This window comes from Parasteatoda tepidariorum, chromosome 2, assembly GCF_982258835.1.
Source record: "Parasteatoda tepidariorum strain Cologne lab strain chromosome 2, Ptep-v5.0, whole genome shotgun sequence".
In the NCBI taxonomy this organism is placed as follows: domain Eukaryota; kingdom Metazoa; phylum Arthropoda; class Arachnida; order Araneae; family Theridiidae; genus Parasteatoda; species Parasteatoda tepidariorum.
The window spans coordinates 116,196,265-116,455,526 of NC_141756.1; the positions used below are offsets into that span (position 1 = coordinate 116,196,265).

Sequence of the window (259,262 nt, forward strand, 5' to 3'; positions counted from 1 at the left end):
GAGGATCAAAATTGTGATGGCATGTCTTCGGATCATCCTCAGGGATGTTTCCCAGACCGTCGCCAATAGCCCATTGTGCAGCTCTAGTGCGACGTAAATGAACTACAACAACAACAACAAATTTTGATGATTATTACAACATGGGATTTATTCGAAACTGGTTTCTCATAAATCCCATGAACCGATTAATAAAAGATTATAAATTATGTGATTAAAACTAGAAATAGACTGGATGAATAATGACAAAATAAAGATAAAACTCACGAGTGAAAATAGTCGTCGGGTTACCGTAACGGGGGTGCCATCCCCTCTGCAGAAGATCAAAATTGTGATGGCATGTCTTCGGATCATCCTCAGGGATGTTTCCCAGACCGTCGCCAATAGCCCATTGTGCAGCTCTAGTGCGACGTAAATGAACTACAACAACAACAACAACAAATTTTGATGATTATTACAACATGGGATTTATTCGAAACTGGTTTCTCATAAATCCCATGAACCGATAAATAAAAGATTATAAATTATGTGATTAAAACTAGAAATAGACTGGATGAATAATGACAAAATAAAGATAAAACTCACGAGTGAAAATAGTCGTCGGGCTACCGAAACGGGGGTGCCATCCCCTCTGCAGAGGATCAAAATTGTGATGGCATGTCTTCGGATCATCCTCAGGGATGTTTCCCAGATCGTCGCCAATAGCCCATTGTGCAGCTCTAGTGCGACGTAAATGAACTACAACAACAACAACAAATTTTGATGATTATTACAACATGGGATTTATTCGAAACTGGTTTCTCATAAATCCCATGAACCGATAAATAAAAGATTATAAATTATGTGATTAAAACTAGAAATAGACTGGATGAATAATGACAAAATAAAGATAAAACTCACGAGTGAAAATAGTCGTCGGGCTACCGAAACGGGGGTGCCATCCCCTCTGCAGAGGATCAAAATTGTGATGGCATGCCTTCGGATCATCCTCAGGGATGTTTCCCAGACCGTCGCTAATAGCCCATTGTGCAGCTCTAGTGTGACGTAAATGAACAACAACAACAATTAAAAGTTTAGTGTAAATCAAATCGAAGGGGTTAATTTTATAAACAAATATAATCTTTCGGTTCTGTGTTAAATCAGGAGATTGACTAATACGTATCAACTTTTTTTGGGACAGAAAGCCCAAAATAAAGCAAAACAGTTAACTGTTTCAAACGCATAACTCAACAATATTAGCCTGAAAACATTTTCTCTAAACTTAACCTGATACCAGGCAGCTGTTAGAAACTCACCGTCTTCAGGAGTAACAAAACTAACTAAATAAATCTGAACAGTTTAGTGAACACCTCTCCACGTAAGAGTAGAAATGATTAACAAACGAACGTAGAACCTTTCTGTGGGCCTGTTTTCCTAAGCAAATCGGTGATGTGTTTGAGAAGTGGTAGTACAACGGAGAGTTAAGTCTTGTAGCTGTCGATGCTTCAACACGTCTCTCTTATATTTATTTCTTGTTTTAAAGTCCGCGTAATGCATTTTGGAGCTCATTTTTGTGTCCGAATCTCCCTGTATGAGTTCGGTGAAATATTGCACCGTGTGCGATGCCACGCATTAGGCTTTTATAGACCATTTCTATATAATTCGCCGAAAGTACGGCGGGAAAGCAAACACCTTAAATTTCCTTTTTTTTTTTTTTTTTTTTTTTTTTTTTTGATCCCAACGTTTTGTTTGAAGTACTTTTTTATCTCACAGGATACTCAGGAGGCTGTGGCAATTAAATAGCAAATAAAATAATCAAATAAACTTAGTATTTAAATTAAATAATGTAACTAAATTATTTTAAAGTTGGTTAGTTTAGTTATAACAACATCCATATATATATTTCTCTTACACGACGACAAAAAAAAGCCTCATTACAACTCCCCGAATGGCAACGCTAGAAAATCGACCTATGATTGCCGCTTAAAATGTCACATGCCAAATCTAGCTGAAGTGGCTCAACATATAGCGCTTTTAAAAACGGGAACTGAAATAACCAGAGAGAGCATTTTCACCAAATGTGATCTCTTCCGAAATTCATCCTATCAGCTGCAGCAATCTCATACTATTAAGCTAGGCAGAAGTGAGTAGTCTTTGTAGATAGATCTCTATTTTAGTATTTTGTCGAAAGCGCTTTTTTTTCACGAATTTATATATTACGAATTTATTTGACTATTTTTAATTTATATCACGAATTCATTTGTTTTATTATTGTTATTAGTTATTCATTGAAAAATGAGTCTCAGTCGTGCTGTTACGCTTTAAGATTTTATACTATAGCACATTTCTAATAGGTTTGACGAATTACATGTCATTTATTTGAATTCAAATTTATTTTAATGACTTAGTATTTACTAAAAAGATGTAATTTTCTTAGAACACAGATAGAGAGAAAGAAACATCCATGCCCGGGATTCGAACCCAGAACCTTTCTGATGCAGGGATTCCCTGCCCCCTACTCAGGCCGGTCGGCATTTTAAAACTTATTTGCTTTTCATTTTATAATGGTCGAATATAACTGATTGCTTGAAAAGTAAATAAAAATATGTAATATAGAATAATTAAAGGAACATAACTGTAAATAAGGAATCTATATTTGTTGAACCTGTAGTTGGCAAACTTTTAATTTTACTGAAAATTAATGATAGTTTCCATCAAGCAGAAAATACCAGGAAACAGATTTCTTTCTTGTACATATCTTAAATGCGTCATATTTTTAAATATTGCTATTGTCAGACCCTTTCTATTGTGAATCTCGCACCCAATTTACAACATTAATACGTTAGAATTTATAACAATTTAATCTTGCAATTGAAAATTTAGACTAGTTAGGGCACTGATAGCCTCAGGGCTCAGTGTCCGATGATAATGCAATTTTAAATAGTTTCTTCACCAATGCAAACAGAATTTATAGCCCTATATTCACGAAAGCGAATTGATCTTCAGTATACATTTGATTCTATTTCTACATGAGATAGAGTGCTTAACTACATCACAGTGCTTGGCGACAATAGAGAATTTCGAGGAGTTTTGAATTATCAAGTTTTTGACCATTAAAATAATCAATTAGTCAAAATTGCGAACACCTAGAGAGATCAAATTTCAATTGTGCCTATTAAAAAGCTGACCTTTCCTATACTAGAAAAAACTGATAGAAAAATTTCTAAACATTGCAACTTTTCCAATTATTAAACGTTTCTTTCAATTTATTTCAATTTGTAATAATTAACCCTTCCAAAGTACACATCATACAGCACCCGCTCTTTTATTTTATGCAATTACATCAGTCGAATACTATCTTAAATTAAAATTAAAGCTTAATTTGTTTTCAAATTGTTTACTTTCCTGCAAAATATGTTGGTTAATATCTGTGTTCTATTGTACAAGCACAATTTTCGATGGGATCACACTGATTGCAGTCGAAGAGCCTTCTTAAATCGGTATATTAAATAGTGGATATCTTTTAAAAACAATGTGAGCATGGCACCAAGGATTGTTAACATCATGAACGTTCACATGTTTTTGGTCATACGTTTTTGTCGGATATTTACTAAAACAGAAATTCCCGACTTTTGACAAGTACACGTCGATGTCGTTTTAAAACAGAAAAACATGTTAAGAAACGGAAAATTTCATTGGAGTAGACTGAACAAGTGTGAAATCCGAATTGGAAGTGATAGACGGTCGTTCTGCTTTCTCTTCGAGCTTCACACTTGTTCAGCCGTTTCGGAACTTTCCCGTTCTTTTGACTACGGTGCAGTGAGGGCCGGGGTGTCAAAAGAACTGGGTGATCCTGGGCTGTAATCCTAGGTCGCATGTCCGTGACCTGAAGTCTCTGAAGAACCCTTGCGCTTACAACCAAATCGCTTTGACTGTAAAATAATCTAAATTATTTATCTCTCACTAACTAAATGAAAATTTAATAGACTGAGATGTGTTAGAGTAAAGGTCCTGGACTGTAACTAAAGCTTGCAAGTCTGTGTAAGCCTGAACTTATGAGGTTATAACGTATTTTATTTCATCTCAAAATATTTTTCTTCAAATATTCTTCCAGCTATGAAATTAGCGACTTGGAATTTTATGTCTTATACTTTTCAGTTTTCATTCGATTTGTATTTATGTCTTAAATTGTATTACGATATATATTTATACACAGCCTAACAAGAATGAAGACACATTCATGTTTTTATAATTTTTTTTTAAATATCTCAAGAAATAATTAGAGGATTAGTTTGTAAATTTAGTGGTAATTAGTTTATGCGATTTTTTAAGCTGAGCAATAGCCTAGAGCCTTCAGGGACCGACAATTAATTACAAAAAAAAAACAGTATTTTATTACACCTTATACCTGAGAATCAAGCAATAAGTTTTACAACTTATGCTTATACTTGCAAATCAGACTTTTTCATTAGTTGCCAAATATGATTCACTACAAAGATATAAACTTTTTTAAGTTTTACGAGCATACTCTGTATAGAAGAACTTCCATAAATAATAATATCTTGCGGAGTTTTTAACAGTTTTTTTTTTCAAATTTAAACAAAAATTTAATTGCTCCAAAATTTTTAAATTTATTGAATATTTTCAAAGTTGTAGCAACAAAAAAAAAAGAATTTAAACAAAAAAAAAAAATTTCTATAAAAATTTCCATATCTCTAAAAATACTTAAGCTAGGTTTATGAAATGTTATTTAGTTATTTCAAGTGACAACTAAAGGAATTGCTTATAAGTTACAAGCTTTTTGCTTGATTTTCTGACATAGGGTGCTCAAAAATACTTGTTTTCTTTCGTAATTTATCCCTGAAACCTCCTGAAAGTTTTAAACCTTATTACGAAGTAATAAAAGTATGTATTGAAAATAAGTATTTCAAGTGTGAAAAATCGTATGAACTAATTACCTCTAAATATACAAAAATAATTCTCTTAGTATTTATTGAGAAAGTTAAATAATTGTCAGAAATTATAAGTGTCTCATCCATTATTTCAAGGAGGTATATATATACTTATATATATCGCTCAAGGGCTGCAATAGCGAAAAAAATCAAGTCAAAATCAACTCAAAAAATCAAGTTTTGAAATAAATGGGTTTATAGTTTTCATTGCTAAGCAAAATGCGTAAGAAATGCTTTAGTTTGATTAAACGAGGATTACTTACAAGTTGAATTATGAGTTGTGCTAGTATTGCTGCTGAAAGAATGTGTATTTTAATATTTATACCTGTTCTTAGTCCAAAACGCGTGTTTTTGAAGTTATACTTCTTATGCGACTTCCAACAAGGTTGCGTTAAACGTTTAACGCTACATTTTTATTGGCCGTGAAATCACGTGGTAGGATCCAGTTTTCCCTCATTCATTTCCATATTGTTTTGGTTCTCACTACCATTAAAATAATAAAAGTATTGTTTTTCTATAAATATTTTTTTAGTTTGTTTTGATACACATGTAATTTAATAGGGTAGCATTTTTTTTATCTTCAAATTTAGTGGATAACAATTATAAAAAATGAGTGAAAACAATCCCACGGACAATGCGACGGATTTAAGGTTATGTCAAGGTACGTCTCTTGTGAATATCAATTGATTGTTAGGTTTTCTCTTCTGAAATTACATTATGACGCATTCACGTACATTATTAATACAAATACATTTTCCAGGGCGAGACGACGAGGCAACCACAAGCACTAAGCACTTCCACTGGGGCACAATATTACCGTGATTACAGAGCACGGAAGCGAGCGGAGCAGGAAAAAGAGTCGTTGAATAGAACTAGTAATCCTTCTACGACTGCTGATTCTCGGCTATTAACGTCGCAGGTTGAGAAGTTTAACTTCTTCCGTGCGGAGGGACTCCACGCACTATTTTTTTGAGTTGTGCCACTACTGCAGCCCATGAGCGATATATCATAATTGAATGTTGCATAATATTATTACAATTAAAAATTGGTATTATGCATAAATTAAGCTAAATAACTACTAACAATCATAAACTATCAACAAAATTTTTTTTTAAGTAAAATGATGACCAAACTTTTAAAAAAATGTGTGTAAAACTTTTAAAAGATTGTTATTGTTTACATTTCTACTTAAAACACCATCCATTCTAAAAGTGAGCTGGTTTAGGGCATTCGTCTTCAAATGAGCTGAACAGGGTTCAAATCCCAGTGATTGGTAGACGGACCAGAGGTAAGAGTCCCCTTGCCATAAGACTGACTGTTGGTTTTCATGATTTCCTTCTGCATGTAACATAAACGTGGGTTAGTTTCACTAAAAAAAGTTCTCCACGATGGCAAATGTCTCACATCCATGAGTTTCCTGACTTGGATTTGGATTGGGCTCAAAATTACATATTATGTATGTTTATAACGGTCGTTGAACGGTCTCAGCTATTTTATTGGATTAATATTTACGGTTGAATTTTAAATTGAAATTCAAGCTAGCGTTGATTTTCTATGCGATATGAAAAAAGAATAATTAAATACAATAAGATTCAGTAGCATAAAAGATAATATAATATCTGATACCTCTGCCTTTTTCGCAAAAATCACACACTCTCGCTCACGGTGTGTGAACGGGTGTGTGAACGAGTGTGTGAACACTTGCTCACACACTCTCGCTCACACACCCGTTCACACACTTGTTCACACACTCGTTCACACATCCGTTCACACACGCTCACACACCCGTTTACACACCTGCTCACACACGCGCTCACACAATGGCTCACACACACACCAAGCTTAAGTCATTTTGGTATTTTCCATATTAATATTATAACAGTAATTGATCATAAGGAAATAGACAACATATTAATATAATTCATTTCATGAAAAAATGAGGAAATATTTTAATTTAAACAACTTTCAAATTTATTTTCATATTTGTGGAAAATGGTCGACACGATAATACATGAGTACCGAAATAACTTTTTTTAAATTCAATTTTCAGGTACCCGATGCGAAGCCTACGATTTCCTACAAATATAAATTTTAAAGTTAATTTTTCAACTATTATGTTATAATATAAAACGTAATTTCATGACTTGAATCTTAATATATTTTTGTGTTGCGGGGAAAATTTAAAGCGAAGGTGTGACTTAAATAATGTTTTGTAATGAATGCTCACACATCCGCCCACACACCGGCTCACACATCCATTCACACACTTGCTACTTTTACCGGTTATGGGTTTGTAACAGTTATTTATGACTGTTAAGGTCAAAATTTTCAGCCTGCACTATTTTTGAAAAATATAGAAAAATGGGTCGAAGCATTAATATGAAGAAAAGCCACAGTTTTGCGAAATCGGATTTATTTTTTAAAATTTAAAAAATTTCTCCTACGTTGCATTATTTGGATTCATAAAAAAAATTTCAAACATCAAGAATTAATTATTGATTTTACTCCAGGTTGAAATATCTCATCAAATTTACGATTTTTATAAAGAGTTCAATAACTTTTAAAATATTAAACTTTTCTTAACCTCACTTTCAATTCAATTTTCAAATTTTTAAAGCATAACTTTAGTTTTGTTTTTGAAAGTGCTTTTTGATTTTGTGATTCAGGCGAAGAGATATTTTTCAGCCTATAAAAGATATTTTTTCATGTGCATTATGATCAGTTGATTGAAAGTAATATATTTTCATTCTCAATGTAAACAATATATATTTATATATTTTAATTTTATGTTTTGTCAAGCCTTGACAGGCAATCAAAACTCAGCTATTTGATTTTTAAAAAAAATTCAGTAAAGAGATGAGTTTATTTTAATAATTTTTGTGTAACGATGGCATTATTTTCTCCCGAAAAATCCAGAAATCAACATCCAGAAAAAAGTATTTCAATTTGCATTTTTATTTGTTATTGCCAACAGCTATAAAAGGTGTGACTTTATTTTATTCTTTAGCTTCCTCACACTTCAAGCACTCAATATATTTTAAGGTAAGGTAAATTAAGGTAATTTTGAAGGTATTAAATTATAAAATTATGCATAATAAAAACATTTACATTGCTTAAAAAATTAGGTTTTAAATTTAGTTTTGGCACACAAATCAATAAAACAATGTTTAAACTCTTAAAAATTTCAACAACACTATGAATTGTCAGATTTATAAGGACATATAAATTTACTGTGTCAACGGTAATTTTTTTGTGTGTTTTGAAGTAGAAAGGGGATGAATTTCATCAAGATTCAAATGAACTTGTATTAAAAAACAGGTGAGCAGTCATTCACTGTTACATGTAACCGATGCTCGAATTCAATAGCAGCTGTCGACAGAACAAAAACAGACATAACATGAAATTGGTATATTGTTAGTGTCCAAAAATAACGCAAATATTAATTTATAGCTAATAAAAGGAAGAAAAGGTTTCGTTAATTTTAACAAAAAGAAGTTTTACTTCAATAACAATTTGGTAACTAACGGAAAAATTGGTTACAATGCAATTTTTTATAATATTACACAGGTAATGGCACCCTTTAAAATAATAGTTCATTTGTGAAAAATGTATTAAAATTAATATGTTGGTTCGAAGCTGTCATTTTTGATACATATTCCTCACTAAAACCACACGCTTTAACTCAAACCACACAAAGGAACTGACATGTTTATTTTTATAATGGAAGGGTCGCTATAATAGAGGTTATATTTAAAAAATTAGAATGTATATTACAATTTATGCAAAGTTAATATAGCATTTAATAATATAATTAAACAAAATTTTATTGCTAAAAGCCACTAGTTCTTGCTGTTAAAAGCTTTTAGTTCTTGTTGCAATAATCATTTATAAGAGACTTTGCGAATATGTATTCTCGTTGCAGTTGCTCAAATTGCTGGAGTAAAAATTGCACCAATTAAAATTCAGCTGTACTTTCGAATTTGATTTGTGTAATCTTTGCACGAATTTGGTTTATCACAATATAAAGAAAATTTGAAATAAAAAATGCCTTTATTGTGAAAAACTGTTTCTTTCAGTATTTTTTTTTCGAAGTAATATGTTGGACTTTTTACTAATTTTTGAGACCCCCTAGGAAGTGTGGGCCCTAGGCCAGTGCCCATTAGGCCTAGGCAATAATCAGGCTCTACATAGCGTTTATTCTGCACCGTACCAAGCGGTGCCTAAAGCGTGAGTGTTTCCTGGAGTGCCTATAGGATAGTCATTAGAGTTAAACACTTTTAAAGCGTAACATAAAACTACTTAATTTGTATAATACCTTTAGTTTTTATAAGTTATTCGATATCTGCATAAAAATGTATGCATTTTTTTAAGTTTTTGATTAGATGTAGTAAAATTTACATTGAAAAAAAATTTATCAGAAAAATTAAAATGTATTTGCCAAACAATAAAATTTTTTATTGTGAGCGCCATCTATGCTAAAAATGTGGTAGAACATTGGTAGACACGTGACCACTAGCAGTTAAAATTTAATTTTGCGTGATACATTTATTTTCCCTGTAACCGTTAGTATTAAGCAAAACTTTCCTCCTTTGACTGTTCAACTTTTCGTTGATGTAATACTATTCATGTCCTGTATCACATATTGTGAAAATTAGAGCAGCCTTTTTATTTACGTGGTGGGGGTACGTAAAGCAGTTAAATATATAATCATGTCAGATTCCACTTTAGATGATTTTTTCGCTAAAAAGGATAGATCAAAAAAAGGAAAGGCTAAATCAAAATATACGACGTCGGACACTATAGCGAAAAAATTAGAAGAAGGCGGCAAAAAACCCGATGTTGTTATGAAGAAAGATGTGAAAGAAAAAATTCCATTAAGTTCTAGCAATCCATCTATAGCTATTCCTTCAATTACTAACGAACAAGTAAGTTATTTTTTATTCATTTTTGTAGGGTGGTGTGTTTTTTTTCTAGTAAAGTCTATACGTCAGTCAAACTGTTAGCAGCTATCTCTGTTGAAATTTATTGTATAATAGTGTAGTTTAAACTTATATGGAGATATTCATAGGAGCTTATTACCACTTAGGCTTTTAATTTTCTATATAAAATGCTATGTCATGGATTATGGGTTAGAATTTATGAGCTGTTAAAAGAGCTTCATAATTATTTTTAATCGTTCATTAATCTTTCTGATTATGTTTTTCTTTGACTAATAAAATATAGATATTAGTAAATAAATTTTATAGTTAAATAACTTGCATGTTTAAAATTTATAGTGTAAATCAAAGTTTTAACATAATGTGTAATATTTGTCATTAAAACTATTTATAATTTGATAGCCTCTTAAATTAAGAATGTTTCTTGAAGCTTATGAACGCCAGATTTTAAAGAATCTAATTGTCATTAGCCACTCTTAATTTATCACATTTGTTGATTCTTATAAAAAGAGCTATTCTTGTGAATGACCTACTAATAATATTCTCGGAGATTTTGGGCTTCATATCAAGGCTGAAGCATCTAAACTTAAAGAGAAAAAAAAATAGAATTTTACCTAAGTGTTTCTACAAGTTTTAAGGGGATATTATCAAATCCTGATCTAATGTACCAACAGCAATCTAAAGCTCAGTGATTATTTTGAAACAGATATCTATGAGAGGTGTTTATCTATACAGTATGTGTTTTTCTAAAAATCATTTTTTTCCGAGAGGCTAAATGATTTTTTTGTACACTTATATTTTATTTTTTTAACTATTAGAAAGATTTTTCTTCAGCAAGTAGCGATTTTCTAAAATTATTATTCAATGGTGCAATACCATTGTCATTTGTCTAATCACTTTTAGTGTTATGGATTAAGGAAATAGAATTATTAGGTAATAATTGTAATCTTTTAAAATTATTTATAAATTCTTGTCCAATTGACCTGTCAGGATTATTTGTCTGTCTTGATTTTCAACAATTATCATCGACGTTCATATCAGGGTTTACCAAAACCGCGGTGAAAATCCAATGTTTTTTTTTTTTTAGAACGAGAAAACAATTGTTTTCGGGGATGAGTGTGTTCTTTTAGAAACATTTTCATAATACAAAATCAGATATAGTAGTAGACTAGGTAAAATGTAAAACTTTCTGCAAACTCATAATCTCATAAAATTTTCGGCACACTTTGATTAACTTTTGTAACTAGTTTCCACCCTTTTGTCGCTGTCATACTTTGTTGAAAATTTGTTTGAAAAGCACAATTTTTTTTTTTTTTTTTGAAGTTTTATTTTTCTAGAGCTTTGTAATAATTCATGCCAGGGAGATGAGTCTGTTAAAAAAACACCTAATAGGCTGCATAAAGAAATCCATAGTAGTTAAGTGATAAATCACTTCTTAAGTAACTAAGATGAATACTTGAAATTTGAGCGAGGAAAAAAGTGTTTGTAGGATCTCCAGAATATTTTCCAACTTTTTAATAAAATTATTGAAACAAGATTTGTTGTTTATTTAAAGTGTGTGATTGTGAATCTCAATGTCAGATTTTTAAATCAAATCACACACAGATATAAATCTATTTTCAGAATCATGTAAGCACGAGTCTCGATGTTTGATTTTAGACTTTTGTGAATACGTAATGTTTGATTTTAAAATCGTGTTAATAAGAATCTTGATATTTGATTCTAAAACTGTCTGAACAGTTATCTCTATGTTTAGTTTTAGAATAGTGTGAATACAAACCTCAATGTTTAATTTTATAATTGTTTGAATACGCATTTTGATATCTAATTTTTGAAATGCTTAAGTGCAGCTTTTAATGCGCGTTAATATGAAACATCATGATATAAATCATAAAAATACAAAACAAGCGGCACAATCTTAAATCGCACGAATAGTAATATTGATATTCGATTTTAAAATTTTGTGAATACAAACTCTGATGTATAATATTTAGGTCAGTTTTAAATTGCATAAATATGAATTTCGCTGTTGGGTGTAATTGTGAAAATACAAAGCATGATTTGCATTCTAAATTGCGTAAATAGTCTTTGAAAATTATTTTGCACTTTGTTAATGTAGCTATACAGTGCTTAAAAATATTTTTGGTTGAAAGATTTGGGTATGAACCCTGAAACACATTAATATCTTATTTCTTTTCTTATTTTGCTAATGGTTAAAAAAATTTCCATGATTGCTGTTTCGTGTATATTATTAGACAGGTCTGTATAGTAGTGCATGCGGTAAACAAGCAGTGCTGAAAAATTTTGCATCAGTATATACTCTTTTCCCTTTGATTTGCATATCACCTTCTGGTTAAAAAAAAAATTCATACTTCTTGTACCTGAAACTATTATTGCATGCTGTAGGAGCTTAAATGGTTTTTTATGAAGTTTAATCATTTCAATGTTGCTGATGGAAAAAAAAAATTATACCTTTGATATTACTCTTTCAATATTCATACATTTTATGTATATTAGTTATTTGATCATGCAATGATCTTTGCAAACTTTCTTTTGACATTTTGCACTCATTCTATAAATATCAAGTTCCCAAATTCAAAAGAGTTTTGTATTGACCCGCAGAACCATCTATATTCAACAGTTGTTACGTTACAGGGAAAATTTTATGCAAGTATTGCAACATTAGCTTTTCTGTCTGGTGTACTAGTGGCACGTCAGGAGAATTTAAAGAATAAAAAATGAAATCACAAAATTAGTTAAGTAAAGAGCCAAAGTATGCCCAAGTTGTAAGAAAGAACAAAATTAAGATTCCACTTTTTTTATGCTCTGCTGCAATTTAAGTATACTATGGTTCTTCTGTACTCATAAGAAACTTTAGTGATGTGACTTTAATTATCTAGTAAATATCTTTTTTTTTTTGCTCTGACTGTTCATCATAATTTTTGAATCAGCCTCCGAAAAAATATTTAAAAAATGTTCTCCATATTTTCAGGAAGATGATGAATGGAAGAATATTGAAGAAAAAGAAGCTGATTATTCAGGTCTTCGTATTCAAGCTCTTTCAATAAGGTAAAAGCTTTATAAAATTTAAAAGTATCTATTTTTTAGGAATTAACTGAATATTTTAGCATTATTTGTGCTATGTTGGAGGTGAGCACTTCCATAAAGTTGTAATTGTAAATATGAAAAATGTATTTAGATGCTGATTTAGTATGACGGACTTAAAAATGAGTGTGTCCAGCGTTGCTCTTGCGATCATCAGAGATTTTCAGGCATGTTCCCCTCTCCTTTATTACTCGATAGATATATGTGAAATCATATTGATAATTTATGAAAAATACATATATTTTACTTTATGAAACACATCTAACTTTCTAAAGAAGATGTTTTGATATTCTTGGTAATAACTTTTATTTCGATGCTTTTTTATGTTACTCTTGGGACCACAGTTAAAGATTTTCAAAGAGAACATTTTTGTGAAATTGGAATAAAAAGTTGAAATTTACATTAGGTGGGAAAACTCACAAATCATGTTTAGTTTGCCTGATATAGCCAAGGTCGCACTGATAAGGAATGTGGTAAATGCCCCTGTAATTACTAAGGCTAAAAGATCTTTAATAGACTTTTAAAATTGATTTTGTTAACAACCAAGGTTCTTCTGTAAATTTCTTACTTTTGTGACACTGTCAATTGTTACACTTGTTCTGCACTCTAAGGCCTGTTCTGTATTTTATATGAATATAGTATTTAATTTAATTTACTTTATCAGAGAATATACTGTAAAGAAACACAAATTCATGAACAATGATATATTACACTAAATTATTGCACTTTTTTTTTACACTTGTAAGAAAATTTTTAGTAACAATTTCAATTTCTGTGTCCTTGAGCAATATTTGTCATTCAAATATATATTTTAATTATTTAATAGATGTTTTGCTTAAAATACTCATCCCCGTGGCAGAAACACGGCGACACAGCGACATTGTCGCAGAAAGCGACTGAGTTCTTGCAGAAAGATTTTTTTTATTTAGGAAATAAAAATTTTTGGTTTGCCACAAACAAAAGTTCTCAAAATAAATTCTGCAGAAACAGAAGCTGTTTTACCAACAAAAAAAATAATTTTCTTCAGAAACAAAAAAATTCTGCAGAAGCAATAATGGTTCTGCAAAAAAATTTTCTTACAGAATTGTTTTAAATATTTTTTTTCTAGCGTACCGCGGAAGGAGAAAGTGCTCGTAATTCTCCGTTAATCTCCAACACAAACAGTTACTGGATAAAAAGGGGAGAATTTTTTGCCCCTTTATTAAGCTATTTTTGGAAATTTGCCAACTTCGGCCTCCATCGCTGGCGCAGTAATTTGCTTTGTGTTTTTTTTATGAGAACAGAGCATTTTATACGCATGCGAAAAAAATCGCATCCAATGAATATGGCTCTAATACCGATGTTTCAGTACTGATAAAGACTATTTCGTTTCGAGATGTTGAATAGACTTGAGCATATTGAGTCGGAAACTGCTTCTGCATACTTCGTGTGGAATCAGTGCTATATATTTACAAAATACAGTGTGAAATCACAAGCGCTGTGTATTTTTTTCGTTCTGAACTTAATCTGATCACGAAAAAAGTTTTATTTACCTCCTTTTTTAAAAAAAAAAATCTTTCAATAAGTCAGTACAATATTAATCGAATCTAATTAGGTAAAATTAATTAGATGTAGAAAAAATTGAAACAAACATTGCTTTAATTTTTTTGCTTTTAGAATTCGGTTATAGTCAATACTATTTTATTATTTTGATTACTCAACTTCAATATTAATTTTTTCACCTGATTTGTTTCTGTACCTGATATAACTATTATAGTGAAACATTAAATCATACTGTTTTAAACTGATACTTCAAATTCAGTTATCTTGTTTTATAAATTTAATCTTATTGTCCATTCAAAATTCATTATTGTCCATTCTATAAGTTCTATCTTATTACAGGTTCTGGGTAATCTTTATTTATGCTCTAGTAAGCATTTTTGTCTGCAGATCTATACATTTATAACTTTTCGTTATTATCGAAGATTATACAAATTTATACTTAAACAATTTAAACTTATTAAGAAATGTAAACTTATATTATGAAATTACAGTTTTATTCTATGCATGTAGACTTATTTTATAAACACGAATTTCATCTATTATTATAAATTCATTACACATACATTTATAACGATAAAAATATCTTGCAGAAAGATATTGGTTCTAATTAGGTTTGTCGCAGAAAGTCAGAAAAAATTCTGCCACAGGGATACTCATGAAAAGTCAATAAGAATATGTGTCAGATACATTTTGTAAATAATTTACTATAATTTACCACTGTTTAAGTAATTTACTATATTATTAAAGTGTTACAGAGATGATTGCTTACATACTGTGTTCATTCCATACCTTAAAAAGGGCTGGGCACTAGAAACTGAAAAGGTCTCCTTAGAAAAGAGCAAAAAAAGACATTGCTCACTAATGTTTGCATAACTTTTATGGCACCCAAAAGGTACAAAGCTTTTAATTTTATCATTAAAAAAATCTTTTTTTCTTCTTCAGATAATTAATTTAAATTAAAAATAATTTCTCATTTTATACATTACCTTTAAAATGAGTGTAATGTGTTGAAAATGTGTCGTGATAGCTTATTATTAAAAATATCAGGATTTTGAAAACAATATCGAAATGAATGAAAAAATGATGGGAACTGCCGAAAAGACAATAGAAAATTAATGTGGAGTTAAGCTGGAATCGTTGCAAATCAAGCGTGTGAAAAAGTGGTTACTAAAATATGGAATTCGCTATCCTCAACTTCATATTAATTACACCAGAATCGTGAGAAACCACATGGATCTATTTTGGGCATGTCAAAAAGTGGCTCCTTAAATTGAAAAACTGCCTTGTTGTTATAACATCTACATCTTATGAAAATAATCAAAGTGTGAATAAGCAGGTGGAAATGGCCAGAAACGACATTGATTAATTATGGATTCATCGCAAATCAAAAGCTTTAAAAATTAATAATTAAAAATTCACCTGTCACGATAATGTATACATTGATGAGGGAGAGATTACCAACACCAAGGAAAAATTATTGTAGAGTTTTAAAATTTTTGCAATGTGTTGTTTGTCTGAGTGTTATTAAATATAGTTGAATAAAGTTTCAAGATCACTGGTTAATGCATTTACGAGAAGAAGAAAAAACAATTTCAAATGTGAAAAAAAGGTAAATGAATAACTAGTGTAACTACCAGAATTTTTTATGCAAATGGTGCATGCATTGTGTCGTATAGATGCCAAATGTCATTTTGTTTGAGAGAGTCCCGTGTCTGTTGTACCTGGTCAGTCATTAAGAGGATAGTTAATGCTGGTTGTGGATGATGCTGAAGTTGTCGTCCAATGATGCAGGCGGGGGCATCATGTCGACATTCTGAAGAGCATGTTGGACTACAACAGCAGTACGTGGGCGAGCGTTATCCTGTTGGAAAATACCCCCTTGAATGCTGCTCATTAACGGCAAGAAATTAGGTTGATGTACAAATTTGCAGTGAAGGTGCATGGTGCTCCTGCTGTCATAGAAAATTGTTCCCCTGACCATACTCTGGGTGTAGGAAGCTTTCACCTGGCCTCCTCCTAATCCATATCATAGGCACCAAGACAGAACTGACTTTCATCAGAAAATACAGTAGATCTTTACTCTGTCTTCCAGTGAGCTGTAATTGGACACCACTCATAAATGGCAGTGGTTTGGAGTGAGTGACTTGTAAGCTACAGTTCTGGTGCAGATGCAGTATGGTGTGCCACATCCATACGCCGTGCACTGTGGTCTTCCCTTTGAGTAGTGCTGCATTGTCATCCAAACACACCCCGTGTTGTAAGTGGTGACTGATACACATTAAATCTGTCGAGTCGCAAAGTCCTCCCTGTACCCGTAACAAATCAATACCTATAGGGGGTACTGATCCAGGAGTTTCCTTGTCTTCTGGATTGGATTCAATATAACAGGGCTACAGAGTTGAACATCATTCGCCGTAAACTCAAAATTGGGTCGGCTGTTCGACAACGGTAATAAAATATAAAATCATGCACAAGGGTTGCATTTCTCTCCAGTCTTTCTTTAGTGTTGCGGAAAGAAAATACACCTTCTCCCAGCGTTATTTCACGACCACGTTAAAAGTCATTGAGCTGTTAATAATGGCTTCTTTGTCTTCTTAAAGGTATTCTTGACTAACAGCAACTATGTCAAAATTTATGGAAAAATAATGCTTAAGAATTATAGAATACATATTAAAAGCAACCATGATTTGCATGTTCACTGTGGTGTTACTCATGCGAAATTTGAATAGACATCTTTTAGTTGTAAATGCAAGCCGTGCAAATTTAGTTTATCTAGTACAGGGATGGCGAACCAATGGCACGTGTGCCATTTCTGGCATGCGACACAATATTTTGGGCACTCCACCGATCAAATTTGTTGTTACACTATGAATTGTTATTACACAAATTTTATTACGCTATGAAGCATATGTAACAATTACGTTAAAATTCACAAAAAACAAACAAAATAATAAACAATTATTAATAAAAAAATTAAAAATTAATACTAAAAAAACAATTAATAACCGTAAAAAACAAACTAACAATAAATAACTAGCGAAAAAAATCAACAGTTATGCTTAAACTAACATCTTACAACCTAATATAAGTTATTGATCATCTAATCTGCAACTACAGAAGTCACACTGATGTTACTTTAAGTTGAATTACGTGTTTAACTGAGACTAGAGACATTGCAAAATGTATTCTTTTTTCAATGTAAATAAAGAGTTTTGAGTTGATAGTATTTAGTATTATTATTTTCCCAATAATCACGAAGTCAAACTTATTTGACAGCACGTCTATGACCTCATTAAGCAATTTTTTAGAGAAAATGGCACGTTGGTGTATAAAGTTTCGTCACCCCTGATCTAGTACAACTCCTGCTTAATTTTGAGATTTTTTTTCCATCAGTGTGTATAACAAAGTATTTAAATAACTTAAAACCCTTTTACCTTTAATTAAAGCTTTTTTGTTTTTTAAATTTTTTGCTAATTTCTTAGAGAAAATATTGGATATTTAGTTATCTGAAAATCAAATTAATTCATTTCCTCTGATTTTTTGAGTGTTTTAGTTAAATTCCCTGACACATTCCAAATTTTTACAGATAAATAATATTCCCTTATTTTTCCCTGATGCTTTTCTGTGGCCATTCTTTTATTATAACCAAAATTGTTTTTTTATCTAGTTAATTGTTTTTTTTTCTAATAAATTGTTTTTTTTATCTAGGGAAGAAAATTTGATATAAGGTATAATTTGCATTGTAAAACTTTTTAAAACGTAACTACATTGGAAAGGGCTAATTCTGAGTCAGCTGATGTTAAGCATATTTAAGATTTTTTTTGAATGTGCATTATTCATATGTGTGCACTTCTCTGTGAACTGTTACAATTTGTAGTGTTACATTCAGGATATCTGTGCACTTGGAAAATCATGAATTTCAGTATTGAGCAAAATTAGTCATGATTTTAACTATTTTTTTTAAAGAAAAATCATGGATTTAGGTAACTGAAAGATCTAATTTTTAAAATGGAATTCAACCCCCCTCCCCCCAGTTTCATGGTGTCCCAAATATCTGAATTTGTAATGAAATCCCCACTCATAGTCATATTTTATTAAAATATAAAATGTTTTTTCATGTTCTTTAAAAATTATGGTAAGCTTTTAAACTTCTGTGATTTCAGAATTTTTGTTATTTAATTTTTTTATTTTATCAATTAAATAGTCCAGCTAAAGCAAGCCAGTCTTTGGTGAATTTTTTTTTATTCCGGAATGAGAACAGAAAAATCAGGAGTATTTCTTTCCTTTTCAATGAACATAAAAAGTATCTTTAGAATATAATTCTGCAGGGGGAAAAAATTATAATTATTTGCTTTTGTATTTTTTCAGCTATTTTATTGCTTCAACTCTTTCTTTACTCTGTGTTTTGAATTTTAAATCTATAAATATGAAGATGCAGAATATATAATTTCAAATAATGTTATTATACTGCTTTTTAAATTTACTGTTTCCGTCGGAGAAAATTGTAACTTTGTTAAGCCATGAAAAATTCTTAGAATTAGTCAGAAAAGTTATGAATTGAAAATCTAAAATGTAGCAGATGACCTGTACATTACACCAACTTTCATTTTTATGTTTAAATGTATTTTAGAAACTTTTTTTTTAAAAAAAAATCAAGTTTATTTTGGTTATGTTACTTATTTGGGCACATATTTTGTTTTTTTGTTATTTACAAGAGTTTTTTTTTCTCTTTTTAGTGAAAAAGAGAAAGAAGAAGAACAGTTGAAGGAACAATTATTATCAGAACAAAATGGTGAATCGAGAAAAGAATCTGATGGTCAATCTGGTCCATGGAAAGTTGTCCAAACGCCAGTCTCTGAGATAGAAGAGGAAGAAGAAAGTATGTGTATACTTCTTTGAAATAACCATTACTATCACCTATTGGCAAAATGGGTCTTGTTTTGGGTTTGATGGCGTGTGCATACATGGTTGCATGCTATGTTGTATCTATGTATTTTTTCCATTTTATTTTCACCAGCAGTCATTCTTAATGTATTTACGTAATAATTTTAAGTATTTTTATTATTAATGTATAATTACTGTCTTGACGGTGATTTTAATATAAATATGAATACTGAAGAAGGAATGTGACATCTTGAAACACATGTATAGCAAGGATTTGAAAACCAAATCATCGACAAACATCAACTGAGATAGTTTTTTGCAACCTATGATTTGAAATGTTACGGCGTTTATCGAAGTTAAACCAAAGAAGAAAAAGAAACAAAATGAATTTGACCATTGGATTACCAGTGATCGTAATAAGGCGATCACTATTTTTTTTATTTATTATTTTTTTATGCTGTCAGATTTTAAATGTCATGATTTTTTATTTACTTTGTTTTGAAAATAAAAAAAAATTCCACAATGACTGATAGATATTATAAACAGTAATTTCCAAATTGATAAAATTTTAAAAAGTTAATGACACAAAAAAATTTTTAGAACAGGAGGATATCACCAGTAATATCAGAATATGTATTCTTTTATATGTATATTAAAAAAAAAATTGCATTTATAATTTTAGAAAAATTATGTACTGTTTGTTTTATTCTGTACATGAAGGGTATTTTTTTTTTTTTGTTAACAGGAAACTCTTTTGTTACTTGAAGTTTGTTATATTATATATATTTGCTATTAGTAAAAATTATTTTCAGAAAGGTAAGTTCTAGAGAGAATTGCCAAAAGATCTAAAAAATTCTGCTACAAGGCAATTTTCAAACAATGATTAATATATTGAACCTTTTCAAAGAACTCTGATTCTTAAATGAAGGTACAATATACACTTCAAATTCTCAGTACTGGTAAGTAATCCAATTCTTTTGACTGTAGTTTAGACCCAGGAATAATAGGTTTGAATAGTTTTCTTGGGACTTTTGTTATGGATTAATTCATTGTTAATTGAAAAATGCTAGTTTTGATAGTGTAAAAGTGACAAATTTTCGGTCTTTTTTATTGGAATAAATGGTTATTGGAAGTTCTGATTGACATTAAAATAACATTGCCTCCCCTGTGGCAGAATATCTTTGAACTTTTCGCGACAATTCTCTCTTGTACTAATACCTTTCTGTAAGACATTTTTAATAGTAGCAAATATATATGTTACTAATTTAAAGTAACAGAAATGCTTTCTGTTTACAAAAAAGCTCTTATGTATAGAATAGAACAGTATATATCTTTTTTAATTATATGTGTAAGAATTTATTTTAAAATCTAAATATAGAAGAATAGATATTCTTATGTTCTAAAAAATATTTGTTTAATTAACCTTTTTAAATTTTTGCTATTTGGAAATTACTTTTTATAATATTAATGCGAAATTCTAGCTAAAACCAGTCAGTGCGGATTTTTTTTATTCTCAAAGGACAGTAGACTTCTCAGCTTCCCAAATAAAAAATCTTTCTGCAAGAATTCTGTAGCTTTCTGCAACAGTGTCGTCACAATTCTGCCATGGAGATTGCCTCTATGGAAGAGTCGTATTGGTGGATCGTGCTAAAAAGCGTAGACTGTATAGTGTTATCATTTAGTTAACAAGTGTTAAGTTAACCATTTAGATTGGCTGTTGATCCCAACTTTACTCAGTTATATAAGGCAATAAATTTTCCCCTTGACCTGGCACATAATACCAAACTTCATTTTGGACACATAGTTTAAAGTCTGAATTTTTTTCCGACTCTACATTCAGTCTAAATTTATACAGTCCAAATATATCGTTTGAGAACTTATTTAAAATCTGTTAGCAACGAAGTTGATACCTTGTGAAATTTTAAGAGTGCAAGTTTTTGGTGTGAAACAAAATTTTTTTTGTTTTTGGTACTCTTAAAAAATCAGTAATAGTCGTGTTATTTAATTCATCATTGAGATGGAGCTAGAAGAACAGTTAAGAGAATGAATTAGGGGCAATCCATACCGGTCTGTTTGAGGTATTTATGAAAAAACAACATGCAAATATCATCATCAGTGGTGAACAGAATACTTACGAAAGATTGACGGCTATAGCTATAACCAACACTCAAAATGAAGCTAGAATCAGGAAGCGCAAGATGTTCCATTTATCTTGCAACAAGATGAAACATTTTGCCTTACTAGATGGTCCGAGTACAATCGAATCGAGTAAATTGAGCATATCATTAAGTGGTTACTTAAATGCATAATTCAAATATTGCATGTAAATTTCGAAAAAAAAATTTCTTTTCACTTTTTAAATGAGCAATTTTTCTGCAAGAGCTCTATTACGCTCTGCGACAATGTGGCCGTGTCACTGCAATTCTGTCACGGTGTATATATGTGTGTGTGTTGGAAATATAAAGAAAACATGGTAAAAATTAAAGAAAAGGTATTAAAAAATGTTTCTTCTCTTTTCATTAATCTTTAATATTTTCCATGTTTTCTCTATATTTTTAACTTATATTATGAGTTCTATACACTTGCAGCTTATGTGCTGTAAATGAAACTTATTCATTTTCTTTTCTTTATATCCTTTTTGTCTTAATTGTGCTATATATACATATATGTGTGAATATTAATTGTGTGATCTATTTGAATTTAAATTAAGTTTTTTTTTTAGTACCATCTAAAGAAGAACCTGAAGTGAAGGAAGAAACAACGCCTGCTAGCAAACCTGTTGGAACGTACAGACCTCCGGCTCTGAGGAATGCTCCAGCATCTACACCTACATCTGGAGGAGGTAGAAGACACCCAAAAAATGCCCCACAAATAAGTAGTGAACTTCATTTTCCTTCCCTCTCCTCTGCTGTGGATAGCAACAAATGGAAACTTGGGTGAGTTATCCGACCTACTACTTGTACAATATTTTTTTGAATAGCCAATTTAGTACCTATCAAAATAAAGTACTCTGAACTAAAGTTTCAAGGTTGAAGACTCTGATAATTAAGACCTCTGAACTACGGTTTCCACTCCACAGGGAAAACCTGGAAAATACAGGGAATTTAAAAATCTCCTAAAATAACTGGGAAAAGGCAGGGAATTGGGATTTTTTTTTAAAAAACAAACTGGGAAAATACAGGGAATTTTGTTCCTTATTTTTGTCTCTTAAAAATTTTTTTACCTCTTAAAGTGTAATCTATGGTATATTGAACCATGATATTTTAGCTCTGTTAAACTGTTTCATTTACTATAGCATTATTTAAATATGTTCAGCTGTTTTTCCACCAATTAAAACTATATTTAGCCCAATATAGCTCAATTGCAGGGAATTATTTCTGAAATCAAGTAATCCAAGTTTTTATTGTGTTATTTTAAATTTGTTATTGTTTGCATTCAAAACTATTTGAATTGGGATTTAAGCAGGGTTCATGGTTTTTTTTTTTTTTTAAATTAAAAAAATCAGATTTTTTTTTATTTAAATCAGATTTTTTTTATTCAAACACATTGTAAGAACTTTAATTTATGATTAAAAATACTTTATAAATGTTTAATCAAAATTATATTAATATTAAAACAATATTATAACACTATTTCGGAAACTCTAACTTACTAATATAATTTTTCATTATAATTCATAGCTTTGAATGCATAGCAACCATTTTGAAACAAATGCATAATTGAAATTTGAAGACTAAGATAAAATAGAGAATTTAATGAAAGACGCCTGTCTAGGTTTGTCTGAAAGGTTTTTATTTTGTGAAAATTTAGACATAATTTATGAAAATTAAAACTAATATTTAAAAATCAACACAAAAATATGGATTTATTCGTTTTTTATGAAACATAAAAGTAAAATTTAAAAAACAAGTATTTTGTGAAACTATCGTTTTTCCTAAAGTTGAATCTGTGAAGGTACCCTAAGCAGTAGCAAATTTGACTTGGACAGACTCTTTAACTATTAAATTAAAATTTCAATTAGCAAACCGTAATTTTAATTTAAAATTGTGTTTTTTATTTCTCTTGATTTTTAATATGACAAAAAAAATGTAATAGATTGTACTTATAAATGTATCAAATAATATCAAATTATAAATTCATCAAAAAGTAAATAAATATTTCATCTATATGTTATAATTAAAATATTCATTTTTAATTCTATATCAAAATAGATCAGCTAAAAAATTTTTTAAAGAATATGCTCTCATTGGAATTTTTTTTCACGAAATATCTTTATAGAAAATCTGATAATGTCGAAGATACTGTAAACATATTATGAGAAAAAAATCAGTTACCAGTTAATAACTCTACTGCCTCAAATAGACTTTGAAAGGGAAGAATGACACTATATCAGGAAAAATTATCTGAATTCATTAGCCTCTTTTTTTCTTCTATTTTTGGCATATTAGGATAATTTATTTTTAATATAACCTCAAGCTTTAGAAATATACATTTTCCACCAATAAAATATAATGTAGATTTTAATTCCATGCTGTTTCTATCAAAAGGTAGAATTTTAATAAAAATTATTTGCATTTTTTTACCTTCAAAATTCATGTCTATTAATTACTTTCTACAGCTATGCAAGTCTATATTAAGACAGCAATAAATGTGTACTTTAATCTGTACTTTCAATCTAAAGAATCAAAAGATTTTTAAAAATGTAATTTCAAATGTGTCGGAATTTAACACACGCGAAGAAAGTAATTTCGTTAACTAAAATTAATTAACACAGCAATTTATTTAAAATAAATTTTAAAACTACGAAAAGAAAGTAATAAAAGTATCAATAATTTAAAACACTGTTTTTCAACTTTTGAAATCAATATATATATATATATAATATATATATATATATATATATATATATATATATATATATATATATATATTTAAAAATATCATTTGATTTAAATCAAGCTGTTTTAAATCAACAAACCCCGAATTTAAGTATGCATTTTGTGTTCTTAAGTGCATTTTTTTGTTTCGTTTCATACTGAAAATTAGTTTTTATATTTTGAGTTTGATCATGCATACTTACAATTTTCTTCCCCTTGTCTGTCATAAAAACTATAAGATGTTATTTTTTTTATGTTGAAAATTCTTGTTGGTTGTTTTTTAAAAAATCCTTTTAATTATTAGTGTCATTATTTCTATCTTTCCCATTTGTACTGAGTAACAAATAAAATTGGTTATCAATACAGAGATGAAATGAGGACAATTTCCAGAGATGAAATGAGGTCAATTTTCTCTCTAAAAATTTTAAGTACAGGATAAAATAATAATGTAAGTTTTTTTAACACCTGTAAAAATTTCATATGCTATGAGTTTAGCTTGGCAGCTTTTCCTTGTTAGTATTTCAAAGTATTTGAAATGAATTATACATTTTATAAATTTGGATGGCAGCATCTTTTTTAACTTTAACTTTTGTAATCCAATATGTACTCACATTGTTTAAGAAATAAATCCAAATATCAACGTCCAGTGTTTTCATCATAGAAAAAAAATGGGTGGGAATTTCTCACCCTTTCTCAAAAACAGGGTGAGATTTCAAAAAGTTAAGTGAGATGTCTAAAAACACAAAAACTCTTGGGAAAAAAATCACTTCTTTAATTATAATACATTTTTTATGTCTTCTATTTTTTAAAGCATTGAATATTTTGGTGCATCATCATAGAAGATTTTGCCTTTACAAGGTATTTGTCCATCTTACATAAGTGGATAAAAAATTTGAGCGTCTTACATGAAGAAACCTTACCTACGGTAAACACGTGGTTGCAGAGAAATGTGTTCTGAAAGGGGTTCCGTGGTTGTGTTCTGTTGTTCGAAAAGGTTCTGAACAATACTGGTAAATAGGGAAGCTAGATAATGGGGGCAGATGTTGAAAATAATGAAAGATCCAGGAAGAAAAGTGAAACGGATTTTATTCTAAATGGCGTAATTCAAAGCTTTTTCCAAAATGCGAGAAATTCGCGAATTTTGAAATTGATTTATAGATAGCGCGAATTTCTTGCGGTAATCATTTTTTAATGCGAGAAAAGAAAAAAATATGCGAGATTCTCGCGCTGTAGTGAAAACACTGACGTCTCTAGCATTCCGTTTGTATCAGTAAAAAAGTATGAACTCCCAAAAGTATCTATCATTTCTTGCACTTGTATTCATCTGTAGATTCAGTCTGTAGATGCATATCTTTCACAAAGAGGTTTATATATTTTTTAAATAGAGACCTGGAATTTTTAGGTCAGGATACGGAAGACCTTGTAATTTCCAAATTCTAGCAGGATTACTAGCATTCATATACATTGAAGGACTAGTACTGAACTAGTAGTTCATTTTTTGAACTGATACTAGGACATAGATTTTTGAAGAGTGGTACAAATTCCATTTCGTTACTTTTTAAAACTATTATATGTTTACGATTATCAATTTCTACAGAATCACATTTAAGGATTATATAAGTTTACGAATTAGTACTGAACTAGTAGTTCCTTCTTTGAACTCAATGCTAGGAAGTAGATTTTTGAAGAGTGACACAGATTCGATTTCTTTACTTTATAAACAATCATAAATTAATGATTATGAGGTTCTACAAGATTGTATTTTTGTGTTGTTCAACTTTTTAATATTTTTATTTTCAACTTTCAAAGTTATAAAATAGTTTCCTCACATACATTGCCTAAAGTATATTTCTTTCACTTTTCTACTTTGACAAATTATGATCTGTTTATTTTGTTTTAAATCTTAAACTGCCAAAATGAAAAAACAAGAAAAGATTTTTTATTAACTTCAATTAAATAATTTTTCAAAGCAATTTATAAGAATAATTCATTTTAATTTGATTCCTGAAATATTTTCTCCTGAGCTGGCTGAATTATCTAATTTCATTTTAAATATGTTTATATAATCCCAGATATAAGTAAATGAAAATGATAAGTATTTCATTTAGTTTACTATTTAGCCATAATAATTGTATGGATTTGTGCTAGTTATGTCTTATGGTCCTAGGATATATTATAGCTTTATTAAAGGTAGCATAATGGAATAGAAAATAACGTAATGGAATTTTTTTTTTAATTAAAGGGGTATGAGAGATTGATATTATAATTAACTCAATGTTAAAATTATGTTAAAAACAAAAAATGTTCAATTTATAAATTAAGTTTAATGCTAAAAATAGCTGATTTTCTTAACTGATACTCAGTTGTATCAGTTAGTGACTGGTACCATATCTGCTTATGCATCATGGTGTGAAGCGTTTTTAAAAAGTGCTTATTTGCAGTTTGTTTTTTTAAAAACCTTTAAAGGTGCTTTTTTGTTAGATTTTTTTAAAAAGTACTTAATTTTCCCTTTTCAAAAATGAAATTTTTTTTTTTACCCTGCCGATTTTTGCCACGTTTTATGCAAAAGCGTGCTTTTCACATTGCTCTATTAAACATTTTTGCGATTCATTGAACCGCAATCCATTTTGGCCTACCGTCGGTCCATCGCATATAAAAGCAAACCCTAATCGTTTTACATGTTTGGTGAAATACTTGCGAGTCCGCATGTGCATCAACTGAGCTGGGTTCGGTGAGACTCTCATGTGCAACTCTGTTGCATTTTGTAAGATATTCTCAATATCAGGCTTCATTTTCCACCCTCTGATATCGAACCGAAAAATCTCTCGATCATTATATAATGACTAATATAATCAAAAAAAGAGTTTGTTGTCAGAAACTAGTTATTTTATCATAATCATGTAAAGTCTTTGAAAATTATTTTGCATTTTGTTATTATATATGGTGCTTAAAAATATTTAAGTGCTTAAAAAGGATATAAAAGGTGCTTATTTTTTGTTGAAAGATTTGGCTACGCACCCTGTGCATGTCTAAAGAAAGGTGATATCTTAAGCAACAACCTTAATTTAACTAAATTTTTCTGTGAATCTCAAATATTTCTAAAATTTTGATTTTTAGGTTTTATACCAATATTTTTTCTTTCTTTTTAGGGAATCTGATCGTAGTTTTCAATCAGTTAAGCATGGTGTGCGGTCAAAAGATAATACTCAGAGGGAATTGAAGCTTGATTTAGAAAACAAATTCTCTGCTCTGCACCAAAATGAATAATAATTAGAAATATCAAAGAATCAATTTTTTTGCAATGCCTTTATACTACAGTAAACTTACAAGCTGTTACAATTTATTAAATGAAATAAACATTTTCTGGTCAACATCTGCGACATTTTACAATGAAAAAAATGAATTTATTTTGTATCGACAATAAAAATTAGTCCATGTTCTGTCATAATTTTGTAAAAAATGGTGATTAGAGAGTTATTTAGTCTGTTCATAATGCTACGTAAGCTTTTATTGAAGAATGGGTTATGAGTGGTGATATAACCATGAAATATGTTTTATAAATCTATTTAATTAATTATCAGAAATGTGCTTTTAACTATTGAATAACTGTGAGGAAAAAGTGGCTTAATATTTTTTAGTTTGGAAGAAGAAAAAAAATGGTTTTTTGTGTTGATTTCTTTAGTGTCTCAATTCTTCATATGTGACGTTCATGTAAGCATTTAACATCTCAAGTGCTTATTAAAGCTGCAGTTTATTTTATTTTATACCTATGTAAATTGTTATAGAAAAGTGTTTAAATAAAAGTAATGTATTTCACAGTATGTTGTTTTCTTTTATATGCTCTTTATCATTTATTTTACCCTATTCAGCATTGTTTACTCTTTTTGAAAATGAACAAAAAAAGTGTTCCTTATACCAAAGGAGGTGCTAACTTTTATGAGCACCAGCTAAGAAATTTGGTACATTATCTTAATGTTCTACATTTCATATTTTTGCTGGTGCTTTTATTTATTAGTTTTTGTCAGGGATTTTTATTGAGAAATTACGATAATTAAATTTAGAAGAAAAAAAAATTTTTTTTTTCCAAGTGTTACAACATTTTTGTTATAGTAAATTTTCAATCGAGACCAAAAGTTTAGTAGCCAATTTGACTTCAGTAATCCTATTATCTTATGTTTTTAGATTTTGTTTGTTTAATGCTGGATTCATCTTGGCAAGGTTTAGGACAGAATGGATTAACCCACGGTTTTGTCCAAAGACTTTTCACACAAATTATGTCACAATTTTAAAAAAAATATTGTGAAAAATAAGATGTTAATTTTTGAACGAGAAACAAAATGAAGACAAGTTTTGATTTTATTAAAAAAGTTTATTATTTTTAATATTGAATTATTTATCCTTATGCAAAAACATAATCTATCAGTATTTAAAGCATGTTTATTCATATTTACTGGATAAGGTATTCACTTTTATTGTTCAGTGAATTGTGGAGCTTCACAAGTTATACATCTTTTCCTATTATATTATTTTTCTTCAATATGTTCATTAAATTGTATAAAAAGTATCAAATATTTATTAATATTATGTGTACAATGGTTGCACATGGACAAATGTAAAAATTTTACCAATTATCAAGGTTTTGGACACTTGAAGACAGTTTTAGGCAGTAAAACCTGAGTGTCATGTCCAAAACCAATTAAGGACATCCAAAACCCCAGCCCAGATCTTAATCAAATAGAAATATTAATTATAGTAGTTAGAAATACAATAGTCTATAGTTTTTTCTATTATCTTATTTTAATGCTAGACATACAAATACTTTATAATACAATCGACTGGTTATGATATGTTTACTGTTAATTGCTTTTAAAAAGAATGTCTGATTTTTCAAAACTTATTTGAATTTTGTCTTTTTTTTTAATATTTTTATGTAACAAATTCTTATTTATTAAATTTGAAAGTGATAGCTAATAATGTAATAATTATTATGAAGTGATTGTTTTCATTTAAGGATTCTTTAAGTTTTTGTTCTGGAAGCATTGTAAAAAGTGGTTTATTCATCCAATACATAACCAGTCTCTTTCACACCAGCAATATCAAAATCTCAATTTGGAAAATTGTTCCCAGTGTTTCTCTAGCTATTGCAGTATCGAAGGCAATTAATGTGTTGCTATTCATTTGCTAAGGGAGCTTGTTAACTGCATCAACTTTCTTACTTACATCCTTTTAAAAAAGCTAACCATAGGAGGCGATCAGAATTCTACATAATACCCACGTCATGTTGAAAATGTTCCGTCTAGACCTATTCGAGATCTCTGGAGGCACATTGCAGTTGCAAGCTTCAGAATCTTTTTGCATGGACATTTAACATTGCATTTGTGTTTCGTCTTTGGACTGTCTGAGCTGTTCGTGGGGAACTAAGTGAATTTTAATCATACTTTGTTTTGTCCTCCTCCAAGATGAACATTTCTGTTGCTGAGCACAATTTGCACCTCGAGGGAAGTAGTTGTTCTTAAACTCTTTCCTGATGTATGATCAAAAGAGGGGAAAAAATTTTAAGTCTTTATAAGTTGTCAACTTTTCTGTATTTTTCAAATGCTTTCTGCATTTAACCTGATAATGTCCAAACATTATAAAACTAAATTCCTATGTCTGCTGCTGACCATTTTGTGATATTTTTTTTAAAAGAAATCCTAGGAAATAATCTAATCTTCACAAACCTGAAGAGTATTTTTATATATAACATTATATAAAACTATTTTAAACTAAATGATTTATTTAAAAAAAAAAATTTGTTTTGAATCAATGATTTTTATTTGAAATTATCATAATTGTTTTAAATCAGGCCTAACCTGGAGAACCTATTTGACTTTTGTGAGTTTCAGCTTAGTCCGAAGAAGAATATATTCTCATTTAGGATTTAACAGTTATGAGGGGTTAGTGCACGAAACTTTTGAGTTCCAACAATTGACATTGCTTCCGCAGTTAAACTTCCATTTGATCAATATAATGATCATTAGCCACATTAAAAAAAAAAAATTATTTTATTTCCAGTGCCCATCTGTGTTAAAATTTCATCAATTCAGACATTTTAGAGGGCAGATTTGTTGACCACTCTTTCAGGGGCACAGGTGGGCCAACGTTGCTCTCACAGTAACAACACATAGTACAGAGAATACACCCATGCCTTGCCTGAGACTCAAACTCAGAACCTTTCCAATACAAAGCCAGTTCCCTGAACCCTACACAGTCCTGTCGGCTTAAAATATATACAGTACAGAACCCGTTATCCGGAAATCAGAAAACCAAAAACCAGAACGAAATTCGATAAATTTTCCCGCCATTTTTAATTTTTTTTTTTTCTTCACAAGATTTTAGGATTTTTCTTTCTTTTTTGAAAGATGTTCACCTTACCATCATTTTGGAAATAATCATTAGTGTATTACTTCATCGTTTTTTCTTCTTTTTAAGATTATTTCCAAATTTTTTTTTTTTTTTAGTTGGGTTTAACAATAAAAAAACGGCTTTTTGTAGCGATTCCGAAAACCGGAAAAATCAGTTATCCGGAATAGCGATGGTCCCAATCGTTCCGGATAATCGGTTCCCTTCTGTATATGTTAGGTGGCAGATTTTTTTGTTCTGTGTTGACAAAAATTAATATCTGATTTTCTAATAGATTTTGAATTCTAGCTTTAGCTAATCTTTTTAATGGTGCCATCTACATCATTGCATACTCTTGTAGCGTTGTAAAAATACTATGCAGCCACAATTCCATAAATATCCTCTTGGGGGGGGGGTAAACAAAAATATTTGATGTTTGAAAGACATGTAGTTTTTTTTTTTTTTTCATTGCGCTGCACAGCGCACAGAATACCTCTCTAAGATGAATGTTAGCATTTTTTGTTGCTAGTATAATACACAACATATGGATGTACGGTAGCCATTGATTTGTTCCAATTAAAAACTTAAGATCTTTGCCTCTTACAAAATAGAAATAATAATTTTCTATAAAGTTATATATTTTTTAAACGTAGATTTTTTTTTCCTTCAGAAAAATAGCAGGATTGTTGTTTTGCTTTGAAGTTGTAACTTATTTCCTATATCATTTGCTTGCTGAACAACGTGTATCACAATTTGAATCAGGGTTGCCACAGGCGACTATTTGCTACTATTTTCGGCCTTAGGCGACTATGGCGACTTTTTTTTGCCTGAAAAGGGTAAAAAGGCAACTATTTTCAGAAATAGGCGACTATTGGGAGACTTTTTTACTCTTAGCGAAGTTATTTTTATACTTATTTTTCGTTGACCTACTGTTACTTTGCGATTGCTGCACAATCGCTGTTATCTTAAACTTTCGTTCTGAACTCAATAGATCAATGAAAAGAAAATACAAATTAAAAAAGTTTCTTCATTGATTTTTTTCGATTATTATTTTTCATTTTAAGCGATACAATTCGATTATTTTCGGCTTATTTTCGTAATTTAAAACACCCAATGAAAGGTGCTTTTTTCATTGGGTGTTTTTAAAAAGTGCTTAATTTTCCCTTTTCAAAAATTAGATTTTTTTTCGTTACTTTGTTGATTTTCGCTACGTATTATGCAAAAGCGTGCTTTTCTCATTGTTCTATTCAACATTTTTCAAATTCATTTCGGCGTACTGTCGGTCCATAGCGTATAAAAGCGACAATCATTTTACATGATTGATGAAATACTTGCGAGTCCGTATGTGCATCTTCTGAGCTGGGTTCGGTGAGATTATTGCGTTCTCATGTGCAACTCTGCTGCATTTTGTAAAATATTCTCTATTTCAGACTTTATTTTCCACACTCTGATATAAAACCGAAAAATTTCTCAATCATTTTATAACGGCCAATTTAATCAACAAGCCGACCGGCCTGTGTAGGTGGCAGGGAACTGTCCTTGCATCGGAAAGGTTCTGGGTTCGAATCCCGGGCAAGGCATGGATGTTTCTTTCTCTCTATCTGTGTTCTATGTCCTTTCTTCTTTGTGTGTGAATGTGACCCGCCCTATAAACGGGTTGTAGTGTGACCTGGGCGACGCTGCTCCACCGCCGTGGTTTCGCCACAAGTGCCCACGGGGTAACGAAAAAAGAGTTAGCAGTTCTGGCACTTTCTGTGGCCAATTGTTCCAAGTGCCCGCCATTAAAATAAAAAAAAATCCCGAAAGGAGTTCTTTGTCAGAAACTAGTTATTTTCTCATGGTCATCTTAAGTCTTTAAAAATTATTTTGCATTTTGTTAATGCATATAGTGCTTAAAAAGTACTTAAAAGGTGCTTTGCTTATTTTTTGTTGAAAGTTTTAGATACCCACCCTGTTGATAGATTATTTAGATGTTAAATATTTAATAAAATATTACATATTATTACGATGTATTTTAGTGTCTATTTCGTTAGATGTTCCAATAAGAGTAACAATTTTACTAAATTTGTCTTTCTTAATAGTACACGCCAGATATAAAGAAAAAAAAATTCTGTAGATACAGGGATAAAATGATCAAAGTAATGTACATTTGGATACCATAAAATTTAAAAATAATAATTGCACTATAGTGAGTGAAAATAGATTTTACCCCCTGATATTGAAAAAATGCAGATTTTAAAATTACTCTTCAAAATAATTTTCTTGTTTTCTATTTTTTGGAAATTAAAAATTTGCTTCGCTTTTCCAGGTTATGAAGAATTACTGCACTATGACTTCAATGTCTGTAACCTGATTTTTCAATTATTTGTGGTAATTTTTGAATCCTAGATTTCCTTACCTTTGAATATTTATTCTATTGCTTGAAATACAATAAGTTGATTTTTCTATAATCTGAACAAATCTCCAAAATTTTCCATGTTACTGCTATTGTTTTTAAATTGCAACTTTAAAAAAAATGGTATGCTATACTTAAGAAAGACAGTTTTCAGAGAAAAACTGAACTAAAGCTGTCTTCATTTCACCTTTGTATTTATTGATAATCAATTTTATTCGTTTCTTTTGGCATTATTGCACTGAGTGCTACTGTACTCAGTATAAATGTGTAAGATATAGTTTGTCTACAGTAAGAACACCCCCTCCTACAAAGTCAGAGGCTGTCTGCTGATATGGGAAAAAATAGAGCATTTCAGGGGAGGGGGTAAGTTCTCTTCACTCTAGGGCTAACACAATAGACCGAAGGAAAAAGATCGCTGACCCAAGCCAAAACCTATCCTAAAAAGTGATCCCATTACTTACCATTTATACTGTTATTCAAGTATGATAACAGTGACATTACTTGAAACAGTTATGCCTCGTTACCACAGTCTCCGCCACTAGTCCCGACGAATGGCTAGAGTAGCTCTTACTGTAGACAAACTGTAGAAATAATTCATGGGCAAGCCACTCTGTGGCTCTCTGTAATATTATGTTAACATGAAAAGCTTGTGTATAAAATCGCTTTTTCGCTTCTAAAATAGTTGAGACTAATTTCGTCTGCACCAGCGGTTCCCAACTGTGTATGTATGTTTTTTTTTTATGGTTTTCTTTGTAATCATTTTTTATAGCCATGAACGCATGATGTGTCAGGAAGTACAAAGCATCTTTGCTTTTTTATTTAAACAAAAAAATTGAAATTCGTTTAAAATCTTTAATGTATCGATCCATTATGATATATTTCTTCATATGTTCCGAAAAGGTTAACAAAAATTTGTGTTTTTTCACTTTTTTACGGAAAATAACTTTGATATATGTCTACTTTTCTAAAAATAAAAATTTATTAGTTTAGTAATGAAAGGAAACCATGCTGATATTTGCCTAAATGAATGAGGTGAGATTATTGAAATTTTCTTATCAGGTTTTTCACTCTGTCTACTGCCGTGCAATCGAAGAAACAGAGAAAGATTTCGAGAAAAACGACTTACAGCAATTTTTCTTGCCATTTCAATACTATCGATTCGAAATATTTCAAATTTACTATATATACCTACCTTGATATTACAGTAATTATAATGTGAAAAAAATTACTAATCTGTGATGCATAAATAATTATAAAGAAATTACGAGTTACCATGTTTTTCTTCAACCGATTATACGTCAGCACATTAAACACACATTTTACCTGTTCACGATGCCGTGATATACTTTTTTTCTGTGTTTTTTATTTATTTATTTTCAACATGTTTCTTGTATTTATTTCCATTATTTGCAATGGTTTTTTCAATTATATTTTTAAGATTTTTATCCCCAAGTTATCAAAAATAAATAAAGAGATATAACGAAATTATGGTGAGGAAAATTTCATTTAATTTTACTTATAATGTAAATATTTACATAAAAATACTTGATCAGTGATCAATTAAATCTTTGGATGTTTCAGATGATTTTATAAATTGTGGTTCAAGAATAAAAAAAAACTTCTAAGATTTCTTACAGGATGTCTTTTTTTTTTTTTTTTTAAATCTTTGCGAGTAGTGTCTCGTGTAGGAAATTTTACTTAAGATTTCTTCTTTGCTGCAGACGATTTTAAAAACTTAACATCTGTCTAGTTGTCATTTTCGAAAATTTTAGTCCCTCTTTGGAACATTATGTTCTTCATGATACTCAAGTATGATCAGGACCCGACTTAGCCTAATCGGGGCCCGGGAAAAAAACTTCTTTGGGGCCCCCCGCTGCGTCACAACTTCAGTAATGAAGAACCGAACTTTATGGGGGTATTTAAATTCTTCACCTCATTAAAAATTACAAGAAGATTGACTAGAACTTAAAATAGCTATAAAGTCCCCCCCCCCTCTAATAGTTCGACGAAATATTGTTCTGTCCATTTTATTGATTTTTCGTCAATTCTATGTCCATAATGCTGGGTGCAGTTTTTTGATTGTTAACTTAGTCCTCAAGCCGCGAAAAATTCATATCCTTGCTGACATAAGGGCAGAATTCAGCTAAATTTTCGCTATGACGACGGCTCAATTAAAGTTAATCAAAAGTCTGCATTTTTGTTAACATATTGCATTTTGCAATATGTAAAAAATACAGGCCTTTGATTGGCCCAATGTGTCCATCGTAATTGCGAAAATGTAGTTGAATTCCGCCTTAAAAAGCCGTGGATTTAGGAAACATAGATTGTGTTCATACGATAGATTAATGAAGAAGCTGACATAAAACTGTTCGATTTTACACTGTATTGATATTTTGTTTAAAAAAAAAAGTTCATTAAAGAAGGAAACGTAAAATAAAGGGCTTAGCCAGGCTCTGAGTATGATTAAATGTGGTTAAAGTGAATAATGTATCAGAATTTATCACATTTACTGGTTGTTATTATCAATAATTATATATGAAACTTGGTTAGTGTAATAATTTTTAATGCATTTGGCTAGAGTATCTAATACTCATGGTGATTTCCAAATAGACGGTGTCAGTTTCTTGTTTACTTTAAATTAGATGCGGACGTCCGTATTTTGCGTACGCTGCTCATAAGTTTCATAAATACTTGTGCTAGACGGTTTTAATTCTTTCCGATTATTTTTACTTTGTGTTTTTCAAAGCACATAACCTACAAAAAAAAAAATCATAAGTGTAGGCCTTAATTTAAAAGGGAAATAAAGCATCAGTGTAGGGATATAACGGGTAGTGGCACTTAACCTTACAAAACATTAGCGTAGGGTAAACCGGGCAATGACAATTTCGACTAATCCAATTGTTAGTAATAGCCGTTTTCTACTCGCTAATATTTTCATTAATCTTTCTTAACGATTTTAAAATTTATAAACTCACGATTTCAAAAATTTTCCATCGTTAATAGAAATGATAGGATTAAATTTTTAAAGCTATTATTTGTTTAGATTTTTCTTCTGTTTTAATTATAGAGCAGCATTTAAACTTTATTTTTTTATCGTCCCTTTTTTTTCCTGTACGGTAAGATAGATAACAGGTAACGTAGAAAAGTGTGATTATTAACGTTAGAGCTACATTTCAGAACTAAGAAGAAAAAGAGTTCTAATGAACGTTACTCTTTTTATGGTCATTTTTTTCTAAAACTACGGTAATGTGAAAAAGTTAAATTGCGATTTTTAAAGTTTAAATTTTCCATTTAAACATTAAGAACGATTTTTGTTTTGGTTTCTATTTAGCTTTTTCTTTTTTAAACGTTTTTAATAAGACGTGGCAATTAAGAGGTTTTCTATTCGACTTTATTCTTCACTTTTTCTTGGAAAAGACGGCAGATGTTTAGCTTTAAAATTTTCTTTCGAAAATTAAGATTTATTTACATGTAATCTTTTTTTGAGAGCGTTTTTATGATAGCGTGGCATTTTTTAAAGCGTTTCTGATAGACTTTGTCTCCTTTCATGTTTCATGGATAATTTTTTTTCGGAAAATATTATTTTTAGCATTAAGTTTTGTTTTAAGAATTAAGAGGTATTTTTTAATAATTTCCTTTTAAATTTTTTTTTATAAGAGCGGTTACTCAGTTTTCTATTTATCTAAAATATTTATAATTATCTCAACGTCTAATTACTTTTATTATCGCAAATAATAAAAGTAATTATTTAAGATATTTTCTTCCAAAAAGAGTATGTTTTCGTAACTTAAAATATAGTCTGAGCTAATTAGCATATCTAAGGTTAAATTTTGTAAAAATCCGATAATTTATAATTAAAGTTATTCAGGGTGTTTGCTTAGTGAATGGTTTATACAAAGGTAATTCCCTGCCAAAAGTCATTTATAACAATTACACATTTTTTTTATTGAATCTTGATTAGACCACTTTTAAAAATGGGATTTTTTTTAAATAAATTTTATCTATAGATTATAGACTGCCAAAATATCACTTCGGAGCAATGGCAGCATTAAATTTAAGCCTCAGCACTCTGAGTGCTTTTGTAAGCACTAAAAATCATTTAAAATACATAATACTGTATTTTTACATGACTATTAAAATTCATTAAGATATAAAAAATTTTAATTTTAGAGTGGTTACTTTTGGCGGTGTTTCAAAGGTGCGATTGGAATACAAAGAGTAAAAATTTATGAAGTAGAACTTATATCATTAAAAAACGCCACAAGGTAAATATTATCAAGAACCGATTAGAGAAAAGAATGATCACTGAAACAAATTGCCTTTAAAGCAAATTTTTGCTCATCTAAAATTAACGAAATTTACTTCACGTTCTTCTTAAAATTAAATGACACAAAAACATTTTATTAAATGGAAACAAAGTTCGTTTAGTTTCATACAGTTTGATGTTTCAGTTTAAAGCCTTATCAGTTTTAAAAATATATAAAATTTGAATAAATACCCATGAATTAAATATAAAATCATGAACTAATTTTAATTTACGACATAAGTCAGTTTTGCTCTATGATCCAATTAAAACGTAAAACAAATTCCAGACATTACACATCTTTATTTTAATAATTATAATTTGCTTACCTCTAAAGGAATTAACTAATTTTAAGTGTTTTTATAAAACCAATTATATATTTTATTTAGACTCAAAAAATAAAAATTTCAAGTATTGTTTTTTATTTTTTAGAGAAATATAAAATGCAAATAAAAGTTATTTATAAAAGAAAGCAGAGCATTTTGTTTAAACTTATTCTTAAGAAAGTCACAGCTTTGTAACTGCACTGCTGTCTTTGAATGCATTAACACTAAACATATTTAATATATACCTATTTCTACCATATGAAATGACCTGACTTCATGTTTCTTTATTGAATGTATGAAATATGGATGTTAGGAAGGAAATAAACTAAAAAAACTTTATTATACTTAAACAAAATTGTAATTTTTATTATTTACAAACACTAAGAATAAGAATTTTATTTCATTCCATTGTACATTTTCCGAAAACATATTTCTTCTAATTATTATTTCTATAGTTCTTATAATTATAAGAATATATAAGAATTATAATTAATATTATTTCTTCTAAGAACTTGCGCTGTCTTGATTGTTTCGACATTTTTCTGGGTGAAAACTGACAGTTAGTTAGAAATGAAGTAAAGCTACCAAAATAAAATATAAGCTACTTACCAAAACATTGAGTTTTTGTCACTTTTTCTGACAAAAAAATGCCAATCTAAAATTTTAGGTACTTTCTTGAAATTTGAAATCAGAGTTATTCTGATTGAACTACTACGCAACAGTTTTTGCAACTAATCAAACGCAATACATTGAACATCGTAATTCGTATGTGCAACATCGTAATAATGACCGTTTGCGGTAGAAATAGGTATATGACAAGTATTATTGGAAACAAACAAAATACTCCCCCTCAAAAAAAACATAATAATAGAATATTAACTGTATATAATTATTAGAAAAAGTCAAATGTGCAAAAAACGATAAGATGCTAGGCACATTTTCGATGCAAAAGTTCTTGAATGGTCATTTGACAGGTAATGGTATGTTTAGTGTTAAAATGCTAATGGAAGGGGTAAAAATCTCGAAAAAAAAAAGTTTAAAACTAAGTCTTTTTGTGAATCACAGAGTTAACAAGCTTAGCACACCACATTTCTCCTAATGCCTTTGACTAGAATGTTTTGGTTCGTGGTATTAGTATTTTGTATGCAAATCGCTACAAGGCTTTAGATTGGAGATCCCCTAATTTTTTTTGTTAGAGATTTTTATAAATATGTAACAAAAACAATTTTAAAATAATGTTTATTTTTCAAATGTTGCAATAAAATGATTTTCTGTTTAATCTTAAGAATGCACAAACATTGCAAGTTTAAGAATTTTAATTTGAAAATAGTGACAAATTTTTATAGCTGTACGTAATTTTGATTTGCAACCGTTAAAATAGAATTATAGAATAGAACCGTATAAGTAGAATTTAAGTATGTTCATTAAATGGGTTAGTACCTGCAGAATAAACTAATAATAAGAGACATTTAAACCTTTAAGATTGCTTCTTGAAATTTCAGAAAATTGCAAAAGAATTTTGACTCTAGACACTAGTTAAAAAGCTTCCTTTCATTATGAATATGACAGTGCAGGTGCCAATTACGGTAGTTGAGCCACTACTGTTAATCTGTGATCATCATTTAAGTTTTGACATTTATAACTAGTAATTTGAAATAAATGATATTGCAAGGATCACAAGCAATTGCATCATTAAAAAATTAATTTATTATCTCATTTCAAGGGAAAAAAAAACATCTATCTACAAAAACAAATAAAAGTTTGAAATTCAACAAAACAAGGAAACTAATGCAGTAGTAATAAACTTTGAAAAAAAAAAAAAAACTGAGTAGCCAAAAAGTGTCACTAGTCAGAAAATTATTTTCAAACTACAGCTCTTTTGCTAGAAAAATATATTCAAGAATTGCAAAAGAAACCACCCAATATGGGAGGCATGAATTGCAGCTCAAAAAACAGTGGTCCCATACAATGTCTCTAAGCCACATTACCTTTTCTTGAAATATCTTATCACACATTGACACTTTTAATAGTAACTACAAATTTTTGATCACCACCATCCGGGTGATAGCGATGAAGATGGCGGATGTTGCAGCTGATCGGGCATTCGGTCGGAGGACGTTTGCTTATGATGATGGATGGTGCGACCAGTTTAGACTCTGGTATATTTCCTATAACAATGACGCCACACGATGACGAATCACTGTTACCGGCTGAACTCGATTCATTTGAAAATGCAGCGTCGCACCTGAACAGACAAGGAGGATATGAAGAGGAACTGTCTGTCGCATCGTCATCTGGCAAGGGTGGCAGTGATGATACCGGGCTGCACAGAATTATGGGAGAGCTGTCATCCTCAAAATCTGCAAAGTCTTGAGATGTAGATGTGTTGCCGCTAGAAGGGGCTCTAGGAATATGGCAGGGGAGTGAAGAGTTGGACATATTTAAATTAGGCATTGACTGGGCATAAATTTTGTTAGTCAGTGTGACATTTTCAGTCACGGGGGTGGAGGGGCTAGTGGCTATCACAAGACCGGACTTTAAATCTGATGGCACTTCCACCAGGGTGGGTTGGTAACTCACAGAACTGGGTGTAGCATCCATGTCTACAGTCATATTGTTCAAGATGGGTTCATCACAGAACAGTTGGGTGGATAAACTTCTCAATCCGCTAGAGCGATTGATACAAGTTTCCACACTGTTGACATTTGTACCTTGGTAAAGTGATACAGTATTTTCTTGGAGATCACATGCAGCTTTGATCACAGAGAGTTGACCTGGGTCAGACTTTTCACTTTTCTGGACATTAATTTTTCGAGATAGTCCTAATGGTATATTTGAAAGTGATTTAAATGGATTAATATTTTTTTTCTTACAGTTTCTCGCAGGTAATGTGTTGAAAAATACATCTTTCTTTTGAAGTAAATATGGCACATGTACTTCAACTATACAGGTTTCTTCATTCTTATGTTCTCTAGGTACAGTATTCTGCGAGCACATGTTGGTATAATTTCCACCAATAGTTAAAGTGATGCCATCTGAAGTGAAATTATGGCACACAAAACGTCTTTCGGATAAAGGCGTACTCATCTTCGAAGACATCGATCCATTGCCTACTTGCTCCAATTCTAAACCAGTGAGAACCGGGTCGCAGTGAGATATGCTCCTCAGCTGCTCGATACCAGATCTTCTGCACTGATTTTCATCATAGAGCACTATGTTTTCAGCTGAACGTGGTTGAGAATAGGGAGGCGGTGGTCCCCACATATAACGTGGTACTTCATATCCTGAAAAGTTGCATGGGTCCACTAAGGAGTAAGGCTGGGCATAACGCGGACTGGAATTTAAATGCAAATGATGAAATATTCCATCATTGGACCGGGTTCTCCGATGACTGACTTGCGGCCGCCCATACGGTGAATTTCTAGAGCGAATTCCAAAGTGAGATGACGGAGGAAAGCAACTAGTGTTCCGGGAGCGGAAAATGTGAATGCATTCACTCCGCCAGGGAAGAGAATCTACATCCTCATTGCTGGCACTCGTATGATGTTGATTCCAAGATTCCCGAGACATCAATCGTTGCATGAAGTTAGCTTGAGTAGGTGTATCCTCAATTTCATTTTGAGTTCTTTCCGTCATTTGCCTTTGCCATGGAAGCCAATTCCAGCCAGACGGGCGATTTCCCGATCTGGATGCTTGATCCCTGAAGGCAGAGTTAGTAGGAGAACACTGCTCTTCTTCGTTGCCTATACTCGCCATATTATTATGAGATGCCAGAAGTCGGTAATCAATCATGTCCCAAATATGCCACGGATATAACTCGTCGTAACATCCACAAACACTGTGATGAGAGTGACGTTGATAAAGAAATCTCCGCCTTAGCTCAAGCTGTAAAAAATTAAAATAATTAAAGTCTTATAGATGTTCCCAAAACAAAGTAAGTTTTCTAGACTTCATGTCAACTGAACTTGGCAGTGTTGTTGAAGCTAGACGGGTTAATAATACTTTAAGAAATTATGAATAAAATTATCGTACATTTCCGAATATAAGCTCATTCATGTGTAAGCTGGAAAAAAATGCTTTTTGCTTGTAAATTTTAATTTGAATATTTTTTATTTGTAATAATGCTATGCTTGGAAATAAAATTGTACCACTTCTTTTCTCCAAAAGCATTTCAGCAAGGATTAACGTCATATCATCAGCCCTTACCTGTTTTTGCTTCCCTGTCTCTCCTCCGCTAGGCTTTTCAATTACCATTATGTATAGACGTAAGCAACTGTTTAACTTGGCAGAAAGCACTATGTTTAAAAAACCAAGCTGAGCTACATAAGGATTCAATTTCACTCTCAGCTCATAAAACTAAGTGAAAGACAAGTGTAGTCTTTTTCAATTTTTATATTTTGGCACTGCTTTTTCCACTATTATGTTTCATGTGTAAGTTTCGCAATATTTATCGATTATCGCTTATACACGACATAAGGAGGAGTATTTTTTTAAGTAGGTATTTAAAGCATGGTTATTAATTTGCTTATATACATCTGATGTTTGGATATCCCCCCATGTGTGAAAGTTACATGTCCTAAGGGACGAGTTAATGACTTATTTTTCACTTTCCCTCGACGATTTTTGATGTGTTTTAAGTTTAAGTGATTAATTTATGTAGAGAGAAGTAGCTGCAAAGAACATTGTTAAGTGATACAGGAATGATATTTTCTCCAGCCTTATATTATGGAGGTGGATTGCTGAATTGTGCTTGAAACTATAACATTCAACAAAAAATAATCACCTACTGCTGTACTTTTTAGCAGTGGAGAAAGATTTATAAAAGGAAAACCTTTTACACTTCACAAGCATTTAACTTTATTTTAATGCATTAAATAAAATATTTTTAATAATTTCGAAGTGAATTTAATTAGAAACTATCTATGTATAGTTTATTAAACTATATAATGTATAGTTTTTTGGATCAAAGAATTAAATTACCTTTTAATAAATTATCTAATGCATAAAATTTATAAGCAGAAAAATAATTTTTTTTTATAATGTAGGAAATTATTTTATTATTTAGTTACAATTATTTTTACTTAAAAAGAAAATTTGAAATTGATTAAGGAGCATTATAAATAAATCCAACACATTTATCAATTTTGGTTCACTTTTGAGATATAGTGAAGTCCACGCGGTTTATGGAGAATTGCAGTTTTTTTAAAATTGGGTTCCACAGGTCTTGTATTATATTTGATAGAGCAGACTAAATTGGCAATGAACATTTACATTAAAGGAATATTTTTTTTTTAAACAGCCCATAAGAAATGAATATGGAAATTAAAAAAAAAATCATATATTATACTTTTGCATTTACCAATATATAGTTAATATTAGTGCCATGAAACCAGTTGTGTAAATTAGTATTTATTATTTAAAAAGAAAATTTTAAATTGATCAAGGAGCATTATAAATAAATCCAACAAATCTATCAATTTTGGTTTGCTTCAGAGATATAGTAAAGTTAATGCAGTTTATGGAGAATCGCTGTTTTTAAAATTGGGTTTGATTGAGCTGACTAAATTGGCAATGAACGGTTACATTAAAGGAATAGTTTTTTTCAACAGTACATAAGAAATAAATTTTTAAAAAATCATAAAATATACTTTTGCATTTACAAATATGCAGTGACATAAACCAAGTGTATAAACTGGGTAAAATAAGATATGAGGTGTTGAATGAGAGAAGAAGCTTACTGACCTGTTCCCAATAGAGTCGTTTCTTTTCATGGTTAAGAAGTTGGTATAGCAACATAGAACAAGAAATGCACAAAAGTATTCCTAAAACAGAGAAACTGAAGAGCACACGCAAACAGGAATATAAACTTCCGTGAACAACTTCACAATTTGGCGTACTATTGAAAACAAAGCGGTGTGCTGTAACAAGGTAGGAAAGGGCAATTAGAAAAATACAAACAGTGTACAAATTTTTACTCTAAATTCTGAAAATCATATTTTGAACAATACAGTTTTTATTTTAAATTCAAAAACTCATTTAAAGAGAAAACTAAAAATAATATGCATAGATATATGTTTTCTAATAATAACAATGCAATGTTCAATTACAAAATTCATAATTAGGTAATTCAACAATATTTGAAACAAAATTTCCACGGATTAAAAAATCTTTGCATACTCAAACAGAGTTTAAAACAAATGTTTTTTTATTTGTTTAAAATAGATTTTTTTATTTGTTTAAAACATGTTTTTTTTAAAGCAATATGTTGAATAATATTTTAAGCTCATAATTAAAATTAATCTATCCATTCCAAAGTACTTCATAGGATTTAACTATTAATGTTTCTAAAAAACAATTTAGAAATATACACTTTTATTCCTTAAATTTCCTAAGATAATAACAAAACAAAAAAAGAAAAGAATGAATACTTTCACTTAGCTTTTATATTATTTTACTACTCCACTTAATAGGCAAATGATCACACAACATTTATTTTAGTAATATTTGTTAAAAAGAGATTATTCCCCCTTTGCTTGTCTGTAATATAAAAATGCATAACTTTAGTGTTATTGAATTAATACCATTATTTAGCTGTATGCAATTTATAATATTAGTTTTTAATTAAGTTTTATGAAATTGAATCAATAAAAATTTTAATATTTTTAAGGTCGTATATCATATATATTCTATATTAATATTTATGAAACAACAGGTGAAAATAATGAAAAGGTACAAAAATTACATGGGTACAACCCATTTTATACTCAAAAATTTCTATTTAATCAAAGAATGTTGATATCAACTTTTCTGTCAATTTTATTATTTCATAAATAATAAAAAAGTGCATTAAAAATTATGTTTATTTTGCATGAAGGTTTTTGTTTCTAATTCTTTAGCTTTAGTCACACAAAAACGTCTAGATTAAATGATTCACTGCTTTTATGTGACAAATTTAAATTATATCAAATAAAGTTTTGAGCACAAGCATTTAGACTGTGGGGATGATGCTAATGGACTGAAATTTTTTAATGGACTAGATTTGTGAAAGCAATATTTTGCTTTTTGGCAATAACAACTTTGCCAGTGGTTTTTCCAATTATTTGTTTGTAAAACATTTTACATGCATTAATTTACATTTTGGAATTCTTCTTTACAAGCACTAACAAAATTTTTTATAAGCAAAAATAGGATGATAAATTTATATTAACCATACTTTGTAAATGCTAAATTTCAGAAAGAGAAATTAAACTACATGAATAAAAATAATTTCCAACCATAGTGAAATTCAGGAGAAAATTTCCAATAGGATAGGACTGAAAATATAAAACTTTCAGAGATGTTGTAATTAACCATTCAAGAATAAGTTTATAAATTTCAACACTTATAAAAATTCTAAAAGAATAGAACTAACTTTCTTGGTTATCGTGGTCTCCAACTGCAGAAATACACATGCACGTCTTAGATTGAGGAGTATACACGCACTCGTGCAGCGTCTGAAGGCGATTCATGTGAACGACAGTTGTTGTCACCGTGATGACGACACAAAGAAGGGCACAAACAAGGCAGCAGCCACCAGCCATTTTAATCTAAAAGACAAAGCAATTTTGAACAACTTAAACAGCAACTTATTCAATCATTTCTTAAATTTAGCAGGGGAACAAAATTTAGTTGCTGATAGATAACAGTAACTGAAAGATATCATACAAACTTTTTCACTGGTTTGATTGCATATCTCTATTATTTTTAAAGTTAATAGATTGAATTTAAAAAATAGTCATTAGAAATAAGCTATTTTGTAACAAAATACAGAACGAAACATGAAACCTAAAAACATAAATGGCTACCATCCCTTTGGATTGGTGCTGAGGTCTAAAGATGTAGGTCAGCTAATTACCCAGTGGGTAGAGTATTTATAAATAGGTATTTACCCCTGTCTTGGGTAAATACTCAAAATCAGGGTTTTTATAACTTTAGATATTTTTTTAAAGCATGTAACCATTATTTGTCTTGTTTACAGTTCAGGAAATAATATATTCTTAAGTTTCAAAAAGAAACATTAAAGCTTAAAATATATCTATTCCAGAAAAAATATCTCAAAAAACTATAAATAGAAGAGCTACATTGTTGCATTAAAAAAGTAATATAAAAAGGCATGCGTTGTGTTATGTCTAAAGTAGACTTTATGTTAAGTGAAGGTTAAGCACTTTTTAAGAAAAAATTATTTTTTTCAAAGACAATGGTGTATATAAACTGGATAAAATTGAAAAAATGAATGAGCACAGGGAACAAGTTCAAAATTTCTTAAATTTGTTTTCTCTATTAATTTTATAACTTTAATGTAAGTGATAAAGTTAAACTAGAAATTTCATATCTTAATTAAAAAAAACTATGAAACTATTTTGTTTAAAATAAATGAGTTTTTTTTTTTAATGTAAGTTTAAAATCATTGGTTATTTTGCTTAAACAGTTTTTTTTCTGCTTCTTATTTGAAACAATAAAAATGATTTTTTAAAAAAAAATTTATATTTTAGTGAAATTATAAAATTTAATTTTGAACTAAAAAAATACTGAACTATAGAATTTAATTTTTACATAAATGAATTATTTTGCAAACTATCAGCAAAACACTACTTAACATTTAGAATACAAGACAATTTATACAATTAAACAAGAGGTAGTTATTGTTTAAAAATTATCAAATATGACTGAGTTAATTTTTTTAAGATCTTGAATACTGTTTACAACTCTATGTAAAATATTGCTTATTAATATTGTTTCAAGTTATTAATTCAATTTACAACATTGAGTTTTAATAAAATATTTCTTTAAATTAAAATATCTTCTGATTTGTACACCTTATAATGGATAATATGAAAAATATAAAAAATACACCTTATAATGGATAATATGAAAATTTCCACGAGCTTTTTAAGATAAGTTTTTCTCCAATTTTTTTTTTATACAAATGAGTAAGGAATATAAACCTTAAAATAATATTTGATAGATTAGGAATTCGTAAAGAAATATTAGGTAGGAATAAAAGATATTTGCAAATAAAATTTGGTTCAGATAAATTATTATATATTTGCGTGATTTTGTTATCAATTCTCACTTGCTATAATCTAATCACACTTAAAATCATAGCATCAAATTTATTCAAACATATTTTTTTAAATCAAATTTATGAGTTTAAATAACAAAAAAAAAAATTTAATAAATACTTTTTTATTCCTGTAAGTATATTTTAATTTCAGTTCTCAAAAGCACTTAGTATAACTTAATATTTTATTTATTATATTTCATGCAATAAATAATATAAATAATCATTGTTTAGCATTATTCAATAAGTTAAACACTTAATTTTAAAAGTAGAAAAAATAGCGATTCCAGTTTGCCCAGAACGGGTTCTTTATGAGGGAAGAAGCGTAATAAACTATTAAACTTAACATGCAAAAATATTGAAACCTGCAAGCTATTATTAGCATATAGTTTTAACCCTTTGAAATTTTATTAATATTGAGCTCTATATTTTTTAATCAATTACTAATAAATATATAAAAAGTCAAAAATTTACAGCCAATTTAAATTAACACATTAAGCATAATTGTTCAGATATCATCCAATCAAAACTAAATATGAATCCAAGAAGGATTACATATTTCTCATATGCAGCTAATTTTTGTGTGATAAATCTTCTAAAATAAATTACTTAAAATTTGAAGAAAAAAAAATTGCATTCTAAAAATATATTTTTGGCTTTAATTGCATTTTGAGATGAAATAGAACTATGTCCCGCATAAAATATTAATATTTACTTCAGCAAATTCACATTATATTAAAAGTACATTTGACACACAGGCTCAATTCACACAAAATTTGAACTCATAATATATATTTATTTAAAAATAACCTATAAATATATTTTTAAAGCAAACAATGCTTTAGAAAAGGAGAACATAAATAATTTACAGAACATTAAATCTGGTTGTTGTTTGGTGCCCCCGTATATCTAGCGTTCCATCAGAACCTAGAGTGTTTACAATTTTACATGAAAATTAGAGCCTGCACAAGGTGTTTTCGAAATGGGTGTTGCGTTTACTCACACCCGACAAAAAAGAACAATGAGTAGACAATTCAAAACATTGTTTGGAACTGTTAAAGCTATATAAAAAGGATTATCTGTGTCGGTATGTCACAGTGGCTGAAACATGGATCCACTACTACAAACCTGAATCAAAAATATCTTCAGCTGAGTGGGCAACAGCTGGTTAACACTAAACATGCCATAACCGGTCAAATGACTGTTTAAGAACGATTGCATCGAAAAAGCGCTTATCATCTTATCGTTTTTGCACATTTAACTTTTATTAACAATTATGTACAGTTAATAGTCTATTATTATTATTTTTTTGTTTCGAATAATACTTGTCGTATACCTATTTCTACCACGATCGGGAGAACAATTTATTGCTTTGTAAGGTTATCAGATAAGAAATTATTATTTAATGCGTGTCCAACGTATTGCATTTGATTAGTTGCACATTTCTCCAAAGACTGTTGTGCAGTTAGTTCAATCAGAATAACTGTGAATTCAAATTTCAAGAGAGTACCTAAAATTTTAGAATGGCAATTTTGTGTAAGAAAAAGTGACAAAAACTATATCAGGGTGCGTAGCCAAATCTTTGAATCAAAAATAAGCACTTTTTAAAAACTTTTCAAGCACTCAAAAAATTCAGATTCAATCAATGATATCATTGAAAAACAAAAACATTTTAAAAACAGTTTTAGCGTTAAAAAAACCCCCAAAAGAAACGGGCGTAAATCGAAACAATCAGTACTCTCCCTCATCACCGAGTGAATTCAACTTGACCCTGAACTCAGAACAAAAGTACCCTTACCCCCTATGTCAAAAAAGTGTTAGAAGTAAAATAAAATAAACAAGAATAAAATTAAAATAAATTAAAAAGAAAAACATTTCATAAAGATCTGATATTCTCTATCCGAATTGGAGCACTCAGGTTTCGGTTTTAAGTGTGCGCGCATGCGCAAGTCTTAACGTGGGTACGACATGAAGTCCGCATGAATGATTACGTAGCAAACACCCCATTTTTCGTGAAATGCATGGATCCATCAGATATCACTGAAGGGAAAAAAAGCACTTTTTAAAAACCCCAGCTTAAAAAAGCACCTTTAAAAGCTTTTAAAAACGAAATCCCCCAAAAAGCACCTTTAAGTACTTTTTACAAACGCTACGCACACTGTATATGTTTTGGTAAGCAGCTTATATTTTATTTTGATAGATTTACTTCATTTCTAAATAACTGCTAGTTTTGACACAGAAAAATGTCGAACCAATCAAGGCATCACAAGTTCTTAGTAGATATAATATTGATTATAATAATAATTAGAAGAAATAGGTTGGCGGAAAATATACTACGGAAACACCCTGTATATGTAAAAAATGCGCTGAGCAATGAATTAAATATTCTTATTTCTTGTGTTTGCAATACATAAAAATTGACGATCACCTTCCTTGTCTGCCCCAGCTTTTTGTTTAATTATAATAAAGTTTTTTTAGTTTGTTTCCTTCCTAACATCCATATTCAATCAAGAAACATAAAATCCAGTCAGTTGACCGGGTATGGTAGACATAGGTATAGATTAAGTGTTGGTATGTTTAGTGTTGAAGTCATCCAAAAACTCAAAAGGTTATGGCTTCAATTATTTGGGACGTGCTTGCTGTTTTGTTCATTGACTATCTTAAAAAAAATAAATGTATCAATATTACATGGCATTATTGAATCTCCTGAGTGAGAAAACAGCCTCAAGTGACAAGAAAAAAAGTTCTTTTCCACCAAGACAAAGTCCCTTGTCACAATTAAGAATAGGTATATCAGAAGGAGATAAACATTTACATATTTTAACTATGCCACTTATAATGTACATAAAAAATATAATATTTAAAACAATTATAAATATTTAAAAAAATCAATGGAATAAAAACTTACCAGAAATGCATATCGATTCCTTCGCTTGATAAAACATGTTAAAATGAGGCCAGTTATAATAAACTAAAAATAAAGTAAACATAAATTAAAAAATAAGTAGCACACACACACATTTTTTTTAAAGTCTGAAATTAGTGAAAGTTTGATTATCATCAAAGAAATTTTAAAAAAAAAAATATGAACAAGCATTTTGTATCTTAAATATTTCAGAATTTTCTACAGAGAACTGTATCCATTCAAGTAGAAGTAAAATAAATTTTTCATTAATTTCATTTTTAGACAAAACCGAATCAGTTCCACAAATATAACCAAATTGGTTAGTAATTCTTAGACAAAAGCATTAAAAAATTTAAAAAGATGTAGTAAAACCACTGCAGTATTATCACAATGAGTGAAAAAAAATAGAGACAAGAAAAATATATATAATTATAGCTCTTATAAATATCTTTCAGCAATGCTTATATTTCACTTTTATTTAATTTATAATTCCACATAAAATTAAAGAGTATGCCAAAAATACTCTCAATTTAATTATTTTAACTTAAAATAATTCATAATAAATTATGATATGTAAATAAAATGTCAAGAATGATGATATTTAAAAAATTTTAACAGGAAAAAGTTCACATATATACTCTTGTGACAGGTCGTGCATTTTCTCTTTCCGAGTTTCTGTTTTAGTTCCTAAGTTTTTTCAAAGATATCTCTGCCAATTAACGGTTAAATTAAAGAAAATTACTTCATGTTATATTTGAAATACCCATCAACCACAATCACATATATTAATCTGAAAATAAAACTTTTCTATGTCAAAATACAGCCAGGAAAAATAACAAAATTAACAGCGACACCCATTGGGAAATTGTTAGGTTAAAGATTAAGACAGGTATTAAAGCAGAAAAAATAATTACTAGCCACATATATCTCTGCAATTATTTATTTATTTATTAAAAAGAAACTGACAGCCCATACAACTTACTTTTTAAAATGTAATTTAAAAAATTTGGGTTTCAACATCCACAATTCTTGAATCCAACATTATATTCATATTCAATGATCAAAATGTAAGTAAATATTTACCACAATTCCTGGAACATAGGTGGGTATTGTCTCGAAGAATTGTAGGGATGAAGTATAGGAGCGGAGGAGAAGGTAAATGATGACAAAGACTATGCCATGGGCGATGGACAAACCTCCGCACACAAGACATGCTATCACATACTTTTTCATCCATCCTCGCCCACTGTTGTTGTTATTACTCCCTACAAATAATAAAACGTTTTAGAGGATTAAAAATATACATGGTGTTCAATAATAACCGCTCATCTTGTCACAAATGAAAGTAAAAAAATTAGAAACAGGAAGGAAGACGAGAAGAGGAAAAAACATCAAAACCAGTTTGATTGCAGGATTGCTTGGTGGTGACTCTAATAATCTTCATTCTACTCATCCGTGTTTTCTACAGCAATCAAACAGGTTTAGATGTTTCGATTTTGATAGAGTTGAATATCAATTTACGACTCCTAAAGTATGCACTTTTTTTAAATGCAATTTTTCAAGAATTTAAAAAAAAAAAACTTGAAGGTATTAATTGTGAAACACTATACTATATATATTTTATATAGCAGGAAAATTTAAGCCAAAAATGAAATGTGAAGAAAGATCAATAGTTATTTCACAAAAAAAGAAAATTATAATTTCCAAACATTTTCTGGATCGATAAAAAACAAAAAGTGTTATTGCAAATTTTCTAAAAGCTTTTCTCACATTAAAAAAAAAAAATTGCAAATTAACGTTCAAATTTTACTTAATTTTTAAGCCTTTGCTTCACAACTATAAAGAGGAAAATATTGTCATCCAACACAATTTTATTTTAAAACGAAATTAGAAAATAAAAACCGCACTAGAATAAGAATGATAGAAACAATTCTATAAAACCATAATATGTCAATTGTTTCCATAATAAGATTTATAACATTAAATTCCATTAAATTTTATTTGCACAATACTGTGTAAGTAGTGATTCATTTTAAACTTAATCCTATTCCTAAAAGAAAATGTTAATTTAGATGAAACTTTTAACAAACATACTATAACAGTAAAATTATGCCAGACATTTAAAGTAATTCAAAAAATAAATAAATAATACAAATATAAAACAAAAATAATATTTCGTTAATTTTAAAGAGTTGTATAATAACATGTAAACGAAGTTTATCCAGAAAAAAAAACTAAAATTTAAATAAATTGGTAAAATATTTCCAGGAAAAAAAATTAAAAGACATAGTCCTTTATAAAAATTATAAAAACATTTTATTCAGCCGATTGGTTTCAATTTTGTGTATTCGAAATAATTTAATTTAACATCAGGTTTTGCCTGTGTTGACATCAACAAATTAAATAATGAAAAAAAAAATTTAAATTACTTTTCCCCAAAAATATCTTTGCATATATAAATGCTATATGTAACTGTACAAATCAAAATATTTTCCATTCATATTATAACTTCCGAGAGATACGACAAAAAATGTAAAAATAAAATAGCATTAAAAACAGAATTTCATCTAGCTCATTTCATTTTAGCATTAAAAACAGAACTTTTCCTGCAAAAAAAAAAAAAAAAAAAAGATTTAGAAAAAAAAAAAGAAAGTAAGAAGAAAAAACGCGTTATTTGAGTTTGGTTACGTAAATTAATTAGTATATTTACGGCGTTCAGCTAGAGTCATCAAAATAGCAATTTTAGTACATGTAAATACCAGCTTAATTTAGAAACTTTCCTGCGGGGACGACAGGGTTGCAGTCAGAATTTAAATTCATACTTTTCAATAGGGATTTTAAAAGAAATCATGCTTCACTATCTGTGTATAAACACATTATTTTTTCGACCAATTTTCGGCTATCAGAACTTCGAAAGTAGCCGCAATCTGGAAAAAGTTTTCCGATAGTTCAGTCAGTCGAGAAGTCCTAATCTCGGTAAGTTTTTAAACGAATTAGAAGGGAAAAAAACACGCTTTAATAAAATTTATTTATCCCAATGTAAAAAATAGATTTTAATAATTATTGTTTTGTTATTATTTTATTAAATAAGGTTCGAACATTTTTTGAATTGTATGGCATGCAAATTTTAAATTTTTTTTTTTTAAACTGAGTAATTTTAAATGACAAAATACAAACGAGATCGGAAGAAATTATCAGATTTAAAAATACACCTTTTTCGAAATTTTATAATTCAAACTATTTGACCGATTTCGCTCAAATTTTGTATTTTCGTATGCTGTATGCCTTTTCATTTTGCTTTAAGTTTTCAAAGTTTCTGGTACTTTAAGTTTTCAATGATAAAAAAGTAAAACAATGAAATGAAATTTGATAATCGGAATTGATCATATTAATGTAATTGTCTATTTTCGAAAAATTAAAGAATAAATCGATGTTCTGAAAAAAAAAAAGTATTATAAAAAAAAAAAATTCACATATACAAAAATCAACAAAACACTTTTCTGATTTTTTTCTCAACCTCAAAATATTTTATCGACATATTACACACAAATGCTTCAATAAATCAAATATCACTATATTCCGAAAAAAAAAAAAAAAAAAAAACTAGAATCAATAATTATTGAAAGTTTAATGCTACATGTGTCAAACCGTAAAGATTATTGGTTACGCGATATATTCCGTTCAATAGGCTACTAAAACTAATATTCCGAAAAACTATTCGATAGGTAGGTACTTTATTTACGTCGCACTAGAGCTGCACAATGGGCTATTGGCGACTGTCCCCGACGATGATCCAAAGACATTTTAATCCTTTGCAAAGGGGATCGTTTCCCTGCTTTGGTAGTTCGGCGACCTGAGAGCACTTTACAATAGAACAATTTAACGAGGACCGATAACGCGCACCCTCGGACCCTACGCAGGCAGACCAAAGTGGTCACTCACCCGCTTACTGACCGCAGCCAGTGATGTTTGACTTTGGTGTAGTACTGGGAATCACGTCTTTACGATTAGTCCATTGAAGGACGAAAAACTGTTAATTAGTTGTTGATTGGGTACTAGAGAAGATAACAGCTGAAATCACATGGTTGTGCTTGGCATATTGACCGTAGCCAGTGATGCTTCACTTCGGTGTTACAGCTATTATATTTTGGTTTTTTATCATGCTGGAATAAGTTTTTAAACAGATTTAAATAGATGCCTGCAAGCGACGTTACGCGTGTGCGTCGAACCTGATTGGCTGCTGAATCGTGACATAAACAAATGCCACAGTTTACCCACTCGTGACGTCGCTTACAGGTACCTAGTTGGGAACTTGCAACTAATGACAACGCAGTATATTACGTGCTAACGGCTTTAATTTATTATTGCGTTGAATCAGTTTTACTACCCCACACGTGACGTCTCTTACAGGTATCCAATAAGCACAATTATGATAGGTGATCTAACAATGAATACTTATTTTAAATTTCACAAAAGGTCAGTACTAATTTCTTGTCAAGCTTTTACGTTAAAAAAAAAAGTTATTAACATTTGTAAAAAAATATTTTATAAATAGATAAAAAGAAAAACTTTGAAAAAGAATAAAAATGTAACATCTTAATTGAAAAGAATTGAATACACTTCTCACAATACATATAACTAATGAAAACTGCTTATCAAATTTTTTTTTTTTAAATAAGTTAAATGACTATTGATCGATGAAATAAGTATTTAAAAACTTCAAATGCCGTTTTCTAAAAACAGCTTTTAGCTCTTTAATTAGCCTGTAAGGTAACTTTAAATTTCATATGATTTTATTAAATTTTAATTACAAGACGCATATTTCTAAACCAGTTTTCGTTTCACATACGGCTTTTTTTGCTATTGTGTTTACAACTTTTCAATAATTTAAATGATGAAAACTAAATATTCTGATACTTTTCATTCAATTTGCTGTCAAATTAAAAAACGGAAATTGAAAATAAACACGAAATTGAAAATATATCATTTATATGCATGCACACATACCAATAATAATTATATAGGTATCGTACATTGTGATTCCGAAAAATCTGAAATAATAATATAAATCATGCTAATTAAATTAACCCTTCCGAGTACAAACTAATTTTTTAATTCGATTAATTCAATCAATAAACAAATATTCATTTTTAAATTTAATTTTCATCATTCCGTAAGTTTTTATATATTTATTAAGTTTTTTTTTAAAATTTCTTTATTTTTTTTTTTTAATTTCTTTATTTAGTTTTTTTTATTTATTTATTTTTAGTGCAAGTGAAAATTAAAATTTACAAACAATGAAATATCAGTCAACTAACAGGAGGGAAAATTCAAGTCTTAAGAACTCTCAATTTGTAAATAAATAAAAGCTAAGATAATGGACTTGAACACGCATTAATATGATATCAATTTTCAAGATCTAAATGAAAATGTCAGACTTGAAAAAAACAATAGTAACTTAAGGGTTTTTCAAGAGCAATAAGGCGGTATGACGTGAAGGTAATATAATATTTAATTTAATTAAGAGAATGCTTACTTCTTCTAAGTGTAGAATTAGTTGAAGAAGAGGGGCCGCCATAACGTCTCGCCCACCAAAATACCAACATCCGAGAGAAGATTGAAATGGCGGTTCTATCGATCGTACCTCCAAGCGGTAACTTTCTAAAACATTCGACACGAAATTCGAATCTCTGTACCTTATCAGTGCCTACATCGTCATTTTTCAAAAAAATTTTGTATTCTGTATATTACACACCGCGAATTCAGCTGGTAAAATGCTAATAATAAACCTGTCAGAAAATGTCTTTCTTTTCTTTTTTTGAAAAAGTGAAATTTTAGAAAATAATAATAGAACTCAAAAATTATTCAAGATTCAAGGAAACATTTTTTTTGCATTAGTCTTTGCGAAATTACATGTCGAATGTAATAAAATGATTTAAAAAATAATCGTCTGTGTAAACAATCATTTGCATAGGTTAAAAAAATGATAGTCTGTGTAAATGAACATTCGCATAAAGCGACAACTCGAGAGAATAGGAAAAATTAAAAACCACTTTCAAGTAGAACATTTTTTAAAGGACATTTTTAGCTGGACGCTTGGTAAATTCTGGCATAGATAGATACGAAATAGAATACGAATAGAACACGAAAATGCCTCTAAACTCTTCAAATAGTGTCATTCGGATTCACGACAAAAATAAAATATCAAACTTTAAAATTTTAATATGTTTTCGTACGATTTAACCTTGTCATACATATAAGTAATTCGAAATTGTTATCACGTCATGAAAAATAAACAAAGTAGAACGAAAAATAACTTGAAGAAAGATTTCTAAATCCAGAAAGCATCTTTTACACCTGTTTATTCTTTTCTTTTTCTTTTTTTACTTTATTTTAAAGAACCCATATTAGAAGTAAATAAAACTTGCTGTTTCATAGGAATCGTCTTCTCTTTATTTTATAATATTTCAAAACTCACTTTTAAAATTTTTAAAACATATTTTGGTTAAAGTAAATTTTCATTAAAAGAATTTAATAAAACGCAAAAGATTTCAATCTTTTGTTTATTATTAAGTTCTTTAGAATTTTAATTTTATTTATACATATATTTAAAATATATTAAATCAGTTTAAAAGACAATTATTAATATTAAACAAGTTAAGCGGTTTTTTCAAATTATTTTTGATTAAAACTGATTAAAACGAGGCAATAACTAACTGACTAAACGTACATCAAGTAATATAAACAAATTTATTTAACAAGCAAGTCCCGCAGTGAACTGATAGTTAAGACACGGTTTCCAGCAGCCAAGCATCACTGGCTGCAGTCTGTGAGCGGGCGGGTGACCACTTGGATCAGTCTGCGTAGGGAACGAGGGTGTGCGGTATGGGTCCTCGTTTCATCAAAATTGTGATGGCATGTCTTCGGATCATCCTCAGGGATGTTTTCCAGACCGTCGCCAATAGCCCATTGTGCAGATCCAGTGCGACGTAAATGAACTACAATTTAACAAGTAATAAAAAATGGCGAAAGCTTAGTTTCATAGGAATTTCAAAATCAGAGGGTGTTTTATAAGGTATTTTTCCATTTCGATGTTACATGCTCTTTTTAATAAGTTTTTCTTAAATTTTACGTAATAATGTAATATTACAAAATTACTTCATATAATAAAAGAAATTCACTTTTAGTTATAATCCTCAAATTAGGAATAATAATAAAAACCAAGTCATTATAATAGTAGAGAATAATATTAAGAATGGATGATAAATAACTATTACTAGTTAATACCTTTAAAAATTAAGAAAAGTATTTTTTATTAGTTAAATAAACTTTTCACCCCAAAACTGTGTTTTTTACCCCATAACTTCCTTGCTTATACTATATATATATATATATATATATATATATATATATATATATATATAGATTAAATATGAAAAATATTTTTTTTTCTGAAACCTAATTAATTTTAATGCAAAAATGAAACACTGAAAACTAAAGGAGACTGCTGTTCACATTGCCACAATCATACGATTGATATCGAAATTGAAGCGGGCTGTTTGCGGGAATGCTTTACTTTTAATGGCATACGATTATGATTATTATATAAAAACATGTTAACGTTGAAGTTTTTTCTTTTTTACATGATAATTACTGGTCTATTCTGATAACGTGGCCTGCCATTTTTATTCTTTGTCGTTTAATAAAGTTAATGATGTCAGGTTCATTATATGAGTGATAAAGCTCTAGATTTGATCTTCTAAGCCACACGCCATTTTTTTGAATTCCTCAAAAAATGCTACTAAAGACCTTTCTCTCAAAGCAGAGATGGGCATTTGTCATTCAGAATAATGAATAAAGAATGATGAATAATTATTCAAAATCTGAATAATGAATGATGAATAAAGATTTATTCATTAGTCAGAAATATTTTGAATAAAGAATAAATCATTCATTATTCCTTATTCAGTATCCTTTATTCATTAGTCAAGAATAACTGAATAATTTCACTGGTCAACAAAAATGGGTACGGAATACTCTAATTGACTACGATTACGAATTGACTACAAAAAAGGGTTTAATTTTTTTAATTAAAATTTTATTTAAAAATTTAAAATAATATTATCGTTTGCTTTTAAAAACTATAAAAAATTGCGTTTTATAGATTTTAGAACAAAATTTCAAAATGAACTTAAGTAACTAAACTGTTATAAACCTACTTTTTAGCACAACTAAGTATGTTACGCTGGAGCAAGTTAAAATAACATAAGAATAAATAGTCATACTTGTCTTAGTTTTATAGTTTAATTCCTAAAATAAGACGTTTAAGAGCAAACGATGTTTTGCATCTCGTTATAGACAAAGACATATCGATTGCATTTTTTGCTGGTTATTCAAATTTTATTCAGAAAAATTAGTCATGACTAATGAGTTTATTCATCAATCATTATTCAAAAATTTTTATACATTTGCATAATGAATGATGAATAATGACAAAATTTTCATATGAATAATCATTCAGAATAAATTTATTCTGAATAAATTTAGTCATGAATAAAATTTTCGTGAATGATGCCCATCACTGTCTCAAAGGTACCCAACATAGCCTCATCCGTACAAGACAGGTTTCACAAGCATCTGTAAAAATTGATCTTAAAAGAGATTTATAGAATAAAACTTTTGCTTTTCTATAAATTACATTAGATTTGATGTATATTCGAATTCCATTAAAACATTTATTGGCTATAGTAATTCTTATTAGTATTTCCATTGTGGTATATTGTTCCTGTTGTTGATTACAGAACCCAAGTAAACGAAATTGTCAACAACCTCAAATTTATATTCTTCTATTTCTAAATGGGAGTTATTGAAGCTTGTTTTAGTACAGGTTTGTTTTGCTCTCGTTTATTCTGAGGCCCATCTTGAGAGCCGCTTTCTCTAAAGAATACTTTGCTCATCCATGGTTTACATAAATATTTGACCTAAAGACAGATCGTACCAAGACTCGTTAAAATAAATGAATACAATAAAGCTTTTTTTTTTCTTTCTCGAAAAATAAATGAATAGCAAAGAGAGAAGTTGGATGAAAATAAATATTTACCTGCACAGTTCCTATAGCGTTGTCTGGAGGACAAACGCCCTTCCATGTCACCCAAACATTAACATCCTCTGAAATAAATATATTAAGCTTAGTACTAGTAATTTATGAGATTAAGACAACTGCAAATTTTACAACATACACAATTTTTAATACAATACCTTACTAGATACTCTTACTATCTAATGATTTCCGTAAATTAAAATTATAATATAGAACTGATAGATAGTGGGTATATTGCTTAAAAAGAACAAATTTAATGGGTAATACACTAGATTTGGGATTTATGAGTTCGTATGATTCATCAGGGTGCGTAGCCAAATCTTTCAACAAAAAATAAGCACCTTTTAAGTACTTCTTAAGAGCTAAAAATATTTTAAAGTACTATATACATTAACAAAATAGTTTTCGATGACTTTACATAATCATGATAAAATAACTAGTTATTGACAAAGAACTTTTTTTCTTGATTATATTAGCCACCCACAAAAGATCGAGAGATTTTTCAGTTCGATTTCAGAGGGTGGAAAATGAAGTCGAAATTGAGAATATCTTGAAAAATGCAGCAGAGATGCACATAAGAGAGCAAGAATCTCACCAAACCCAATTCAGTAGACGCACATGCGGACCCGCAAGTATTTCACTAAACAAGTAGTACAATGATTGGCACTTTCATACGCTACGGACCGATGGTACGGTACACCTAAATGCATTGTGTTTTAATGAATTATGAAAACATTGAATAGAACAACGTGAAAACCACGCTTTACGCATATGTGGCGAAAATCGACATGGTAAAAAAAAATTCATTTTCAAAAAGGAAAAATTAAGCACTTTTTAAAGACACCCAATAAAAAAAGCACCTTTAAGAGCTTTTACATTGTCAAATAGCAATGTAATTTTTTTGTCTGGTCCTGTAGTACAACTAGTTATGTTTAGTATATTATTATAATCCCATTTATATATATATATATATATAATCTTGTTTTGTTATTAATTCAGACTATAATAGATATATATATATATATATATATATATATATATTATATATATATATATATATATATATATATATATATATATATATATATATAATATAATTTGATTTTACATTAATATTATTTCAATTTTTCTTTTTTACGGAATTTTAGAAATTATAAGACTTAATTACGTAAGCGTTATTTCTCTCCCGCTAATGAATTTCTTATGAAGACAGCTAGTCTACTATAGTTCGTTCACCAGGTGTTGGCACTTGACTCCGGCTTCATCACGTGGTATCCGACGATACTATCTCGCTATTTTTGAGAGAAGGATGTGAACAATCCTGAACAAGGTTGCTATTTGGCGATCGCATGACAAAAATATTTATTGCACCATCTTAATGTGCATTTTTTAACATTAAATATTTCCTAAATTTGATGATATTTCTCTCTTTTTAGTGAATAGTTTGTATTTTTTGAGACATTTTGCTGCAATATATTTAATTAACTTGAGTAACGAAATGTGTACTAGCAGATGATAAAGCGAAGTAAGTGACTGAGAAAGAATTCGCTGTTAGCGTTTGGCGCGCATTAAGGGTTGTCTCCCTTTCAAGCACGGAGACGTTTTTTCTCTTACTGCCGCGCTGAAATGAACTTTTCGTCCGAGGAGGTAGAGCCAAGTGCCAACTTCTGGTGAACAAATTATACTTATAAATCCACGGGAGTATAGTATAAGTAATTTTTTAAAAATTTATTTTTCATTTAGACAAGCCTTTTAACCTTCATACATTATTTTATTAAATCAAAATACTAGGTAAGAGGGGAAAAATGTAAAAATAAATTCCCCCCCCCCTTCAATTTAGAGTAATATTCTGTTGTCAGGATCCTGATTCCTCTCCCACGCATTTGATTGACCCCTGACCTGAGGGTCAGAGGGTAAGGGACATGGGAAGTGTCGTTCCCCTACATTGGGGGTGGAGCGAAGGACTTTTTCTTATGGGAAAGAATATTTTTGATCAGTATTAGTTTGAACGTAGAAGAGTTGAGTATTAGCTGGACTAGGAGAGCGAAGGTATGAACTGGAAGGGAGCAGGAGAGTTTAATGCCATGTAGATTATGTATATACTCATATTTTATTTTTTACTCATAATTAATCCAGAGATGACGAAATAAATACTTATACCTGAAATAATCCCTTGTCATCCTTATTGAGGATTTCATTAACACGAACCGAAAGAGTAGTGTCTCACATTTAACAAAGTGTTAGTAATTTGTATTACAACAATTAAAAACTTCTCTCGTGGGTCAGAATCAGTCAAACTTGAGGATTATGAGACCAAAATATATTAAGAAAGAATTTTTAACGGAAAAAAAGGTGCCTATGAAAAGTATTACATTAAGTTATATATTAAAAAAGATGATGCATTATTTTATAAGCTACACTAAATAGCTACTAAACATACAAACTAGTATTAGTACTTCGTTTCCTTGAAATCATTGCATTGGAACTATAACATTTATTTTTTAAAAAATTACCAAATAATTTTTATGCTATAACTTACATGGAAGTAACTATAATGAAATTATTTACTTATTATGTATCAGTGGTTACTGCCCACGAAGCCTCTTTTTATGGCCCGCGAACTAAAATATATTCGTTGTCATTTTTTCTGCGGGCAATTTTCGTAAAAAATATATATGACTTTTAAATACTTTTAAGTTTTATATCTTAACAATTTGACATCTGTTGTACATTAATTGTTTAATACATAGGTACACAATTAAAGTTATTGAAGCCAGAACTTTTTAATATGTAAATATAAATCTACTATGCAAATAATATACAAATATATTGCAAATATAAATTAATATGCAAATAAAATCTTAAAAATCTACTTCTTATTTTAATTTGTAATTCAACACTTTTGTTTCGTACAACTTGATAAAAATCTGATAGTGATATTTAATGTTCCTTCAAACATAAAAGAGTCCTACATAAAATTTTGAGGCCCGCCATTTGACTGATGTTTTTAATTGCGGCCCCCGGCCTAATGTAAGTTGGAAACCTCTGTTATATATGAACCATTTACAGCTTTTACGGGTATTTACATTTAAGACTAGTGCAAGTAATTATTCAATGAAAGAAATTAATAAAAAAAGAGATTCATATAACTCGTTTGCAATGAGAGAAAAAAAAATTAAATTTAACCAGTGAGTGAAGAGAGAGGAAGGAAAAGGTAAAGAGGACAATAACCCATTTGTTACACTAACCTGGTTCTCCCTTTTAACTCTTATTCGTTTGTAGGAAGTCCTGTTTTTTAACACCATCGCAGACTCATTTTAAGAAGATCACGATTTCGCACTCTCTTTTCCAACATTAAAATGCAGGGAGAAGCGCAGAAATATATTTTTAAAAACTTTCCATACATGTTGCAAAGAACAATTTTCTACTTTTATCTTATTTTATACGTATTCTCATCTCAACCTTCCGAGTTCTTTCAGCTTTTTCAATGATATTTAGCGTATTTTTATTTAATATACTAAGATCATAAAAAAAAGTATTAAAACTAAAAAAAGTACTTAAACACTTTAACCCACAATTCATCTTAATAAAAATAATTAACAAATAAAATAATTTTTAAAAAAATTCATAAGCCTGAAAACAAATATTATCTTAATATAGGCAGAACAAAATATATCAATAAAATAGCGTGAGGAGCACAAAAAATACAACAAATGAAGTAAAAAATACAAAATAAAAGATATATATATATATATATATATATATATATATATATATATATATATATATATACTATATATATATATATATATATATTATATATATATATATATATATATATATATATATATATATATATATATATATATATATATATATATATATATATATATATATATATATAAATCTCTTGTAACAGTTTTAGTGTTTATACTCCTCCGAAACGGCCCGACCGATTTTCATGAAATGTTATATGTATATTCAGTAGGCCTGAGAATAGGTTTATAACTAATTTTTCTTCATTTTTTGAACGGATTTAACGTATATTTTATATATATCTTTATTTAATCGTATTTGAATCCAAACTAGACATAGAAACATGATAAATCAGAAACAATATTCACGCACGTTGCAACAAGTCATATTAAACTCGAAAACTTATGCTCGCCCTTAAGAGAAGAGTATCAAACATATTTGCAAGTATGTGAATAATGGCAGTGATATGGCAGTATTTCGAGTTGAAAATGCCAATGTGACTGCTCTTCCAGTGAATAACAACGATGAAATAACGCTGTACCAAATTGGCCGGTGCATCAGCTCCAATGAAGCTGTTTGACGTATCTTTGGTGTACCAATTCATGAACGGGATCCAACTGTTATTCATTTAGCCGTCCATCTTGAAATCGGTCAGAACGTATATTTAACGAACAAGACAGCGATTGATCGAGCTATAAATCCACCAAAAACTACTCACCGAATTTTTTGAATTGTGTAATCGTGCGGATGCTTTTGGTGCCTTTGCATGCACATTACTCTACTCAGAAGTACCACACTATTTCACATGGGCTCAAACAAAAAAATGGACACCCTGCAAGCAAGGCACACCGGTTGATGCATGTCCCGATTCAAATTAAACGCCTTGGGGAGAGTATTTACAGTCAACCCAAGGCAGACTGAGTGCTTTTATTTTCGACTGTTGTTGGTTAATGTCACCGGTTAATTGTCATTTCAAGATATACGTAGAGTCGATGGACATCATCATCATCCATCGTATAAAGATGGATGCCTCGCACTCGGCTTGCTGGAAGACGACAACCAGTGGGAATGTATGCTTGCTGACGCTGTACCGCAAAGCAAATTCGTCTACTAATTGCTATAGTATTAACTACATGTTTCCCGGCCCGTATACAAACGTTATGGTATAATCACAAAGACGCGATGACTGATGATATACGGTATCAACACCGCACACGTTGCAACGATCTAACGATAGCATTCAGCAATGCTATGTACAATGAAGCACTGATTGCTATTGAGGATCTTTGCATTATTATTGCTAACTTGCCACTCAGTCATTTCGGTATGCCTTCGCCAAATCGAAGTGCATCTGATTTATTAAACAATGACATGAATCGTGAACTTCAATACAATATGACAGAAATGACAGCGATTGTTACTCGCAATGTTCCACCAATGAATGAGAAACAAAGGAACATTTATGACCGCATTATGCTCGCAGTTTCGGCAGGACAAGGTGGATTTTTTTTTTTTTTTGGATGCACCAGGTGGAACTTGCAAAACATTTATTATTTCGCTAATTCTCGCTGAAATACGATCAAATAATGGCATCGCGTTGACCGTTTCATCATCTGGCATTGCGGCAACTTTATTGGATGTATGCAGAACAGCTCATTCATTATTTAAGCAGCCACTAAATATTCAAAAGAATCCAGATGCAGTGTGCAACATAAAAAAGCAATCGTATATGGACACAGTGTTGAAACACTGTTAAATTATCATTTGGGATGAATGCACTATGGCACACAAACATTCGCTTGAGGCGTTGAACAGGATATTGAAAGATATAAAAAACAATGACAAATTATTTGGAGGCACAATGTTACTCCTTTCAGGTGATTTCAGACAAACACATTTCCCGTCATTCCGCGTTCAACGTACGCTGATGAGATCAATGCTTGCTTGAAATCATCTCCAGTGTGGCGTAATGTTGAAAAAGTTCAACTAAACGTAAATATGCGCGTCCAAATGCTTCAAAATCTATCTGCTCAAACATTCTCAAAACAATTGCTAGATATCGGTGGTGGAAAAGTTACTAAGGATGAGACTGGATGCATAAAATTACCGGACGATTTCTGCACAATCATTGATTCACAAGATGCTCTCATTAACCTAATATTTCTCGATGTACACATACAATACATTCATCACGAGTGACTGTCAGAAAGGGCGATTTTAGCAGCAAAAAATGTGGACGTCAACGAAATGAATCTAAAGATACAACAGTTATTGCCAGGTAACTTGCTGACATATATAAATCCGTAGATGCAGTTTGCGATACCATTGAAGCTGCAAATTTTCCAACAGTTTTAAACTAATTGGATTTACCAGGCATACCACCGCATAATTTAGTACTCAAAGCTGGATCTCCGGTTATTTTGCTTCGTAATTTGAACCCACCACGGCTGTGCAACGGCACGCGATTAGTCGTTAAAAAATTAATGAACAACGTTATCGAAGTTATTATTTTTAATAACAAATTCCGGGATGAAAGTACACGAATCCCTATTATACTCGCAGATGTGCCAATTCAATTTAAAAGCATTCAGTTCCCCATTAGATTGGCACTTGCAATGACAAGGCCAAACAATGTCTGTGTCTTAGATTTGAGCCCACCATGTTTTTCACACGTGGCATACTCTCGAGTGGGCAAAAAATCCAGTTTATTTGTGTTAGCTAAAGATGGAATGACAAAAAATATTATACACTCCATTGCACTAAGAGATTAATATTGTTGACTAATATTTTCAGTATTCATTGTATATATAATTTATAAAAAAAGTTACAATAAATTAAAAAAACTTTTATTTGGTGTACTGTTATTTTCACATTCCGTCATCGTTCACAGCGATCCATGCCTCTTCCACTCATATACCACTTACGCACATACTTATGTGGGGAGAGTAGTTACAGACCATGTCAACCTTCATCTATGAAAAGGTACCCCGACATAGAGTCGAGTTAACATGTCTTATATACTAGTGAATTGTAGTTGTAATTTTGTAGTGGTAGATACGCTACAGTACTCCCCCACCAGAATTATAGCTATGATAGAATTCGATGAATGGATGCCACTAGTTGATTCATTGCTGTTTTGTGCGGTTGAGTCGGGAGAGCTGTATTAAGATCACCGTATTTTTTTGAGTGCTGAATGTGAGAGGTGTATTAACTTCACGGTTGTAGTCGCTCCTGTGTTGCCTTTAGCAGTCGAGTGTATGCAGGCCGACGTTGTGTGCTCGAGACTGAGTAGCAACAGTGCGAGGAGGTGGATAATGTTGCAGTCACAAGTAGCAAGTCAACTGTTCAATGTGGACCATCCAACGAAGTAGGCGTTACTGCCGATGTAGGCGTATCCAGATCAAAGTGGGCGTTCTTGCCAAGGTAGGCGTGTTCACATCACGTCCGAAGGTCACCAATGTGAGGAGAGTAGTTACAGACCATGTCAACCTTCATCTATGAAAAGGTACCCCGACATAGAGTCGAGTTAACATGTCTTATATACTAGTGAATTGTAGTTGTAATTTTGTAGTGGTAGATACGCTACACTTACAATAAATAAGATATATTTTCATACTCTGGAAATAAGAAATATTTCCAGAGTATATATATATAGAGAGAGAGAGAGGAAACATTTTAAAGGGAAGAAAACTATTAATAAATAAAATAACCATCTTAAAAAATATTAAAAAAAAAATATTCACTAAAAAGGCGGAAAATTAAACAAGGAAAAGATACAATATCGTCATCAGCTCTCACGATTATATCGGCAGAAAGAGTTTTTTCTAATATTGTATTAATAATAAAATATAGAAAAAAATATAGCAATAGAAAAATATATAGTGCGAGGAGCACCAAAAAAATTGAAACGAAAAAAGAACCTATTAAGCAAAAAATACTAAATGAAACATAAAATGTAGCTAATAAAATGTAGCTAATTCAAATGCCTTTTTACTTATCGACATCTTTCAGAAGAGATTTATAGTATTATCGTATCAAGTTTACTAGAGTGCAAAATATGAAAATATAAGCGTAAAAAGATGATAGTGGGATATATTTCATGGTGCGTCCTTACTGTACTCACTGCGCAAGGTAAATATATTATACTGGATAGTTCTAAGTTTTTAATTAGTAAAAGGTTAAATTTTGATCATAAAATTTTCATTTTGTTGATTTTTAGAGAAATTATTAACATTTATTAGATTAATATTTATACAGAATTAAAAGAGTTTGTCGATTTGTTTCTAGAATTAATGAACATAGTTACAAATTCTTTTAGTTCTATTTATTTCAGAAAAAATAGTATTTAAATAAATGCTTTTAGATACATTAGATTTCCACGAAATTAGTTCAGTAACATAAAATTTAAAATCATTCCTATCAATGCAGATATTTTCTTCTTTATTAATATTTAAATCCAAAAGTTTAAAATTAATATTAGTGTTTTGATTATGTAGCAAGATTAATTTCTCGTTCAAAAATGTAACAAAATTGTGTAATTTAAAAAAAAAAACATAATTAAATCATCAAAAATTAATAACAAATTTAAGAGTAGGAGTATTATTTTTTTAATAATAAGTTAGCAAAAAATAAGTTAGTTAAAAGTGATGAAAAATTTGATTCTTGTGGTACTCCATCTATTTGAACAAAAATATGTTTTCCATTGTTAAGATAATAATTAAAAAGACGAATATTAAATAGAATTTTTCAATAATCAAAATCGCAAATAAGGATATTTTCATAATCTAAGTAATAACTGAAAGAAAAAACATATTTTAGTTTAGAAAGGGGAATGAAGACATCTTGATTTAAATTTTTTCAATTTCTTTGATGCTCCTCACACTATTGCATTGATATAGTTTGCATTGGCTGTATTAATACAACATCAGACACTCTTTTTTTTGCGGCTATAATCGTGTGAGCTCATGGCATTCTCATTTTCCTTATTTTGTTTTCCCGACTTTTTTGTTTTGTAATTTTTAAAAAACCATTGCAATAATAACTTTTCTTCCTATCTTTAAAAATATTAATTGTTCTCCGTATTTTCAACTTATTTCATGGGTTCTATGTACTTGAAGCGTATGAGTAGTAAATGAAACCTATTATTATTTTTTCAAATTTTCTTCGTTAATTTCTATTCTCTCATTATATATAAATAAGTTGGCCTCCCTCAAACCGTTTACCTGTGAACTTTTTTTCTCAAAATTTCTGGCTTAATAAATAAAATACAAATACTGATCAGTATTAACTAACCAGCAGCGGTAAATACAAACACTGATCAGTATTAACTAACCAGCATTTCAAAGAATTACTGAGAAGTGCTGTTACTAATTATTCACCAAATTTTAAAGACTGATCAAGAGAGGTAAAATAAAAGTGTTTAATTTGTAATATTAAAATTCAATACACATATTTTGTACTTTCACTTATATGTTCTCAATAAATATAATTTATGTAAAAAAAAAATTAATACCTTTTTTGCATACCTTTTAAATACGTATGTAATTGCGGCTCTTGAAAAAATTCAAATTTTGGAAAAAGAGCTATATATATATATATATATATATATATATATATATATATATATATATATATATATATATATATATATATATATATATATACAAGGGCGCCGGCAGAATAATATAAAAGGGGGTGCAACCCTCTAACAAACTACCCTCCCCTCCCCCTCATCCCAAAATTAAAATATTCTGCTATTACATTTTGTTTTGTTCTTACATATACTTTCATCTGTTCATTTTTTCAAGATACATTTCTTCATTGTTAGCAAGATATTTAAAAAAAAGTATGAATTTCTTGTACTTGCAAATTTTGCCCAGAGACGATTGCGCTGGCATAGCTACTGACTTTGAAACACAAATAACTACAAACAGTAGTTTCGTATACTAACGTGTTTGTGCACGCTTAACATTATTTATTGTGTTGATGAATTTTTACAGTTGCGAGAAGTCAGCTTGTGCTATACACCTTTGTTAAACTGAATAACTAATAGAAAATATAATATTATTTACATTTTATTAAAGGAAATTTAAAAATATAGCTTAGATATCTGCCAAGTTTGTGAATGCTCAGAGTGCGTAAGAAAAGAATCAAAGATGACTCAGAATTCATTGAAAAAGTTAAAAACAGATTTGGACAGCAAACAAGACGATTACAATTCTTGTTCGATTAAACAATTTTTTAATTTTTATGTATCAATAATTACTTAATTATTTGTTTTTCCATAAAAATATGTTTAAAAAAACAATTTTGTAACAAAATTTTTCTGTATCTCTTTAATTGTTTTAAAAAAAAGCCAGGGGGGTGCAAGTGCACCCCCTTGCACCCCGCTGCCGGCGCCCTTGTATATATATATATATATATATATATATATATATATATATATATATATATATATACATCATTGTATTGACACGATATCAATCTTAAAGGCATTCAGTTTCAAAGGGAATTCATTTACAAGGTGAAGATTTTTGTGGGAATGTTGAAATCCTTGTCATTCAGGAAACAGATTCACTTTACAAAATGTTTTATTTCACGGACACATTTAAAATAATTCAAAGAAAATAATAACAGAAATGTTATTTCCCTTGAGATCCTTTTTATCTCTCACAAGCATAATTGTGCCAAACACAATGCAACCAAAGTATAAAGAAGAGAGAGAGAGAGAGAGTTTATCTTTTGGGTCGGATCATGATCCTTTTTTTTTTTTTTATTCTGTAAAGGTTGACCTTGATTGTTTAAGTCTCATCAATGCAAGCTTCTTCTCAGCCTTTAGGAAAGGGGAACAAACATATAAAGGTCTGAGGAAAAAAAAACCAAATAAAATAGTTCATTCAAGAATTAATTTCCACAATTCTTGCACCAATTATTACAGCAGGTGCCTTCTCCAAATTCATTCCCTATTTTCTATGTAGTTCAGGCAACGAACCACAAAATGTTAACTTAAAAGTTTGATAGATCTGTAGTTTCTTTGAATAACGTACTATAAATATTTCCTATTGATACGTGGTGACGTTTCATTGTAAAACAAGTCTTTCCTTTTTTTTTTCTTCTTTCATTTTAAGAAATTCTTTTAATTTTTATGGTTTTGATCATTTTTGAGTAGCAGTACTAGCCTTGGACACAGAATCTAATTTTTTAGTCTAACTTCATCATCTAAACACCTACCCTCACCCCCTTTCTCAGAGTAAAGGGGAAAAAAAAACCTGGTCTTTCAAGACTTTATTTTACCGGATTTCTCTGATCTTAGTCACCGGTGGCATATATTTTATTCTTGTTTCTAGTTGCGGCTTATTTTTATACATAATATATATTTCAAAACACCTATATTTGCCATTAGAATTAGGTATAAAGAGTTCTATTTATTTTTTAAAAATATACGATTTGACCTTTTTTTTTTCTTGTTTAAAAAAATGTCGAATTTTTTGATACTTTGACCTGAAATTAATATATTTCCCTTTACTTCTGGCATGTTTTAGTTAAATTCCTTAAAATTTCCCTGACTTTTCCAAATTGGGTAAATTTTTTAGTCTTATCTTTGTTCTGTGGTCACCTTAAAATTCTTTAATAACACATCTTTCAAAAAATACATTAGCAAGAATATTTAAAATCATATTCCAGAAAAAAGAGAAGGAAAAAAAAAAAAAACGAGTAAAAGTATGCTGCTTACAGAACCGACAACACCGTTTATTCTTTAACAAAACTATAATTATAATGTCTCTCCGCAAAAACCATTTATCAATACAATAAATAAATGAAAAACATACTGCGGACATTTCGCAATACCGTAATAATACGAAGTCAAGGTCAAGGTTAACGAAAGTTGTGATACAATAAAGTTGGAATTACCTAAAGATTATGCAAGAATGAGTTATGCCTAATGACTCTATGCATTTTCAATTATTTGCTTCGTTTCCCCCCCCCTCCCTTTCTTTTTAAGAGAAAAATAAACATAAGTTAAATTTTTTCCCTATTCACTTTAAAATAGGAAAATGTAGATACGGAGTTTTCAGTGGCATGAATAATGAAATAATAATTTATTCTTGGGGAAAGACAAACGCTAGTGTTCCATAACTATAGCTTTTTTAATAAGGCTAGCAGGCTCCGCTGAGCCAAACCCCTGTCAATTGTTTCTCATTCACTGTTTATTTATTCTCAAATATAAATATAAAATATTTCCCACAGAAACATTGAACATTTTTTGTACGTAAATGTGTTAATCGTAATGAAATAGACGATTACACAGATTAGAAAAATAATAATCTGCACCAGAAAAAAAAAATTAATCCCACGAATACAGATAGTGAGACTTAATAAGAAGAAAAGAAGAAATAAATGCGAAGTAATTATGAAATTTCAGTTCTAAAGATATTAGCCAGGCATCATAAAACTTTTCCCTCGCCTCTATTTTCAACGAAAAATACAAACGATTTTAAAAATGCTAGCAGATGTAGTACGAATAATTTTTTGAATACTAAAACCATAGAAGAATGTAGAAACTGAAAAAAATGGATGATATCTGTTGCACAATAATAATAATATTAAGTCAAAATAAAGTTGTCGTTAAGTTTCAATAGTTCAATTATAATCAAAGTTTGGACAAACACAGGTTTTTAAGAAAAAAAAAAAAAAAAAAAAAAAAAAAAAAAAAAAAAAAACACAGCCAACGCGGGTTTCTTCCACGATAAAAAAAAAAAAAAAAAAAAAAACAAAAACAATTTCGCCTGAAGATAAGTGAGTTTTTTCAAGTATATTCTACATGCATACTTAAATATACTAAATACTAATATACGTTACATGATGAAAATATTTCCAAAAAAAAAAAAAAAAAAAACAATTGTTATAAGAATAACTATTTCAATCATTTTTATGTCTTCTAAATGTACAATGAAAAGATTCTTTGAAAAATGTAAAGTATAATAAGATCTGTGATTAGTTTAAAATTATAAATAAACACATAATTTGTTTTAAGGTTATTAATGTAATTTCCAGAAGCATTGTAAACATTCATGAAACGAATTACACTTATCTTTTTGTTGCATATGGTATGTTCATTCGTATTTTTCGATGCATAAATTCTTTATATGCCTTACAACGTACAATAAATTATCAATTCTTATCTTTATTATGCATTTGTTTTTGAAGTGAATGAAAAAAAGAATTAAAAATTTAAATGCTAAACATATTCCACGTATATAATTTAAGATTCTAACGCACATGCAAAAATACTAATTAAATTTAATTAATTAATGTACGAACGAGTATATGAACAACACATATACGCAATATGCATTCACATTCAATTAATAAATAATTATATGTTCACTAAATAATTTCATCATTCGTTTGTAATTAATAAATTTTTTTTTTCAAATAAATTACTAGAAAATAAAAGTAAGATTAGGAAATATTAAATAAAGTACAATTTTGGTACTCGTTAAAATGGAAAATATAAGTTTAATCTCAAGTGTCATGACAAGCTCGTGAAACTAAAATTTTAAAGTATCAATATTAGATAAAATTTAAAGTATTTCAAAGTATCATTATTGAAATATTTAAACGTCTCTAGCAGCAAAATAACTTAGGCCCTAATTCGAACAATATTCACGAATCTTGGCTCAATAAAAGTTCAAAGAGCCGTTATTTTTCGATATTGCCCTATATAGAATTGTCAGATTCACCCGATATTTTACAGCCACTTTACAATCAATATCGGCCTTATATAGAATTGTCAGATTCACTCGATATTTTACAGCCACTCTACAAGCAATATCGGCCCTCTATAGAATTATCAGATTCACCCGATATTTTACAGCCACTTTACAACCAATATCGGCCTTATATAGAATTGTCAGATTCACTCGATATTTTACAGCCACTCTACAAACAATATCGGCCCTCTATAGAATTATCAGATTTACCAGATATTTTACAGCCACTCTACAAACAATATTCGCCCTATATAGAATTATCAGATTCACCCGATATTTTACAGCCACTCTACAAGCAATATCGGCCCTATATAGAATTGTCAGATTTACCAGATATTTTACTGCCACTTTGCAACCAATATCGGTCCTATATAGAATTGTCAGATTCATCCGATATTTTATATTCCTTATTCAGCCAATATAGGACGTATATTGGCTAATATACCGATACTGGCTATACGTATACGCATATTGGCTAATATTCACCATATTATAGAACTAATATTTTTTATTTTATAACCGTCGTTGAACAGCCGACCCAATTTTGGATTTCCGACAACTCATGTTCAACTCCGTAGCCTTACGATTTTGAACCCATCCAGAAGACAAGGAAACTCCTGGATCAGTACCCCCAGAGGTATGAGAACTTGGACTTTGTGACTTTTCAGATTTAACGTGCATCAGTCACCAGTTACTACACGAGGAGTCTTCGGCCGGCAGGGATCAAACTCACGATATTTTTCATGGGCCCAGTGCCCTACCAACCCAGGGCTAAAGAGAATAGAAGGGCTGGTTCACTCCTTTGAAGTAACTCTAGCCGCGCCAATCCTCCGATTTTCTCTAGTGACATCACTTTGGCGTAAAGCTCGCACTTTTACTTCAAGAACGGAGCGTTCGGCTTTACTAGCTCTAACTAATATTAGATCATTTCTTTTTGCGAGATATTCTAAGACATTTAATATTTTCTATAATGAATTTCCTCAGTTTTTGCAGTGAATTTACAAGAATTTAAAACTATCATAGAAATGCCAGTTTGCGCGATTGCAACTTGCAAAAATTCTGATACAAAAACAAAAGGAAAAAATATAATTTTCCGCGTCTTCCCTAAAGTAAATGAACAACTATGTAAAGAATGGATTCCGAAATGACACAGTTAATATTAAACAGCAATACGTTTATTTTGTCGTTAAGAACTTTTATAAAAATTCATTATCTAAATAGAAACCGCCTCGTTACTTCGAAAAGAAAGGCAGGTGAAAAGAATTAAAAAATGGATAAAGTCAAAGAAAATTAAAATGTAAATAAAAAGTTTTAATAAAATATATAGTATATAGTTGAAATTCTCTTAATTTCTTAACATATTTTTTAATATAGTTATTCTAAATATTTATGATTTTTTTTAAAAATTATATTCTCTTCACTTTAAATATCTATAAATTATATCATCGTAAATTTAAATATTTATAAACAATTGTAAAATTTTTAATGTCATTATGAACCTAAATTATTATTTTGTTTCAGTAATTAGCGCTTAAGGTTGATGTTTCCTAATGATTAAGTATGAACAAATTGCTATTAACGCCATATTTTAAAATCACGTATTCTTAATTTAACTTAACTTATCGTTATAAAAAGAATGTGTAGATAAAAAAAAGTGTCGATATATGCTTTCATTTTTCTTAATAATTAAAGTTAAAACTGAACTTTTTAAAATTAAGTATTTATAGTGTCATTTTCGCCAACTAGTAAAACATTTTTATAAGTTTAATATGGTTTTTTTTTTTTTTTTTTTTAAATATAATAACCAAGAAAGTTTTTTTTAAACTATGTTTATGAATGGAAATAATGTGTTTATTACGTAAAGTTTGAAAGCTAATAGCCAGAAAAAGTCTAACTTATTTTTACAAAGAGAAAGATGCTAAGTTATCATATCTTTGCTTGCGATCTCCGAGATCTGTGGACACAGTGACGTCATGAGGAGGGAAATCGTAGCTTCAGCTCTAAGAGCGGAGTGAACTAGCCCTTCGATTCTCTTTAGCCCCACTACCTACCAGGCTGTCAAGGCCCTATAGGATTAATATTAAAAAAATTAGACGTTCCAATATTGGTCCCTCGGTGCAGGTTCATATACAGTCTCTTAGCGATTTCACAGTTTGAACTGATCTTATCTAAAATTCAGAAAATATTCTTTCTAGTCCCGATATCATAAGAGAAGGAGTGAATTGATTTGAAGAAATGTTTCGACTTTCAACTGATATCATAAATTATTATAATTATTATTTTTTTTTTTAAAGCCAAAATCTGGGTTTAATATTCTAAACTTTGCCTTTAAATACAGATTTTTTTTTTTTTTTTTTTTTTTTTGTCAAAAGGTACAAGAGATGGAAACAGATACAATATACACAGTCCAGTCACATTAATGTGACCACCTGTCAAAAGCCAGAATAACCACCTTAGGCAGAGCGGACCGCTACGAGACGTGCAGGAGAAAGTCAATTAGGTTTCTGAAAGTGTTCACTGGGATGTTGAGCCATGCCGACTCCAGTGCCGTGGCCAGCTGTGCTAGATTACGCGGTTGAGGATCCATGTCACGAACAACCCGATCGAGGTGGTCCCACAGATTCTCGATTGGGTTCAAATCCGGTGAGTTTGCCGGCCAGGGGAGTACGGTAAATTCATCCTGGTGCTCTTCGAACCACTCACATGTACTGCGAGCTGTATGACACCTCGCATTATCCTGGTGGTAGATGCCATCATTCTGAGGGAAAATCATTTGCAAGTAGGGGTGGACATGGTCCGCATGGACAGATACGTACTTGTACTGATCCATCGTGCCTTCCACAATGATGAGTGCACCCAGTGAATGCCAGGAAAACATTCCCCAAACCATAACGCTCCCTCTTCCAGCCTGCAGCTTTCCGGCAATTGTTGCAGGGTGTTGCTTTCAGACGTTTCACGCCGTATACGCCAACGTCCATCTGTCCCATGGAGCATAAAATATGATTCATCGGAAAAAGCCACCTGTTGCCACTCTGTGGACGTCTAGTTGCGGTACTGGCGTGCAAATTCCAGCCTTCGTCACCGATGAACAGCAGTCAGCATAGGTGCATTAACCAGGCATCTGCTGCGGAGGCCCATGCGCAGCAACGTTCGCTGAACAGTTGTTGAGGATACACTCTTGGTAGCCCCTTTTTTCATCTGGACGGTCAGTTGCTCAGCAGTTGCACGTCTATTCGTCTGAACGCATCTCCGTAGCCTTCATTCGCCTCTGCCATCTTTTGCCCGTGGTGCACCACATGTGCCACGCCGCTTGCTTTGTATAGTGCCATTTTGCCATGCACGGTATACTTTTACAACGGCGGTACGCGAACAGTTCACAAAATCAGTCGTTTCCGAAATGCTTCAACCCTTGGCCCGAAAGCCAATGATCATGGCCTTTTGGACGTCGGATAAATCGCTACATTTCTGCATTGCGCCAACGACTGAAATGCTTTTCGATGCCCTAGGACATCCAATATATGCACTACACTGTAATGTGCTGCCACCTACACTCTGCGATTGGTTATTTCACTTTGACGTCGAAAGTAGGTGGTGGTCACATTAATGTGACTGGACTGTGTATAATAGATATCTTAATCTAAAATGGGGCTATTTTGGTCTAATTTTAGTACTCAATACAGATTTTTTTTTTTTCAACTGACACACTAATTGCTACATTTTTTGTTTAAAAAAATCTTATTAATTCATTCTGAAATGTTGGAAATATGCAACATATATCCGTTGATGTATTTTAACAAAACCTGAAGGATTTACAATACAAAAAAAAAAGTATGCAATAAGTATTATATGTTTGTATATTACACATCATTTGTTTTATAGGTAACATACTATAATTTAGCAATGTTTTTTAATTATGCAATTAGCTCATTTGTTCATCTTAATTTTATTTTCAAAAATCAAATTACTAAAATATGTTTTACTTTATATACTTTTGTATAAAAAGTTACTAATTTAAATTTATAAAACAATAAGTTGAATTTCAAAGAACAATTTGGTTCGACATGTCATTATTAAAACACTTCATTATTAACATGTCATTATTAAAACACTTCAGTGCGTCTCATAATTTGATCTAATTATTATAATACAATGCTTGATGTAATAAATATTCTATATTTATATAATATATCGCCTAATTTATCCTATCGTTAAATTTATATTATAAATCGTCTAATTTAACGAATTGATACACTAACGTAACGAAGTGCAAACCGGTTTCAGACAGATAAAAACAATATATATATATATATATATATATATATATATATATATATATATATATATATATATATATATATATATATATATATATATATATATATATATATATATAAACCTTGTGTCCCCCCCCCCTTTTCTTTCAACCTACGTCAATGCCTATTATACTCTAATAATATGTAATGCCAGTTTAAATATAATGATAAAAACATATTCTAAAAATTCATTATTATATATTTCAATTCACTTTCAAATTAACATTGCTTTTTATTTAATTTTTTGCTCACTTTAAAGAGAGCTGGTGAGAAAAGGAAAAGGTACCTGCAAGATTCCCTGCAATGAGTCACCATAAACCAGGTTTCTCTACCGTTCGGCGAAAAGCACGTGTTTTACGTAATCAAAACAAGAAGCTTCTGACTGACTGTTCTAGAAATTTTGAAGGAAGTGACACAAATCGAGAGAAGCCTTTTTTATTTTAATCAACTGACCGTTCTTCTTTCAAATAATTTTTATTTCGCCAAAGCTGGTTTCGGTTTGGGAGGGAGGGGGCGGGGAGAGAAGCAAGAGATCTCTGCCATCTAGTGAGTGATCTCATTAATATTTAATTTACATATTCATGGTATTTTAAAATAAAAAATTGATTTCACTTCAAAATTTCAAACCGCTTTAACTTAAAAATTTTTATTGAAAGTAAAATATAAAAGTATTTATAACAGTATTTTTAAAACACTATTTTTATTTTCAAAATTTAATATATATTTTTATAGAATCTATGCGCAAAAGCTAAAAATAAATATCTTAAAATTAATTTTAAGTTTCAAAAGCACTAAATATTTTCCGGGGCTGTTTTTTCCGCCCCCAACATTTTTGTTTCGTCGTTATTAAATGCTAACAATACATACCTCCATTTTCTTTTTATTATTATTTCTTTTAATAAAACAAACAACAGAATAAATATAAGCATTTTTTAAGAGAAAAAAAAACTGCTACTGGCAATAGCTTGCCAGCTCCTGAAACCGCAGCTCCCTTCAAATACCTCTCAAAGCTTATTTCAAAGAGAAAGTCGAGATAACTTGCAACACTTTAATTTTATTACGGCAACCATTATTTTCTTACAATCAATTGTTAAGAAAACGAAGACCCTTCCAAAAATTGAAAATACCCGTTCAAAAAACCATAAAGTTCTAAGAGGCATAAAATTTCTAAAATGCTAAATCCAAAAATTCACTTGTCTTCTGGACTGGGTTCAAAATGAGTTGAACATTAGTAGTCGTAACTCAAAGTCGGTTGTTCAACGACGGTTATAACATAAAAATGAACTAATAATGAGCCGTGGTGGCTCAGGGGATAGAGCATTTGCCTTCCCATGAAGGTAAACCAGGTTCAAATTTCAGAGCTGGCTAGTCGATATGAATTTCACACCCGGCTCGCACCGACCACAGTGCTGACGTAAAATATCCCCAGTGGTAGGCGGATCTTGGGTTGGAGTCCCCTTGCCATCAGCATATAACCGTGGGAATTTTTCGAACATTTAACGAACATGGGGGGTTAATTCCATCAAAAAGATCTCCACGAAGTCAAATGTCTCCTTGTACTTGATCCAGGAGTTTCCTTGTCTTCTGGATTGGGTTCAAAATGACAAGGTTATGGAGTTGAACCATTAGTAGTCGTAAACCCAAAATTGGGTCGGCTGTTCAACTTCGGTAATAAAATAAAATAAAACGAACTGATAATAAATAATAAAATTAATTTTAGTTCCAGAAAACGGTTTCACTTTTAAAAATGTAACGATTCGCCATTGCTCAATGATTCAAATGTTATTGTGAAGGATAGGGGTTCTATTCCCGGTGGCGGCTTAAAGCTCAATCAGTTTTAGATATATGGGTACAAGCAGACCCTGGGAAGCGTCTTTCAACTTAATCTGTGAAAATAAGTTAAGTCATTATTTAATTTTTTTTTAAACGAAAATCAATCTGCGTTTGAAACTTACGCGCCTGATTAACATTAATTGATACGTAATGTAAGATTGCTAAAATGATGAATTTTTTAAATTATCAACAACGGATGTTGATAATTTAAAAATAATTATTCAGCATTATTACAATCTTACGGTTAAAAGTTATATTACGATCTGGAACTACTAATGAAAATTACTTCACGACTGTCATCTCTAATGAAATAAGGGAAAATCTACAGCATTTTGAAAATATTTAAAAAACAAATTTTTTTTTTTATTTGTGTAAATTATTGTTTAATGTTTATTTTGATCTTAATTGTTTTCTAAATTATGAGTTTAAAACTAAGAGAATTGATTTTTTTATGATCATTATTATAGAGTAATTCAATATTACATTTTAAAATTAAGTTATTTAAATCGGTGTCAAATTATTTAAAATTTTTATTTTTGTACAAATTTCATTAGTATACTATTATAAATTACAATGAAAGAGATTCGTTAAATTAACGATCTCTTTATGATTTAGAAATTAACCATCAGATTCATACACAATGTGATGCATGCAAAAATCATCTATATATATATTTCTCTTACACGGCGACAAAAAAAGCCTCATTACAACTCCCCGAATGGCAACGCTAGAAAATCGACCCATGATTGCAGCTAAAAATGTCACATGCCAAATCTAGCTGAAGTGGCTCAACATATAGCGCTTTTAAAAACGGGAACTGAAATAACCAGAGAGAGCATTTTCACCAAATGTGATCTCTTCCGAAATTCATCCTATCAGCTGCAGCAATCTCATACTATTAAGCTAGGCAGAAGTGAGTAGTCTTTGTAGATAGATCTCTATTTTAGTATTTTGTCGAAAGCGCTTTTTTTTTTCACGAATTTATATATTACGAATTTATTTGACTATTTTTAATTTATATCACGAATTCATTTGTTTTATTATTGTTATTAGTTATTCATTGAAAAATGAGTCTCAGTCGTGCTGTTACGCTTTAAGATTTTATACTATAGCACATTTCTAATAGGTTTGACGAATTACATGTCATTTATTTGAATTCAAATTTATTTTAATGACTTAGTATTTACTAAAAAGATGTAATTTTTTTTAAAAAAAAAAAGTTGTTATATGGAATTGAATGATTGTTTTAAATTCTTAGAATTTTGTGCATTAGCAATGTACCTAAGTTAGTAGCGAACGAAGCGAGCTTGGTTTGCGAAGCAAACCATATAAGATTGCGTAGCAATTTTCGGGGGTTGGCGAGCGTTAGCGAGCAGGGGGCGCAACCCACTAGTAGTATTTAATATATTCCGTCTATTTGGTAAGGGAAAATATTATATTACGGTTGTGAATTCACCGAATTTTTTTATGTACATAATCTTTCATTATTTTAAAAAAATGATTATGATTACTTTTGTTCTCTAACATAAGAGAAATATTTGGACGTGAGAGGCACAAGTATAGGCAAACAGAGTTATTGCCATATTATGAGACGCGCACTCTAAGATTCTTTGTAAAATCTTAATTATCAGGTAACCTTTCCTTACGGATTGTTGGTTATACCCATAAATAATACGGGACTCGTGAAACAGAAAAATAATTGAAAACAACAAAATGAATAAAGCGAACCGTTTAACTAACTTTAATTACGAGGGGTGTATTTAAAGTAAGAGCCGTTTGAAAATAAAATCTAAACAGAAGAAAATTTTCATGATGCAAATTTATTTTTTGACTTTATATACGTTTCTCTTTTTTAAATAGTTGCCAAGTTTGCTTAAATACTTATTATACCATACAGCTAGTTTTAGAATACCCTCTTCATAGTAACCTACCGCCTGCTCCGATAACCAAGACGACCGTTTTCTCTATCGTTGTACTGGTTGCCGCCAAAATGATGTTTAAAACATCGGAAATGATGAAAATCACTCAGCGCAAGATCTGGGCTGTATGGAGGGTGAGCCAAAACTTCCCAGCCAAAAGAGTCCAATGAAGCTCGGGATCGGAATGAAGCTCGGAAGAGTCCAATGAAGCATTATAAGAGAATCGTTGTCACGGAGTAGCAAAATTTCCTGTCAGCAGGAAGCTTCGTAAACTAGACCCTGGCTGCACATATTCACGGGCACGAATGTGCCCGTGAATGTTTGCAGCAGCAGGTTTTTTGCCGACTAAAAACGCATCATACGCGGCGGGGGACTTGTTAAACTTAAGACATTTAAAGACAGACGGCTTAGAACTGACCGTACAGGTCAACTACGTAGCTGTAACAGTTCTCAAGAAATGTTAGGACACGACGCACACGTCACCTATTAGTGTACACAACAAAACGGCCCTTAATTAAAAAATAACATTCGTACAAACATTTTTCTTCTCCTTTATGTTAAAATTTCATAATTTTGTCTTTTTTTTAAAAAAATCATTTATTGTTGACATTAAATTTGTCAATATTTTAAACAACAAAGAGCACTTTTAGGAAAAGGGCCGGGGAAAAACTTTTCTCACATGTTACTCTGAAATACGTCTAAAACCCCTCAGGATATTAAAAACCCCTTCAAAATTTTTTTGCCGTATCTTCCGGCCACCAGACGGTGAGTGGAAAGTAGGCCTGGGCAATATACCGTAATACCGTCATATACCGGTATTTCTTTGATACCGCGGTAATGATATTCGGAAGTATATTCTTCGGCAATACCGAGTTATTGAACTTCGGTATGCCTGCACCTCTCGGTACTCACCGCTAGCCAATATCTTCGGCCGACCGGCGGCGAGGAAGTGGCTGTATGGTATGGTATCTAGGAGGTATTGGTATGGCACGTGACTGATTTAGGGGTGAAGAACTCAAAGGCTTGCGCGTAATATTTACGGTACCTCCTCTCGGCAGCTAGAAATTTCTCCTACAATATATTGTGGTATCATTTGACTTTAAAGCGCATGCGTCATATCCGTGGTATTGGCGATATCGGATTTCAAACACCCGCGCGTTATATCAACCCTCCATGGTATACTTAGTTACTGATTTTGGTTTCATTTTGAGAATAGCGTGCTTCTGATTTTAAAAATATCCGAGATTGTCGGATCTCCTTGCGATGTTTATAATTGTGTTGATATTTATAATTGTTGATGTTTATAATTGTGTTGATGTTTATAACTGTTTTGATGTTTATAATTGTGTTGATGTTTATATTAGTAATTGATGTTTATATTAATAAAATTTTTCTGTTTTAAAATAATGATGCTTTATAATTAGTTGATTCCATGGGATAATTATGCTGCGAGCTAATATAGGATAGGTACCCCATTTTTTTTGAATGATGCTCTTTAAACACATTAATTTTTAATTGCAAAATAGTCTTAGCATTTATAATATACATAACAATTTAATTACCGCGGTATATCATAATATCGTGATATGAAGCTCACAATATACCACAATATCGAAATTCTGACATTGCCCAGCCCTAGTGGAAAGATGATACAACTATGTATTTCAATAAAGAAGTAAGCATAAACAAAAGCCCGGAAATTCAACGAGAAAAGTTTTGATTAGAAAGTCACTGCTAGCTTATTGTTATTTAAGCATCATCATAGTTGGTCAGACAGCCAATGCCTTCCACTGAAGATTTCTCTATAACGACTTCCGATTTATCTTTGATCTCCCAATTCTTTTCATTAATTGCATGAAAATCAGACTCCACCGAGTCAGTCTTCCACGCTTTCTTGTTAAAGTGGTTCTAAAAAGCAGCATCTTTTTCTATTGTATTGTCATCACTCATCTGAATCACGTGGGACATCCAATTCATTCTATTTATTTTTATGTATATTAAATAATATCGAGTTGTTTATAAATCTTGTACAGTCCAAAGTTAAATCGCCTTCACTAGTTATTGTTTTCACATTTACCCCACCAAGTATACTCCGCAAAATCTTTCTCTCAAATAGTGCGATACAATTTTCCTCCAGTTTTGTCATTGTCCAAATTTCAGAAGCGTATGTCATGAATGGCTGGACTTTTTATTTATTCTGTAACTTATACAACGAGACGATATTTTGGATCACTTGATTTCGTTTTTATCGAAAGTAAATGAGAGTGCGAATTCTAACTTTTTAAGATTCACAAAATATCTACGCTATCATTTGATTCTGGTAAATATTAAAGCATTATCATTCAGAATAATTTAGATTATTTAAAAGAAGTTCATGATTTGAGCATGATTTTTATTTCACTGATTCGCATTTCACATATATTTAAAAAATTCCGCAAACCATAGATTCTGCTTATTATTATTATTATTTTTTTTATTATTATTATTTTCTATGGGGAGTCCCAAATCGGGAGAAGGGAAAATTCATTATTTTGTGGTGAAAAAGATTTTACAAATCTTAAAACTCTTTTGTAACTACACTCATTGTCATAAAAATGAAAGCACCTAGAAAAAGAACGAAATTTTACATGTGTGTTGATATGAGTAAGCGATTAAAAAGTGATAATTTATTGCAGTAAAAAAATTGCAAATCAATGGAGGTTTTAGTCATAGAGTTGACATACTGACCCTACTACAACTCTTGGAATCACCTGTAGTGCGAATGCAGGATGCGATACGCTTGGTCAATGGAGGCACACAAATCACTTATGATGTTCCCCCGCGACACCCCGTCTACAAGTTGCTGTCGACTGAACTGTCAAACTTTCCGAACCAAGTGATGCTTCTTCGGTGACAAACAAGGGGATTTCAGGGAATCGTGGAAACATTGTTATGGCACCCTTATTACTGTGTGAGCATTGCTTGTATTTTGCGTTCTATTTTACAACCGATCGTTGAACAGCCGACCCAATTTTGAACTTACAACTATCGATATTCAACTCCGTAGTCTAGTAATTCCAGAAGACAAGGAAGCTCCTGGATTACTAGTAAAAATTTGCTATCGTAGAGGATTTAAATGATGGCAATAACCCACGTTAGCATTAAATGGAGAGGAAAACTAGATAAAATAAACAATGGTTAGTTTAACGGCAAGGGGACTTTAACACGTGATCCGTCTACCAATGAGGATATTTACGTCGGCACTGTAGTCGGTGCGAACCGAGTGCAGAATTCGCCTCGATCAGCCATCGCAGGGATTCGAACCCGGGTTACCTTATTGGGGAGCTCGATCCATGGAGCTACCACGGTTCTGAGCCTTTCTTACATAATTTTATAACCGTCATTGAACAGCCGACCCAATTTTGGGTTTACGACTATTCATGTATAACTCCATAGCCTTGTCATTTTGAACCGAATCCAGAAGACAAGGAAACTCCTGGATCAAGTATTAAGAGAAATTTGCCTACGAGGAGGACTTTTTGATGGAACTAACCCACATTTGCGTTACGTGAAGAGGAAAACCGCGGAAACCTTCCACGGTTAGCCTGATGGGATGGGAACTCTAACCTACCATCCTATTATCAGTGAGGGTATTTTACGCCAGCACTGAGGTCAGTGCGAGCCAGGTGCGGAATTCGAATCGACCAGCTATCGTTGTGATCGAACCCGGGTCACCTCATTGGGAGGAGAGTGCTCTATCACCAGAGCCACCATGGCTCTCTGAGCCTTGCTTGTTAAAAAATGGCTCCGTAAAATGTCATGAGTGGCTGAAGGATGTCACGAAGATACTAATGGCTAAATATTAGGGGGCGATCGTGGGTTGTATTCGATTTCTCTCCATAGCACTATACCAGCTGTAAAAGCTGTGTGCCACTGTACAGTGTTGGCAGGATTGAAACCTACCCATCGTTGCCTAAGTTTAATGTGGTATAGCTCTCGACGGGATTAAATTGCAACCGTATGGAAAAAGGTCGTTTTCCCTAATGAATCCAGATTTATTCTGGAACGTAGTGAACGCCTTAATCCTGACTACGCTGTTTCTAAAATTTTAAGTTTGAAAATAAATAAGACGTCTTACTTTGCATAAATTTTGAATTAGTTTTGAAGCAATCATATAGTTCATCTTTACGATGTTTCAATGCAAATCGCTATAAAATTATACTTTTCTGCAAGGAATGCATGCCTATAGCTAAAGACCTAAAAAAAAGGAGACCCCTTTAAAATTTTAAATTAGTTTCGGAGTTATAAGATTTTTGTGATTTTTTTTTTAATCCCGAAATAGTAACAAAATAAAAAAATTTTTGATAGATACAAAATCAAATATTCAGCCTTCATTAAAAATGGATTATTTCAATTAATAGCGGATGCTGTAATATCTATGAATATAGGCGTATAGTCGTTGGGGGGGGGGGGACACGTCCTTTCTCCCAATAATTTTTAGAATTTTTTTAAAATTATTTCTTTTTTTGACCGCAAAAAGCTACTTTTTAATTCATAAGTATAAAAGCTGAAAAAAAAATTTAAAATCTCAAATAGCTAATATATAATTTTACAAAATTTTATGATTATCACATTAATATAAGTCTTTATTTCAGTTTATATACGTCTTGAAAAACTATTTAATGACTTTTGAATTGGTCATAATTGTAGTTAGTTATTTAATTTATTTTATGCATAATAATTTTTTTTAAAAATTATAATGATTATTTATCAATTCTTTACCTTGCAGTCAAAAGTTTTCCAATATTATTTTAATTTGCTAGTAGGCTCCGTAACTCCCATAATGTGACACAATAAGCGGTACCAGAAAAATAATTTTACTTGATATACAACAAATGACAGGATATACTTGGCGCTATGTAGACTAAAGCAAAAACAACGTGAATAAAGCAGAACAGAAAGTACATACTCTGAGTATGAAGGGGTGTGAGGATCCCAAGGGGGGCACTTGAATTAGAGGCCACTTGAAAGAATGAAATGTCCGCAATTTTTTTGAAAAAAATAATAAAGCGTTATTAATTTCGCTCAGTAACTTGATTTGCAAAATTTATAAGAAATTTTAAACATTACTTAATGAGCTAAATATTTTACATTTAATTTCAAAGCACTTATTTTTTTGACGACATCTACCTGTATATTTTAGAATTTATTGTAAAAAAACAGTTCTGTTAGACTTAATTTAATTATTATCATAAAATATATGACAGGAAATTTTTTTGGTGCGTCTCCAAAAATATATTCATTTTTTCTCAACCCTGAATTGTCGAAGCAGTTTAAAAAGTCGTTTATTTCAGTTCAACCCAAAAAATTTCCTTGCGTGTTTTTTTCTCTTTTTTACTCAATCAATATTTAAATTTCCTGAAACAAAAATGTTTGTCATAAATTTACCACTGCATTTCAACTTTTAAGAACTGATACATGAAAACGTAACTTTTCGTAAAAAAAAAAGTATACACAATAAAACCAATGAATCAGCTAAAAATATTGAAATGCATGCCTTGCAATGAGCATTATAAGAAGATATTAACATGTATGTAATTACTTTTCCTTAAATAACTAATATGAAGCCAGAAAAAATCAGTCGATTTATTTCATTATTTTGAAATGTTGCAGAAATTTACCCAACATATTTCTGTTTTATATGAAAAAGTTTAAAAACTGCTTTCAAATAAAAATTTTAATTGTAGTCATAATCATCATTGCCAATACATCTATAAGTCCAGGGAAAAGAAAATAAATCTGCGAGCAGTTTTAGGTTTCAAACATTTTGCAGGTAGGACCCCAGTTTGCACAACCCAAAAGCTTGTTAACTTAGAATTGAATGCACATTATTATTTGTTTCATAATTCATTATTGCATACAAGTATTATCATTCCTTTTTCCCCCTATTTTTAGAGGGGGCTAATTTGTAAGGGACCCCTTGAAGCAAAAGTTTTGTAGGTGGGGCAGTCAGGTTTCATTATTCATTATTGTGAAGTATTCTCTTTTCTTTCCTTCCTATTTTTAGAGGGGGCTGATTCTCTTGGTGACAAAGTTTTTGCAGGCGGGGGGCCCAGTTTGTACATACAAAAGTTTCCTGAACAGAATTAGTGAATTAACTCACAACTAGCAGTATTCTCTCGAAATTTTAAGCACAAGCATTATGCTAACGATGCAGTTCCCTACAGTTATTTAAACTGCAAAACACTTACGTAGCTTCAGACTTATTCATAAAATAAAATTCTAAATAAATATTTTATTCATAATGCCAATAATAAAAAAAATTACAACAAAGACTGTTTTAAAACTGTATGAATTTGTATGATTTTTTTTTCCTCAAAAGGACATGGTGTAAGACAGCACCACCTTTATGGAAGACCCACCAGTTTGGCTGGGGCCGATCACATTTTCAAGTCAATGGCCAGCCCGAACCTTGACTAACTATAGTCTCAGTTCTACAAATAAGAACCTTCCTCAATAAGTAAACACCAAATGTTGTCATCAATATCATTTGGTTCTTAGACTTTGATGAAAATGGTTGTTTATTGAACTGAAACTATATTATGTCCTTTTATGTACTTTCAGTTATGCTTTATTAAAATTGTTTTTGCTTTAATATATAACGATAATTTATATTGGAGGTTTCAAGTGGAAATATTACGCTCTGTAAATTGTATATATATAAATATGTCTATGAACTAATATCGAGAATCCGTTTTCTTTCTACTGCCAACCTCCCTCTTTGTCTCAGTGACATCAAACAATACTTTTCTACTGACAATATTTTTATTCATTTCGGAGGAATTATTTTTAAATTTAAATTTCAGCAATTCGAATTTTTCAATGAATATGTTATTTGAAAGTTTCTTCCAAGATAAATTTGACAATTTAAAAACTTATTTACTAACAAGTAAAAAAAAAATTTTTTTTAAACTTTTCGATTTTAGTTTTACTTTGAATTCATATAGTTTTTAATTTTCTTTTAAACTTTTGCTGATGAATTCAAGATGAATAATACACCCTTTCATAAATTCCAAACTATTTTTAGAAATTAAATTATAGAGTTGTATTTTTTGCCAACGAATATTAATCTCCTAAAATATCTTGACTTTTTGCTAATTAATTAATCGGCATACCATTTAATGTCTTTTCTTCGTAAAGTTATTGTATTGATAATCAATTTTATAACTTTAGTTAAACAGTGTTAAATAAACTTTTTTTAAATGATGTACAAAAATTAAATAGTATTTATTTTATTATTATTACATAGGAAACAAGCTAACTCGCTCAATCCACAAAAAACGAGGACACGAGAATAAAAATTTTAAGATTCAAATTTTGTATATTAACAGCAAAAATGCAAGCTGTTTTATATATTAAGGAAAAAGAATTTAAAAAAAAATTTGTTGTTAATTTGCTTATTTTAATATATATAGTGACATTATATCTGTGTGATAAAATGAGTGCCAAAAATCTTTAAGTTTTATGGTATCATATACAGGGTCTTATTTATTATAAGACTTGGGAGGTCTGAGCCTATGGCCCCATATGTCAGGGAGCCAATTAAATTCTACAAATATTTTTTTTGTGTTTTTCTTAAAGAATTGTCAATTAGAATGAGTTAACAATTGAAATAAAGAAAAACAAATTTACTCATATATCATAATTTACTAACGCTATAAAAAGTTTAAAAGCATCTTGTACATCTAAATTTGAAGATCAATGGGGCCTCTTAACAGTTCTGTGCCTCAGATTTCAAAATCAGGCTATGCTTATACAGCTGAACAAAAAATTTTTCAAATCTCTGAAAACATACAAACTGACACACCCGTAAAAGAAAAAAAAAAAGTGACATTTATACCTCCACAGAAAAATTTCTTTGAATTTAAATTTGAAATTTTGTATTCAAAAATATTTTATTAAGATACTTTGAATAACAGAAGCGAAAATTTTTTTTTTTAATATTAGTTACTAAGTAGTGTAGACGTGACATGTTCCTCTTGTGTAATGTAATCTAAACAAACAACTCACAAATGTAATCTAAACAAATTAGAGAGAAAATTTATGTAAATGGCAACCATAAGTGCCACTAAAAAATTTTTCAAGAGTGAACTTATTTTTTTGACTAATTAACACGATCTAGTGTTGTTTACCAGAAATGTATAGCTTACTGCATCCAAAATGTACCTTTCCATGATAATGGCAAATATATTAAATCAATGGTTTGATTATTTTGTCAAAATTTTTTCATTTTATAAATTTATTTTTTACAGCAAACAAGATAAAAATAACAGCTAACCTAATAAATTTTTGTTACACCTTCAGTGAATAGTACTAGCAAGAAAATTATCGATGTAATAAGTGCTAATAAGTGAATAATACTAGTACTCATGAAAGTTCACTAATTTTTTTATGAAGCTTTTCATATCTTTACTCTCTTTTGTTTCATTATTTCTTGTTTGTAATAACTCTATAAATTTCGAGTTTTTTTAAAAAATAATCTCAATTTAACTTTAGACAGCATTTCAAAATGTTGGGTAAAATAAAAACTTGAACAAATTTAGGTACAACAGTAAAAATTTTGTTTAACACTAAACTGTTTGTTTAACTAACACTAAACATTGCAACACTTTACAATACAATACAACATACAAGAACTGGTCTTTTGACCAGTTATTGTATGTTCAGTGTTGAGCAAGTAGACGTTCAATCAATCGCATTCTTTTATTGTGGTGAGATATCATTGCAACAATTATGAACAATGTTTTCATTAAAATTTAATATTTTATTGAACAATTTAATATTTTATGTATCAAAGTTTTGTTTTAAGAATTAAGATTATTTTTTTTTCCATTTCTGTTTTTTTCTTTAACTTTAGTTTCTTTCATTAAAAAAAACATGCACTTTTTTAATAGCTGTTTGACAGTTTTTAATTTATCTCAAATATTTCTAACAGACAACTATTATGGTTTCTTCCCCCTTTATCTTATACCAATAATGTAGCTAAATTTTGATTACTTTCTAACAGTTACTAAAGTTACGTGGTTAAAAACTTTATTTGCTTCAAATAAATTTATAATAAGCGTCAAGAAAAGCTTTCTGTTTACAAAATTGACTACATAATATATATGCATTGAAAAACTTAACTTTTGTGGAAAGAAGTTAAAACAAAAAGTCATTAAAAAAAATTTAACAAAAAAGAAGGAAAAAAAAACTCTGTAAAAAAAGGTGCTTATCAATTATAGAGACTGTGAAACCAAGTTTGCCAACACTTAAGAACAATGTCAATATGTTGAGCTCCTGGGTAAAATCTCACAAACGTTTTCCTGCTATGCACTATTTACCCATTTTCTAACATGGAGAAACAAGCTTTTTGATGCAGAAAAGTCTGCACCAGAATGTTTGGAAAAAGGTGTTACTAATGCTCAGAGGGTTAATACATATTGGTAAATCAAAATATGACAAAATCCCGACCGTAAACGATAATAATATGTATAGAATACAATAATATCTCACATCATTTTTGATAACTATAATTATTGAATACAATATACCGTATATTCCGGCGCATAACGCGCCCCGGCGTATAACGCGCACCCGTAATTTCTAATAACTTTTTTTAAATTTTAAGATATACTCTTCGTATAATGCGCACAAATATTTGGATTGTACATGTGCAATATCTCGTCTAGTATCAATAGAAAACCAGAAAGCCTTTTATTGTGGGACATGTTTAGGTCCCACCTTACAGATAATACAAAAAAATTGTTGAAGGAATGTAACACCGATATGGCAGTTATTCCGGGCGGATTGACACCATTAGTTCAGCCATTGGACGTCTGCTTAAACAAACCATTTAAAGCCAATTTAAAAAAAACAGTGGAACACATGGATGTTGGAGGACGAGAAAACCTTTGCGAAAGGAGGACATATGCAGTTTGGAAACAGTGTGCAAATGGATATTAAAAGTATGGGATGAAATTAAGCCGGAGATGGTTAGAAAATCATTCAAAAAATGCACCATTTCAAATAATTTGGACGAATCAGAAGATAACTGTTTATTTATGGATGAGGGTAACGCAGATGATGAAGACGAAACAGATTGTGATGACGTGCCTGAAGAAATAACGGAAGACGAATATAATGAACTATTTATGTAATAACGAAAATCAATAAAGTATATAGGTAAAGGTATGTTATTTCTTTAAAATAAAAGTATTTTCTATATTTAAATTTTTTTAATCTATAATTTTTTATATTCGGCGTATACCGCGCACCCGTAAATTCTAATGTTAATTTTTGTATTAAAAGTGCGCGTTATACGCCGGAATATACGGTAGTCCCGATCATTATCAATAACATAACATTTTAGAAAGATAATAACCATGTTAATTATATGTAACAATAATTATTGAATATATAGTCCCGACTATTATCAGCAACACAACATTTTAGAAAGATAATACCATGTTAATTATATGCAACAATAATTATTGAATACAATATTATTTTGAATTTTTTTTTACCTTGTATTTGGGTAAAGAAATATTGACAAATGTAAAAATAACATAAATGAGTAAAATTAGAAAAATATAGTGATACACTGTTAAATATCAAAATGTTTTGAAAATACATCAAAATAGTAAAATTCTTCCTTGTCAGTTATAGGGACAGAATATTCATAATAAAGATATCTTAGAAAAGCAGTCGCGGAAATGTAGTTGCCAACACACAGTCCCTATAACCGGGAATCATAAAAAGGCTTGAAATTTAAATTTTTCTAGATTTTTTTTAGCAAAAACAATCTTTTCCAAAGATTTTTTAAGCTAATTTTAAATCCCCATAGTTTTCCATGTTCTTCCTGAGGCATGACTACAATTTGCCAATAAAATCTTAGGCATGGGTGCAAGTTGGAAAAAAGGCCAAGACTGAAATTTTTTTGACTGAAATACCTAACATACACAATACCCCCTCGACATATGCAAAATATCTAAGAAAACTTTACCATAATACATCAAGTTTAAATACTGTACAAAAAATATTTATTCATCTCTCTTTTGATAAAATAACAACAGGACATAAGAAAGTAGACCAATAACGTAAACATAAAAAATATTTTTAAGTAGTAGAGAGTAGATCTAAAAAATATTTTTAAGGACAGAAAAAAAATAATTAAGATTTCCGTCTTCGAGTCAGTCTTGTTTCCGTCTTTACTTCCGTCCGCGGACATTTTCGAAAGACGGAAATCCGTCCTGGGGACGGAAGACTTGCACCCATGATCTTAGGTATCAGCTATCAAAATATTATCTTAGATATCAGCTTAAATTTACTGATGCAAAAAGTTTACACTAATTTACAGGAGATTAAAATAATTAAAACAATTTTAAAACTTGTGTAAATAATATTTTAAGCATAATCCAAGTATGGCAACCACACAGCTTCTGTATCACCCATTTCCAGACTACTGACCCCATGTCCATGCTGAAAGTTTTAAAAGCACATCTTGGGAAAGAAATGCTTTTTGACATATCTATATGAAGATGAACAAAAAAAATTTTTCGCACACAGAAGCATAATATTTTTTTATTATAAATAAATTCCAAGAAAAAAAAATCCTGTAGCCTAGCAACGGACACTGTAGATTATTATTCATGTAAATTTTCTTTTCATTTTTAAAAAGCTATGGAAAAGAAATGGGGGAGGGGGGAAATTGTTGAGGCTCCTTTAAAATTTAAACAACTTAATCTATAATTTTTAAGAAACTTAGATTTGCGAAATTTGCTACAGGTATGTAAAATTAAACTGAATTTTTACATAATAATCTCTGATAATAATCTAATAATCATAATAATATCTGAAAGTTTTGAGACTGCAAACAAATTTAAATTTATAGAGATCCCTGTGACAGAATTGCAGTGACATGGCAACATTGTCGCAGAACGTTAAAGGGTACTTGCAGAAAAACTTTTCTTTTGAAAAGCAAAAAATTTTACTTCTATTTTCTATAGAAATTTACACAAAATATTTGAATAATGCATTTAGAGAATCACTTTTTGATGCACTCAATTTACGCTGATAGTATCGTAAATCGATGTACTAATGTTTCAATTGTAGTTTTCGACAATTATTAATATTGATATTCACATGATTTTTAAATTTTCCATTAACTTCAAACAAAATGAAACATTTAAATCAGGCATTCGAGTATTTACTTATCAATGCAGTAATTCTATCTAATTTTTGGCAGTTATTGCTATTGAATTCTCCATAGTTTTTAAATCCTATATTTTTTAATAGAACAACCTAATCTCAAAATGAAACACGTGTTTGAGGAGTTTGATTCGAGTGATTTCGTTTTAAATTTTTTTCCGGCAATTCCTACAACACACACACAGATTTCATGATTTTTAATTATTTTTTTATTGTGATGATTATTTCCAAAATGCGAAGAAGGAAATAATTTGTGTTCCTCCTCCCCTCCAACAAAATGCATGAATATGACCCATAATATTAGAATAAAAAATTATTACATGTTCTATTAAATAAAATATATATATAGTTTTTTTTCGTAAAAGCAGCACTTTTGTTTTTTTAACCCACTGGCGGTTAAGGAAATGGGCAAAATTGGGAGAATGTTTCTCCCCTACACTCAATTCCCCTATCAGTTAACATGGGAAAACCGGTTTTGCTATGCAGAGAAGACTGCAGGTTAAAATGCGACTTTTTACGTGCAGAACCGTCAGTGGGTTAAAATTAGTAACATATATGTTTGTCATTATTAAAAGTATCTTGCATAAAGATATAAGAGTTTTGCAGCAGATAACTCGAAAAAATTCTGCCACAGGATGGATATAGTGCTGCAGATGCACTAAGAAAATTCTGCTACCGGAAATAAAATTAATGTGTTGTAACCTTGACCCCTTTATTTTCACTGGGATAAAATCCTTTTCAAAATTATTATGCATTAATTTAAATCTTATTATAGCAGTGAATACTGTTTTGACATTAATTTCAACTTATAATTTAAGTTACATTTTTAATGTTAAAACTACTACCATTCATTCCAATTAGATTTTGACTATCTATTAAATGGCGGTATTTAAATCACAAATATTAAAATTGCAATAATTTAAAACAAACATTTCTTTTTTAATACTCACTGATTTGAATTCCCTTTTTTCACCTGTAGAAATCCTACAGTATTTTTTACTGTACAAGCCTGTATCAACCTCTTTCTTATATACTTTTTTTTCAGTTCAAACTTTGATGGAAATCTGCTCCACAACCTGAAAAATTTTTTTGTTAAATCATGATCTGTAGATAAAAGTAAGGGTCATATATTAAGAAAAAACAGAAAGAATAAAGAAAAACAAAACAAAAAAAAACATTCAAAATAATGATTATATTCACAAATATTAAGTACATTGAGAAGTTAAATAAAAAAAATTATATTTGGTGCCAAATCTCACATTTGACAAAATTTTAAGTTTCCAAAAATTATGCTAATAGAAAATGCTAGATGGTTATATACATAAAGGAGATAGGGGAAATATGGAAAACTCAAATACTTTTGTCATTAATTGTATTTTAATACAAACTTATAAATTACTTATTTAGTTATATTTCAATACACACTGTATTTTAATAAAACAAAAAAAAATAACATCACTCTAAGAGCCGTGATGACTCAGGGGATAGAGCGCTTGCCTTACAATGAGATGAACCAGGTTCGAATCCTTGTCGATACGAATGTCGTATCCGGCTTGCATCGACCACTGTGCTGACGTGAAATATCCTCAGTGGTAGGTTCATGGGTGAGAGTCCCCTTGCCGTAAGGCTAACCGAGGGTGGTTCTCATGGTCTTCCTCTCCGTGTAAAGCAAATGTTGGTTAGCTCCATCAAAAAGTGCTTGACAAAGGCAAATTTCTTCAGTTCCCTTGTCTTCTGGATTGGGTTCAAAATTACAAGGCTTTGTAGATGAACATTAGTAGTCGTAAAACCAAAAATTGGGTCGGATGTTTATCAATATATATTGTAAAATAATATCACTCTACAAATACACACAGGACTTAAAAAACTATCACAGTTTCCAAATTAAAAGGGTTTTTTAGCATCATATCTTAAGTTCCATTTTAACTAGAATTCACTAACTGATGATCACCAAATCAAACACTCATAAAATAATTAACAAACCAACAACAGGAAAAGAATCCTGTTGCTGTTGCACGCCCCCATTGGCCAGCAGTGCTAGACCAGGTCCATGACGTTATACACCCTCAAGAAATCCAACACCGTCAATGGATCATCTGCTAAATCCTGTTTGGTGAGCCCCAGGCATGCTAGGATGTGGTGAGGCGAAGCCTGGTCTGAAGAACAGTTGGTACAAATTACAAAGTTCTCGGATCCTTCGAAAATTTCATTGATTTAAGGTGACCACTTCGAAAGAGGACAAGAATAGTTTGTTCTTGTCTATTAAAACCTTGGGCCAGGGAGCCTCCAGGTCGAGAACAATGATACCATGGGTGCTTTGGGGGGACAATCCAAGTGGTCTAGTTTTTGTGTTTTATTATTGAAAATATTTCCAATAAGGTGATGGGTGCCGACGGCACAGAGGCCTCACAAGCACCAGCCAAATTGTCCGCATTCTGGTTTCCTTCAAGATCGACGTGGGAAGGAATCCACTGCAGATGAATCTGACGCGAAATGGAAAGCCGTTTTAACATTATGAGTATTGACACTCCAGCACTATCTCTCACGCTTTGCCAATTGGTCAATTGTTGTATTGCACTTCTGCTATCAGACAGAAATGACTGTCAGAACGGACAGAACCCATATCTCGTTTCCACGCGGAAGAAACACAAGAGAGTCAAGGGCTTCATCAATGGCTATTAGCTCACTGCGAAATGGCACGGATGGCAGTAGACACGAATGTAACCTATCTGGCAGTGGAATTTACACCAAATTGCAAGACCATGATTTAAATAAAGGAATCCTTCTTTCCCCTTCTCCACTCCGCAATCAAAGGTGTTCAGTTGGCAATGTCTTTATTTGTAAACTAAGGATGAATATTTTCAGAGCTCAGGATACAAAAATGAAACTGAATCAACCAAAATGAGTTGGTCACAAAACAAACAAAATTCAAAAGCAATAATTAAAACATCAAGTCAACAGAATTAAAAGGAAGAGTGAAATTGTTTTAGCTGACATAAATTTGAAATGTTGGGTTTAATTATTGATTATTAGAAACCAATGTCAGGTCTAGTATCTTGGCAATTTCCGTATTTAATTTTAATTGCAGTAGTAATTAAATAATTGATATAGGTAGCTTATTCTTTCTACACAGCTGGTTTCTTCAAGTTATAAGAGGCACAAATAGATAGGAATGCTATTAGTTTAGTTACTTAGCATATTTATAACTCACCAATACAATCAAATAGAAAATTTTTGTAACGAAAGAAACATTTTTAAATGTTACTACTGTTTCAAGCTATTACCGTCAAAAAATGCTGCTTAAAACAGGGAACTATCTTCTGTTTATTTTTGATTAAACAGAACAATTATTAATGAGCGATTCTAAACAAATAAAAAAAGATTAGCAATGACAAATATTTGGCAAAACTTTAAAAGTTTAAGCATATATTTTCAAAAGTAAGCCGTCATAAATGTAAATATTATACATAATCAACTGATTGCGCTTGATGTCTAACTTCTCGGAAACGAAAACAAAACAATTCAGTGTTTGGAATGGATCTGGGTTTCAGTTCATTTCACCTCAGTTTATCTCTATCAGTATATATTTCTTTGTGGTTTGTTCCACACTAAAACTAAAAACTGCGACGCAATTGATGCATCCATGTCCGCATGCATCATCTGCGCGAGCGATTGTTTCGAAAATACATGTAAGGTGAACTACTCGCGCATGCGTGAATTGCATTTGCGTGTAATCACATATAAGAACCACATGTAATGAAAATGGCCCCAGAACCGAGAGAGGTTTTTTTTTTGCAATACTTTATATGATTTTCAAAAGATTTTCGCATTTTCATGCTCAAATCTGCGGCGAAAACTACCATTGTACTCATAAAATGTAATAAATATATGGATTTTGTCTAGTATGAAATGGCCTCTTTTAAAATTGCTGCGATGTGCGGAAAATCAGTGCTGTTCTTTCCTCTATTTTTACTGTTTCTGTGGAATAATTCCACATGACAGTTCTCAGATACATATTAAATTTAATGCTATTCCTGAGTAATCATGTCTCAGTAAACATGTCGCATTTGTTTTTCTAGCTTTTGTTCCATACCACCAAAACATACTGCAATATTTGAATTCCGGCCAAGGCAGGTTTTGAGGGTCATGAACTTCATGCCTGATCTTCATTAAGTATTGGACCAATCGTATGCGACGTAGAAGTCACGTGCCCTTCTGTCAGGGTTGCAAGTCATCAAGTGATAAGAAACAACGCAGAAAACGGAAGGAAAAGACGTCAGGTGGATATGTATTGAGTGGTCTTTCATATACTTCTTTTGTTAATTGTAGTTGATATACCCACAAGAAATTTCAAGTTATTCCCGTAAATTAAGATAGGTAGGTATAAAACCTTCTGTTCGTATACTTTAATTTAAAGTAAAAATTTCATTACATCCTTGTATTGTTGATAAAATGCGTCTATTATTGGATGACTCCTTAAGCCTAAGTGTTTTATTTCCTTGATAAAATACATATTGAATTGTTTCTGAAACCAACGATTACGTGTTTGAAAGGATTTTTTTTACATCCCTTTGTAGTTTTCAATTTTTATCTTTAATTTATTTTACTGAATAATCACTTGTACATAATTGATGACGATCAACGCATTAATTCTTAGTAGGGTATCCCCATTGTTTATTCTTGACGACTCAGATAATTCGTCGTGTTATGATGATTCTTTGTTTCATCGTTGGCATGTAACTTGCTCATTGTTTATCATTTATATATTTAGTTATATTCTTATAAAATAAGAATAATTATTTATTATACGACACGTGATAAGTAATCCTCTACATTGTGAACATACGTAGCCTGTAACATATAACCAAATTCCAGATTTTTTGCTAAAATTTTTTGCATCTTATTAACTATATTCATTTTTAATCGTATTTTTTCTGTAATTATGAAATCTGATTCTCTTGTGTTAAATTGGAATTTTTTAAATATATATAAAAACTTGAATAAAAAATTTATTTACATATTCATGCTGTAATTGCATCATTCCTGACTGTATTGTACAAAATGTTACTTCTGGAACTTAAAGGAACAATATTTGTTGTGGTAAATTTGTTTTACCTTTAAAAATAAAATTTTTAGGGTAGATTGGTGTTTATATTTCTTATATATATGAACTTGGTCCCATAAGCAAATTTTCAGGTCACTGAAAGTTGGTAAAGATAAAATTTGAAATATGATCCATACGGTAGTGCTTCTTTTCAGAACTTCTAGTATTTAAGTTGTGTATTGTATTGGAAGTATGAAGTAAGAGAAATTTAATTTTTGTTAATTCATTTTTAAAATAATTTTTTATACATTGCCTTTTGTTTCATTATGCAAAAGCTATAATATTTATAATCGTAATTTTTTTTTTCCATTTTAATGAGGTTTTATATTTTAATTAGATCATAATTCAACTTCACTCTATTTTTTACTGGGGATATTTTGATATAGTGATCTGCTACACCAACTACAAATTGATTTTAAACTGGAAAATTTAAACAAAAAAAATTTTTTTTGAGGTTAGCCTCATGGTTAATCTTTTTCAGAGATGTTTTTTTTAATAGATATTTTAATTTTGTTTTTTATAAAATGTATCTTAGCAAAACTTTTCTTGTTAAAAATGCCAATTTATGTTATTGTTAGTTTGAACTCCATTTGTTAATAAATAATATATTTATAATAAGTATATTAAGTTAATATAATTGATTATTACTATTTCAATATATTTTGATTTCTATTTTATATCGCTTAATCTATTTTACCATTTCTGTTTTCTTCTCGTTTATTCGAGAATATGGTAAAAAAAAATTTTTTTTTCTGTCATAAACTTTATTTTCAAAAAATATTTTGAGAAAGTTATTGTACAATAGGGAACCGATTATCAGGAACGATCGGGACCACAGCTATTCTGGATAACTGATTTTTTTCGGTTTTCTGAATCTCTACAAAAAGCCGTTTTTTTTTTATTGTTAAACCAAGCTAAAAAAAAAATTATTCGCAAATAATCTTGAAAAGAAGAAAAAATGATGAAGTAATGCACTAATGATTATTTCCAAAATGACGCTAAGGTAAACATCTTTCAAAATAGAAAGTAAAATCCTAAAATCTTACGAGGAAAAGAAATTGTTTTGAAAGAAAATGGCGGTAAAATTTAATAAAGTTTCTTCCGGTTTTTTGATTTCTGGATAACGGTTCTGTACTGTAATAAAAAAAAGGTTAACAATTTTGTGAAGTAATTTTGATCCACAAGAGAAACCTTGTTCTCAGGAAATAATATTTGAGAATTTTCTGCACTCTACCTTATATGTACATGAATATTTCTAATAATAGTGAACTAATAATAAGTATATAAATGTGTGATTGCTTTGTTGTAGGGATGTGACAAATATTCGGCTACTATTTTGTATTCGACCATTTTATTCCAATACTTGGCCTGATATTCGGCAAAGTCAATTTTTTGGGGGGGGGGATTTGAATACATTTATTAAAGAATAATGTAAATTTTTATTTTTACAGCACATTATTAGAAATAGTTTTGACAAATATTTTGTAAGTTCTAAAACTTGTTAATTTATGTTCTGTAGGACCTATAGAAAAGTGAAACTTTTAAAAATTGAAACTTATTGAATAAAATTGAATTGATTACTTTAAACTGAACCATAAGTTTAATATGTATGATTTTTTAAAATTATATTTTGATCTTTTTTACAACACTTTTTTTTCTCCAAGCATTGAGGACCTATTGTAATTTGTTTCGTTTCTGACCTTTTTCTGTTATCATAGCGAAACATAATAAGAAACTTTGTTTTTTCTTAAAGACTTATTTTTGTCCCTTTTTTTCCTTAACAGTGAGACAGGTAACCTAGAAAAGAGTGATTTTTCAGTATCATTTCTGAATTGAGGGAAAAAAAAAATTCCATATGCTATTTTTTATAACTTTTCTTTTTATCAGTGTTTTGTTATTACACAGTATTTTTTAAAGAGCTTTTTTAATGAGTTATTTCTTTCGCTTCGGGAAAAGCGAGAATCGTCAAGTCAAGGGGTTACAATATAAATTCTATAAGAATAACGCAGCAGTGTTCTCCCTCTTGTATTACTATGATTGATTGTGCTCCGGAAAATTTCGGATTTTTCCCTAACCACGCTCCAGAAATTTCAAGAAATCATCAGTCACATTTGTGTATAAAAATTATATATTTTATTTAAAAATATTAGAACTAGAATTTATACTCCGTATCTTTCATTTGTAAATATTTTTTTCTGGTAGAATAATAAATGTGATTGAAGATAAAAGTAAACTTATACGTAATTATTCATTTAAATTATGCTGTATATAATTTATTTAGAATTTAATGTTCTGAAAATATCAATGATTTAAATTTATAAAGGCATTAATTTTTTGAAATGCGTCATTAATGATTTTACGTAAGAAATTTTCTGGATTTTTTCAGTTGGACTCACAATCACCCCTGTATTACAGTGGGCAATTTTTAAAAAATTATGTTTTTTGCTAACCCTATTTAAGTAGCCTTTTTATAGCCTGTTAATTTAATGTTTACATTGTCAAAAGTAAGGAGACATATACTATGTACTTTAATTTTTATCTACATTTTTATAGATCTTCAAATGGAGCGTGATACAAATCAAATGTCCCAGAGTCCTTCTCTATGTAGATCTGGTTGTGGGTTTTATGGTAGCCCCAAGACTGATGGATTGTGTTCAAAATGTTATAAAGATGCTTTGAAAAGAAAAAACGCAAATCCTGCTCCATCACAATTGAGTGGAGCTGGTCGCAATAGCCCCAGTGCATCAACTGCTACAATATCTAGTGAGTTACCTGTCCTGTAAAGATTATGATATTACTCTGTTTAAATTTGGTGAACAAGTTTGTACCAGTATCTAAATTAAGTAAAGAACAATAAGCACAATTTGGATAATTTTTACTTTAAGCACTTTTGTTACAATCATATAAGTTATGAAAAGGTTAAAAAATTTTATTCAGCATTATGTAGTGCACCTTAACTGTCCATATAGCTAATATTTTTATAACTGTGGTCTATGCTATGCCAATTATTTTAAAGTTTCCAAATTTTTCCTATTTATGTTTTACTCAACAAGCTGGGTTATTCTGAGTCCTTGTCAGGGTTCCCATGGTCCTTAAAAGTCGTTATAAACTACTTAATATTTATTTTGGAAAATAAGGACCCTGAAGAGTACTTTATTTTGGTTCCAGGTTTCTTAAAATCCTTAATTTGAAGTATTACAATAGTTGGTAAGAAAAATGTTTCAGTCTTACAAAAAAAGTTTATAACTAGAAGTCATTCTTTTATTACCTAGAATGAGACCATGAATCAAGGGTAGAGAGTTTTGAGAGACATGAAGGGGCAAATGAGGTGTTACAGACAAGGGAAGGAAGCATTACGTCCTTTCATTAATATATTCTACCTTTTGTTTAGAGTGAGACCACGTGAGGACAGTGGAGCATTCTGAAAATAATATAAATAAGGTGTGGACAAGAGGAGTACAGCTTACAGAAGAGATCATGCCTATTTTTGTGGGAGATGGGCAGCTCTAAGGTACATAAGTAGGCATAAGGTACATAAGACTCGCATCGACCTTCAAAATCTGCAGAGTTTGAGAAACTCAGTTCTACTGGTAGCGCACATGATTATGGGAACTAAGTAAAGCCCTAAATAAAGAACTAGTTGACCAGAGGGCTTGGCCAAGAATATTTTCTGCATTTGTCATTCTTATAGCATGAGCAGCCTCTTTAATTCTTTGGATTTTTTATGAAAACATGATGAAGTTCTAAATTTGAGCATCTGTGCTATTAGCCATCAACTTGTATTCCTCCAAAAAAATAGTTCCTAGTATCCACTGCTCAAAGACATAGAGCGTTTTTTTTCTTTTTGTGTCGTTGCCCAAGTTACTGATGAGTTTCAGTATACGACTGATTGGGTATTTAGAAATTAATAGTTATTAGGCATTTATAAATTAATTAATAGCTTAGTCTTTTTAATTAAGTTTGATTTTAGATATTTTAATCTCAAAAAGCATCTGCTGGCAGCATTGATTCGCTTCTGAATTGCAGACATGACATCGTTAATATTAACTTCAGGGCACAGATATGTAAAGCTATCATGTTTTGCAAATTTATATTGTACCAATTTGCATTTGGGTTGTGTCAGTCTACTACCTTAACGTGCTGCGTTTATTTATTTTCTTTCTGTTAGACTAATGTCAGGGGTCCGTCCAGGCCGAATTTACTACCGTTTCGCGGTACCTTCACAAATTCAATTTTAGGTAACACGGTAGTTTCACGAATTCAACTTTAGGAAAAACGGTAGTTTCACAAAATACTTTTTCTTAAAATTTTATTTTTGTATCCCTTAAGAAACGATAAATCTATATTTTTATCATGTTTTTGTATTGATTTTTTAATATAATTTTTAATTTTTCACAAATAATGTCTAAATTTTCACAAAATAGGTACCTTTCAGAAAAACCTAGACAGACCCCTGAATGTTTAATCAGTTTCTTCAATTGTTTAGAGTTCTTGCTCCAAGGACAAAAATTTACAGTTATTTTGCTTTTGTAGCAAAACCTATTGATTTAGTACGATAAATGTTGAAAAGAATTCACCTTGTAGAAGTGAGTTTTTACGAGTGAACCCACCAGAATAATCAGTGCTTGCATTATAATATTTTTTTTTTCACAAAAGGTAATTAATAGGCATTGTCACTGTGGGAATATATATATTTAATGATAAGCTATTATTAGGGTTCATAATTTTTCAAAAGAAAAAAAGTCCTTCATTTTTGATTTGATAAAAAAGAGAGAACCCTGTGAATTAGTCACTCAGGCTGTTTTAAAACTATGTCAATTTATTATTCTGTAATTTGGAGCGTAAATTTGAAAAATGTGTAAATTTCTTTGTTTTAATTTTTTTTCTTTCTTATTATTATTAAGCTGTATTGTTGTCATAGTAAGTCCCCAGGTCAGAATTTAAGGGGACTTCCTTTATGATTCACGAAAGCTTCTTGAAAGATTGTAATGTAAGAAATTTAGAAAGATCGCAATGAAATTTATATAAACAAATTTAGGCTTTGTTTACTCATTCTATTATAAGTGAGTGTTTATTTCTCATATATGTCATAGTTAATGTTTTTTTATTAAATATTTCAGCCATCTCTGAATGTGAGGATAAAAGTATTTTACCGAAAGATGATGATTTATCCACTGCATCTCCCACAGTACCCGCTGTTGTTGTCACCCCACCTAGTCAAGACCAGAGCAAACCTGAGGTGATTTCCTTAAAAACAATAGTGATGTTCTTTTAGTGTATTTAAAATTGTTTTTTAAATTGCACTTAAAACTTTTCAAAATGATTTAATGTTCAGAGGAGATCTTTGAGAATTGCAAAGCTTGCAATTAAAATTATGCTTAATTGCTAAGCAAATCCTTTAGTTTTCAAATGAGGATGAAAGGATTTGGGGGGGGGTGTTAATACTACAGGATGTAAAATTAGGCTATGTAAATTACATTAGTTTTTTTTGTAATTTCTTTGGTGATTAAAGATTGCATTTAGTATTGATTACTTTTTTTATATTCAGGTTGGCCGCTGAACAGGAAAATTTAAGAATCTGAAAAAATTAGGGAATTTAATTAAAATTTAATAAAAGTTTGGAAAAAGAAATTTGCAGATTTAAGATACTAACTAGACCTATGTTTTTTTTTTTTTTCTAAGTAAAGTTTTTCTTGTAACAATTAAAAAAAAAAATTTTTTTTATTTCCACCTCTAAAAACAAGTATAAATGTTTTGTACTATATTTTATGTATCAAAAAAGGCCCTTGTTACCCCTGTGGCAGAATATTTTCGAGCTATCTGCGACAAAACTCTCTAGCACCAATATCTTTCTGCAAGATACTTTAAATGATCACAAACATATATGTTACTAATTTAAAGTAACAAAAGCACTGTGTTTATGAAAAAAAAGCTATTATTTTTTAAAATTTAACTTGTAATAATTTATTTTTATATTATGGATGGTATATTCTCGTATTTTGCACACTTATTATTTCTTTCTTTGCTTTTTGTACATAATCATCACAATAGAAATTTTTTTTTTATTTTTAAATCATGAAATCCGCTGTTGAGAAAAAGATCGACGAAACCACACGAATCGAACTCCTCAAAAAGGGTTTACTCATGCGTGTTTCATTTTGAAAATAAGTCGTTGTAATAAATAATATCATATAAAAGATATCAGATTAAAAAACTGAGGAAATTAATAGCAATACCTGCCAAAAAGTGGATAGAATCATTGCCTTAAAAAGTAAATACTCAAATGCAAGATTCGAATTTTACCATATTGTCTGAAATGTATCAGGATATTAAAATCCTCATGAAAATCAATATTAATAACTTCCGAAAATTCGATCGAAACATTACATTGATTTACGATATTATCGACGTAAATTAATTGCGTCAAAAAAAGGATTATCTAAATGCATGATTCAAATTATACGTGTAAATTTCTGTTGAAAACAAAACTTTTTTTTTACTTTTCAAAAGAAAAATATTTATTCAAGAACTCCATAGCATCTGTTAACCCGATTTAAAATTACATTCATATGATCACTCATCTCTTCATATTGACATGATTTAAATTCATCCACTGCAATTCGCATTTACTCGATTTAAGATTGCACTTTGTGTTTTGTATCTTCAGAACTTTATATCAAATATTGCGCTTCGTATTCAATTTAAAATCCAATATTATCAAATGTCAAAAAAGGATTGTCTAAATGCATGATTCAAATTTTACGTGTAAATTCCTGTTGAAAACAAAACTTTTTTTTCACTTTTCAAAAGAAAAATATTTCTTCAAGAACTCCGTAGCATCTGTTAACCCGATTTAAAATTACATTCATATGATCACTCATCTCTTCATATTGACATGATTTAAAGTCATCCACTGCAATTCACATTTACTCGATTTAAGATTGCACTTTGTGTTTTGTATCTTCAGAACTTTATATCAAATATTGCGCTTCGTATTCAATTTAAAATCCAATATTATGGTTCATGTGACTTAATTCGTCTTTGAAATTAAATATAGCGGTTCACGCGATTCAAATACCGCACATTGAGAGCTGTATAATTTACAAATTACACCAATTATATCATTCTGTGGATGAATGCTTCCTACTATAACATATCCAGCTAAATAAATAACAGTTCTGTTTCTTATAAGAAAAACTTTTATTCGCAAACAACACAAACAGTAACAAATATGAAGTACCTGTAACGGGATAGTTAAAATATTATAAAACAAACTAGGAAAACCCATAATGGGTTATATGAAAACTCAAGTTCCAAAACATAACTAATCTCTAAAAAAACAACAGCTCTGTTCTACAAAAAGTCTTCTAATTTTCTCGTCTGCTTTTATTTTTTTTATTTATCTCTTTATGTGTTTATTTTATTTTATTCATGTTTTTGCTAGCCGGTTATTTTTTTTAATATTTTCACTTTTATTCATGCTTAAGCTAGCCAATTATTTTGGAAATATTTTTAGACTTTATACTATATTCGCGATCGCAACGAGCTATAGGCGGCGTTGTTGTATGAGACGCATACCTGCGATTTCTATATGTTACGTCGTTAATGTCGTTATAGACGTCGTTAATGTAGCGTGTAGCATTGCAACGTTCCTTCTTTAATGTGGCTTATTAATTTTAAAAAAGAAAAATGCTTGATATTCTTTCTTGCACAACCGAAAACAAAATGGTATCTCTTTTTATTAGAGAAGGAATATCCACAACACATCGCAAAAATATTTGTACATTAACAGAAAAAAATATTTATATTCTTATAAGAGTTAAAACCTAATGCCCGAGAAATAGTATTACTAAATTTAATGATATAACATGAAAGGCCCATTTAAACTGTACATTCTATAGTTTTAAGAATCATATTACTTCAAAAATTAAAATGAACAAAAAGTATACATAAGCCTCATAATTTTATGAAATTTAATTTTGTAAACAACGTTTTTTGACAACAATTTTTATCAAAAAATTTCAAGTTTCAATAAAAATCATTATTTAGAAACTAAGAAACGTAAAATAAAGAATGCTGACGAAACAAAAAACAATTCTTTTTTGTCGCCATTTTTAGTGCTACGAAAATTCGTCTTTGGGATTTGCCAAAAACAAAACAAGATGCAATTTTATTTTTTCAGGAGGGAAATATTTTCCGAAAAAACGAAAATGTACCAATTCCCACAACATGAAACTTTATCTTGGTAAACGTACGTTTTGGAAATGTTATTTCATTTGGAATCTTATTTATCAGAGTTCATATGGCGATATGATTGTTTTGAATCTATGCTAAACTCTACATCGGCTCATTTTCCACCGAAATCCGATTGACTATTTTGATTTTAAATAAGGTGTTTTATTTTATGAATTGTCGCAAAAATTTTAAGTGTAGATTGGCGGCACTTAAAAACCGCCAAATCTGTAGCGGCGGTGGCGTTAATACGTAAGTACCAAATTTTTATTCCATACTTTTCTGAATCATATTACTTCAAACATTGGAATATACAAGAAGTATACATAAACACATAATGTTATACCATTTAATTTTTCAAAAAAAGTATTTTGAGAACAATTTTTATCAAAAAATTATAAATTAAAAAACGGAAAATAAAGAATTCTTAGGATAAAAAAAACTATTTTAAGAATTCTTTACATTGAAATAAAAACTTTCATATTGTTTCTTTTTTTATTATTCTTATAGTTCTTAATCAGGCGTAAAAAACCATTCTGTAGAGAACCGTCATCAAATGAAAAAAAAATATTTACAAGCAAATTTTTTATTGTAAAAATCATTGCACTTACCTGATTTATAATTCCCAGAGAATTCCAAAATGATAAGTTCCTTGTTTGAAAACTTTATTCTCAAATAATAGATACATAGTTTATCCCTTCATTACTTTTAGATAACATACTACACAGCAAAATTTTATAATTGATATGAATTTGAATATGTAGCTAAAAACAGAATAGCTGAATTCTAGTTGAACTTATTCTTTCAAAACTAAAAAAAACTTACCAAGAAAACGATTAAAATTAATTAAGAATCAGCACAAATGGCACTATTTCAAGTAACTTGGATAATTTTTTATTGTTTTCCGAATTATATGGATACAGAAATATATACTATTCTATAACGAAGAAGAATATGCTATAACTATTACAATTCTGTATGTTCTGAATTCATATTTATTCACTGGAATGACGAAAGCAATGTTGACTTCACTTTAATTCGTAATGAATTGAAGACAGAAGAAATGCATTTTACCTTAATACACACATCTGTAACAGTATCCGAAATCGGAAGTCATCAGTTGCAAGTTTGTTGATAATAGAAATAAAAAATTATTGAGGAATTTTTCTTCAAATGTTTGGCGTGTTCTGTTCCTGAAAGATTTACTAATATTCTGGAGCTTTTTTTTCAAGTTCTTCGGCCTTTTCCTTAGGGAAATTTTGTTTCTTATTTGCTGCTAAAAAATGGCGTCTGATTCTGTCAATGACTTTGATGGAACTAAATGAAAACGTGATAAATTAATGTCTGATATTTACAGGCTCCCGCTAGACGGCATACTCGAGCATTGCGATCGCGAATACTATTTTCTTGCTCAATTTGATGAATTTTTTAAGTTCTTTAAAAAATGTGTTCCCGCAACAGTTTTAGGTTTCTATTTTCAGCTTTTTTTGATGTTTTTTTTTTTTTTTTTTTAAATCTCTGGTATGAATTAATATATAGGGTATTATATAAACTAAAACATTTTTTTAAAAAATCCTTAATTTTCATACAAATTTTAAAAATAATGTGGCAACAAAAGGGTTGAAACTAGTTACTAGAGTTAATCAATTGTTTGCAAAAAGTTTTTTCATTTTATTAAAACCTGTTGTGCAATATTAATACTCATTTGTAAGTTAATGTAAGAATGTTTGATTTATGGAGAGTTTTTTAAACAATTTTTAACAACAACTGACTGGTTGCATTTTATATTAAGATATAAATTTATTTAAAGGCGTCAAAACAGTCCCTTCTCGATGAAGCCTCACCAGCAAGTCCTGCTTCCTCAGATAAAGGTGATGGTAACTCTTCTCAACAGGATGATATGGAAAAAGATCAGAAGAAAAAGAAAAATAGATGCCACATATGCAAAAAGAAAGTAGGCCTAACTGGTAAGGAAACCCTTCACCCCACCTTCATTCGGAATCGCATTTGTGGTAAAATTAATGTTTCAATTTCTGGTACTTTGATATTTTTCTTATAAGCAACATTCTTTTGTTGATAAGTTAGATTTTAACTGAAATTCAATAGGTTTTTCTTTTCTTATTTCATTCTTTTAGATCATGTTCTTTAATATGTTAATGTTTTTCTCAATTTAGTGTCAGATTTAAGTGAAAGTAAATAAATTTCCCTGTTTAATTTGCCCAATTGGAGCACGCATTTTTTATATTCTGAATCATAAACTTATACATAAAATCGCTCTGTTTAAAACATTACTATTATAGAAGTATGCAGATTTTTTTTTAAAAAAAAACCTTTTGATCCTTGATTAAAAACTATGTTTTGTTTCACTAGTTAGATGTTTAGAAATCTCCTGTTTTATAAATGTCTCAAAAATCTAAATTCTATGAGTATCTTATGCTTGTGCCTACAAAATAGTTAAAGCTATGTTTTAATTTACTTATTCAGGGCCCGTGTTATGGACTTCAAATTATTGTCCACTAAATTAGCTGAAGTATTAGCCAAGTTTTAAAATTCATAGCCAATGTGAAATTTAAACAATTTTTAAGATTGATTTTTTACCTTCTAAAACTTTAAATCAAAAGACAAATTTATTTTAAATTGAATTATTCTATAAGAATGCAAATTCAAATGAAGAGGTATTATGGAGTTAGGGGAGGGGGAGTAAAGAACAAGCTATGAATGAAAGAGAGGAGGTAAAATATGTTGGTCTTTGAGGAATAGGTTAGGATTGATTTTTGATAACTTATTAGATCAGTAAACAAGTGTAATATAAGGATAAACCTGAAGTAACATTGTTATTGCATATATTATTGCCAGGTTATTGTCACGAGAAGCATAAATAGTTAGATGATAATTAATATGCATCTTGCTACAACTTTTTACCTTAATTGGATAAAAACTACTAGGTTTGCTAAAAGAATTTTTTGTTGTTGCTGGGATTGAGGGGAATGTTTCTTTTTTTTCGGTAAAAAAACATTAGCCAAAGCATAGTTTTTTTCACCAAATGTACGATTTTATCGCGTTTGGTGAGGTGATGGATGCTTAGCGTTAGCCCTGCTTATTAAAATAAGTTATTGACCTTTTTATTGGTCTTTTTTGTTGTTTTATTAACTTCGTTAGAACAAATGGTAACAGTGTGAACTCTAATTAGGATTAACTATTGAAAAAAGGAAAAGGCATTCAGAAAACAGATGGCTGAAGCAAAGATGTCAAATGATTTAAACGATATTTGTAGTGAAACAGATATATATATACTGAAAAATAAAATTTAAAAACATGCTTATGTGTGTGTGCATAAAAATATGTTCCAAGTGGGTCTCCAATTTAATAAAACTATGAATAGCTTATGTGAAAGGAGATTATAATATGAATTGTTGTGTAAACTTTAAATGGTGTAAATTACAGTAATCTATTTTCTTTCTCCTATCTTTAAGTAAAATGAAAGTAATTACAACACCCCAGCAGCAAGTTATTCGGATGGTTGTTGGTTTAAGATTTGGATTTAACTTGTAAGCAAAATCAGATTATATGTAATGGATTTTATTGTGAATTTGATTGATTACATTGTTAATGATAAATTTGAGGAACTATTGTCAGGGTGAGGAGTTAGTCACCTTTTGTCTCCTTTTTTTGAAGGTTTTCACCTTTTTGGTGATTTTTAGTAAGAAAAACTTTACTTCATTAACCCTTTGACGGTTATGAGCGAGTTCGGCTCGCAATTGAATCGTGCTTCATAATGCGCTCAAATGAGTTCCGCTCGGGAGCAAGATTTAGACCGTAGTGGCTAGTAACGAGCACTCGCGTTGTGAAATTTGCTCCAGTGCAAGCTGACGAGCTGAGCTCGTTCACCATTATTATTCTGCATTGCTGTGGGACAGTGTCATGCTACCGGACAGTGTAAACTGTAGATTAATCCTTTCTGTCTTAAACCTTGCCAGCTGTGGAAAAAAAATAAGAATTATTTTAAATGAATGAAGCTAATTCAAGGGTGTCGAGAATATGAAATCTGGAGAAAAGGCTACAGAAATGAATAAAATAGTCTTTAAAAGAAGCAAAAACCAGGAGTGTATAATGATTTTTTTTATTATTTGATCCAGTTTTTATTTTATAGCCATAATTTTTTTTGTTTTAGGTAAGACTAATTCTTATTGTTAAAAAAAAGAAGGAAGATAAATATTGTAAAATTTCTATTAAAAAAATGTTAGAACCATATTGTTTGAACTAGGATAGTTCAGTCGGGGATATCTAACAAATCATTTTTTCCACTCTCTCCATAAACTTCTAGCTTTATTTGGTAGCCTGACAAAGTGAAATAATAAAGTGACTGCTTGTCAAGATCAATTTGCACTTCTACTAATACTTGAATTGCAGTCAATTTACAATAATGCATTTAGCGAATATGTAAAGGAAGAAAAAAAAACTACCAATTGTCACCTTTTTTGATAAACTAATTACCTTTTTTAAAAAAAAAAAAAATTTTAATGTGCTCCTTGCCCTGTATTGTACATTTCTTTTAAATAATGTCATTAGTGTCTGCTTTGGATATATTGGTTAGAATCATATCCTAAGGGTGTCTGTTACCATATCTTTGATTACTCATTTTCAATTATAGGAAACTCACATATTTTGCCTCTATTTACTGGTGTTCTCTTGCTATAATTTTCTTTTGAATGTACATTATTTTCATAAATGTCCTTGACTCCTAAAAATAATTTTTCTTAACAGTGTTAACAACTTACATGGGTCAGAGGAGATTTGGGTCCGTTAATGGACTCTTCACATAATATCTTTTCATAAAAATGGACCCTGTGCAAAATAATTTATCTTTTAATCGGACCCTTCACAAATTTGTTTATCTTCATTATTTTTTTTAATCGAATAAACCCTTCCCGGGGGGAGAAGGACATGTAAACGAATTAAGTTTTGTCTTCGGTATACGCTTCTTCCATTATCTGTCCGAAATTAATATTCTACGTTCAGCAGTATATGCTAAATGCCAAATATTTGTATGTTGCATCTCTAATTTAGTATCAGAAATTGCTATTTATTTTTTAAAATTTAAATTTTTATTATAATTTTACAGTTACAATTTAAAAACTCCTTGAAAAAGTTTTTGCAATAACAGGACCCTATTTTCACAAATTCGCAAAAGCTGGGCCCTGGTTGAAAGAATGTGACTTGACGTTTATTTAATATTCACAAATTACGAGTAATTTTTTCACAATAACAGGACCTTTCACAAACTGTCTAGTTCAGTCAGGGGTCTGTCCAATTCTTTCAGGTGAATTAGTTTAGTTGTGAGGTAGCTTAAACAAAACAATTGTCTATCGACAGTCTGTGTGCCCCCCCCCCCATATCTATTAGAAAATAGACTTTAAGCTATTGTGAAACTTGATAATCATCTTCCTCTTTCATTATTAGTCTAAAATAGCAACAATATACGAAAGAATGGGGAACCCAAAATGGATTCTTGGATAGAAAATGAAGAATCAAAGAGCCTTCAATTTCAGAATCAAGAACCCATCAGTTACAGACAATTGATTAGCATATGTGTAGTTGCCAACTAAAAAAGCTTTCTTTGTTTCCGCCCTATTTTTTATCTTTCAGCTCTAACCTTGTAAAATCTGTGCGTGCACAAGTGCATTAGGGAAAATGGCGAGCCTTGTGCGGAAAGCGTTCTGCATGTGAGACAGGGTGCGTAGCATTTTTTAAAAGGTGCTTAGATTTTCGTTTTTAAAAGCCCTTGAAGGTGCTTTTTTCATGGTGTCTTTTTAAAAAGTGCTTAATTTTTCCTTTTTCGAAATGAGATTTTTCCTTTGTTGATTTTCGCTTCAAATTATGCAAAAAGACACAGTTCACTTTGTTCTATTTGACGTTTTCATAATTCAATTCAATCTATTTCGGCGTATAGTCAGTCTGTAGCATATGAAAACGCCATTGGTTTTACATGATCAAAATTTCATGATTTTTGACAACTGTCAAAAACTTTCCAACCACCCTGTCTAATTATGATATTTTTTTAAAGTACTTAAAAATATTTTTTGAGTGCTTAAAAGGTGCTTTTTTGTTGACTAATTTGGCTACGCACCCTGTTGGAGTTTAACAATTTTCATTGTGTTATCACAGTGCAGAAAAGAATAATCATGAGCAAACAATCAAAAACCAGTGATGTAAAGACCAAAGACCCAGATATGTACTTCCCATGCCCAAAACAACTGAACGCTTTGTAATGCGCTTTGCGTCGGTGACTGTCACAAATGCTTCAGAACATGTGTCGTGAAATGAACTGCCGCCTAGATGTTGTCCATGTAACCGAGGGAAATCACTTAGGAAATCTGTGACGCATGTATACAAAATTTTGAAGTTCTTTTTACATTCTATGTAAATTTCATCGATTATTTATTTTTTATTAAATAGTTATAGCCATTTGTAACAGCTATATTTATTTTGAATTACCCTGTATAATAACTATGTTGCATTGCTTTACTGAAATAGTTATAGTTCTATTTTGCTAACTTATTTCTTACTTGCGAAAGGCTTGAGTAATTCTATAATGTGTGGTACTTCACTTCACTGTGGTGGCTGCTAGATCCCCTTTATCATTGTGTTAATTTGAAATTACTATTTTCAATTCTTTAAAATTCTCTCTGTTATGAGGTAGTAATTTTATTAATATTGTTAATTGTGTGTGGATTTCAGCTAGGGCTGTATACTATTTTTTTTAATTTACTTTTCTTGATAAATTTATGATGTGCTTAAAATTTTAGTATTAAATATTACGAAAGAATTGGGTGAAATTTCTTGTTTCTACTATCTGGAAAATTTGTGTGCATGCTACTGTATTTGCAAATATGTCAAGTATCCTCAATGAGCGAATAAGGGGTTTTTAGCATTATAAAATAGGAATTTTTTCTAAACATTGCAACATAGCTGCCAACTCTGTTGGGTTCACCAATAGACTACTGGATTTTGCCAATTTTTAGTTTGAAATTCTGAAATTTTTTCTTTTCTTCTTTTCTGGAATTCTTTTTTTCTGAAATTTTCAGTTTATTTTTGTTCAGTTCTCCCTTTTCAAATTAATCACAATCTTTTTAACTTATCTATAGTAAATTACTATCTATTCAAAATTATGAGTTAGCATGATTAAAAAAAAAAAAAACATTTTAAATTTGAGTTCATTTAATTTCAATCATAAATGGAAAATATTACAGACCATTTATAGTTGTTAATGAAATAAAGTTTTTGTGTTTTGACAGGGATAAAAGTCTCTAAATATTTAGTATATAAGGCAATAGTTATCAAGAAATTTATATTATGTTGCAAAGTGTACTGTCCTTTCCGTGTTGGCAGCTATGTTAAGTGTTTATCAGTAATGAGTGAAACATTTGTTAAATTGTTACTATTTTTTCCCCCTACAGGATTCCCCTGTCGATGTGAAGGTCTCTTCTGTAGTATTCACAGATACTCTAACGAACATAATTGTCAATTCGATTACAAACAGCTTGGTGCTCAAGAAATCCGCAAAAACAATCCTCTTGTTGTGGGTGAAAAAATCAAGAAAATTTAAATGAATTTATATATGTAGCCATTCAGTTAACACCTGACGTCTGAGGCACTTGGAGCTTCAACATATATTGAGAAGAAAAAAAAACAATAAATGAAACTTATGGTTTCGAGGAAAAAGAATCATTTGTTTCTTCTTACCTTTTTTTAGGTTTGTTTAGTTGTTAAATATTTTCAAATGTATGGCTTACTTGTTTTTCTTTTCCTAAAAAGTTTATTTTAGAATTTTCTTTTGAATAGTACTTCTTAGGATATATTCTTTTTAATCAGATATTTTGTTTTTCATATTTTAACATTAATAAGTTTTTGGTATTTCTTTCATTGCTACTTGTAAAATAAATGAAAGAGAAATGTCACTGCTTTATTCATAAGTTTGTCTTGTATGCCTATTGTCGATGGAAAAATTTTTAGTATTATAACTTTGTAACCTGATAAGAGAAAGGAAAAAAAAAAAAAAAAAGATTTTTATGGCATCAATTTAAGGTATAGTGAAACTTTCTCCTTGTGCCTGTTTTATCTGCTTATAATCATTGTGGGTGTTTCATTTTTTTTTCTTTTACATAATTGTCAGTGTAATTTTTTTTCCTTCATACTTGTAATATCTAAAGCTTCAAGAATATGAAAGAATGTTAGTTATGTTTTAATAGAATATTTGATATATTTATCTTTTTATCCTATTTATGTAGAACTTTGTGCTAAGCGACCAGTATATTCTTTGTGCTTCAGCACTCAACATCAAAAGTATGTAGCTTATGTACTTATGTCTGCGAAATGTATATGCATCTCAAGGCTAATAATCGATTTTAAAAGCTGTCTTGTATCAAAATAAATTCAGGCCTCTATTATCACCCCCCCCCCCCCTGTATGTCAAATCTTCAATGCGTAACAAATTATTGACTTCAGCAAACTTTGCTGCTAAATATGATTATAATCATTTTAAGCGATACTTAGTAAGCAACATCCTTGATTTTTTTCTTTGGTTTGAATCATAGTACAATGCCTTCCTATAAATCTATGTGATATGGAATGTGAAATCAATTCTGCTCATGTTGTTTTCACATTTCAATGAACTTGAGCTGCCTACAAAAAAATATCAAGTGTTGTCAAAATGTATTTTGCTATTGTGTGGCAATCAGGACTTAAACTCGGTAAAATGTTTAACGGTTCAGAGCAAAAACTGTCTAATATATTTGGTGATATTTCATCGACGTTAAAGCGAGCATTGAAGGTTTGAGTACTGGTTTTTTAATATAATGTACTGTATTAAGTTGGTAACACAAAGCAGATTTTTGATTATTTTCTTCATAAATGTGTATTTATTGAATTGGCGCTGTTGTATAAAGGCAATCCTTGCCAAGCTCTCTGAGATACTTTTTCAACAAAAATTGCCTAATCATACTTACATATATATATTATACTATTTAGCCACATTTGTAGAGTAAGCAGCTGTGCATATTAACATCCATCCTTTTATCATATGGTGGGATTCACAGTGATTGGAACATTGTCATTTACTCTGAGAGGAAAAACTTCTTCCACAGTTAATTCATTACTAAGCCAAGCCTTGCACAGTTTCTGAAAGCAAGTCGATGAACAGAACGGTTTCAGAATTTCTTTTTCAACAGAATTTATATTTGATTCGAGTGTTTTTGTTTATACCATTTTAGCTGGGACCCGCTGTGGAGTAAATCTCTGTAGAAGCATAGCGTCGTACCTGTGCACAAGTGTAGATTTGTAGTCGAGCACAATAATTGAGTTGGAGTTACGTTGTGTTTATCTCGACTATACAATTCACATGGCGTGTGAAAAAAACAAAAAAAATCCTCTGCAAATCTTTAGCTGTCCATTTTTATGAAAAAATAAATAAATGAAATAAAAAAAATTTCTGAACGACTTGTAAAAAATTTCTTGTAGGTGAAAAAATAAAGTGTCAAAGTGATCGGTAGATGTTGTCTATTGCATTCTCTTTTTTTTTTTTTTTTTCAGAATACGACGAGAAAAATGTGTTCGTTAAATTCCCTTTCTGTTCGAAAAATGTATTTTTTGGCATTCTTTATTGTTGAATTTATTCTGAAACGTTTCAGATTGCTGTAGGGTTATGATATTTTACAGTGCTTTCTCACAGAACAGGATTGTTTTTGGCATTTCACTTCGCAAAACTAAACCTGAATAATGTTAGTTCTAATGATTGGATTCTCGCTAACTGAGTATCAAACTAAGTGGTTCAAAGGGTTGACCTCTAATATGCTAATTAATTTGTTCATGTGACAGTGTAATATACTTTCTCTGTATAAACATACCTCCTATTTTTCCCTGGAGGAGTTTTATTCCAGATTCTTTGCCTTTTAAATGAGTGGGTAGCCACTTACAGCATAGGGTGACTAATGGCCATCCAATCCTCACTTTTCCATTGAAAATGCACAAGCTTGTGTTTCTTTATTAAGTTCTCATAATAATTCAGTATTTATTAAATCTGAAAACTTAATTATTTTCTTCATTTTAGAAATGAACTTCCTAATATTAACCATATTTTGATCAGTGTTTTAAACTAAATACCCTACATTATTAATGTCAAGTTTTTATGTATATATATGTTTGAAATATTTAAAAAGTGGCCACTAAGAAATGCTACGACTCTTCAATAGTAAAATTTCCAAATTTTGTGTTTAGTAGCTGCAATCTGAAAAATGCCCCAATAGTTTAATCTGGAGGAGCAGTTGAAAGTTAAGGTCACTTTTTGAATACCTTGAAGTTTTTAAGTGATTCAAATTTTTGGTATAATCATAAATTCGTTTATGCAAAGTAATGTAAAAGAAAATTTCTAGTAATTGCTTATTTAATATTGGTAGACATTTTTTTCATACCATTTTGAATGATGTAATTTTAAGTCACCCAGTTTGTTTTGAATAATATAATTTAGAGAAAAAAAAACCTTATTCTTAGTTCCTTTTCTCTCAGGCTATTCAGCTGATTTCGTAGTTTGAAATGTAAAAATTTATATTCTCACTAAAATTTTTTTGACCATTATTAAATGATATAATTGTTCAAAATTATTCTTTACATTTAATTATCTATTCTAAACGGATTTCGAACGATTGAGTTCAAAAAATTTTCACTTCAAGACTAAAAATGAAATGTACACTAACATATAAAATATAACTATATAAAATGAAATATTCCAAACACTCGATCTCTCAATGATCTAGATCCATCAAACCATTGGCTTTTGTTTATTTCAAGAGAAAATATCGGTAGGGTTATCAACGAAATCTTATAAAAAGTATCTTGAGGGGGGGGGGATTGTTTTGGCCTGAATGAGTTACTAAGATTTTCAGTTTATATAAATACTTCAAAAAAATTATATTTCGGTACTCGAAGCCAAAGGATGCAGTGCTGAATGATTCATTTGCAAGATTAACCCTGAAAGTAGATTAAACAGTGTGGCCACCCACCTTGAAAACCAGGAATTATCAGGGAATTTTTCTATACTGGAAAAATCAGAGAAATTTGGATAAAAATCGGGGATTTTTAAAGAAAAGATGGAATTTTTTCTATGAGTTTTCTTAGTTTTACTAATTTAAATTATTTACTAATTTTCTTGATTGAAATTATTTTACCATCTGTTATACCCACTTTTACACCGAATCTGAATATTTTTACAAAACTATAATAAAATTTTTTGCTGCATTTAAAATATTATAAACCCCTTTCTTCATACTATTTTAAAATCTTGTTCTCATAAAACAACTTAAGAGTACAGAAAATTTAATGAATGAAAGGGAAATTTTGAGGGGATGAAGCTTTGCGATGCTCTACTGCTCTGGGGAACCACGTGAAAATACGCAATTAGTGAATGATCCCCAAGTAAAGTTCAAGGATTATGGTCTAATAATAGAATATAGCGGGAAGGCCATTATAGTTTGTCTAAGTTAAGAACTCCTCCGGACACAAAGTCTTAAGGCCGTCTGGTGCTACGGAAACAAGAATGGCGCATTTTAGGGAGGGTAGCTTCAATCTAAGACACGTTTAAGATTCATATACAGTAGGGTCCGATAATCCGGCTCGGTGATAATTTCTGAAGCACTGTAGCTAGTACTAGCTTCAGCTGATTTTTTCTTCCGTTTCGGCATCTGAGTCACTTTCTTCAAGATTTTGAGTAGGCTGAGGGTTTACTACAATGTTGATAATGTCCTCATCGGTTAGTTCTTGTTCAACAGGCTCATTCTCGGCGATTAGAAGCCACTCCCCTACCTCATCTTCAGGCAGGTTTTTCAAAGGATTGTCAGCACTTCTAACGACATCCAAAACTTTGGTCAGAGGGTCTTGATGGTTTTCTTCCTCATCAGTAAGGCCCGGATTTTGATGACTTTTGCATTTTTGGACATTCTTTGTCCTGTAGGGCATTTTTCTTTAAATTTTTTGGCGTATTTTGTAATTTTTTTCCAATTTTTATTATAATTTTTTATTATTACACTGGCTTCCAAACAATGAAGAAAATCTCTAGGATATTAACAGGTAAAGCAACATCTTTTCAAATTGAAGAATAATTGTCAGTAAGTGAGACCGTCTTTTTCAAGTACGCACCAATAAAATCAGTAGACGTTGAAAGAAGCTTTTCCAGGTATAAAAATTTACTTTCAGACAAGAAACGCTCGTTTACATTTCAAAATATCAAAGAAAATTTAATAATCCCAAGTAATTCTGATATTTAGCAATATTATGAGTTGGAAGTTGTTATATTCATTAAAGTTTTTATACAAAATGAAAATGTTTTGGAGTCGATATATTTTCCTTTTTTTTGTTGTTATTTTAGGATGTAAACATATTTTTCAAACTTTATTGGATTTATTAGTGAGTTATCACTCATAATAACTTTAAAATTATTATGAGTCATTTGGATATATTTTTTGAAATGACTCATAATAATTTTAAAGAGTAAAACATTGTTTTAGTTCAATATTTTTACTTTAAAGTCATGTCATAAGGCCTTTCCAGCGCAATTTTTGCATTTTTCGCACTTTTTGGTTCATCAAAATCCGGGCTTTACTCATCAGTCTGTAGAGTTAGGTCAGATGCAGGGTTTGCAGCTGGCCAAAGTTTTCTCCAGCATTTTTGGAGTGTTGTATTTTTTACTTGGTTCCAAGACAGTGCAATAGCATAGACCGCATCTTTTACTGTAAACTTTTTTTGAAAATCAGTCACGTCACAGTCGGCATTTAACAGGCCTTGAATACAAGACCTTCTATAAAAGCATTTAAAATTTTGAATAACCCCTTGGTCCATGGGTTGAATCAAAAATGTTACGTCAGGTGGGAGCAGAGTAGCAACAATATTTCCAGAAACTGACTCATCTACTGGCGGGTGGGCTTTGTAATTGTCCAATAGAAGGATGATCCCGAAAACTTCCGAATAGCTCTCGAACGTTTTTATTTGCTTTAAAGACACACTTTTGGAGAAAACCGAAGTTTCTACAATTTTCCGGAGCGATGCAGGACTAATGGACTTCTACTGTATATTGTTTTTAGTGCCATCATCACAGGGAAAATTCTGTTAAGAGTTTGATAGCTTAAAACAGGGTGCGTACCTTTTTTTAAAGGTGCTTTTTTCATTACATTTCAGTGATGTTGATTTTCGCTACGAATTATGCAGAAAGACACTGTCTACATTGTTCTATTCAGCGTTCTCACAATTATTTCAACCCCAATCTATTTCGGCACATCGTTAGTCCGGAGCGTAGGAGAACGCCATTCGATTTACATGATTAAAAAATTTTGACAATTGTAGAAAACAATGCCAAAAGTTTTTTTTCTCTTTCTACATGACGGTTAAAACCAGATAAAACCGTAAATTGTTAAAAACTTTCCAACCTTGCCTAATTGTGATAGTTTTTTGAAGTGCTCATTTTTTGTTGAATAATTTGGCTATGCACCCTGTTAAAAATATGTTAACGATCTCTAATTTATATACTCCTTTTTGACCAATATTCTAAGAACGTCGCAATCTGACTCCACTACACCCTTGTTCCTAATACACTGGAGCAGAGGTCGCCAAAGTGGTCTATATAGACCTCCAGGGGTCTATTCAGCAAAAGCGGGGGTCGAAGAAAAAACAGCTCTTAATACGCAAATCACACATACGTAATTTGTGTGGTTTGCGAATTAAGAACTGTTTTATGTAAAATTAGTGAATTTTTTTTGTAATTGACTTAATATCAGTTTCTTTATAAAACAAAAATTAATAAACATATATTTATTTGGGTGAAGCAAGCTGGATTATAAGTCATATGCCTATGTGCGCTTGTCCAAATGTCACATGTGACGAGTATTGATGTTAAAAACGCAAATATCATATGCAGCTCCAGCTATCTTTGCAAACTGTGAACAGTGTTGAATATTTTTATTAAAATTCCAATGAGCTGCATAATTGATCTTGCCGATGAGCAGACCCAGTGCGTTCTCAGGAGGTGGTATCCACTCTTTCAGGACCACCACAATGGGTGAGATACCGTTGGTCATGTTAATTTGAAAGTCTAGTTTCTGCCACACTAGATGGTAGCACTGAGACTATTTGGATGCTAAAGTGCACTAGGAATTTAATTTTGCCGGAAATGCCAAGAGCCAATAAGGCACTCCAGGGATCTTTTACATGTCGCATAATCATACGACATGGCTGCTGAGGATTTTCTGTATCCCGAAAATCCGGTGTCTGGCCGGGGATCGAACACAGTGTTGAATATTTGCAGTGTCATTATTAAAACTTTTACAGTTTTTGATAATTAGTTATTGTTTTGATAAAACCATTCGTTTAGTTTAGATATCAATAATTTTTAATTATCAATACATGTAAAAAAGAAGGTAAGCATTAATAATATGGATTAGTACAGCCCGAGACAAAATTGCAAGATGAGCTTGCTGAATTATTATCGGATCTTGAAGCAAAGACGCTTTTTAAAAATTTAACAATAAGCAAATTTTGGACAAATATAAATATTATGCAAAAATATGTGAAACTTTACGAAATAGCTCAGCCATTTATGCTAGCATTTCCAAGTTCCTATATGGTTTCAGTCACGTAAATTCAATCTTAACTAAGTACGGAAATAAATTAAATGTGGAGTTTTGAGGGGATTTAAGATTAAAATTGACCAATTTTGAACCCAATATAGCGAACCTTGCAAAAAAAATACCAGACACACCCATCTCATTGATTAAGAAGCAATAAATCTGTAGTGACTTTACTTATTATTTCTACTTACTTATAATTACTTATTATTTAATAAATATTAAGGTATTTAAATTTCAACATTAATATATTTTTCATAAAACTATTGTTACACAATGTACTATTACTTTAATAAATGTTTAAAATCATAAAATAAATGTGCAAACACAGTATCTACTAGTTTTATTTTAATTAACAGAAAATTACTTTTATGGGGGTCGATGAAGATTTCGAAAAATTATACAGGGGTCGATGATCAAAAAAGTTTGATGACCCATGCACTGGTATAGCAGTTGAGCTATCTTGTTCCTAATACACAGGAGTGTTATAATCATAATTATCGATTATATATTGCTAATAAGCATTAAGAGCATTGCTAATAAGCATTTAAAAAATGATTTCTTGAATAAAGAAAATGCTTTTTTCTTTCTTTGTGAACTCAGTAATAAAAAATAAAAAAAATTAAAAGAAAAAAATTCAATTAAAGTAATCTTAAAATATTTTTTCTATTGCAGCCTTTAACTAAATTAAGTACTTAAGTTTAACAAAGCTATTCAGGTTGGGTCTTTATTGGCATTTAAGGTTTAGTTAAATACTAATTATAAATAGTTGCATTAGTGAGTTTATTATTTGAGTTCAAACACAAAACAACAGTTAATATATAAGAAAGAAGTTTTTTTTTCCTTCCTTCTGTATTAACATTTAAATATACCCTTTCTTCGATGTTAAAACTAGTTTTATTCGCTTTATTTTAGATTTGACAAGGCTTTTACTGCTTTTGATCATCCCTATAGCATGTTTTAATCAATAAACTAATAAGAACATTTAACGTCTTGCAATTCATTTTTGTGTGTCTTTACTAGCTAAGATTTATTATGAGATTAAGTTCTGGTAATTTTCTTGGCCCTTTTAAATTAACCTCTTTGAAATATTTTATGTGATTTTCCTGTATGATAAGAATGTGCTGGAAAGGGTTTTAGACCATTATGTTAAATAGAGAGACACTTTTTAATAGAAAAAATATTATTTACAAGGGAGAGCAATTTATACAATAACTAAGAATAAAATTCTATAGTGATCCTTCAATCCATCCAATGGGTCCACTGGTAACTATGGTATTTTGGATTACTCATTGGATCCATCGGTTTATTACCAGGTGGTACAGCAGTTGAGTTATACTCTGATAATCTTTTCAATAGAGCAGTCAGAATCTAAAAGAAGATAATATATTACAAACTGTCATTCAATGGCTATCACTTATAAGAAAATAGGACTTTTTAAAATAAATATACACATTATGTTCGCACTTTACGTTAACAGTTTCCATGATTCACAGAGTCTTATAGTCATAAAGATATGCTAAACTGGGCTTTTCCAGGTCTTATTTAAGGATTCTGAAAGGGAATGGGTAGCAAGATTTTCTCTAACGAAAGGGAAAATTTAAAAATTTTAACTTGTTTAAAAACACACAGAGTGCAGGGAATGTTTGGGATTTTCTTAGCCAGGGCCAAATTTTTCAACAAAAAATAAGTACTCAAAGAATATTTGTAAACACTTTGAAAAATATCATAATTAGACAGGGTTGGCAAGTTTTGACAATTGATGGTTTTATCCGGTTTTATTTACAGTGACGAAAAAGATGGCGCGTCACAAATGATGAAATTAACAAGAGAAATTAAATTTTCTATCGCTAATAGAGAAAAAAAAATTTACAATGTTTAGTGGGTCCCCGTAATCAGCAAAAATTCGAGAGATTTTTCGATTCTATTACAGAGGGTGGAAAATGAAGTCTGAAATTGTGAATCTCTTGCAAAAATACTTACCACTGAATACAGCTTGGTATACGCAAGTGAGGACCCGCAAGTATTTCATAAAACATGTAAAAAATGGTGTTTTCATACACTACATACCGGAGGTACGCCGGAATAAATTGGGGTTGTATTAATTGTGAAAACGTAGAATAGGACAATGTGTTTTTGCATAATTTGTAATAAAAATCAACATGGTTAAAAAAAAATCATATTTCGGATAAGGGAAAGTTAAGCACTTTTTAAAAACACCCATGGAAAAAAGCACCTGTAAGGGCTTTTAAAAACGAAAATAGGAATAGTATGAAGGGCATCAAAAAGAAAATTATCTAATTCCTAAAAAAAGTTTTATCATGAAGAAATCACAAAAATTCAAGAAAAATACAAAAAATATAAATAGGAACGTACAAGAATATATTAATCGTGAAGGCAGAACAGATTCCAACAAATTATATAAATATCTTAGTAGTATATCTTATTTGCCAGTCTACAAAGTATGGAACGAAAGTGTAAATAGAAGGTAATGAGATACATTTTTAAGTGGCTTTCAAACTAACATGAAGAATCACGCTTAATTCGTCTGTCCGGAAAACTGTAAAATTACAAATCAAATTCTTTTCTTTGGTGCTCTTCACACAATTGTATTGTTATATTTTGCTTTGGCTAAATTAATACAATATTAGAAAGAACTATTTTTCCAGATATAATCAAGCGGTTGATTTGGTTCATTTTTTCTTCGTTTTCTAAAATGTTTTTTTTTTATTTCCTTCCTTGCTTTTTTTTATACTTTTAATAATATAATGAAAATTTATATAAAATTGAAAAAAAAAATCAGAAGAAAAACAACAAACAAATGTCATGTTGTCCCTAGTTTACATGATTATAACCACAAAAAAGTGTTTTTTATATTGTATTAATATAGACAAAGCAAATTATATCAACACACCAAAAGGAGCACCAAATAAAAAAAAGAAACAGATTAAAAAATAAAACATATCAAGCAAAAAATGCTAGAAAAATACAAAATAAAGCACAAATAGCAACACATAAAGAAAGGAATGAGAACAGACGTCCATATACTTAGTGATGTATGTCAAAAATAATTTTAAAATATTTTCAAAACAAAGTGGCCACAGTTTGAAAGATGAAGCGTTAATAGAGGATAGAGAAATATACATATTTTTTTTAGATGAGTTCTTAGTTAAGTACAGAAAGCGTGCGTAACTTTAGAAAATGTAAACACTTAAAAAAAAAAAAAAAGCTTTTTCTCATAAAAATTCGTGATTCATTATGGTATCATGAGATGGCCACCAATAAACTGTCCTCCTGATTTGAAGAATATATTTGTTGTCATCTTTTTATAGATGAACTTCCTAAAAACATGCAACTTCCAAGGTTTAAAATTTTTAAGGTTTAAAAAAAGTTGTGGATGTTAAGGCATTTCTTTAGAAGCATTTTTCAAAGTATGGTAAATATTAATAAGGTTAATTTCTAAATGACTTTCTAACTTTTAAGAAACAAGCGCAAAGTAAAGTAAATTTCAGAATATAATAAAATATGTATAATAATTCTATATCTATTAAAATAATAATAAAAAACAATTGGGCATATATATTTGTCGAAAAAACTAAAAGTCAGGTGGCAACTGGCAGGCAATTTTTTAATCCTTATTTATTTTTTATTTTATTTTATCGTCGTAGAACAACCAACCCAATTTTTGAGTTTACGAATACTAATGTACAACTCCGTAGCCTTTTCAATTTGAATCCAATCCAGAAGAAAAGGAAACTCCAGGGGAGAAATTTGTTTTTGTGGAGGACTTTTCAATGGAACTAACCCGCATTTGCAGAAACTACAAAAACCTCCCATGGATAGCCTGGCAGCAACGGGACTCAAACCCATGATTCGTTTACCACTGATGATATTTCACATCAGCACAGTGGTCAGTGCGGAATTCGTTGCCATCCCTGGGATTCGAACCTGAGTCGCATCGTTGAAAGGGGGGGGGGGAGCCTTCTATCCCCCAAGCCACTGTGGCTCAATCGCTGTTTATTATATTTTTATTGCTATTTATTATACATCACCATTAATTTTGCAAATATACAGCACATTTTTTTCATGAACATACAAAGGTGCCTTTTACAAAGACATGGTTTGTGGGATGATTCAACATGTTGCCTTCCCAAATCACCCAAATTTTAATTTTTTGAAGCATAACTGACAACAAGATAGGGAAAAATACAGCAGATTTTATGAAATAACATAAATTTAATGATAATTGTTGCAAAATATACTAAATATTTTACACATAAGGGATTTTCATAGTTATCAAAATAGAAAAAAAAACTGCAATATTTTTCAGTTTTGATTTAATATTAAATGATCTTGAAATGTTATGTATTGAGTTTTTTCATAATTTTGAATAGTAATAGGAATTTGAATCAAAGATAGTTAACTGAATTTTGTAAATGAGGCCCGCTTTATTATGTATTAGTGACATTTATTTAAATATTCAAGCAAGCAATAATCTGCACAAAAATTCTATTTCAATAGGGATTTCTTGTGGAAGCTTACTCAGTTTTAGGGAATTTTCAAAAATGTATAAAAACCAGGAGAAACTGGCAAAATCCAGTTGAGTTGGCACTATGTTAAAGGCTGATATTTGGGACATTGCAGAGCGAGTAGTAATATTACTGCTTGATACTTTTATATGAAAGTAATCAAAGACTGTTTACTTAATCTTGTCCAAGTCAAACAATTAAAAAAAAAAATTCAGGGTATTTGCTAAATTTCAGATTTTCAAATCCATGACTTTTCATGACTAATTCCAAGAATTTTTCATGACTTACCGAAGTTACTATTTAAAAACACAACAATAAATTTAATAATTCTCCTTCATCCGCTCAAGCATGCAGCATCAGCCTTTAACCACTGGATATCATTGCTGGCCACTCTCAAAGCCCCATGACAAAATCGCAGGCAATATGGCGACATTGTCGCAGAACGCAATTGAGTACTTGCAGAAGATTAGAGCAAGAGGATTTTTCTTTTGGGAAGTTAAAAATTTTGGTTTTCTTTTTCGCAGAATTTTAAAGATTTTTTTTTCTGCGGAATTATACTCTAAAGATACTTTCCTTTATCATTGGTAAAGAAAAAAATGCTCATGATTTTTATGCTCGCATTCGGGGGGAAAAAAAGTTCGCCAATGATTGCTTTGCTCCAGCTAGAATTTTAAATTGATAAAATAAACATAAAATAATAAATAAATAAGAAAATTCAAAAATCAGGGAAGTTTAAAATTTAATTCCCACAAGAAATGATGCTTTTTCTTTCATTTTTTGAAAGAACACCATAATTTTTAAAGAGCATGATAAAAACATTTTATATTTTAATAAAATATGACTGTGAGTGGGGATTTTGTTATAAATTTAGATACTCGGAACACCATGAAATTTAGAGGGAGGAGCGGGAGGGGGTAAATGCCATTTTAAAAATTAGATTTTTCGGTGACCTAAATCCATGACTTTTCCTTATTTTTTAAAAAATACAGTTAATTCACTATAACTCGAATATTACTATAACTCGATTTTTTTATGAGGTCCCGACCCTTTTATCTTTTATTTCTTGTTAATTATTCTTGATTACTCAAATTTTACTCCCTTTAACTCCATTTTTTTAAAAAAGATTACTGAATCTTTTAAAGCAAGAAAAAAAACCTAGGAGCTGATATATTGCCCCTTCCTCTGCAACACACACAATAGACTCATCTGGTCAGGACAAGTTTAGTCAGAGTGAGAGAAAGGGATTATGTCGGGAATGATAAATTTGTTTTCTGGGCAGAACAAGTTTTCAGAGTGAGATAAAGGGATAACACCTGTGGGGAATGAGTAAACTTTTTTCTGGTCTGAACAAGCTTTATGCTTATGATTTGCAGTTAGAGATTGTGTGGAAGAAGTGTTTACCTCTAAAGAAGTCGAAGCGAAAATTAAAAATTCTCAACTTGGAAGATAAAATTAATCTTATTAATGATGTAGATAGAAATCCAAACATGAAGAAGAAAGATATAGCGTTGAAGTATGGAATTCTCCTGAATACCCTTTCTACGATATTAAAAGAAAGAGAAAATATCCTTAAACGATATGAATCTACGAATCCGCTGTCTAAAAGAATGAAGATGTGTGCCTTTCCCCAGGTGGAATCAGCTCTTCTGAAATGGCTTCAGCAGTACAGAAATCGAGAAAATGCCATTTCCATAAGTGGTGCTTTGCTACGTGAGAAAGCGATAGATTTTGCTAAACTGTTAAAAATAGACAATTTTCACGCTAGTACTGGGTGGCTAGAAAAATTCAAGAGCAGACACAATATTGTCCTTCGCACTCTTCATGGAGAAGCTAAAGCTGTCCCTCTTGAAGTATGTGAACAGTGGTTAAATGAAACGTTACCAAATTTACTTCAAGGATACAGTGAAAATGATGTTTTCAATATTGATGAAATGGGTTTATTTTTTAAATGTCTTCCAAATAAGACTATGATGTTTAAGGATGAAAACCGCTCAGGGGGTAAAATGAGCAAGGAACGTTTGACTGTCCTAGTTGGAGGAAATGCGTCTGGGACAGAGAAATTGCCCTTACTTGTTATCGGAAAATACAAACATCCCCGAAGTTTCAAGAATATAAAAACATATCCTTCGGATTACAAGTCTAACAAAAAGCCTTGGATGACATCAGTTGTATTTGAAGACTATGTAAGATTCTTTCAAAGTTGATGTACTTGAAGCCATGAGGCTACTTTCCAGTGATTGGAATAATGATGAAAATGACAATAAGAAACTGTTTCCGGAAGTGTGGTTTTTTTAAAGAAACACAGAGTGAACCTGTGATAGAAGAGCTTCAAGATGAGGAAGTAATTGAGAAATCCGATTTCATAAACTTCGATGAAAACATTGCTGTTTGAGGTGATATTCCCGATGACGAATTTATGCAGATCACAGAAGAAAATGACGAAAGTGCTGCTGAGGAAGAAGGTTAAAAAACAATAGTCCCAAACATACTTGAAGCGCATGCATCTCTCGAAGTTCTTCAAAAGTTTCTAGAGAGTCGAGAAGGAATTGATAATTCTATGTTTGTGCACCAGTAGAAAATTGAAGATTTACTGTTTCTAGAGACTCAAAAGGGATTACTTCAATGTAAAGTGACGGATTACTTCAAAAAAACGTAAAATGTAGTACAAATAATAAAGTAAGTTATTATATTATACTTTACAGTTTTTCCTAAAATATTGTAAGCATTTAGAAGATTTGTAATCAATAAGCATTAATTAAATAATCCCACAATATTTTGAAAGTCCAAAATCGGAACTAACAGTAAGTCGAACTTCCAATCTCTTGAAGTTTTTTGTCAGTCCTATCAGATTCAAGTTATCACAAATTGACTGTAGTTAAAAACATGACATTTCATGAGAAATTTTGCTCAATACCGAAATTCATGACTTTCCATGATTTCTCATGACTTTCCAGGAGTGCAGATACCCTGCACTTAACCTTCACTGTCAGAGTCAAACAATCAAAAAAAAAAATAATAAGTTAGAAGATTTGTTAAGAACATGCTACCTCAGGTTTTACAGCTGCCAGGTTATAATATTCACAGGGATCGTCTTCAATATTAAATAAGCAGGGTCTTACAGTAGGTTGACAATTAGTGGATGCATTGGCTGGTTTTGGACCACAGATGACCTCAGATACATTCTTTCTTCCAGATGGCCCATACCATCCATTCCAGTTGCCATCGTACATTTTACCTTGGATAATTTTATATTGGCCAACTCGTAGTGCAGAGTTTTGGTGTATAGGATCTATGTTCAACAAAACTTCAGAACGGGGTGAGGGTTTATTACCACGCAGTGTATCCCACATGTCATATCCATCCAATGGACCTAGAAGGGACACATCGCCACCTGTAATCAATATAAAGAATTATGATTAAATAAAATTAATTTGGAAAACTTATGACTTTTTTACTCTTGAAAAGTCAAGGGATTTTCCGATGACTTTAAGCGTGTTTCGCAGATTAGAGACGAGCGATAGTTTCTGAGTTGCGGGTGATGAGCAGCACCTTTTAAAATTTTTGGATTCAGTAGCAATTTTTGCATTTCAGAAAAGGTATAAATTGTACAATAAAAACTTATGGAAATAAATAAAATACAACTGTTCTAATTTTATATAACTGTTTTATAGCAATGTTTTACTTTTGTAGACTGTACAGGCAACAGATCACCAAGTATCACTAGTGAGTGAGTGGTTGACAAGACCTGCCTTCAGAAGAGGATCAAAATTGTGATGGCATGTCTTTAGATCATCTTCAATGATGTTTCTAAGACTGTTGCTGGTACAGCTCTAAAGCGAAGTAAATAAAGTACTACCAGAATAATGATGGTTAGCTTTGGTATTTTGCTTGAAGCAGTAACAGATTAAACTTCCTTTAACAAATTAAAATACATAAAAACTTAAAATTAAACAAATTTTAAAATTAGTAAAAAATATAATTAATAAAAAACTGCAAAATTAATAAAAAGGGCATTTTAGTTGCGAGTGCTGTTTTCCCATCTATTTCCCCAGCAACACCAATGTTCAAAATGAATTTTTCTGACTCTCTTTGCAAGCCAAAATAAATAAATAATTAAAAAAAATTGTCACAGCTGCCCCCAAACCGCTAGTTGCCTACCCCTTATACAGATGATTTGACTGGCCTTGTAGGATTCTTGCAACTCTTTAAATCCAAATTAATTCTCAGTTGAATGGGGGGAAAAACACTCCTTTATTTTACATATTTTTTTAGTTCAAACTTAATGCTAACTACATTTAGATTTTTTTTTTTAATTCATCATGAATCTAAAAGCCTTTTCAGGTTCCAAAAAAAGCAGGAAAACAATTTCAGAACATGACATTAAACTATCCTGACAAACAAAAATTGAAGCAACAAAGGATTATTTTTAAGACTCAGATAGGGTCAAATTTGTTTATATAATAAAATATATTTTTAAAAATTATATATATGACTCTCTTTCTTGCAGCATAATATAAAATATAATTTTGGTATTCAAATAGGTTGATATATTTCAAAAACAACTATAAAATGAAATAGACTTTGCCACTTATTTCAGGTACAATAGTTAATTTATTTAGTAATCTAAACTCCAAAAACAACATTACATAACCATAAATCTAAAAAAATTTTATAGAAATATTTCTAGGTAAAATTAGCTTTCTTAAAAGGCGAACAGAATTTTAACGCATTTGAATTGCTGCTGCAGAACTCGCTACAAGTTTTTAAGCTATCTTAAAAACATTTATGTGTCAACAGAAAAATCTAGGAAATGAGGAAATAAAACACATGTTATAAAAATGGTTTCTTTCCATTTTTCATGTCTGTCAATAGAATTACTGCCAACGCATGATTAAACAATAGTGTGCATAATACCATTATAATTTAGGCATGTTAATAAAAAATATGTCACAGCACCATTAAAAAATAAAGCATCCCAATTTCTTTTGACCACTAAACTTTTTTTTTTTTTTTTTTGTTGTCCGACCAGGGTCATCCATATCGAATTTCACGAAATTCAAAATTAGTTAATAATGTTATTTTCCCACCAGAGAATTACTTGAAAGTTAGAATAGTTTTGATTCAACAATTCAGGAAAAATAAATATTAATCCAGGAAGAATATATATACCTGAATAGTGAATCCCTTCAGAACATTTGAGAAAAGCCCCAAGTTTAACATTTCGAAAATTTTTAGTTTATGAATTGTTAATTAAGCCTCCATTTTAAATCGAACCCGGTATATAAAATCGCTTAGTACTTTTTTAGATAATTGAGACTTGAAAATGAGAATTAGAAGTTATTGTTTCAATTTTACAACTAAGCAAAATTAAAAACCTTGACCAAGAAAGGATTGGTTTAGTATTTGATATTTTAAACTAAACTTTTTTTAACCAAATTTAAAACGACCCAGAAAAAAATATTTGGTTCAACCCAGAAGAAAGGAATAGTAAAAACAATTTTTAATGACAAAATACAAAATATTAAACAATACAAAACATTATTATAACAATACAAAAAAATATTAAAACAATTCTAGTTACATTAATAGCATTAATTTCCAAGCTATTTAATTTTTTTTATGACATCTTTATTTTATTATGTCTGATATCAAAAACAAAATATGGCCAATTTTTAAAAAATACACTGATAAAAAAATGCTAGCCAGTTTAGAAAAATTTTAAAGTAACATTTTTAAAACAAAACAGTCATATTAGTGATCAGAATTAAACCCATAAACAATAATAATTATATCTGCATGAAATTATTAACAATGTATAACACAATAACAATGTATGTATCTTTTTAAAACTGAATAAGAAGCGAGCCAAAAATAATATAAGCACACATAATTGATTTAGATATCAATAAGTGTATTTATTTAAGTAAGAAAATTGGGATAACATAAATTCAAATGCTAATCAACTAATACAATAGAGATTCTAAAGGTTTTTTAAAATTTTTACAGAACTAATATAAATAATAAGAAGACTTTTTTTTTTTAAGAAATAAATGAAGAAAAAAAAATACTTTTCAACTTTCTTGTACTGTATGTTAAGTTTCATTTGTTTAAATTTAAACTGTTCTCTTAATTCATTGATTTATTGTCTCATTTCTTCCAAAAACATTTTTTTGCAGATTTTTCAGAGGAGAAATAAGTTAATTTACAGAAGAAATCTGAACTTTTATTATGATGTATAAAGAATGAACTCACTACCTGCAGCTCGATAAAGTGTGGGCAACCAATCAGTGACGTGCATTAAATCCTTAGATATTCTCCTGATCTTGAGCAGTGAACTCCATATAAAAGAAATTCCTCTTACTCCCCCTTCCCATAGAGTTGCTTTCACTCCACGCAGGGGCCAGTTAGAGGCTGCATTGTTATTGAATCCAGCTGCAGGACCTCCATTGTCTGTAGTGAAGAGTATCACACTATTGTCCAACATATTTTGGGAATTCAGAGTTGAGACTATTTTTCCCACTGAATCATCCATGGCTGATACCATTGCTAGTAAAGAAAAAAAACTGCATCTAATTAATGTGCACACTTCGAAAATGTAACTCTGAGTCCAAGAGCAAACAGTGATGTAGTTTTAATGTATGTTAGAGGGGAGTTATTGGTTACCTCCTTCTGATATATATGTTACCGGCAAAGTATGAAATATGGCATTGTATAGAATGCCTAAAATTAGCCGGCAAAGTATGAAATGATTTATATTTCCCACATTGCCAGGGTATTCTATAGAATGCCAAATGAGAAACTGGCAAAGTATAAAATACATCTCCGATTCGTCAAAATGCCATTCAAAAATGACAAATTCAAAACGTCATCTGATTTGATATTAATTTATTCGTGGATGTAATTACATTTATTCGATATTTTAATACTTACTGATGACAGATTACATTTATTCGATATTTTAACACTTACTGACGATAGATTAGAAGAAACATCAGTGTTTGGAGTATCGGGCAAATATATACCAGGCAATGGCACTCGTTCCTAAAAAAATATCAGTGTAGGGTATACCGGGCAGTGGCACTGAACCTTAAAAAAACATCAGTGTAGGGTATACCGAGCAATGGCACTTGACCCTAAAAAAACATCAGTGTAGGGTATACCGAGCAATGGCACTTGACCTTAAAAAAACATCAGCGAAGGATATACTGGGCAAATGTATACCGGGCAGTGGCACTAGACCTAGTATATATTTCGGACATTTACCAAAGGTCTAGTCATAGTAGACCTAGTTAAGAGCCATTACTCAGTATATCCTACACTGATGTTTCTTTTAAGGTCAAGTGCCATTGCCGGTATACCCTACACTGATGTTTTTTAGGGTCAAGTACCATTGCTCAGTATACCCTACACTGATGGTTTTTTAAGGTCAGGTGCCATTGTCCGGTATACATTTGCCCGATACTCCAAACACTGATGATTCTTCTAATCTATCGTCAGTAAGTATTAAAATATCAAATAAATGTAATTATATCCACGAATAAATTAATATCAAATCGGATGTAATAAATATTTCGGACATTCACCAAAGCGACTATGTGATTGTCAACATTCACCAAAGAAAGTCCACAACCAACGATTTTGGTCAGTCACAGTAACATGCACATTATTTACATAATAACCTCATCAGTATGTTTATTTCATACTTTGCCCAAATAGCATTTGGCATTTTATAAAATGCCTAGGCATTTTATACAATGCCTAGGGAAAGTATGTAATATTTCTCACATTTCATACTTTGCCTAAAAACATCCGGCATTCTATACAATGCAAGCGTTTCATACTTGCCAGTAACATATATATATAATATATATATATATATAATAACAGGGCTACATCCCTGTTATCATTGTTGTATTCAACTTTAATAATCAGGGATGAGAGTAGTCAGAAAGTAAAAAAGAGGAAATCCAAGAATGAAAGAATATATATATATATATATATATATATACACACACAAAAATCTGACATAAAAAGTGCGATTTTTAAACTTGTATACCACGTTATTATAAATCCCGATGATTAATTTTAAAATTGTATGAATATGAATCCCGATGTGAGGCTTTTAAATCACGTGAATATTAAACTCTATATCGAATTTTAAAAAATGCGAAAATACAAATCATGATGCGTTATTTTTAGATCACGTAAATACGAATCACGATGTATAATTTTTAAATCGCGTGAATACAAATCACAATGTTTAATTTTTAAAGCACTTATAGTTACAAAAATCGATGTTTGATATTACAACTGCAAAAACGAATCACGACATTGGATTTTAAGCTCGCGTGAATACGAATCGCTACATAAGATTTTAAAAGAGCGTAAATACAAATCGTGATATTGGATTTTTAAATCTCGTGAATAAGAATCGCAATGTACGATATTTAAATCGCCTGTATGAGAATCTCAACGTTCAACTGTTAAATCAGGTAAATACGAAAATCGATGTTTGATAATAAAATCGCGATTTTAAAAATGTATAAATCCAAAACGCGATATTGGATTTTTAAATCTCGTAAATAAGAATCATATGTACGATGTTTATATAGAGTAAATAAGAATCGCAACGTTCAACTTTTAAATCAGGTAAATACGAAAATCGATGATTGATATTAAAATCGCGTGAATAAGAATCGAGATATTTGCAGAGTCTGGACTTGGGATTTCTAAAAGGCTTGCTTGTATTGTTTTTGTTTAAACATAATAAATAAAAATTTACAAGATTAATTGAATGAGCAAATAAATATTTTTACCGCAAATCTACGTCTATTTGTTTTTTTCTTCCCCCGTTTGCTTTCACACCAGACAACAGGGTCACGACGTCTGAATTGCGAAAATACGAGCTATCCGGCGACGAATAAAAATGCGGAAGATCTTATTTTCTGTGTGTAAAAGCAGAGAAAATAGCTAAAATAAGTAAAAATACGGAAGGGCTAGGACGTAGTTTGAATTTTCTGTTTATCATTGAAAATTGTAAATAAATATAATTATTTTATTTCAAAGACTGAATTTTAAAAAAAAAAGCAGGATATTTATTAAAAAAAGAACAAAACTTTTAGAGAATCGGAGTTTTTGATAAAAAGGCTGAAATTCGAGAGGCAAAAGTGAAAAATCTCATCCCTGTATAAGGGTCAACCAGTTTTATCCCAAGGAAATGATTTTTAGAGAAACTTTAGAGGGAGGAATGAGGACTTCAATACCTTCGCTCCGCGGAAAATTAAATTCCTCACAAAATATTTTAACTTGTTCAAAAATTTTTTTTCACGGGAATTAGAGGGAAAAATCTGAAAAAAAGAGGAAATCTGCGAATCCGAGGTAGAATCACATCTCTGAATAATGCTGTAATAAGCCAGAATATGTTATAAAAAGGTTTATTTAAAGGTATACTGGTGGTCATAACAGTTCACATCCCCACTACACAAGGGAGGGGGTGTGGACAAAAATCCGGATGGTTCCGTCAGATGTTTTATGGAACACGTTATTCAGCAAGAGACATGCGAAAATCATCGCTCCCGCATTAAATACTTACAGATTTTGATGTAAACAGGTTCCAGTCGTATATACCTTGCAACTCTACGCACTAAGGAAAATCATTTAATGCTTCCAAATGTGGAAGTGAAAGAGGGACAAGATTCTAAAAATAACTCCTCCTATAAATCTAATTATAATTCAATGGTATGTTTTCAGCCTAGAAGTCCCAAAATAGAATTTCTACACCTATTCTTTACCAGACATTAATGAAAACAAAAGAGTTTTAATGTTGTTATTAATACAAAAGTATTTATAATTTTGATTGTTTGTTTTTGTGTGTTTGTGCTTTTGTGTGTGTATGTATGTATATATATTCTAAACATTTAAATTACAAAAAATGAAATGAAAACTTTTTTATATAATACATCCTACTTACAATACAATAGTTTATTAGTCAAGTAATGTTTAGTTTTGGAGGGAGTTTTGTCCCCCAAACCCTCCCAAAACTACGCTACTGAGAGCAAACAATGCGCACATACCGTCATTGCATGCGTTGTCATGTCGACCGTTGATGTTTGATAATTTTTAGAATTCTCTTTTTCATTTTAAGTTTATTATGCATTGATATTTTCTTGATTCAAACAGTTTGAGAGCAACTGAATTTGCAATTGAAGTGACTACTTTTTTTAAATGCTTAGTTAGCAAAGATTTTAAAACTATCTTTTGAGTTTTCGGCTTATCGACAACCAGGGTTGCCACTCAAATCTAGAAAAGAAAAAAAATCCAATGTAAATATTTATTATAAACAATATATTAAGAGGAAACACAAGAATTATTGTGCTCTCATGTGAGCTTTATTGGACTAACTATACTAGTTTTAATTGCTGGAAAAATTCTACTGCTAGTTTTAATTGCATACTTAAATAATACTATAGTAAATGACATAGTTTAGTATAGCCAAAATATCATCCTTAAATATCCCATAGGTTGTGCTCTGAGTGGTCACCCTTTTTTAAAAGACGAAAATGAGACGAAAATGAACCCAGTTTTTAAAGAAAAAAATTCAAATTCCCCGGCATTTTCCTGTTATTTTAGGTGATTTTTAAATTCCTTATATTTTCCAGGTTTTCCCTATTCTCCCTGTAGAGTGACAACCCTAATAATGTTAAAATAAATTGAAACTCAGCAGGGACAGAGTTTCAATTGCCCTTGAACTTAAGAGGACGCAATACCTACCCTCTCAATGCCAGCTGCTAATGCTTTTTCTATGGGAGCTTCATTTGCTAATAACTTTTTTGCATTTTGATATTTTGGAAAAATTCCTTCAGCATTTGAAAGTTCATAGTTTACTCTAAGGTCTTATGAAATCACTTTTTGTTTTACCATAAATTTTAAATTATTAATGGAGTTTAAATATCGGTAATAGAGACATCTTCTTGAAATCCGTTTTTTATCAAAATTCATTTAGTAAATCCTTATTTTTTAGTTCACTTACTCGAACTATACATTTCAAGCTACCAGAAGAAATAACTAGTAATTATTTTCTTCAATTATGAAATGTGTTATTAGGAAAGAAAGATGAAAAAATTCTTAAAAAAATTGGGAAAAGAGCCTAAACCACGCCTCCCATCTGTCCTCCCTTCATTTACCAATACGAGTAAAAGTTCTAGTGGGGAGATCTTTTGGGGGGTTAGGAGAAAAGCCTCTTTACTTTCTTTGAATAGTTGAGGGGTTAAATAGCCTTGGGGTCTTCTGTTGTGGTTGAAAACAGTTTTTATTTCATTCTCTTTCTTTAAAATAAGTTAGGATGGAAGACTTTCTTTCGAATTTTCTTATGTTATTTATTATTATTTTTTCTTCTTAATTTTGGCAATAACAACTTTTCAAAACATTGTAGGATAAATATATTTAATTAGTTAATTATATATATCAATTAAGCTAACAATAATTATGCAATCTTCTGTAAAAAAATTTATGTAGCACTTTTAAATACGGAGTTAAAAAATAGTAAAAATTTTAAACTTCGTAATTTAAATTATAATATTGTCATTAAATTTTTTTTAGCTTTATATAAGAGGTTAAAAATTGAAACTAGCAATATGAAATTTCTTTACTTAAATATCAGTCCTAAATTTCATAAAATTACAATAAATTTCAGAACAGTCACATGTGGGTCTAATACTTTCCTAATTAAACTTGGCACCTTTTTCTTTAACTACTTAAATAAAATTATCAACAATATTATTAAAGAGGATTTTTCTTGTATTATCACTAATAATCCACCGATTTTAGAATTTATTAAACATAATAAAATTAATTCTATTGCCACTTATGATTTCCAAGATCTTTTCAATAGCATTCCCCTTTCTAAACTAAAAGATGTTCTTTTGAATTATTACTATGTTTTGAAAAAATCTTTAATTGCGATTTTGATTATTGGGAAATTCCAATTAATTTTTGTCTTTTCAATAATTATCTTTAAAATGGAAAAGATATTTTTTTTTTCCTAGTTGATGGAATACCGGAAGGACCTAACGTTTCATCTCTCTTAGCTAATTTTTTGTTTGCACTAAAAAAAAGAAATTGTACTCTTAATATTAAATTTGTTTTTAGATTTATTGATGATTTAATTATCTTCAATTTTCATGAATATACTCTTTTATTTAATAATATTTACCCCTAGGAATTAACCTCGCTTCGTAATCATAATGATAACTTTAATTTTTTGGATTTGGGTATTATAAAAGGAGAAAATATCTGCTTTGTTGGTCTATTTTATAAAAGAAATTATTTTTATTTTAAGGCAAATAAATTATTTGGAATTCTAATGTTCTTAAAAATATCTATTTTAATACCATTTTTAATCAAATGTGTAGAATTAAAAGATTATTTAGTAATGTTTAGTTATCCAAAAAACAAATAGACAAAATTTGATAAAAAAAAACAATGGTTACCCAAATAAAGTAATTAAATTCTATATAAAAACATTAAGTTAATTGTATGTTATTGTGAATAAATTTACTAAAAAACTTCTTCGTTAATTTATACAATTTTTACCGTGTGCAAATCCATTTCGGGCAAATCCTTGGCTGAAATTATGTGCATAACAGGCAATTCATATTTCCTTCTCTCTCTCTCTTCTGTTTTATTTATTTTTTTCTTAAATAAAAGTTAATTTTCTAAAATTATTAATTGGCAATTTCTTTAAATTATCCGATATAATAACCGATATGCGATTTATATTTTAATTTCTTCACTAGCAAATGCTAACTATTTCTGAGCATCATATAATGTTACTCAGGTTTTTATGATCGTAAATATAGATTGCTAGTTTTAAATATGAATATTATATTTTCCCATTTCGTAAATTTTCCTAACTGTTCAATAATAATGAGTTTTTCTGAAAATACGTTTCATTTTCTTTACAGTGCTAACAAAGTTAAATGAACATATTTTATTGTAGTATTTTCAAATCTAATTTTTATTACTGTGCAGAGTCATGTATATTTTTGAAAAGGAAATTTTTTCCCCTGTATAATTTGTTTTATTCCCGTTTTATTTTCCCATTTTCAAATCTCTGCCACTATTTAGCATTATGTGTTTATTCTAAAAGATACTTCTTGACTGTATCAATAAATTTTATGATCCTTGTAGTATTCCACATTTGCAAATTCTAATTATTTTTTAGTATTATGGTATTCTAAAGAAATGTTGCGTTCACAGTGTTTACTGATTTATAGTTCATATTTTAACTGCATATTTGCATGTTTTTCTTATTTTTTAGCATCATATGTATTTTCCAAAAAACGTTATTTTAGTAGAAGCAATAATAGGTTTAACATGTTATTCTTATAGTTGCAAACTTTCACAGCTGTTATGCTTTAGTTTAATTGTAAAAAAGGTTATTTTCACGGTGCGACCAGACATAAATAAATTTTTCCGTTATATTTTTACTTTTGTTGTAATTTAATTTTCTGTAATGCATGTATGCTATATTTATTTTTGTCTAAAATTGTATTTCAGTTCTTTATTTTAGTATAATTTTCTCCTTTTATTATGTTTTCGGTCTGAATTATTCACAGTTAATGAATCAGGATCGCTATTCTGTAAAAATAAGTAAAACCCAGATACAGTGAGCAGGTAGAAAATTAGCAATTCGTTTAAAGTAAGCTCAAATTCTTTTTTCGCAGGTATTTAAATTTTTTTATATGTTTCAAACTATCTCATACTTTTAAAAGTATATAACTTCAACTTTTTTTTACAAATGGAGTAATACACATTTAAAGGCGTGTTTAAAATTAGTTATTTTGTTGAAATGAATAATACGTGTGGGTTACGTTAGATATTTATACTATAATTATCTGTCATCATTAATACGTTTATTTAATGAACCTCATCGGAAAATATCTGGTATGGCAAGGGCACAAAGCACACACACAAAAAAAAAAAAAAAAATCCATTAATGTGCATGAAGAAAGCATAACAAGAAACAAGAGAGAATCGGTTTTCCCTGTTTCTTTTCTTTTTAGACATGAACAGAGAAAACCAATAAGTTTTGGCAAGTTCCAAAATATACATCATCTTCTTGGATGCCTCTTTACGTCAGTGTGAAATGCAACATTTACCCTTTCATATCATGCACCTGGATCATTGTTACTACTTGCAAAGACATTTGCGGAATATATGACAGAAACCGTTCACACAAAACATTTTTTAAGCCTCTCACTTTTCACATAGACAAAGCCAGAATGCGAAGTGCTTGTTGAAAGGGCCTTTAGGCTTTCAACTTGGCATTGATTAATAAATGTAGCCTAGTGCAATACCAGAAAATGCTGTTTCGGCAAGCAACCTAAAACCATATCTAATAATGCAGGTGAAACTCTATGTGCAGATGAAATTTGTTACCCTGTTTCCTTTATTTTATTTTGACAAGTTTCATTGTAGATACGATCTTTTGCTGAAATGCGGTTTGTCTGTTATCCAGTTTTCTAAAATTACCGCATTTACCCTTTCAGTGTTGTCGGTAACAAAGAAGTTTTACTGAATACTTGTCAACAATACTTTACTACTTACACAAAACATTTTTTGAACCCCTCGCTCTTCTTGAAGGACATTCCAGAATGCTATTGATGTTGTTCACTGCGGTTTTTGTCTTTCAGTTAGGCATTGACTAACGAATGTAGCTAAGTATCATACTAGAAAGAACAGTTACAGTAAACGACTGAAGATCATATCCAAAAATGCAGTGAAAGTCTTCCGCGAGATGGGTTCCAATGTTAAAAAAAATTGTTTTTTTTTTCACCGAATATCGTCTCAAAGAGCATACATTTAGCTCGTATCGTATATAATATGTTTTAATAAACTGTTAATTATGAGTGCAAGATACAGAAAAAATCAAGTAGGAAGAGCACTTAGATTATCTGCTAAGAGGAAAGTGAATAGAGGAGAGAAATTCAAAGAGTGGCGTAAAAAGTAAGTTTCTTTTTTTCTCTCATGATAAATACAATTTAAAAGAGTTGTTATAATGTAATTTGGTTATTGACTAATTATACTGGTTGTTAACAAAACGTACTGTAATTTATTATTCATTATAAAAACTTCTTAGCAAAAATTTCAATATATATATATATATATATATATATATATATATATATATATATATATATATATATATATATATATATATATATATATATATATATATATATATATGAGGCAAAATTGTAACATATCTATGTAATTTACAATATTGAAATTTTTACTAAGAAGTTTCATGCTTCATAATTTATACAAAGTCTTTTTGTTCTTAGTCTAAGTAAATTGATTATTTTTTTTATTTAATTATTGCATTTTTAATATTATACAGTTTTTGAAGTTATATAATTTCATTCATTTGAGAACAGACAGCTTATTCTTCCGAGAAATGTCTCCTAATTTGCTTGCTCTGTAATTTCAAAATAATTGCAATTATTTTTCGCAAAAATTTTTGCTTTCATCACATTTCCAATAAATAATAGATTCTTTGTTTTGAATAATATAAAAAATTATATAGTTACAGCCACTAGTGACTTTAATTAATGAAGACATATAATGTTACTCTTATCTGCTTTCCAACATACAAATTTAAATTTTCGTGTTTGGAAATCTAAAAAATACAATTTCTTTTAATTCCGAAATATCACAATAGCATCGGTTGTTCATTGCATAAAATTTTGAGGAATAAGTTCTAGTGCCAAATAAAAAAATTCATGTAATAGGCTTTATAAAATTTTATCCCCAATCAAATTTTTAAATAAATAAAATGCTCTTGTTTATATCTTATTCCTTTGTATTTTAAATTATACTATTTTTCATTATCAATGTTTGTTCTTCAATTAATTTAGTTCTAATACAAACACAATATAAATGTAGAAACAATTTTACCCCAAAATTATAACCTCACTGTCAAGATTTTGTCAATTTCATTTTTAAAAAACTAAAAAAAAAGAAGAAAAAAAAAGTTTAATGATGCTTAAAATTCTTCTTCTTTCTATTTGACTAGATGATCTCATGTATACTTTTATTGCTGCTCATGTTTGCTTTCACACATAAATATGCACTTTTCGGTTATGGCTTCTCAGTTCTGGATTGATTGTTACAATTGTATCAACTGTCGGTTAGGGAAACTATTTATAGAAATTTGAATAACAATGCGTGCTAGCTCCAAAAGGAAAAAAAAAAGTGCCACTATATGTGTATATAAGTATATATATATACTTCCTATTTTCTCATTTCGAGCTTAAAATTATACTATTTTGCATTATCAATGATTATTCATAAATTTATTTTATTCTAATACAAAGACAATAAAAATGTTGACACGAAATTATATCCTCACTGTCAATAATTTTGATTTGAAAAAAAAAAATTTTTAAAAAAATGTTTAATGATATCTTAAAATCTTACTAAACGTAGAAGTGCAATTGGTCATTTTGAAAAAAAAATTATTTCTATTCAGCAAGGTCGTGTTGCTAGAACGGATTTCCGAAAAGCTGAAATATTCTAAATATTTCCCATAGCCTAGAATTTAATTATTAGATTGATTGATCTATGTCTACAATATAATCTGTACAACTTACTCAAATTTGATACTCAGAATCTGTGTCTTGATGCAAATGCTAGCCACGAATATGGGTCATTTTCAAAAAATTTTTATGCAATGTTTTAAAATAACTTTAATTACTGAAATAAAATTCCAAAAAATATTTTTATACATTAAAATTAATTTAATATGTTTTTAGTAATTGTACATACGAAAACATTAGTTCGTTAAAAATAATACCTGTGTTTTAACACAATAAATGTTTCTAAATTGCCAATTCGCAGTAATAATAAATTTACTAAAAGAAAAATCTTTGCTTTTATTTTTTGCGCGACAAATTGTTTAAACAATGTGAATGTATGTCAAAGTAGAAACACAAAACTTGGTACACAAGTATTACAGCATTATTAATTTTGTATGGGATACCATTTTTGATATTGATTATCAATAGTAGCGGAAGCTCAAATTGGCGGCCTCTTAATTAATTTATTAAAATTAATTTATTTTTTCTATCATTGCGAATATTTCTGTTTTTATTAATATACATGTCACATGAGGCGATCAATATCTCTGTCTCACTTCGCTCAATGACCCTTATTATTATTTAAATCGTTTTATTTCCTTGATGGTAAGCGAGAGGTTTCCATAAAGCATTATGTATAATTCTATTTGTAATAATATTTGACATATTTCATAAATAATGTCTTTGCTTATTTCACTTTTTTGAATTACTGGAACAAGTATTTATACTTATTCAAAGAGAGGGGAGTAAGGAAACTTGAGTCGGATTTTTTCCAAATAAACAACCCTTTATCTACTCTGATTAATGGACTTATTATAAAATAAGTCTGAGTTCGTTAATTTATCCATAAAATTTGATTTAAATATCTTATTAATTAAAAATGGCATGCATCAATAAAAATAGAATAATGCAGAATACTTTAAATGCTATTATCTGCTTAATATTAAGATTTCTCTGAATATATTTGTTATTAATTTATTATGTTTTTTTCTTCCTTGAAAAAATTATGACACTAAAGTCTTATTACTTTCAGGCAACAGGAAAAGAGAGCTGAAGAAATATCTTCTAATAGTGGAAATGTTGGGCAAGATTCGCATTTTTCTAATGAAAATATTGATACACCAGGAGTTGAAATTTCATATGAAGACAATTTTGAATTATCAGGCAAAAGAATTGTTGACATTAAGTTTTTTGTCAATAAACTTCAACAGTTGAATAAGCATAGTCCATTCGGATGCAGTTTATCTGATATGGATATAACTTCTGAAATTAGAAGAGGCTTAATATCTGGGCTTAAATTTAAATGTAAAATGTGCAATTTAACAGAAGTGATATGGACTGAAAACTTAAATGAAAATTTAATGAACTCCAATACGGCTGCTGTTGCAGGAATTATAAAAGTAGGTGCAGGATTTGCTAACATGGAGGAACTTTTTTCTACAATGAACATTCCTTGTATGACCAACAAAACTTTCACTAATGAAAATGAAAGCCTTTCGCAGGCTTGGGAGCTAGCTGCGTTGAATGAAATGAGTGATGCTGCAAAAGAAGAAAAAGATATTGCGATAGGAAAAGGTGATGTTGATTTAGATGGAATCCCTCTAATTACAGTTACTGTTGACGGTTGCTGGGGGAAAAGATCATATAGAACAAACTATTCCTCTTCATCTGGTGTAGTAAGTACAATTTATTTTTGTTTTATTTATCATTTTTTTAATTATTTAACTATAATCCCAGCTGCAAAGATTATCATCATTTATTATTATCATATCACAAATTTAAAATTTAATATTATTTAACATCATATCAAAAATTTTACAGTGTGACTAAATTATATTCAAACAGAAAACTAATTTACACAATAAACAATATCCATTTTTTCTTTGTTGTAAACATTGTTTGCACAGAAAGCTGTAGAGGATTATGCTTATAAATTATTTGGTAAACCGGGTTTCATAGTTCTTTGCAATGCTTTAATGAATCTAACATTTCAGATGAGTATGACAGAATTTTACTATTGAAAATCTTGTAAAAAAAACTAGATGTTAATTCCATCAGGGACCGATCAAAACAAATTCAGGATCAAGGTCCACCAAATTTTCCGGGCCTTTTACAAAATATTTTGAAATTAAATTTCTGAAGAGCAGTCCTAACTATGAAAATGAATTTATTGAACTGCATGATTCAAGAGACACAATCTAAGAAATTTTAAAAGCAGACAATTGGAGATTATTTTTCGAAGATAAAGTTTACGCATAATAGTTTGGGATACGCATAATAATAGTTACGCATAATAGTTAATAGTTTGGTGACCACAAACAATTGATATTAGTGATATTTGTGATAAGCTGAATTATTTTTATTGTAAGCTGTAAATATTTTTTATTTAGTACTTAAACCAACGCAAATCTAGCCCACCTTTAATTAGATTTAACGATAAGTTCAGCAAGTATGCTAAGATATTAAATCTACTAATTATAATTTATATGAAATAAAGCATTTCAACACATAAAAATTATCCAAAAGAGATAAAATTGTATCTACTTATAGGAAATGAAAAACACATTTAAATAATGATTTATTTAGATATGAGAATTTCAAAATCCTGCTCTGTAGTAATATCTGATTCACATTACTTATTACTAATTATATATAAAAGCAGAATATATATATATATATATATATATATATATATATATATATATATATATATATATATATATATATATATATATATATATATATATATATATATATATATATATTTGTATAATTTACAAATTACACCAATTATATCATTCTGTGGATGAATGCTTCCTACTATAACATATCCAGCTAAATAAATAACAGTTCTGTTTCTTATAAGAAAAACTTTTATTCGCAAACAACACAAACAAATATGAAGTACCTGTAACGGGATAGTTAAAATATTATAAAACAAACTAGGAAAACCCGTAACGGGTTATATGAAAACTCAAGTTCCAAAACATAACTAATCTCTAAAAAAAACAACAACTCTGTTGTTCTACAAAAAGTCTTCTAATTTTATCGTCTGCTTTTATTTTTTTTATTTATCTCTTTATGTGTTTATTTTATTTTATTCATGTTTTTGCTAGCCGGTTATTTTTTTTAATATTTTCACTTTTATTCATGCTTTAGCTAGCCAATTATTTTTGAAATATTTTTAGACTTTATACTATATTCGCAATCGCAACGAGCTATAGGGGGCGTTGTTGTATGAGACGCATACCTGCGATTTCTATATGAACCGTCATTCAGTTACTCTGGAGACGTCGTTAATGTAGCGTGTAGCATTGCAACGTTCCTTCTTTAATGTGGCTTATTAATTTTAAAAAAGAAAAATGCTTGATCTTCTTTCTTGTACAACCGAAAACAAAATGGTATCTCTTTTTATTAGAGAAGGAATATCCACAACACATCGGAAAAATATTTGTACATTAACAGAAAAAAATATTTATATTCTTATAAGAGTTAAAACCTAATGCCCGAGAAATAGTATTACTAAATTTAATGATATAACATGAAAGGCCCATTTAAACTGTTCATTCTATAGTTTTAAGAATCATATTACTTCAAAAATTAAAATGAACAAAAAGTATACGTAAGCCTCATAATTTTATGAAATTTAATTTTGTAAACAAAGTTTTTTGACAACAATTTTTATCAAAAAATTTCAAGTTTCAATAAAAATCATTATTTAGAAACTAAGAAACGTAAAATAAAGAATGCTGACGAAACAAAAATAAAAAACAATTCTTTTTTGTCGCCATTTTTAGTGCTACGAAAATTCGTCTTTGGGATTTGCCAAAAACAAAACAAGATGCAATTTTATTTTTTCAGGAGGGAAGTATTTTACCGAAAAAACGAAAATGTACCAATTCCCACAACATGAAACTTTATCTTGGTAAACGTACGTTTTGGAAATGTTATTTCATTTGGAATCTTATTTATCAGAGTTCATATGGCAATATGATTGTTTTGAATCTATGCTAAACTCTATATCGGCTCATTTTCCACCGAAATCCGAGTGACTATTTTGATTTTAAATAAAGTGTTTTATTTTATGAATTGTCGGAAAAATTTTATGTGTAGATTGGCGGCACTTAAAAACCGCCAAATCTGTAGCGGCGGTGGCGTTAATACGTAAGTACCGAATTTTTATTCCATACTTTTCTGAATCATATTACTTCAAACATTGGAATATACAAGAAGTATACATAAACACATAATGTTATACCATTTAATTTTTCAAAAAAAGTATTTTGAGAACAATTTTTATCAAAAAATTAAAAAACGGAAAATAAAGAATTCTTAGGATAAAAAAAACGATTTTAAGAATTCTTTACATTGAAATAAAAACTTTCATATTGTTTCTTTTTTTATTATTCTTATAGTTCTTAATCAGGCGTAAAAAACCATTCTGTAGAGAACCATCATCAAATGAAAAAAAAATATTTACAAGCAAATTTTTTATTGTAAAAATCATTGCACTTACCTGATTTATAATTCCCGGAGAATTCCAAAATGATAAGTTCCTTGTTTGAAAACTTTATTCTCAAATAATAGATACATAGTTTATCCCTTCATTACTTTTAGATAACATACTACACAGCAAAATTTTATAATTGATATGAATTTGAATATGTAGCTAAAAACAGAATAGCTGAATTCTAGTTGAACTTATTCTTTCAAAACTAAAAAAAACTTACCAAGAAAACGATTAAAATTAATTAAGAATCAGCACAAATGGCACTATTTCAAGTAACTTGGATAATTTTTTATTGTTGTTTTCCGAATTATATGGATACAGAAATATATACTATTCTATAACGAAGATGAATATGCTATAACTATTACAATTCTGTATGTTCTGAATTCATATTTATTCACTGGAATGACGAAAGCAATGTTGACTTCACTTTAATTCGTAATGAATTGAAGACAGAAGAAATGCATTTTACCTTAATACACACATCTGTAACAGTATCCGAAATCGGAAGTCATCAGTTGCAAGTTTGTTGATAATAGAAATAAAAAATTATTGAGGAATTTTTCTTCAAATGTTTGGCGTATTCTGTTCCTGAAAGATTTACTAATATTCTGGAGCTTTTTTTTTTCAAGTTCTTCGGCCTTTTCCTTAGGGAAATTTTGTTTCTAATTTGCTGCTAAAAAATGGCGTCTGATTCTGTCAATGACTTTGATGGAACTAAATGAAAACGTGATAAATTAATGTCTGATATTTACAGGCTCCCGCTAGACGGCGTACTCGAGCGTTGCGATCACGAATACTATTTTCTTGCTCAATTTGCTGAATTTTTTAAGTTCTTTAAAAAATGTGTTCCCGCAACAGTTTTAGGTTTCTATTTTCAGCTTTTTTTTTGTTTTTTTTTTTTTTTTTTTTTTAGATCTCTGGTATGAATTAATATATAGGGTATTATATAAACTAAAACATTTTTTTAAAAAATCCTTAATTTTCATACAAATTTTAAAAATAATGTGGCAACAAAAGGGTTGAAACTAGTTACTAGAGTTAATCAATTGTTTGCAAAAAGTTTTTTCATTTTATTAAAACCTGTTGTTCAATATTAATACTCATTTATAAGTTAATGTAAGAATGTTTGATTTATGGAGAGTTTTTTAAACAATTTTTAACAACAACTGACTGGTTGCATTTTATATTAAGATATAAATTTATTTAAAGGCGTCAAAACAGTCCCTTCTCGATGAAGCCTCACCAGCAAGTCCTGCTTCCTCAGATAAAGGTGATGGTAACTCTTCTCAACAGGATGATATGGAAAAAGATCAGAAGAAAAAGAAAAATAGATGCCACATATGCAAAAAGAAAGTAGGCCTAACTGGTAAGGAAACCCTTCACCCCACCTTCATTCAGAATCGCATTTGTGGTAAAATTAATGTTTCAATTTCTGGTACTTTGATATTTTTCTTATAAGCAACATTCTTTTGTTGATAAGTTAGATTTTAACTGAAATTCAATAGGTTTTTCTTTTCTTATTTCATTCTTTTAGATCACGTTCTTTGATATGTTAATGTTTTTCTCAATTTAGTGTCAGATTTAAGTGAAAGTAAATAAATTTCCCTGTTTAATTTGCCCAACTGGAGCACACATTTTTTTTATTCTGAATCATAAACTTATACATAAAATCGCTCTGTTTAAAACATTACTATTATAGAAGTATGCAGATTTTTTTTTAAAAAAACCTTTTGATCCTTGATTAAAAACTATGTTTTGTTTCTCTAGTTGGATGTTTAGAAATCTCCTGTTTTATAAATGTCTCAAAAATCTAAATTCTATGAGTATCTTATGCTTGTGCCTACAAAATAGTTAAAGCTATGTTTTAATTTACTTATTCAGGGCCCGTGTTATGGACTTCAAATTATTGTCCACTAAATTAGCTGAAGTATTAGCCAAGTTTTAAAATTCATAGCCAATGTGAAATTTAAACAATTTTTAAGATTGATTTTTTACCTTCTAAAACTTTAAATCAAAATGCAAATTTATTTTAAATTGAATTATTCTATAAGAATGCCAAATCAAATGAAGAGGTATTATAGAGTTAGGGGAGGGGGAGTAAAGAACAAGCTATGAATGAAAGAGAGGAGGTAAAATATGTTGGTCTTTGAGGAATAGGTTAGGATTGATTTTTGATAACTTATTAGATCAGTAAACAAGTGTAATATAAGGATAAACCTGAAGTAACATTGTTATTGCATATATTATTGCCAGGTTATTGTCACGAGAAGCATAAATAGTTAGATGATAATTAATATGCATCTTGCTACAACTTTTTACCTTAATTGGATAAAAACTATTAGGTTTGCTAAAATAATTTTTTGTTGTTGCTGGGATTGAGGGGAATGTTTCTTTTTTTCGGTAAAAAAACATTAGCCAAAGCAAATTTTTTTTCACCAAATGTACGATTTTATCGCGTTTGGTGAGGTGGTGGATGCTTAGCGCTAGCCCTGCTTATTAAAATAAGTTATTGACCTTTTTATTGGTCTTTTTTGTTGTTTTATTAACTTCGTTAGAACAAATGGTAACAGTGTGAACTCTAATTAGGATTAACTATTGAAAAAAGGAAAAGGTATTCAGAAAACAGATGGCTGAAGCAAAGATGTCAAATGATTTAAACAATATTTGTAGTGAAACAGATATATATATACTGAAAAATAAAATTTAAAAACATGCTTATGTGTGTGTGCATATAAATATGTTCCAAGTGGGTCTCCAATTTAATAAAACTGAATAGCTTATGTGAAAGGAGATTATAATATGAATTGTTGTGTAAACTTTAAATGGTGTAAATTACAGTAATCTATTTTCTTTCTCCTATCTTTAAGTAAAATGAAAGTAATTACAACACCCCAGCAGCAAGTTATTCGGATGGTTGTTGGTTTAAGATTTGGATTTAACTTGTAAGCAAAATCAGATTATATGTAATGGATTTTATTGTGAATTTGATTGATTACATTGTTAATGATAAATTTGAGGAACTATTGTCAGGGTGAGGAGTTAGTCACCTTTTGTCTCCTTTTTTTGAAGGTTTTCACCTTTTTGGTGATTTTTAGTAAGAAAAACTTTACTTCATTAACCCTTTGACGGTTATGAGCGAGTTCGGCTCGCAATTGAATCGTGCTTCATAATGCGCGCAAATGAGTTCCGCTCGGGAGCAAGATTTAGACCGTAGTGGCTAGTAACGAGCACTACTCGCGTTGTGAAATTTGCTCCAATGCAAGCTGACGAGCTGAGCTCGTTCACCATTATTATTCTGCATTGCTGTGGGACAGTGTCATGCTACCGGACAGTGTAAACTGTAGATTAATCCGTTCTGTCTTAAACCTTGCCAGCTGTGGAAAAAAAAAAAAAAAGAATTATTTTAAATGAATGAAACTAATTCAAGGGTGTCGAGAATATGAAATCTGGAGAAAAGGCTACAGAAATGAATAAAATAGTCTTTAAAAGAAGCAAAAACCAGGAATGTATAATGATTTTTTTTATTATTTGATCCAGTTTTTATTTTATAGCCATAATTTTTTTTGTTTTAGGTAAGACATTCTTATTGTTAAAAAAAGAAGGAAGATAAATATTGTAAAATTTCTATTAAAAAAATGTTAGAACCATATTGTTTGAACTAGGATAGTTCAGTCGGGGATATCTAACAAATCATTTTTTCCTCTCTCTCCATAAACTTCTAGCTTTATTTGGTAGCCTGACAAAGTGAAATAATAAAGTGACTGCTTGTCAAGATCAATTTGCACTTCTACTAATACTTGAATTGCAGTCAATTTACAATAATGCATTTAGCGAATATGTAAAGGAAGAAAAGAAAAACTACCAATTGTCACCTTTTTTGATAAACTAATTACCTTTTTTTAAAAAAAAAAATTTTAATGTGCTCCTTGCCCTGTATTGTACATTTCTTTTAAATAATGTCATTAGTGTCTGCTTTGGATATATCGGTTAGAATCATATCCTAAGGGTGTCTGTTACCGTATCTTTGATTACTCATTTTCAATTATAGGAAACTCACATATTTTGCCTCTATTTACTGGTGTTCTCTTGCTATAATTTTCTTTTGAATGTACATTATTTTCATAAATGTCCGTGACTTCTAAAAATAATTTTTCTTAACAGTGTTAACAACTTACATGGGTCAGAGGAGATTTGGGTCCATTAATGGACTCTTCACATAATATCTTTTCATAAAAATGGACCCTGTGCAAAATAATTTATCTTTTAATCGGACCCTTCACAAATTTGTTTATCTTCATTATTTTTTTTAATCGAATAAACCCTTCCCGGGGGGAGAAGGACATGTAAACGAATTAAGTTTTGTCTTCGGTAGACGCTTCTTCCATTATCTGTCCGAAATTAATATTCTACGTTCAGCAGTATATGCTAAATGCCAAATATTTGTATGTTGCATCTCTAATTTAGTATCAGAAATTGCTATTTATTTTTTAAAATTTAAATTTTTATTATAATTTTACAGTTACAATTTAAAAACTCCTTGAAAAAGTTTTTGCAATAACAGGACCCTATTTTCACAAATTCGCAAAAGCTGGGCCCTGGTTGAAAGAATGTGACTTGACGTTTATTTTATATTCACAAATTACGAGTAATTTTTTCACAATAACAGGACCTTTCACAAACTGTCTAGTTCAGTCAGGGGTCTGTCCAATTCTTTCAGGTGAATTAGTTTAGTTGTGAGGTAGCTTAAACAAGACAATTGTCTATTGACAGTCTGTGTGCCCCCCCCCATATCTATTAGAAAATAGACTTTAAGCTATTGTGAAACTTGATCATCATCTTCCTCTTTCATTATTAGTCTAAAATAGCAACATTATACGAAAGAATGGGGAACCCAAAATGGATTCTTGGATAGAAAATGAAGAATCAAAGAGCCTTCAATTTCAGAATCAAGAACCCATCAGTTACAGACAATTGATCAGCATATGTGTAGTTGCCAACTAAAAAAGCTTTCTTTGTTTCCGCCCTATTTTCTATCTTTCAGCTCTAACCTTGTAAAATCTGTGCGTGCACAAGTTCATTAGGGAAAATGGCGAGCCTTGTGCGGTAAGCGTTCTGCATGTGAGATAGGGTGCGTAGCATTTTTAAAAGGTGCTTAGATTTTCGTTTTTAAAAGCCCTTGAAGGTGCTTTTTTCATGGTGTCTTTTTAAAAAGTGCTTAATTTTTCCTTTTTCAAAATGAGATTTTTCCTTTGTTGATTTTCGCTTCAAATTATGCAAAAAGACACAGTTCACTTTGTTCTATTTGACGTTTTCATAATTAATTCAATTAAATCTATTTCGGCGTATAGTCAGTCTGTAGCATATGAAAACGCCATTGGTTTTACATGATCAAAATTTCATGATTTTTGACAACTGTCAAAAACTTTCCAACCACCCTGTCTAATTATGATATTAGTACTTAAAAATATTTTTTGAGTGCTTGAAAAGTGCTTAAAAGGTGCTTTTTTGTTGACTAATTTACCTACGCACCCTGTTGGAGTTTAACAATTTTCATTGTGTTATCACAGTGCAGAAAAGAATAATCATAAGCAAACAATCAAAAACCAGTGATGTAAAGACCAAAGACCCAGATATGTACTTCCCATGCCCAAAACAACTGAACGCTTTGTAATGCGCTTTGCGTCGGTGACTGTCACAAATGCTTCAGAACATGTGTCGTGAAATGGACTGCCGCCTAGATGTTGTCCATGTAACCGAGGGAAATCACTTAGGAAATCTGTGACGCATGTATACAAAATTTTGAAGTTCTTTTTACATTCTGTGTAAATTTCATCGATTATTTATTTTTTATTAAATAGTTATAGCCATTTGTAACAGCTATATTTATTTTGAATTACCCTGTATAATAACTATGTTGCATTGCTTTACTGAAATAGTTATAGTTCTATTTTGCTAACTTATTTCTTACTTGCGAAAGGCTTGAGTAATTCTATAATGTGTGGTACTTCACTTCACTGTGGTGGCTGCTAGATCCCCTTTATCATTGTGTTAATTTGAAATTACTATTTTCAATTCTTTAAAATTCTCTCTGTTATGAGGTATTAATATTGTTAATTGTGTGTGGATTTCAGCTAGGGCTATATACTATTTTTTTTAATTTACTTTACTTGATAAATTTATGATGTGCTTAAAATTTTAGTATTAAATATTAAGAAAGAATTGGGTGAAATTTCTTGTTTCTACTATCTGGAAAATTTGTGTGCATGCTACTGTATTTGCAAATATGTCAAGTATCCTCAATGAGCAAATAAGGGGTTTTTAGCATTATAAAATAGGAATTTTTTCTAAACATTGCAACATAGCTGCCAACTCTGTTGGGTTCACCAATAGACTACTGGATTTTGCCAATTTTTAGTTTAAAATAATTCCCTAAAACTAAGCAAGGTTCCTTAAAAAAATCCATATTGAAATTAAATTTTTACGTAATTGCTTGTTTGACATTCTGAAATTTCTTCTTTTCTGGAATTCTTTTTTTCTGAAATTTTCAGTTTATTTTTGTTCAGTTCTCCCTTTTCAAATTAATCACAATCTTTTTAACTTATCTATAGTAAATTACTATCTATTCAAAATTATGAGTTAGCATGATTAAAAAAAAAAAAACATTTTAAATTTGAGTTCATTTAATTTCAATCATAAATGGAAAATATTACAGACCATTTATAGTTGTTAATGAAATAAAGTTTTTGTGTTTTGACAGGGATAAAAGTCTCTAAATATTTAGTATATAAGGCAATAGTTATCAAGAAATTTATATTATGTTGCAGAGTGTACTGTCCTTTCCGTGTTGGCAGCTATGTTAAGTGTTTATCAGTAATGAGTGAAACATTTGTTAAATTGTTACTATTTTTTCCCCCTACAGGATTCCCCTGTCGATGTGAAGGTCTCTTCTGTAGTATTCACAGATACTCTAACGAACATAATTGTCAATTCGATTACAAACAGCTTGGTGCTCAAGAAATCCGCAAAAACAATCCTCTTGTTGTGGGTGAAAAAATCAAGAAAATTTAAATGAATTTATATATGTAGCCATTCAGTTAACACCTGACGTCTGAGGCACTTGGAGCTTCAACATATATTGAGAAGAAAAAAAACAATAAATGAAACTTATGGTTTCGAGGAAAAAGAATCATTTGTTTCTTCTTACCTTTTTTTAGGTTTGTTTAGTTGTTAAATATTTTCAAATGTATGGCTTACTTGTTTTTCTTTTCCTAAAAAGTTTATTTTAGAATTTTCTTTTGAATAGTACTTCTTAGGATATATTCTTTTTAATCAGATATTTTGTTTTTCATATTTTAACATTAATAAGTTTTTGGTATTTCTTTCATTGCTACTTGTAAAATAAATGAAAGAGAAATGTCACTGCTTTATTCATAAGTTTGTCTTGTATGCCTATTGTCGATGGAAAAAAATTTTTAGTATTATAACTTTGTAACCTGATAAGAGAAAGGAAAAAAAAAAAAAAAAAGATTTTTATGGCATCAATTTAAGGTATAGTGAAACTTTCTCCTTGTGCCTGTTTTATCTGCTTATAATCATTGTGGGTGTTTCATTTTTTTTTCTTTTACATAATTGTCAGTGTAATTTTTTTTCCTTCATACTTGTAATATCTAAAGCTTCAAGAATATGAAAGAATGTTAGTTATGTTTTAATAGAATATTTGATATATTTATCTTTTTATCCTATTTATGTAGAACTTTGTGCTAAGCGACCAGTATATTCTTTGTGCTTCAGCACTCAACATCAAAAGTATGTAGCTTATGTACTTATGTCTGCGAAATGTATATGCATCTCAAGGCTAATAATCGATTTTAAAAGCTGTCTTGTATCAAAATAAATTCAGGCCTCTATTATCACCCCCCCCCCCTGTATGTCAAATCTTCAATGCGTAACAAATTATTGACTTCAGCAAACTTTGCTGCTAAATATGATTATAATCATTTTAAGCGATACTTAGTAAGCAACATCCTTGATTTTTTTCTTTGGTTTGAATCATAGTACAATGCCTTCCTATAAATCTATGTGATATGGAATGTGAAATCAATTCTGCTCATGTTGTTTTCACATTTCAATGAACTTGAGCTGCCTACAAAAAAATATCAAGTGTTGTCAAAATGTATTTTGCTATTGTGTGGCAATCAGGACTTAAACTCGGTAAAATGTTTAACGGTTCAGAGCAAAAACTGTCTAATATATTTGGTGATATTTCATCGACGTTAAAGCGAGCATTGAAGGTTTGAGTACTGGTTTTTTAATATAATGTACTGTATTAAGTTGGTAACACAAAGCAGATTTTTGATTATTTTCTTCATAAATGTGTATTTATTGAATTGGCGCTGTTGTATAAAGGCAATCCTTGCCAAGCTCTCTGAGATACTTTTTCAACAAAAATTGCCTAATCATACTTACATATATATATTATACTATTTAGCCACATTTGTAGAGTAAGCAGCTGTGCATATTAACATCCATCCTTTTATCATATGGTGGGATTCACAGTGATTGGAACATTGTCATTTACTCTGAGAGGAAAAACTTCTTCCACAGTTAATTCATTACTAAGCCAAGCCTTGCACAGTTTCTGAAAGCAAGTCGATGAACAGAACGGTTTCAGAATTTCTTTTTCAACAGAATTTATATTTGATTCGAGTGTTTTTGTTTATACCATTTTAGCTGGGACCCGCTGTGGAGTAAATCTCTGTAGAAGCATAGCGTCGTACCTGTGCACAAGTGTAGATTTGTAGTCGAGCACAATAATTGAGTTGGAGTTACGTTGTGTTTATCTCGACTATACAATTCACATGGCGTGTGAAAAAAACAAAAAAAAATCCTCTGCAAATCTTTAGCTGTCCATTTTTATGAAAAAATAAATAAATGAAATAAAAAAAAATTTCTGAACGACTTGTAAAAAATTTCTTGTAGGTGAAAAAATAAAGTGTCAAAGTGATCGGTAGATGTTGTCTATTGCATTCTCTTTCTTTTTTTTTCTTTTCAGAATACGACGAGAAAAATGTGTTCGTTAAATTCCCTTTCTGTTCGAAAAATGTATTTTTTGGCATTCTTTATTGTTGAATTTATTCTGAAACGTTTCAGATTGCTGTAGGGTTATGATATTTTACAGTGCTTTCTCACAAAACAGGATTGTTTTTGGCATTTCACTTCGCAAAACTAAACCTGAATAATGTTAGTTCTAATGATTGGATTCTCGCTAACTGAGTATCAAACTAAGTGGTTCAACGGGTTGACCTCTAATATGTTAATTAATTTGTTCATGCGACAGTTTAATATACTTTCTCTGTATAAACATACCTCCTATTTTTCCCTGGAGGAGTTTTATTCCCGATTCTTTGCCTTTTAAATGACTGGGTAGCCACTTACAGCATAGGGTGACTAATGTCCATCCAATCCTCACTTTTTCATTGAAAATGCTTGTGTTTCTTTATTAAATTCTCATAATAATTCAGTATTTATTAAATATGAAAACTTAATTATTTTCTTAATTTTTCTTCATTTTAGAAATGAACTTCCTAATATTAACCATATTTTGATCAGTGTTTTAAACTAAATACCCTACATTATTAATGTCAAGTTTTTATGTATATATATGTTTGAAATATTTAAAAATTGGCCACTAAGGAATGCTACGACTCTTCAATAGTAAAATTTCCAAATTTTGTGTTTAGTAGCTGCAATCTGAAAAATGCCCCAATAGTTTAATCTGGAGGAGCAGTTGAAAGTTAAGGTCACTCATTGTTAATTTCACTTTTTGAATACCTTGAAGTTTTTAAGTGATTCAAATTTTTGGTATAATCATAAATTCGTTTATGCAAAGTAATGTAAAAGAAAATTTCTAGTAATTGCTTATTTAATATTGGTAGACATTTTTTTCATACCATTTTGAATGATGTAATTTTAAGTCACCCAGTTTGTTTTGAATAATATAATTTAGAGAAAAAAAAACCTTATTCTTAGTTCCTTTTCTCTCAGGCTATTCAGCTGATTTCGTAGTTTGAAATGTAAAAATTTATATTCTCACTAAAATTTTTTTGACCATTATTAAATGATATAATTATTCAAAATTATTCTTTACATTTAATTATCTATTCTAAACGGATTTCGAAGGATTGAGTTCAAAAAGTTTTCACTTCAAAATAGACTAAAAATGAAATATACACTAACATATAAAATATAACTATATAAAATTAAATATTCCAAACACTCGATCTCTTAATGATCTAGATCCATCAAACCATTGGCTTTTGTTTATTTCAAGAGAAAATATCGGTAGGGTTATCAACGAAATCTTATAAAAAGTATCTTGAGGGGGGGGGGATTGTTTTGGCCTGAATGAGTTACTAAGATTTTCAGTTTATATAAATACTTCAAAAAAATTATATTTCGGTACTCGAAGCCAAAGGATACAGTGCTGAATGATTCATTTGCAAGATTAACCCTGAAAGTAGATTAAACAGTGTGGCCACCCACCTTGAAAACCAGGAATTATCAGGGAATTTTTCTATACTGGAAAAATCAGAGAAATTTGGATAAAAATCGGGGATTTTTAAAGAAAAGATGGAATTTTTTCTTTGAGTTTTCTTAATTTTACTAATTTAAATTATTTACTAATTTTCTTGATAGAAATTATTTTACCATCTGTTATACCCACTTTTACACCGAATCTGAATATTTTTACAAAACTATAATAAAATTTTTTGCTGCATTTAAAATATTATAAACCCCTTTCTTCATACTATTTTAAAATCTTGTTCTCATAAAACAACTTAAGAGTACAGAAAATTTAATGAATGAAAGGGAAATTTTGAGGGGATGAAGCTTTGCGATGCTCTACTGCTCTGGGGAACCACGTGAAAATACGCAATTAGTGAATGAACCCCAAGTAAAGTTCAAGGATTATGGTCTAATAATAGAATATAGCGGGAAGGCCATTATAGTTTGTCTAAGTTAAGAACTCCTCCGGACACAAAGTCTTAAGGCCGTCTGGTGCTACGGAAACAAGAATGGATTTCTGAAGCACTGTAGCTTCAGCTGATTTTTTCTTTTTCTTCCGTTTCGGCATCTGAGTCACTTTCTTCAAGATTTTGAGTAGGCTGAGGGTTTACTACAATGTTGATAATGTCCTCATCGGTTAGTTCTTGTTCAACAGGCTCATTCTCGGCGATTAGAAGCCACTCCCCTACCTCATCTTCAGGCAGGTTTTTCAAAGGATTGTCAGCACTTCTAACGACATCCAAAACTTTGGTCAGAGGGTCTTGATGGTTTTCTTCCTCATCAGTAAGGCCCGGATTTTGATGACTTTTGCATTTTTGGACATTCTTTGTCCTGTAGGGCATTTTTCTTTAAATTTTTTGGCGTATTTTGTAATTTTTTTCCAATTTTTATTATTTTGTTATAATTTTTTATTATTACACTGGCTTCCAAACAATGAAGAAAATCTCTAGGATATTAACAGGTAAAGCAACATCTTTTCAAATTGAAGAATAATTGTCAGTAAGTGAGACCGTCTTTTTCAAGTACGCACCAATAACATCAGTAGACGTTGAAAGAAGCTTTTCCAGGTATAAAAATTTACTTTCAGACAAGAAACGCTCGTTTACATTTCAAAATATCAAAGAAAATTTAATAATCCAAAGTAATTCTGATATTTAGCAATATTATGAGTTGGAAGTTGTTATATTCATTAAAGTTTTTATACAAAATGAAAATGTTTTGGAGTCGATATATTTTCCTTTTTTTTTGTTATTTTAGGATGTAAACATATTTTTCAAACTTTATTGAACAAGTATTGCATTGCTTTATATTTTTTGAAATGACTCATAATAATTTTAAAGAGTAAAACATTGTTTTAGTTCAATATTTTTACTTTAAAGTCATGTCATAAGGCCTTTTCAGCGCAATTTTTGCATTTTTCGCACTTTTTAAGGGCATTTTTTGGTTCATCAAAATCCGGGCTTTACTCATCAGTCTGTAGAGTTAGGTCAGATGCAGGGTTTACAGCTGGCCAAAGTTTTCTCCAGCATTTTTGGAGTGTTGTATTTTTTACTTGGTTCCAAGACAGTGCAATAGCATAGACCGCATCTTTTACTGTAAACTTTTTTTGAAAATCAGTCACGTCACAGTCGGCATTTAACAGGCCTTGAATACAAGACCTTCTATAAAAGCATTTAAAATTTTGAATAACCCCTTGGTCCATGGGTTGAATCAAAAATGTTACGTCAGGTGGGAGCAGAGTAGCAACAATATTTCCAGAAACTGACTCATCTACTGGCGGGTGGACTTTGCAATTGTCCAAAAGAAGGATGATCCCGAAAACTTCCGAATAGCTCTCGAACGTTTTTATTTGCTTTAAAGACACACTTTTGGAGAAAACCAAAGTTTATACAATTTTCCGGAGCGATGCAGGACTAATGGACTTCTACTGTATATTGTTTTTAGTGCCATCATCACAGGGAAAATTCTGTTAAGAGTTTGATAGCTTAAAACAGGGTGCGTACCTTTTTTTAAAGGTGCTTTTTTCATTACCATGTTGATTTTCGCTACGAATTATGCAGAAAGACACTGTCTACATTGTTCTATTCAGCGTTCTCACAATTATTTCAACCCCAATCTATTTCGGCACATCGTTAGTCCGGAGCGTATCAGAACGCCATTCGATTTACATGATTAAAAAATTTTGACAATTGTAGAAAACAATGCCAAAAGTTTTTTTTCCTCTTTCTACATGACGGTTAAAACCAGATAAAACCGTAAATTGTTAAAAACTTTCCAACCTTGCCTAATTGTGATAGTTTTTTGAAGTGCTTATTTTTTGTTGAATAATTTGGCTATGCACCCTGTTAAAAATATGTTAACGATCTCTAATTTATATACTCCTTTTTGACCAATATTCTAAGAACGTCGCAATCTGACTCCACTACACCCTTGTTCCTAATACACTGGAGCAGAGGTCGCCAAAGTGGTCTATATAGACCTCCAGGGGTCTATTCAGCAAAAGCGGGGGTCGAAGAAAAAACAGCTCTTAATACGCAAATCACACATACGTAATTTGTGTGGTTTGCGAATTAAGAACTGTTTTATGTAAAATTAGTGAATTTTTTTGTAATTGACTTAATATCAGTTTCTTTATAAAACAAAAATTAAACATATATTTATTCGGGTAAAGCAAGCTAGCCTATGTGCCTATGCCTATATGCGCTTGTCCAAATGTCACATGTGACGAGTATTGATGTTAAAAACGCAAATATCATATGCAGCTCCAGCTATCTTTGCAAACTGTGAACAGTGTTGAATATTTTTTTTAAATTCCAATGTGCTGCATAATCGGTCTTGCCGATGAGCAGACCTAGTGCGTTCTGAGGAGGTGGTATCCACTCTTTCAGGACCACCACAATGGGTGAGATACCGTTGGTCATGTTAATTTGGACGTCTAGTTTCTGCCACACTAGACGGCAGCACCGAGACTATTTGGATGCTAAAGTGCACTAGGAATTTAATTTTGCCGGAAATGCCAAGAGCCAATAAGGCACTCCGGTGATCTTTTACATGCCGCATAATCATACAACATGGCTGCTGAGGATTTTCTGTATCCCGAAAATCCGGTGTCTGGCCGGGGATCGAACACAGTGTTGAATATTTGCAGTGTCATTATTAAAACTTTTACAGTTTTTGATAATTAGTTATTGTTTTGATAAAAACATTCGTTTAGTTTAGATATCAATAATTTTTAATTATCAATACATGTAAAAAAGAAGGTAAGCATTAATAATATGGATTAGTACAGCCCGAGACAAAATTGCAAGATGAGCTTGCTGAATTATTATCGGATCTTGAAGCAAAGACGCTTTTTAAAAATTTAACAATAAGCAAATTTTGGACAAATATAAATATTATGCAAAAATATGTGAAACTTTACGAAATAGCTCAGCCATTTATGCTAGCATTTCCAAGTTCCTATATGGTTTCAGTCACGTAAATTCAACCTTAACTAAGTACGGAAATAAATTAAATGTGGAGTTTTGAGGGGATTTAAGATTAAAATTGACCAATTTTGAACCCAATATAGCGAACCTTGCAAAAAAATACCAGACACACCCATCTCATTGATTAAGAAGCAATAAATCTGTAGTGACTTTACTTATTATTTCTACTTACTTATAATTACTTATTATTTAGTAAATATTAAGGTATTTAAATTTCAACATTAATATATTTTTCATAAAACTATTGTTACACAATGTACTATTACTTTAATAAATGTTTAAAATCATAAAATAAATGTGCAAACACAGTATCTAATAGTTTTATTTTAATTAACAGAAAATTACTTTTATGGGGGTCGATGAAGATTTCGAAAAATTATATAGGGGTCGATGATCAAAAAAGTTTGACGACCCATGCACTGGTATAGCAGTTGAGCTCTCTTGTTCCTAATACACAGGAGTGTTATAATCATAATTATCGATTATATATTGCTAATAAGCATTAAGAGTGAAGTCAGCATTTAAAAAATGATTTCTTGAATAAAGAAAATGCTTTTTTCTTTCTTTGTGAACTCAGTAATAAAATAAAAAAAATTAAAAGAAAAAAATTCAATTAAAGTAATCTTAAAATATTTTTTCTATTGCAGCCTTTAACTAAATTAAGTACTTAAGTTTAACAAAGCTATTCAGGTTGGGTCTTTATTGGCATTTAAGGTTTAGTTAAATACTAATTATAAATAGTTGCATTAGTGAGTTTATTATTTGAGTTCAAACACAAAACAACAGTTAATATATAAGAAAAAAGTTTTTTTTTCCTTCCTTCTGTATTAACATTTAAATATACCCTTTCTTCGATGTTAAAACTAGTTTTATTCGCTTTATTTTAGATTTGACCAGGCTTTTACTGCTTTTGATCATCCCTATAGCATGTTTTAATCAATCAACTAATAAGAACATTTAACGTCTTGCAATTCATTTTTGTGTGTCTTTACTAGCTAAGATTTATTATGAGATTAAGTTCTGGTAATTTTCTTGGCCCTTTTAAATTAACCTCTTTGAAATATTTTATGTGATTTTCCTGTATGATAAGAATGTGCTGGAAAGGGTTTTAGACCATTATGTTAAATAGAGAGACACTTTTTAATAGAAAAAATATTATTTACAAGGGAGAGCAATTTATACAATAACTAAGAATAAAATTCTATAGTGATCCTTCAATCCATCCAATGGGTCCACTGGTAACTATGGTATTTTGGATTACTCATTGGATCCATCGGTTTATTACCAGGTGGTACAGCAGTTGAGTTATACTCTGATAATCTTTTCAATAGAGCAGTCAGAATCTAAAAGAAGATAATATATTATAAACTGTCATTCAATGGCTATCACTTATAAGAAAATAGGACTTTTTAAAATAAATATACACATTATGTTCGCACTTTACGTTAACAGTTTCCATGATTCACAGAGTCTTATAGTCATAAAGATATGCTAAACTGGGCTTTTCCAGGTCTTATTTAAGGATTCTGAAAGGGAATGGGTAGCAAGATTTTCTCTAACGAAAGGGAAAATTTAAAAATTTTAACTTGTTTAAAAACACACAGAGTGCAGGGAATGTTTGGGATTTTCTTAGCCAGGGCCAAATTTTTCAACAAAAAATAAGTACTCAAAGAATATTTGTAAACACTTTGAAAAATATCATAATTAGACAGGGTTGGCAAGTTTTGACAATTGATGGTTTTATCCGGTTTTATTTACAGTGACGAAAAAGATGGCGCGTCACAAATGATGAAATTAACAAGAGAAATAAAATTTTCTATCGCTAATAGAGAAAAAAAAATTGACAATGCTTAGTGAGTCCCCGTAATCAGCAAAAATTCGAGAGATTTTTCGATTCTATTACAGAGGGTGGAAAATGAAGTCTGAAAATGTGGCAAAAGGTTGCAAAAATACTTACCACTGAATACAGCTTGGTATACGCAAGTGTGAACCCGCAAGTATTTCATAAAACATGTAAAAAAATGGTGCTTTCATACACTACATACCGGAGGTACGCCAGAATAAATTGGGGTTGTATTAATTGTGAAAACGTAGAATAGGACAATGTGTTTTTGCATAATTTGTAATCAAAATCAACATGGTTAAAAAAAAATCATATTTCGGATAAGGGAAAGTTAAGCACTTTTTAAAAACACCCATGGAAAAAAGCACCTGTAAGGGCTTTTAAAAACGAAAATAGGAATAGTATGAAGGGCATCAAAAAGAAAATTATCCAATTCCTAAAAAAAGTTTTATCATGAAGAAATCACAAAAATTCAAGAAAAATACAAAAAATATAAATAGGAACGTACAAGAATATATTAATCGTGAAGGCAGAACAGATTCCAACAAATTATATAAATATCTTAATAGTATATCTTATTTGCCAGTCTACAAAGTATGGAACGAAAGTGTAAATAGAAGGTAATGAGATAAATTTTTAAGTGGCTTTCAAACTAACATGAAGAATCACGCTTAATTCGTCTGTCCGGAAAATTGTAAAATTACAAATCAAATTCTTTTCTTTGGTGCTCTTCACACAATTGTATTGTTATATTTTGCTTTGGCTAAATCAATACAATATTAGAAAGAACTATTTTTCCAGATATAATCAAGTGGTTGATTTGGTTCATTTTTTCTTCGTTTTCTAAAATGTATTTTTTTTTTATTTCCTTTCTTGCTTTTTTTTATACTTTTAATAATATAATGAAAATTTATATAAAATTGAAAAAAAAAATCAGAAGAAAAACAACAAACAAATATCATGTTGTCCCTAGTTTACATGATTATAACCACAAAAAAGTGTTTTTTATATTGTATTAATATAGACAAAGCAAATTATATCAACACACCAAAAGGAGCACCAAATAAAAAAAAGAAACAGATTAAAAAATAAAACATATCAAGCAAAAAATGCTAGAAAAATACAAAATAAAGCACAAATAGCAACACATACAGAAAGGAATGAGAACAGACGTCCATATACTTAGTGATGTATGTCAAAAATAATTTTAAAATATTTTCAAAACAAAGTGGCCACAGTTTGAAAGATGAAGCGTTAATAGAGGATAGAGAAATATACATATTTTTTTTAGATGAGTTCTTAGTTAAGTACAGAAGCGTGCGTAACTTTAGAAAATGTAAACACTTAAAAAAAAAAAGCTTTTTCTCATAAAAATTCGTGATTCATTATGGTATCATGAGATGGCCACCAATAAACTGTCCTCCTGATTTGAAGAATATATTTGTTGTCATCTTTTTATAGATGAACTTCCTAAAAACATGCAACTTCCAAAGTTTAAAATTTTTAAGGTTTAAAAAAAGTTGTGGATGTTAAGGCATTTCTTTAGAAGCATTTTTCAAAGTATGGTAAATATTAATAAGGTTCATTTCTAAATGACTTTCTAACTTTTAAGAAACAAGCGCAAAGTAAAGTAAATTTCAGAATATAATAAAATATGTATAATAATTCTATATCTATTAAAATAATAATAAAAAACAATTGGGCATATATATTTGTCAAAAAAACTAAAAGTCAGGTGGCAACTGGCAGGCAATTTTTTAATCCTTATTTATTTTTTATTTTATTTTATCATCGTCGTAGGACAACCAACCCAATTTTTTGAGTTTACGAATACTAATGTACAACTCCGTAGCCTTTTCAATTTGAATCCAATCCAGAAGAAAAGGAAACTCCAGGGGAGAAATTTGCTTTTGTGGAGGACTTTTCAATGGAACTAACCCGCATTTGCAGAAACTACAAAAGCCTCCCATGGATAGCCTGACAGCAACGGGACTCAAACCCATGATTCGTTTACCACTGATGATATTTCACATCAGCACAGTGGTCAGTGCGGAATTCGTTGCCATCCCTGGGATTCGAACCTGAGTCGCATCATTGAAAGGGGGGGGGGAGCCTTCTATCCCCCAAGCCACCGTGGCTCAATCGCTGTTTATTATATTTTTATTGCTATTTATTATACATCACCATTAATTTTGCAAATATACAGCACATTTTTTTCATGAACATACAAAGGTGCCTTTTACAAAGACATGGTTTGTGGGATGATTCAACATGTTGCCTTCCCAAATCACCCAAATTTTAATTTTTTGAAGCATAACTGACAACAAGATAGGGAAAAATACAGCAGATTTTATGAAATAACATAAATTTAATGATAATTGTTGCAAAATATACTAAATATTTTACACATAAGGGATTTTCATAGTCATCAAAATAGAAAAAAAAACTGCAATATTTTTCAGTTTTGATTTAATATTAAATGATCTTGAAATGTTATGTATTGAGTTTTTTCATAATTATGAATAGTAATAGGAATTTAAATCAAAGATAGTTAACTGAATTTTGTAAATGAGGCCCGCTTTATTATGTATTAGTGACATTTATTTAAATATTCAAGCAAGCAATAATCTGCACAAAAATTCTATTTCAATAGGGATTTCTTGTGGAAGCTTACTCAGTTTTAGGGAATTTTCAAAAATGTATAAAAACCAGGAGAAACTGGCAAAATCCAGTTGAGTTGGCACTATGTTAAAGGCTGATATTTGGGACATTGCAGAGCGAGTAGCAATATTACTGCTTGATACTTTTATATGAAAGTATTCAAAGACTGTTTACTTAATCTTGTCCAAGTCAAACAATTAAAAAAAAAATTCAGGGTATTTGCTAAATTTCAGATTTTCAAATCCATGACTTTTCATGACTAATCCCAAGAATTTTTCATGACTTACCGAAGTTACTATTTAAAAACACAACAATAAATTTAATAATTCTCCTTCATCCGCTCAAGCATGCAGCATCAGCCTTTAACCACTGGATATCATTGCTGGCCACTCTCAAAGCCCCATGACAAAATCGCAGGCAATATGGCGACATTGTCGCAGAACGCAATTGAGTACTTGCAGAAGATTAGAGCAAAAGGATTTTTCTTTTGGGAAGTTAAAAATTTTGGTTTTCTTTTCCGCAGAATTTTAAAGATTTTTTTTCTGCGGAATTATACTCTAAAGATACTTTCCTTTATCATTGGTAAAGAAAAAAATGCTCATGATTTTTATGCTCGCATTCGGGGGAAAAAAAAGTTCGCCAATGATTGCTTTGCTCCAGCTAGAATTCTAAATTGATAAAATAAACATAAAATAATAAATAAATAAGTAAATTCAAAAATCAGGGAAGTTTAAAATTTAATTCCCACAAGAAATGATGCTTTTTCTTTCATTTTTTGAAAGAACACCATAATTTTTAAAGAGCATGATAAAAACATTTTATATTTTAATAAAATATGACTGTGAGTGGGGATTTTGTTATAAATTTAGATACTCGGAACACCATGAAATTTAGAGGGAGGAGCGGGAGGGGGTAAATGCCATTTTAAAAATTAGATTTTTCGGTGACCTAAATCCATGACTTTTCCTTATTTTAAAAAATACAGTAAAATAAAATAAAATTAATAAAGTAAAATAAAATTTATTTAAAAAATACAGTTAATTCACTATAACTCGAATATTACTATAACTCGATTTTTTTATGAGGTCCCGACCCTTTTATCTTTTATTTCTTGTTAATTATTCTCGATTACTCAAATTTTACTCCCTTTAACTCCATTTTTTTTAAAAAAGATCACTGAATCTTTTAAAGCAAGAAAAAAAAACCTAGGAGCTGATATATTGCCCCTTCCTCTGCAACACACACAATAGACTCATCTGGTCAGGACAAGTTTAGTCAGAGTGAGAGAAAGGGATTATGTGGGGAATGATAAATTTGTTTTCTGGGCAGAACAAGTTTTCAGTGTGAGATAAAGGGATAACACCTGTGGGGAATGAGTAAACTTTTTTCTGGTCTGAACAAGCTTTATGCTTATGATTTGTTGTTAGAGATTGTGTGGAAGAAGTGTTTACCTCTAAAGAAGTCGAAGCGAAAATTAAAAATTCTCAACTTGGAAGATAAAATTAATCTTATTAATGATGTAGATAGAAATCCAGACATGAAGAAGAAAGATATAGCGTTGAAGTATGGAATTCTCCTGAATACCCTTTCTACGATATTAAAAGAAAGAGAAAATATCCTTAAACGATATGAATCTACGAATCCGCTGTCTAAAAGAATGAAGATGTCTGCCTTTCCCCAGGTGGAATCAGCTCTTCTGAAATGGCTTCAGCAGTACAGAAATCGAGAAAATGCCATTCCCATAAGTGGTGCTTTGCTACGTGAGAAAGCGATAGATTTTGCTAAACTGTTAAAAATAGACAATTTTCACGCTAGTACTGGGTGGCTAGAAAAATTCAAGAGCAAAAATTCAAGAGCAATTCAAGACCTCTTGAAGTATGTGAACAGTGGTTAAATGAAACGTTACCAAATTTACTTCAAGGATACAGTGAAAATGATGTTTTCAATATTGATGAAATGGGTTTATTTTTTAAATGTCTTCCAAATAAGACTATGATGTTTAAGGATGAAAACCGCTCAGGGGGTAAAATGAGCAAGGAACGTTTGACTGTCCTAGTTAGAGGAAATGCGTCTGGGACAGAGAAATTGCCCTTACTTGTTATCGGAAAATACAAACATCCCCGAAGTTTCAAGTATATAAAAACATATCCTTCGGATTACAAGTCTAACAAAAAGCCTTGGATGACATCAGTTGTATTTGAAGACTATGTAAGATTCTTTCAAAGTTGATGTACTTGAAGCCATGAGGCTACTTTCCAGTGATTGGAATAATGATGTAAGCGAAATGACAATAAGAAACTGTTTCCGGAAGTGTGGTTTTTTTAAAGAAACACAGAGTGAACCTGTGATAGAAGAGCTTCAAGATGAGGAAGTAATTGAGAAATCCGATTTCATAAACTTCGATGAAAACATTGCTGTTTGTGGTGATATTCCCGATGAAGAATTTATGCAGATCACAGAAGAAAATGACGAAAGTGCTGCTGAGGAAGAAGGTTAAAAAACAATAGTCCCAAACATACTTGAAGCGCGTGCATCTCTCGAAGTTCTTCAAAAGTTTCTAGAGAGTCGAGAAGGAATTGATAATTCTATGTTTGTGCACCAGTAGAAAATTGAAGATTTACTGTTTCTAGAGACTCAAAAGGGATTACTTCAATGTAAAGTGACGGATTACTTCAAAAAAACGTAAAATGTAGTACAAATAATAAAGTAAGTTATTATATTATACTTTACAGTTTTTCCTAAAATATTGTAAGCATTTAGAAGATTTGTAATCAATAAGCATTAATTAAATAATCCCACAATATTTTGAAAGTCCAAAATCGAAACTAACAGTAAGTCGAACTTCCAATCTCTTGAAGTTTTTTTGTCAGTCCTATCAGATTCAAGTTATCACAAATTGACTGTAGTTAAAAACATGACATTTCATGAGAAATTTTGCTCAATACCGAAATTCATGACTTTCCATGATTTCTCATGACTTTCCAGGAGTGCAGATACCCTGCACTTAACCTTCACTGTCAGAGTCAAACAATCAAAAAAAAAAATAATAAGTTAGAAGATTTGTTAAGAACATGCTACCTCAGGTTTTACAGCTGCCAGGTTATAATATTCACAGGGATCGTCTTCAATATTAAATAAGCAGGGTCTTACAGTAGGTTGACAATTAGTGGATGCATTGGCTGGTTTTGGACCACAGATGACCTCAGATACATTCTTTCTTCCAGATGGCCCATACCATCCATTCCAGTTGCCATCGTACATTTTACCTTGGATAATTTTATATTGGCCAACTCGTAGTGCAGAGTTTTGGTGTATAGGATCTATGTTCAACAAAACTTCAGAACGGGGTGAGGGTTTATTACCACGCAGTGTATCCCACATGTCATATCCATCCAATGGACCTAGAAGGGACACATCGCCACCTGTAATCAATATAAAGAATTATGATTAAATAAAATTAATTTGGAAAACTTATAACTTTTTTACTCTTGAAAAGTCAAGGGATTTTCCGATGACTTTAAGCGTATATCTGCAGATTAGGGACGAGCGATAGTTTCTGAGTTGCGGGAGGTGAGCAGCACCTTTTAAAATTTTTGGATTCAGTAGCAATTTTTGCATTTCAGAAAAGGTATAAATTGTACAATAAAAACTTATGGAAATAAATAAAATACAACTGTTCTAATTTTATATAACTGTTTTATAGCAATATTTTACTTTTGTAGACTGTACAGGCAACAGATCACCAAGTATCACTAGTGAGTGGTTGACAAGACCTGCCTTCAGAAGAGGATCAAAATTGTGATGGCATGTCTTTAGATCATCTTCAATGATGTTTCTAAGACTGTTGCTGGTACAGCTCTAAAGCGAAGTAAATAAAGTACTACCAGAATAATGATGGTTAGCTTTGGTATTTTGCTTGAAGCAGTAACAGATTAAACTTCCTTTAACAAATTAAAATACATAAAAACTTAAAATTAAACAAATTTTAAAATTAGTAAAAAATATAATTAATAAAAAACTGCAAAATTAATAAAAAGGGCATTTTAGTTGCGAGTGCTGTTTTCCCATCTATTTCCCCAGCAACACCAATGTTCAAAACGAATTTTTCTGACTCTCTTTGCAAGCCAAAATAAATAAATAATTTAAAAAAATTGTCACAGCTGCCCCCAAACCGCTAGTTGCCTACCCCTTATACAGATGATTTGACTGGCCTTGTAGGATTCTTGCAACTCTTTAAATCCAAATTAATTCTCAGTTGAATGGGGGAAAAAACACTCCTTTATTTTACATATTTTTTTAGTTCAAACTTAATGCTAACTACATTTAGATTTTTTTTTTTAATTCATCATGAATCTAAAAGCCTTTTCAGGTTCCAAAATAAGCAGGAAAACAGTTTCAGAACATGACATTAAACTATCCTGACAAACAAAAATTGAAGCAACAAAGGATTATTTTTAAGACTCAGATAGGGTCAAATTTGTTTATATAATAAAATATTTTTTTAAAAATTATATATATGACTCTCTTTCTCGCAGCATAATATAAAATATAATTTTGGTATTCAAATAGGTTGATATATTTCAAAAACAACTATAAAATGAAATAGACTTTGCCACTTATTTCAGGTACAATAGTTAATTTATTTAGTAATCTAAACTCCAAAAACAACATTACATAACCATAAATCTAAAAAAAATTTATAGAAATATTTCTAGGTAAAATTAGCTTTCTTAAAAGGCGAACAGAATTTTAACGCATTTGAATTGCTGCTGCAGAACTCGCTACAAGTTTTTAAGCTATCTTAAAAACATTTATGTGTCAACAGAAAAAACTAGGAAATGAGGAAATAAAACACATGTTAAAGATTTCCTTGAATCAGTATTTGTAACAAGACATACTACATATTTTTTTTTTGCTTATAAAAATGGTTTCTTTCCATTTTTCATGTCTGTCAATAGAATTACTGCCAACGCATGATTAAACAATAGTGTGCATAATACCATTATAATTTAGGCATGTTAATAAAAAATATGTCACAGCACCATTAAAAAATAAAGCATCCCAATTTCTTTTGACCACTAAACTTTTTTTTTTTTTTTGTTGTCCGACCAGGGTCATCCATATCGAATTTCACGAAATTCAAAATTAGTTAATAATGTTATTTTCCCACCAGAGAATTACTTGAAAGTTAGAATAGTTTTGATTCAACAATTCAGGAAGAATAAATATTAATCCAGGAAGAATATATATACCTGAATAGTGAATCCCTTCAGAACATTTGAGGAAAGCCCCAAGTTTAACATTTCAAAAATTTGTAGTTTATGAATTGTTAATTAAGCCTCCATTTTAAATCGAACCCGGTTTATAAAGTCGCTTAGTACTTTTTTAGATAATTGAGACTTGAAAATGAGAATTAGAAGTTATTGTTTCAATTTTACAACTAAGCAAAATTAAAAACCTTGACCAAGAAAGGATTGGTTTAGTATTTGATATTTTAAACTAAACTTATTTTTAACCAAATTTAAAACGACCCAGGAAAAAATATTTGGTTCAACCCAGAAGAAAGGAATAGTAAAAACAATTTTTAATGACAAAATACAAAATATTAAACAATACAAAACATTATTATAACAATACAAAAAAAATATTAAAACAATTCTAGTTACATTAATAGCATTAATTTCCAAGCTATTTAATTTTTTTAATGACATCTTTATTATGTCTGATATCAAAAACAAAACATGGCCAATTTTTAAAAAATACACTGATAAAAAAATGCTAGCCAGTTTAGAAAAATTTTAAAGTAACATTTTTAAAACAAAACAGTCATATTAGTGATCAGAATTAAACCCATAAACAATAATAATTATATCTGCATGAAATTATTAACAATGTATAACACAATAACAATGTATGTATCTTTTTAAAACTGAATAAGAAGCGAGCCAAAAATAATATAAGCACACATAATTGATTTAGATATCAATAAGTGTATTTATTTAAGTAAGAAAATTGGGATAACATAAATTCAAATGCTAATCAACTAATACAATAGAGATTCTAAAGGTTTTTTAAAATTTTTACAGAACTAATATAAATAATAAGAAAACTATTTTTTTTTTAAGAAATAAATGAAGAAAAAAAAATACTTTTCAACTTTCTTGTACTGTATGTTAAGTTTCATTTGTTTAAATTTAAACTGTTCTCTTAATTCATTTATTTATTGCCTCATTTCTTCCAAAAACATTTTTTTGCAGATTTTTCAGAGGAGAAATAAGTTAATTTACAGAAGAAATCTGAACTTTTATTATAATGTATAAAGAATGAACTCACTACCTGCAGCTCGATAAAGTGTGGGCAACCAATCAGTGACGTGCATTAAATCCTTAGATATTCTCCTGATCTTGAGCAGTGAACTCCATATAAAAGAAATTCCTCTTACTCCCCCTTCCCATAGAGTTGCTTTCACTCCACGCAGGGGCCAGTTAGAGGCTGCATTGTTATTGAATCCAGCTGCGGGACCTCCATTGTCTGTAGTGAAGAGTATCACACTATTGTCCAACATATTTTGGGAATTCAGAGTTGAGACTATTTTTCCCACTGAATCATCCATGGCTGATACCATTGCTAGTAAAGAAAAAAAACTGCATCTAATTAATGCGCACACTTCGAAAATGTAACTCTGAGTTCAAGAGCAAACAGTGATGTAGTTTTAATGTATGTTAGAGGGGAGTTATTGGTTACCTCCTCCTGATATATATGTTACCGGCAAAGTATGAAATATGGCATTGTATAGAATGCCTAAAATTAGTCGGCAAAGTATGAAATGATTTATATTTCCCACATTGCCAGGGTATTCTATAGAATGCCAAATGAGAAACTGGCAAAGTATAAAATACATCTCCGATTCGTCAAAATGCCATTCAAAAATGACAAATTCAAAACGTCATCTGATTTGATATTAATTTATTCGTGGATATAATTACATTTATTCGATATTTTAATACTTACTGATGACAGATTACATTTATTCGATATTTTAATACTTACTGACGATAGATTAGAAGAAACATCAGTGTTTGGAGTATCGGGCAAATATATACCAGGCAATGGCACTCGTTCTTAAAAAATATCAGTGTAGGGTAAACTGGGCAGTGGCACTGAACCTTAAAAAAACATCAGTGTAGGGTATACCGGGAAATGGCACTTGACCTTAAAAAAACATCAGTGTAGGGTATACCGGGCAATGGCACTTGACCTAGTATATATTTCGGACATTTACCAAAGGTCTAGTCATAGTAGGCCTAGTTAAGAGCCATTGCCCGGTATATCCTACACTGATGTTTCTTTTAAGGTCAAGTGCCATTGCCCGGTATACCCTACACTGATGTTTTTTAAGGTCAAGTACCATTGCCCGGTATACCCTACACTGATGTTTTTTAAGGTCAAGTACCATTGCTCGGTATACCCTACACTGATGTTTTTTTAAGGTCAAGTGCCATTGTCCGGTATACATTTGCCCGATACTCCAAACACTGTTGATTCTTCTAATCTATCGTCAGTAAGTATATAAATATCAAATAAATGTAATTATATCCACGAATAAATTAATATCAAATTGGATGTAATAAATATTTCGGACATTCACGAAAGCGACTATGTGATTGTCAACATTTACCAGAGAAAGTCCACAACCAACGATTTTGGTCATTCACAGTAACATGCACATTATTTACATAATAACCTCATCAGTATGTTTATTTCATACTTTGCCCAAATAGCATTTGGCATTTTATAAAATGCCTAGGCATTTTATAAAATGCCTAGGCATTTTATACAATGCCTAGGGAAAGTATGTAATATTTCTCACATTTCATACTTTGCCAAAAAACATCCGGCATTCTATACACTGCAAGCGTTTCATACTTTGCCAGTAACATATATATATATGTATATAATATATATATATATAATAACAGGGCTACATCCCTGTTATCATTGTTGTATTCAACTTTAATAATCAGGGATGAGAGTAGTCAGAAAGTAAAAAAGAAGAAATCCAAGAATGAAAGAATATATATATATACATATATATACACAAAAATCTGACATAAAAAGTGCGATTTTTAAACTTGTATACCACGTGATTATAAATCCCGGTGATTAATTTTAAAATTGCATGAATATGAATCCCGATATGAGGCTTTTAAATCACGTGAATATTAAACTCTATATCGAATTTAAAAAAATGCGAAAATACAAATCATGATGCGTTATTTTTAGATCAGTAAATACGAATCATGGTGTATAATTTTTAAATCGCGTGAATACAAATCACAATGTTTAATTTTTAAAGTACTTATAATTACGAAAATCGATGTTTGATATTACAACTGCAAAAACGAATCACGACATTGGATTTTAAGCTCGCGTGAATACGAATCGCTACATAAGATTTTAAAAGAGCGTAAATACAAATCGAGATATTGGATTTTTAAATCCCGTGAATAAGAATCGCAATGTACGATATTTAAATCGCCTGTATAAGAATCGCAACGTTCAACTGTTAAATCAGGTAAATACGAAAATCGATGTTTGATAATAAAATCGCGATTTTAAAAATGTATAAATCCAAAACGCGATATTGGATTTTTAAATCTCGTAAATAAGAATCATATGTACGATGTTTATATCGAGTAAATAAGAATCGCAATGCGCAACTTTTAAATCAGGTAAATACGAAAATTGATGATTGATATTAAAATCGCGTGAATAAGAATCAAGATATTTGCAGAGTCTGGACTTGGGATTTCTAAAAGGCTTGCTTGTATTGTTTTTGTTTAAACATAATAAATAAAAATTTACAAGATTAATTGAATGAGCAAATAAATATTTTCACCGCAAATCCAAGTCTATTTGGGGTTTTTTTTCCCGTTTGCCTTCACGCCAGACAACAGGGTCACAACGTCTGAATTGCGAAAATACGAGCTATCCGGCAAACGAATAAAAATGCAGAAGATCTTACTTTCTGTGTGTAAAAGCAGAGAGCTAAAATAAGTAAAAATACGGAAGGGCTAGGACGTAGCTTGAATGTTCTGTTTATCATTGAAAATTGTAAATAAATATAATTATTTTATTTCAAAGACTGAATTTTAAAAAAAAAGCAGGATATTTATTAAAAAAAGAACGAAACTTTTAGAGAATCGGAGTTTCTGATAAAAAGGCTGAAATTCGAGAGGCAAAAGTGAAAAATCTCATCCCTGTATAAGGGTCAACTAGTTTTATTCCAAGGAAATGATTTTTAGAGAAACTTTAGAGGAAGGAATGAGGACTTCGATACCTTCGCTCCGCGGAAAATTAAATTCCTCACAATATATTTTAACTTGTTCAAAAAAAATTTTTCACGGAAATTAGCGGGAAAAATCTGAAAAAAAGCGGAAATCTACTAATCCGAGGAAGAATCACATCCCTGAATAATGCAGTAATAAGCCAGAATATGTTATAAAAAGGTTTATTTAAAGGTATACTGGTGGTTATAACAGTTCACATCCCCACTCCACAAGGGAGGGGGTGTGGACAAAAATCTGGATGGTTCCGTCAGATGTTTTATGGAACACGTTATTCAGCAAGAGACATGCGAAAATCATCGGTCCCGCATTAAATACTTACAGATTTTGATGTAAACAGGTTCCAGTCATATATACCTTGCAACTCTACGCACTAAGGAAAATCATTTAATGCTTCCAAATATGGAAGTGAAAGAGGGACAAGATTCTAAAAATAACTCCTCCTATAAATCTAATTATAATTCAATGGTATGTTTTCAGCCTAGAAGTCCCAAAATAGAATTTCTACACCTATTCTTTACCAAAGACATTAATGAAAACGAAAGAGTTTTAATGTTGTTATTAATACAAAAGTATTTATAATTTTGTTTGTTTGTTTTTGTGTGTTTGTGCTTTTGTGTGTGTATGTATGTATATATATTCTAAACATTTAAATTACAAAAAATGAAATGAAAACTTTTTTATATATCTACATTCTACTTACAATACAATAGTTTATTAGTCAAGTAATGTTTAGTTTTGGAGGGAGTTTTGTCCCCCAAACCCTCCCCAAAACTAAGCTACTGAGAGCAAACAATGCGCACACACCGTCATTGCATGCGTTGTCATGTCGACCATTGATGTTTGATAATTTTTAGAATTCTCTTTTTCATTTTAAGTTTATTATGCATTGATATTTTCTTGATTCAAACAGTTTGAGAGCAACTGAATTTGCAATTGAAGTGACTACTTTTTTTAAATGCTTAGTTAGCAAAGATTTTAAAACTATCTTTTGAGTTTTCGGCTTATCGACAACCAGGGTTGCCACTCAAATCTAGAAAAGAAAAAAAATCCCCTGGAAATATTTATTATAAACAATATATTAAGAGGAAACACAAGAATTACTGTGCTCTCATGTGAGCTATATTAGACTAACTATACTAGTTTTAATTGCTGGAAAAACTTAAATAATACTATAGTAAATGACATAGTTTAGTATAGCCAAAATATCATCCTTAAATATCCCATAGGTTGTGCTTTGAGTGGTCACCCTTTTTTAAAAGACGAAAATGAGAAACAAAGTTCCCAGTTTTTAAAGAAAAAAATTCAAATTCCCCAGCATTTTCCTGTTATTTTAGGTGATTTTTAAATTCCTTATATTTTCCAGGTTTTCTCTATTCTCCCTGTAGAGTGACAACCCTAATAATGTTAAAATAAATTGAAACTCAGCAGGGACAGAGTTTCAATTGCCCTTGAACTTAAAGCACACTCCGGTTCGACGGACCGTCTGAACTGTAGACTAGATTTCTGATTCTTAATTAAACAAGGAAAACATCGTTCAAGGGGTGAAATTATCCTAGTTGATAATTTCAGTGATATTTATAAGATCTCTCAGGTCCCACAATTCAAGAGTTAGCTCACCAAATATCAATGCATAATGAACTTAAAATGAAAAAAGAATTCCAAAAATTATCAAACAACAGCGGTCGCCATGGCAATGCATGCAATGACGACAAATGCACATTGTTTGCTCTTGAATACTCTGCAAGGGGAAAAAAATAGAAATTTATCACTAAAAATGTTAAATATAATTATAACAAATTGGAACAATTTTTACAATTAATATCAAATTATGTAAACAACAAACAATTAATTTCTTAAAGGTATTTAAGAAATAGTTTTATAGAATGTTATATACTTATAAAAAGCTTTTTTTTATTATTGAGGTTTTTACACATTAAAAAGGAATTTAAAATTATTATCTCTCCAAACACTAAAATTAAAAATGGAGAACATAAATTTTATGAATTATATGTTGCAGCTGAAATTTTAAGTGATATTAAAAATAAAATATAATTGAACCTTGATGGGTCGTTTTTTTATGAGATCATTCATCGATAACAATGAATACAAGGAAATTATGAAAGTGGGTCAACATAAAATATCAAATCAGGGCTTTAAAGTTTATAAAAAGTTAAAATAGAAAAATTATGCACTAACTGGAAAAAAAATTGATGGCAAAGAAAGATGAATTAACATATCAATTTAAAATATTAGGAAGTTTTATTTTGAATATCTTTTCTTCCAATATTAGTAATGATTGCTGTGATGCCACAATTCCTAGCTTTTAAAATATCTTTAATTACTTAAACTTACTTTTTTTAAATCCTTATTAATCGAATTATATTTAAATTAAATCAATGAGTTAATCTATATGAAAGCGAACATAAAATATTTTATTCTTTTCTTATCGATCATTGTAAAGGGCTAACTTTTTATTTCAATATTAATGTACACTCATTCATACACTGTCGTGCCTCATCGAAAACAAAAATCCATTTATAACTCTTTATTCTTACCACAAATATGTTTCAGTTATTCATGGTTATTCTAATTCTCACAGTCTTTTTTGCGATCGGCAAAGTATTTTCAAACCTAATATTGATTATGGCGGGATGGCTTTATTTTGGCTATGTTATAGTTCGATAATTCGCCAATGTCAGATCTCTTCTCCATGCTCTCGTGTCTGTCTCTCTCAATTTCAAATTTGTGGTGACTTCGGGTGCCCTTTTGGGCCTCCCAACCATTGAAAAAATATCATTTTCATGCTTACAAAACTTCTCGATGTAGAGAATGTTATCTTGATCCCTTTAAGGGATTTCTTATTTTTTTATGATTTGTATACTTTAAATATGGCCATTTTGAATATACTAATTCTTACTTATTAAATCAAATTTTTACTTAAACGATTTTATTCATTTTCTTTGAGACAATACTTCAAACACCGCTATAATATTAATAATGGCCATCACCGCCTCCATAATTGCTATTCATTTTCTGTAAGGTCATGTGAATACAGAAAGTTCCTTATTATTTTAAAGGCTTAAAGGCCTTCCACAATTGTTATCACTAGTTATGGTTCTGTTTCATTTTCTTTATCAGCATCATTTTGCACTTTTTAGACTTTGTCTTAAACCGGCAACCTCACTACAAGTTTCAACATTTTCATCAACTGATGCATAAATACCAAATATGATGTTAGAGGTGTTTTCCCCTAATAATAACAAATCATTATTTTCTTTTTCTTCATTAGCATCAGGAGTCACTGCTTTTTGTCTCAAAACAAACAGACTTTAGTATTTTAGTAAATGTCGGTGGGATTTTTGAACAATATCAGCAGGAATCCTTTAGCTTCAAAACAATCGATACAAGTGCATTTAATGTTATAAAAACAGCATTGAAACAAGACAATACATATGGAAAAGCAAAAGATGTGTTAATAGTCCTTCGAAGTTTGATTTTAGTATCCAATGAGCGAACAAACTCTCATCCCGAATGGTGAGCATGGCAAGCAATTGTACTATATCTTACTGACATGAATCTTGACTCTATCATGCCTAAGAGATAAATTAGTCTAGTTTTGTCTTCAAAATTTTTACTCTCAAACACAAACATTTCACAATATATTTTATTGCAGGAACATACTCTTCACAAAATATTTTACTTTAAAAGTGGATTCTTCATAATGTTTTTCATTTTGAAAACTATTTTCTTATACTACAGACATATATTGCACTATTTTCTTTCTGTGTTTTTCTGTCTAAATTCTAATCCTAATAAGCTTATCTTTTATTTATATTCTCAAAGTTGCAACTCATTCAAAAACAAAATCTCAGATATAGTATTCTTAGATATTATTTTTTCTGTCATCTTCAGTTTTTCAATTTATAATAAATGTTTTATAACCATAAATATTTTATTTATGGTTTTTATTAATCAATATCTCTAACTTAAATCTAGTGTAGAAGAAATCGGTATGCAATACTTCTGAAGATGCTGAATTATGCATTGTAATGTGCGTGCATTATATTTTAGTTTACAGTGCTATTTTAATTTTAGAGTGTTGGGAGTCACTTTGCCTTTTTTAGTGATTTTAGCATTGCAAACTTGAGCTATCTCTTTTTTTTTAACTTTCATTCCCTATACTTTGTATCTTGGTCCTCTAGCTTTTCTTTTCTTTAAAAAGAAACAGTTTAGCTATAAAAAAAATCAGAAACTAATTCCCTGTTCTTTTTTCAGACTTATTTTTTTTATCAAGTTTCACAACCAATGGCATAAATTTTATTATTAATTTTTCAGCTATGCCTTATTTTAATACATAAAATATACAACAAAACACTTATATTTGCCTTTAGAGTTAAAAATTAACTAATTTTTTAGTAAAAAATGATGTACCTTAATATTAATTTATTTTCCCTGATTCTTTTTTTCAAGATTAATAAAAATTCCAGATTTGTGGCCATTCTGGAAAAAAAAAGCTTTCATCAAATAAGTTTGCAACTATACAACCCTAACAAAAACTGAATGTTGTTTTATTTAAATTAATTAATTCAAGAAGTTTTGAGCAATAAAAAATAAAAAAAATTACCAGCAAAGACCCTCCTATGTTTGTCCTCAATGTAAGAGAATCTCTTGATATAGTCTTCAGGTGCTTGCAACGGTGAATAGGAATTTGCTGAATGAACAGCTTGATAAGCAACATACAGAAACAAGGGCTATTTAAAAGAAAGTCAATTAAGAAACAAAAATACTTACACAAAAAATAAAATTAAAATTTAACAAACAAATTTATTCTTCATTTACCTTAAAAATGTAGTGATTTAAAGGGTCTGGTGATTCTAAAGTTAACCTGGAAATTAATTGACACTTCTGATGCAAACGTTGTTAACATATTTCGGTTTTAATGATAATAATTACTTTTTTATATGATTACTGATTACTTCATAGATAGATATTAACCCATTTGCAAAGCTAGCAATCACTATCTTAGTAAAAGAAAACTATACTGGATTTTTTGTTTCTTAAAGAAGAGATGTTAATAAAAGTCATTTTAAGGTTCCAAATGTAATAGCTCAATAAAATGTACTACAATAAAATACAATGCAATGCAGCTTTTACCACCTTCATTATTATTAACAAATTCATAATTGTTTATGATTGGTTTAGTTCGTAATGTGACTACATTTGTATTCAAATTAATTTTTTGCTTAAGAGTCCTGGTGGCTCAGGGGATAGAGCGTTCACCTTCCAATGAGGTGAACCGGTTTCGAATATCAGCGATGGCTAGTCGATACGAATTCTGCACCGACGACAGTGCTGGCATAAAATATCCTCAGTGGTAGATGGATCATGGGTTAGAGTCCCCTTGCCACCAAGCTAACCATGGGAGGTTTTTGTGGTTTTCCTCGCCATGTAATGCGAATGCTGATTAGTTCCACCAAGAAAGTTCTGTATGAAGGTAAATTTCTCTCAATACTTGAACCTTGGGTTCAAAATTACAAGGCTACAGAGTTGAACATTAGTAGTTGTAAACCTAAAATTGGGTCAGCTGTTCAACAATGGTAATATAGTATTTAAAAAAAAATTTTGCTGACAGCTGGTGTTGGCAAAAGGTTAAAATTGGAACTTATTACAAATAAAATAACCTAATTTTTATTTTGTTTTCTTTTTCAATTTAGCCTATAGCACTTATATTGTCTCTTGTAACATGAGCATATTATCAAGTATGAAATTAAATTGACGATATTCAATTAGAGTATAACGAAAGGTCTTCATAAAATAAAAGGAACAAACTTACTTTTGATTTATTATGATTTTTTATAAGTTGCACAGCCTGTTCTGTATATAAAGATGTTGAGTATTGACCTAATTTGTCAGTAATAGATTTCATGTTATGGCGAAAATCCAAACCCCACAATTCACCCTAAATAAGAAACAAAAATCAAACCTCAGTTCAGATAAGAAAACTGATAAAAAAACATAGAAATAGTGCAAAAAATTTTAGTTTGAACAACATTTTAAAACAGCTATACAGTCTTAATAGATGGAAAATGAAAATCATGAATGCAGGTTAACATTTCTTATAACTTTTAAAGCAGGATTAGAAAGTTCTGGACATCTAATAATATTCTTAAATAAACATATGTTAAAAATCAGTTTAAAAATATAGCATAAAAGCAATTCAACAAAATCTAGATCAAACGTGGGAAAGTGCAAAATCAGCATAGGCTCGAAATTTGCCTTCAAATAAATTTATAATAATTAAAGAGAAAATAAATTGAAATATAACAGAAGAAACATGAATGCAATACATAACTTCTTCAGGAACATCCTGCATGCATTTATGTGGGAAATTTTATGTGAATAACTGTTTTTATTTTCTGTAGCCTAAAAAAGTCCTTTACTGCATTCATGTTTCATTTGTTATGTTTCAATTAATTTTCTCTTTGATTTTTATAATTACATGTTCTAGATATGTCATGCAAGTTTTGATCCGTCTCATCAAAAACCTAACCACTTTATAAATTGGTACAAATACTACTATTTATATTTTAAGAAGCGCATTGCAAATGTTGTTTAAAGAATTATTACTAAATGCTATTTTCTTCATACAACTTAACATATGATGAAAAAATATTTTGAAAAAAAAAAAAAAATTATAACATAAATATACTTTATATCACTGATCGTTCTGGACATAAAAATTCGTATTTTAACCCGCAGTCTTCTCCGCATAGCAAAACCGGTTTTTCCATGTAATTAGATAGGGAAATAGTGTATTGAGGAGAAACATTCCTTTAGTTTTGCCCATTTTCTAAACCGCCAGCGGGTTAAATATGGATAATTAAATTCTAACAATAGAAAAGGAACTTTATTTATGCTCGCATATCCTTACATCAAAAGAGAAGTGGTATCAAGACTAGGAAAATATCAAAATGTTTAAATGTCATTACGGACATGTTATGCATAATATATAATGTATGCCTGAATGAAACTCTGAATTAATGAAAACTTATGAATGTTCCTATTATTCATCTGTCAAAAAAAAATGACATTAAACATTAAGTGGTGCAGTCAAAAGTAAAGTTTAGGAGTACATTTAAAATTTTAGTATGTTTGGATTTTTGTGTGTATAGCAGGTATTGCATTAATTAGGATATTAAAAAAGTTTTTATAATTGGAAATCAGTGTTAAATTTGAATTAGCAAAATTTATAATAGTATATTATATATGATTAGTAAATTTATCAAAGAGTGCAATTTCCTCTACACCAGAACAAATCTCAGCACATTGAAATAAATTTTATAGATTTTCCAGTTAAACTCATTCTACAATCACAATTCATAAAATACTTTCAAAAGAAAATGAAATGTTTCAAATAATAATGAGAGAAATATTTTCTTTTTAAATGCTAGAAAGGAGAGAAAAGAAAATACCTTCCATTTAGTGGGTATGATAAAAGTAGTGCCTAATATAGGTATTGCGGTAGTCATTATAATACGCGAAAATTCTTTTGGTACACATTGAAGTATACTTTCGTTATCTCAAATTCAATATCTTGAAAACCTTGATATGTCCAAAAAAAAAAACTATTTCCCCTTAGCCATATCCACCAAATATTAATTTCAATTTCTATGTCGAAGAGTTTGTAGACAAAACCTTATTTGGTTGAATACTTTTCAAAGTAAAAAATGAATTTTTTCAGAAGAATCACTAGGTACCAAAACTCTATATTGCTGCTCCCCAAGAAAAAATGCTGCCCACATATGCTCAGAATATATGGAAAGCGATGACTTGGCAGCTATTTTTTGAATAGAAAAATTGATTGAAGAGCAATTTCGAAAATGATGAACACTGTGGTAGAGTTTTTTTTTCTTTATAAACTCTATTTATGTTAGTTTATTGTAAACAAATTCTTTTATTTTTAATGCTTATTTATTTTTGTGTTGCTTTAAAAAAAATTGATCATTGCTGCATTTAGACTTATTGTCAACTATTATACAAATATCTTTATTAGTATTTATTATAATATTTCATTACTCTACATTTTTGAATACTATTTATGAATTTTTTTCTACTTTTTAAAACATACTTGGTTCTGAACTTGTTATCTCGAAAGCTTGCTACCTCGAAATTTTGTTAGCTTTAGCGTCCCATCTACTTTGAAATATTGAGAGTATACTGCACTAGTATATTATTAGCATATTTATCAAAGAAGGCAAATTTTCTGCTTCACTTAAATAAGCCTCAGTACATTGGAAGAAATTTTATAGGTTCTTAAGTTACACTTTTTTTACAATCACAATTCATATAGTATATTATTAGCATATTTATCAAAGAAGGCAAATTTTCTGCTTCACTTAAATAAGCCTCAGTACATTGGGAGAAATTTTATAGGTTCTTAAGTTAAACTTTTTTTACAATCACAATTCATAAAATAGTTTAAAAAGAAAATTAAATATTTTAAATAATAATAAGCGAAACATTTTATTTTTAAAAATGTTCGAAAGACGAAAAAAAGAACCATTTGGTGTGTATGATCAAAATAATCTTCTGCACCACTCCAATATCCATAATGGGAATCAAATCCTCTGAAAGTAGGAGTATAATTCTTCTTGAAAAAACCCAGATGCCACTGTGAATAAAAAAAAGGAATTAAAGTAAATAAAAATCCAAAATAGTTATGAATCTAGGAAAATAAATTAATAACATACAATTTCTCTTGCAAGTTTGCGCTACTCAAAAGCAAGTATAAATTGGTTGGAAAGATAAATAATTTCTGTTGCTGTTTTGAAGCTTGTTTCAGCCATTAGGGTTTGATTCATATCACCAACTATCACTTTCCCGACAAATCATATCACTAATGTCACTTCGTCAACACGATCACATTGCTGACTGCTCGTTTCACTGAATTAACAATCAATTAAATTTTTATTCATATTTTCAGACTAACTCTACTTATTATTAGTACAAGTTTTTCATGCTAAGAAACTTATTGAAATTATCTGAGTGGATTATATTGTGGTAATTATAAATATCTTATTAAATAACTTACTTAGTTGGATAATTGCAGAGATCTGGGGAAACAATTATTAAATAATAGCACTGCAAAGATTCTAAGTTTGAAATGAAGCATGTGTCAACTTTAATTTTTGATTTATGAAATATCCTTCTTTAAAAAAAGTTTCATTAAAGTTTCAATTTGAAAGTTTTCATTATTTAAAAAATATTATTTTTATTGAAAAGAATTGCTCTGACAAATAATTTGGTATAAAGGTGATGCGTGTCAAAAATGCCCAGGCTAAAGTCTTACATACAATTTATTATTTCGTTAGTTTATTTCTACGCTATTCATTTGAGATTTGGCTGCAACATTCATATTTTTGCAAACCACCGGTTACAAAACAATTGTTTATATTATGACATGCATGGCTTCGCTATATCTAAATGCGTACTTCAATATAGGCTTTTATATTGATTATGTTGTAACAAATATTGATTCGGTATGGTGTCAGTAAGAATTAAAGATATTAATTTCATTTTTATTTGTTACAGTGACAAAACTGTATATTGTCTATAACTGCTATAAACCGTTGACTATGACTTGTTTTAAATATAGTGACTTTATTAATAATAATAACACAGCCTTATATTACTATATTTTCTATAGACTTTAAATTTTAATTTTTAACCAGAAAAATGTTTATCAAAAGCAAATTAATAGGTTAACTAACTAAACCTATTATAATAACTGCTATTGTTATTCATGTAATTAGAATCGATGTTTTTTTTTTAATTGAATTGAATGTAGGGTTTAGTGGCACAAAGTCCAAACGAGGACATGCTGCGCCATACAGTACGGTAAAACAGTTAAAAAAGCAAAGTACATGCACCACTTTATTTATCGTACAATTATAACTGATAAAATGGTATAAGTTTGTAAATAGAATCAGGTAAAAGGCATGAATAAAATCAGGTAAAAGGCATGAATAAAATCAGATAAAAGGTGTGAATACGATATAAAATACATGAAGTAAGTAAAGTGTTTGCGAAAGTGAATAAAATTGCAAATGTACTAAAACATTTATATACAGTTAAAAATACCAACAGCACGTAAATATGCAAAAATGTTAGGATGATGAATATCATCCAGCAAATCCTGCATACATAAAATGGAACTCCCAAAAAACGTTAAACGAAGTTGGTTAAAACATGGACATGTTATTAAAATGTGATGAATCGAGAGAGGAACGTTACAGGTATTGCATAGAGGAGGAGGCTCTCCAAACAGTAAGTGGAGGTGTGTTAACCGGGTATGACCAATTCGAAGACCTGTAAGCTTTACATCAGCACTACGCAAGGGCAGTACTGGCAAATGGCCCAAATCGGTTTTAATGCTATGCAATTTATTAAAAACTTTGAGATCCCACTGTTGTTGCCACAATGATGTCACAAATTTCCGAATATGCAGTTTTACATCAGAGAAAGGTATGGACAATGGTAAAGTAGATGTGGCAGACCGTGCAGCTGAGTCGGCTAGATCATTCCCTGGAATACCAACATGACTCGGTACCCTGCAAAATAAAATCTCAAAGCCATTCTTCTGATGCGTGGTTAACAAATGAATAATGAAGCATAAAATTGGATGAGTGTCACAGTGAAACTTTTCTAATTGGCTCAAAATGCTCATACTATCGGAGTATATAAAATATTTCCGAGTAGAGCGAGTAGAAATTAGTCGTAATGCTAATAAAATAGCAACAGCTTCAGCAGTGAAAACGGAGCGAATTTCAGGGATTTGGTAGCTGTACGTGACGTCAGCAATGATGATACCACAGCCAACATATCCAGGCGATTTTGAGCCATCAGTATAGATCGGAACATAATGAGAAAACTGATGACGATGAGAAAGGAAAAGTTGTTGAAATATGGTTGGTGATACAAGTGATTTTTTTAGATACATCAAATAGAGAATAAAAATGATATGGTGAAACAGTCCAGGGTGAAATATGTAGGTGGTCTACCGATTGTGATGATGAATCTAAAATAGCAAATGTTTGAATGTGTGAACGCATACGAGCTATAAAAGGGCGAACATAAGATGGTCGAGCATCATATAAGCGCATTAAACTTATAGGAGTACCCTCACGCTGTAAGGGGTGTGAGGCTGAAGACATGATACGATAGTAGTGCATCAAGGACAATTGCATTCTGCGTAGATCCAATGGCAGTTGATGACAAACAGCATATAAGCTTTCTACAGGTGAAGTGCGAAATGCACCGCTACAGATGCGTAATGCTGTGTGATGTACCGTATCAAGGCGTTTTAGTTGCGAAGCAGAAGCAGTTCCATAAACTGTGCATGCATAGTCAATGCGCGACAGTATAAGTGCTTGGTAAATTCGTAATAGCGCGTTCAGCACCCTAAAACGTGTTAGAAAGCACCTGTAACATATTTAGGGATCTCTCGCATCTTTTTCGCAATTGTTTTATGTGAGGCAGAAAAGTAAGCTTATGATCAAAAACAACTCCAAGAAATTTTGTTTCAATTACGATGGGTATAGCAATGTTATGAATATGAATAACAGGATCATTGTGAAGCCGACGTTGCCGACAGAAATGTACACATGAGCTTTTGGAAGGATCGATTACTCTCATGTCAGATCCTGAGCATGAGACGTTTAGAATCGATGTTTATAACTTATATGTATGTAATATAACTGATATAAAATCCATTTTAGTTTAAACTACTCATACTATAGGCTTTAAACTAATCACACTATAAGCTATTTTTCCTCAATCGCTTCCTTGCAAACCTCAAGGGGTTTGTGAGGCGTATAAGGAGGGCTCACAAAAATATGATTGTATTGGCAGAATTTTAAATGGCTAATATAAAAATATAAATTATACTTAATACAACTAAAATTATATTTCTAGGGAATTAGATAAAGTGATAAAATAAATACGTCCCAAAAACTGTTGGAACAATTATTTTATTTTCAATTAAAATAATTGTGTTCTAAATAATAAAAAGTTTCCAAATGTTTTTTTTAATAAAACTTTAAATAAGTACTTTCATATTATTTTCTAAAAAACAGTACTTAGTGAATCAAAAGTCAAACAAAAAGTAAAAATCTCTACAATGTTCATACTTAATAATGGCTTCTTTAAGTCTTAGCAATAACCAAATTTTGAGTAAGCAATTTAGGAGCATATTTAAAACTACTACCAAAATAATGCACATTAAATAAAAACGAGATTTTCAAGAAAAAACTCTAGTTACGAATATTGGAAAAATTCGTAATTTTGAAGTACCGCGAAAAAAAAATTAAAATGGAATTGATCATGTCAGCGGAATGGTCGTGCTGTAAAAAGGATTATGTAGGCAAAATGAGCCGAAATGATAGCATTGGAAAGAATGGGCCTATCATGTGGGCAAAACAAATCATGTGGGCAAAACAAATCATGTCAGCAAAACAAATCATGTCGGCAAAACAAATCATGTGGGCGAAGCAAATCATGTCAGCAAAACAAATCATGTCGGCAACACAAATCATGACGGCAAAACAAATCATGTCGGCAAAACAAATCATGTCGGCAAAACAAATCATGTCGGCAAAACAAATCATGTCGGCAAAACAAATTGTAGGTGAAGTGATCGTCAGTGCTATGAACACAGCCTAGCCATTATTACAAATCATTCAAAGTGTAATAAGCATTTTCTATTCCACAGTTTTAGACTGAACAATGGGATGCTACACAATGGCATAGAATCAGAATCACTAAAATTTTTCGAATTGAAAATTGAGTTTACCCCCAATTTAAATCATTCAGGGGTGATTGTGACAGAAAGGGAAAAATATACACCTTCAAGAAAAATCTCAGTTCTTACAAGAATTGCGATGTTGGATTTTTAAATCATCTGAATATGAATTGCAATGCGTAACTTTCAAATCAGATAAATACGAAAATCAATGTTGGATATTTAAACCAAGTGAATAGCAATCGTGATATTAGAGCATTCCGGCCCCAGTGTTCGAAACATTCAAGTAGGGGGAAGATTCACGTGTATGTAAGCGCCTCATTAGTGGGAATTAGCTAAAGTTTCGTCAAATTATAAGTTTTTTATTAGCGAAAGTCCGAGTCCCAACGGTCAAAAGAAACACAGAGTTCTGCGATATTTCAAGAAATATCACATGCCTACTCCTAATTTTTAGACCCAGAAGGATAATATGAAAACCTGGAATTTTGAGGTACCACTGAATAGCAAACACCCCTGATCCTTCTGTACCAACCAAAGGCAAATAATTTAAATAAAAAATTAGGCACATTTTTACTCTAAGCGGAAAAAAAATTATTAACATAAATAAACTTTTTTGAAAGCATACCAAGAATTAATATAAGAAAATGTAATATATCTTCAAAAAAATTGCATAAAAAAAGTTTCTAATATTGTGGTTATAAGAAGTATTAATATAGAGATGGTCTTATTAATATGTATACCTTTGTGTATGAAATTAATGCTCGTCAGATCAGGATAGAAAAAAAAGCATAATTATGGAAATATCGAAATTCCTCATCATAACAACAAAAAAATTTAACAAACTTTTGTTTTTAAACCATGCATTCTTTTCTTTTATAAAGTAAAAAAATGTTAATAAAATATAGAAAAGCTATGAAGAATTTCATCAATACGGTGATATTTTTTGTCTGACAACATTACTTAAAATTTACTTACGATTACGTTTGCACTTTACTGTACATTTGATGAGGAAATCAGCATCCTTTAAAACTAAATATCAAATTACTGTCATCATTCATCATTTTTAAATGCTAATAACTATACAACTAAAATTTAGAGATTTGATTTTCACTGTAATAACATTATAAAAATATTAGCAATGCGAAGAATGAGTTTTAATTTAATATTTTATCTGAGACATAATCTTTTCTTAAGTTATTTCAACATATTACAATAATTAAAAAAGGTCACATATTGGTTATTAAAAATCATACTCTCTCTCTACTATTGCATACTACTATAAACATATATATATATATATATATATATATATATATATATATATATATATATATATATATATATATATTGGTTATTAAAAATCATTAAGAAGAAAATTTTGATTTCCAATTCAATTTCTTAATTAAAAAAGTTATTCGCTCATAAAATTACTTGATATACCTTTCCAACAGCATGATTGGTATAACCCATCTCTTGCAGATACTGCGGTAGTATCTTTAAATGTAAAGGTAAGCCCCATGGTTGGTCAGAATAAATGACATCATGCTGCAGCCCTATACAAATGCAACAGGATTGTAAGAATTTTGTGGTAAAATAAAGTTAAAAATTCATTTTACCATAGATATTGTGTTTCATATTTTCCTTCCTACTTTCAAAAAGTCATAAAATAAATAATGATAACAGAAAACTATGATAAATAATGCAAAAATAAGCTTTACATTCACAAAATAAAACCAAATGGTCATTTGACATTCAAACCCTAGGTCACCGTCCATAGAAATCTGCAATAATTTCTTAAGGTCTACATTTTTGACTGATGCATAAAAGCAGGCTAAAAGGTCATCTGCTACAGAATGGCCCAGAAAAGCTGATGTTAAGTATCGCGTCTCTACAATGTTCTTAACTGGGTTCCAAAAGTGGATATGTATATCCAACTGCTTCTGCTGTGTCGCTTTGTTCAAAGACTCATCAAAAAGCAATGTATAAAACTTGGCATTATCAATGCACTTCAGAAGTAGCATGCTAAAATGAGGTGCAAGTCCAAAATGACAGAGATATGCACACTTAGATTCACTGCAGGTGAAATGACGTGCTATTGAACTGTCTGGAAACATTGTACTAAATAATTTTCCAGTGTCTTTGGAAGAATTGTAGGAGTAGTAGCTTTCTACAACTTTTAAAGCCCATAAAATCTCAGAAGAAAGAACTTCTTTCCCCAAAGCCCAAGAATCTTCTTAAAAGATGGAGGCAGCAGGAGAGCTGAAGGCAACAGAATTTAAGGATTTAGGGAAACCGATTTAAGGAATCCGATCACTCAAAAAAATTTTCAAAACGCCAAAATAAAAAATATTTAGCACTTTTTTAGCACTCAGAAGAAATTTTAGCACTTTTTAGGCCCTAAAAAAGTTGAGAAAAAATTTTAGCACTTTTTTAGGACATTTTAGGACAGCAAGAACCCTGAGAATATAAGAATTGGGTACTTGCACCTCCCGAAGAAGATCTCCTATACCCACACCCGTGACATATGACGTCAGCGCCAGCTAATCTTTATCAGCAAAATGGCGTATTAAAGTTTCCCTACATAAGTAAGAATGTTAATTAAAGATAAGATAATTAAATACAGTGTCTTATCGCACATAGAATTAGCTAAAATATATAATTTTTTTTCGTCTTCTTCTCTTAGTTAACTTTATTTATTATTTGTTTATGTATTGTAAACTCTGATATATTCTTGTTTCGTGTACCTAGCAACTTCGATGCATAATTTGTTTGTTTATGTTCCCCACAGCTTCTCGCCTGTCTTTGTGTTAAGTCACGATGTAAATATATAGTGAAAAAATTTAAATATTTGAGAAAAAATCTTTGTGAAAGAATTTAGAATGTGCCACTTAAGATAATTGATACATGACGAGCTTGGCTTACACGAAATAGAATGGAAAGAACGGTTGCTAACGTAAACAAATGCCATGTTTCAACAACCAATCAGGATCGAGATACCCACACAAAATTTACTTGCGATTACATTTGCACTTTACTATACATTTGATTAAGAAATCAGCATCCTTTAAAACAAAATATCAAATTATAATAATGGGTTACCTGCAAGTGACATTATTTATAATAATATTATAAATAATGTCACTTGCAGGTATCCCATTGAATCAGTGCTTTCTTCATAAATCCAAATTTGTCTGTTCCCTCACAACAATCAGACAGAGAGATTATTTTAAAAATTTAAATTAATCTAACACGAAATGTAGTAAAGTGTACAAATATAAAGTCCTAAAAAATTGCCCAGAAAAACTTTATTTTGTTTTAATTTAAATTGAATTTAATACAATGATACTAAAAACAAAGAATAAATAGTTCAGTTTGTAATTTAGTAATTTTCTTCCATTTGCTTGTTTGATTTTTAAAAATTAAATTTAGATTAAAAATAATCGGCCGATGTTGCAATTATTTGCTTCCTCCACTGTTGTGCTGGAGGGTAGCGGTTACCGTGGTTTGCAAGTAAAACAAATCTACGGGCAAGACAATTCATGTGTGATTGATAAAAGGGTAGTTACAAAACAATGGAAAACAGGTCTCACTGGGTGCGTAGCTAAATCTTTCAACAAACATTAAACACCTTTTAAGTACCATATACGTTAACAAAATGCAAAATAATTTTTTAAGACTTTTACATGATCATGATAAAACAAGTTAGTTTCTGACATAAACAACTCTTTTCTTGATTATATTAGCCGCCACGATAAAGATCGAGAGATTTTTCTGGTTCGATTTCAGAGAGTAGAAAATTAAACCTGAAATTGAGAATATCTTGCAAATGAGAGAGCAAGAATCTCACCGAACCAAGTTCAGTATGCGCACCTGCAAGTATTTAATTGAACTTTTTAAGTGATTGGAGCTTTCTTACGTTATGGGCCGACGGAAATAAAATTTGATGAAATAAAATTCCTTCAGTTCAATAGATGGAATGAAAAAAATCTAATTAAAATTGCTACTTTTTAAACATTTTAATGTAACCTCTATAAAAATTCAACTAATTTCATAACCATAAATCAGACTTAAAACAGGAAAGAACTTAAAGGTTAAGAAAAATAATGAAAATAAAGTTCTATAAGAATCGGGACAGATATTTCTTTTCAATTTTAAATAATACTTTTGTTTAGTGCTAATTACATAAGCAAAAATCTATCAGGAGCATTAAAAAAAAACATTTAAAACAATTTTTTGATATTTTCCTAGTCCTGAAAGTGTTAGGTAATCCAATGTTTGCAAATGAGAAGGAAATGAATAATTTACTGACCTTGCCAATGGCATGAGTGTCATAAGTCATATTTTTTAGCCATTCAGGCAGCAAACGGAATTTTAAAGATAAACCATACGGATGAGAAGATGGAATCGGACCATGTTGCAATCCTAAAACAATTAATGATGGATTATTTCAGTCTCAGAACACGTACTGTAGCTAGTAAAAACTTCTCTGTTTTCCTATTAAGATTTCTTTTTAAACAAAGTTATGATAGAAAATATTTTTTTCTCAATATATCAAGAAATATACAATTCATATTATTGGCTCGATTCCACAGAAAAAAGTATGGTAACCAATTTCTTAGCATAATATCAAAAAGAAATGCAATGCATAAATGCATTTCATTTCTATGTATATGTTTCTCATGCATATGTTTGAAATGAAATGCATAAAGTACAAAAATTGCATTAAAAAATAATAATTGTGGATAAATATAGAAAACTGTAAAAAAAAAAACATGTAAAAGATTTCTATAAAACTTATTAAAAATTTATTGCGTTGAGGATTATTCTGACAGTGATTCGGCTTGCATGCTACAGCACGTCAAGCACAGCAATCACTGGAAAATTCATTGCGAGTAAAGATAACTTGAGCAAAATAATAATCTTTTCCTTTTGGTGGCAGAACACATTCTATTAAACATGATTAAACACGATTTAATTAAAAAATTAATTAATTCAGGAATGATTGTGGCTTCAAGAAAAAATACTTAACAGGAAAAAAGTATTTGTAGGGGATTATTCTGACAATGACTACGCTTCGCTACAACACGTCAAACACAGCAATTGCTGGAGAATCCGTTGCAAGCACAGATAACTTGAGGCAAAATAATTATTGAGTTTTAAATATATAACGAAAAAATTTCTTTTTTATATTTATTATTAGTTCTAAGAGAAAATTTGAACATTTCTGAGAATCAAATAACACCGTTCACCTTTCTTTGATGCAGGTGTTTTATCATTTTTAATTAAAATCCTTGATGATTCAAATACGACTCATTTGTCTCTCTAATTTTTTCTCTTTTGCTTTTTTTGAAATTCTTGGACACAGATTTGGACCACTCTTGAATAATAAAAAATAAATAAAAATAGCTCCAAGAAAAAGATTTAAAAAAAATTGGAAAATTGCTATTTTTTAATTATTTGTGTAGTAGTAGTTAATTTACGTTGCACTACAGCTGCACAATGGGCTATTGGCGACGGTCTGGGAAACATCCCTGAGGATGATCCGAAGACAAGCCATCACAATTTTGATCCTCTGCAGAGGGGATGGCACCCCTGCTTTGGTAGCCCAACGACCTGCACACGAAGTCGAGCACACCCTCGGTCCCTACGCAGACTGATCCAAGTGGTCACCCACCCACACACTGATCGCAGCCAGTGATGCTTGACTTCGGTGATCTGCTGGGGACTTAATGATCAGTCTACTGTGGGACTTTAATTATCTGTGAGTACATATTAAAGCATATTTGTACTCAAAATACAACTATGTTTTGATCAGGATAAAAATCTTGCTTTTTATCTATTGAATAAGTTTTATAAAATCTCTGAAATAAATCACTTGAATACAAGTTGTGTTGTTTGATTTCAAAATCTGAATATGAAACACAATATTGGATTTTTAATACCTGTGAATATGAGTTGCGGTGATAGTTGATTTTTGTAAAGTGTGCAAAAATCAATCACAAATTGCAATTTTGAAATTGTGCATTGAATTGCAAATTGTGATCCTCTATTTACTTATGATATGCCTTGATGTGGGAGAATGAAGCAAACAGAGATTAAATTGAGGTTTGTAATTTGAAAATCAGTTCAATATGAATAGCGAAAAGTATGATTCAAAAACATGTGAAGTAAGGAGTTGTAAATCATGTGAATATTACATATAAATAGGGTGATAAATCACTTTAATACAAATCATGACGTCAATTTTATAAATTGATATTTTATTAATATAATAAACATTATATATATTTTTAAAAATAAAAATTTGTGAGATTGGGTAAATATAAAATATAGCTATAAAAGAGAAATGCCGGCCAGGTGGCTGAGCTGTTACCGTGTTTGAGTGCAAAGCCAAAAGCTGCGGGTTTAAATCCCGCTCAGGGCTCGGATGTTTCTCTCTGTTGTGAGAGCTGTGTGAATATGGCCCACCCTATGAACGGGTATTTGTAGCATGGGTAATGTTGCTTGCCTCTGTGCCTTAGGCTAATCGGGTAACATTAAATAAGCAGCACGTCTGGCATTTTCCGAGGAGAAGAACGAAAATTCAGTACCTGCCATTAAAAAGAAAGAAAGAAAATTTGTGACAGGGAGAAGGATTAATACCCCCCCCCCCCCAAGAAGGAAAAATGAACAAGAACTGTTTTTCTTTCCTTGTTAGAACGATAGAAGAATGCATAGGTTGTGCTCGTATAGCGATGTTATGTTTTTGATTTCTACTATTTTTGTTTTATTTGTTGTGTTACTAAAAAAGATGTCTTCAATGAAAAGCATAAACACATCAAAACCCTTATTCTGTTAATTTGAAAAATGTATCTCCAAAATTTAGGTGTTTCCATGTGTGTGTATGCACACTCAGCGTGCATTTGCATTATCTAACTTTCATAAAAATAATAAAACTCACCAGTATGTATCGGGTATAAACCAGTCATCAAAGCTCCTCTTGAAGGTGAACATACTGGACAAACATAATAATTGTCCAAAATAGTACCATTTTTAGCCAAAGAGTCAAGATTCGGTGTTGGAATCTGTTCTGAACCATGAAAACTCAAATCATTGAAACCCTATAAAGCAGTTTCAAAACATTATTCATCAAAAAAAAAAATACTTATTATATTAAGTATAAAGTTCATTCTATGAATACATAAAACATGATACAGTTGACTCGCGTTATAACGACCCCATCGGGACTGCCCCTATCTGGTCGTTATATCAAATGGTCGCTATATCAAAATGAGCAAATTTCCTTTGAAAATCGGTCACATAATGGTTTTAAACGTCATAATGCGTGCATATACTATTTGTGGTATACATGTTATAAACCAAAAAAGGATAGGATGCATACATTAATAAAACATAATGACATTTTAACTGTTAACAATTAAGAATTTTATTTTAAAGTACTGATTAAAAAACAGACAGAAAAAAAATCTAGTTCCAGAAATTTTTTGATGTACATAATTTGCGGTATATATAACGAATTTTTTTTATGTACATAATCTGCAGTATTAGAAAGAAGAGTAAACCGAGGAACATAAACGAGGCTTCATTAGACGAAGACATTAATTTTTTGATGTGTATTAATTTGTTGAAGTAACATGTTAAGAGGACATAACATATGTGTGCTTGTTCAAGGTCAACCATTCAACCCCACTTTCCAATAGGAAGTTAGAAAAGAGCGGTGTTCAAATTCAGAGAGGGTCGTTATATTAGGAGTTGACCTTTTTTACGGTCGTTATAGCAAGAGTAAAATAACGTTATCTTCTATGGATGTGAATTGGGACTCCTTCACAGGGTCGTTATATCATGTTGGTCGTTCTATCACAGGGTCGTTATAACACGAGTCGACTGTATATGAACTATTTGTACTCAATGAGGTAAGATTTGTTCCATACAGAAAATTCTATGATAATTTTGTAGTTAACTTTAAATAATCAAATATTTGAGTTATATTAACGATTAAATTAAGCAGTGCTTATTAGACAAAACTGAAAAATAACAAAAAATATCCCACCACCAAATACCAATAAAATACTACTTACAAAGTGATGCAATGAATGAACAAAGATATAATGACCTAGTATTAAAGAAAAGGTAAAATATTTGTAATTATAAATATTTATGAGCAGGGAATTAGATTATGACAATACTAAAACAGGGTTGCCACTCAAATCCCTGTGTTTTCCCTGAACATATTATGTACAATATATTAAGAGAAAATAACAATTACCAGGCTCTTGTGTGAGCTATTTGTTGGGTTAACTATATTTATTAGCTTTAATTGCTGGAAAAACAGCTGAACGTACTTAAATAATGCTATAGTAAAGGAAATAGTTTATTGGAGCTGTAATATCATGGTTAAATATCCCATAGATTACGCTTTGAGTGGTCACCATTTTGTAAAAGACAAAAATAAGAAACAAAATTCCTTGTATTTTCCCAGTTTGTGAAGAAAAAATCAAAATTCCCTGTTATTTTAGGTGGTTTTTAAATTCCCTGTATTTTCCAGGTTTTCCCTGTGGAGTGGCAACCCTGTAAAACAAACTTTGTCCTTTATAGTGAATCAGCTGAATACCCTTTCCTCGTTCAGGGAGGAAAAAATAAACAATCAATATATTGGTGCCAATCAACGCTACGAAATACTACACATAACTGATAGGCATATACAAACACAATTAGCAAAGCTAAAAATAATACTATTTTTAAAATTTTTTATTATATTTTGCTCTTTCCGATGGCTTTACAGGGTGGCCACTCAAATCCGATTTCAAATTTCCCTGATTTTTCCAGGTTTTCCAGATAAAAATCATAAAATTTCCAGGTTTTTGTTTCTTTTTTCATATAAAGTATAGGATGTGTACAAGAAAAGTGTCGATATTATAAAATATTTTATTCAAAATGTTATTTTTTTAACATATCGTCTTGAAAAAAATAATTTATTTTGACAATTTTCAAGATTTTTTTAAATTTATTTTTTAATGTTTTGGTACAAAATATCGAATCAAAAATCATATTGACCAACAAAAGAGTAAAATTAAATATAAATATATAGTTGGTTCTTAAAAAAACATTTTTTTTAAAATTAAAATATGTTATAAAAGGTTAAAATGAAATAGAAAAAATTAGCATTAATGCAACAATTGTAACGATTTGTCGACAAACATTGCTGTTAGCGATTGTAAAAAAATGTGTGATTGGTTGGTTTGCTGAGAAAAATAATTCAGATTTCTTTGATTGGGAGTAGAAAAGCTTTCAGAAAAAGACTGCGATATAAAATCTATTATTAAATTATAACCAACTAATTTTTGGAGAATTTTATAAAGTTAAAAATACAAAAACATTTTGTCAAAATAGAAAAAAAAATTACCACCAAAGCATTGGAACAAAGTTGAGCCATAAATGGATTCAGCCCAAGGAGAGAATTTTAAAAAAAAAAAGAAGCTAATATCCTAATCCCTTTTTCCACCCCCACCAGAATCTTGCCTAAATTGCACAGTCCCATAGCAGTCAAAGGTTTCTACATTCGTTTAGCAACTGTGTGAGAATTTTATGTGGCATTCTAGTTTAACAGAGCTGTAATGGAGCAAATTTTGATGCAAGCAAAGTATAGCTAAGTTGATGATATTTCAACTGTTTGGCGATACATTTCCGTTTAAAAAAAGTGGGTATAATGGATGAAATAATTTAAATTAAGAAAATTAGTAAATAATTTAAATTAGTGAAATTAAAAAAATTATCAAAGAAAAATTTCCAGCTTTTCTTTAAAATTCCCTGATTTTTCCAGGTTTTTATCCAAATTTCCCTGATATTTCCAGGTTTTTTCCAGTATAAAAAAATTCCCTGATAATTCCAGGTTTTCCAGGTGGGTGGCCACCCTGCTTTACATTATTAGATTAAGTAAAATAAGTTTTTATTAGTTCATTTCATAAAAATAAAGATCAACTATATTCAGAATCAATTGGTATGATGCTGTTGATTGAGACCAACTCATGACAATAAAAATTTATCATTCACACGATTTTCTCCAATAACAGTATTTATATCAAAGCTTCCCAGTGTTGATAGTATAATATACTAATATAATATATTGTATCTATTTTTGTACAACTTGTACCTATTAAAACTGCACTAATTACTATAATACCACTAGTGCTTATGATTACAATTAATTAAGCATCATTGGCGATGCATGCAAAGTAACACTGTAATATAGGAGTAACCTTGATCGCGAAGGTCGGGACTTTTCCTGGTACTAATTATGCTTAGTATTTAAAAAAAAGTAAGTCAGAATTCCTTATTTAGCTGTTGAATTTTCGTCAAATATCAAAAAAGTGAACTTTTTTTGTTGTGTCCATTTTCTTGAACTAGCATTTTGAGCGGTGTCCCTTTTCTAAAACAGGCATTTCAAGTTGTGTCCACAATAAAAAGTTGACCCCACATATTTCAATATTTTTTTTAACATTATTTGTTACGATATTTTAAATTATAAAATCAGAAAATATATTTTGAGAGATTCTAATTTTATAAAACTCAAAATGTAAGGGTATAGTTGCAATTTGCATAAAACAGTCTCCATAATTTAGGTAAGCAAATGCTTCATTAAGATTTAGATCATAATGTTAATTTTACTTTTTGTGCTTTTTGCCAAACATCTCAAAATGTTTAATCAAACTAACAGTATGATTCCTATACTGTTATGTAGCAGTGTTTTCACTACAGCGCAAGAATCTCGGTTATTTTTTTCTTTCCTCGCATTCAAAAATTAATAATGTGAAAAGATTGCGCATTCTATTAATCAATTTCAAAATGTGTGAATCTCGCGAATTTTGGAAAAAATTTCGTCTTCTGCCATTTTGAATAAAATCCGTTTCACTTTTCTTCCTTGATCTTTCATTATTTTCAACATCGATCCTTGTTATCTAGCTTCCCTATTTACCAGTATTGTTCAGAACCGGTGCGAACAGCAGAACACAACCCCCCCCCCCCGAATGACGGAACTCCTTTCAGAACACATTTCTCTGCAACCACGTGTTCACCGAAGGTAAAATTTCTTCACGTAAGACGTTTAGATTTTTTCAATGCTACAAATTTACTTAGTGATTCCGAATTGTTCAGCATCTGTTGCAAGGTCATTTAGCACTCAAAACCGAATTAAGACAAAATATCATAGACAAATAACTGATAAACATTTGAGAAACCTAATGAGAAAACCTGATGAAAAAGTATACATAGAACATTTTCCATATGATGATGCAGCAAAAATATTCAATGCTTTAAAAATTAGATTATAAAAATGTATTATAATAATTAAAGAAATATTTTTTTCCAAGTCTATTGGTGTTTTTTTTAATTTTTGGAAATCTCACTTAACTTTTTGAAATCTCCCCCTGTTTCTGAGAAGGGGTGAGAAATTCTCTCTCATTTTTTTTCTGCAATGGAAACACTGTGTAGTATTTCTAAGAAAAGCTGGTACTCATGGATATAGTATTAAATTGTTAGGTACTGCTGATACAGTATCCATTTAAAATTGGGAATGCATCAAGGCATCATCAGGAATAGAGCTCTGGAGCAAGATTATGAAACAATAAGCATGCAGCACTAGGTCTACAAGCCTAAGTCCCTTAACACTGGGAATGGACCGTACTCCTTTTCTTTTGCGAGTATACTCTTTACGCGTTGCAAGTATACTCTTTACTCCAATACCCTTTACGCATTTTTTTAAGGGTAAGGTTAAGGTCTGCTTTTCCCTTAGGCTGATTTCTTTAAGGTTGCAATCATTGTTCAGTAATCTTCAGATTTATTTTAATAATTTGTTTTTCGTAAAATTTCTAGTTGACTCAAGGACACATTTTTTTTTTTTTTAAAATCTAGCCATTAAAAAAATTATAATAAATGAATATGGTAGTATAAAATAAATTAGAAAAGTTATAAGGTAAAAGCAGAGTTCTTCTTGAATATAGAGATTAATTAATTTCCGTTTTTTCTTTTTCTACTTTTCAGTCATATTTTCTAAAAACATAATTTGTACTTAAATTGAACAGAATTAAGCCGTAAGTATATCGTTTTGTTTTTCTTGGGTTCCATGGTTTCAAGATGCATCAAACACACATGTCGACTTGCTAATTATCTGCGAATTCTCTCGTTTGTTTAAAAATTTAAATAATTAAATAGATGGCAGGGAGAGGTAGAGGACGATTTCCTGCTCAAGATGTGTGTCCTGTCAGTCAACCACCTCCCACTGATCCAGTATTTCACCTTGACTACACAATGACAGCTAAAGTGCCCTAAGCTTTGTGCCATCATGTTTCACTTAGCAATATTACTTGTTTAAATTTCCATGTAAATAATAAGGGGAGTAAAAGAGGAAAAAAAATAGATTTGTTCTGTTTCCAGGAACTTTCTTAGTTTTAAAGAATTCTTTAAAATACAGTAGGCTCTCAACTATTAGGACTAGTAAAAAATTATGAACAACCATTCAACCATTTGTAAAACTCGCCATAGGAGGTGGAGGATGAAAATAACTGTTGACATAGAATGCAATCTTCCTATGATGCACATCTTTGCATATTTAATAAATCTCCCTCTTACAGTCTTAAACTATATTTGCTTCCCATTTTTACTATTTATCTACTGAAAATTCACAACTCTAGGAAAAATACGATAGTTTGATTTGAAACACAACATTTTGTAAGACAAAGCTTACTCGCCGGCCCTTAATATTCTGCACCTTGGGCTACAATATATAAAAACTGAGAGAATCTATCAATAGACCAGGAGGCAAGAATAAAGTGGCAAAATCCAGTAGAGTTGGCTGGTATGTTTTTGGTTAATAAATGCTTAAAAGAATTCCAAAATATGATTTATATTTTAATTAAACTGCTAACTATAGTATATATGCTCCTGGCTAATAAATGTTTAAAAGAATTCCAAAATATGATTTATATTTTAATTAAACTGCTAACTATAACATATTTTAAACAACTAAAACAAACAAACTTAACAAATATTTACAAAACAAATATTAACACAAACTTAACAAATATTTACAAAACAAATATTAACACAAACTTAACAAATACTTACAAAAGTTTGTAATGAAATAAATAAAATATTTCAACACATAAAAAATTAATGACTCTGATCGCAGTCTATAAAAGAACAAGTTATAAACATTACAACATTAAAGAAAAATAAGATTGAAAAATCTTACCAAGTCATCTGCAACTAAAATTATGATGTTAGGTTTCGCATCAACAATAGTGAAGAATGCTAATACACAGAGAAATTTCCTACAAGTTAAAACAAGAACTTATAACAACAATTTTAATTTATTCAAAATTAGAGCACACAGATGTGATTACAGTGTTTCTGCATTACAAGGGCATCTGATATGACTTGGCAGAAAATACTCCAAAGAGAGTTCATTACAATCAATAAGATGATGTTATTAATAAGCATTTATAATTTGAGAAAAAATTAGAGGCCATACCAGAGAGCAAAGGGTTAAAAAAAAAGGGATTATGAGATCTTACTCTAAAAAACGAAATAGACAAATGCACCCAATTAAAAATGCTTATTAATATACTAAATTATATGATGATAATTTTATGATACTAAAATACATACAAAGAAAAAACTAAAATAAATAAATTTAATACATTAATCTCTGGAATTATTTAAGACAAATTAAAATACAAGCACAAAATTTCTGAATTAAAATAGGAGTCCTAAATTTATAAATCTCTGATTCATAAAATAAAACCCATAACATAATAAACATTGTTGAATAAATTAACAATGTAAATTATAGCTGTAAATTAAAATATTGGTTATGATATTTCAGCTTAATTTTTTTTTTTAATCTGACTTTACTCTATAGACTGATAATGAAACACATACCAATTCTTTTAAAAAGTTCATGTGCAGTTATACATTTAATTTCGTAGCAGAGAAAATAGAGATAATAGATTTAACTTCAACAGAGAGAACTTTAAAGAAATCACTAAATGTATGAGCGGTTAGTAGTACTGATTTTCATCAATTCAAATTTAATAAAATAAATTTACTTGGATTTATTTCTTTTTATTTAACTTAACTTTTCTAGATTCATAATTAAAACTTAGTGGTGTGATTTTTTTTATGCTGCTTATACTTTCAAAATCAATTTCAGCTTATTACTTTCATATTTGCAAAAGAACATAAACCTTAAAAAATAATGGAAAATAAAATCACATTAAAAAAGTATAATTTTTATAAGATCAAGTAACGATGGAGGAAAAAGTAGCAAGCTCATCTTATCTGTTTTATTTCTCTACTAATTAGGAATTACATAATTCTGGTTCCATTTTTAAAAATTAAACACCATAAGAACAGAAATAGATGAAAAAATTGTCTGATTGTCATTTGACAAACCCATCATTTATTTTAAAGAAAGTGATTTGAAGTAACAATTCTTAGCACTCTCACTAAGCACAGATTCTACTCAGATATTTACACTGAATTGATGCCATCCACATCTACACTAGTACGTTTTGCGTGGACACAATTTCTGATCATTAATTAATAAAATAACTAGCTATTAAATTAGCGAGATATTGTCTTTTGAAAACCTTCATTTATAATTTTCAATATTCCAAATGATGGGAATATTACCGTATCGTGATCTGACGCTTCAAGATGCCAAATAGATTTTAAACTTGCAAAATTTTTTAAAAAAATATGTAGCTGTTTGCCTAGGGGTGGCTAGGACTTATAACTTTCAAGTAGGTTCCTTTCTGTGCTGTTTTTCTTTTTAAGTTTCTCGCAAGCTGCTGCTCGAAGGTTGCCAAGACTTTCCTATTATTCTGCCACAGATCACAATGTGGAAATCTCCCCAAAATCATTTCAAGAATAGATTACTTCCCTACTGCAAGATATTTTGGGGGAGATTAACTTATCGTGATCGTCAAGAGTTGGCAACATCCGGGCAGCGGCAATCGAGGAACTAAAAAAAAAAGCATCACAGTAAGGAACTAACTCGAAAGGTATAACTCATAGCCACCCCAGGGCAAACAGCTACATGTTTTTTAAAAACCATTTGCAATTTCAAAAACTATTTAGCACCTTGGCGATAGTAGCTGGCTTGGCAGATCGCGATACGGAAATATCCCTCCATATTTCGAAAGTCAAGTAGGATTTTTAAAAATTATATTTCCTTTTAAAAAAAATCACTCAAATATAGTAATGATACGAAAACAGAAGTGTGATTTAAATATATGTTTTTAAATTGATTCTCTCAAAAATGAATTTTAGTTGTCAAAGAAAATACAAAACTGGCTAAGTAAGTAAACGAAAATAAACGTTTTTAAACTGTTACATTGAAAAATAGTTTTCTTCAACTAACAGGATCATCCTGCGTCTTTGCCCACACAAAACCAATAAAAAGTTAAAAAACTTATTAGAAAGGAAAGACTCCGGAAAGGAGCAAATTACAAAATTATTGAAGAATTTTTAAATTTTTTGGTGGAGGGTGTTTTGGATTTTTGTTTGGGAAACGTTTTCTCCTGCCTATTTCTGTAATTATGATATACTGTATTTTTTTTTCAATTATTGCACATAAATTGAGGAATGTTCAAATTTTCATTAGTTTAAAATGCTGTTAGAGTTTAAAATGTTTCATATGATATTAATAAAAGGGAATTAATTTCCGTTTCTCCTTTTTCTACTTTTATGTCTTATTTTTCTGAAAACATAATTTGCACTCAAGTTGGACAGAAATAAGCCCCAAGTATACGGTTTTGTTTTGTTTTTCTTGGGTTCCATGGTTTCATGATGCATGAAACAAGTCGACTTGCAAATTATCTGCGAATTCTCTCTTTTGTTTAAAAATTTAATTAATTAAATCGATGGCGGGGAGAGGGAGAGGACGATTTCGAGGATCTTTTCCTGCTCAAGATGCGTGTCCTGTCAGTCAACCACCTCCCACTTATCCAGTATTTCACCTTATACATTTCATAAAAATTATACATTTTATAAATCGAAGTTTGCTATCTTTATAATATTTTTCATAAAATTTCTTAATTTGTCCCTGCGCTTAAATAATCGCCAAGTTATGACGACAGCTCGGTCGTGGCATACAAAAAACTTTTAAAAAAATTCACGGTATACACAACAACATACAAAAAACAAACTTGTATAGTAAAGCTAGCCACTATGTATAAATATATATTTGTAAGAACATTTCCTTATCGGTACCTGACCGCGCATAAGGCAACAGGGTTCCCACGGGTCAGAGAAAACCTGGAATTGTTCGGGAATTTTATTTTAACTCCAAAAATCAGGGAAAGTTGCAATTTTATTTACAAAAACCTGGAATACTCCTATATCATACTTGGAATATAGCTAGTCTTAAAATTGTCAGTAATAGAATTATTTAACTCTGATCTCAATAACTGATTTCTAACGTCTATTACAATTATATGTTATAAAAGTCTCACATTTTAGTCTAACTGAAATGTTCTCATCCTCATTTAATATTTTATTACACAGTAAATGTAATATTTCACATTAAAAATAAAGAAATTACTGATGAAAATACATTCTCAATGTTCGTTTAAATTTACCTGGTACACCTGGAAAAGTCCGATTTTTTTTCTTCTTCTGAAATTGAGTGGGAAACCTTATGCAATCTCTAAGGAGCCAAAAGGTTTTTGAACTTTCAAAATTTACTTTGTGCTTTGGCTATGAGTTTGGCTTTTGAAGTTGGTTTCTTTGTGCGATATTTTTTTCTAAATATCTCGTGTGTTATTGCTCGGAAGTCGTCAAAACTTGGCAATTATTTTGGCACAGTTTGGGAAGATTACCAATACGGTAATATTCTCTATTTGTACGGGATTAATTTCTTTTGTGATGTCCAGTGATTCTGGATCCCTAAAATTTGCCTGGGACTACCAGAAGCTATCCTATGGATCATTAGTTTCCCACCGATCCCATGGACCAGCAACCACAATGATGACATGATATGCAGTTTTGGTTTGTGCTTTTATCCTAACTAGAATAGTTTATCTTAATTTAAATGAGAAGATAATAATATATAAAAATATTTTTTTATTGGGTGTACAGTTGAACTTGTTTATAACATGGACTCGTTAAATCCGAGTGCTCGTAATAAACGGATCCTTAAAGTAGACATGCAACCAGAAAAGGGAGGGCTTGGGAGGTCAAATAGTTGAATTGACTTAAAATTTAATTCATACTTACTTACTTTAATTACATTAATTAATTTAATTAAATACTTTTCCTAATTTAATAACAACTACCCCCCCCCCCCCACAACCAGCAAAAAATTTCTAGTTGCGCTACAGTCTTAAAAGAAAGAAAATATAAACGGAAAGAAAAATAAAGGAAAAGATTCTTACCAAAACATTTATTTTTTTCATTAATCTACATATTTAAAATAGCTTGTCAGCTTACTTTGAACTCGCACATTTCATATCATTTTGAAAAAAAAAATAAGACTAGAAAGATGAGAAAAAAGATTGCAAGACAGAAAAATATTGCTCGCTAAAAGCGACTTCTGTTCCATAGACTTAACATTGATCCAATCAAATATTCTCGTTTCCCTCGGTAAATCCGAGCTCGTTATAAGCGAGTTGGACTGTATTTCCATATCGTGATCTGCCGCCCCAACTAAAATCACAAAGGTGCCAAATGGATTTTAAACTGGATTAAAAAAACACATAGATGTTTGCTGGGCATGGCTACGAGTTATACTTTTCGAGATGGTCCCTTTCTGTGATTTTTTTACCTGTTAATTTTCTTACAGGCTGGTGTCGGAAGTTGCCAAGACTTGGTGATTATTCTGCCACAGATTATGATACAGAAATCTTCTCATTTTATTGATCAAAGACCTTTTTTTTTTCTTGTAAACTTAGTAATATTTTGAGATCTACATCCTCTAAACCAGGATTTCATTAACTGTGGAGATCTCAATATTTATTAAAATTTTATGGATTCCATAAGTTACTTTGCATTTTATTCTGGTATTGTAGCATGTTATTATTGCAATTTTAGGTCTTTAATTTTAAGACGTGGAACAATGTGAAAATTTTAAATGATTAACAAATTAAAAAATATAATAAAATAAATTCAATTGCTTCAATAAATTCAAACATGAACTATTGTCTGTACATTAAGTGTAGCCACTTGAGAAGGCCTCTACTCAGAAAACTTACTTACTTCTAACAGCCCATATGGGAAGATTAAGTATTCAGGGGTCTGTTTAGAAGAAATTTGAGTCCGTTAACGGACCCTTCACAAAATATCTTTTCATAAAAACGTACCCTTCACACAAAATATTTTAACTTAAAAATGAACCCTTCACAAAAGGATTTTTCTTTTAATCTTCTCAAATTTGTTTATCTTCATTAATTGTTTTGTTAATTGAATAAACCCTTCATAGGGCAGAAAACAAGAAAGGTGGATGTGAACGAATTAAGTTTTGTCTTCGGGCAGACTATTCTTCCATCATTCGTCCGAAATGAATAATTTGTGTTGAGCAGTATAGGCTAAATACCAAATATTTGTATGTTGCATCTCTAATTTAGAAGCAGCAATTGATGTTTATTTTTGAAAATTTAACTTTTTTAATTATAATTTTACAGTGCTGAGCATAATCTTGTATCTATTTACAATTTAAAAACTCCTTGAAAAAGTTTTTTGCAATAACCGGACCCTGGTTGGAAGAATGTGAGTAATTTTTTCACAATTTCACGAAAACAGGACCTTTCACAAAATATCTGGACATACCCCTGGTATTAATGGGAAGAGAATGTCTGCTTATTTTTTTTGTTATGTTATCTTATCAAAATAGTTAACAATTATCTTAGCAAAATTGTTGATACTACAAAATGAAGCATTTCTTCATCATTCTTTAGATTTGATCGGCATTTTCATTTTGTAGTGGTTAAAGATGAAAATGTTTTTTCACGCAAATGTGTCTTAGAAAAAGGTAAAAGAAAGTTTCAAAAGCTGTTAGAATTTTTTTGATACTCCTAGCAAATCTTCTAAGTTTTGAAATCAATTTTATATATTAGTAAAAGTTATTAGTAATGTTATATATATATATTAGTAGAATTCAACAAAATTATTAAATGTAATTAAAATTGTTAATTTTTTTGAATATATGGATGTGGTTACTGGATACTGATTACTAGCTATTAAAATATTAATTACCAAAATGTTTATAAAATAATGTCTGACAACAGAATTGTTTAGCATGATCTAGTAAAAACTGTTATATAGTATTTTATTTTCTATTATTATTTAGTTGGATGGTTTTTTAAATTTACTATTAAGAGCAATGACACAAGTTATTCTATTTCAGCCTCTTCAATTCAAACCTGTACCATTGCTTACTGGGAAGAAAATAGACTACCTTGTGACACTGAAGCAGGAAATTAGATCCTCTTTTCGTGAATCTGGATATTTTATTCCACCCGTATCTGTTAAAAAAGATATTGAGAGATACACTGATAAATACCAACCAATTCATGCTGCTGATCAGATTGTATGGGGTAAAAATTTAAACCATATTTATGTAAATCATGTACTATTTTTGTTAGTCTTTTTATATTTCAATAAGAGATGATTTTATTCTATTTATTGCTGGGGTAAAAATTTAAATTTATCTGGAGGAGCTATTGTTCTGTATAAGGGTGATTTTCTCAAAACGTTTTTTACCTTAGACAGAGATGATTGTGCTCCCGAGAAATCTGGATTTCCCGATTTTTCTTTAACTGCCAACCCAGAGTTCCAAGGTCCAAAAATTTCAAGTTACGTTTCATTATAAGTTATGTTAAGAGTTTATATTGGCAAACAATATTTTTTATTTAAACATTATTCCATTTTTTTATTTATTTATTTGTCTGATATTTTTTCCAAAACACATTTTCATTTTTTGTTGGCAAGCTGCCAGCAGATCCTTCTTTAATTATTTTTTTCTACCCAGTAGAATATCACTTAGCACTAACTTTCTCGTTTTGATTAGAATTTGTTTCTGCAGTCGATTATTTTATTAATTTGTTTATTTATACTATTTTTAGTGTGTGCAAAGGTATGACTGCGCTTCATAAATATTGATTTAAACATACAATTTATTTGTAGATGAAGCATACTTTATTCAATTAATTAATCGTTTTTTTTATTATTATTCTAGTTATGTGTTTAATTAATGATAATAAGTGTAATTAATGATGAAAGTAAACTTATACATAATTATTCATTTAAATTATGCTGCTTATAATTTATTTTGAATTTCATGTTGTGAAATAGCAATGATTTCAATTTACAAAGACATTATTTTTTAAAATGCGTCATTAAGGATTTTACTCAAGAAATTTTCAGGTTACCTCACAAATAATTAAGCTTTTGTAAATGGATTTTTAAAAAATGTGAATGATCAAAAAGTTAGAAACAAATATCTATGGTTACCATTTTAACTCCAATTCTGCTATTTAATTTTGTTATAATGCTAATACTTTAGTTATTAATTTAATAAAATTTTAGAAAATTTATTTTGATTTTTCTAATATGAAAAAAAACTTTTTTTTTATGGCTGTTTTCATAATTTTTGTTGTTAAAATCAAATCTTTCGCTCTTTGTAAATATCCCCTCCTGCAACCCAGCTGGTTTGCTTTTTAAAATTTGATAAAATTCCCAACTATCTCGAATTTTGAAAAAGAAAAAAATGAATGGATTTGACTAAAAAAGATATTGTAATAAATGATTATTATTACAAGAAAGAAAAGTGTTTGATTTCTTATAGCCATGTAGTTTAAAGATTTTATAAGATTAATTCCAAAACAATACTGAAGAACTATGTCAATACAATTAAGAGTTAATGGAAATAAATTAGTTCTTTAAAAAAATGTTAGATCTCTGAATGCATTTTAATGGGAATTATTTTATATAAATGTGATATGTTTAATGCACCAACATTTACTACATATGCAATTTATTCTGATATCTTGTACCTGAAAACGTTATTATTTGTTGAATAACTTGATAGGGTGAAATATTCTATAGTTTCTATTTAAGAGTTTTTTTTTTTTTTTAAATTTCTTCTTTAATTATGTCCATAATAAAACTTATTCACGAAGTATCTTTCTATTCTAAAATAAATTTTTTAATTGCTGTTTCAGATAAAAGCCTTTTCCCACGTGAACTTTTTGAAAAGCCAAAGAAAAAGAGAAAAATTGTGAAGAAACCTATTGTGAAAAAAGAGACTGCAGTCGTAGAAAAATTGCAGGTATTAGAAGAATTAATGGTTTCAAATTTTCATTCTTTTTTTCTTTTTTTTTTTGTATTGAATTATTTTGCTTTCTTTTTTCTCCTGCTATTTTAAGTTATGTACTAAAGCATAAAGTTTTATTCTTAAACATTTTTTAGCTCCCATTTTAATCCCATTCGATTACTACATAACTTGGAAATTTAAGTATGAATCTGCATGTATCAATCTTTTCAAACCATTGTGTGTTGCAAGATTTTTTCTTAGTACACTTCTTTGATATAAAACACATTTGATTCTTCCCTGCATCTTTTATTTTATTCCTTTAATGATCTTCCCTTTTTTTTCGTTATTTATTTTTTCAATGAATGACCTCTTTATTGTTATATTTATGAGGGTGCTGAAAAATATATGTTTTGTCGTGCATTTTCTAAATGTTTAAAAATGGATCAAAATTAAATTATAATCCATCAGGGTTGATTGATTTAAATCTGTTTTTATATATTGTATATTATAACATTTTTTATAGCATTGATTTTTAAAAAAAATTTATTAAAAAAATTAATCAGAAATTTGCAAAAACTTTTATAAAGATATTGTTTATATTTTTTTATTGATTTTTCATAGTCTTAACATTTTTTGTTGTATTTAAAAAGTTTCAATTAACAGTAACATTCATACTTGGAATTTATGCATTTTAGCATTTTTAAAACAGCGTTTTAAAAATCTTATACTGAATTTTTCAGGATGCAAATATGGAAAAGTAAAAGTTTAGTGCAGATTTTTTTATAGGTATATATCTGAAAAAAATTATTGAAGGGTTTCTCCTCAAAAAATGTTCAAGGCCCGCACTAAGCATTCGCCACCTTGCCAAATGTGATAAAATCGTAAAGGCAAAACAAATAGCATTTTAGTCAAAGTGTTAGTGAACAACTTTTCTACCTACAAGAAAAATACAGATTCCCCTCGATCCTGAAAATTATGTTAATTAAAATATTTCGAAACAAATCTTTTATTATTATTTTTTTTTTATTACAGTAGGCTCTGTTAGATAGGTTGCATAACTAATTAAAATTAATCCAGATAATCTAAGCAATATGAGAGATAATGCAAATATAAAAAAAACAGTAAAGTGAACATTAACACGTAACATTGACGAATCACGCGATATCATGTGACGAAACTCTTTCCTACAGTTTGTGTCATTAAAGCTGATTAAGTGGCATGCATTTTATCATTCCAACAAAAATTTAACTTTGATTTTATCTTTATAGATTACCACTTTTCAATTATAGATATAGTATAACCATCTGCACTCGACTGGCAATAAACATGTTAAACCGCAGCTCATATTTCTATTTAAAAAAAATCTCTGTTAGTTGTATAAATCCCATAAAGCAGATTTAAATTATTCAAATAACTTCAACTTCTTTTTTTCTGAATGATTCTAAGTGAGAAAGTAAAAAGGATTTTATTAATAAATAAGACTTGAATGAAATGTTTTGTTAATAATGAAATATATGTATTTAAAAAAATAGTTGGAATCTAAAGAAACACCAAACATTGTTTCAGATTTATCTTTTTATTACTGCTGTAGTTTAAGAAGTTATAAACCTCAACCTATTCTTATTTATTTTCCTCAAAGACGATAAAACTTCTACATAATCTCCTCCTCAACTGTATAATGACTCTTGATTTGAAGTTGCATTTTATAAGATAGTTCAATTTATCATAAATTTGTATTTTGATTCAATGGTGGGGGGAGAATGAATCATATAAAACTGTTAAGATTTGCCTTTGATTAACCCATTTGAAAATTAGCTAATACTTTTTTGATATTTGGCTAATTTACTGGTTAATAATTTCCTTTGTGCGACTATAAATATTGTATTAAAAATTCTACCAATTCTTTAATTTTAAGCATAATGCATTTTTATTTCTTAATCCTGAAAAAAAATTTCAGTTATGGAATGGGAGAAAAAGAAAACTATGTGGATAAATTTAAATTACCTTTTCTTTTCTTCGTATTTAATTTTTTTTAAATAAATGGGTAGGTTAGGAATCAGAGTCTGTCACTTTTAGAGAATGACTTATTCAGTAAATGCATCTGATAATCGCAGGATTTGGCATCCTTTTTTCAAACGAGAGGGGTGAAAGAAAAGCTATACTTTTTCCCCAATGCTATCGCCTTCAGTGAACAGCACTGTGTTACTTTCAACTCTGAATTTGCATCTCCCCTCCTTAAGGAAATTTCTCAACCTTTCACTATTTGTAATTGCAAGTTGCTCAATCAGAGTAGTTTTTATTAGAAAGAAGAGATTCTTAATCCAGTGTTTCTTTGTTTGGTGTCTTTCACCCAAGAAACATCTTGTGGTTTAAAAACTTTTTTTTTCCATTTATAATTTAAGATGTTATTACTAAAAAGAAGCGTGACTTAATTTATAATTTGAAGGTACAATTCTCAATTACAACTTGCCTAAAAAAAGTTGAAAAAAGGGTTTGAAATTATATAAATGTTATTTTTTAAAAATTATTTTTAAAATTAACTCTTTTATTATTCGATATGCAGGATTATTAAAAGAAACAAATTGATGCTTTTTTTTGCCTTGTTACTTTAAAAATTCCAAATTGATTATCTATTTCTGTTTGTGATTTTTTTAAAATTTATTGTTATCAAGACCTTTTTTTCTCCCTGATTATTCCTTTTCTCGCATATCGTGCTACCAACTCAGAGTTATTCCTTAGAGTAAGCAATGATTGTTCTACTTTAGAGAAAGACACACTAGTGTGTAAACAGGTTTAACTAAACAAGTGACTAGACTAGAACTAAAAAAGTGAACACCTATTGTACTCTGATCTTCTTAACATTAAAAAACAGAAATTCCATTCTGATTGACGAAAAAAATTTTAGTAATAAATTATGTATCGATATATTTTTCATTTTAGTATCTCTTTTTTATGCAATTAAGCGAGTACTGCAAACAACAAATAACTATTTCATCATGGAAATTCAATACTCGTTTCATACAACATGTTTTGGTTCCATTAAATTTTATCTGTATAGTGGGGGTTATTCAATTATCTGATGTGCGATTAAGTTGGGGCGACTGTACAACTATTTATAACAGTTGTTACAGTTATGTTAATATGTTGTTACAGTTTTCCTGTTGTTGTAAATTCTCATGTTAGGAGCAAGTTTTCCCACATTAACTTCAATATTATTTTGGTTGTCATCAGTATAAAATGAATAAAAGTCATTAAAGAATTGTTTTAATGTAAAATATTTTCTATCCTGAATTAAAAGATACTTCCCTTTAATATTTATTTTTCTTATTCTAATAAGCTATTATTAAATCTTCGATTTTGATTGTTTTCTGAATTAAGATTTTAAAACTGAAAGAGTTGTTTCTTAAATGTAATGTAACCCTATGATTCTACCTTAATACAGTTCATTTTAAGATAAACGTTACATCTAACTAACTAACTCCCTGGCATTACAGTCCATGTTGGACCATGGCCTCACTAACAATTTTCCTCCTAAGTCGTCTGTCTCTAGCTCTTTGTTTCCAGTTTCGGACTTTAAGAGTCTTAAGGTGTTTTTCCACCTCGTCAAACCATCTCTTGACCGACCTTCCTCTTTTCCTTTGGCCCTGGCACTGCCCCTTGAGTATCTTCTTAGTGCCTCTGTTTTCCTCCATTCTCTCAAGGTGTCCTAGCCATTAAATTCTCTTTGCTTTTACATAATTTATTATATCTTTTTCTTTAAATAATGTTGCAATTTCAAAATTGTATCGCCATCTCCACAGATTACCCTCTTTGACAGGTCCAAAAATAGTTCTAATAATTTTTCTTTCCCAGGTAATCAGCATTTTTTTGTTTTGTTTCTGGCTTGGAGTCCACGTCTCTGATCAATAGATAATGGTTGGTCTTATAGTTTTATAAACCTGAAGCTTTGTTTTTCTCGTTATTACTTTTGATGTTAGCAATCTCTTAAGTGTAAAATAACTGCGATTTCCATCATTTAGTCTCTGCTTAATCTCTGGCATAATATTGTTTTCAGTGACAACCGAACCCAAGTACTTAAATTCCCTAACTCTCTCAAATTTTGTCATTTCATTGGTTTGTAGTTCTGTGTCTATATCCATTCCCCTACAATCCATTATCATGTATTTGATCTTATCACTATTTATTTCTAAACCAAAAAGACTAGCTTCTTTAATTAAGTCTTTAAAAAGGTCAACAAGTGCATTTTTACTTCTTGTTATCAATATTACATCATCAGCGAAAGCAAGGACTTGTTTCGTTCTACATTACATCATACTACATTTTATTTAAATCAGTGTCTGAATTTATTAACTGTTATATTTTTTTTGCTGCAAATTGTATTTATATACTATTATAAATTGCTGATAAAGAGATTCCTTAAATGATTAAATTTCATGCACAATTTGACACATGCACAAATTGTATTTAATATATCAGCCTGTTTGGTAAGCAAAAATATTAAATTATAGTTATTCATCAAATTTGTTATAAGAATTAATTTTATATATTATTCTAAAATAGTCTTTAAAAAATAAGACAGGGACAGAAGAGTATCATAATAAATATACTAAAAGAATCAAATTAGGATTTTAAAAAAATTTATTACTCTTATTTTGGTAGAAAAATTTTAGATTTGAAAAGTGGATGGTGATGCAATAAGAAATTGAGAACCTACAATCTAAAGTAACACATTAAAGGGGAAAAAATGCATTTAATATATCAATCTAGCTCTGAGTAGCAAATTTCGGTAAATAATGTCAGTTTAGGTTAGTGTAAAGATCGTAAACGTATATTTAACTCAAAGATAAACCAAGTTAGCTAACATTTAACGAAAATATTTAAGAACACTTTCAAACAAGAAAAGTATTATTCATAAATTTGTGGTAACCTTTGATCAGAAATTCTCAAGATTCTAGTGAATGTCTGTTTCCTCTTAATATATTGTGTGTTCAGGGTTGCCACTCCACGAGAAAAACCTGAAAAATACAGGGAATTTAAAAAGTCACCTTAAATAACAGGGAAAATGTACGGAAATTTGATTTTTTCTTTACAAACTGGGAAAATACTGGGTATTCTGTTTCAATTTTTGTCTTTTAAAAAAATGGTGACCACTCAACTGGGTGTTCCATGGGATATTTAAGGATATTCCAACTGTAAACTATTTCATTTACTATAGCATTATTTAAGTATGTTCAACTGTTTTCCCTGCAATTAAAGCTAATAAATATAGTTAGCCCAATTTAGCTCACACAAGAGAACAGTAATTGTGTTTTCTCTTAATATATTGTGTATAATATGTACTAGAGGGAAAAAAGGGCGATTTTTTTTTCCTGGTATGAGTGGCAACCTTGTATTAGATTTAATCTTCTTCTAGATCTGAATTATTCAGTTGTAAATGTGTGAGTTATTTAATGTATGTTTCATACTTTCAAAAGGCACTGGAAGAGAAAGAGAACACTCTTGATCCCGATGAGGAAGAAGAAGAAGGAGCAGAAAATGTTGAAGAATATGAAGACGAAGAAATGGAAGAGGTTAATAATTATTTATATAAAATAATGATTCTCAACTCTACATATTTTCAATTCCTTTATAGGAAAATATTTTACCAGGAAATTTTACTGTTGTCTATAAAGCACAAGCGTCTGGTGATAAAAAAAAATAATTATTAAACAAATTCTTAAAAGAAAATATAGAAATGTAAAGTGTGGTACTTTTTCGTTTCACCAGCTAAAGCTGCCAATGACGTGGAATGCCATCGGCTCTTTTTTAAAAAAAATTTTTAAATAGTAGTTTCCTTTTATTTTTAAGTTTTTTTGTGCTAAAATTAAAATGGATTAATAGGGGTAACTTATTTATGCCAGAAAAATCTAAATTTTTATTCTAAAAAATATATTGTCTTGTTTGTTTATTTATTTTTTTGAAAAAATTAAAATGGATTAATTAAATAGCTGTAACTTACTTGTGCCAGCAAAATCTGAATTTTTTACTGTAAAGAATATTTTCAGCAAGTTATTATATTATGTGCTGAAAAAAAAGTAAATTATTTTTAATTGAATTAAAATTTTGTTTTTCTTTTAAATTTATTTTTACATAAATTTCAATTTTTTTTTTTTTAATTAGTGGTTTTTTTTTTTAGCATTGATTCTGAAATGAGACTCTGCAGCTAAACTAGCATTAGTAAATAATTTTGGAGAAAGTGATAGAAGTTAAAGTATATGAGTATTTTTATTAGGAGAGACAAATGAATTTTAACTTTACAATAGCTTAAACAGTGAAAATCTATACATATCACTCTACCAGGCAACCTCTCTATACAAATTACACATCATCTTTTTTTTTAACAGGTTCTGCACTATTCCACACTTCATCTCTCTCCTACTGAAGCTGATACTTGCTTTTAATTGTCATCTTCTATAGATCTTTTTTATAATGTATTTCTTAGATTTTTTTAAGACTGACTCAATGTAGGACTCGGGTTTCATGGTTCAAAACTCATCACAATAAACACAAAAAATTTAATTTTTTAAGCTACTTAAAAAAGTATTTTTCTTCAATAGCAATTTACCTATTCATTTTCAAAATATCAACTTTCATTAACATACTAAATTTATAATTCTTGTTTTTGTGCATAAACAAGTTTACTGGAAACCAGAGTGGCTACAAAATAGGGACAATTAATAAATTTATATTAAGTTACCATAAAGTCCAATACTTTAAAAAGAAATTAGAACAAATTTCGAATTTTTTAAAGTGGGTTATTTTCATCTCCAAAGGTAATATTATAATAAGTGTTTTGCAATATACTAGATGTTTAAGAATGAGATAGTAATGAAAAATTATTATATTATATTATCATCTTTCAATTTTTTTTAACTATTAAGTTGAACATTACATTTTTTGAAACGATTTCAACTTTGCCATCATTTGACCTGAAACAATATTTTCAGTCTTCCTGCTTTAGTACAACTTTATACAAATGTACTCTATCTTCATTTCCAGAAGAAAGGTGTTTTTTTAATTATTTTTGAAACAGCTTATTTGCATTTTTAAAATGTTATTGTAAGTGTAAATGAAATAAGAATTATCCTTTCCAATCCCTTTTTGACATTAAAAACTTTAGTTCCCAATGCATTTCAAAATTTTTATTTTTTCAAATGAAACAGAAAAAATTTCAGATGAGAGCTTTTAAAACAATTTTTCGGTTGGTTAACTACATTTTTTGTATTTTTGTACAAAATGTTATTAAAAAAGGATGGATTAATCTTTGAAATTATTCAGAAAAGTATTTATTTCGGAGAAATCCTCGCAATGGTTCCTTTCTTGTTTCATGACTTGTAAATGTAAAAATTCCTCTAATATTCTTTTCGAAATATTAGGGGGGGGGGAAAGGACCTTATTGAAGTTTTTATAACAATTACTTTTTTTTTCAGGAGAACGACTATGCAACTAGTTATTTTGATAATGGTGAAAACTACTTGGATGATGAAGATGATAATTTGGACGATGGTTACGAGTAATATGCGTTGATTGTTATTTATAAAACATTTTTTGTAAATATCAGTTGTGTTTTATTTTTATGGTAAAATAAAGCATGCATTTTAAGTTATGTTGCTAATAATTTTTCTGATTAAGTACACAAAAAAAAAAGAAACTAAAAGGAAATCTTAAAGGTTCAAAGAGGCACAGAGCACCAATGCACATTAATTATAGTAACGAAACTGTTGTAAAGTGTCTTTCTTAATTTTTAAAAAAAAAAAAAAAAAAAAAACTTTTTTTTAGCAAATAAAATACAAATCTGAATATTATACTACTCACTACCAAGAAGGGTAGCTTTTTCATGTGATTAAACATTACATGCAATAATGTTTATTAATATTTTGATTTGCGGTTTTGCGTGCTTCGTATTGCGAGCTCATGAAAAATAATGCTGATCCGATATTTACATGAATGAATTGCGGATTAATAATTAACGCATTAATTATAAACAGCGCATTGGTCTATCTCTGTAGACACTAGGAAACCTAAGAAGTAACTTTTTTTGTTCTATTAAATGTATGTGGCTCTACTAGTACAGCACACATATCGGCTTCAACAACATTTTAGCAAATAAACGGCAAAATATATTGCATTTGATTCTGCTTTTCAGCCTTCTTTTAAGAGTACACTTTTTTTTTAAGGAAAAAATGGATGAATCAAAATAACGATGCAATGTGATATTTTACATAAATCTCTTGCTACATTTTACTAAATTAGTTATTTTTGGCCTTTGATATTTTTTGTAAGTGCGTTTATAATTAAAGCCTTAAAGTTGGGAAATAGTTGCTCATATAGTATATATATTGCTCCATATTTCCCCTTAATGTTAACCTACTATTTCGATACTTGGTCAGGTATTATACTGTACTAAAATATATTATCATACGAAAGGAAATAATTGTAGACAAATTAGGGGGCACACAATGAGGTATAATGTGGTTCCATTGACAAATTGCAGAAATTTCCTAAAAAGCTATATTTTAAAGTCAATTAAATATTCCTTTACTTAATGATTTTTTATATAAGAGCATAACATAAAAGAGTTGAAAGTAAGAAATTGTTGCTCATAAAATGTCCTGTGTAAAAAATTTTTTTTACGTATACATGACCTGATTGTATACGTAACTACTGTCGCCCCTGGATATAGCGACCTTTTCGTCAGGAGTGAAAATGGACGTTATAGCGTGAGTGCGAATCGTTTTAAGTCACCCAATTGTAACTACGTAAGAATTAAAGTGCAATTCTACAAATTTGTAAGATATCACTTATATCCATCTTTTTATTATTGATTTGTACGTATTATATCTGAATAATAAGAACTATAATAGTGGATTCTTTATTTACATGTGATCCATCCGCATTAAGCGAATCAGATCATTTCCTTTTAGTAGTAAACTCTTGGCACTGTAACGTAACAGTGTGTGACAACTGAGCTAAAAGCATAAATTCCTCGAGAGGTAATGCTAAAATGATGTTGCTTGAGAGACACACACGAGAAGTGATGTTCTCTTTTGTGTTGTTGAGAAAGAGTTTTTTTCTGAGAAGAGATATTTCTTTTGGGTAATATTTTGTGATTTTTCGTGTGAATGTTTAAATAAATTGTTTGGTACAACTCGCGTCTTATTTCTGGTTGTTGTGACACAACAGCACTCTACACATATCAAAACTTTGTCTCAAAGCAATTTGTAGGTAGATATATTTATCAAAATTCTTGGTGTCTCAGTTAATCAAATAAAATTTATAGTCTAACAATCTGATTAAAAATTAAAATGGTAAAAATTATCCAACAATTAAAAAACCCACTCACAGTTTAGGATTTAAAAAATATTTCCCGTCTATATAATTAAGATATTTCGTAATATTTCCATGCATTAAAAACCAGACAGTAAAAAGAAATTCTTTAATACTGCAAAAAATAGCGGATCGAAATTTCACAATATAAAATCAGTTTATACAGTAGTCAAAGATAAATATATTTATCCTCATTGCACAGCAAAAAATTTACATATTACGCGGCAAATTAAGGTTTCTGTTGATTAATATTAGCGCTGAAAACAAATTCACGTTATCTTATTCCAGATTTTATACTAACTATGAGATATTCTACTTTACTTTCCTGGTTTATATTGGCGTTTTCGGAAGTGAAAATTCTCGTAAAAGCGGGAAGCTCAGTATTGTTTAATATTAAAGGTTTAGATTTAAACTATACCATTTAAATCGTACGTCAACACCAGTTTTCACAGTTAAGATAATATTCAGCACCATATGATTGTGAGAGTATTTTATCTAGACGAAGATTAATAAATTCAGCAATGAGAAAATTATGGAATAAAAACAAACAAGTATTCAGTTTAAGATCAATTTTAATAAACAAATTCAGATAACTAACAAAAACAAATTTCATCAAAATATGAAGATTTTTAACAGACAGGTATTGGATCAGATCATTTTCAGTCTTCGAAAATAATGGATCTCTTTATGACGTTTGGAATGGAAGTGACAGACGATGGAAGTTGCGAGACATCTGAGAATGGACAGAAACACCCACAGAGATATCTTGAATAGGCTGGACGTTTTTTTTCATCCAGAAAATGATGAGAAAAACCAATTCCATGCGTCCCGTAGTAAACTTCTTTCAAAAGTTGAACGCTGAAGCAAAGCTTTTGCGAAAATCTTTACTCTGATGTGGATCTGTTGCATAACAGGTTTATTGCTAGGAATGAAGATATTTGCAGTCTGTCGAAAGGTTCTTAGAAGCGAATGGTTGTCAGGCTGTAGTGTTAACTTTTGATACACTTTCAGGAAAACCTATGAAAAAGAAAAACATTTGAGTATCCATACGTTAACTGGTTAAAACTAAACTTAGAAATTCAGAGCCTAACTGCGAGAAACCTAACACAAGCCTAACTGTAAAAAACCTAGCTCCAGCCTAACTACGAAAAACCCAGAACTAGCCTAACTACGAACCTTATATCGTAGACAATAATGAAAAACGCATAGTGCCGACGATACATAGCGCGATCCTGCAAAATCAGGAGAAATACCAATATACTGGAAATTTAAAACCTAACACTAGCCTAACTCCGAAACTGATACCGTAGACATTATGCGAAAAACGCACAGTGCCGACGATACATAGCGCGATCCTGCAAAATCAGGAGAAATACCAATATACTGGAAATTTAAAACCTAACACTAGCCTAACAGCGAAAAACCTAGCACTAGCCTAACAGCGAAACTTATATCGTAGACATTATGCGGAAAACGCACAGTGCCGACAATATATAACGCGATCCTGCAAAATCAGGAGAAATACCAATATACTGGAAATTTAAAACCTAGCACTAGCCTAACTGCGAAACTTTTATCGTAGACATTATGCAAAAAACGCAGTGCCGACCATATATAACGCGATCCTGCAAAATCAGGACAAATATCAATATACTGGAAATTTGAAACCTAACACTAGCCTAACAGCGAAAAACCTAGCACTAGCCTAACAGCGAAACTTATATCGTAGACATTATGCGGAAAACGCACAGTGCCGACAATATATAACGCGATCCTGCAAAATCAGGAGAAATACCAATATACTGGAAATTTAAAACCTAACACTAGCCTAACAGCGTAAAACCCAACACTATCTAACTCCGAAACTAATACCGTAGACATTATGCGAAAAACGCACAGTGCCGACGATACATAGCGCGATCCTGCAAAATCAGGAGAAATAACAATATACTGGAAATTTAAAACCTAACACTAGCCTAACTCCGAAACTGATACCGTAGACATTATGCGAAAAACGCACAGTGCCGACGATATATAACGCGATCCTGTAAAATCAGGAGAAATACCAATAAACTGGAAATTTAAAACCTAACACTAGCCTAACAGCGTAAAACCCAACACTATCTAACTCCGAAACTGATACCGTAGACATTATGCGAAAAACGCACAGTGCCGACGATATATTACGCGATCCTGTAAAATCAGGAGAAATACCAATATACTGGAAATTTAAAACCTAACACTAGCCTAACAGCGAAAAACCTAGCACTAGCCTAACAGCGAAACTTATATCGTAGACATTATGCGGAAAACGCACAGTGCCGACAATATATAACGCGATCCTGCAAAATCAGGAGAAATACCAATATACTGGAAATTTAAAACCTAACACTAGCCTAACAGCGAAACTTATATCGTAGACATTATGCGAAAAACGCATAGTGCCGACGATACATAGGGCGATCCTGCAAAATCAGGAGAAATACCAATATACTGGAAATTTAAAACCTAACACTAGCCTAACTCCGAAATTGATACCGTAGACATTATGCGAAAAACGCACAGTGCCGACGATATATAACGCGATCCTGTAAAATCAGGAGAAATACCAATAAACTGGAAATTTAAAACCTAACACTAGCCTAACAGCGTAAAACCCAACACTATCTAACTCCGAAACTGATACCGTAGACATTGTGCGAAAAACGCACAGTGCCGACAATATATAACGCGATCCTGCAAAATCAGGAGAAATACCAATATACTGGAAATTTAAAACCTAACACTAGCCTTACTCCGAAACTGATACCGTAGACATTATGCGAAAAACGCACAGTGCCGACAATATATAACGCGATCCTGTAAAATCAGGAGAAATACCAATAAACTGGAAATTTAAAACCTAACACTAGCCTAACTCCGAAACTGATACCGTAGACATTATGCGAAAAACGCACAGTGCCGACAATATATAACGCGATCCTGTAAAATCAGGAGAAATACCAATAAACTGGAAATTTAAAACCTAACACTAGCCTAACAGCGTAAAACCCAACACTATCTAACTCCGAAACTGATACCGTAGACATTATGCGAAAAACGCACAGTGCCGACGATACATAGCGCGATCCTGCAAAATCAGGAGAAATACCAATATACTGGAAATTTGAAACCTAGCACTAGCCTGCGAAATTTACATCGTAGACATTATGCGAAAAACGCACAGTGCCGACAATATATAACGCGATCCTGCAAAATCAGGAAAAATGCCAATATACTGGAAATTTAAAACCTAACACTAGCCTAACTGCGAAACTTTTAACGTAGACATTATGCGTAAAACGCACAGTGCCGACAATATATAACGCGATCCTGCAAAATCAGGAGAAATACCAATATACTGGAAAATTAAAACCTAGCACTAGCCTAACTGCGAACCTTATATCGTAGACATTATGCGAAAAACGCATAGTGCCGACGATACATAGCGCGATCCTGCAAAATCAGGAGAAATACCAATATACTGGAAATTTAAAACCTAACACTAGCCTAACAGCGAAACTTATATCGTAGACATTATGCGAAAAACGCATAATGCCGACGATACATAGCGCGATCCTGTAAAATCAGGAGAAGTACCAATATACTGGAAATTTAAAACCTAACAGTAGCCTAACAGCGTAAAACCCAACACTATCCTAACTCCGAAACTGATACCGTAGACATTATGCGAAAAACGCACAGTGCCGACGATATATAACGCGATCCTGTAAAATCAGGAGAAATACCAATCAACTGGAAATTTAAAACCTAACACTAGCCTAGCAGAGTAAAACCCAACACTATCCTGACTCCGAAACTGATACCGTAGACACTATGCGAAAAACGCGCAGTGCCGACGATATATAACGCGATCCTGTAAAATCAGGAGGAATACCAATATACTGGAAATTTAAAACCTAACACTAGCCTAACAGCGAAAAACCTAGCACTAGCCTAACTGCGAAACTTATATCGTAGCCATTATGCGGAAAACGCACAGTGCCGACAATATATAACGCGATCCTGCAAAATCAGGAGAAATACCAATATACTGGAAAATTAAAACCTAGCACAAGCCTAACTGCGAACCTTATATCGTAGACATTATGCGAAACACGCACAGTGCCGACAATATATAACGCGATACTGCAAAATCAGGAGAAATACCAATATACTGGAAATTTAAAACCTAACACTAGCCTAACAGCGAAACTTATATCGTAGACATTATGCGAAAGACGCATAGTGCCGACGATACATAGCGCGATCCTGCAAAATCAGGAGAAGTACCAATATACTGGAAATTTAAAACCCAACACTAGCCTAACAGCGAAAAACCTAGTACTAGCCTAACAGCGAAACTTATATCGTAGACATTATGCGAAAAACGCACAGTGCCGACAATATATAACGCGATCCTGCAAAATCAGGAGAAATACCAATATACTGGAAAATTAAAACCTAGCACTAGCCTAACTGCGATACTTATATCGTAGACATTATGCGAAAAACGCATAATGCCGACGATACATAGCGCGATCCTGTAAAATCAGGAGAAATACCAATATACTGGAAATTTAAAACCTAACACTAGCCTAACAGCGTAAAACCCAACACTATCCTAACTCCGAAACTGATACCGTAGACATTATGCGAAAAACGCACAGTGCCGACGATATATAACGCGATCCTGTAAAATCAGGAGAAATACCAATAAACTGGAAATTTAAAACCTAACACTAGCCTAACAGCGTAAAACCCAACACTATCTAACTCCGAAACTGATACCGTAGACATTATGCGAAAAACGCACAGTGCCGACGATACATAGCGCGATCCTGCAAAATCAGGAGAAATACCAATAAACTGGAAATTTAAAACCTAACACTAGCCTAACAGCGTAAAACCCAACACTATCTAACTCCGAAACTGATACCGTAGACATTATGCGAAAAACGCACAGTGCCGACGATATATAACGCGATCCTGTAAAATCAGGAGAAATACCAATATACTGGAAATTTAAAACCTAACACTAGCCTAACAGCGAAAAACCTAGCACTAGCCTAACAGCGAAACTTATATCGTAGACATTATGCGAAAAACGCATAGTGCCGACGATACATAGGGCGATCCTGCAAAATCAGGAGAAATACCAATATACTGGAAATTTAAAACCTAACACTAGCCTAACTCCGAAATTGATACCGTAGACATTATGCGAAAAACGCACAGTGCCGACGATATATAACGCGATCCTGTAAAATCAGGAGAAATACCAATAAACTGGAAATTTAAAACCTAACACTAGCCTAACAGCGTAAAACCCAACACTATCTAACTCCGAAACTGATACCGTAGACATTGTGCGAAAAACGCACAGTGCCGACGATACATAGCGCGATCCTGCAAAATCAGGAGAAATACCAATATACTGGAAATTTAAAACCTAACACTAGCCTAACAGCGTAAAACCCAACACTATTCTAACTCCGAAACTGATACCGTAGACATTATGCGAAAAACGCATAGCGCCGACGATATATAACGCGATCCTGCAAAATCAGGAGAAATACCGATATACTGGAAATTTAAAACCTAACACAAGCCTAACTGCGAAATTTATATCGTGCACATTATGCGGAAAACGCACAGTGCCGACGATATATAACGCGTTCCTGCAAAATCAGGAGAAATACCGATATACTGGAAATTTGAAACCTAGCTCTAGCCTGCGAAATTTACATCGTAGACATTATGCGAAAAACGCACAGTGCCGACAATATATAACGCGATCCTGCAAAATCAGGAAAAATGCCAATATACTGGAAATTTAAAACCTAACACTAGCCTAACTGCGAAACTTTTAACGTAGACATTATGCGTAAAACGCTCAGTGCCGACAATATATAACGCGATCCTGCAAAATCAGGAGAAATACCATTATACTAAAAATTAGTAACCTAACACTAGCCTAACAGCGAAAAACCTAGCACTAGCCTAACTCCGAAACTGATACCGTAGACATTATGCGAAAAACGCACAGTGCCGACGATATATAACGCGATCCTGTAAAATCAGGAGAAATACCAATCAACTGGAAATTTAAAACCTAACACTAGCCTAGCAGCGTAAAACCCAACACTATCCTGACTCCGAAACTGATACCGTAGACACTATGCGAAAAACGCGCAGTGCCGACGATATATAACGCGATCCTGTAAAATCAGGAGAAATACCAATATACTGGAAATTTAAAACCTAACACTAGCCTAACAGCGAAAAACCTAGCACTAGCCTAACTGCGAAACTCATATCGTAGACATTATGCGAAAAACGCACAGTGCCGACGATATATAACGCGATCCTGTAAAATCAGGAGAAATACCAATATACTGGAAATTTAAAACCTAACACTAGCCTAACAGCGAAAAACCTAGCACTAGCCTAACTGCGAAACTTATATCGTAGACATTATGCGGAAAACGCACAGTGCCGACAATATATAACGCGATCCTGCAAAATCAGGAGATATACCAATATACTGGAAAATTAAAACCTAGCACAAGCCTAACTGCGAACCTTATATCGTAGACATTATGCGAAACACGCACAGTGCCGACAATATATAACGCGATACTGCAAAATCAGGAGAAATACCAATATACTGGAAATTTAAAACCTAACACTAGCCTAACAGCGAAACTTATATCGTAGACATTATGCGAAAAACGCATAGTGCCGACGATACATAGCGCGATCCTGCAAAATCAGGAGAAGTACCAATATACTGGAAATTTAAAACCCAACACTAGCCTAACAGCGAAAAACCTAGTACTAGCCTAACAGCGAAACTTATATCGTAGACATTATGCGAAAAACGCACAGTGCCGACAATATATAACGCGATCCTGCAAAATCAGGAGAAATACCAATATACTGGAAAATTAAAACCTAGCACTAGCCTAACTGCGATACTTATATCGTAGACATTATGCAAAAAACGCAGTGCCGACCATATATAACGCGATCCTGCAAAATCAGGACAAATATCAATATACTGGAAATTTAAAACCTAACACTAGTCTACCAGCGAAAAACCTAGCACTAGCCTTACAGCAAAACTTACATCGTAGACAATATCGAAAAACGCATAGTGCCGACGATACATAGCGCGATCCTGCTAAATCAGGAGAAATACCAATATACTGGAAATTTAAAACCTAGCACTAGCCTAACTTAACTACTTATATCGTAGACATTATGCGAAAAATGCACAGTGCCGACAATATATAACGCGATCCTGCAAAATCAGGAGAAATACCGATATACTGGAAATTTAAAACCTAGCACTAGTCTAACAGCGAAAAACCTAGCACTAGCCTAACTGCGAAACTTTTAACGTAGACATTATGCGTAAAACGCTCAGTGCCGACAATATATAACGCGATCCTGCAAAATCAGGAGAAATACCAATATACTAAAAATTAGTAACCTAACACTAGCCTAACAGCGAAAAACCTAGCACTAGCCTAACTCCGAAACTGATACCGTAGACATTATGCGGAAAACGCACAGTGCCGACAATATATAACGCGATCCTGCAAAATCAGGAGAAATACCAATATACTGGAAAATTAAAACCTAGCACTAGCCTAACTGCGAACCTTATATCGTAGACATTATGCGAAAAACGCATAGTGCCGACGATACATAGCGCGATCCTGCAAAATCAGGAGAAATACCAATAAACTGGAAATTTAAAACCTAACCCTAGCCTAACAGCGTAAAACCCAACACTATCTAACTCCGAAACTGATACCGTAGACATTATGCGAAAAACGCACAGTGCCGACGATATATAACGCGATCCTGTAAAATCAGGAGAAATACCAATATACTGGAAATTTAAAACCTAACACTAGCCTAACAGCGAAACTTATATCGTAGACATTATGCGAAAAACGCATAATGCCGACGATACATAGCGCGATCCTGTAAAATCAGGAGAAATACCAATATACTGGAAATTTAAAACCTAACACTAGCCTAACAGCGTAAAACCCAACACTATCCTAACTCCGAAACTGATACCGTAGACATTATGCGAAAAACGCACAGTGCCGACGATATATAACGCGATCCTGTAAAATCAGGAGAAATACCAATCAACTGGAAATTTAAAACCTAACACTAGCCTAGCAGCGTAAAACCCAACACTATCCTGACTCCGAAACTGATACCGTAGACACTATGCGAAAAACGCGCAGTGCCGACGATATATAACGCGATCCTGTAAAATCAGGAGAAATACCAATATACTGGAAATTTAAAACCTAACACTAGCCTAACAGCGAAAAACCTAGCACTAGCCTAACTGCGAAACTTATATCGTAGACATTATGCGGAAAACGCACAGTGCCGACAATATATAACGCGATCCTGCAAAATCAGGAGATATACCAATATACTGGAAAATTAAAACCTAGCACAAGCCTAACTGCGAACCTTATATCGTAGACATTATGCGAAACACGCACAGTGCCGACAATATATAACGCGATACTGCAAAATCAGGAGAAATACCAATATACTGGAAATTTAAAACCTAACACTAGCCTAACAGCGAAACTTATATCGTAGACATTATGCGAAAAACGCATAGTGCCGACGATACATAGCGCGATCCTGCAAAATCAGGAGAAGTACCAATATACTGGAAATTTAAAACCCAACACTAGCCTAACAGCGAAAAACCTAGTACTAGCCTAACAGCGAAACTTATATCGTAGACATTATGCGAAAAACGCACAGTGCCGACAATATATAACGCGATCCTGCAAAATCAGGAGAAATACCAATATACTGGAAAATTAAAACCTAGCACTAGCCTAACTGCGATACTTATATCGTAGACATTATGCAAAAAACGCAGTGCCGACCATATATAACGCGATCCTGCAAAATCAGGACAAATATCAATATACTGGAAATTTAAAACCTAACACTAGTCTACCAGCGAAAAACCTAGCACTAGCCTTACAGCAAAACTTACATCGTAGACAATATCGAAAAACGCATAGTGCCGACGATACATAGCGCGATCCTGCTAAATCAGGAGAAATACCAATATACTGGAAATTTAAAACCTAGCACTAGCCTAACTTAACTACTTATATCGTAGACATTATGCGAAAAATGCACAGTGCCGACAATATATAACGCGATCCTGCAAAATCAGGAGAAATACCGATATACTGGAAATTTAAAACCTAGCACTAGTCTAACAGCGAAAAACCTAGCACTAGCCTAACTGCGAAACTTATATCGTAGACATTATGCGGAAAACGCACAGTGCCGACAATATATAACGCGATCCTGCAAAATCAGGAGAAATACCGATATACTGGAAATTTCAAACCTAGCACTAGCCTGCGAAACTTACATCGTAGACATTATGCGAAAAACGCGCAGTGCCGACAATATATAACGCGATCCTGCAAAATTAGGAGAAATACCAATATACTGGAAATTTAAAACCTAACACTAGCCTAACAGCGAAAATCCCAACAATATCCTAACTGCGAAAAACCCAACACTGGCCTAACTGTGAAAAACCTAACACTGGCCTAACTGCGAAACTTATATCGTAGACATTATGCGAAAAGCCAGATTCCGAAAAAACCCTTACACATATCCCGTCTCCGAAAAAACACTTATCTACCAGCGAAACTATTAATATCTTAAACATCTGGCGAAAAACGCCCAATGCTGACGATATCTGAAAGATTCTTCAAAATAAGGAAATATCTGAAAATTTAAAACCTAACACTAGCCTATTTGCGAACTTTAATATTGTAGACATTATGCAAAAAACGCACAGTGCCGATGATATTTATGAAACCCGATTTGAAAAAATCAGATCACAATTCCAATATGGAAATATTACAAACTAACACTTTCCTGACCACCTGAAAGTATATCGTAGACATTGTGAAAAATGCACCGTGCGACTGTATTTAAGTATTATTCCCATTAAGAGCAGGAATTAACTTCCCTACAGTAAAATTAAAATTCTTTAATTGCGACAGATATTGCAGACACTATACCAAAAATCAAGAATCTGTCAAATGTTAGATTTTAAACATATCGCTCAGGGACAGCAATAGTGGCAGAACTCAAAAAGCACGCGTATTGGAATAAGAACAGGTGTAAATATGCAAATACATTGTCTTTTCAGTAAGAATACTAGTACATCTCATAAGTCAACCTGATGGTAATCTTTGTTTGAGCAAGAACTAAAGTAATTCTTATGCATTTTCCTTAGCAATGAAAACTTTAAACCCCCTTATCTCAAAACTTAATTATTTGAGTTGTGCCCCTATTGCAGTCCTTGAGTTATTTGTCCGCAACATATATTATCAGGAAAAATTTGATAGAATGGTCAAAATCAAGAATATGAACCTAATTGATGTAAATGAAATTCATACTTGACATTGCTTTTGTTAAATCTAGAAAAAGACTCTTAAAGGCAATTTCAATGGATTTCAAACCTTCTTTAAAATTGAAATTTAAGTTAAAAAATGAATGTAGGAATCATCAAATAGTAAAGAGTAACCTGAAATATTCTCGACTATTTAAGTAAAAAAGTTTGCTATTCAACTTTTTTAATATCCTACCTCGTTTTTAACATTGATAACAAAAATCAAATTTCGATATTTTAATCTATCGCAAGTCCTAACTATATATACACAATAATAGGTATAAGTTTCAAAATACGAAATATGTAATTTAATGGAACGTTAAACGAACTTGCTAAACATGCTACTGAATTAAATTTGCCTAATTTTTTTTTGTGTATTTTCTTTGAGAGATTTTCTTTGGAGAAATTTACTAGTCATTTTTGTTTCTATAAATTTGTCTTTTACATTTTGAGTCTCTAACATATGCGTAATTCATCCTAAGGAAAATCTCATTGAATTCTGAGTAAATATATTAGTGTTAGATTTTGTTTAGTAATTAATAGAATGACTTCATAAATAAGTTTCTTTTGTAAAGGAACAATGTAAACTATTTTATCAGTAGAAAAACTTCTAATTTAATATTTGAAAAAGTTTATATTTTAATGAAATGATTCAGCCGTATTTGGAAGAATTCAAAATTGCTACCCGAATTAACTGAAATCATTGCAGTTCGTTGCCTCGATAAATTAAAGGAGCATTTTTTTCTATTTCAAATTTCATTCAGTGAATTTAAAAAAAAAACTAAATCGTAGTCTAAAACATTAAATAAAAGTTGTTTTTGCGAGAAATTGAAGTATCACTCAAAATGTTCTTTACATAAATGGAATTAAGACTAAGTGAGCATTGAAACACGCTATTAAACATTGATCTTTAGAGCAACTTTTGCTTTTAAATCAAAGAAACATTTTAAAACAAACTTATCTTTAAGTGGTGCTCCGGGATAAGTGGTGCTCCGGGATAAGTGGTGCTCCGGGATAAGTGGTGCTCCGGGATAAGTGGTGCTCCGGGATAAGTGGTGCTCCGGGATAAGTGGTGCTCCGGGATAAGTGGTGCTCCGGGATAAGTGGTGCTCCGGGATAAGTGGTGCTCCGGGATAAGTGGTGCTCCGGGATAAGTGGTGCTCCGGGATAAGTGGTGCTCCGGGATAAGTGGTGCTCCGGGATAAGTGGTGCTCCGGGATAAGTGGTGCTCCGGGATAAGTGGTGCTCCGGGATAAGTGGTGCTCCGGGATAAGTGGTGCTCCGGGATAAGTGGTGCTCCGGGATAAGTGCTGCTCCGGGATAAGTGCTGCTCCGGGATAAGTGCTGCTCCGGGATAAGTGCTGCTCCGGGATAAGTGGCGCACACAGTATTTAATACCTTTGAATGAAAGGGAAACCACTTAAAACTCCCTCATTTTAATATACCAGTAATTTTAAAAAGTTACCATAAGCCTTTTAGAGTAGACGGGACACCGGTGTCTCATTCCCCCCCCCCCGAATATGTACCGAAATTATAACAACATAATTGTACCCATTCTGAGTTGTACCAATATAAAACCTTAAGAGGTGTTTACGAAATTTCTCATTTATATTCAAGAATGTATCAGCATTTTAATTTATAAATTAAGGGAAATTTCAATGATGAATTACTGTTTCTCTTTGATTTAAATAACGGCAAAGTTTAAAAATTGTTTGGAAGTGAGCCGTGTCTTAAGATTTTTCCTTAAAATCCTGAATTTCACAACCGTATATTATAATAAATATGTCTAACTTGGTTTGACCTAACTTAATTCAAAATAATTAAAAAATGTACGAAAAATAAATTATGAAAAGTTCGCTTCGAAGGGTTAAATGTATAGAGATTCTGAGTAATGTAATCTTAAGAAATTGATTCTTTTACAGTTTAAATATTTTGAATTTTCAGACAAAAGTGTGAGAAGCACTAAAAAATTGAGAATTTGAAGAATTGGAAAAATTAAACATTTCAATTTGTTTGAGAAAGAATCTGAAAATTTGATAACAAAATTATTGCGGAAACCTCAATTTAGAAATTTAAAGAAATGTTCATTTATGCAAATTCAAAAGTTTAAAGATCCATATAATTTAATTCATCGAAAATAGTATTAGTAAAATATAAGCTGAATAAGTACATCCAAAATTTTATCTTGTAAAGTATAAATTGTATCCACAAACACATTCGAAAAAATTATTCCCTTATAAAATACAAAGTTACTTATTTTAAATCTTAAGTCGAAAACGGAAAATTCCCAATTTTAAATTTTAGAATTAAAAAAGAACATTAAACTTTTTAACGAGTCGAACAAACTTCTCTAAATTTCCAATAACAAATATATTTTTAAATTTGCAATTAAAGTACACTTGCACACATCTGGTTTAAGTAAAATTTCAAAAAATTTAATGAATTATCAATCACTCGAGTTAGTGCTAAAATACAAATTTTACAACGAAAGTTTAAATTTCAAGATTATATTGAAATGTCATTCTAAAATGACAGGTATCAAAATTAATTTCGAAAATTTTTTTCGAAAATTTCGAAACTCCAATGTTTTAAAATGAAAAATCACAATATAATACACCTCTTAGTAAAATAATTTTGAAACCTGATTAAGATGGTTGAATTTTAAATTTACGTCAATGCAAAGTTTAAACATGATAACAGTTTTTAAGTTTTGTGTTTAAATAATACCAATATCAAACGAATAATGTTTTACTTACTTTATGTTGCAGTGGCCGTGTTGTTAATACATTTTAATTTGAAAACGAAGGTAACGGGGGAAATGCGTTACACGCGTATACAACAGCTTTATATATTTTTTATAAGTTGAGTTGAGTTGAGTTGGTGATGATGAGGAAGGCTTCCTGCTTTTATTCTCTTATAATTCGGATTGGTTTGGTTCATTGGAATTACATTAGCAGGCTCGTGTGCTCAATTTAGGCTTATAAGACTTTGTCAAATGGAAAATAGATTGCACAATACAGAGAAGGACAGCACGAAGATACATCCAGGGAAACAGCGGGATTCGAACCCGCTACCTCCACACTTCGCACGGCGTTTGGCGGGCGATACAGCTTGACCAGAGATGGTTCTATAATTAGTGTAAAAAAACGTGATAGTGGATTCACGCTGCCCTAGAACTGCACGTAAGTAGGTCGGTACTTAATTTACACTAGAGCTGGGTTATTGGCGGTGGTTTGGACAACATACCTGAGGATGATCCGAAAACATGCCATCGTAATTTTGATGCTCTGCAAAGAAGTTGGTTCCTCTGCTTAGGCAGCCTGCGCGATCTGCACGCGAAGTCAAGAACTTTACGGTCAAACAGTTTAGCGACAATCGACACCACGCACATTCGGTCAATACGCAGTCTGTCAAAGTGATCACCCACCCGCCTGCGAACCGCAACCAGTGATGCTTGACTTCGGTTTTCTACTGGCAACTTTAGGAATGCGGGACTTCCTGTACGTTAGGCTGTTGGCGACGGTCTCCCTGAAGACTATCGGAAGATATGACAGCACAAATTGAATACACGGTAAGACACTTTAAGGAAGAACAATATAATAAGGAATGATATCGTACACATCGATTTTTACTCGGCTGGTCAAAGTGGTCACCCACTCGCTTAAGGAGTGCTACCAGGGATGCTTGACTTCGGGAGACATGTGTCTTAACAATTATTCCATAGGACCCAAAAATTGGGTCATAAAATAAAATTGGGTCATAAATTGGCGGTCATAAAATAAATTAAATTTTGCCATAGAGGCCCGGGATAGCCTGGTTGGTAGGACATGGGTTCGATCCCTGCCGGCCGAAGACTCTCCGTGTAGTAAATGGTGACTGATGTACGCTAAATCTGTCGAGTCGCAAAGTCCTCCATGTTTCCATAACAAATCAATACCCCTGGGGGTACTGATCCAGGAGTTTCCTGGTCTTCTGGATTGGGTTCAAAATGACAAGGCTTCGGAGTTGAACATTTGTAGTCGTAAACTCAAAAATTGGGTCGGTTGTTCAACGACGGATATGAAATGAAATAAAATTATTCCATTGCAAAGCCGCAACGGCTCAGGGGATAGGATCGCCTATCAATGACGCGAACCAGGTTCGAATTCCAGTCGATGCGAATTCCGCACCCGTCTTGCACCGACTACAGTGCTGACGTGAAATATCCTCAGAGGTAGACGGATCGTTGGGTTAGAGTCCCCTTGTCGTTAGGCTAACCGCGGGAGGTTTTCGTGGTCTTCCTCTCCCTGTAACGCAAATGCGGGTCAGCTCCATCAAAAAGTGAAGACGAAATTCTCCCAATACTCGATCCAGGAGTTCCCTCGTCTTCTGGATTGGGATCGAAACAACAAGGTTACGGAGTTGAACATTTGTAGTCGTAAACTCATGAAATTGGGTCGGTTGTTCAACGACTGATATGAAATAAAATAAAATTATTCCATTGCAAAGCCGCAACGGCTCAGGGGATAGGATCGCCTATCAATGACGCGAACCAGGTTCGAATTCCAGTCGATACGAATTCCGCACCCGTCTTGCACCGACTACAGTGCTGACGTGAAATATCCTCAGAGGTAGACGGATCGTTGGGTTAGAGTCCCCTTGCCGTTAGGCTAACCGTGGGAGGTTTTCGTGGTCTTCCTCTCCCTGTAACGCAAATGCGGGTTAGCTCCATCAAAAAGTGAAGACGAAATTCTCCCAATACTCGATCCAGGAGTTCCCTCGTCTTCTGGATTGGGTTCGAAACAACAAGGTTACGGAGTTGAACTTTTGTAGTCGTAAACTCATGAAATTGGGTCGGTTGTTCAACGACTGATATGAAATAAAATAAAATTATTCCATTGCAAAGCCGCAACGGCTCAGGGGATAGGATCGCCTATCAATGACGCGAACCAGGTTCGAATTCCAGCCGATACGAATTCCGCACCCGTCTTGCACCGACTACAGTGCTGACGTGAAATATCCTCAGAGGTAGACGGATCGTTGGGTTAGAGTCCCCTTGCCGTTAGGCTAACCGTGGGAGGTTTTCGTGGTCTTCCTCTCCCTGTAACGCAAATGCGGGTTAGCTCCATCAAAAAGTGAAGACGAAATTCTCCCAATACTCGATCCAGGAGTTCCCTCGTCTTCTGGATTGGGTTCGAAACAACAAGGTTACGGAGTTGAACATTTGTAGTCGTAAACTCATGAAATTGGGTCGGTTGTTCAACGACTGATATGAAATAAAATAAAATTATTCCATTGCAAAGCCGCAACGGCTCAGGGGATAGGATCGCCTATCAATGACGCGAACCAGGTTCGAATTCCAGCCGATACGAATTCCGCACCCGTCTTGCACCGACTACAGTGCTGACGTGAAATATCCTCAGAGGTAGACGGATCGTTGGGTTAGAGTCCCCTTGCCGTTAGGCTAACCGTGGGAGGTTTTCGTGGTCTTCCTCTCCCTGTAACGCAAATGCGGGTTAGCTCCATCAAAAAGTGAAGACGAAATTCTCCCAATACTCGATCCAGGAGTTCCCTCGTCTTCTGGATTGGGTTCGAAACAACAAGGTTACGGAGTTGAACATTTGTAGTCGTAAACTCATGAAATTGGGTCGGTTGTTCAACGACTGATATGAAATAAAATAAAATTATTCCATTGCAAAGCCGCAACGGCTCAGGGGATAGGATCGCCTATCAATGACGCGAACCAGGCTCGAATTCCAGCCGATACGAATTCCGCACCCGTCTTGCACCGACTACAGTGCTGACGTGAAATATCCTCAGAGGTAGACGGATCGTTGGGTTAGAGTCCCCTTGCCGTTAGGCTAACCGTGGGAGGTTTTCGTGGTCTTCCTCTCCCTGTAACGCAAATGTGGGTTAGATCCATCAAAAAGTGAAGACGAAATTCTCCCAATACTCGATCCAGGAGTTCCCTCGTCTTCTGGATTGGGTTCGAAACAACAAGGTTACGGAGTTGAACATTTGTAGTCGTAAACTCATGAAATTGGGTCGGTTGTTCAACGACTGATATGAAATAAAATAAAATTATTCTATTGCAAAGCCGCAACGGCTCAGGGGATAGGATTGCCTATTAATGACGCGAACCAGGTTCGAATTCCAGTCGATACGAATTCCGCACCCGTGTTGCACCGACTACAGTGCTGACGTGAAATATCCTCAGAGGTAGACGGATCGTTGGGTTAGAGTCCCCTTGCCGTTAGGCTAACCGTGGGAGGTTTTCGTGGTCTTCCTCTCCCTGTAACGCAAATGTGGGTTAGATCCATCAAAAAGTGAAGACGAAATTCTCCCAATACTCGATCCAGGAGTTCCCTCGTCTTCTGGATTGGGTTCGAAAAAACAAGGTTACGGAGTTGAACATTTGTAGTCGTAAACTCATGAAATTGGGTCGGTTGTTTAACGACTGATATGAAATAAAATAAAATTATTCTATTGCAAAGCCGCAACGGCTCAGGGGATAGGATCGCCTATCAATGACGCGAACCAGGTTCGAATTCCAGTCGATACGAATTCCGCACCCGTCTTGCACCGACTACAGTGCTGACGTGAAATATCCTCAGAGGTAGACGGATCGTTGGGTTAGAGTCCCCTTGCCGTTAGGCTAACCGTGGGAGGTTTTCGTGGTCTTCCTCTCCCTGTAACGCAAATGTGGGTTAGATCCATCAAAAAGTGAAGACGAAATTCTCCCAATACTCGATCCAGGAGTTCCCTCGTCTTCTGGATTGGGTTTGAAACAACAAGGTTACGGAGTTGAACATTTGTAGTTGTAAACTCATGAAATTGGGTCGGTTGTTCAACGACTGATATGAAATAAAATAAAATTATTCTATTGCAAAGCCGCAACGGCTCAGGGGATAGGATCGCCTATCAATGACGCGAACCAGGTTCGAATTCCAGTCGATACGAATTCCGCACCCGTCTTGCACCGACTACAGTGCTGACGTGAAATATCCTCAGAAGTAGACGGATCGTTGGGTTAGAGTCCCCTTGCCGTTAGGCTAACCGTGGGAGGTTTTCGTGGTCTTCCTCTCCCTGTAACGCAAATGCGGGTCAGCTCCATCAAAAAGTCCTCGACGAAGACGAAATTCTCCCAATACTCGATCCAGGAGTTCCCTCGTCTTCTGGATTGGGTTTGAAACAACAAGGTTACGGAGTTGAACATTTGTAGTCGTAAACTCATGAAATTGGGTCGGTTGTTCAACGACTGATATGAAATAAAATAAAATTATTCTATTGCAAAGCCGCAACGGCTCAGGGGATAGGATCGCCTATCAATGACGCGAACCAGGTTCGAATTCCAGTCGATACGAATTCCGCACCCGTCTTGCACCGACTACAGTGCTGACGTGAAATATCCTCAGAGGTAGACGGATCGTTGGGTTAGAGTCCCCTTGCCGTTAGGCTAACCGTGGGAGGTTTTCGTGGTCTTCCTCTCCCTGTAACGCAAATGTGGGTTAGATCCATCAAAAAGTGAAGACGAAATTCTCCCAATACTCGATCCAGGAGTTCCCTCGTCTTCTGGATTGGGTTTGAAACAACAAGGTTACGGAGTTGAACATTTGTAGTCGTAAACTCATGAAATTGGGTCGGTTGTTCAACGACTGATATGAAATAAAATAAAATTATTCTATTGCAAAGCCGCAACGGCTCAGGGGATAGGATCGCCTATCAATGACGCGAACCAGGTTCGAATTCCAGTCGATACGAATTCCGCACCCGTCTTGCACCGACTACAGTGCTGACGTGAAATATCCTCAGAGGTAGACGGATCGTTGGGTTAGAGTCCCCTTGCCGTTAGGCTAACCGTGGGAGGTTTTCGTGGTCTTCCTCTCCCTGTAACGCAAATGTGGGTTAGATCCATCAAAAAGTGAAGACGAAATTCTCCCAATACTCGATCCAGGAGTTCCCTCGTCTTCTGGATTGGGTTTGAAACAACAAGGTTACGGAGTTGAACATTTGTAGTCGTAAACTCATGAAATTGGGTCGGTTGTTCAACAACTGATATGAAATAAAATAAAATTATTCCATTGCAAAGCCGCAACGGCTCAGGGGATAGGATCGCCTATCAATGACGCGAACCAGGTTCGAATTCCAGCCGATACGAATTCCGCACCCGTCTTGCACCGACTACAGTGCTGACGTGAAATATCCTCAGAGGTAGACGGATCGTTGGGTTAGAGTCCCCTTGCCGTTAGGCTAACCGTGGGAGGTTTTCGTGGTCTTCCTCTCCCTGTAACGCAAATGTAGGTTAGATCCATCAAAAAGTGAAGACGAAATTCTCCCAATACTCGATCCAGGAGTTCCCTCGTCTTCTGGATTGGGTTTGAAACAACAAGGTTACGGAGTTGAACATTTGTAGTCGTAAACTCATGAAATTGGGTCGGTTGTTCAACGACTGATATGAAATAAAATAAAATTATTCCATTGCAAAGCCGCAACGGCTCAGGGGATAGGATCGCCTATCAATGACGCGAACCAGGTTCGAATTCCAGCCGATACGAATTCCGCACCCGTCTTGCACCGACTACAGTGCTGACGTGAAATATCCTCAGAGGTAGACGGATCGTTGGGTTAGAGTCCCCTTGCCGTTAGGCTAACCGTGGGAGGTTTTCGTGGTCTTCCTCTCCCTGTAACGCAAATGTGGGTTAGATCCATCAAAAAGTGAAGACGAAATTCTCCCAATACTCGATCCAGGAGTTCCCTCGTCTTCTGGATTGGGTTTGAAACAACAAGGTTACGGAGTTGAACATTTGTAGTCGTAAACTCATGAAATTGGGTCGGTTGTTCAACGACTGATATGAAATAAAATAAAATTATTCCATTGCAAAGCCGCAACGGCTCAGGGGATAGGATCGCCTATCAATGACGCGAACCAGGTTCGAATTCCAGCCGATACGAATTCCGCACCCGTCTTGCACCGACTACAGTGCTGACGTGAAATATCCTCAGAGGTAGACGGATCGTTGGGTTAGAGTCCCCTTGCCGTTAGGCTAACCGTGGGAGGTTTTCGTGGTCTTCCTCTCCCTGTAACGCAAATGTGGGTTAGATCCATCAAAAAGTGAAGACGAAATTCTCCCAATACTCGATCCAGGAGTTCCCTCGTCTTCTGGATTGGGTTCGAAACAACAAGGTTACGGAGTTGAACATTTGTAGTCGTAAACTCATGAAATTGGGTCGGTTGTTCAACGACTGATATGAAATAAAATAAAATTATTCCATTGCAAAGCCGCAACGTCTCAGGGGATAGGATCGCCTATCAATGACGCGAACCAGGTTCGAATTCCAGTCGATACGAATTCCGCACCCGTCTTGCACCGACTACAGTGCTGACGTGAAATATCCTCAGAAGTAGACGGATCGTTGGGATAGAGTCCCCTTGTCGTTAGGCTAACCGTGGGAGGTTTTCGTGGTCTTCCTCTCCCTGTAACGCAAATGCGGGTCAGCTCCATCAAAAAGTCCTCGACGAAGACGAAATTCTCCCAATACTCGATCCAGGAGTTCCCTCGTCTTCTGGATTGGGTTTGAAACAACAAGGTTACGGAGTTGAACATTTGTAGTCGTAAACTCATGAAATTGGGTCGGTTGTTCAACGACTGATATGAAATAAAATAAAATTATTCTATTGCAAAGCCGCAACGGCTCAGGGGATAGGATTGCCTATCAATGACGCGAACCAGGTTCGAATTCCAGCCGATACGAATTCCGCACCCGTCTTGCACCGACTACAGTGCTGACGTGAAATATCCTCAGAGGTAGACGGATCGTTGGGTTAGAGTCCCCTTGCCGTTAGGCTAACCGTGGGAGGTTTTCGTGGTCTTCCTCTCCCTGTAACGCAAATGTGGGTTAGATCCATCAAAAAGTGAAGACGAAATTCTCCCAATACTCGATCCAGGAGTTCCCTCGTCTTCTGGATTGGGTTTGAAACAACAAGGTTACGGAGTTGAACATTTGTAGTCGTAAACTCATGAAATTGGGTCGGTTGTTCAACGACTGATATGAAATAAAATAAAATTATTCTATTGCAAAGCCGCAACGGCTCAGGGGATAGGATTGCCTATCAATGACGCGAACCAGGTTCGAATTCCAGCCGATACGAATTCCGCACCCGTCTTGCACCGACTACAGTGCTGACGTGAAATATCCTCAGAGGTAGACGGATCGTTGGGTTAGAGTCCCCTTGCCGTTAGGCTAACCGTGGGAGGTTTTCGTGGTCTTCCTCTCCCTGTAACGCAAATGTGGGTTAGATCCATCAAAAAGTGAAGACGAAATTCTCCCAATACTCGATCCAGGAGTTCCCTCGTCTTCTGGATTGGGTTTGAAACAACAAGGTTACGGAGTTGAACATTTGTAGTCGTAAACTCATGAAATTGGGTCGGTTGTTCAACGACTGATATGAAATAAAATAAAATTATTCTATTGCAAAGCCGCAACGGCTCAGGGGATAGGATTGCCTATCAATGACGCGAACCAGGTTCGAATTCCAGCCGATACGAATTCCGCACCCGTCTTGCACCGACTACAGTGCTGACGTGAAATATCCTCAGAGGTAGACGGATCGTTGGGTTAGAGTCCCCTTGCCGTTAGGCTAACCGTGGGAGGTTTTCGTGGTCTTCCTCTCCCTGTAACGCAAATGTGGGTTAGATCCATCAAAAAGTGAAGACGAAATTCTCCCAATACTCGATCCAGGAGTTCCCTCGTCTTCTGGATTGGGTTTGAAACAACAAGGTTACGGAGTTGAACATTTGTAGTCGTAAACTCATGAAATTGGGTCGGTTGTTCAACGACTGATATGAAATAAAATAAAATTATTCTATTGCAAAGCCGCAACGGCTCAGGGGATAGGATTGCCTATCAATGACGCGAACCAGGTTCGAATTCCAGTCGATACGAATTCCGCACCCGTCTTGCACCGACTACAGTGCTGACGTGAAATATCCTCAGAGGTAGACGGATCGTTGGGTTAGAGTCCCCTTGCCGTTAGGCTAACCGTGGGAGGTTTTCGTGGTCTTCCTCTCCCTGTAACGCAAATGTGGGTTAGATCCATCAAAAAGTGAAGACGAAATTCTCCCAATACTCGATCCAGGAGTTCCCTCGTCTTCTGGATTGGGTTTGAAACAACAAGGTTACGGAGTTGAACATTTGTAGTCGTAAACTCATGAAATTGGGTCGGTTGTTCAACGACTGATATGAAATAAAATAAAATTATTCTATTGCAAAGCCGCAACGGCTCAGGGGATAGGATTGCCTATCAATGACGCGAACCAGGTTCGAATTCCAGCCGATACGAATTCCGCACCCGTCTTGCACCGACTACAGTGCTGACGTGAAATATCCTCAGAGGTAGACGGATCGTTGGGTTAGAGTCCCCTTGCCGTTAGGCTAACCGTGGGAGGTTTTCGTGGTCTTCCTCTCCCTGTAACGCAAATGTGGGTTAGATCCATCAAAAAGTGAAGACGAAATTCTCCCAATACTCGATCCAGGAGTTCCCTCGTCTTCTGGATTGGGTTTGAAACAACAAGGTTACGGAGTTGAACATTTGTAGTCGTAAACTCATGAAATTGGGTCGGTTGTTCAACGACTGATATGAAATAAAATAAAATTATTCTATTGCAAAGCCGCAACGGCTCAGGGGATAGGATTGCCTATCAATGACGCGAACCAGGTTCGAATTCCAGCCGATACGAATTCCGCACCCGTCTTGCACCGACTACAGTGCTGACGTGAAATATCCTCAGAGGTAGACGGATCGTTGGGTTAGAGTCCCCTTGCCGTTAGGCTAACCGTGGGAGGTTTTCGTGGTCTTCCTCTCCCTGTAACGCAAATGTGGGTTAGATCCATCAAAAAGTGAAGACGAAATTCTCCCAATACTCGATCCAGGAGTTCCCTCGTCTTCTGGATTGGGTTTGAAACAACAAGGTTACGGAGTTGAACATTTGTAGTCGTAAACTCATGAAATTGGGTCGGTTGTTCAACGACTGATATGAAATAAAATAAAATTATTCTATTGCAAAGCCGCAACGGCTCAGGGGATAGGATTGCCTATCAATGACGCGAACCAGGTTCGAATTCCAGCCGATACGAATTCCGCACCCGTCTTGCACCGACTACAGTGCTGACGTGAAATATCCTCAGAGGTAGACGGATCGTTGGGTTAGAGTCCCCTTGCCGTTAGGCTAACCGTGGGAGGTTTTCGTGGTCTTCCTCTCCCTGTAACGCAAATGTGGGTTAGATCCATCAAAAAGTGAAGACGAAATTCTCCCAATACTCGATCCAGGAGTTCCCTCGTCTTCTGGATTGGGTTTGAAACAACAAGGTTACGGAGTTGAACATTTGTAGTCGTAAACTCATGAAATTGGGTCGGTTGTTCAACGACTGATATGAAATAAAATAAAATTATTCTATTGCAAAGCCGCAACGGCTCAGGGGATAGGATTGCCTATCAATGACGCGAACCAGGTTCGAATTCCAGTCGATACGAATTCCGCACCCGTCTTGCACCGACTACAGTGCTGACGTGAAATATCCTCAGAGGTAGACGGATCGTTGGGTTACAGTCCCCTTGCCGTTAGGCTAACCGTGGGAGGTTTTCGTGGTCTTCCTCTCCCTGTAACGCAAATGTGGGTTAGATCCATCAAAAAGTGAAGACGAAATTCTCCCAATACTCGATCCAGGAGTTCCCTCGTCTTCTGGATTGGGTTTGAAACAACAAGGTTACGGAGTTGAACATTTGTAGTCGTAAACTCATGAAATTGGGTCGGTTGTTCAACGACTGATATGAAATAAAATAAAATTATTCTATTGCAAAGCCGCAACGGCTCAGGGGATAGGATTGCCTATCAATGACGCGAACCAGGTTCGAATTCCAGCCGATACGAATTCCGCACCCGTCTTGCACCGACTACAGTGCTGACGTGAAATATCCTCAGAGGTAGACGGATCGTTGGGTTAGAGTCCCCTTGCCGTTAGGCTAACCGTGGGAGGTTTTCGTGGTCTTCCTCTCCCTGTAACGCAAATGTGGGTTAGATCCATCAAAAAGTGAAGACGAAATTCTCCCAATACTCGATCCAGGAGTTCCCTCGTCTTCTGGATTGGGTTTGAAACAACAAGGTTACGGAGTTGAACATTTGTAGTCGTAAACTCATGAAATTGGGTCGGTTGTTCAACGACTGATATGAAATAAAATAAAATTATTCTATTGCAAAGCCGCAACGGCTCAGGGGATAGGATTGCCTATCAATGACGCGAACCAGGTTCGAATTCCAGTCGATACGAATTCCGCACCCGTCTTGCACCGACTACAGTGCTGACGTGAAATATCCTCAGAGGTAGACGGATCGTTGGGTTAGAGTCCCCTTGCCGTTAGGCTAACCGTGGGAGGTTTTCGTGGTCTTCCTCTCCCTGTAACGCAAATGCGGGTCAGCTCCATCAAAAAGTCCTCGACGAAGACGAAATTCTCCCAATACTCGATCCAGGAGTTCCCTCGTCTTCTGGATTGGGTTTGAAACAACAAGGTTACGGAGTTGAACATTTGTAGTCGTAAACTCATGAAATTGGGTCGGTTGTTCAACGACTGATATGAAATAAAATAAAATTATTCTATTGCAAAGCCGCAACGGCTCAGGGGATAGGATTGCCTATCAATGACGCGAACCAGGTTCGAATTCCAGCCGATACGAATTCCGCACCCGTCTTGCACCGACTACAGTGCTGATGTGAAATATCCTCAGAGGTAGACGGATCGTTGGGTTAGAGTCCCCTTGCCGTTAGGCTAACCGTGGGAGGTTTTCGTGGTCTTCCTCTCCCTGTAACGCAAATGTGGGTTAGATCCATCAAAAAGTGAAGACGAAATTCTCCCAATACTCGATCCAGGAGTTCCCTCGTCTTCTGGATTGGGTTTGAAACAACAAGGTTACGGAGTTGAACATTTGTAGTCGTAAACTCATGAAATTGGGTCGGTTGTTCAACGACTGATATGAAATAAAATAAAATTATTCTATTGCAAAGCCGCAACGGCTCAGGGGATAGGATTGCCTATCAATGACGCGAACCAGGTTCGAATTCCAGTCGATACGAATTCCGCACCCGTCTTGCACCGACTACAGTGCTGACGTGAAATATCCTCAGAGGTAGACGGATCGTTGGGTTAGAGTCCCCTTGCCGTTAGGCTAACCGTGGGAGGTTTTCGTGGTCTTCCTCTCCCTGTAACGCAAATGTGGGTTAGATCCATCAAAAAGTGAAGACGAAATTCTCCCAATACTCGATCCAGGAGTTCCCTCGTCTTCTGGATTGGGTTCGAAACAACAAGGTTACGGAGTTGAACATTTGTAGTCGTAAACTCATGAAATTGGGTCGGTTGTTCAACGACTGATATGAAATAAAATAAAATTATTCCATTGCAAAGCCGCAACGTCTCAGGGGATAGGATCGCCTATCAATGACGCGAACCAGGTTCGAATTCCAGTCGATACGAATTCCGCACCCGTCTTGCACCGACTACAGTGCTGACGTGAAATATCCTCAGAAGTAGACGGATCGTTGGGATATAGTCTCCTTGTCGTTAGGCTAACCGTGGGAGGTTTTCGTGGTCTTCCTCTCCCTGTAACGCAAATGCGGGTCAGCTCCATCAAAAAGTCCTCGACGAAGACGAAATTCTCCCAATACTCGATCCAGGAGTTCCCTCGTCTTCTGGATTGGGTTTGAAACAACAAGGTTACGGAGTTGAACATTTGTAGTCGTAAACTCATGAAATTGGGTCGGTTGTTCAACGACTGATATGAAATAAAATAAAATTATTCTATTGCAAAGCCGCAACGGCTCAGGGGATAGGATTGCCTATCAATGACGCGAACCAGGTTCGAATTCCAGCCGATACGAATTCCGCACCCGTCTTGCACCGACTACAGTGCTGACGTGAAATATCCTCAGAGGTAGACGGATCGTTGGGTTAGAGTCCCCTTGCCGTTAGGCTAACCGTGGGAGGTTTTCGTGGTCTTCCTCTCCCTGTAACGCAAATGTGGGTTAGATCCATCAAAAAGTGAAGACGAAATTCTCCCAATACTCGATCCAGGAGTTCCCTCGTCTTCTGGATTGGGTTTGAAACAACAAGGTTACGGAGTTGAACATTTGTAGTCGTAAACTCATGAAATTGGGTCGGTTGTTCAACGACTGATATGAAATAAAATAAAATTATTCTATTGCAAAGCCGCAACGGCTCAGGGGTTAGGATTGCCTATCAATGACGCGAACCAGGTTCGAATTCCAGCCGATACGAATTCCGCACCCGTCTTGCACCGACTACAGTGCTGACGTGAAATATCCTCAGAGGTAGACGGATCGTTGGGTTAGAGTCCCCTTGCCGTTAGGCTAACCGTGGGAGGTTTTCGTGGTCTTCCTCTCCCTGTAACGCAAATGTGGGTTAGATCCATCAAAAAGTGAAGACGAAATTCTCCCAATACTCGATCCAGGAGTTCCCTCGTCTTCTGGATTGGGTTTGAAACAACAAGGTTACGGAGTTGAACATTTGTAGTCGTAAACTCATGAAATTGGGTCGGTTGTTCAACGACTGATATGAAATAAAATAAAATTATTCTATTGCAAAGCCGCAACGGCTCAGGGGATAGGATTGCCTATCAATGACGCGAACCAGGTTCGAATTCCAGCCGATACGAATTCCGCACCCGTCTTGCACCGACTACAGTGCTGACGTGAAATATCCTCAGAGGTAGACGGATCGTTGGGTTAGAGTCCCCTTGCCGTTAGGCTAACCGTGGGAGGTTTTCGTGGTCTTCCTCTCCCTGTAACGCAAATGTGGGTTAGATCCATCAAAAAGTGAAGACGAAATTCTCCCAATACTCGATCCAGGAGTTCCCTCGTCTTCTGGATTGGGTTTGAAACAACAAGGTTACGGAGTTGAACATTTGTAGTCGTAAACTCATGAAATTGGGTCGGTTGTTCAACGACTGATATGAAATAAAATAAAATTATTCTATTGCAAAGCCGCAACGGCTCAGGGGATAGGATTGCCTATCAATGACGCGAACCAGGTTCGAATTCCAGCCGATACGAATTCCGCACCCGTCTTGCACCGACTACAGTGCTGACGTGAAATATCCTCAGAGGTAGACGGATCGTTGGGTTAGAGTCCCCTTGCCGTTAGGCTAACCGTGGGAGGTTTTCGTGGTCTTCCTCTCCCTGTAACGCAAATGTGGGTTAGATCCATCAAAAAGTGAAGACGAAATTCTCCCAATACTCGATCCAGGAGTTCCCTCGTCTTCTGGATTGGGTTTGAAACAACAAGGTTACGGAGTTGAACATTTGTAGTCGTAAACTCATGAAATTGGGTCGGTTGTTCAACGACTGATATGAAATAAAATAAAATTATTCTATTGCAAAGCCGCAACGGCTCAGGGGATAGGATTGCCTATCAATGACGCGAACCAGGTTCGAATTCCAGCCGATACGAATTCCGCACCCGTCTTGCACCGACTACAGTGCTGACGTGAAATATCCTCAGAGGTAGACGGATCGTTGGGTTAGAGTCCCCTTGCCGTTAGGCTAACCGTGGGAGGTTTTCGTGGTCTTCCTCTCCCTGTAACGCAAATGTGGGTTAGATCCATCAAAAAGTGAAGACGAAATTCTCCCAATACTCGATCCAGGAGTTCCCTCGTCTTCTGGATTGGGTTTGAAACAACAAGGTTACGGAGTTGAACATTTGTAGTCGTAAACTCATGAAATTGGGTCGGTTGTTCAACGACTGATATGAAATAAAATAAAATTATTCTATTGCAAAGCCGCAACGGCTCAGGGGATAGGATTGCCTATCAATGACGCGAACCAGGTTCGAATTCCAGCCGATACGAATTCCGCACCCGTCTTGCACCGACTACAGTGCTGACGTGAAATATCCTCAGAGGTAGACGGATCGTTGGGTTAGAGTCCCCTTGCCGTTAGGCTAACCGTGGGAGGTTTTCGTGGTCTTCCTCTCCCTGTAACGCAAATGTGGGTTAGATCCATCAAAAAGTGAAGACGAAATTCTCCCAATACTCGATCCAGGAGTTCCCTCGTCTTCTGGATTGGGTTTGAAACAACAAGGTTACGGAGTTGAACATTTGTAGTCGTAAACTCATGAAATTGGGTCGGTTGTTCAACGACTGATATGAAATAAAATAAAATTATTCTATTGCAAAGCCGCAACGGCTCAGGGGATAGGATTGCCTATCAATGACGCGAACCAGGTTCGAATTCCAGCCGATACGAATTCCGCACCCGTCTTGCACCGACTACAGTGCTGACGTGAAATATCCTCAGAGGTAGACGGATCGTTGGGTTAGAGTCCCCTTGCCGTTAGGCTAACCGTGGGAGGTTTTCGTGGTCTTCCTCTCCCTGTAACGCAAATGTGGGTTAGATCCATCAAAAAGTGAAGACGAAATTCTCCCAATACTCGATCCAGGAGTTCCCTCGTCTTCTGGATTGGGTTTGAAACAACAAGGTTACGGAGTTGAACATTTGTAGTCGTAAACTCATGAAATTGGGTCGGTTGTTCAACGACTGATATGAAATAAAATAAAATTATTCTATTGCAAAGCCGCAACGGCTCAGGGGATAGGATTGCCTATCAATGACGCGAACCAGGTTCGAATTCCAGCCGATACGAATTCCGCACCCGTCTTGCACCGACTACAGTGCTGACGTGAAATATCCTCAGAGGTAGACGGATCGTTGGGTTAGAGTCCCCTTGCCGTTAGGCTAACCGTGGGAGGTTTTCGTGGTCTTCCTCTCCCTGTAACGCAAATGTGGGTTAGATCCATCAAAAAGTGAAGACGAAATTCTCCCAATACTCGATCCAGGAGTTCCCTCGTCTTCTGGATTGGGTTTGAAACAACAAGGTTACGGAGTTGAACATTTGTAGTCGTAAACTCATGAAATTGGGTCGGTTGTTCAACGACTGATATGAAATAAAATAAAATTATTCTATTGCAAAGCCGCAACGGCTCAGGGGATAGGATTGCCTATCAATGACGCGAACCAGGTTCGAATTCCAGCCGATACGAATTCCGCACCCGTCTTGCACCGACTACAGTGCTGACGTGAAATATCCTCAGAGGTAGACGGATCGTTGGGTTAGAGTCCCCTTGCCGTTAGGCTAACCGTGGGAGGTTTTCGTGGTCTTCCTCTCCCTGTAACGCAAATGTGGGTTAGATCCATCAAAAAGTGAAGACGAAATTCTCCCAATACTCGATCCAGGAGTTCCCTCGTCTTCTGGATTGGGTTTGAAACAACAAGGTTACGGAGTTGAACATTTGTAGTCGTAAACTCATGAAATTGGGTCGGTTGTTCAACGACTGATATGAAATAAAATAAAATTATTCTATTGCAAAGCCGCAACGGCTCAGGGGATAGGATTGCCTATCAATGACGCGAACCAGGTTCGAATTCCAGCCGATACGAATTCCGCACCCGTCTTGCACCGACTACAGTGCTGACGTGAAATATCCTCAGAGGTAGACGGATCGTTGGGTTAGAGTCCCCTTGCCGTTAGGCTAACCGTGGGAGGTTTTCGTGGTCTTCCTCTCCCTGTAACGCAAATGTGGGTTAGATCCATCAAAAAGTGAAGACGAAATTCTCCCAATACTCGATCCAGGAGTTCCCTCGTCTTCTGGATTGGGTTTGAAACAACAAGGTTACGGAGTTGAACATTTGTAGTCGTAAACTCATGAAATTGGGTCGGTTGTTCAACGACTGATATGAAATAAAATAAAATTATTCTATTGCAAAGCCGCAACGGCTCAGGGGATAGGATTGCCTATCAATGACGCGAACCAGGTTCGAATTCCAGCCGATACGAATTCCGCACCCGTCTTGCACCGACTACAGTGCTGACGTGAAATATCCTCAGAGGTAGACGGATCGTTGGGTTAGAGTCCCCTTGCCGTTAGGCTAACCGTGGGAGGTTTTCGTGGTCTTCCTCTCCCTGTAACGCAAATGTGGGTTAGATCCATCAAAAAGTGAAGACGAAATTCTCCCAATACTCGATCCAGGAGTTCCCTCGTCTTCTGGATTGGGTTTGAAACAACAAGGTTACGGAGTTGAACATTTGTAGTCGTAAACTCATGAAATTGGGTCGGTTGTTCAACGACTGATATGAAATAAAATAAAATTATTCTATTGCAAAGCCGCAACGGCTCAGGGGATAGGATTGCCTATCAATGACGCGAACCAGGTTCGAATTCCAGCCGATACGAATTCCGCACCCGTCTTGCACCGACTACAGTGCTGACGTGAAATATCCTCAGAGGTAGACGGATCGTTGGGTTAGAGTCCCCTTGCCGTTAGGCTAACCGTGGGAGGTTTTCGTGGTCTTCCTCTCCCTGTAACGCAAATGTGGGTTAGATCCATCAAAAAGTGAAGACGAAATTCTCCCAATACTCGATCCAGGAGTTCCCTCGTCTTCTGGATTGGGTTTGAAACAACAAGGTTACGGAGTTGAACATTTGTAGTCGTAAACTCATGAAATTGGGTCGGTTGTTCAACGACTGATATGAAATAAAATAAAATTATTCTATTGCAAAGCCGCAACGGCTCAGGGGATAGGATTGCCTATCAATGACGCGAACCAGGTTCGAATTCCAGCCGATACGAATTCCGCACCCGTCTTGCACCGACTACAGTGCTGACGTGAAATATCCTCAGAGGTAGACGGATCGTTGGGTTAGAGTCCCCTTGCCGTTAGGCTAACCGTGGGAGGTTTTCGTGGTCTTCCTCTCCCTGTAACGCAAATGTGGGTTAGATCCATCAAAAAGTGAAGACGAAATTCTCCCAATACTCGATCCAGGAGTTCCCTCGTCTTCTGGATTGGGTTTGAAACAACAAGGTTACGGAGTTGAACATTTGTAGTCGTAAACTCATGAAATTGGGTCGGTTGTTCAACGACTGATATGAAATAAAATAAAATTATTCTATTGCAAAGCCGCAACGGCTCAGGGGATAGGATTGCCTATCAATGACGCGAACCAGGTTCGAATTCCAGCCGATACGAATTCCGCACCCGTCTTGCACCGACTACAGTGCTGACGTGAAATATCCTCAGAGGTAGACGGATCGTTGGGTTAGAGTCCCCTTGCCGTTAGGCTAACCGTGGGAGGTTTTCGTGGTCTTCCTCTCCCTGTAACGCAAATGTGGGTTAGATCCATCAAAAAGTGAAGACGAAATTCTCCCAATACTCGATCCAGGAGTTCCCTCGTCTTCTGGATTGGGTTTGAAACAACAAGGTTACGGAGTTGAACATTTGTAGTCGTAAACTCATGAAATTGGGTCGGTTGTTCAACGACTGATATGAAATAAAATAAAATTATTCCATTGCAAAGCCGCAACGGCTCAGGGGATAGGATCGCCTATCAATGACGCGAACCAGGTTCGAATTCCAGCCGATACGAATTCCGCACCCGTCTTGCACCGACTACAGTTCTGACGTGAAATATCCTCAGAGGTAGACGGATCGTTGGGTTAGAGTCCCCTTGCCGTTAGGCTAACCGTGGGAGGTTTTCGTGGTCTTCCTCTCCCTGTAACGCAAATGTGGGTTAGATCCATCAAAAAGTGAAGACGAAATTCTCCCAATACTCGATCCAGGAGTTCCCTCGTCTTTTGGATTGGGTTCGAAACAACAAGGTTACGGAGTTGAACATTTGTAATCGTAAACTCATGAAACTGGGTCAGGTATTCGACGGCGGTTACAAAATCATTCCGGACTAAATGAAAAAAAGAATAATCGGAAGTAAGTCGGGTGAGACTTTCTTCGATTTTAGCAAATAAGCATACCAATTTATGAAAAATAAATGAAGAAGAAGTAAGAAAAATTGAAGAAGAAAATAATAAAAATCAGGGTTTCGCACATTCAATTAAGATAGGGAAAAACAAAGAAGCGCTTAATAAAACTGTAAAAGGGCAGTAGAGAGGACTCTTCAATTAAACGCTTTGAGGTAAATCCCTGGATACATTGTCCTGTCTGTTCTTTAATTTAATGTGATTTATTAAGCACAGAAGAAATATGTGAACCATTATATTGTATCAGAAACCAGTCTCCCCTTCACTTGTGCAAATAAACAGCACATAGACATTTTTCCTAGAGTACGATCAATGTACCTACATAACCTGACCATAAAAAATTAAAATATTAGTAGCCAAATTTCTAAGAGAGTATTGGAAAATTCCTCTCTTTCCAAATTATTTAAGAAAAAACATTTCTGTTTGAGAATCTCTGCTACAATTCTCAGAATATTGAATTAGAAAAGTAACGTACTGAGTTTTCGAATATCCGTATAGAACGTTTACTTGCAGTTTTGTGAGAACGCTGGTCGGTTTTGTTTTCGATGATTGCATCGGCAGGACACTCATTTGTGAGAAAGAGAAGATCGCAAGTTCGTGCTGGATGAGAAGCAGTGAACGGTTCCCAGTGGAAGTCAAGGTGATAAGCCAGCGTAGGGACCAAGGGTGAGGAATCTGTTTTCCTCAGGGATGTTTTCCAGACAGTCACCCATTGTACATAAACTGGCATTCTATTTTTTAGATTGGGGCTAATTCCCAGATAATTAAAATCCGGAATTTGGAAAGAGATTCGTTCAGAGAAAATAAGTTATTGTGTCTGTTTTCGGACATTGTCTACACAAGTTTAGGAGCAAATTTAAAGTAAAAAAATAAGGTGCTGTAATAAAAAAATATATTAAAAATATAGTATGTAGTAATTTAAAATATTTTACTAAAACGGTTTAATCAATTGAATTATATTTAAGGAAAATAATTATAGAGATAATTAACTAAAAACTAAATTGCAGTTGAAAAAAATTATAAATATAAGAAACAAGTGGGAAAAGAATAATAATTTAGAACCTGTTAAAAAAATAAGACGCTGATTATTCCGGGACCTTTTTATCTCGAAGACCGAATCCAATCCCGGACCGTAACCTCACATCCGTAACTACTTAAAAAAACATTATAATCATTATAACTATAAATTAAAATTGTTTGAAGAAATTCAAAAATAAAATTATTATTAAAAATATTAACAATATAAGGATCAACAATAATTTTTTTGAACAAATTAAACACTAACATAAAAACTAAACAGTAAAAAAAAAGATGTTAATAATAATAAAAGCACCCAGGGAATCGAATGAATAATTGGGTGATATTTCCGGAAGAAAAAAAAATTAAATATGCTTATGTATGACTCCATCAAAATTTGCTTCCCATAATATGCCAGGTATTTTTTTTTATAGAGTTTTCTGAGTTAAGAGTAAAAGATAAGGTCGAAATTGAGTTAAGAGCAAGAGCTGAGTTAAGTTCTAGAGCAAGATATAACTTTCGAATTATATGAAATGGTTCAGTCACATATCATTTCTCACCGTAAAGACTTTTATTTCATATCCATCGTTGAACAGTTGACCCAATTTCGGATTAACGACTACTAATATTCAACTCCGTAACCTTGTCATTTTGAACCAATACAGAAGACGAGGAAACTCCTGGATCAGTACCCCCAGAGGTCTAGATTTGTAATGGGAACAAGGAGGAGTTTGTGACTCGACAGATTTAACGTGCATCAGTCACCGGGGATCGAATCCACGATGTTTTGGACATGGGCCCAGTGCCCAACCAACCAGGCTATCCCGGCCCTATAGGGGACTAATATTAAAAAATTTCGACACTAAAAAAATGTAGACAAAAAGCATAATTTAGGATATCAGTCGAAAAATAATTAGGAGGATATCAGTCCTGAATATCGAGAAACACATTAAAAAATAATATAATTTAAAATATACAAAAAAACAATGTTTTTGAAAATTTGTCCGTCTCTGGGATTCGAACCCAGGACCCCTCCCTCTGGCAGCAAACTTGCTTGTCTGGTGGCCTACCTTCCAGTCCACGGTGATACGGAAAGCCCACCTTAGTTTCGCTTCAAAAGCTCTCTAATCTCATCTTCGCAATATACACTTAGGGGCCCACTGTTACCCCCCTAATTGGCCTATAAAAATTCTCTTAGGCAGCCTCGTCTGGACAATAGTACCCTACTTAGGGTCCGAGTTTGAAAATTATACCTTGATATTAAGGGGAGCTAGGGGATTTGAAATTTGAACCTTTCTCGAGCCATTTTATTTTTTATTCTTTTTTTTTAATTATTATTCCGCTTCGCTTTCTTTGCTGGATTTCACACACAGAAAACATCCCATGTATGCTAGAATGTCCAAAATGTTACAAAAGAAGTCGAAAAAGAGCAAATAAATTGATTTTTCATGTTTTTTCCCGTTTTCCCAAAAAAAAAATTATTTCCTACATGCAGAACCCTTCAGAATATCGAGAAACACATTAAAAAATAATATAATTTAAAATACACAAAAAAAAAGTTTTTGAAAATTTGTTCGTCTCTGGGATTTGAACCCAGGACCCCTCCCTCTAGCAGCTAACTTGCTTGTCTGGTGGCCTACCTTCCAGTCCACGGTGATACGGGAAGCCTACCACAGTTTCGCTTCAAAAGCTCTCTAGTCTCATCTTCGCAATATACACTTAGGGGCCCATTGTGACCCCCCTAATTGGCCTATAAAAATTCTCTTAATCAGCCTCGTCTGGACCATAGTACCCTACTTAGGGTCCGAGTTTGAAATTTATACCTTGATATTAAAGGGAGCTAGGGGGTCTTGAAATTTGAACCCTTCTCGAGCCATTTTATTTATTCTTTTTTATTATTATTATTCCGCTATGCTTTCTTTGCTGGATTTCACACACAGAAAACACCCCATGCATGCTAGAATGTCCAAAATGTTACAAAAGAAGTCGAAAAAGAGCAAATAAATTGATTTTTCTTGTTTTTTCCCATTTTCCCAATTAAAAAAAATTTATTTCCTACATGCAGAACCCTCCAGAATATCGAGAAACACATTAAAAAATAATATAATTTCAAATACACAAAAAAAATGTTTTTGAAAATTTGTTCGTCTCTGGGATTCGAACCCAGGACCCCTCCCTCTAACAGCAAACTTGCTTGTCTGGTGGCCTACCTTCCAGTCCACAGTGATACGGGAAGCCTACCACAGTTTCGCTTCAAAAGCTCTCTAGTCTCATCTTCGCAATATACCCTTAGGGGCCCACTGTGACCCCTCTAATTGGCCTATAAAAATTCTCTTAGGCAGTCTCGTCTGGACCATAGCACCCTACTTAGGGTCCGAGTTTGAAAATTATACCTTGATATTAAGGGGAGCTAGGGGGTCTTGAAATTTAAACCTTTCTCGAGCCATTTTATTTTTTATTCTTTTTTTTTAATTATTATTCCGCTACGCTTTCTTTGCTGGATTTTACACACAGCAAAAACACCCCATGCATGCTAGAATGTCCAAAATGTTACAAAAGAAGTCGAAAAAGAGCAAATAAATTGATTTTTCATGTTTTTTCCCATTTTCCCAATAAAAAAAAAATATTTCCTACATGCAGAACCCTTCAGAATATCGAGAAACACATTAAAAAATAATATAATTTAAAATACACAAAAAAAATATTTTTGAAAATTTGTCCGTCTCTGGGATTCGAACAAAGGACCCCTCCCTCTAGCAGCAAACTTGCTTGTCTGGTGGCCTACCTTCCAGTCCACGGTGATACGGGAAGCCTACCACAGTTTCGCTTCAAAAGCTCTCTAGTCTCATCTTCGCAATATACCCTTAGGGGCCCACTGTGACCCCCCTAATTGGCCTATAAAAATTCTCTTAGGCAGCCTCGTCTGGACCATAGTACCCTACTTAGGGTCCGAGTTTGAAAATTATACCTTGATATTAAAGGGAGCTAGGGGGTCTTGAAATTTGAACCTTTCTCGAGCCATTTTATTTTTTATTCTTTTTTTTTAATTATTATTCCGCTTCGCTTTCTTTGCTGGATTTCACACACAGAAAACACCCCATGCATGCTAGAATGTCCAAAATGTTACAAAAGAAGTCGAAAAAGAGCAAATAAATTGATTTTTCTTGTTTTTTCCCATTTTCCCAATTAAAAAAAAATTATTTCCTACATGTAGAACCCTTCAGAATATCGAGAAACACATTAAAAAATAATATAATTTAAAATACACAAAAAAAAAGTTTTTGAAAATTTGTTCGTCTCTGGGATTTGAACCCAGGACCCCTCCCTCTAGCAGCTAACTTGCTTGTCTGGTGGCCTACCTTCCAGTCCACGGTGATACGGGAAGCCTACCACAGTTTCGCTTCAAAAGCTCTCTAGTCTCATCTTCGCAATATACCCTTAGGGGCCCACTGTGACCCCCCTAATTGGCCTATAAAAATTCTCTTAGGCAGCCTCGTCTGGACCATAGTACCCTACTTAGGGTCCGAGTTTGAAAATTATACCTTGATATTAAAGGGAGCTAGGGGGTCTTGAAATTTGAACCTTTCTCGAGCCATTTTATTTTTTATTCTTTTTTTTTAATTATTATTCCGCTTCGCTTTCTTTGCTGGATTTCACACACAGAAAACATCCCATGTATGCTAGAATGTCCAAAATGTTACAAAAGAAGTCGAAAAAGAGCAAATAAATTGATTTTTCATGTTTTTTCCCGTTTTCCCAAAAAAAAAATTATTTCCTACATGCAGAACCCTTCAGAATATCGAGAAACACATTAAAAAATAATATAATTTAAAATACACAAAAAAAAAGTTTTTGAAAATTTGTTCGTCTCTGGGATTTGAACCCAGGACCCCTCCCTCTAGCAGCTAACTTGCTTGTCTGGTGGCCTACCTTCCAGTCCACGGTGATACGGGAAGCCTACCACAGTTTCGCTTCAAAAGCTCTCTAGTCTCATCTTCGCAATATACACTTAGGGGCCCATTGTGACCCCCCTAATTGGCCTATAAAAATTCTCTTAATCAGCCTCGTCTGGACCATAGTACCCTACTTAGGGTCCGAGTTTGAAATTTATACCTTGATATTAAAGGGAGCTAGGGGGTCTTGAAATTTGAACCCTTCTCGAGCCATTTTATTTATTCTTTTTTATTATTATTATTCCGCTATGCTTTCTTTGCTGGATTTCACACACAGAAAACACCCCATGCATGCTAGAATGTCCAAAATGTTACAAAAGAAGTCGAAAAAGAGCAAATAAATTGATTTTTCTTGTTTTTTCCCATTTTCCCAATTAAAAAAAATTTATTTCCTACATGCAGAACCCTCCAGAATATCGAGAAACACATTAAAAAATAATATAATTTCAAATACACAAAAAAAATGTTTTTGAAAATTTGTTCGTCTCTGGGATTCGAACCCAGGACCCCTCCCTCTAACAGCAAACTTGCTTGTCTGGTGGCCTACCTTCCAGTCCACAGTGATACGGGAAGCCTACCACAGTTTCGCTTCAAAAGCTCTCTAGTCTCATCTTCGCAATATACCCTTAGGGGCCCACTGTGACCCCTCTAATTGGCCTATAAAAATTCTCTTAGGCAGTCTCGTCTGGACCATAGCACCCTACTTAGGGTCCGAGTTTGAAAATTATACCTTGATATTAAGGGGAGCTAGGGGGTCTTGAAATTTAAACCTTTCTCGAGCCATTTTATTTTTTATTCTTTTTTTTTTAATTATTATTCCGCTACGCTTTCTTTGCTGGATTTTACACACAGCAAAAACACCCCATGCATGCTAGAATGTCCAAAATGTTACAAAAGAAGTCGAAAAAGAGCAAATAAATTGATTTTTCATGTTTTTTCCCATTTTCCCAATAAAAAAAAATTATTTCCTACATGCAGAACCCTTCAGAATATCGAGAAACACATTAAAAAATAATATAATTTAAAATACACAAAAAAAATATTTTTGAAAATTTGTCCGTCTCTGGGATTCGAACCCAGGACCCCTCCCTCTAGCAGCAAACTTGCTTGTCTGGTGGCCTACCTTCCAGTCCACGGTGATACGGAAAGCCAACCACAGTTTCGCTTCAAAAGCTCTCTAGTCTCATCTTCGCAATATACCCTTAGGGGCCCACTGTGACCCCCCTAATTGGCCTATAAAAATTCTCTTAGGCAGCCTCGTCTGGACCATAGTACCCTACTTAGGGTCCGAGTTTGAAAATTATACCTTGATATTAAAGGGAGCTAGGGGGTCTTGAAATTTGAACCTTTCTCGAGCCATTTTATTTTTTATTCTTTTTTTTTAATTATTATTCCGCTTCGCTTTCTTTGCTGGATTTCACACACAGAAAACACCCCATGCATGCTAGAATGTCCAAAATGTTACAAAAGAAGTCGAAAAAGAGCAAATAAATTGATTTTTCTTGTTTTTTCCCATTTTCCCAATTAAAAAAAAATTATTTCCTACATGTAGAACCCTTCAGAATATCGAGAAACACATTAAAAAATAATATAATTTAAAATACACAAAAAAAAAGTTTTTGAAAATTTGTTCGTCTCTGGGATTTGAACCCAGGACCCCTCCCTCTAGCAGCTAACTTGCTTGTCTGGTGGCCTACCTTCCAGTCCACGGTGATACGGGAAGCCTACCACAGTTTCGCTTCAAAAGCTCTCTAGTCTCATCTTCGCAATATACACTTAGGGGCCCATTGTGACCCCCCTAATTGGCCTATAAAAATTCTCTTAATCAGCCTCGTCTGGACCATAGTACCCTACTTAGGGTCCGAGTTTGAAATTTATACCTTGATATTAAAGGGAGCTAGGGGGTCTTGAAATTTGAACCCTTCTCGAGCCATTTTATTTTTTATTCTTTTTTATTATTATTATTCCGCTATGCTTTCTTTGCTGGATTTCACACACAGAAAACACCCCATGTATGCTAGAATGTCCAAACTGTTACAAAAGAAGTCGAAAAAGAGCAAATAAATTGATTTTTCTTGTTTTTTCCCATTTTCCCAATTAAAAAAAAATTATTTCCTACATGCAGAACCCTCCAGAATATCGAGAAACACATTAAAAAATAATATAATTTAAAATATACAATAAAAATGTTTTTGAAAATTTGTCCGACTCTGGGATTCGAACCCAGGACCCCTCCCTCTAGCCGCAAACTTGCTTGTCTGGTGGCCTACCTTCCAGTCCACGGTGATACGGGAAGCCTGCCACAGTTTCGCTTCAAAAGCTCTCTAGTCTGATCTTCGCAATATACCCTTAGGGGCCCATTGTGACCCCCCTAATTGGCCTATAAAAATTCTCTTAGGCAGCCTCGTCTGGACCATAGTACCCTACTTAGGGTCCGAGTTTGAAAACTATATCTTGATATTAAAGGGAGCTAGGGGGTCTTGAAATGTGAACCTTTCTCGAGCCATTTTATTTTTTATTCTTTTTTTTTTATTATTATTCCGCTACGCTTTCTTTGCTGGATTTCACACACAGAAAACACCCCATGCATGCTAGAATGTCCAAAATGTTACAAAAGGAGTCGAAAAAGAGTAAATAAATTGATTTTTCTTATTTTTTCCCATTTTCCCAATTAAAAAAAATTATTTCCTACATGCAGAACCCTCCAGAATATCGAGAAACACATTAAAAAATAATATAATTTAAAATATACAAAAAAAATGTTTTTGAAAATTTGTCCGACTCTGGGATTCGAACCCAGGACCCCTCCCTCTAGCAGCAAACTTGCTTGTCTGGTGACCTACCTTCCAGTCCACGGTGATACGGGAAGCCTACCACAGTTTCGCTTCAAAAGCTCTCTAATCTCATCTTCGCAATATACCCTTAGTGGCCCACTGTGACCCCCCTAATTGGCCTATAAAAATTCTCTTAGGCAGCCTCGTCTGGAATATAGTACCCTACTTAGGGTCCGAGTTTGAAAATTATACCTTGATATTAAAGGGAGCTAGGGGGTCTTGAAATGTGAACCTTTCTCGAGCCATTTTATTTTTTATTCTTTTTTTTTATTATTATTCCGCTACGCTTTCTTTGCTGGATTTCACACACAGAAAACACCCCATGCATGCTAGAATGTCCAAAATGTTACAAAAGAAGTCGAAAAAGAGCAAATAAATTGATTTTTCATGTTTTTTCCCATTTTCCCAATAAAAAAAAATTATTTCCTACATGCAGAACCCTTCAGAATATCGAGAAACACATTAAAAAATAATATAATTTAAAATACACAAAAAAAATGTTTTTGAAAAATTGTTCGTCTCTGGGATTCGAACCCAGGACCCCTCCCTCTAGCAGCAAACTTGCTTGTCTGGTGGCCTACCTTCCAGTCCACGGTGATACGGGAAGCCTACCACAGTTTCGCTTCAAAAGCTCTCTAATCTCATCTTCGCAATATACCCTTAGTGGCCCACTGTGACCCCCCTAATTGGCCTATAAAAATTCTCTTAGGCAGCCTCGTCTGGAATATAGTACCCTACTTAGGGTCCGAGTTTGAAAATTATACCTTGATATTAAAGGGAGCTAGGGGGTCTTGAAATGTGAACCTTTCTCGAGCCATTTTATTTTTTATTCTTTTTTTTTATTATTATTCCGCTACGCTTTCTTTGCTGGATTTCACACACAGAAAACACCCCATGCATGCTAGAATGTCCAAAATGTTACAAAAGAAGTCGAAAAAGAGCAAATAAATTGATTTTTCATGTTTTTTCCCATTTTCCCAATAAAAAAAAATTATTTCCTACATGCAGAACCCTTCAGAATATCGAGAAACACATTAAAAAATAATATAATTTAAAATACACAAAAAAAATGTTTTTGAAAAATTGTTCGTCTCTGGGATTCGAACCCAGGACCCCTCCCTCTAGCAGCAAACTTGCTTGTCTGGTGGCCTACCTTCCAGTCCACGGTGATACGGGAAGCCTACCACAGTTTCGCTTCAAAAGCTCTCTAATCTCATCTTCGCAATATACCCTTAGTGGCCCACTGTGACCCCCCTAATTGGCCTATAAAAATTCTCTTAGGCAGCCTCGTCTGGAATATAGTACCCTACTTAGGGTCCGAGTTTGAAAATTATACCTTGATATTAAAGGGAGCTAGGGGGTCTTGAAATGTGAACCTTTCTCGAGCCATTTTATTTTTTATTCTTTTTTTTTATTATTATTCCGCTACGCTTTCTTTGCTGGATTTCACACACAGAAAACACCCCATGCATGCTAGAATGTCCAAAATGTTACAAAAGAAGTCGAAAAAGAGCAAATAAATTGATTTTTCATGTTTTTTCCCATTTTCCCAATAAAAAAAAATTATTTCCTACATGCAGAACCCTTCAGAATATCGAGAAACACATTAAAAAATAATATAATTTAAAATACACAAAAAAAATGTTTTTGAAAAATTGTTCGTCTCTGGGATTCGAACCCAGGACCCCTCCCTCTAGCAGCAAACTTGCTTGTCTGGTGGCCTACCTTCCAGTCCACGGTGATACGGGAAGCCTACCACAGTTTCGCTTCAAAAGCTCTCTAGTCTCATCTTCGCAATATACCCTTAGAGGCCCACTGTGACCCCCCTAATTGGCCTATAAAAATTCTCTTAGGCGGCCTCGTCTGGACCATAGTACCCTACTTAGGGTCCGAGTTTGAAATTTATACCTTGATATTAAAGGGAGCTAGGGGGTCTTGAAATTTGAACCCTTCTCGAGCCATTTTATTTTTTATTCTTTTTTATTATTATTATTCCGCTATGCTTTCTTTGCTGGATTTAACACACAGAAAGCACCCCATGCATGCTAGAATGTCCAAAATGTTACAAAAGAAGTCGAAAAAGAGCAAATAAATTGATTTTTCTTGTTTTTTCCCATTTTCCCAATTAAAAAAAAATTATTTCCTACATGCAGAACCCTCCAGAATATCGAGAAACACATTAAAAAATAATATAATTTAAAATACATATTGTCCAAATGTCCAAAATGTTACAAAAGAAGTCGAAAAAGAGCAAATAAATTGATTTTTCATGTTTTTTCCCACTTTCCCCATAAAAAAAATTATTTCCTACATGCAGAACCCTTCAGAATATCGAGAAACACATTAAAAAATAATATAATTTAAAATACACAAAAAAAATATTTTTGAAAATTTGTTCGTCTCTGGGATTCGAACCC

The 259,262-nt window shown here is 31.8% G+C and overlaps 8 protein-coding genes across 20 annotated transcripts; 5 read left to right on the forward strand and 3 right to left on the reverse strand.

The window, feature by feature from the left end:
• Positions 1 to 9,400: 9,400 nt before the first annotated feature.
• On the forward strand, positions 9,401 to 28,091 carry LOC107455740 (protein CDV3 homolog A). The gene is made up of 5 exons (XM_016073418.4): positions 9,401 to 9,853; positions 12,858 to 12,934; positions 19,249 to 19,391; positions 22,119 to 22,332; positions 27,423 to 28,091. Exons 1-5 carry the CDS (start codon positions 9,638 to 9,640, stop codon positions 27,538 to 27,540), a joined length of 768 nt encoding a protein of 255 aa, XP_015928904.1. The 5' UTR covers positions 9,401 to 9,637; the 3' UTR covers positions 27,541 to 28,091.
• An 11,271-nt stretch (positions 28,092 to 39,362) lies between these two features.
• On the reverse strand, positions 39,363 to 96,258 carry LOC107455730 (uncharacterized). Of its 4 annotated transcripts, none has more exons than XM_016073401.4 (8): positions 95,890 to 96,258; positions 93,556 to 93,681; positions 58,784 to 58,851; positions 50,767 to 50,948; positions 49,687 to 49,749; positions 45,090 to 45,264; positions 43,421 to 43,596; positions 39,363 to 41,563 (listed from the first exon to the last, which is right to left on the reverse strand). In XM_016073401.4, the coding sequence occupies exons 3-8, from the start codon at positions 58,827 to 58,829 to the stop codon at positions 39,686 to 39,688; spliced, it is 2,520 nt and encodes an 839-aa protein (XP_015928887.1). In that variant the 5' UTR covers positions 58,830 to 58,851; positions 93,556 to 93,681; positions 95,890 to 96,258; the 3' UTR covers positions 39,363 to 39,685. The 4 variants fall into 4 exon arrangements, with proteins under 4 accessions (XP_015928887.1, XP_015928886.1, XP_015928889.1 ...); XM_016073400.4 differs by having other exon boundaries at positions 95,817 to 96,215; XM_016073403.4 differs by lacking the exons at positions 93,556 to 93,681; positions 95,890 to 96,258 and adding an exon at positions 76,912 to 77,094.
• A 70-nt stretch (positions 96,259 to 96,328) lies between these two features.
• Positions 96,329 to 115,488, forward strand: LOC107455732 (zinc finger AN1-type doctor no). The gene is made up of 5 exons (XM_016073404.4): positions 96,329 to 96,982; positions 100,263 to 100,472; positions 102,830 to 102,948; positions 107,752 to 107,908; positions 113,399 to 115,488. Exons 2-5 carry the CDS (start codon positions 100,271 to 100,273, stop codon positions 113,545 to 113,547), a joined length of 627 nt encoding a protein of 208 aa, XP_015928890.1. The 5' UTR covers positions 96,329 to 96,982; positions 100,263 to 100,270; the 3' UTR covers positions 113,548 to 115,488.
• A 6,260-nt stretch (positions 115,489 to 121,748) lies between these two features.
• On the reverse strand, positions 121,749 to 131,703 carry LOC147816089 (arylsulfatase B-like). Of its 2 annotated transcripts, none has more exons than XM_087158135.1 (3): positions 131,386 to 131,703; positions 128,181 to 128,524; positions 121,749 to 121,975 (listed from the first exon to the last, which is right to left on the reverse strand). In XM_087158135.1, exons 1-3 carry the CDS (start codon positions 131,675 to 131,677, stop codon positions 121,847 to 121,849), a joined length of 765 nt encoding a protein of 254 aa, XP_087014261.1. In that variant the 5' UTR covers positions 131,678 to 131,703; the 3' UTR covers positions 121,749 to 121,846. The 2 variants fall into 2 exon arrangements, with proteins under 2 accessions (XP_087014261.1, XP_087014262.1); XM_087158136.1 differs by having other exon boundaries at positions 131,389 to 131,699.
• A 6,881-nt stretch (positions 131,704 to 138,584) lies between these two features.
• On the forward strand, positions 138,585 to 144,075 carry LOC147816090 (uncharacterized). The gene is made up of 2 exons (XM_087156708.1): positions 138,585 to 140,139; positions 142,789 to 144,075. The coding sequence occupies exons 1-2, from the start codon at positions 140,039 to 140,041 to the stop codon at positions 143,567 to 143,569; spliced, it is 882 nt and encodes a 293-aa protein (XP_087012834.1). The 5' UTR covers positions 138,585 to 140,038; the 3' UTR covers positions 143,570 to 144,075.
• A 3,329-nt stretch (positions 144,076 to 147,404) lies between these two features.
• LOC147816091 (AN1-type zinc finger protein 6-like) lies at positions 147,405 to 155,293 on the forward strand. The gene is made up of 2 exons (XM_087158137.1): positions 147,405 to 147,649; positions 153,203 to 155,293. The coding sequence occupies exons 1-2, from the start codon at positions 147,583 to 147,585 to the stop codon at positions 153,349 to 153,351; spliced, it is 216 nt and encodes a 71-aa protein (XP_087014263.1). The 5' UTR covers positions 147,405 to 147,582; the 3' UTR covers positions 153,352 to 155,293.
• Positions 155,294 to 160,643: 5,350 nt separating this feature from the next.
• LOC107455733 (arylsulfatase B) lies at positions 160,644 to 202,585 on the reverse strand. 9 transcript variants are annotated; one of them, XM_087158143.1, is made up of 11 exons: positions 202,382 to 202,557; positions 200,237 to 200,315; positions 195,069 to 195,103; positions 193,931 to 194,090; positions 188,431 to 188,543; positions 182,752 to 182,862; positions 180,025 to 180,150; positions 178,816 to 178,942; positions 171,178 to 171,468; positions 167,920 to 168,263; positions 160,644 to 161,680 (listed from the first exon to the last, which is right to left on the reverse strand). In XM_087158143.1, the coding sequence occupies exons 4-11, from the start codon at positions 193,956 to 193,958 to the stop codon at positions 161,552 to 161,554; spliced, it is 1,269 nt and encodes a 422-aa protein (XP_087014269.1). In that variant the 5' UTR covers positions 193,959 to 194,090; positions 195,069 to 195,103; positions 200,237 to 200,315; positions 202,382 to 202,557; the 3' UTR covers positions 160,644 to 161,551. The 9 variants fall into 9 exon arrangements, with proteins under 9 accessions (XP_087014269.1, XP_087014265.1, XP_087014264.1 ...); XM_087158139.1 differs by lacking the exon at positions 195,069 to 195,103 and having other exon boundaries at positions 202,382 to 202,585; XM_087158138.1 differs by lacking the exon at positions 195,069 to 195,103 and having other exon boundaries at positions 171,175 to 171,468; positions 202,382 to 202,585.
• A 198-nt stretch (positions 202,586 to 202,783) lies between these two features.
• On the forward strand, positions 202,784 to 215,942 carry Polr3G (RNA polymerase III subunit G). Its single transcript, XM_016073427.4, has 5 exons — positions 202,784 to 202,997; positions 206,390 to 206,579; positions 208,206 to 208,312; positions 213,772 to 213,867; positions 215,767 to 215,942. Exons 1-5 carry the CDS (start codon positions 202,911 to 202,913, stop codon positions 215,851 to 215,853), a joined length of 567 nt encoding a protein of 188 aa, XP_015928913.1. The 5' UTR covers positions 202,784 to 202,910; the 3' UTR covers positions 215,854 to 215,942.
• Positions 215,943 to 259,262: the final 43,320 nt, after the last annotated feature.

Coding starts and splice junctions, on each gene's coding strand:
- LOC107455740 (XM_016073418.4), top strand. CDS start 9,638: ATGTCAGATTCCACTTTAGATGATTTTTTCGCTAAAAAGGATAGATCA. Junction 12,935..19,248: donor ATTCAAGCTCTTTCAATAAG/GTAAAAGCTTTA, acceptor TTCTCTTTTTAG/TGAAAAAGAGAAAGAAGAAG. Junction 22,333..27,422: donor AGCAACAAATGGAAACTTGG/GTGAGTTATCCG, acceptor CTTTCTTTTTAG/GGAATCTGATCGTAGTTTTC.
- LOC107455730 (XM_016073399.4), bottom strand. CDS start 55,289: ATGTTGGTATTTTGGTGGGCGAGACGTTATGGCGGCCCCTCTTCTTCA. Junction 49,750..50,766: donor CCTATGTTCCAGGAATTGTG/GTAAATATTTAC, acceptor CTTTATTTTTAG/TTTATTATAACTGGCCTCAT. Junction 41,564..43,420: donor AACGACTCTATTGGGAACAG/GTCAGTAAGCTT, acceptor AATTTTTTACAG/CTTGAGCTAAGGCGGAGATT.
- LOC107455732 (XM_016073404.4), top strand. CDS start 100,271: ATGGAGCGTGATACAAATCAAATGTCCCAGAGTCCTTCTCTATGTAGA. Junction 100,473..102,829: donor ATCAACTGCTACAATATCTA/GTGAGTTACCTG, acceptor TAAATATTTCAG/CCATCTCTGAATGTGAGGAT. Junction 107,909..113,398: donor AAAGAAAGTAGGCCTAACTG/GTAAGGAAACCC, acceptor TTCCCCCTACAG/GATTCCCCTGTCGATGTGAA.
- LOC147816089 (XM_087158135.1), bottom strand. CDS start 131,677: ATGGTATCAGCCATGGATGATTCAGTGGGAAAAATAGTCTCAACTCTG. Junction 128,525..131,385: donor ACTTTATCGAGCTGCAGGTA/GTGAGTTCATTC, acceptor TATTGATTACAG/GTGGCGATGTGTCCCTTCTA. Junction 121,976..128,180: donor TGGCAGCTGTAAAACCTGAG/GTAGCATGTTCT, acceptor ATCTTCTTTTAG/ATTCTGACTGCTCTATTGAA.
- LOC147816090 (XM_087156708.1), top strand. CDS start 140,039: ATGAGTGCAAGATACAGAAAAAATCAAGTAGGAAGAGCACTTAGATTA. Junction 140,140..142,788: donor TTCAAAGAGTGGCGTAAAAA/GTAAGTTTCTTT, acceptor ATGACACTAAAG/TCTTATTACTTTCAGGCAAC.
- LOC147816091 (XM_087158137.1), top strand. CDS start 147,583: ATGGAAAAAGATCAGAAGAAAAAGAAAAATAGATGCCACATATGCAAA. Junction 147,650..153,202: donor AAAGAAAGTAGGCCTAACTG/GTAAGGAAACCC, acceptor TTCCCCCTACAG/GATTCCCCTGTCGATGTGAA.
- LOC107455733 (XM_087158138.1), bottom strand. CDS start 202,416: ATGATCCTGTTAGTTGAAGAAAACTATTTTTCAAT. Junction 188,544..193,930: donor TTTATACCCGATACATACTG/GTGAGTTTTATT, acceptor GCATTTGTATAG/GGCTGCAGCATGATGTCATT. Junction 180,151..182,751: donor TTGATCATACACACCAAATG/GTTCTTTTTTTC, acceptor TTTCTTATTTAG/GGTGAATTGTGGGGTTTGGA.
- Polr3G (XM_016073427.4), top strand. CDS start 202,911: ATGGCGGGGAGAGGGAGAGGACGATTTCGAGGATCTTTTCCTGCTCAA. Junction 202,998..206,389: donor AACCACCTCCCACTTATCCA/GTATTTCACCTT, acceptor ATTCTATTTCAG/CCTCTTCAATTCAAACCTGT. Junction 206,580..208,205: donor TGCTGATCAGATTGTATGGG/GTAAAAATTTAA, acceptor TTGCTGTTTCAG/ATAAAAGCCTTTTCCCACGT.